The sequence below is a fragment of the Microtus pennsylvanicus genome, chromosome 3 (genome assembly GCF_037038515.1).
Source record: "Microtus pennsylvanicus isolate mMicPen1 chromosome 3, mMicPen1.hap1, whole genome shotgun sequence".
Taxonomy (NCBI): Eukaryota; Metazoa; Chordata; class Mammalia; order Rodentia; family Cricetidae; genus Microtus; species Microtus pennsylvanicus.
This window is the reverse complement of record NC_134581.1, coordinates 59,933,049-60,148,739: the sequence shown is the minus strand read 5'-3', so window position 1 is coordinate 60,148,739 and position 215,691 is coordinate 59,933,049. Positions and strand designations below refer to the sequence as shown.

Genomic DNA, 215,691 nt, shown 5'->3' with positions numbered 1-215,691 from the left:
TGCTGGCACACACCTGTACCCAGACAAAAGAAATGAAATTGGACTTACTGGGGTCAATAGCTGGCTTAGGTTGGTTGTCTTCCCAAATGTCACGGTTCTGGAGGCAGTGGGACCCATGGGAATGGAGCTGACAAACAAGGCAGACAAAGTCTCACATGATAGCCAATTTCATTCATAGCCCAAGATAATTTACACCGAGGGTTAAGCAGTCACCCGAGTAAAGAGTAAAATCACAAGGACATGTTTTATCTATAGAGACATATAGACAAATAACAATGGCCAGTTATAACAAATCACCTGAAGTAAACAGTCCTATCCACCACATCTGGGAGGGGCATGACAGCTGATTTCAAGAACAACCCTGTGTCTTGAGGTTACACACTCCCAGGATTCTTGGCCCACAACTGCATTCTTGGACTGGGTCCTGACGCATGGCTGGAGCAGGAAGAAGCCAGTCCTAACTGGATAGCCAATCAAAGTCCATCCCTAGAGCTAGGATGTGAAGCCAAGCCACCAACCAAATTTCTGCTACCCTGGCAGTGGAGACTATTAGAACACCAACCACAAGAAGACAAAGACACACGTCAACATGTATATTTACCAATCATTTTCTTCAGGCCACTGGTGGGTGATCAGGATACACAATTGTAGGTTAGTGATTCTATGGAAAGTTTGGGCCTTGGGGGCTGGAGAGATGGCTCAACAGCTAAGAGCATGCGCTGCTCTTCTAGATGACCTAGATTTGGCTCTCAGCACCCACATGGCTCCTCACAATCATCCATAACTCCAGTTCCAGGGTATTGCCATCTTCTGACCCCCACAGGTACCAGGCATGCAGATGGTATACTGTCAAAAATACTCATACACATTAAAGGATAAATGCTTTTTAAAATTGGGTTTGATTTAACTAGTGACCTTTTACCTCTAGCTCTTATGTATTATGCAGTTACTCTAAGTGCTACATTATTATCAGTCAAAGCACAAATTGGTAAATAAATTTAATTTTTCCAGAACAAACAAAGCATACCACTTTACCATATGAGACGGATAAACTCTACTACCAAAGGCAGAGAGAAGCTAATACAGCTGAAGCACTGAGATTTCATTCCTCAGAATAAACCAGGTCCAAGCCTTATCGCCACCTACGAGGTATAAACTGGCCGTAAACAGAATGATGAATGTTTTGCTCGATGGAAAGCTGGAATTCCTCTATCAGTTGCTGTCATTGGGTGTTGCGTAACATTGCTGGCACTCAAGGGGGAGCCCAGATACTCTCACGTGTACCTACAGGCAAATGTTTGTGGTTGTGCGGAGTTCAGACTGGAACTTGGCAATCTGTGTGGCACGTAAGTGGGGAGGAGAGTCAGTGACCATCTTCTCCAGAGAAACCTTGGACTGCAGAACTTTCTTCTTCTGTTTAGTTGATGCCAATTGTGTGATGTAAGCTGAAAATGAGGCCTTTAGGTACTTGTGATTGGCTGAATATCAGCTATGTTTCCAGGCAAGAAAGCTGTTGACGTTAACAAAAGAGATCTAGTCCACTCATTTTACAGAGAGAACACTGGTTTGTACTTTCTTTATTTTAGTGTGTGTGTGTGTGTGTGTGCGTGTACACATGGATGCATGTGCATATGGAAAACAAAGGTCAACAGTGTCTTCCTCAATTGCTCTCCACCTTAAATTTAAAGATGCAGTCTTTCACTGAACCTGTAATTCACTGATTTGGCTGGACTGGATGGAAGTCCCAGGAAGCCTCCTGTCTCTGTCTCCCCAGTGCTGGGATTACAGACATTCATCACTACTACACACAACTTTTATATGGGTTCTGGGCTGGGGGATCTGGACTCAGGTCCTCATGCTTGTATAGCAAACACTTTATCAGCCGAGCCATCTCTCTAGCTCTCAGGCTTCCACTTTCTTTGCATTGAAAATAAGATAAAACAATTGACCAAAAGGAAGTTACCGTGTGTCTGACTTTTTACCACGTCAGATGAAGAAAGAGCCGTGACTCAGGAGATGTGGGGATGGTAAGGTTTGGGATCCCGAGGACAGGTCACATCCAACAGCTTTGACTGAGCACAAGGAATGCCGTGTCCTACATGGCATATCTGTATCACCACCCCCTTATTCACACCCCCCCGCCCTGAAATCCATACCAAGGCTCAGGGATCTGTATGGAAAAGGCAGCAGAAAGACTGTAAGAGCCAGAGGTGGTGGATGTCTCCAGAAATCAGTGTCTTCCAGCCACGACAGCACTAACACACATGTGAACTCACACTTGTGAACTCTCAGAAAGTGTGGCAGCAGGCACAGGAACTGCACGGGTTCAAGGTAGACAGAGTCCCAGTGCTGCAAAGGGATGGAGGACAGAGGGTCCAACCTCTAACAAAAGAGCTATTTGGTTTTTTAAATTTTTGTTATTGTTTTTATTGAGCTATATAGTTTTCTCTGCTCCTCCCCTTCCTTTCCCCTCTCCTCCTATCCTCTCCCATGGTCCCCACACTCCCAATTTACTCAGGAGATCTTGTCTTTTTCTACTTCCCATGTAGACTGGATCCATGTATGTCTCTCTTAGGGCCTCACTGATGTCTAGGTTCTTTGGGATTGTGAATTGTAGGCTGGTTTTCTTTGCTTTATGTCTAAAAGCCACTTATGATCGAGTACATATAATGTTTGTTTTTCTGGGTCTGAGTTATCTCACTCAATATGATGTTTTCTAGATCTATCCAATTGCCTGCAAATCTTAAAATGTATTATTTTTTCTGTTGTGTAGTATTTCATTGTGTAAATGACATTTTCCTTATCCACTCTTCAGTTGAGGGGCATTTAGGTTGTTTCCATGTTCTGGCTATGACAAACAATGTTGCTATGAACATAGTTGAGCACATGTCCCTGTGGTACAATTGAATATCCTTTGGGTATATACCCAAAGTCGTATTGCTGGGTCTTGAGGAAGGTTGTTTTCTAATTTTCTGAGAAATTGCCATACTGATATCCAGAGTGGCTGTAACAGCTTGCACTCCCACCAGCAATGGAGGAGTGTTCCCAAAGAAGTTATCTGAAATAGAGTTTCTTTGGTGGAGTATCACCGGGTACACTGAAGACAGGCCCCATGTCTGGGACTAGTTGGCAAACAAAATGAACTCCATGTTATTTGTTGGTGGGAGGCGGGCAGAGTTTCATGTTTTAGCTTTTTTTTCCCTCACTGTTGTTTGTTTGATTGATTTTGATCTTTTTTTGGAGGGTGGCTCAATTTTTGCTTTTTGAGTTTTGGGTTTTATTTTTATTTTTTTTTTCTGAGAGAACATGAAGTTGAGTGGGTTGGGAGGTGGGAAGGATCTGGGATAAGAGGGAAATGAGATCAAAATACATTATATAAAAAATTTAAAGTATAAAATTTAAAACAAAGAAGTGAAAGTCCTTCGGGCAACCCTCTTAGCTAGTCTGTTCTTTGTAGACCTAGAGGAAGCCTGGTTCCGAGTGATCCTCAGGCATGTGATCCAGAGGAGGATCCTGGTCCTGATTGGTCTCTGGAGCAGCAAGGCTTCATGTCAGAGTGACTCAAGTGTGAAGAGCAGATCACCCTGGCCCATTAAGGGCTGAAATGGAAGATCAGTTAGAGACAGTGGTGGCTCAGGAAGCACTAGGAAATTGGGCAGGGGGTGTGGGGAAGAGGGACGGGGACCACTGTCTGTCTGTCCTGTCAGAATGAAGACATGGTATTGAGGATGACCTCATACACGTCTTCTTCTGGAAGCATGTATACCAGGGGGCTCACATATTTTAATCATTTTGTTCATTTATCTCGGAGACAAATTTCCAAATATTAAATCTGAGAATTACAAAAATCAACTATATATAAAATCAAAAATGAACTGTATATAAGACAACTATGACACTGAACATGAGAATGTGATATATTTACAATAAATAAAAACGCTGTGTTACTCAGCTAAGCTAATCAACTTGTGTGTGTATACATTTATGTGTATATGCATATGGGTGCCAAGCAGATGTGGAAATATTTGTGTAGGGGTCTGAGGTCAGTGTGGGGTATCTTTCTAGATTGCTCTCCACATCATTCTTTTAGATAGAGTCCCTCAGTGAACTTAGAACTCATCAGTTCCTCTAGCCTGGGTAGCCAGCAAGCCCCAGGGGCCCTGCTGTCTCTGCCCTCCAGGCCTGGGATTGAAAGCATGTAGAACCATGCCCGGCTCTTACATGTGTGCTGAGGGTTAAACAGAGGTTTGAGACATCTTTCCAGCACAGATAATCCACTTGTAGAGGTATTTGTTTTGGTTCATAATTTTAGAGAGCTTTGCCCATGGTCTGCTGCTTTTGTGCTTTGAAGGGTATACTGAGGAAGCTGCTTACATCATGGCAACCATGAAGCAAACAAAAGAAGACCCGGGCCCACTAACTCCTTCCAGGATAAGTACTCCAAACCCTCCACTTTCCTAGGCCCCATAGGTAAGTGTTCCACTCTGCACAATCATACACAGGCTACCCAAGCCTTTAGCATGCCGGCCTTTGGGAGATAATGGAGGATTCAAACCACAGCAATGCTTAGGAATACATTTGCCTCAGAAGAAACTGTAGTCTTAAAAATTATAAAGGAGAAGTATTTAAATACACAAATCTATCATATAGCATGATAATAGTCATGGCTTGAGAGCCTCCCGAGCTCATTGCAGACTCAATAGTGCCCCAAGTCTTTGAAAAAATTTATTAGCAAGCAGACTCTAAAATTCACATGGAAACACAAGAGACAGATTAGCTAAAGCAACTTTTAAAAAGAAAAACAAAGCTTAAAGTGTTAGAATACTTGTTTTCTAGAATATGTACCTAGAGATGCAGTAATCAAGACAATACAGGATTTGTGTAAAAAAATTAAAAAGGGACACAATAGTAATGAAGAAAGAAATCTACACAAGTCCATACAAGTCAACAGTGGGCTTTGCTTTTCCTTTTTAAATGGCAAGGCAGTTCAATGTGTGGAGGAAATGCTCTGAGACAGTCTGTACTGGAATAAGTGAGCTTTCACAAGCGAGGGAAAATGAAGTTGGACATCTGCTTCACACTGTTCACAAAGAGAATTCCAATGTGAACATGGTAGGAGCACACTGTCCCCAGAGTACTTGGGAGGCTGAGGCAGTAGGATCACCAGCTTGAGCTACAGTATTAAATTTGAGTTCAGCCTAGATGACCTTATCTCGAAACAACAAAAAATCCGACCAATCTAAGAAGTTTAAGGTGACATCAGCACAACTGTAAAGCTTCTAGAAGAAGGGAGGTGTAATCTGAAAATATGAGGTAGGAAAAGCATTTTTAGAGAGAACATAGAAGTGTATCAGCATAGAGGCGTATGCTCTGCTACTGTATCTGGAACCCACAGAGGACTCACATAAATCAACACTGAAGACAGCTCAAGATTATATATTTGTTTTAAAAAAGAGGGTCACAGTCCTGAACATTTCACAAAGGATTTAAAAATGACCACAAAGCACCCAAAAATGCGCCCAACAGAACTTCACATCAGGGAAAACACAATTAAAGTAGCAATGAAATGTTTGGGAAAGCCACATGAGAATAGCTCCCATTGTTTTGCAGCTCACAACAAACGTGGGTAAAAAAAAATGATGTAGTTCTCAGAGCCTCTACCCATTGCTTTTGCTGGAGGCTACGCGGAATTGTCTAGCCACGATGAAAAATGCAAGTCCACTCCTTTCCAAGTTAAACTTGCAGCTACTTTGTGCTAAAAAGTTGTGCTGCAGGAAAGGACTCATACAAAAATGTCTTTACCTGCCAGAGCCCCAGGCTAGAAACAGCCCAAGAGAATAGATAATCAAATTGCGATATATTTAGACCAAGCAACATAAATCAATGGATTAGCAATGCATAACACAACACACTGATCCTAAAGTGCTGTGTTGGGTAGGAGAAGCCAGTGCAGGAAGAGTGTATTCCTGTGTGGTTCCATTCCCAGGGAGAATTACAATCATATTTGCTTACACAGTAGGGCAGGGGTTGTCTAGAAAAAACTGAAATAAGCAGGATGTTAATTATGTTTTCAAGTTGCACCAAGTTGTGTACTTAATGTATTCTACTGTATACTGAAGCGTGACTAATAAAAACTCAGAGACAAAAATTGGAGTTCAGCCTAAAGGTCAGAAAAGCAAAACAGTCAGTCACTGGCTGTTATCTCTACCTCAGTCTGAAATGGTGACCCTGCCTCCAGGAATCTCAGAATGAGACTGAGGTTGAGAGCTGTCTCCTCCCATTTTATAATCCTCTCTAGTTCTGGAATTAAGGGTGTGCACCACTACTGCATGGTTTCTATGGCCATATTCTGTACATCTCTGAAGTGTTTGAAGATGACCTGTCTATCTAAAAATCTCAGTCTCATTCTGAGATTCCTGGAGGCAGGATCACCATTTCAGACTGAGATAGAGGTAAGTGCCAGTGGCTGCCTGTTTTGCTTTTCTGACCTTCAGGTTGAATCCCAATTTCTGTTTATAATCATGTTTCATTATACTTGTTTGCTTTCTATCACTGTTCTAAACACCATGACCACACATTACTTGGGGTATGGAGGTGGTGTTTAGCTTATACATTCTGATCAGCCACTCATTGGGAAAACCTGGGCAGAAACTCTAGCAGGAGCAGAAGCAGGAGCCATTGCAGAATGCGACATACAGGCTTCCTCCTCATGGCTTGCCCAACCTGCCCTTTTATACCAGCCAGGACTACCTGACCAGCGGTAGCATCAACTGCAGTGGGCTAGGCCCTCACACATCAATCATCAATCAAGAAAATGTCTCACAGAAATGCCCACAAACTAATCTCAAGGAGGTAATTTCTTAGTTGACTTTCCTTCTTGCCCGTCAGACCCTAGCTCACTTCAAGTTGGCAAAAAGCTAGCCAGCACAACTGTATATAAACCATGTTTTAATATAAATTCCTTGTGCAATCTTTTCTCTGCATAAAAGTCACCAATTTAGTATATAATACATATACACATCCTGGAATACACACATAAACACACAATACAACCTGGCATACACACACAAATACACACACATACACACATCTAGCATACATACATGAATACACACACACACACAACTGGGCACACACACACACTGGCATGTACACGAACACATACATAGAACCAGACATATTCACACACACACACACACACACACACACACACACACACATTTACTTTCACATACCTGTAGCTGGAATTTTCTTTGAGTCGCCAATCGGCTACCAAATAAAGACAGGAAGACTTATTAATTATGAATGCTCAGCCTTAGCTTAGACTCTCCCACTAGCTCTTTTAACTTAATTCAACCTGCTTCTATTTATCTATGCTTTTTACCTTTCATTCCGTTTGTCCAATTTTCCTGCTTCATCCGGGTCTGTCTGACCCACGGCATCTCCCTGGCATCTTCCTGAGCCTAAATTCCTCCTCCTCTTTACTCTCCCTTCCCGGAAGCCCTGCCTATATCTCCTCCCTCACTATTGACCATTAGCTTTTTATTAGACCAATCAATTACCTTAGGCAGGCAAGGTAAAACAGCAACACATCTTTCCATAATTAAACAAACACGATACATCTTTATATAATTAAACAAATGCAACACATCTTTGCAAAGTTAAACAAATATTCTGCAACATACACCAGGTTGCAAAAAACTGAAAACTCTGGTTGTCAGTGATGGGAGCAGAATTTGGTAGACATCCCATTATAAAGCAATGGACGATAGCGAATACAGCAGTGTGTGCTTTGGGCCAGCCGGTCCTGTACATGTGTTGTGCCACAGCAACAGGTATGTTCCCCAGGAAGCTCTTGGTGTCCGCTAACGGGGAAAGAGACACATCGGAATCCAGCCCACAGAGGGATCACAAACAGTGATGAAAATGGCTACTACCATCAACAAGGATGGTCCTCAGAAAAACTGAAAAGAACATGGAGGGGAAAGATCTACATGCGGTTTATACAAATTTGGAAAATATAAGACTCAATTAAATAAACTCCCTATGCATTTATGCATAACAGGAATAGTAGGGAAACAGGAACGGATAATCAGCATGAAATTCAATACAGTGGTTACCTTTAGGGAGCGAAGGAAGGGGCTCAGAGGTCCTTCTCTATTTGTAATGTGTTATTCTAAGAACCTGAGGCAAATGTGGAAAATATTAAGATCTGTTATGCTTGGTGGTGGAACCGGGTATTTATTTGAGACACTGTTAGGCGTGCATTTCTGCATGCTGAAATATTTCAAGATCAACACAAAGGAATCAGTGCCCTGACTGCAGAGGTCTAGAGGTACCATAATAAGAAATTCAGTGTCATTGTCTTCTAAAGAAACGATTCTGCTCCCCTAGGACTGCACTTCTTCTCTGGGACACATTTATTCTCTGGAGCTTTGAAAGCACGTTGGCTCTTTCAGGGAAGGACTGGAGGTAGCCTGCTAGAAAGGGCACATACCAAGAACCAGGAAGACATAAATATAAGTAGAAGGTCGGGATCAAAGATAACAAATATTCCATCAATACTGGTTGACCACAGCGGTTGTGATCACGTTTCCAACTTGGCTCAGAATTTCTTGGCAACAGTCACTGCCACTCCATCTCAAGCTGACCCAGAGAAGCGGGCTAGGAAAACTAACCTTTGTTCTCCAAGGTTTAAAATTAATATTTTCCTGAGCAGTCTTCTCTCTATTTCACTTTGTATTTGCTTTGCTAACTAGCCAGCACCTCCCCCTCCTCCATCATCCCTTATTTCTCCTCTTCTTTCCCCACTCCGACCCCAGAGTATCTCACTGAACAGCCTCAGTGCTGGGAGAATTAAAGCCTGGGTTTACACAGAGGAGAGCTGACTGGGGCATGTTTAGATCTATCAGGTGAGCTTGGGATCACAGTAAAGAAAGAGGGGCTGGAGAGATGACTCAGTCTGTGAAGGGCTTGCCATGCAAGCATGAGGACCCAAGTTCAATCCTTAGTACCATGTCAAGCAAACAAGGATGAAGGTGTAGTTGCAATCTATAATTACATCTGGAACCTCAGCTCTAGGGAGGTGCGTGGGGAGGATCCCTGAGGCTCACTGGCCAGCCTGTCTAGCCAAACCAGAAAGCTCCAGATCCAATGCGAGGCCTTGTCTCAAAAAATAAGGTGGGAAGTGAAATCAGCCTCTGGCCTCCATACTCATGTACACTACCCTACACGCATGCACACACACACACACACACACACACACACACATGAACACGCACACATCACACAAAATATAGGAAGATGTGCATGATTACCAAGTCTAAATAAACTTAGTTATAATCAAAGAAAGCCTAAAACAGAGATGTGACTACATTAAGAAATATAAGAAAAACAAGCACACTAATTATCTTTTTTTTTTTTTTTTTTTTTTTTTTTGGTTTTTCGAGACAGGGTTTCTCTGTGGTTTTGGAGCCTGTCCTGGAACTAGCTCTTGTAGACCAGGCTGGTCTCGAACTCACAGAGATCCACCTGCCTCTGCCTCCCAAGTGCTGGGATTAAAGGTGTGCGCCACCACAGCCTGGCCACACTAATTATCTTAATATAAAAATAACGCCTGTTGCTAAATGCTGACGGCTCCACATTTTATAACTTAGTTCAATGCCTGCTTCTCCGCTTGCCTTGCACTTCCTGTCGCCACTCGCACCGTAGGTGTGCACTTGGACGTTTGGCCACCATCTGCTCCTCCTCTGGACGGATTCTCCAAGCACCACAGCCTCTCATTGCAGTGAATAGCTCGTGGGTCTCCTCGTTTGCCTGTCAAACCCCTAGCATTGTCATTCACCCGGCCTCTCCTGCCCCACATCCCACCAATCATGTCTCTAAAATGAATCCAAGCGCAACCACTTCCCCCACAGGCCTCTCACTCACTGCCATCTGCATTCACCTCTGTCTTTTCCTAGATGGGGTACAGTGCCCACCCAACATGGCATCCCTGAGTCCATTCTGACACTTGACACCTCAGGCTGATTAGTCACACATTAGGGTAAGAACATGGCTAGTATTCTTACACTTTTTATAAAGACTTACTACATAGCAATGTGCATGTGCTCATACATATTTCATGTTAGTTTTTATACTTCATGCCCTTCAGTGTTCTATAGAAATAGACAAATGGGAGAAATTCTGTTTTAAGTTCTCAACACAACAAAACATAAAAGCAGTCCAAAAAGACCACAAGCAACAAGCTTACTCTGATGATGATTTGGCTAGTAAAGGTACTTGGCATCAACCCTGATGACCTGAGTTTAATCCTTGGGACCTACATGATGGAAGGATAGAACAGACTAACACCAGTTCTCATCTGACCTCTACATGCATACCTTAGTGTGTGTAAACATACACACATATACAACAAACAAATAAATGCCACCCAAACAATAAATAATGTAGCATACGCATGACTTTTCTTGACAGAGAATAGAGGCCTTGCCTTCTAGTTTGGGGTTGAAATAAGCTTGGCTGAGCTGCTGGACCTCTCTTGGCCTCAGTTGTTCAGATAGGTGTGACCAGAATGTGTGTATTAAAGTGTTGGTGAAAATGAGAGGGTACCCGCCATGGCCCTTGAGCAATCTGCAACACTGCTCAAGGGATCCTGGCTGTCGTGGTCTTTATCATTCAGCAAGAAGAATATGCACCTTGGAGTAACCCCTGGCCTGATCTGTCCACACACCAGGCATTCAGCGGAATGAAGCACCATGAGTGAGAAGCTGACACCAGCTCCATCCTCGACCTAGGGCAGTTAAGTAACTTTAGGTCCAAAGGCACACTCTGTAAGTACCCTGGAGCTGACGGCTGAAGGTGAACATGGACGGTTGTGGTATTTCCCTAAGAGGGGAGCCTGGGTGTTTCTACTTTAGGGGTAACCACAAGCTCAATTTCTGCTTGAGATCACATTAATAGCAAGGTGACCCTTTGGCACATAGTAACTGGGGGCAGGGGTCTGTCATCTGTTCTCCTAATCTCAAAGTCCTGGAAATCCCAAGAGAATTTTGTTGCATGGGTCTCTACTCACCCCCAACAGAGGGCTCTGGCTCACCTGGTGGCCCTTTATTCTGAGGTGATTATTTTCACCCACGAACTCTAGTAAGCAAAATGAGCTTGGAGGGTAGATCCTGACAGACACATGGGAGAAAGCCCAGTGTCTAAGAAACTGGAGAGATGGAAGGAAAGGAAAGATTTCACCTTTCCAGGTAATTCTCATCAAAGGAATAATTATTCCTCCCATCTGTTTAGCATGACTTAAATCCACTTCCCTAAAGGGTGGTCACTTAGCCTGGTGATTGACAGTCCAGCGGGAGTCCTGGCTCTCCATCCAAGCCAGGGGTAGAGTCCATTCTCTTGACCAGAAGGAAATGGTTTACCCTTATTGGATCTGTAATACAATGAGGAAAATGAGGGTCAAGTGGGTCCCAAGCTAGTAAGAAAGTAACTCAGATGCCAAAATATTAATCCAGAGAGTGACCTAAAAATCCTATGTTCAGAAATATCATATGAGCCGCTAAGCTGGAACACTCCTTCCGGGTGGAAGGGGCTGACAGAGAGCCCAGGGTCTCTCTTAGAACTGCAATAGTCGCACTCAGCTTCCTCCTGGGCTTCTGCCTGCCTTTCTCTCCCACATCTGGTGTTTTTACTGACACAATTGCTCTGAGGTAAATTTGAGCACATTAGCGAGTTCCCTTATTGACCTGTAGGATCGGCTTCCTGAGGTTGTATCGCCCACTCTTCTTACCAGAATGGACTGGCCCAAACCCCTCTGGAGTAGGAGGGCCTTCTGTCTATATGTTACTTTCATTGGTCAAATAAAGAAACTGCCTTGGCCTTTTGATAGGACAGCAGCTTAGTTAGGCAGAGTAGACGGAACAGAATGCTGGGAGAAAGAAAGCAGAGTCAGGCAGACACCATAATTCTCCGACCCGAGACGGACGTAGGTTAGGATCTTTCGCGGTAAGCCAGCACCTTGTGGTGCAACACAGATTATTAGAAATGGGTTAATCAAGATGTGAGAATTAGTCAATAAGAGGCTAGAACTAATGGGCCAGGCAGTGTTTAAATGAATACAGTTTTCGTGTAATTATTTCGGGTGTAAAACTAGCCGGGAATGTAGCCCACCGCTCCTTTTACTACGGCACCCCCCCCCCCCATTGTCTTACTTGTTTGAGTTTTCAAACTGAATTTAAAAACTAGAATCTTAGCCGAGCAGTGGTGGCACATGCCTTTAATCCCAGCACTTGGGAGGCAGAGGCAGGTGGAGTTCTGAGTTCAAGGCCAGTCTGGTCTACAAGAGATAGTCCTAGGACAGGCTCCAAAGCTACAGATAAACCCTGTCTTGAAAACCTCCCCAAAAAACAAAATACAAAACAAAACAAAAAAAAAAAACAAACAAAACCAAAAACCCTAGACTGTTCTACCCATCCCTAATATTTCTGAAGGATGAGTACACACGCGTGCCTATTAAGAGACCCCTCAGTGTCAACACCAGGAGGAAATGCCTCTCAGAGAAGCGCTTTACATACGTACACAGCTGCACCTTCATTCTCCCCAGAGTCCTGAAAGCTAAGCATCCTCTTCCTGTGTTCAACTGTCTTCACATTTTCAGCCCACAGTGGGTCTCTGTAGTACCCTGAGGTACCTGAACAGGCCTCTTTCCATAGAGGTAGCTGAATAGCAGGCATCCCACAAACAGAAGAGGAACATAACCACATAAGACACTGGACTTGATTTTTTTTTAACTAATGTATTTATTCTTCACTCATAAAAAAGAACATATGCTTGGCTTTGAAATCATGACATAAAATAAAAAGGCAAAAAAAGGGGAAAAGTCTCGGCTGGAGGTTGGAAGAAGCAAGTCATGCTAGCCTGGCAGCACACACTGCGTGCTTGGGGCTGGAGCAGGCGCACCAGTCAGAGCGGGAGGTGAAGAAGCATTCTGACCCAGCAGACAGGCCTCCTCCCATGGCCACTTGGTTTCCCAAGTGTGTGGTCAGCATGCAGAGGAAAAGAGTCTTCCCTCTTTCCTCCCTTCCTCCTTTCTCGCCAGTGTGGGCAGCAAGGCTTTGATGCCACCCTTTCTAGTCTGTGGGACAGTGGTGTTGTCTCAACATGCCTAACCTGCATCTTGCCAAACTTTAAAAAATTGCTCGAATCAACCAGAAGTAGGAGCCATCCCTATTTCTGGTCAGTGATCTGCTGCAGGCAGAGTTTCATGTAGGAATCCTTGCTGCGGATTTCTATGACGGCGTCTCTGACCAGCTCAATGAACATCTGCGGCCACAGCTTCTGCAGAGCCTCGTTTTTCATGTTGATTGCTGTGGCTTCCTTCACGAGGTCTTCCACATACATCTTGCAGAACTTCTTTTTGTCTTTTATCTCCTGTTAAGAAAAAAATGACATTAAGTCATAACTAATTCAAAAGCCAAAACAATAATTAATTGAATCAGAGAAGCTTGGAATAACCTATTGTGCACACCCATGCCTCTCCTGTCCTGTGTGATGTGGGAGTGACTTCTTATTAATAAAGAAACTGCCTAGGCCCATTTGATAGGCCAACCCTTAGGTAGGCGGAGAAAACAGAACGGAATGCTGGGAGAAAGAAGCTGAATCAGTAAGTCGCCATGATTCTCCCACTCCAGGCAGACGCAGGTTAAGATCTTTCCTGGTAAGCCAGGTCGTAGGCTACACAGATTATTAAAAATGGGTTAGATCAATATGTAAGAGCTAGCCAATAAGAGGCTGGAACTAATGGGCCAAGCAGTGTTTAAAAGAATACAGTTTCTGTGTAATTATTTCGGGGGTAAAGCTAGACGGGTGGCAGGACGCAGCAGCCAGTCGTTCCTTCAACACCTGTGTCTTTGGGCTAGTAACTCTTCCCCAGCAGCTCCTGGTGGAGAGTTCTGCTTCAGCAGGCAGTAACTAAGGCCTCATTTCTTTGCAGGCCTATGCGTCGGTTGAGCATGGTGCTTTGCAGAGGAGTAAGGGTTGGGCGCCTATGCCAACCCTGCTAATGAGTCTGGGTTAGCTACCGTGTAGAATCCTTATACGCAGACTTTGCGTTTCTCTCTAGTACAGAGACAGACACAGAACGTCACACTGCAGCCCAGACTATTTGGACACAGTTTGAGAAAAGTGCTTAAAAAGGAAGAACTATCACAAGCTTTGGACACGCCCACGCCTTCGAAAGAGCAGCACTCTCGCCCAGCTTCTGGGCCTGGCAGCCTGAAGATGAGAAGCTGCTTCTGAACACATCAGGGTGTGCTGGAGCCAGAGGACATTTGGGTATCAGCTCCAACTTCATCAAGGATGCTAAGGAAGTTATCTACTGGGATTGGGGGATAGCTCAGTGTTAAAGTTTTTAGTCTAGTATGCTTGAAGGCCCTGGGTCTGATACTCAGCACACACACACACACACACACACACACACACACACACACACACACACACAGAGTATTTATTTTGAAGATTAAATGTTGACAAGAAATTTAAGACCCATTTAAACTTCAAACTCAAAACACAAACACTCTAAGATGAATTAATTAGTAAAAGTGTTAGCACTGCTGAATGAAAGGGTTAGTGAGCAACCAGCCAGTGTCGAGGGAGGGGAGTTCTTGAACTAGGCTGTCAGGCTGTCTTCAGGAAGCACAGGAAATAGGAGAACCTGGGCTAGGCACCCAGTAGGTTGTAGTTCCCACTGTGGCCTTCAGGAACTCACTAGATGACCCTAAACAATTCCTGAGCTTCCGGTTTTCCTCGCCTGTCTAAGAGGAGAACTGGATTCTTTAAAGTCCCTTAAATCTCCTTTAGATGAGGCAGGAGAATGGATGGATGGGCGAGCCTCAGACAACAGGACACGCAATGAAAGGGACTGTTTAGCCTGATTTGTGAGCAACTCACCTCCATTCATTTTCCCAGGCACTCACTGAGCACAGGAGAGAGACAGCCCTGCTGCTGCACGGTGTAAGTACTTTTCAAGATGTGGGGTGCTGGGGGACGAGAAGGAATGCTGGGCTGGGAGTCAAGAGACAGTGATTAAGGGACTTGGGCAAGGTCTCCCAGGTAATAAGTGGTAATCAGGGCTCAAGGCCAAGTCTCTTGCTAGCTTGGTGCACGTCCCAAAGTGTCACGTGGCTTCAGATTTCTCCCTTGCCTTCGAGCTTTCTCAGAACAGGAGCCCGCGTCTCCTCGGGTTACTCCCTCATTGCGTTTTTATCGATCACGTCACTTTAATCCAGATTTTGTTTGCTTGATTCTGCTGAAGCTATTTCCGTTACAAATGACCTTGACTGCCAAATTTATGAAAAATCTCCCTGTATAGTTGGTCACTTGGAGTGTTCAAAGTCACCCTAACCAAGGCCCTAAGATTTCTTCTTTTTTAAAATAAGAAGTTACAAGTTTTAATTTTTATACTTTGACTTTTATTTGGTCTGGAGTTATTTTTTTGTTGTATATACAGATGGGTTCAGTATGTTTCCCTCAGCATTATTTATGAAGTAGACTGTCCCCACCAGTTTGTAATGGCTGCTGTGTGACTAAGTCTCCCATACACACGCAATGTTGCTCTGGCTCTGGTTGTCCACAGTTTGTCTAGTCCTGCCTTGCCTTAACTGTGACATTGCTCTGGTTGGTTCTTGTCAACCTGATACAACCCAGAAATATCTGGGAACAAGAATCTCAATTGAGAAAATACCTGTTAGATTGGTCTATAGGCAAGTCTACAGATCGTTTTCTTTATTAATGATTGACATGGGATGGCCAAGATGATCATGGGCTGTGTCACCCATGGTTGCTCTGGTGACATAAAAATGCAGACCAAGGAAGCCGCCGGGGCAAGTCAAGAAGAAGTCTTCCTCCATGGTCTCTGTTCAGTTCCTGCCTCCATTTTCCTGCCTTGAGTTTCTGCCCTGACTCCTTGGATGAAGAACTAAAGGCTGTGAGAAGAAATAACCCCTTTCCTCCCAGGTTGCTGTTAGCCAGTGTTTTACTGCAGCAACAAAGCCTTAACTAGGACACAGACCCCTACCATAGCTACCCGGCATCTGGCACAGCACCTCTGTATACTGAAGGTTCTGGTTGGATCTGATAACTTTTAAAATTCAGTAACTCTGTACAAACTTGAATAGGAACTGACTTATATTCATTTTATAACACAGAGTGCTTTGTCTATGAATATAAACTTTTCAGCTCTTTAGTGACCTGCAACACAATTTCAGTTTCCCCCACTACAGGGCATGCGTGTATGTCTGTGCAAATATTGAACCCAAAGGTTGATGTCACGTGCTTTCCTCTAGTGCTCTCCACTTTACTTCCTGAGGCATGGTCTCTCACTGAATTGGAACTCAGTGATTCAGAGACTAGCTGGCCAAGAGGTTCCAGAAACCTCCTACCCCTGTCTCCTCAGTGCTAGGACTCCAGGTGCACACCACCATACCAGGCTTTGAACACTAGTCTGGATATCCAAGCTCAAGCCTTCATGCTTGTGAGGTGAACGCTTTGCTGACTAAGGTGATTTCTGGCCCCAGCTTATACATATTTTTATGCATTGCCATAGCATATCAGTTGATTGCTTATTTTTATAGTAAATAGTATCCTATTTTAAATTTATTTCTACACTGGTTGTAAGGTTATATAATTCATTTAATATTCTTCTGTACTCTGCTTTTTATTTTATTTCTTCATTTTTAATCCCCTTTCCCTGTGTGGTTTGGGTTTGTACATGGGAGTGCAATGCCCACAGACACCAGGGGAGCACATCTGATACCCCAGAGCTGGACCTAAAAGTGGTTTGTACCAGAAACAAAACTCAGGTCCTCTGCAAAAACAATATACAATCCTAACTTCTGACTCTCATTTTATTTAAAATACCAGCTCTAAGTTGGTATCTTAACAGGATCTTTGCATCACTATTTCTAAGTATCTGACTTAGCTTTTCTTTTCCTAGAAATTTTGGTGAATTTTGGAGTTAATGTTGTGCTGTCTACCTTGAAAAAACAAGAGTTTTTCTTGTCTTTAACATCCCTCAACAAACTAAAAATTAAAAAACAGAATGATCTGTTTTTTGAGGTCACCAACTTGCTAGGTTTCCTCATCAAATTATCCCTGTTTGTACAAAGCAATTATACATACATACATATATATATATATATATATATATATATATAAATTTTTTCATGAGAATTTGTATATTTAGACTTTCTAAGCATATATGTTAATTTTTGACTCACAGGACCTTAGGAAAAGGGCTCATAATTCTGCCAGCTGAGCTTTCGTTTTCCTTGTCTGGCAAAACCACGAAGTCTTTATTAGGTGACAGTCATGCTCTCGACCTATTCCTGCCTTCTTCACATTTGACACTGTTGGATTATAGAACACTGATTGTGTGTATGTGTGTGTGTGTGTGAGAGAGAGAGAGAGAGAGAGAGAGAGAGAGAGAGAGAGAGAGAGAGAGAGAGAGAGAGAGAGAGAGAGAGGAGAGAGAATGCAAGATGCCGGGAATGAACCTGTGCACTCAGGCAAGTGTAGCACTGAGCTTCCCTGGCCTCCTTTACCAGAACTTGAGGCAGAACCTAAACATCCTTCAGGATGCTGCTGAAAGTGTTAGATGTGTTGCCAAAGATCCTCAAGCTGTTATCCATAGGCGTCTATGGATTCCAAAGATGCTTCAGATTGAGAGCAGGGCTGTGGGCCCTATTTTAGTTTGGATTTTTGGCCCAGCTTTCTTCTGAACAGGCCTTTGTGTTGAGACAGACACCGGACTTAGAGGCTCTCACCTGCAGGCTTGCTGACCTCCCAGTCCCCTAGGCCCCGCTGGTACTGGCCCAGCATTGTGTGAAGGAGGACAACCTCCAGTCCCATGCAGCATGGACTGCAGGAGGCGCTAGACCACAGACATGTACCGTACCTCCAGCTTCTCGTGGTAGAATTCTCTGGTGGTATAATTCAGGGTAGCGCGATTCGTGTTTTCTCCCATGAGCCTTTTGCTGTCGCTGGTCTCCTCACTGATAATGCCAGGTTTTTTACCTTTGCTTTCTATTAGGTATCGGAATTGCTTCTTCCTGCAGAAGATGGTAAATGGGCTCAGAGTTACTTATGAGATTGTGTGAAATTTTTGCTGACTTCAGAGGGAGTACACATTTTGTTAAATGTCAGATCTGTGAGTCTGAGAAGTAAGTGTCCCAATATTTCAACTAATTAAGGTATTTGATGCACATTATTTGCTTTGTTCAAGACCCGGTTTCACTATTGTAGCTCAGGCTGGACTTAAACTCCCACTCCTACGGACTCAGCCTCCTGAGAACTAGGTTTATAGGCTTGTGAGTGCACTGAGCCCCACCACAGCCTTTCGTTCTGTGACTGCTGATCATCAACACTAACAATCTCAAACATTTCTACAACGAGAAAAGAACTCTACCTCAACAGGAAACGATACAAAAGGTGAATCAAAGCTTAAGCCAATTAAAGGTGCGAAGGACCAAGCTACACAGTCTTTATAGCTATAAGGTATATTAGTTTGCTCATATAACCACATTCATAGCTCACAGTTCCTTTATTTGCCTGAGCTGTGTTCCTAGCTAGAAAATCAAATCGGGTGTGGAGTTAATTTCAGCAAAATCAAAACGGAAAACAGCAAAAAACCCACAGGTGCTGGCAGGAGGCCACGTGATGGCAAGAGGCACTGTGGGATACAAAGGGACACACCAAAGAAGCAGGAGCATCACAGAGCTGTCGCCCAGAGTCCCACCCAGCCTCCTCCAACACATGAACTTAAGACATGAACCCTGGAAACAGGAACCATGGAAGAACAACACTAAATGGTTTGTTCTCTTGGAACAGAAAAAATTTAAACTTTTTTTTTCTCATTTAAAAGTATATTGATGTATTTTTAGAAATTTGGAGAAGTATAAATTTTGAAAAGTATAAGGAAATAGTCTACAGCTCATAATTCTATATAAACATCTAGTGTTTGCATTCGACATATTTCAAGACAATGATAATTCCTGTGACTGAATGGAAGTCAGTTTGCTCAGCGTGCATTTTAGGAAATGTTTGTGTAAAGAGCACAGTGAGTCGCTGGACAGCTGGATTTGTGCTCAGGCAGATGTTATGTTATGTTGCCTTTCTGCATCCTTCCACTTGCTTTTGCTTTACTTAGGGATCTTTCTTTCTTTCTTTCTTTTTCTTTTTTTCTTTCTTTCTTTTTTTTTTTTTGGTTTTTTGAGACAGGGTTTCACTGTAGCTTTGGGGCATGTCCTAGAACTAGATTTTGTAGACCAGGCTAGCCTTGAACTCACAAAGATCCTCCTGCCTCTGCCTCTAGAGTGCTGGGATTAAAGGTGGGTGCCACCACCACCTGGCTACTTAGGGATTTTTCTAGGTTCTCAAAGTGAAGTCTCTTTCATTACTTTCTAGTCGTCCTCATCTTTTAGTAAACACACTAAAGACATGTACGTCATTTCCTCTCAGTGCAGTTTTGGCCATAACCCACAGAGTTCTAGATGTTATATGCACTCATATACTTAGTATTTCAGCTTGAATTTCTTCCTCAGTTCAAAAGAGTTTAAATACACTTAAAGTACAGTATGACACACAGCACAAAAATGCTGGAACAGGACCCACTACTTTGTATACTAACCTAAAAATCAGTAAGAAAAGAGAGGCCTTCCAAAATACTTTTGAAAAATGAGAATATTTTAAAAAGAGCAATAAGAATAGAACAAAAACTAAAAAAGAATTCAAGCAGCACACACACATATGCAATTAAAAAATCTTTATACTTTGCATGCTCTTGGCCCATTTTCCCATTCAACACTTACAGATAATTGATCTTTTACAAAACAATAAACAAAACCCAAAAAACTAAAAACAAATATTTAAAAAGTATACAGATTATTTCTGAACTATATACCCTATTTCTCAAAAATTGGAACCTGCCATACAACTGTCCTATGCTTGATGCTTCCTGTTCTGGAACATCACAACCTGCTCTAGTTCCATTTCTTTGCTGTGACAGACACCATGGCCAAAAGCATCTTTGGGGAGGAAAGGGTTTATTTGGCTTACACACCCAGGTCTCAATTTGAGGCCAGTTTGGACATGAACGATGTGGGATTCCCCTCTATATGCTGTGGTTACCATTAATGAATAAAGGAACTACTTTGGACCTATAGCAGGGCAGAACTTAGGTGGTGGTGGGAGAACTAAACTGATTGCTGGGAGAAAGGAGGTGGAGTCAGGAGAAGTCATATAGTCTTATCAGACTATATGGCCTTTATGGTCTGCACAGTCTTTATGGCAATACATAGATTAATAAAAATGGATTAAATTAAGATGTAAGAGTTAGCTAATAAGAAGCTAGAGTTAATGGGCCAAGCAGCGATTTAATTAATACAGTTTCTGTGGGATTATTTCAGGGCTGGGCAGCTGGGAACCAACAAACAAGCAGCCTCCTCCAACACATGAACTTAAGACTTGATCCCTGGAAACAGGAACCATGGAAGAACAACACTAAATGGTTTGTTCTCTAGCTCGGCTAGTTTTCTTGTATGCATGGTGACCTTCTTATATCAATCATCAGTCTAGGCAATCTCTCATAGACATGGTCACAGGTCAATCTGATTCAGGCAACTCTTCAATTGAGGGTCGTTCTTCCCAAGTGATTCTAGCTTGTATGGAATCAGAGATAAACAATAGGACACACTACTGTTTCATATAGGAACTGCTAACCATTTTTGAAGTTACAAGTAGTTGGTTTTGTTCTACTAATTTATATTCACTATTTTGTTACGGACACAGTTTGTGATGGATATCCTTGGACATATATTCATGTTCATGTACTATAATGTTTAGAAAGAATTCTGCTCAGTGAAAAGCTTTAGTCAACAGACATGGCCACTGAAAATACGTTAGGTAGCAGTGAGTTGCTATGAAAAGAACACAGCACTGGCCATCACTGCTCAGCACATAGGACCCACCTGACTACAGAGCGTAAGTTACACCCACAAACGTAGTTCATTATTTTAAAACTTGCATGGCTATAGCATTGAATGGAGTCAAATGGGCTCTTTTTTAAAAATTTATTTATTTTTATTTTAAAGTCTCCTATATTTTATATTTTGGTAACTTTATTGTCTGGGTTTTTGTTATTTTCCCACTGCACCAAGGTAAGTTCTTGGCTATCTCAATTCCTTAGCAACGCAGCCTCCTCAGCTCCCCTGACTCCCTGGGCCAGCCATGCCATGCTGACTATGTACTCCTGTTGTTACCACAGAGCTGCACTTCTGTGCTCCTAACTCACTGCATCTCATTAACTTCAGCCTGTAGAATTCTGATCAGAGACAATGACCTGTATGAATACGGCCTTTAAATACACAGAGATTTTCTTTGAGTTGAAGATGTATTCAGCCTCTACAAATATCCCATATACATTTGGATTCTTTTTCACAATCTGACTTTTTATTCTGAATATTTTAATCTGAATATTTATTCAGAAGAGTATAATTTTCACTGATTTCTATCTAAACTATCACTTCTTAATTCAATACCTCCTCCTCAAGATTTTTGTACACCCCTCAAGTATTTTCGTATATTTGTGTGGGGGGGGGATGATGTATGTATGTGTGTGAGTGTGTGTGTGTGTGTGCACATGTATGCGTGCGTTGTGTGTGTGTGAGTGTGTGTGTTGTATGTATAGGCCAGAAGTTGACATCTGGATGTCTTCCTCAGTTGCTTCTTTATCTTATGTTGAGACAGGCTCTCTGGAGGTTGCCCTTGCAGATGGACAGCGAGCTCCTATTCTGTCTGCTTCTGTTCCTCGACTCTGGGGTTGGACACATGCTGCCGTACCCAGCTCTTACATGGGTCCTGGGGATCTGAGCCAGGCCCTCAAGGTTATTCAGCAAGCACTTTACCCTCCGGATGCTTTTACGTCACAACAGTTCAGTGGGTTGTAGACGGGATTTACATTGATCAATAAAATGTGCTTGAGTAAGATTTGAATTCATAACCAAACTGTTCTGTTTATAATTCCTTTTAAAAAATTGATCTCTTTCTCCATATTCTAAACCTAAAAATCCCCTACTCATTCCCAAAGAAGAATATTAAACAGGAAGCCCTTCCCAGTGTTCTCAAACATAGCTAGTCTCTACCCCAGCCCTCTTGCTACACCCAAAGAATCATATTTTAATTGTTTATGTGCACTTTAGCTATTATTAGACTACAACTACATATTTGATTATAACCACAGGAGAAAAAGGACTCAGTTTAAATAGGGCCAGGGACAAGCTAAGCCTGGGCTACACTGTCTGCTCGACACACAGTGCACAGCTAAGAGGCATTTCCAGTGCACAGCTGACAGCATTTCCAGTGCACAGCTGACAGCATTTCCAGTGCACAGCTGACAGCATTTCCAGTGCACAGCTGACAGCATTTCCAGTGCACAGCTGACAGCATTTCTAGTGCACAGCTGACAGCATTTCTAGTGCACAGCTGACAGCATTTCTAGTGCACAGCTGACAGCATTTCCAGTGCACAGCTGACAGCATTTCTAGTGCACAGCTGACAGCATTTCTAGTGCACAGCTGACAGCATTTCTAGTGCACAGCTGACAGCATTTCCAGTGCACAGCTGACAGCATTTCCAGTGCACAGCTGACAGCATTTCCAGTGCACAGCTGACAGCATTTCCAGTGCACAGCTGACAGCATTTCTAGTGCACAGCTGACAGCATTTCCAGTGCACAGCTGACAGCATTTCTAGTGCACAGCTGACAGCATTTCCAGTGCACAGCTGACAGCATTTCCAGTGCACAGCTGACAGCATTTCTAGTGCACAGCTGACAGCATTTCCAGTGCACAGCTGACAGCATTTCTAGTGCACAGCTGACAGCATTTCCAGTGCACAGCTGACAGCATTTCCAGTGCACAGCTGACAGCATTTCTAGTGCACAGCTGACAGTATTTCCAGTGCACAGCTGACAGCATTTCTAGTGCACAGCTGACAGTATTTCTAGTGCACAACTGACAGCATTTCTAGTGCACAGCTGACAGCATTTCTAGTGCACAGCTGACAGCATTTCCAGTGCACAGCTGACAGCATTTCCAGTGCACAGCTGACAGCATTTCCAGTGCAAGTAGAATCTAAAAATTCGGGCTTACCTGGCATCACCCAGAATTGAGATCATGCGGTACTGAGGCAACTCGGAAGATGCCACATGGGCCAGGATTCCAAAGAGCCGCTCAGCCATTATCATATCATTTTGTGTCACCTGAGAAGAAATGGCAGAGAAGGGTCAACAATGACATTGCTTCTTAGCTTTGTATAACAAACACAGATCCAAAGAAATGTCTGGATTCCACGTTTTCTTTTAGCAAAGGAAAAGACCCTTCCCTGGGCTCTACAGGAGTCTTCACTGAGATTCTGCTTTTTTCCTTAGACCAGTTACAAAGGAGAAGCTGAAATGTGACTCCCAGAAGCTGACTTGGGGCTGACCAGTCAGCTCTGAACTTAGAACTCATGATTCCTGAGGACTATGCTTGAGGTACCTTAAATCCTTACAGGATGTTTTTCTTTTTCTTTATTCATGTTTGTGTATGTGTGGTATGCATGCATTTATGTATGCATGTTTGCAGGTGTGTGGGCACCTGTGCATGTGGCTGCGTGTGCACCTCTGGAGGTCCAAGGCTGATGCCAGTAATACATTACATTTTGAGGCAGGGTGATGTGGGAGTGTCATATCAATCTGTTGATTTAATTGGTTAAGCAATAAAGAAACTGCTTGGTCCTCATAAGTTAAAACATAGGTGGGAGGAGTAAACAGAACAGAAGGCTGGGAGGAAGAAGCTGAGTCAGAGAGTCGCCATGGTTCTCCCACTCCAGACGCAGGTTAAGATCATTCCTGGTAAGCCAGCTTGTGGGCTACACAGATTAATAGAAATGGGTTAGATCAATATGTAAAAGCTAGCCAATAAGAAACCGAAACTAATGGGTCAGGCAGTGTTTAAAAGAATACAGTTTCCGTGTAATTATTTCGGGTAAAGCTAGCCAGGTGGCGGGACACAGCCCGCCGCTCCGTATTTCAACAGCAGGGTCTCTGTCAAACCCAGAGTTCACTGACAAACACACTCTCCCAGCTGTATTACTCAGGATCCCACCTCTGCCTCCAAGACTGGAATAACAGGTGGTATTTATGTGGATTCTGGGGATCCAAACTCGAATCTTCTTGTTTGCTTAGCAAGCACTCCAACAGATGAGCCATTTCCCTGTTCTCTTAAGGAATATTTTTAGTTCTATTATCATGACATTAAAGATATGGATTTTAAAAAGTTAATATAAAACAGGGTAGCCTGCATTTCCAATATGTTGGCTTTTCTACACAGTGTAATTTGATTTACCAACCAGGACCATGCCGTCTCCTCGGACTACTTGGCAACATTTGGTCTGGTTAGAGGAGATACTGACATCTAGTGCACAGAGCCAGGGATGCTGCTAAGTGTTTTAAATGTGCAAAAGAACTGCCACAATGGTTATCTGTGCCAGTGTGAGCAGAGCAGACGTTGAGAAAACCCTTGTCTTTGTGTAAGCAGTTTTAGATTTAAAAACAAAACAAAAAGCCACCAAGAGGTTTCCATCTACTTATTTGTTTAGAGAGAGTGTGTGTGTGGTGTAGGTGTGTGTGTTCACATGTGTAGATGTACGCTCACTCATGCATGCACACACAGGACAGCGGTTGGTGTCGAATGTCTTCCGTGCTGCTCTCAATCTGCTGTCTATGAGACAGGCTCTCATTCAGCCTGGAGCTTGCACTCTCAGGCAGACAGTTTGGTGAGGAAGCCTCCACAGCCTTCCCTTCTCTGTTTTACCCAGCTCTAGGGTTCCACATATGTGCTGCCAGGCCTAGCTCTTACATGGGTTTGGAGGATCTACACCCAGGTTCTCATACTTTTCAGACTGAACCATCTCTACAATGTCCCATGCCTTTTGGCACCATGAGACCATAAGACAGGGTTTCTCAGCAAACTGCCTGTTCCAGCCTCTCCAGTGTTGGAAGAGCAGGTGTGTGTGTGTGTGTGTACTTGTGATGATATATGACAGAAGCATCTTCTGACGATAACCCCACAGTTCACACACAATTCATACACACTGTATTCACATCAGTGTAGACTAGTTCTCCCCTATTCTGGATGTTCACGATTAGGGATGCGGCTCCTTGAAGCCTTCCTTTAGCTGACAACTAAATTCTCTGGTCCAACACAGTCACCTAGTGGCCAACTCAGGCCACTGCTCCATCTTCTCGCTGCTCATCATTCAGTTCTACCTCTAGCCCCACCACTCTGCTACAGAAGGGGGGGGGTATAAACCTAGCATATATGGTATAAGACAGCAAGACTGTGGGGGCAGGCAAATCCTTTAGGGTTTTAATAAAATATCAAACAACCATGACACTGAGAGTTTCTAAAAGCTATACTAGAATACAGCATTGGTTCTGTTTAATCCCCTGTACAATTACAATACTTCTTAGGGTGTTGTAATTGCATAGTAACGCACATCAGCAGCTGGGTAAATCACTACGTACAGCTAATTAACACACCCAGTAGCCATTAATGAGGAAGAAGCCTTCACCCATATTCCAAAGAACCTGCGTATTGTATTTCCAGATTCATTCTGAAAACCCTCTAGCTAATTACCAGACCCTACCAGAGCTACAAGTTCTGTCCCATGCAGTGCTGAAGGGCACACAAGTCTGCATTAGACTCCCGTAACCAGCAGGGGGACTGTCAGTCATCGGAAGGTTCCAGGCTTTCCTGGTACTTTAACAGAAGGCTGACACCAAGGCCCTGGGCCTACTATGGTTGAGGTATGGTATGGCTGCTTTTGACACTGACCTGCAGATCTCCACGCTACCAACAATATGCTGGGTTTTAGCAGGTTTGGCCAGAGGGAACTGTGGGGTCCTAGTTGGGAAGCAATACTAAGCCAGCAAAGCAGACTACAGTTCATCTTAATAGGGAAGTCTTCGGAACCTCAATGAACACTACAATGAGACTAACAACAGTTTGAAGATGGTTTCCCTTTGTGAGGTTATTTAGCTTCAATAGCGACAGAAGCATAGTTTCCTCTCCTCCGCCCCAAATTAATATCTAAAGAGAACACAGTCTTTGAGTAGCTGGGGGATTAGCCTTGGGACAAACTCAGAAAAACCAATCTAAAAATAGCTTTCCATTAATAATTTTCCAGTTATTCAGCTCAGACCTGTGTTATCCCACACCATGCTACAGCAGTCATGACAACTATTAATAGAGCAGTCCAGATGTGAGCTGAAATTTTCTCTTTCTACTTTATTCCTCACTTCTTTATTAGTGGACACTACTTTATTCCCGTCCTCCTTTGTATGCCATAGTCTGCAGAGCATTTTGAAAGATAAAAGTTTGCCTTACCTACAAAAGTAGCATTTTTTTCTTTTGAAAATGTCATTTTCTTTCAAAGTTTTATTTCTCTGAATGCTCACAAACATCAGGAAAAGTAGTTACTATTCACCAGGAAAAAAACATCTGTTCACTGTGTCAGATGCAGTGCTCGTGGGCATGAGTGTGAGCATGTGAGTGTGCAGTGTGTATGCATATGTGTGCATGTGTGCACACGGGTTGCCTGTGTATGGTTTTTTTCTTTTTAGTACTCTGAACGCTGTGATTTTATTTTTTCTGCACAGTTAATCACATATCACAATTAATTTCCATCTAGGGCCGTCAAGTGGAAGCTCATTCTGCAGTCTGTTTTGCTTCTGCTTACCTCTGTTCCATTTATTTTCTGCATGCCGAAGTGGCTGAGCCTAAACAGCACGTAGTATTTCCAGAGTGTAAAGCTGACCACTGGGTTTCCCTGAGGATCAATTGTCAACTGGTCAACCCGACGAAGCTGTGCTAGGGCATTGAACTGCTGCAGCATTACAAGATTGGTCTCCTTGAATTTAAGGTGCTGCAATAACAAACGAAACACAATGTCTTCGCTTGGAGTTTAAACACCTTAAATACCAACATCAACATGTTGCAGACCATTTCCCATGGAACTCTGTAAGTTTCAGGCTTAGAAAATACATTTTCAGTCACATTAAACCAATGGAATGCTCTAAGTTCATTTAACTTCAATGTGCCTAATCCATCAACATGGCATCTATAAAAACTGAGTTTTTGGGTGATCCCTTCTGCAAGGAACATCCTCAACAACCAGGATCTCTTAGAGTTATCTAAATACTAAATAAACCAGACTCTTTCAGGATTTACCTATTCTACACATTTTACATTAACATTAATGTATAAAGGAAGGACTGGAACATTTCAGAAATGTCTAAGGACTCACCCTGGTCCTGAGGACTAGCATCGGCAATACTCTGTCTTTCTGAAAACCATGTCGGTCACTTAAATTGGCAAAGCAGAAGCAAAATACTAAAACAGAAACACTAAAGCAAATGGTCTATTTGCAAGCTTGGACGGTCTTTCCAAACACCTGCTTCTATTGCTACCTATCTTCTTTGGGGATGGTGGAGAAGGAAAACACATAAACCATAAAAGGACGACTAGAGAAACTCACTGTGGGAAAAGCTCAAGAGGAAGCTCCCTATACATGACTATTTCCTAGTGCAGTCCCAGGGCCAGGGAAGCTGAGCCAGAAGCCTGAGGTTTTTTTCTGTGCTGTCAGAGGACTACCAACAGATCATATAATGAATATACATATTCCATTCATACCAGTTTCAGATCATGTAATAAACATACATGTCCCATCCATTCCAGTTTCAATGCCTGAATACATGCTATAGGACTGTGTGGCCTTCTTTGTAAAATTGAAATAGATAATGCTCATAAAATTCTATTAGTCTTTTCTACTGCATCAAGGATTGTTTTTAGAGATACAGTTTCTAATATTAACACAAACCTGCAAGGGCATTTATGGAAGTAATTTAAATACCAGTGCCAGAGATCAGCACATAAAAAAACTACAGAAACTGAAGCTGAATCAAGCTTTGGCCTGAGCACACAAGGCACAGTGAAGAACAATTCAAAGAACTTCCAAAGGAAAGCGTTTACCAGAGAATTTGGAAACTTCATCTTCAGTTTGGGAAGCACTTGGACAATTTCATCAAACTCGATGAATGTGAAAGAGACGGTGGTGACCATGCTGGCTGTTTGAACACTCCAGTTCCGGTCCAGGCATTCCAGTGCCCCTGAGCCGTACAGGGAAAGCGTTTCCCCTTCTAGCTCCACCAAGTATGTGTCTGTGACCGACAAGCCTTGTAACGCACTGCTGAGCCCTGGGTCTAGAGACCTGCAAAAGTCTTTTTTTAAGTAAAGTTTTGAGCATGCAAAGGAAATAAATAACAGGCTAGGACAGCATTGTAGAAGGCACTCTACAGTTTAATATTGATTACCTCCATTTCTGTAATCAAATCCAGAGCACCACAGATTAATTTTTTTTTTAGTTTTTTAAAATTGCAAAGTAACAGCTTGATTGCTTGATTAGCATTTTCCACTTCACTGTTGTTGAGCCTCCCCCCCCCCCATCTCCTGCTGGCCCCATTCCCCCCCCCACAGCCTCCCTCATGTTTTCATGTATCCTTAGATTAATTTACTAGGTTATCTGAAAGATTAGCATTAACATCCAATCATGTATTTTAGCTGAAAATAAGAAAAATATTAATAACCCACCCCCAAGTCCAGATTACTCATCATATTAATGAAAGATAATAATTTCATAAACCTTAAATATGTCACTGAGATCTTCTTATATTAATATAAATATACTTTTCAAATTTATAAATCTAGCTAAATAAATACATTTTACAATATTTCCATAAGACATTGTAAAATATTCTTTATAAAATACAATATAAAATGTTTGCAAAATGTATAGTATTAAACTATTTTCTGCCTTAGTTACTGAGTTAAGTGAGCAATACTGTTTTTGAATGGTCTGATGCCCTAAAAAACTATCAACATATAGTTCAGTTGTAATTAATAAAAATCAATCAAGTCTTCCTCCCTAAATTGAAACAAGAGTGATAAAAAGAAATTATGCTTTAGACACAATATCATATTGGATACTCTACAGATAGGGTCATTTGTGTTATTGCCAAAGTAGGAACCATGCTACTATAAAAGCCGACCTGAGTGGCAAGTGGAGAATCAATAAAGCTCCTTGATACAGTTCAAAATTTTTGCTCTGTAAATAGAAATGTAACGTTATGGTTCTGCTCCAGTTCAAAACTTGGACAGCACTTGACTTTTGCTCCATGCGTTTTCACTGAGTGTTTATTCTCTGCCCTTGTCTGTTTCCTGAACAGCAAGCTGGGACTTGGGTACCCATCCAGGGCTTCATGCTTCAGAGTAATCATAATTACATGCTGGCAATTTTGTTTCCTCCTCCACATAGTGAGTTCATGAAGCTAAAGAGCATATTCTTCTCATCTGGAGACTCTCAGGTCCACTAATGGGATTTTTACAACATATTAATCAATTATGAAAGATCTTCAATGGTTTTTAAATGTTAGGGTTAAACAGTAAGCCTGATAGATGATTATCCCATTGGTTTATTAGATTTATTTCACAGGTACCAGTGAACTGTTTGTTACACACCTGTCTATTCATTAACAGATTAGCTAACGACATTTGTGATTCAAAGTGAATATGCAACTAAGAAAATATTCACAATTACTTTTAATGCAATCCTTAATTTATATCAAAGGATTAAGAGGGGCAATGATTAAACACCCCATGAGTAGTGGTGTGGACTAGCTTAGTATTAGAAAGGTAAAAGCCAATAACGGGACAGAATTAGAAAATAATTACTTCCATCTATTGTGCTTTGCAAGCAGAGCAGAATGATTCCTGCTGACACAGGACAGAGGACAGCAGTCAGCATTTGATGCACTGAAAGGGAGACGTATGGATGGCACACACACACTCACAGCAACAGCACCGATAGCGGTACACTGCAACACTGCTCACTGCTCAGAGCTTGTGTGCATCAATCCTGCTGCATGTACCACAGTGGAACCAACATCTAGCAGTGCCCAGTAAATATCTCTTGAATTAATAAACCACGAAGACTTTCATGAGTATCTGTTAAATCTCTATAGGGCGCTGTAGAATGAGCAGACAGACAGAATGAAGGACATGGACACGCAGCAGGCGCTAACAAGGCTAGTCAGGGAAGACAGAGACATGCAGTCAGAGATGATAGGAAAAAATGTCATTTGATGTGGTGGTGCCTTATGGCCACAGCAGCCAGAAAAGTGTAGGCTTAATGTCAATTCAGTGGAGAATTAGCTAGATACCAACGTGATGAGCAAACCCACGGGGACGTAATCTTGTCCCACATCACATTTTTAGGGTGGTTTAACTTTTCTTCTGCCATGTGAGTAAAAGATTAGGAATATAGCAGAGTGGTGGTGGCGCACACCTTTAATCCCAGCACTCAGGAGGCAGAGGCAGGCGGATCTCTCAGAGTTTGAGGCCAGCCTGTTCTACAGAGTGAGTTCTATGACAGCCAGGGATATGCAGAGAAACCCTGTCTCAAAAAATTGGAATATAAACTCTAAAGTGAGTATAAGGCTATTATTTTGTGTACACTTTCAGCAAGCATGCTGTTGGGGAAAAAAGTGAAAAACTAAATAAGCCTACAGTTAGGATGCTCTAAGATAGTCAGGAAGCTGAGCCAAAGGGAGCTCCAGCTGCTGCAGACCTCATGAAACACGTGGCTGCTGGGCTGTAGCCAGCCTTGGCCTTCCCCGGAAGACACAGAGCAGCTGTTCCCTGGGACACGCAAGGCCAAGCCAGTTAATGATGAGGCTGCTGGGTTGGCCTCACCTCAGGCCACTGCTTACTAATTTGCTTCCCTAACTAAGGCATGCTCAATTTCCATAAAAATGATTTTGAAAGCACACTGAACAATGTTTATATATTGGAGAGTATCCTTGCATGAATGATAGAGGTATGTCCCATCCTTTTTAGTTGGAGACATGATATGCACATATCAGTTTATTTATTCACTCATCAAACACCTCCCAGAAGGCTGCTATGTACAGAGTTCTGTGCTAAGTCTTCCGGCACAGCTGACTAACTCATCTGTATTTGATAAGGACAGTTAGTAGTGAGCACATACACCTTTTCCTTTTGATATATCAAGACTATTGCATGTAAAGCCAAATTATGGAGCTCTACTTCCCCAAACACCATGGCTATAATCCTAACAACCAAGCCATATCATTTCTAAACTGAAATGACCACATTATGTCATCACCAGTAGGATTTTGCAGAGAGCTTATTATGTGTGTGCCATACTGTGCTAGGCATTGGAGATATACACAGAAATCAAGATATACCTGCCCTCAAATATTTTCCAGTCTGGATAGGAGATTTAAAAGAAGGTACGCATGGACATTAAGTATGATGTGCTAATTGTCACTGAGTGGGTATTTCAACCTTATGCTATGGAAACAGAAAAATGAATGACAAATCCCTGTAGGGGGAGAAGCTGGGTCTCAAAAAGAAGCAGTCTTTAAACTGACCCTTGAGTCATGGGTACAGTGTTTTACCAGAAGCAGAGAAGGGGCACAAGGAAAAAGGGGGGTAGAAGCCTATGCTGAGCAGTGGTGGGAGCTCAGTTTCAGTATGACTGGAACCCTGGGACACGGGACTGTAACACAGAGACAGGAGAACGGCGAGGGAAGGAAGCTGGAAAGTCAGATACTATCCCATAGCTATGAGGAACAGAAAAGGGTTTTAAACAAAAAGGGAAAGACCATATCTAGTAAGCTTGGAATTTAGCTCAGAAATAGAGCACGTTCATGTCTGAGGCCCTGGGTTCAATCTCCAGAAATATGCACATATACAAGAATGGAAGGAAGGGAGGGAGGGAGGGGGGGCAGGGAGGCAGGAAGGCCACAGTTGGAGCCTTTGTAAAATAACTCCAAAGAGTCAGACAAGGTCTAAGTCCCTGTGCTGGGATACACAGATGAAGCACATGCACGCTCGGCCTTCAGGAACCCCCTGCAGACATATTAGTACATCTATTTTATGAAGGATTTGAGAGGAAGAGTGGATGCAGAGAGATTAATAAAACTGGTGACATGTCAACCAGCCCACAAGAGGGCATAACAGCAAGACGTGGTAACTATAGGAGAGGTGCATTGCCAATAAAATTGGATGGCCTTTGGCTAAGCCTCCTGACCTGCCACTCTCTCAAGAAGGTTCTGGATTTTGGAGTTTGAGGTTCCTGGTCTATAAATGGTGATTTCATATCACCATGTTTTCAGAGGTGCTGTGAAAACCAGAAATAATAAAGGCATAAAACCATGCCTTGAAGTTAGTTCAATACATTTGTGACCATTATCAATGAAGGACAACATATCACTAGGTATTTAGGATAAGATAAAAGGGGAATTAATGGCTAATTGGCCATAGAAAATGAGGGGGAAGAAAGAAGTAGGTATGCCTTCAACTTCTAGGGAGTGACTGGGCCCAGCCAGCTTCCTACCCGTATTCAGTCTGAACCTGCACCACGAGGAAGTCAGGCTTCTTCTGTGGAGGCTCCATGATTTTCAGGCTTGATTTCACATAAAGCTTACTGCTGTGTTCTCCAACTCAAAGATGAATAAGTGGCGGCAGGCGGGAGGATCCCTAATGTGAACTACCTTCAAGTTCTTTATTGGTTAATGTCAACTCCAAGTACCATCTACTCAACCAGCTCTTTCTGAGACAACCAGGAAATATCCTGTGTCTCCTCTATTACTGGAGCAACCTAGGGAAAGGTGGTGGTGGAGGTGTTGTTGACTTGATGCAGTAAAGTGTCAAATTCTTAAGAGCCAGGCCAACTGCAGTCCACACACATGCCAACAAAAAAGACACTATCCCAGGGGCCTGAACACTTTTTTCTTTCCTGCCTTCAGGCTTCTTAGAAACAGGCCAGAACAGGAATGCTTCACCTCTTTCCGATGATTTTTTTTCCCACCAAGTAGGTGGTGCTGAGTCCTACAATAACTCATTTTATGAATTTTCTATTACAACATTCATGCGTGTGGAAATTCATTTTACGCATTATATTTTATTATAATAGTGTTGGCTAAAAGGCCAGTGTTCATAGACAGGAAATGACCAAAAACAAGCCAGCCTCACTGCATGCATCCAACGTAAGCAAAGGAAAGCTTACACCTAGTATTCTGCCATTTCTGCTGGGCAAAGGCCTCTGCGGCATGTCATTTACTGCTGAGCTGTCCCAAGTTCAGGGAACAGTAAAATCGTTAATGGGATATAGCAAGGTGTTAAAGAATTTCTTTCCTTTATATGCCTATAATGTTTTCATGGACACTTGCTCTTAGGCATTTGGTTATATGCCCATAGGTCAGAGGTCATGAACACGGTAACACAAGAATGACTTATCTTTTTAGCATTATGAAATATTAAGGACTATCGATGATGGCTTAAAGTAGAAAACCACCTGTAGCATTTAAACACAAGCTGAAACACTACAGAAAAGACTCTGTAGCTTTCTACACTAGCCTAACACCTTTAGGAAGAATGGCTTGCATCACTGTCCAAAGGCAAATGTTAGTTTATTTTAAAGATTAATAAAGAAATAGTAATACAATTGCTAGCATTTATAATGCTTTACCCTGTACTCTTTTTTTTTTTTTTATTTTTCGAGACAGGGTTTCTCCGTAGCTTTTGGTTCCTGTCCTGGAACTAGCTGTTGTAGACCAGGCTGGCCTCGAACTCACAGAGATCTGCCTGCCTCTGCCTCCTGAGTGCTGGGATTAAAGGCGTGCGCCACCACCGCCCGGTTTACCCTGTACTCTTGAGCAAAACAGCAGATAGGAATGAGCCCACATATCTAAATCCCTTGCTTTCAAGGTGCCATTTGGGAATGTAAAGAGACTGATATGTATAACGTCTCATGAGCTCGAGAAGGAAGGACTGTTGGCAGCAGGAAGCCCAGCAAGCTTCAGGAGGCCAGACAGCGAAGGCTGTCCAGTGCTGAGGAAGGAACAAACTGCGGCCTTGGCTGTACACTGCGAATAAGATGGCAGCCACTCAGCTGAGAGAGCCCCTCAAGGGACGAATAGGACAAAGTGAGAAAGGAGATGACCCAGGGCAGTCTGGAGGACTAGACTTGGGGACCAAGCTCGGTGGCAGAGCTCTCACTGAGAACAGTGATGCCTCGGGTTAATCCCTAGCATTGAGTGAGGCAGAAAGAAAACCCCACCTACTCCCATTGCTAAGAAAACATGCACATAGATCCCAGTGGGGGAAAGGAACGAGTATTCTGAATGGAACACTAGAGTAAGTGGTCGTTCCTATAGAAGGAAATGAAAACCCAGCCCTCACCTCAGGCAAATCGATGTGAGGTATAACCAAGGCTGATGAAGACCAAAATTTAAACTTTTATGAAACAAAATGGGGACAATATTTTTAGAATTTCTTTCTTATGCAACATCTAAATGGAAAATCCATAAAGGAAAAGAAATACATTTCAGTGTCCTCATCTATAAAATGGCCTTTAAAGCCACTGCCATGCACAAATTTCCCCAGCTAGACAGTGGAGGAGAAGAAATCACAGAGTAAGAGCTGGGAGATTCTACCTCTAAAGAGGCTGAAAGGACAGAAAAGAAATAAGAGAAATAGAAGAGGATATGAGAACAAAATATAACACCAGGAAGAAGTCACAGCCTACGAACGACACGGTAAAACCAGAGAGTACAAAGGCAGTGACAAGACTGGATTAGACATGGGGACAGTGGACTTCAGGAAGTGTAGCTCTATTCAAGAGAGAAATTTGACTAGTTACAGGTTCATTCCTTTCAACCTTAAAAACTGTGTAATATGAAATCACAGATTAAAGAGAATTTGCGTAAGAAGAGAACACTCAGATATGAAGCAAAGCACAATGTGGCAAGGTCTGGAGAGCTTGGAAGTGTGATGAAAAGAGGGTGTCTTCTCTCTGAGTGACATGGAGACCAGAAGAGTGTCAGCACATAGCTTAACTCCGGAGCCAAGAAATATATTTCCCATAGAAACTCAGATCTACTAAGCAGTTTTCAAGGCTTAAATGCTTAGGAGAGCTGTTAAGGCTTAAATGCTATCAGCTGACCAAGCTTTATGCTTGCAGAATGGATGTAAATGTTGTTGATCTTGCAATGTAACACCACAGTTACAGACTCTAACTGGAGTCCTGAGAGGGAGGGAAAATAGAATAGGAGCCAGGTTATAAGCTCCACTCTAATACAAACCAATATGCACCTTAGGAAAAGCAGTCAGATCGACAGACTGAGTTCTAGCATCTAAAACTGATGAGAACCAGAGGAATACTCAGTGAAGAACGCTGGACTGTGATGGACTTCAGAGAGAGGCTCTGGCATCGTCACTCCCCTGTTGATCCTCACTCCTCAAGGTGACAGCCACAGGCAACCAGGCACGCAGTACAGAGCACAGTTCCCAGAGCTGCGCCTGTGTTCTGTCGTCTGGACCTGACTCTACCAAGGTCTGCCCTTGTGGAGCTTGCCCTGAAGTATCACTGGGGCTAAGGCAACTGCTGGGTAGCATTTGTCCAAAGCCTTTTCAGTGCTGAGGACTGGACCTGGCCTTGTACATGGTTGACAAGTGTTTTCCCACTGAGCCACACCAACCTTTTGTCACTTACTTTTTCTTTAATTTTGAAACAAAGGCTCAGTAATTTGCCCTGGCTAGACTTGAACTTACTCTCTAGATCAGATTTGAACTTGTGATCCTTTGGCATCAGCTTCCCAAATAGTTGGGATTTGGGCGCTAGGCCTGGCTGTCAGAAGCATTTAAAGGGGCATGTAGAAAGCCCAGGGAAAACATGCAGCTAGCAACAGACTCACCAGATGCCTAGGCCAGAAAAGGCTGGGGAAGAAGGTGAGGATGGAGGTTCAGAAGCTCTCTCTCGAGCCAGGGTATCTCCAAGGCCATGTGCATGAACAGAGGGCCTCATAGGCTATATTTAGTCTCTAGACTTTTCCCCTTCAAAAAATAGCAAACCACTGGGGGATTTTTCCAGTAGGGAAATGTTACAGATTTATATTTTTAATATTTTCTCTTAACTTCTTAATCTCAGCTCTGGCTTTCTTAAGAAAATTATTCCTCAAAAATAACTATGTTAAATGGTTTACCATTCCTATTCAAAACTCAACTCTAGAAGCGCCAGTAGCATGAGAGCGCCGTCGCATACCCTGTTTCCTCTGGAAATGCAGAGATGGCAGCGCTTCCATCGATCTGACAGGGTTCCTGCAGAGGGGACTCAGAGTCCTTTCTGTCCTGGGTGGTGACAAGACTGGCTACTCGTTGCTGCAAGTCCCACTTTCGAGCGACATTGTTAATTGTTAGCCTTCTCTTCTCCTACAGGAAGGTAATAAAAAAGCAGTTAATATGACATGTATCTGTGAAGAGAGAAACACTGGCTTCCCGTCCTTTTCTTCTGGTACCTTCCGAACAAATTCCCTGGCGGTAAACAACTAGCACACCTTCAAAAGCAAGCCTATGAGTCTGTGTTCACCCCATGCTCAAATCTCTTAATAATGCTGTCAGCCTACATGGAAAATTAGAATACTTCTTGTTTTGAACAGTGAGATTATTTATTTCACTAACTGAAACTCTGGCTTGGCAAAGTTATATGCCTCTGTCCTTAAACAGAGCAAGAAGTAGTTACTAATACTTTCGTCTTTTACCCAATGATTAGGGAGGAGAAGAAGGGTGGGGACTGATTAGTATTCATATTTCATGGTGTAACTTGGTTTTAAAAATACTTATTTTATTTATGTGAATGTATGTGTGGGTTGCTGTGGAGAAGAGAGCATCAGACCCTTTAGAACTGGCGTTACAAGCACTGTGAACCACCAAACCACCAAACACGTGTGCTGCAGGAGCAGCGAGCACTCTCAGTGCTGAGCCCTCCCTCCAGCCCCCATGGTACAGATCATGACATTTAAGGATGAAAAAATATTATCTAAGCTACTAGAAGAAGTTCTACTGGATAAACATTTTCTGGATAGCTACTATCATTGTAGAAGAGCAGGAAGGCTGAGTAAAGAAAAGCAATGGATGATGCCTTGGGCAGGGGCTCTGGAGTTCAGGGTGCCTCAACTAACCCGCCTTTGGGGGGTCAGGAGTCTGCCCCTCCAACAGGCTCCAGTACTTCTCATGCAGTGAGAACCACTGACTTGGAGCCTTGGAACTCAGCTGTCTCATAGAAACCCTTCTGAAAAAAGAAACCATAAGCCCAAAGAAGCCATGCTCCATTAACATGCTCTATTCTATGCAGATGCTGCTGACAGGGACTGGGTAAGGGTTCCTATTCTGGTACTATCACCATTTTCAAAAGGCAATACTTCATTTATTTTTATTTTATTTAAAAATTATTTGTTTTATGGATGTTTTACCTGAATGTATGTCTGTGAACCACATAGTTTCAGTGTTCATAGATGCTAGAAGAGGGTGTCAGATCCCCTGAAAGTGGAGTTACAGACAGTTGAGAGCTGCCATTTGGGTGCTGGGAATTGAACCTGTGTCCTGTGCAGCCAGTGCTCTCAACTGAAAAGCCATCTCTGCAGCCTTTACTTTTTTTTTTTACATTTTATATTGTGTGCATGCATGTGTTAGAGTGTGTGTGAGAATATGTGTGTGTGCGCATGTGCGTACGTGCATGTGTGTGAGAGCCTGTATGTGCCATGATGCATGGGTATGGAGGTCAGAGGTCACATGATAACTTGCTAGAGTCAGTTCTCACCTTCCACCATGCGAGTTCTTGGGACTGAACTAAGGTCGACAGAATTGGTGGCAAAAACCTTTACTTGCTGAGTCATCTTGCTGGCCTCAAAAGTTAACATCTTAAAATCTAAGTTAGATTAGAATGCTAAATATAGATTCTTTCTTTTTCTCTTTCATTCAAAATTTGCCAGTGAAAAACATTTACCAAGTGAGCTACTAGCCCCTCTCCAGGAGGTCTACTCTGGAGCCAGGGAAGGGCTAGGGGCTTCTCTCCCATTCCCTTGGCGCCTGCACAAATGAAAACAAACACTTGTAGTTGCACCTCTGCCTATGCTTGCTTACCTAAGAGTTTAGCTAGTGTGTGTGGCACTGGACAGGAACCACAAGTGACGGCTTGCTTAATGGAACTAACCTTTTCAAAGTTCTCCTTCTACATTTAGAAATGTTTTTGGCCCAAGTTCTCTGTTCTGCAGTTTGTTATTTCAAATGTCTGCATAGTTTAGAACATTGTAAATACTGTGTATATATGTCTGAGATGATTGACATTTTGTGCATAATGTTCTTGCACATAGCAATTGAAGTCCTGCTATTCTATAAAACACTATTACTCTATTTAGAATATGAAAAAAAACTTAACCTTATAAAATTCTATTTCAGTTATTTGCTGTGCCAACCTAACTCTCTAATCTAAACAATGCTGTCATCTCCACCTAGTGGCAAGGCCACTGCCTCCATGTACTTGGCTTCCTAGCTGTCAGGAAAAAATCATAATGAGATAGACAGACACAGCAGTGTTTAGAGAAAGTCAGAGAATCCCTTTCCACCACGGGGTGTGTGAGCAAATGTGTAACAAGATGGCCTCAGAAAAGGCAAACCCTTTCTCACGCCCTCACCAGAGCAGCACTTCCTTTCTCCAGGCTGTTCAAAGCAGCTGGGTTCTAGGTTGACTAAGTCAGTAGGTGATTTTGTTGGGGTCTAGAGAAGAAAAAAAGCCATGAGTCTGTCCTGAGATCAAGTGGGCATTCCTGGTTGGGCAGAGAGCCACAGGAGGGCTCAAGGTGTCTATGGGGTAACAAGGAAAGGCAAAACCCAAAAGGTAATGGCAGCACTGACAGGCCAGCTGTATCCATGCCTGTCACTGCTCGGTGGCTGCAGGCTGTCAAGTGTTTGTGGAAGGGACCAGCATCTGAGGAGTGAAGTTCAGCTTCTAACATTTGAGTCTGTTCTTCACTGGCCAGACAGGACCTCACTAGTGCACATCACAGCTGTCGCTTCCCTCATCTCATAGATGGCATGTGAGCACAGCTGAGGCCACAGGCTCTGCACGCCTCAGTTCCTTCCCACCCCGCTTCCGTCATCTTCATGATCCGTATGTGCGGTTGCAGGGAAGCAGCCACGGGAGCGCTGGAGCTCTGTTCTGTTGTGGCCTCGGCTCTCAGCAAGGGCCAGGCCTGAGGCTGCTGGTGCCAACACTTCTCTTATTAAAAACAAAAAGCTAAACAGTCTTCATAAGCAATCAGACAGAGCACTAACACTTCAAACAAAATGCTAAATTTTCTAAAGTTGTTGCTAAGCTTTCCAAATAGTCCTTAACTGCTCACTAGAATGCATGGCACATTTCCCTAAATGTTGAAAAAGCTGAGTCGGGGGGTGGGGGGAGTAATACTGAGATAAAATTTCAGTTGGACATGAAAGTCAGGTTGATTCTGTCCCAGGCTCCCCTCACACTGGCAAGCTGGCAGGCTTATAGATTTCCATGTCCACTCTTCCTTGCCATGCTCTGGGCCTATTGCACGAGAGGTTTCCACAGGCTCGATTTTACTCAAGTGTGCAAGTGTCTCTCGGACCATCTCTAACTTACTCATCCACATAGGCACTGGACAGCAGCAACGGTGTGGCAGGTAAGGCCACTTGCCCAGCACGGCCACTTTGAAAAGGTGTGACTAAGTGTGACCTGTCAGTGGCAAATCTTGCTCCTGTATACATTTTTTAAAATACCACTACAGTTATATTTTTATAAACAAAACATTAAAAATGTAATTTTGATAAACTCTTAGGGGTAATCCAACATAAGAAAACTAAAACCGTGTTGTTAGAAAATGAGTCAAGAGGAATCTATGTCAGGAGAGGGGTAGGCACACTGATGAATGGATAAGGGGTAGCCAAAAAGAACTGGGAAGTCTGGAGGTCAGTGGCGGCAGCAGGGAAGAGGATCGCCTCCAGCCAGTACATGACTCATGTCTCTTTCAGATCTGTAGTCTCGACATGCAAGGTGCTGGAGACGGGTTTGATGCTAACTTAGGAATCTTCCCATACTGCAGAACAGTTCTGACAAATGCATGTCCTTGTGCAGCCTGGACCCCGACCAAGCCACAGAACACAGCCACCCCTTTGGCGATCTAAGGATACTTCAGTGACCTGTGGTCACTTTGAATTTTGCATGCCACTTTAAAGAGAAAAGCCTAAGAAAAGGAGTACTGCTTAGGACAACAGGCTTAATTTAGAGCCCAGCTGGCCATTCTAACCTGTCTTTACCAGGCTTTGCGATGACAGCATGAAGATTCGAAAAGAATCACCACTGGGGGAACTTTACATCAGTTATGTTGATTGCTTAGAACTACTTTAAAGCACATTTTCACTTCTGAATTCCTCAAGAGTTTCACCATTTCTGTATCAAAGGTGCTAATGGAGAAACATTTTAGGTTTTAAAAGCTGTCATTAAGAACTCAGAGCAAAGCTTATAAAAACATATCAGTAAAGATAGCTGTCAATCACAGATTTATCAAAGTGTTATACTAATGCCAGGCAATACACAAACGCCACACTGGCATGAGAAATGCCCTAATTCCCTTCATCCTGCTGCTGCGTCTCTTTCTTTTACAATGTCCATCTTGCACATCTTGTATACACAGACCTCTGTATTTCCTAAGTTCAGATCGATTTATAGAGTAACCCATGGAAGTTCTTAGCAGGGCTTATTTACAAAACACAAACTTAGTTTTGAAAGTCATGTTCCTACTGGCTGGTCAGCATCAGTGTGTGTGCTCCTGTGTGCAGTGGAGGCAGACACTGAGGGATATACCTTCAGCAAAGACTGCTTATGACTTTCCCTCTTCTTCTCCTCCTCTTTTTTGGCTACAACAGATGCCACACGTCTTTCTTCTTCCTAGAAAGAGAAATGTTTTTTAGAGAAAGTATCCTGAGGTGTTAAGCCATGTTGCAATGAGGTGTGTGCTAACAGAAAACAGTCCATGGAGGAAGGGTTGGCATTTTCTCTATCCTTTCTTCTCATCTCCTAATTCTAAAATGAATTGTAAATTTGTAAGCCCGCACCTAACCCTGTAGGTGAGCTAAATCTAGCAAATTAATACAAGAAAGAAAACAAGAGAAAGGAAAGGACAGCCAGATTGTCCCCCTTTTCATTATAAAATTTTCCCTGTAGTTTTGTCAATTCTACTTTAATAAAGATGGAAAAAATAAACTTGTGAAATGAATTCAGGGCACATCAGAAAGATTATTCATCATGATCAAGTTGGCTTAATTTCAGAGAGTCAGGGATGGCTCAATATATTAAAGTCAATAAATACTATATATTACATAAATGGAGTGAAGGACAGAAATCACACAGTCATTCAACTTGATAGGTGCAGAAAATGCTTTTGAAAAAATCCAACTCCATGATAAAAGTCTTGAAGAAACTCAGAATAGAAGGACCACATTTCAACATGATAAAGACTATAAACACAGGCTGGAAATATGGTCAGCAGTTAAGAGCATTGACTGTTCTTCTAGAGGACCAGGGTTCAATTACCAGCACCCACATGGTAGCTCACAACTGTCTATCTCCAATTCCAGGGGATCCAATGCCCTCAAACAGACATAAATGCAGGCAAGCCCCGATGCACATGAAATAAAAATTTAAAAGACTACAAACAACATGCCTGCAGCCAATATTATAGTTAGTGGAGAAGAGCCTAAAAGCATTCCTACTAAAAGCAAGAACAAGATGTAGGTGTCCACTTTCTCTACCCTTAGTCAATATAGTGCTGAAAGTCTAAGCTAGTAAGACAAGGGAAGCAAATAACAGGAATGTAGACAGGAAAAGGAGAAGGCAGAGCATCTCCATTTGCAGAGTATATGCATCCATACTTAGGAGATCCTAACAACTCCGCCAGGAAATTCCTAGAACTGATAATACCTTTAGCAAAATGTCAGGCTAAAAAAAAACAGTTAACATACACAACCAATAGCCTTTCTGTACACCAATAACAAACACAGTGAGAAAGAAACCCAGGGAATATTTATATTAGCCTCAAAACAAAAACATCAGAATAAGCCTAGCCAAGGATATGAATGACCTCTATACTGACAACTAGAAAACACTGAAGAAAGAAACTGAGAGATTTACAAAGAGATGAAAAGACCCCCACCCCACCCCCATGCTTGTAGATCAGAATTAGTATCATGAAAATAGCCATCCTACCAAAATTAAGCTATGGATTTAATGCCATCCCAATAAAAATTCCAGGGCCATTCTTCACAGAAAGGGAAACATAATCTTAAAATTCAATACATAAGCAAAAAGGACTGGTTAGCCAGAACATGTCTGAACAGAAAGAATACTGTAGGAGGTATCATGACTTCAGGCCCTACTACAGAGCCAGAGAATAAACCAGCAGCATGACACTGACCCAAATCCAAACTCCTAGGAAATAACAAAGGAAAGGGGAGAGGGAAAAAGAGGGAGGAAGGAGGGAAGAAGGAGAGAGAGGGAGGGAGGAGGGGATAAAAAGAGGGAGGGAGGGAGAAGAGGAAAAGGAGGGAGGAAGGGAAGGGAGGGAGAAAAAAGAAATGGGAAGAAATGAACAACAGATGCTCTGAAAGGTGTTGGCTTGGAATGAAACACAGTCAGTGACAAAAATCAGGCCAGAGACTGCCTGGCTTGAAACGTAACTTGTAATACTGCTGCTGTCTAAATAAAGATTTATGCAAGCTTACTTTTCTAATTTTAGAAGTTTATAACCTAGCAGTGTTTGGTCATATGATGTAGTTGTTTTAAAAGGAATGGAAATTCAATGTGGTTTTGGTAAATTTAAAGTATGGAAAATAATTACTAATTAAAACAAAACTAAGCACAAGTAAAAAGGAGAAATTAAGTAAAAATTTCAGAACTTTGCTCCCTAGCTTCACAAAATAGCTCATTTAGTAACTATGCCATACTGCTGATTTAATAAATCTGCTGGGTGCTAACAGTCTCCTCTGTTAGAGGTGATTTAAGAGAAAAAAAAATGGCCTACCTTTCTAAAACAACCAAAAGTATTACCCTATGATTTTAAGGTCTGTGCAGCATCTCAGAGTCACAGAGCACAAGGGCTGTTTACAGCCACCTGCCGAGGGGGCTGTTCCGCTGTCTTGCAAGTGAACCTCAGAATCCACCCAGTGTGTTCAGCCTGCACTGGGGCCACTGCTGAAACCACAGCCTCTCAACTACTTCATGTCCTTTCTGAAGGAGCAGAAAGACACTGGTGCCCCAAGTGGCCTCATCTACAACACACAAACTAGAAGCCTCAGTCATTCCAAGGGCCCAGATACAAACACAACAGTAAGCTGCGGGGATCACGTAGGACACATACTTTAAAGATGCTCTCATCTGATTTTCAGAGAAAGTGAGAGGCTATTCAAGGCAGTAGGACTTTAAAAAGAATTCTGAACCCTGGAAAACTGGATTTACACCAAAACCATTTAAACACTGAGGGTTTTAAGGATATGTATGTATATATGTGTGTAAGTATATCTGCATTTGATGACTATATTTTAGCACACATAATTATGAAATAGCTGGCTTTATAAATAAAAAACTGAGTCTCTGGCTGTGAAGATGGGCCATGAATCTGCTGGCCAGAAGGAAAAGAAAGCCAGGGGTAGTTCTGGCACCTCTAAGACTAGCTCAGACTCTGGAATGAAGCCACATCCATCCTTCGTGAGGCTAAAAAGGCAATCAATCTATCTGAAGCCAGAGATTTAGACATTTTTCCTGCCTTTAGTTTGCCCAGGAAGACCCAATATAAAAACAATGTCAAGTTAGTCAACAGTGCCGGATGACCTGGGTCACACTTGCTTCAGGTCACAAGCTCTGAAACAACCACAGACGACCTGAGAAGTCCCAGTGATGGCAGTTCATTCCCTGGGATTTACTTCACTCCAGTGTACTTTTAATAATACACTTAAAACACACAGCTAGAGCTATTGTTTCCCTCGAATACACAAACACTAAAGCTCTTAGGATCACAGGGACTGTGTTGTTTGTCCAATATCACTAGACAGAGAAGAGTAGTTTTTACAGTCTTTAAAGTTAAAATTAGGAGCCAAGTTACCCGTCTTCTACTGCTCTACTAATATTATTGTCAAGTACTGGGCTGAGGAGATGGCTCAGTCAGGAAAGTGTGTGCTTGTCCGTGCCTGCAGCCCCAACGCTGGGGAAGCAGAGGCGGAAGGGACTCTGGATCTTACTGGCCAGAGAGTCTGTTGGAATCAGTGAGCTGTGGTTGGGGAGAGACCCTGCCTCAGAAACTAAGGTGGAAAGTGATTGAGGGATACACCCGTCAGCTACAGGCCTTCACATGCGTGCACATTGACATGTTCACATGCACTCACACAAACATGCACACACAAAAACATGTTATAGACACAAGAAGTGTTAAGGAAGTTTATTTCATGCTAAAAGAACACTGCAGATGTTTTTGGTACAGAGTAAGGTATTCCTGGCAGCTGCCATTTAAGGGCATCTTATGCTCAGTGCATGCTTCCATAATGACCAGGGCATGGGTCATGAACATAAAGAATCATGAACAACACACTGGCTTCCAAATGTCTCTCTGGAAATGACACACATTAACGATGCATTTATTAAGATGCATTTATTAAGAAACTTACAGGACCACATGTAACTCCAGAGGCCACACATTACAGAAGGAGAACCCAGTTTTCAATAGCCTTCGTAATGTCAGACCCTGTAAATGTCGGCTTTTTTTTTTTGAGATCAAAGTTTACCTTGAACAAACTAACTGTGAACTTGGGGCAAGCAGTCTGATATAAATTCTCTTTAGAATGTTGACTGTACCTGCCTTCCAAAAGCATTGTCTTTTAAATAGAGAAGAAAATTCCATTTTTTAAAAAAGTGTTTTACTTTTATTATTTGTGCATGTGTATTGTTTGTATGAGCATCCACCATCTATGTGTGTGTGTCCTTGGAGTCCCTGAATCTGGGGTTACAGACAGTTCTGGACTCTGGATGTGGGTGCTGGGAACTAAACTACGCCACCCCACATTTCCTGTGTAATGGTCGTTGTTCTACCTCCTCAGGTTGTTACACCCACTGCCAAGTCTTCCTTCTGACTTCGCTGTTCAATCCAGGTGCCCCGGAAATGCTACAGATGGCTGATCCCTGCCTAAAACATAAAACCGCAGCTCAGAGGCTGGGGAAACGCTCAGTGGGCGGTGCTTGCCCTGCAAACATCAAGACCAGAGTTCAGACCCCCAGCACCCATGTGAATGCCGCGTGGGCGTGGCAGCCCCCATATAATTCCAGCATTCTGCAGTCCAGAGAAGGACAGGGTATCCTGGGGGAAGCTGGCTACTCAGACCTGTCAGTCAGTGAGCTCTGGGTTCAAGTGAGAAACACTGCCTAAGGAAATAAAGCAGAGAGTGATTGTGGGAGACTCCCATAGCAACCTCTGGTCTCTCCCTGGATACTTACGCATATGCAAACAGGCATATGCATACACACATACACCACATACACACACATATGAACATCCTAAAAATAATAGTTCAGAAGTAATCTGACCATTGCTGGGAAAAGGAGGGGGATTATCTCCATTTCTTGATTTCTCTGCTAATACAAATGAATATAGTTTGAAGCCATGCTAACTATCATTTCATAATTCACTCAAGTTTGCGCAGGTTTGTCCATGCACATGCTCATCGGGTCACCATTCCCCACACCTGTGCTGGTGACCCTTCAGTCTGTGGCTGCCGTGAGTAAATATTCCTGCACCTGTGCTAGGGCTGGTTCAGCCTGCTGCTGCTGCTGATATAAAGTCAAATATTGTTTCAACTGATCTAATGTTTTACCTTCTGAAATTCTTTTATTTTGCTAGACAAAAGGTAATCAGATTCTTTTCTGTAAAAGACACGGAACTGGGCCAGGTGTGGCACTTCATATCTAAGCCAGCACCTGGGAGGCAGGGCTCTATGAACTGGAGGCCAGCCTGATGTGCAGAGAGATTTCCAGGCTAAACAGGGATACATGAATAAGAACTCATCTCAAAACAAGAACAAAACAAAACAAAACCAAATAAGAAAATAAACAAGGGATGGGGGAATGGCTCAGTGGTTAAGAACACAGACTATTCTCCCAGAGGTCCTGGGTTTAGTTCCAGCTTATACCAGTCTATAATCCCCAGGGGATCCAGCATCTTCTTCTGGCCTCTGTGGGTACTGGGTATGCATGTGGTACAAACACATGCATGCAGGCACAACATTCATACACATAAAATAAACAAATAAATTTTAAAATAACAAACACTCATGCAAGCACTCACATGCACACACATGTAACTCTAAACAAACAAAACATTAACAATTAAAAATTTAAAAAACAAGATGCCAAATACTTTAGGCTTTGTGAGCTAGATAAGATTTTGATCTCAAATCTTCTTTGCCTTCTTTTTTAAGTGATATTTTAAAACTATTAAAAACTATTCTTCGCTTGAGAGCCATATGAAGACAGATGTGGATGGATTTGGTCGTAGGACATTGTTTACAAAGCCTGTCTTGGACCTTAGGTAGGTGAGCTACTTCTGGATCCTGACTGGATCAATTTAAGTTCCCCAGCTTCTGTCACCTGATATACTTTATCAGGGTACCATCAATATTCCCTCATCTAGACATTAACAAAAATGTTCAATAGAATGTTGGAGGAAAACCCTACAGTATACCCATGGAGAGTTCTCAGAGGCTGGCATCAGTCCATTCCTGTGTTCTGTGGGTATATGTGAGTCAGGAACCTGCAGGCACCCAGCTTGGTTCAAAGTGACAGCAACAAACTTTGCCAAATGCTTTGCTCAAATATTAAAGATATGATCTATTCCAGTCTCCTAGAGGGACTACTAATAATTATCCTAGTTTGATCACTGTTACACACACACACACACACACACACACACACACACACACACACACACTGTCCCACACATATCGACAGGTATCATGTCAACTAAAAATGTTTCAAAGAGAATTCATTTTGTCTGGAAGGAGATGCTCAGTGAACTAATGGTGCTTCCTAGTGAGCACTGCCTGCAAGGTTCAGGTTCTAGTCCTTCTAGTCAACCTCAAGCTGTCACAGCTGGGGACTTTACACTCTTTCCTGTGATAAGAAGACAGCTTAGCTAGCCCTGCCTTTCAGCTGCTCTGCTACTCTACACCACCAGGCCAGAGTATAACCTTTAAAAATTATGTATGTATGTATGTATGTATGATGCATGTATTGGGGGTGTGGATATCATGACAAGAACATGGAGATCAGAGGACAATTTCAGGAGTTGGTCCTCTTCTACCATGTTGGTCCTAAGGATCAAACAAAAATTGGCCAGCTTGGTGGCCAGCACCTGTACCCTCTGAGCCATTTTACTAGCCCCTGGTGTAACTTAGTCCAGCAAATCATTAAGTAGATCAGGGCTTGACAAACTCCAGGACACAGACAAAAGGCCAGATCTGTAAATAATAAACAAAGCTAAGTCCCTTTATCTGCATATTATCACATCTGCTTTCACACTGCTCCAGCTGAGCAGTTCCGCAGGCCACCTACTCCCCAAAGCTGCGAGTTCTTACCCTCAGGTCCTACAGGACGAACTTCACTAATGTCAGCACGAGACAGGCCTGGACCCAAACCTGTCCCACGTTCGTCTTGTGAATCTTTAGTTTACTCTTGATGAACCACAACCCATTCTTCCGAGGAGAGAATCTAATTAAGAACTGAGGACAGCGGTGGGTCAGCCATTCGTGTGTGTTCCCCGAGGTTTAATTAGAGTCATTAACAAGAGCACAGCTGAGGAGTTTAGTTTTGTTTTGGAGCGTGGACAAACAACACCCAGTGGCTACAATGCCCACTAAGGAAAATGACTTCTTCCTGTGTAAGCATTAATTGCCAATAGCTTCTCAGGAAGGAGTGAGGCCTAAAAAGTTCCCCCTATGTGATGGAATGTTAACAGGCCCTATCAGGCTGGACAGCATTTTTAATAGGCAAACTGTTTTCCTAACTCCAAGGCTTCAAGAGCTCCTCTTATTAAGCACAGAACAAAAACACTCTAAGCCTGCTTAGACATCTTTTCCTGTAGCATCTCTCTTCCACAAGCACCCAATGATTAGCTAAACTCAGCTGCTGTTATCAGCTGCCACATTCCCATAGTTCCCCCTGCACCGTGCATGCCACCCCTTGCACTATGCATGCCACCCCCCTGCACAGTGCATATCACCCCCCTGCACAGTGCATATCACCCCCCTGCACAGTGCATATCACCCCCCTGCACAGTGCATATCACCCCCCTGCACAGTGCATATCACCCCCCTGCACAGTGCATATCACCCCCCTGCACAGTGCATATCACCCGCCTGCACTGTGCATATCACCCCCCTGCACAGTGCATATCACCCCCCTGCACAGTGCATATCACCCCCCTGCACAGTGCATATCACCCCCCTGCACAGTGCATATCACCCCCCTGCACAGTGCATATCACCCCCCTGCACAGTGCATATCACCCGCCTGCACTGTGCATATCACCCCCCTGCACAGTGCATATCACCCCCCTGCACAGTGCATATCACCCCCCTGCACAGTGCATATCACCCCCCTGCACAGTGCATATCACCCCCCTGCACAGTGCATATCACCCCCCTGCACAGTGCATATCACCCGCCTGCACTGTGCATATCACCCCCCTGCACGTGCATATCACCCCCCTGCACAGTGCATATCACCCCCCCTGCACAGTCCATATCACCCCCCTGCACAGTGCATATCACCCGCCTGCACTGTGTATACACCCCTGCACTGTGTATACCACCCCCCTGCACTGTGTATACCACCCTGCACTGTGTATACCACCCCCCTGCACTGTGTATACCACCCTGCACTGTGTATACACCCCTGCACTGTGTATACCCCCCTGCACTGTGTATACCCCCCTGCACTGTGTATACCACCCCCCTGTACTGTGTATACCCCCCTGCACTGTGTATACCACCCCCCTGCACTGTGTATACCCCCCTGCACTGTGTATACCACCCTGCACTGTGTATACCACCCTGCACTGTGTATACTACCCCCCTGCACTGTGTATACCCCCCTGCACTGTGTATACCACCCTGCACTGTGTATACCCCCCTGCACTGTGTATACCCCCCTGCACTGTGTATACCACCCTGCACTGTGTATACCACCCTGCACTGTGTATACCACCCTGCACTGTGTATACACCCCTGCACTGTGTATACACCCCTGCACTGTGTATACCCCCCTGCACTGTGTATACCACCCCCTGCACTGTGTATATCCCCCTGTACTGTGTATACCCCCTGCACTGTGTATACCCCCCTGTACTGTGTATACCACCCTGCACTGTGTATACCACCCCTCTGCATCTTGCATGCCGCCCCTCACCCCTGCACTGTGTACACCATTGCTCTCCACCTTGACAGCCTCGTTTCACTGCTATTCTTCAAGTTCCGAGTCAAAAGTTTTCCCTTTGAAAGCCTTCTTACTTCTCTGATAAAGTTAGGAGTTACTTTGCCTTCTTGTGCCATTTTGCCTCAGGCTTCCACGAGTATGTAAGCATGTGAGTGTGCATGCGAATCAGGCAGGCAGGCAGGCAGGCAGACAGACAGACAGATATATAGGCAGGAAGGCAGACAGAGCTGCTGTGTTTTCTAACTAGATTGTCCCTCTCTGCTGAAATCTGGCTGCAGACCTGCCTCTTTCGTAAACTGTAAAGAACTGTGACTCTGCTCTTGTCTGATGCCTCATACACACCCTACCACAGAAATCCCCACTTAACGTGTGTACAGAGCACATGAGGAGTATTTTCACAGTGCTTCTTGGTCAAAAGGAAAGTGCAACAATTCCCTTTACTAAGGTCCAAGCAACTAAACTGGCATTCGCGTTCTAACAAAATAGACACTGTGTTCACATTCCAACTAAGTAGCCATTTGAAAAAGCCATATGTGCAAACTGAAAGATAAATATTTTAAACCATCAGTGAATACACCATCAGTTACAATGAATGGTAGGTGAGTTGTAGGGTGTATCCTCTCTCCCACCCAGCCTCAGACTGGACACTCTGACCCTCATTTCTGGATCTAAACGATCAGGCCAGCTGGTTTTTTTGTTTTGTTTTGTTTTGTCTACCACTTTATACTGATATAAACTAACCTACATATGCGTGAGGAACAAGATCACAAACAGAAAGAATAACTTCCTAAGGAAGACCCTGGAGGACAGGATCTTCATGTGAGTAAAGATTATCAGCAAAGGAGCAAACATGAATAACGTACCTATTGACAGATTGCAATAAAAACAGAGAAAATCAACATTCATTACTAAGATATGTGTTACATAAAACTTAATTTCAAAGAAACAGTGAGAAATTTTGAAGTGAGGTCATTCTATAAAAGAATTCATCTATGGAAAAAGGAAAGTATATTCAAGAAATGGTGCTGGCACAACTGGATATCAACATGTAGAAGAACGCAAATAGATCCATATCTATCACCATGCACAAAACTCAAGTCCAAATGCATCAAAGACCTCAACATAAAACCAAATACACTGAACCTCACATAAGAGAAGTGGGAAATACACTTGAACACATTGGCATAAGAAATTACTTCCTAAATAGTAGCACAGACACTGAGAGAAAAAATTAATAAATGGGACCTCCTGAAACTAAGAAGCTTCTGTAAAGCAAAGGACATGGTCAATAAGACAAAACAGCAGCCTACAGAATGGGAAAAGATCTTCACCAACCCCATGTCGGACAGAGGACTGATCTCCAAAATATACAAAGAATTCAAAAAAAATTAGTCATTAAAATAACAAATAATCCAATAAAAAATGGGGTATAGACCTAAACAGAGAACTCTCAACAGAGGAATCTAAAATGGTTGAAAGACACTTAATGAAATGCTCAACATCCTTAGCCTTCAGAGAAATGCAAATCAAAACTAACTCTGAGATTCCATCTTATACCTGTAAGAATGGCCAAGATCAAAATCACTGATGACAACTTATGCTGGAGAGGATTGGGGTAAAGGGAACACTCCTGCATTGCTGGTGGGAGTGCAAACTGGTACAACCCCTTTGGATATCAATATGGCAATTTCTCAGAAAATTAGGAAACAACCTACCTCAAGACCTACCAATACCACTTTTGAGTATATGCACAAAAGATTCTCAATCACACATGGACATGTGCTTAACTATGTTCATAGCAGCATTATTTGTCATAGCCAGAAGCTGGAAACAACCTAAATGCGTCTCAACTGAAGAATGGATAAGGAAAATGTGATACATTTACACAATGGAATACTACATAGCAGAAGAAAATAATGACATCTTGAAATTTGTAAGCAAGTGGATGGATCTAGAAAACATCATATTTAGTGAAGTAACCCAGACCCAGAAAAAACAAATATCATATACACTCACTCATAACTGGCTTTTAGACATAAAGCAAGCAAGCAAATAAACAAAAAACTAGCTTACAATTCACAATTCCAGAGAACCTGGACAACAATAAGGACCTTAAGAGAGACAAGCATGGATCTAATCTACATGGGAAGTAGAAAAAGACAAGATCTCCTGAGTAAATTGTGAGCATGGGGATCATGGCAGAGGGTTGAAGGGGAGGGGAGAGAAAGGCAGGGGCAGAGAAAAATATATAACTCATTAAAAACTATTTAAAAAGGAGAAGTTAAAAGAACTCATCTATAACCTTCCTAAACGTCATAGTCAGGAAAGGTGAAGAAAAAGTGGGTTATGAAAAGCGATGTCTCACTGGAGGAGGCTGAATGTGGCGCTGGTCTCTCGTCAGTGTTAGCGTCTCAGTTGCGCTGGCAGAATGTGGTCACATTGCTGCAGAACTGACAGCATCGTGCTCTCAAAAAATGTTCTGTGCTTATAACCTTAAGTTTGAGGTTGATTCTTAACTAAAAAGTGAACTGTGAAGGAGCAGATGTGCTGTCTTTATGTTTACAGCTGTGTGGTCTGTAGAACCGCTGGCTATTCAGCAGAGCAGGTGACCCTGTCATACTCCCGGGTCCCAGGCAAATACACTCTGTGGAATGTATGAGGGGAACAATCATACACGATCATTCTCCTTTATTATGTATATGAAATGAGGGAAATTTCCATGGATCAACAAGTCATTATTGAGGCGTAGTAAATCCAGCTCCATTCTGCAGTACTATGTGAGGCAGAGAAGGAGGGGACATCTGTAGAGCACCTGCTGTAGAGAGGGAAAGAAGGGGTTCTACCCTGAGCACTGTCTACTGTTGGACAGACGGGGCTGACATGCAACAGTGCAGCCGTGGACTCAACTACTCACGTACGCAACTAGGATAGACAGGGCTGACATACAACATGCTCAACTACTCAGGCGTTAGCTCTACATCTTTTCTGCCTCATCTTCAGCAAGAAGAACAAACAGAAGTATCCAGGATGCCCAACTAAGAAAGACATGGAAACAAGGGAAAAGAGTAGCCCCTAAAATACAAATCACTGTTGACAGCAAATGTCTGAGTAAACGGACAAAGAGCTGACGCTCCATCATGGAAGAAGAGCACAAGAAAACCCTAGGACCCACTCGTGGTACTCACGAATTCACCTACATGTTTAGCTATTCACTACTCACTCCAGATGCCCACAGTGTCACTAAACAATCAATGGAAACGGCACACAGCGAGGAGCTGACATTCCAAGAGTAAGTCATGAGGCATTCGCGTGAACCCAGCTACAGACTTCACATCAAATTGGCACAGCTTGGGGAAAAAGCAAGTAGAGGTTTGGTATATGTCAAGGACAGAGACGAACACACTGAGGTTAGCCTTGGGTATTTTCTGAGAAAGTAAGCATTTGAAGAAATGTGAAGGGTCATGAGAGGGAGGCAGGCAGGTCTTCTTGGAGCCAGTGCCATGCTGATAAACACTGTGCCCTGGAGAATCATATGCAGATTCCCTTAGAGCAGTGGTCACATTGAAAAGAAGTCTCACTATAGGAAACACAAACCAAAAAGAGAATGCCGAGGAATGGTTGTGTACACGAGGAGCTACGACATCTTTATCAACAGCAAGACGGACAACCGCAAGACTCCACACAGCTCCTGGGGCCTCATAGCCTTCAGGACTTTATACTTTTATTCCCCCACAACCCTGTGGGATGGGGTACTTAGGTGACTGCCTAACTTGAAGGAAAAGGAGACGAGAGGGAACGAGTAACTGCTAAGGAGTGGTCAGCATATGTCAAACTGCCCTACGGCTCCAGCATGACACTGTGTTACTTATACAGCTCTCATTAGCTATTTTGAAATCAATTATTAGCTAAATACTGAGCAAGAATGAAAAGCAAATTTGGAGTCTGGCTTGATTTTAGGAATTTTAGAAGCCCCATTCGACAAAACTGGAGATGGGCATGATGGTTTACAAAACAACCCTGTACTTACAATTATGAAGTATATAATCACACTAACCCATAGTTTCTTAGTTAAAATTAACAAGCACTCATGCAACTGGAACCCCAATTTCCTATGCCACACTCAGGGGAGCAGGGAGGTACACGGGAGGCCACACTCAGGGGAGCAGGGAGGTACACAGAGGCCACACTCAGGGGAGTAGGGAGGTACTGGAGGCCACACTCAGGGGAGCAGGGAGGTACTGGAGGCCACACTCAGGGGAGCCGGGAGGGTCATAGAACGGCACTCACCGTGATTCTCTTCATGTCTAGCTGGCGCAGCTGAATCATATTCTGAAGGACCGTGTGTTTGTACCATGACTCTTGAGCTATTGGATTGCCATCAAAGGTGATGTCTGAGAGGGACGTTGACTCAGCAAGGCAGGAAACACTGTCAAAGCTGCAGAAGAGAGGCCACTGAATTATTCTGAGGCTTTTCAAACAATATTTCCAGTTTTTAAAAATATGATTTTGTTTCTTTTTTTTTCTTTCTTGTTTATGTGCACACTTGTTTCTGTGAGTGTGTCAAGATTCCCTGGAATCGGAGTTACGGACAGTTGTAAGCTGCTATGGGGGTCCTGGAAATTAAAGCTGGGTCCTCTGGAAGAGCAGCCGGTGCTCTTAACCCCTGAACCATCTCTCCAGCTCTTGTTTTGTTTTGAGACAGTCTTGCCATGCAACCCTGACTGATCTGGAACTTTTGTACTAGGTAGACGAGGCTAGCCTGCTTAGAACTTACAGAGTAGGTAGACTAGGCCAGCCGCAGGCTTACAATAATCCTCAGCCTCTAATAACTGAGATGACAGGCAGGCACCGCCACTCACAGCATGTTATGGACTTTGAAAGAATAATTTAGATCTGCAGAAAAATTGAGATGATATACAGAGTTTTCATACACTCCATCTCCCATGTCACTATACACCGTGTGTATATTCGGGTAGACAGGCTAGCGCTCCTTGGTTCCTGGCACTACAGTGCTTACTCTCTGAACTCCACATTCCTTACCCATTCTTGAAAGCAACAATTTCTCAGCACAGCCCTTCCTTATATTAGGGACCGGAATCAGCAACAAAGCCTGGGATGGAAATGTACTTTCTAGCTATTGTGACGCCACTTGTCTTAGGCCCCTCAGATGGGAGAGGAAATATGTGTGTACACTGCCCTGTGTGTCTGCATAAGCACATGCCCTAACATGTCTCTGCATAGCCAGCTGTGCTCACATTAACAAGCACAAGTTCCTACTGATGTCTCCAAATCTCATCTATTACCCAAGCTTCCTCCCCTTCCCTGTCATAAATGCCCACTCCAAAAGGGAGGAGCCTGGCTTATATCATACACTACCCATTTACTGGAATTTTCTATTCCAGTTTAAATGTATAAAGGCACTGTAATTTTTTTAAACTGCACTCACAAATGACCAATTTATATAGGCCACCGTGCCCCTCCGTACTCCAGAGATTGGTTCATACATTTGCAATATAGTCAGAATTTCTTAGGGTCAGAGCCTGCATCCCTTACTGAGATATCAAAATGTCTTGATGGTTTTTCAAATGTTACACACCTTGAGGTTCACTCTTTAGGGTTCTAACATTCTGTGACTTGTATCAAATGGATAGAGTATGTGTTTACTACTGAAGTACTGTATGGAATAATTCCCATGGTTAAGAGAAACTCCCCTGTGCTTTACTCCATCCCCCAAATTTCTGGAAAGCGCCAATCTTTCTACTCTCAGAGTTCTGCAATTTCCAGAATGTTGGATGGCTGGAAGCATGTACTACGACATACTCTTAAGTCTGGAAGGACTTCTCTCACTTGGCAATATACACCTAGCAGGCTTCCACCCATGTCTTCTCCTCATAGTGCATTTTTTATAACTGAGTAATAGTCCATTGTATGATTATATCGCATGCCTTGATAATATGTGAAGACATTGTGAGTCCTTGTCCACAGCTCTCTTTGGACTAAGCTCTGGATACATAACAAGAGAACTGCTGCTGGCTCACACAAAGGTTGATTTTCTGGCTGTATAAGATACTCAGCTAGGGCTATCAGCTCCCTGTCCCTGCCAGTATTTGATGTTCATCCGTGTCTCTGGATGCTAGCGGCTCCATCAGGTTAACAGTGGCATGGCGTTGTTTCCTCAGTAGTTGCCTACTGACCTGAGCATCTCCCACAGGCACGTTTGCCCATGCTCTATCTTAGTGGTGTTTTCAGAGCCTTTGCTCATTTTAAGTGGATTCTTTGTTTTCTTATTGTTGAGCTTTACAAGGTTTATTAAATACATTATGGTTATGTGTCCTTTACTAGGTGCATGCTTTGCAAGTATTTATTACCTGTTTCTTTAAAACATGATTTAACAGCCAGGGCGTAATGACAAACACCTTTAATCCCAGTACTTGGGAGGCAGAAGAAGGCAGATCTCTGAGTTCAAGGCCAGCCTGGTCTACAGAGTGAGTTCCAAGACAGCCAGGGCTACACAGAGAAACCCTGTCAAGAAAAAAATCAAAACAACAACAAAAAACAAAACAAATAAAAATGTATATTTATGTCCCAATGAGGAGCAGAAGGAGGGAGAACATGAGCAAAGAAGTCTGGACCACGAGGGGTGCACCCACCCACTGAGACAGTGGAGCTGATCTATTAGGAGCTCACCAAGGCCAGCTGGACTGTGACTGAAAAAGCATGGGATAAAACCGGACTCTCTGAACATGGCGAACAATGAGGGCTGATGAGAAGCCAAGGACAATGGCACGGGGTCTTGATCTTACTTAATGTGCTGGCTTTGTGGGAGCCTAGCCAGTTTGGATGTTCACCTTCCTAGATATGGACGGAGGGGGGAGGACCTTGGACTTTCCACAGGGCAGGGAACCCTGACTGCTCTTTGGACTGGAGAGGGAGGGGGAGAGGAGTAGGGGGAGGGGGAGAAGGATGGGAGGAGGGGGAGGGAAATGGGAGGCTGGGAGGAGGCGGAAACTTGTTTTTTTTCCTTTTCTCAATTAAAAAAAATAAAAAATGCATATTTATTTATGTAGTGTGTATATGGATATGCACATGCCATGGCAGATGTGTGAAGGCCAGAGGAAACTTGTGGAAGCCGGTTCTCCCCTTCCACCATGTGGGCTCATTGGATCGGCTCGGCCCTCAGGTATGGCATTGGATACCTTTACCTGCGAGTCAACTCCCTGGCCCCTCTTCATTCCCTTAACAGTGTCTTTCCAAAACAGGGGGTTGAATTTTAATGATATATAATTTAGTAATTTCTTCTTTTTTTAAAATCCTGTTTTAGTTTCTGAATGATGTCTTTGTTTTCTTCTACAATTTAAGCTTACAACCCATCTTGAGTTAAGTCAATGAAAGATCCAAATTCACATTTTCTCACATTGATGAATTGTCTGCATTTTTGGTTGAAGATCCTCTGGTTGTATCTATTTGGGTATTTCCAGGCCTGTACTTGATTCACTGATAAACGTGTCTAGTCTTTTACCTCTGACCTGCTGCTTTAAGTGTTTAAGTAAGTCTCTGTAATGCAGCTTTGAAATGATTCTAACACGTCATAGTTCACTCTGCGAATGTCACTGACAAGAACATGAAGTATAGTCCCTCTTCCCATGAAAATGTGACATTGTACCTAATCAAGTCACAGGTGAATGACTGCCTTCAACTACTAGACTCCAAAATAAGCATCAGTCTGCCATCCCCACAGACGTACTGAAGACCCGGCCTATGTCAGGGCTGCTTGTGCCAGCTGTAAACTGTTCTCCCAAGTGTCACTGCCAGCACCAGCTCCACTTGTGAGTTCAGAGGGGCATGTGTGCCATCATGGATCTTGTCTGTGCTGGTCAAACCACCTCTATGAGTTCACACTATAGAAAAACACTCCTCAGCTTCATTAGACTTCATATCTACAAAGGCTCCCTTCCATTCTGCCCCAGCACCTAGACTGTAACAATTGGGCTTGAAGTGACATAGAAACTTCCTGTGTGGTCACTATGCCTCATCTGTCAAGCTCATTCTTTCCTCCCTTGTCAAGCACTGTGAATAAAAGCAGAAGAACATTGCTTCCCCACAGGCAATGAACTGTGTGTTAATGAAATCACAGTGTCACGGTCAACGCCACTTAACTGTACCAGACAGTCCTTACAGGCTGCTGTGAGCCTTCAAGCTTTGTCCTTCAGTGTCATGCCAAGACCCTGGGTACTGACCCTTACACATGAAATGTGGAAACCATCTCTCGACAACTAGAAAACCACATACTGAGATTTTGATTTTTTTAAAGATGGGAATAATCACTTTATAAATATTAATCCTTTAAAACCTGGGAAATTCATTTACACCAGAGCTCAGCAAGTTAACTATACAAACACTTATGCTGAAGAATAGATAGGATTTATGTTGAAAATTACACCCCTGTATGAAGAAGAGAAGACACAGGGGAAAATCATTTTCTTAAGATATCCAAGTCTGTTTACACTATAGGATTCTGACAACAGATTAGATTCAAGGACCCCAAAGATTAGGGACTGCGACCAATACCCACAGCAACAAAATAGCTCAATCTTGTAAAGAAATTAAGCTATCTGAAGACCTGTAAAAAACAGGTGGCATAGTCAGTTTGGATAAGACTTCAAAAATTGGACACTCAAAATCCATACAGTCTTAAAATTCTGGGTCTGGAGAGATAACTTGGGCATTTAGAATACTTGCTGCTCCTAAAGAGGAAAGCAGTCCAGTTTCCAGTACATATACTGGAAAGTTCACAACTCTCTGTAATTCCAGCTCTGGTGATTCTACTCCCTCTTATAGACCCTATGGTCAAACACACACACACACACACACACACGCACGCACACACACACACAAATAATAAATAAAATAAAAAATTCAAAGACACCTACAATATGTCTTATGAAATAAAAGCAGGCTTGGAAATGTGAACAAAATAAAAAAAATCAAAGAGTAGATAAAAATAAAGGGATCAAGTCTGTGCTTTGTTGTTTTTTTCTTTTTTAAATTAACTGGTCTATAGAAATGAAAGCTACAAGAAGAGAAAATCTATCTTTACAGAAGAATTATAGTTAAAAACAGATGGAAGAAGGAGGAAGAGCAGGTTGGGAGTTAATTTGAATCCAGAATACAATGATGGAAACAGACAAGGCAATGAATGATTGGCACCTCGCTTTGAAAGGGACACTTCACTAAAAGTGAAATAAGCTTGTAAGAGCCGAGCTCAACAGCCAGTTTTAACATAGTAAACAAGCTGCTGAAACCTAAGAAGAGCCAGCTCAGTTCTCAGAAATCCAGGTACCAATTTTCATTTGGGTATCAACTTAGAGCAGTGACTATTAAAGGATTACAACACATGTCGTGTTTCTAGAGGTGAATATATACACATGCATATGTATATACACAAGGGGAGCTTTAACTCCCTAGGTTAAAGCCTGGCTCTCTTGAGTCAACACACATTTGCACAGCTAGGTCACAGCTGGAAAAGGCAGAAATCTACATCAGTGCCTTAGTGCCAGGATGGAGCACAGTGGGTGAGGAAAACAGGCTCCCCCAATTCTCCCAAGACTGCAGGGAAGGGAAGTCGTACCTGAGCAGGGACACGTGGGTGCCCAGGCTTAGCACACTAATCATCACTGGAGAGTAGATGAGGAGGAAGCAGGAGTCTTTCCTATCTAGGTCAGGCAGACAGATGGCTTTGTGGGGTGAAAGAAACCGGAAGTAGAGCATGGGGAGGCGTGGCATGGGCACCCTCCCACTCCCACCCCCCACGCAGGTCAGATGAATCCAGAGTGCTAGCGAATAAAAGGCTCTGACACCAATGTGCACAAAAATGAAAGATGCCCTCCCAGGAATACCTACTGTTACCAGAACTCTTCTCTAACTGCCAGCAGAGTTCTTCCCTGCAGCAAACCCTTCCTCAAGCTGACTCCACCCCTTAGGTCCAGGACTGAGTGCTTTGTGCAGCCCATATGTCCTTGGCCAGGGTGACTACTTCCAACTGGTACCTGACCTAATTAAAGAAGCTCAAAATTCTCAGCAGCAACACCTCCCAAATGCGCATTGAGTCACCAGGATCTCCAGAAAATGGAGCTGTGATCCAGGAGGTCCAGGATGGGGCTTGGCGTTCACACTTCTACTAAGCTTCCTAGTGAATGCTGGTGGTCCAGAGACCTTGAACCTTCTGCTCCTTGGAAACTTCCGGCTAGAGTCTGCACAGAGGGGAGGGGATGCTCTTCCTGGTGGAGCAGGAAAGGGACAGACTGATACACACAGTGCTGGCTTCCCTACAACCCGCAGCATTCATGTCTGCTACTTGGGGTCTGGTGTGTTCTCTGTGACCTGATCATACAATCATAGGAAACAAAAGTCCATACATTCAATCTCTGCCACTCTCAACAACATCATCGCTGGTGTTTTGCAAAAGGAAATGTGTAAGAAATGTCTACAACAACCAGCTAGAGAAACTCGAGCTCCTTAAGGAAAGAGGTGGGGCAGAGACTGTCCTGAGTTGGGAAGGACCATTGACAGAGGGAACCTATCCCTGACTCACCGGATAGGAGCCCTGGTAGCACACTCAGGTCCTCTGTGCTGCTTTGGGAGAACAAACAGCCAACACACTGATGGATAAAGCAGCAAGACTCCCCAGACCCCGGCAGAGAACTCCTGCCCTTCTAGCAGATTCATTCAGTGATTCCCATGGAATCTCACCGAATAGTAAAACTGACAGTCTCTGGCTTGAAGGTCTCCAGCAGACACTGCCAATTTATTTTTAAGCCATTAAGTGAGATGTTTTATGAAAAAAAGGACCTGAATAGACATTTGTCAAAAGCATGTATGCAATCAGTCAACAGGCACATAAAATAATCATAATGAAATTCCAGCTGAAGCCACAGTGAGTCACTACCTCATCATATTTGTTAGAAGGGCTACTATCAAAACACAAGGAGTGGCTGTTGGCGAGGACAGTGGGTCCCATGACTCAACTCAAGGGTTTCTCACAGGTTTGCATTCTGAATACTGGCTCCCCACCCGGTGGTGCTATTTTAGGAGGCTTCTGAAAGTCAGGCCCAGCTGGCCCAGCAGGTCACTAGGGCATGGTTTCCAAGGCTATACTGCCCTGGTTCTTGCCTCGCTTTCTGCTTCCTGGTCATCTACAGTGTGAAGGGTCCCACCACACCAGTGCCTCAGCAGCATGCCTTCCTCACCACAGGGGCCAGAAACCCACAGAAGTCCTCAGTCAAAATTAATCTCTCCTTCCTCAGTTTGCTTCTCTCAGGCATTGCGGCCCTGGTGATGCAAAAGTAGTACATGAAGGAAGGGAGCCTTTGTACACTGCCACATACTGCTGGCAGGGGTTTAAGCCAGGCTAGTCAACATGAAAATTGGTGCAGAGCACCTTAAAAGTTAAAAACAGAGCTACGATGTGAGCCTGCAATCCCGCTTTCTATCCAAAGGAAACAATGTGACAGTGTGAAGAGACACGCTGCCTCCCACGCTCATGGCCACACCCCTCACAAGAGCTAGGATATGGAACCAACGGAAGCACCCAGTGACAGCCAAATGGACACAGAAGTGTGGTATAGCTGCCAATGCCTGACGAGCAGCATCTGAGGGTGTCCACACGTATGTGTACTCATGGACACACATGCACATACACAAGCACCTAGACACACATGAATTCCCACCTGCACACACACACACACACACACACACACACACACACACACACGAAGAAAGATTTGAGGTGTGTGTACGTAGCACAATCTTTGTTAACCTCAGAAGGCAATCTTGACTTTTGCAGCAACAGGGGTAAATGTGGAAGACACGGGACTGAGAAAAGTAAGTCAGGACAGAGGGACAAATGTATTTTATCTTACTTATATGTGGAGTCTCAAACAGCTGACCTTACAGAGCACTGAACAGAATGGAGGTTACAAGGACTTGGGACAGGAGCAGTGAGTGCCTGGAAGGGCAAATGCAGAGACCACGTTCAAAGGACACATCTCTCTTAAGAGGAATACATTCAGGAGAGCTGCTGTATTGTATGGTGAATATATTTAATAACAATGTTTCATATTTTTGAGAAATGCAAATTGGTCTGGTCATTCCACAAGACATACATACTTTGCTTTCTGTTGCTGGAAAGACATCACCACCAACAGCAATGTGGGGAGGAAAGGGTTAAGTTGTCTTATTAGACTCTAAGGGCCATCAGAGCAGGACTCCAGGCAGGAAGCTGGGGGAAGGAACTGAAGCAGAACAGCCTACTGGCTTGCTCCCCGTTGTCACTCAGCTTGCTTCTTTATACAGCTCAGGATCACCTACCCAGGATGGCACTGCCTACAGTGGGTTTGCACCGCATACATCGATTAGCAATTAAGAAAATGCCCCAAAGGCATGCACACAAGCCAACCTGATAGAGGTAATTCCTCAGCTGAGTCCTTCTTCCCAGGTGTGGGAGGCTGACAGCTGAAGCTGATTATAACAGCATAGATCTACATCTCAAGTCAGCTGATTCCTGTATCTCTTCAATTGAGTCCAAGCTGAGAGCAGAAGATAAAGGCTAGGATTACCAAACACCATGTCAGCAGTTCCTCGGAGAGACACTCCATTAAGTTTGTTCCTACATAATCGAACACAGCACAGTGTTTACGTTTCCGTCACAACGGAAGCACGCTCTCAGAACAGCAGGTCCTGCACTCTCAGAGCCAGTTCGCTTAGTTCCTACGATCTCGTCACTGAAGACTAGGTTGAGCTGAGGGACAGTTATGACAGCGGTTCTATAGGGAGAAAGAGTAATGAAGACACGAGTTGGGGCCATCTGGACTCTACATGACACCTGGGTAGAGCTTGAAAATCTAACAAGCAGAGTTTCGGGCCTTTTCTAAATTGTTCAGCTCAGTTATAAGGAAAGATTTACATAGAAAAGCCAATCTTTCCGTTGAAGATTAGAGTGTATCATTAGCTCCTAGGTAATGAGCATTTTATTGGTTTCTAAGGAATTCATGGCCTGTAAGTAAAGGCAGTGATGAGCTATGATCAATTTCAACAGTTTGAAAACCTGGTAGACAGAACTTGCAGCTTAAGCCATGATGATACCACACTTGTTATCACAATATAAACTACTGCAAAACAGGAAAAAAAAGTAAAATCCAAGTGATAAATAAGACTTTCCATAGGGCTGTGCCCCCTGGAGAGAGAGAGAAAAACACATGAAAACCACATTCACTGTGGCTTCTGCCTGGAGTCCTGCCTTATATAGAAGTCCCTCCCCCATATATGTAGGTTGCATACACCTTTCTCACATAACCCCAAGGGGCAAAACAGAACATGGGGGAAAATGCAGGGAAATAACATCTCCTATGGCTCCCGTGTTTAGTGTAAGGATAACATAAATATGTATCTTAAAATGTGTCATCTAGTTCTAGAATAGATATTACTCTAGATCTGCCTTATTCAATTAAAAAAACTGTAAACATTCAAAAAGAGTTTCAACTAAATCAAAGTGATTCTCCAGTAGATAATCAAACAGAAACGTAATACTTTTCAGTAAGACAACACAACCCACACTCTCATCAATGTCTTTGGGCACTGTGGAATGCCCAAGACGAGTTCTTAAAAACTGCCAGACTAGAAAGCAAGCAATAAAATATAAAACACATACTGTGGAGAAAAAAAGTACCAATGAAAACACAGACATTAGAAGTACAAAGTCAGGACTTAGACTGCACACAGTTCCATCTCTGTAAAATCACACCTCCGCACTAAAGGACACCCCCTTCCCTTTGCAACAGATGACTTGGGAGCTACCTCAAGGAAGATGTCAGTTTTCTTCAAGAAAGAAATGTTAATCTCACATGTTCAAAGAGTACGCAGTTGACAGCTTACAGCACTGAAGAGACTCTTGGTCTGGAAGATCTTGAGACAGTGTGAACACCACTGCAAACTGAACATAACGTAGCTTATTTGTCCTGCTTACTTTTGAACGGATTTACATCCTAGGCTATGGCCACAAGAATCAGCAATAGACTGAATCCTGAGATGGCTAACATTAGAGAATTTGCTGAATGAGGCCATTAAAAGATCTATGAGATGCAGGAGAGGTTCAGCAGATCCAACCATCTCTTCTGGTCCTTCTGGGCACCAGAAATCCAAGGGAAACACACACATGCAGACAAAATGCTCAAACATACTTTCAAAGAAGTTGCTCATGAATACTGGGGATCATCAGGTTCAGTGTGGTTTTATTTACTCATTCACTAAAGCGAATAATCATTACCTGCTGACTTGTGCCAGGTGAAACAAGCCACAACAACATGAACTGACTGGGCATCCTGGGTTCTGCAAAACTGAGTGCAGAGGAAGAAAAAGAGCAAATCATTTCTTCATTTGGGGCTGGATACCCAATGAATGAAAACAATTTTTTCCATTTGGGCTTGAGTTTTGATTGTAAGAAGAATCACATTTTCCTCCGGTGAATCAACTGGAAGGACACATTTGGGCTTTGACATAACTGAGTGTAGACAGGAGTGTCTGCTCAAATTAGCTAATGAATTCAGTCATTTTAATGCTTTGTCCTTGTCTGTTTGCCTCTGTATCAAGTGGTCACCTCACTGCAGGTAGGGTTTCATTTGAACACTAAGGTTTTTTCATCTTGCATTTGGCAGTAGATACATCTATTATGCATATCTATATCTGTATAGTCTACAGTGAATCTATAGAAACACTATGAGAAAAGGTGAGCTACTTAAGAATGCTCCTAGGAGGTCTTGTCTATTTCCCCTTCCCCAGGGGATCTATGTATGTATGTTTCTCTTAGGGTTCTCCTTGTTATTTAGCTTCTCTGGGGTCTATAGAAAATTGGGAACATGGGGGTAAGGGGAGAAGGAAAGGTGAAAGGGGAAGAGGAGGGGAGAAGGGGAGCGTGGAGGAGAACTAGAGGAAACGGAATGGTTGAGATGGGGGAAGGACAGAGATGGCGAACAAGAAAAGAGATATCTTGATTAAGGGAGCCATTATGGGGCTAGCAAGAAACCTGGCACTAGAGAAATTCCCAGGAATCTACAAGGATGACCCCAGTTAAGACCCTAAGCAATAGTGGGGAGGGTGTCTGAACTGGCCTTGTCCTGTAGTCAGATTGATGACTATCTTAAATGTCACCAAAGAACCTACATCCAGCAACTGATGGAAGCAGATGCAGAGAACAACAGTGGAGCATTGGGTGAGCTCCCAAAGTTCCGTAGAAGAGAGGGAGGAGTGAGGATACGAGCAAAGAGGGCAAGACCATGATGGGGACACCCACTGAAACAGCTTGCCTGAGTAATGAAAGCCTTCCAACTTTGGCCTGACAGCTAGGGAACCAGTATGGGACTTAACTAGGCCCTCTCTGAATGTGAGTGACAGTTGTGTGACTGGGGCAGACTGCGGAGCCACTGGCAGTGAGGCCAGGACTTACCCCTACTGCTTGCTCTGGCTTTTTAGAACCCATTCTCTCTGGAGGGATACCTTGCTCAGCCTAGATGTAGTGGGGAGGGTCTTAGTCCTGCCTCAAAGCAATGTGATAGACTTTGTTGACCCGCCATGGGAAACCTTACCTCTCTGAGGAGTGGGTGGGAATGGGGTGGTGGGCGGGAGGGAGGAAGGTGGAGGAAGCAGGAGAAGGGGAGGGAATGAAAAATGGATTTGGCATGTAAAATGAGAAAAGATAGTTTTTTAAAAAAAATAAATTAAAAATATTAATAAACAGACAAAAAATGCTGTTAAAAAATGCTCCTAGTAGATTTCTTGGGTTTGTTTTTTAAATTGTGAATTTAATCTATTTATACCTTAATTTTTCTGAATATATTTTTAATTTCTTCCTGTTTGATAAAAAACCAAAATGGGAAACATAAATACATACTGTTTTTGCTTCTGAACCAAGAAAAAAAACTACCCAATATTTAATTGCAAATAATTTTAAGGCTTAAGGGCCTTCCTTTATTTATTTATTTACTTATTATGTATACAATATTCTGTCTGCGTGTATGCAGGCCAGAAGAGGGTACCAGACGTCATTACAGATGGTTGTGAACCACCATGTGGTTGCCGGGAATTGAACTCAGGACCTTTGGAAGAGCAGGCAATGCTCTTAACCGCTGAGCCATCTCTCCAGCCCAAGAGCCTTCCTTTTAAGAATATGCAACAAAAGCTTCTATTCTAGAAACTTCACATTAACAAAACCTTAGAGGTCTTTGATACATCATTGCTTTTAAAAATGTTAGCTCAGGCAGGTGGTGGTGACAAATACCTTTAATCCCAGCACTTGAGAGGCAGAGGCAGGTGGATCTTTGTGAGTTCAAGGCCAGCCTGGTCTACAGAGCGACTTCCAGGACAGGCTCCAAAGCTACACAGAGAAACCCTGTCTTGAAAAACAAAAACCAAAAACAAACAAACAAACAAACAGCTGTCAGTTTAACTCATAGTTACTGGAAAGAACCTATACCCTGTGTAGTGTAAGACCAACTAATCTCTCTCTCTCTCTCTCTCTCTCTCTCTCTCTCTCTCTCTCTCACACACACACACACACACACACACACACACACACACACACACAGCTCAGGGACCATCATGAAAGAGGAAGTAGAAAGACTGTAAAAGCCAGAGGTCAGAGAAAACTGGAGAAGAGTAATGTCTTCTGAACATGACTGGGCCACTCTCTCCAATTCACAGCAGTTATGGCTGCCTGTACAAGACCTGCACAGGAGCAAGCCAGTCAGTATTCTAGATTGGAGGGAGGTGGGGCTTATAAGCCCCTATTCCTTGCTAAGGATCTCTGGACAATTGATGGTTTCTAAGAGGCAGGGCCAGTTTTCTTTAAGGGTATGGCCAATGGTTGGTCTCTAGAACCCTGTCTCGGTGACCTGCTCCAGTAGATGGTCCCATATCCATCAAGATATGGGCAGCACAGACTGGACGCAGTAGGTTATTAAAAAAGAGGGACAGGAAGTTGGAATAAGGCTGGGATGGATCTGGGAGGAGTCAGGGGTAAATGCGATTAATGATTTATCTACATCTATGAAATTCTTAAGGAATTAATAAAAATTATATTAAAAATGTTATTTCAAGCCAGCATGTGACACATACTAGTAATACCAACACTAAACAGTTGATTTACACAGCAAGTTCAGGACTAGCCTATGCTACATAGCAAGACCCTCTTTCTAAATAAACATACATACATTCATGCTAATTCATTGCTATAAATAGCTATCAACCTCTCAGCTTCTTAAGTGTGAATTCAGCCTGATGCAAAGTATGTGCATACCCAGCAAGCAAAATCTTTGTTTAATTTCAGTTTAAGGAGACTTCTATTGAGAAAAAAATACTTCAGTTTATTTGAACTCATGAAAAGAAGCCTTTATAACTAAAATAAATGGAGGTAGAAAGTTCATGGTAACTTCAAATCATATGTGTTTATTGATAAGCTGGTTGAGAAGGCTCAGAATATCTCCAACTGACCAATGATACCCACAGAAGAAAGTCCATCTTTGAACTGAGAACATAAATGTGGAATGATTAACCTCAACATTTTCTCCAGAGGATCTGGACAGTCAGTAAACTCAGGGCCACTCCCTGCTTCAGAATGCCTCACTACAACCTAGGGCAACATTTCTATGTACTTTTGTACCTGCAGAGTTAATATTTCAAATGACTACAGATAAAACATGACAGACATCGAGGATAATAAAGCAAGGCCTACAATAATGGTAAAACAAAAAAAAATGTAATGATGTACATTAGATTTATGTGCTTCTCCCCTTGGTGACCACATAAGAGAATAAACAGCATGGTAGAGGGCCCAAGATTTCCCACTGACTTCCTTCCTTTCCTTTCTTCTCATTTTTTCTTTCTTTTTAAAACTGTACTTGTTTCGTGAACTCTGACCCTTCAATAAACTTCAAGGCTTACAAACACTGTCCTCAGAAAACACCATTTCTGATAGTTGCTGAGACCAGAAAGAGGAGAATCACAGTGCAGAAGGAAAAGCCATAGGGTTACACAGTCAACTTCTCAACATCCTATTCAAATAAGACTGTTACCATTGGGGTCATCTGGTTTTCGGGGCTCCCTAATAACTCAAAGAATGAACCTCTATCCTCTATTCATGTCATTTAAATACTTTTCTTGGCAGTCAACTCCATACACAATTTAGTGAATTAGAAGACACAATGTAAGTATATTCTGTTAATAGTTCAAAGAAAACCTCACCCAAGTTAGATTGTACAAAATACAAAGACTCAGAAGACACACAAAGGAGTTGACTTCTGGTGCTCATTTATGTACAGAAACACTTAAAGTTACACCACAAAGTTCTAGGAGAATGACAGTGATGCTAGTTTCTATAACAGAGGGAAATCTTGTGCTTGCTTAATATGTATAGGTCCTGAGCTCCATCCCCACCAACACACACACATGGTGCGGGACAATTGTCTGTATTCTGTCAATCATGTTATAAATAAACGCTGATTAGTCAGGCAGGAAATATAGGCGGAAAAAAAACAGACAGGAAGTAGAAATGATGTAATGAGAACAGGAGAATTCTGGGAAGGAGGAAGCTGATTCCTCCCACTCCTGCCTAGACCACCGAAGCAGCAGGATGTGATCTGCACCACTGAAAAAAATGTACTGAGCCACATGGCTAACACAGATCAGGAAAATGGGTTAATCAAGATGTGAGAGCCAGTGAGAGGCTAAAGCTAATGGGCCAATCAGCTTATAATTTATGGAGACCTATGTGTGATTTTCTTTGGGGCTAAACAGCTGGGGGTACCAGGCAGGACAGAAACCCCAACAAACAGGACCCACTCATGTTACACACACACACACACACACACACAAACACACACACACACACACACACACACACGGAGGAATAGGAGAAAGAGGAGATCATTAATGGTTATAATTCCTAACAGAATCCACTAGAGTCTTCTCCTTTAAGAAAAAGTATTTTTTGTGTTTTTATGAGTATTTTGCCTGCACGTATGTATGTACACTGCATGCATGCCTGGTGCCTCCAGAAGTTAGAAGCAGGTGTTGAATTCGCTGAAACTGAAGTTACAGATATTTGTGAGCCACCATGTGGGTTCTAGCCCTCAGATAGACAAGAATTTTTCCTAAGCTATGGCCACATTTGTGGATCTTTTGCATACCCTGGTGCTGGTTGGAGGCTGCCCGCCCCCGATTAGCCATATGTCACCAAACCTGGTAACCTGAATTCATTCCCCAAGACCACATGGTGGAAGGAGAAAACCAATGCAACAATAGGTGCTGTAGAACATGCCCCTGCTCAATAATAAATAATAAATGAGAAAATAAATGCTATAATAAAAAAGACAGCACTGAGAACACTGTGACTGCTTTGTAAAAAGTTGAGCTAAAGACATGGCTCAGTGGTTAAAAGCTTTAAACGCTCTTGCAAAAAGACCCAAGTTTAGTTCCCAGAAACCAAAGCAGGTAGCTCACACTCCTTGCAACTCCATTTCCAGAAGATCTTCTGGCCCCCTTCATGTATGTGGCATACATATCACATATACTCACATACACATGCACATGCACGCATGCATGCATAGATGCAAATAAAACTATTTTTTCAAAGTTTCAAAGGCAGAGTGTAGTGGCTTACATATGTATTTCCAGAAATTTGGAAGATAAGGCAGGAAGATTGCTATAATTTCAGTAAGGCTCTGTCTTAAAAAGTTAACAATAACAAAACATAACCAAAACAAAAAGTTTCAGTAAAACTCGGAGAAAGTTGAGTCCAAAGCACTATCCTTATAAGGAAAAGAGGTCTGCCAGGTACATCATTGCAGGGAGTAATGCTCCATCATCCGTGTGCTTTAGGAATTCCAGTGCATGGGAACACTAAAAGGCAACCTTATATTTTCCGTATTATTCTATAAATGTCTTGCAGCCGTTGTTCTTGAATAGACACAGCTCAAAGGCAGCCCTATGCATAGGCTCCATTGCATATTCAAAAGCCCTTGTTCCCATAGGTTTTTCTGTACAACAGCCTTGCTGACAAACCAGTACATCAACCCTGGAAGCCTGAGACATCTGCCATGAGAACATGATTATTTACGGCTTTAAACCTCACAGGTCCAGGCAGCAAACAGAACCTGAATGACCTAGCAACAGCCTGACCAAGGGCACAGCAGAAGTAGACCCTGTACTGGAGGAGTTCGATCCTGACTGGGACTGTCTAGGTGCTGGGGATGAGGAAATGAAGGGCAGCACACATATCCCTTTGTGGTTTCCAGTTCACGGTCTAGCAGAGGATAATTTAAAACCAGAGCACAGGCTACACATTTCAGTAACAATACACCCAGCTCAGCAGGCTCTTAGTGCCCAAGGCAAGACCCCACAGAAACTCTCAAACTTTAAAAACCAAACTCACAGTGAGAAATTTCCCTATTTCCATTATAAACCAATTCATACATGCCTAGAATTAAGCCCCCCCTACACACACACACACACACACACACACACACACACACACACACACAGAGATCCACTCACAAACCAAAGTAGAAAAATTTCATAAAATAGTGTTTTCCTTATAGTGTAGGGTGGACTCTGATATTTTCTCTGCTTATTTTCAGGGTCCTTGAGGCACCAAGCTGGTTATAGCATCCCCGGGTATGTTCTGACTTGAGGTTGTAAGACACACAAATCAGTTTTCAAGTCAGATATAGTTTTTTTTGTTTTACCTATGAGTTCTTGAACTGGGTTTAAAACTACAGAATTGAGTTGGGGGCGGGATCTGTGGAATTGGAAACAGCAGAAAGTAATTCCAAATGCTTCATTTAGCATGTGAACTCTTGGTGTCATTTAATCTGAGAGATACAAGGTGATCTGGTTATTCTGATATGGAGAAGAAAAGAAAAGGTGATTGCCAAAGTTGGAAGCAGACACAAAGACTGAGCAGAGGTATAGGATGCTTTAAGGAGCTAGGTGGGACAGAATGTTGAGCACTGTGGGGGATATGAGAACTGGAAGATTAAGCATGGCCTGTTCTGCAAGCTCCCTCTTCTGGTGTCTTCTATACTGTCTTAAAAGTACCTGAGTGCTCACACTTAGGAAGGAAATTCCGACATGTACCAACATAGATGAACCTTGAGTATACTATGCTAAGTAAAATGGGCTGCACATAAAAATGCAAACACTGCAGGATTTCATTCAAGTGAGGATCCCCCTCCGGCAATCAAATTCACAGACAGAAAGTAGAGTACAGGACACTAGCAGCTGAGGACAGGGAGTAATGCATAATGCAGACTTACTTCGTGAGTTTAGAGCTCTAGGTTTGCAAGATGAAAGAGCTCTTGAGGCTGGCTGCAAAAGAGCATGGACACACCTCACACTACTGATACACACTTTCAAAACAGCATTATACTGCAAGAGTCCTCGCCAGAGCCTCAGTAGATTCTTAGAACAGGGACAGCAAGTATTGGGAGCAGACATGACTAGGTTGTTCAGGCAATTCCAGAAGGTCTTGGCAAGAATAGACTACGTTTTGCCAGGTGGTGGTGGCACACACCTTTACGCCTTTAATCCTAGCACTCAGGAGGTAGAGGCCCATGGATCTCTGTGAGTTCAAGGTCAGCCTGGTTTAAAAAAGCTAGCTAGTTCCAGGACAGGCTACAAAGCTACAGAGAAACCCTGTCTCTGGGAGGGGGAGGTAAGGGGATATACTACCTTTCTCAAGATAGCTGATTCCTGGACTAAGCTCGGGCTCAACATGGAAACAGAGGCTAATGGAAGAGTTCTAGGTATGACCTTATGGCAGAGGTCACCAGGGCAGGGTTCTAGGTATATATATCCTGATGGCTGAGGTCACCAGGGCAGAGTTCTAGGTATGTCCTGATGGCTGAGGTCACCAGGGCAGGGTTCTAGGTATGTCCTGATGGCTGAGGTCACCAGGACAAGGTTTTAGATACGTCCTGATGGCCAAGGTCAACAGGGATCCTCCATACCCAGGAGGCAAGTTTCCTTCCTGTATGTGCACATCCCAAAGAAAGTCCAACTACAGATCAGATGTGCTCCCTCAGGACAGCATCCTCTGCATACACAGATCCTCAATTTACCATCTGCATTCACAGAGCCTTTTAAAAAGCCTGTGTTGAAGAAATAAATTGTCTTAGTCATTGTTCTATTGCTTTGCAGAGACACCATGACCATAGTAACTCTTATAAAAGAAAACATTGAGTTGGGGCTTGCTTATATTCTGAGGTTTAGTCCATTAGCGCCATAATGAGAGGCATGGCTGCATGCAGGCAGACACAGTGCTAGAGTGGTACCTGAGAGCTCTACATCCAGAATGGCAGGCAAAGGAGGAGAGTGAGAGTGCCACTGGGCCTGGCTTGGGCTTCTGAAACCCCAAAGGTCAAATGAAGTGACATACTTCCTCCAACAAGGCCACACTCACCCCAAGGCCACACCTCTTAATGTCACTCCCTAAGCATTCAAATATGAGCTTATGGGGGCCATTCTTATTCAAATCACCACATAAATCTATCTATGAATTTTCTAGTGAAATCTCATTTTGGATTTACAAGGCATCTAAGAGTTGATGCAAATGGATCATTAAGCATCCCAACAATGTGGTGGAAACCTAGGAAGTCCTACAACAGAAAAGGTCAATAAACTTTCCCCTCTAAATGGCCACATACTGGATAATTTCAATTGTTAGATGCAGTCAGCATCTCTCAGAGAGGACCAGAAGATCCTATGATATATGTTATTATTTTGTTGCTTCTTCTCTTCATGACCTCTGCTACTCAAGAACACTGGGCTGTAAAGCCTGCCAACTCTATTAACCAGAATATGGAGTCCAGAAAATGCACTGAGTTATCATTAAAGGTAGCCTCTAGTGGTCTGTGGCATAGCTAACTGACATATATGTATCTTTTTTTGTTATTTATTTATTTATTTATTTATTTATTTATTTATTTATTTATTTATTAAAGATTTTTGCCTCCTCCCCACCACTGCCTCCCATTTCCCTCCCCCCTAATCAAGTCCCCCTCCCTCGTCAGCCCAAAGAACAATCAGGGTTCCCTGCCCTGTAGGAAATCCAAGGACCACCCACCTCCATCCAGGTCTAGTAAGGTGAGCATCCAAACTGACTAGGCTCCCACAAAGCCAGTACGTGCAATAGGATCAAAAATCCATTGCCATTGTTCTTGAGTTCTCAGTAGTCCTCATTGTCCACTATGTTCAGCGAGTCCGGTTTTATCCCATGCTTTTTCAGACCCAGGCCAGCTGGCCTTGGTGAGTTCCCAATAGAACATCCCCATTGTCTCAGTGTGTGGGTGCATATATGTATCTTAAGTAAAGTTTACACAAATGTTTTCATGGTTTGATCCCCAAGAGACTTTTCTTCCCCAGACCCAATGTACTCATGATACAAAACCTCTGGGCCACTGGGCGGTGGTGGCACATGCCTTTAATCTCAGCACTTAGGAGGCAGAGGCAGGCAGATCTCTGAGTTCGAGCCCAGCCTGGTCTACAGAGAGAGTTCCAAGACAGCTAGAGCTACACAGAGAACCCTGTCTCAAAAAACCAAAAATCAAACCTGTGGCCACAGATATCAATACAGAGCAACAGATCCACTTTGCCTCCAACACAGATCAAGGAAACACTATAGAAAAGCTCAAGCTTAGCCCACGGAGAAACACAGAGAAGGCAGTCTCGGGAGAACAAAAACCTTGAAATGCTGCCTCACTTATTTCTCAATTTCTCAGGAAACCATGCTTTTTCAAGGAAAAAAAAAACCCATTATTTTGATTTTTTTGGCTGGGTGAACCTCCCTTCCAGACTTTGAAAGAAAGTTGTCCAGTATATAAGCAACCAACGCTGACTCCTTATAAACCCAGAGTTTAGGAGTTCGGAGAGCTTGGTGCCCTGGGGCCTGGGCATAACCTACATATAAGCAAATACATACCTCTTCAGTTGCTCACACGAACAACAAGAAGAAACTAGTTCACCGCAGACTGGGGAAATCTAAGGCTTTACAGCAGCTTAAACTGATTGTGCATATCAGATACTTACAACATGATTCATAACAGTAGCAAATTACATTTATAAAGTAGCAACAAAATAATTTTGTTTGGGGGTCCCCATAACATGAGGAACTGCATTAAAGGGTCACAGCATTAGGAAGGTGGAGAACTACCGCTTTAGAGCTTTGGCAGTCTTTAGGTAGAAATCCCCTGAAGAAAGCCAATGCCAACAGAAGAAGTTATGCACACACACACACACACACACACACACACACGACAGCAGGACAGCTAGAAAAGCCCCACACAGACTGAGAGGAACACGGAAAGCCCTTCAGAAAACTTCCATGCTTCTCACCATCTTCAGATAACTGTTTTCTTTTAGAGATATAGGCTAGGAAGATGAGGTTGAACCCAGGAATGGGGGTGGGGGCAGTGAACAGAAAGATGAAAAACCCATGGTTTCTAGTGCTCAGAAGCACAGACCTGGAGTTCGGGAAGAGTGTGCTTTTAAGCTTAGTGATTCCCCTTTCACAAACGGTCTTGAAGAGAAACCGAAGAGGTCATAGAGTCAAGCCCAAAGATCTAGGGAAGGAGGCAGGACAGACTAGGGAAGAGGAGGTCTTTTTGCCCTGGGAAGCAGCCTTTGCCTCTGCTTCAGTTCTGTGACCTCCCACACTAACCCGGAACAAGACATCATGATATAAGACAAGGACGGTAAGCAAAATGTGTGTGTTCACCTATTCTAATGCCCTTCTCTGCAGAGACTCTCTCAGCAGGCAGGCAGGCAGGGCCAATTCCCATTCAGCTCAGTGACAAACATAGCCTGCTTTATTACAAATGCTCAGCGGCTGTGCGAACTGCAGATGATAATTCATGAAAGAAACTAATTCAGTTGAGTGAGGCAGTGGCTGTCAAACAAAGGACAGCAAATCCGCACTGCTGACCCCACGCAGCCCACCAGCACGGCTAAAGAAAGGCCATGCTTTGCTAATTGCATCATCTTTAGCAACAGAGGCAGAAGACACAAGAGCTTCCTTTTCCCAACAAAGAACTTTGTCATGGGCGGTCCTCCCATTTTCAAATGTAAAATCTGTCAGGACAGTAAAACTCTCCACTCCGCTGGCTATCTCAAAGCATTAGAGCCCACACAGACAAGTTATCTATTAATGACGAGTTGGGAATTCTCACATACCTAGATATATTGTTGAAGCTGAGAAAGAGGCGTTGGAGGCAGGGCAAATTATCCACATCTCTCTAGAAAAAAACAGAAAGCAAAAATTTATCAGTTGAAAGAAAAAAAGTACCGTATTTTAAAATGCTTTCTTGTTCAGCTGCTGGAAGGCATTCATGTCGCTCCCCCTCCCGCAGCCTCGCTCCACCGTTCATTTCTAGAGCACTCGGAGATCCATTCTTTGCTGCAGAGCGAGTGGGAGGGTTTCAGCACATCCGCAGGACGAGCTGCACCAGCGCCAGCAAGGTAAAAAGCAGTGGAGGAAGCGGGGAGCGCTGCGGCTAGCCTCCTTCAGCATGCTTTTGGGAAGGATGCCAGGATGCTACTTCAGCATTTACTGTAGCATAGCGGTGTGATCAGGGCTTGTTCAAAGTCACTTTTCAAAGGGAGACATCCAAAAGCTTTCCAAACAATGGTATAAATTTCAAAGCGATTTGCCTCATTATTCTCAAACTTGGAAACAGATCCAATACAGGAACAACCACCCCCCAAACGAAAAGCAGATCATAATGTCACTGGAGGGCACGATAAGGTCAGCTCCTAATCTAGGCACAACCCGAAGATTTAGACTGTGTGCTCAAACACGTGCTAAAAGCATTCCTGCAGTATTTTAAGAAGTTGCCCTTAGCCAATACTGAAGTATTTAGGGGATGATTAAAAAACAGTTACAAAATAAATACGCCCAACTTCATCAGGGAAAAGACAAACAAATAAGAAACCTTCTGAAAAGCATGGCATACTAGCGGCACGGACTCTGCAGAGGAAGTGGATCAATCTGACTTAGTCCAGAGAAGAGAGCAGCCGAGAAGCTGCAGGTGCAGAGTGGAGGGTGAGCTGAAGGGGCGGAGGGTAGACTGACACGCAGAGGGTAGTGGGCTGGAGGGTGGGCTGGCACGGTGGCCACACAGCCCCAGAGGCTGAGACAGGGCATTCTGGACTCCACGCACTCAGCCACTTCCCATGTAAAACTGTTTTGTTTCCAGATCAGCATCTTCCTTCTGTAGTGACTATCATCGCTGGCTCCCTGAAAAGCCTGATTCACAAGCGTGAGGAGTGGTGTCTAGATCTTTCCATGGTCAAGGTGTAAGTGTATAGACCACAGGACAGCAGATTAACCACACACCCTCACCCTCGTGATTGTGAACCGTGTAAGTCGGTAAACTTCTAGAATCATCTCTTGAAGCCACTTCCTTCTGATTTTCCCACACTTGAGGAGGAGTGCAGGTTTCACTCCAGGACCCCGTTTCCCACAGGAAATGGGAGCTGGTTTTTTATCTCTTCAGAAACAAGTCAAAACTGACCTGGAAGCCTTCTCTCTACTTCTTATCCCCACATTCCTCCTGAGCGCTACCTCAAGTATTTCTGGGCACAAGCATTGTTGGCACTCAGCTGGGGAATGGAAGCAGTGGCCTGCATCTCCTGGGAGGCAGAGCAACCTTTTAAGACTACAGTCTCACTGTTTCTCCCATGCCACAGGCAGAGCGTACACACTCCTTTCAAGACATGACTGCTTTGCAATTAAAGTACAAACAAATTATTTTTAGGAATATAGCAAGTTCTTTTAAAAAATTGTAATGCTTCTGTATTTATTTTCTTTTATAAAATCTACCAATTTTTCAAAATCATTAACTGTCATTTCTTGATAGCTTTAAAACTACTCACAAAAAAACAAAAACTAAAAATCCAAATTTAGTTTATATACATATCAATAACCACTACTGTAGCTAGCCTTTCCAGGACTTCAAAAAGCAGAATAATTATCTACAATATTTCTGTTGTCTCAAATTTAACATCAAGAGAAAAAATTATTTTTTAATTTTCCTAAAGATTTTAAGATATATTTTATAGCAAAATTCTAACATTACAACAGATAAAAAGAAAACGTATTTGTCATATTAATCAGTTACCTAGGAATAAATTTCTTATAATAAAAAGATCTGTTAAAAAATACTAAAATATGGCCTTCGAAAGGAAACTCTGTAAGACCCAACTAGTAGGATTTACCACCCAACGCAGGGGCTGAGGGCAAGTGCTCAGTGTCCCTCAGCCAAGCACCTCAGAGGGTCCTTGGGCAAGGCAGCATCAGGGAGAAATGGAAGAGGTCACCTGCAGTCTGGACGGCAGAGAGAAACGTTTTCTGCACTCGGGGCAGCTTTGTTATTAACATCGGAATCCTCAATTAATGGGTAAATGAGTTAGTTCTAATGCCAGAAAACAAACAAACAAACAAAACCACTGGAGTTTAACACAATGATCCAAGTCTAACTTTGAAAACCTTGCTTAGCTGTGTCCAACAACCTGAATCCACTCTATCACAAATGTACCAATTTTAATTGAGCATAAAAGGCCTTCATTAAGGCTTTGTTTTTATAAAGTACTTAATGTACTTATTTTATTGCATGTGTACGAGTGTTTTGCCTTCATATATGTCTGCACACCAGGTGCACACCTCAGGCCCCTGGAGGCCAGAAAAGAGTGTTGCACCCCTAAGGTTGCAGTTACAGCCACTTGTGAGCAGCTGTGTGGGTGCTGAGAAGCCAACCCTAGTCGTCTAGCAGAACAGCCAGAGCTCTTAACCAAAGAGTCATCTCTCCACCCCTTAAAGCCCAATTTTCTCTTTTAAAATATTTCCTTAAAGGTCTGTAGTATTCTTTTTAGGATCTGTAGGTTTTGCTACTGTTGTTGTTTAAAGTTTATCTATTTATTTATTTTAGTTTATGAAATTTAGATGTCATTACATTTCCCCCTTCCCCTTCCTCCCTCCATCACTTCCCATGGACCCTCCTCAAATTCATGGCCTTTTTTTTATTGTTGTTACATATGAATATTCCTAAATGCATAATAAGCACAACCAGCTCAATTGTTATAATATTACTTGTATGTATATGATTTCAGGACTGACTATTTGGTACTGGATTCCCTGGGGTGAACTTCAAAAAATATCCTGCCTTTTCCTTCATAAACCAGACCAAGACTATAATGAGATAGCAGCAGACTTTAAGCTGAGCTTTGCCAGGAAGTTATTCTGGGATGGTAGGACTCAAATCCATCCACCTGCTTGACACCAAAATATGATGTAAGTATTTTGGAATGATAGAGGAAGGAGAATTGGGGGTTGGAAAGCTGTAAGGATGATCAAGCTTTATATCTCTTTAAGGAAAAGCCAACAAATTAATTTTACTGTTACAGATTTAACAGTGCTAGCACATCTCCTCTGGAGGTAGCTATTTCACAGGCAAAGAGACTATCATGGGACAGTTAGAATATTAATATATATAAGCATGAAAAAAATGGTAATACTGACCAAAATAATTATAGGTCACATTATTAATCTGCTCATCACCTTAAATTTATTGCACTTGAAACAATACTAAAAATCATATTTAACAGATTTCTGAAGCATGACTTAAAGATTTAGCATCATCTCAAAATATAATTTTGTTAAAAATGAAGCTGAATGAAATTATGAACTCTAAGGCTGACGAGGATCAGAATTCCTTAGTTTCTCAAAGAATGTCTTTGCATCTGAAGAATTTGTCTCTTCTGCTCAGTACTGTTCTCCATATTCCCTAACTCTGTATAGAACTGAATGACTCAGCAATCTGCCTGTCTAGAACAGCTATTACTCATGACTCAGCAATCTGCCTGTCTAGAATGACTATTACTCATGACTCAGCAATATGCCTGAATAGAACATCTATTACTCAGGCTATTCTTAGTGACTCTTCTACAGAGAAATAAAGAAGAAGCAAGGTGAAGACATGGGGTGCACTGAGGCAGTAAATAGAACAAAGGACAAAGAAAACTTCTTTACTATTGTTTTCATTTTAAATAAAAAAGTCAGGATACAATACACATAGAGGAAATCATTTCAGTTTGGAAAGTTACACATGGATTCACTGACATGTTTAGAACAGAAACAAGAAAACAGTACTTCTTTTCATTAAAAGACTAAAGGCCTGAGGCAGGAAATTCCATAGGCGCAAGACTGAGCCAGCAACCTAAGCCAGAACAGGTCTGAGGCAGCAAACTCCAAAAAAGCAGGACTGAGCCAGTGAACTAAGCTGGAGTGGGCCTGGGACAGTGAATTCCACAGGAGCAGGATTCAGATCAGGGTCATTTGCGGAAGCAGGACTAGGCCAGCAACCTAGGCCAGAGCAGCCTAAGACGGTGAGCTCCAAGTGAGTAGGAGCGGATCCAGACCAAGGATATTTGCAGAGGCAGGATTGAGCCAGTGACCTGGGTCAGAGCAGAGCTGAGACAGTGAACTCCACAGGAGCAGGTACAGGGGAGCAAATGCTGAGCAAGCGGGCCAGAGGCCGCTGTGGGTCTGGGTGTGAATCTGAGACCTTTGAGGGAGTAGACCTGAGCCAGAACCTCTGTGGGTCTGGGAATCTGTCTGGGACATCAAAGGGAGTAGGCAGGAACCAGAAACTTATGTGGGTCCAGGTGTGAGTCTGGGACCTCTGAGGGAGTAGATCAGAGTCAGAGACCTTTGCAGGACCAACCCCAAACCAGGGACCTCTGCAGGAGTGGATCCAGATCAGGGACATTTAAAGAAACAGGGCTGAGCCAACAAGTCTAGGCCAGAGCAGACCTGAGACAGCAACAAAATCAACAAAATAGAAACAAAGAAAATAATACAAAGAATCAATGAGACAAAAAGTTGATTCTTCAAGAAAATAAACAAAATAGACAAAACTTTATCCAAACTAACCAAAAGGCAGAGAGAGGATATCTAAATTAAAAAAATCAGAAATGAAAAGGGGGACATAACAACAGACATGGAGAAAATACAGAGAATCATCAGGTCATATTTCAAAAACCTGTACTTCAAAAAATTGTAAAACTTAAAGGAAATGGACAACTTTCTGGATAAATATCACTTGCCAAAATTAAATCAAGACCATATAAGCAAATTAAACAGACCTATAACTTTAAAAAAAAATAGAAACAGTCATCAAAAGGCTCCCAACCAAAAAAAGCCCAGGACCAGATGGTTTCAGCTCAGAATTCTACAAGATTTTCAAAGAAGAACTAATACCAACACTCCTCAAATTATATCACACAATAGAAACAGAAGAAACATTGCCAAACTCTTTTTATGAGGCTACAATTACCCTGATACCCAAACCACAGAAAGACACTAAGAAAGAGAATTACAGATCAACCTCACTCATGAACATTGATGCAAAAAATACTAAATAATATACTGGCGAATCAAATCTAAGAACACATCAGAACCATCATCCACCATGATCAAGTCAGCTTCATCCCAGAGATGCAGGGATGGTTCAACATACAAAAATCTTTCAACGTAATCCATCATATAAACAAACTGAAAAATAAAAACCACATGATCATCTCATTTGATGCCAAAAAAGCTTTCAACAAAATACAACATCTTTTCATGATAAAGGTCTTGGAGAGAGCAGAGATATAAGGAACATACTTAAACATAATAAAGGTGATATACAGCAAGCCAACAGCCAACATCAAACTAAATGGAGAGAAACTCCCAGTGATCCCACTGAAATCAGAAACAAGACAAGGTTGTCCACTCTCTCCATCTCTATTCAATATAGTTCTTAAGGTCCTAGCTAGAGCAATAAGACAACAAAAGGAGATCAAGAGGATACAAATTGGAAAAGAAGAAGTCAAACTCTCACTATTTGCTGATGATATGATAGTTTACATAAGCAACCCAAAAATTCTACCAAGGAACTTCTACAACTCATAAACACTTTCAGTAATGTAGCAGGATACAAGATTAACTCATAAAAAAAATCAGTAACCTTCCTTCACACAGATGATAAAAGGGCTGAGAAAGAAATTGGAGAAACATCACCCTTCACAATAGTCACAAATAGCATAAAATATCTCAAACCAAACAAGTGGAAGACTTGTATGACAAGAACTTTAAATCTTTGAAAAAAGAAATTAAAGAAGACACCAGAAAGTGGAAAAATCTCCCATGCTCTTGGGTAGGCAGAATCAAAGTAAAAATGGCAATCATACCAAAAGCAATCTACAAATTCAATGCAATGCCGAGCAAAATCGGAGCAAAATTCTTCACAGACCTCAAAAGAATGGTACTCAACTTCATATGAAAAAAACCAGGAGAGCCAAAACAATCCTATACAACAAAATAACTTCTGGTGCATCACAATCCCTGAGTTTAAACTCTACTACAGAGCTACAGTACTGAAAACAGCCTGGTATTGGCATAAGAACAGACAGGAGGACCAATGGTACCGAATCGAAGACCCGGCTATTAATTCACACACCTTCAAACACCTGATTTTTGACAAAGAAGCAAAAAATATCAAATGGAAAAAAGAAAGCATATTTAACAAATGGTGCTGGCATAACTGGATATTAACATGTAGAAGAATGAAAATAGATCCATATTTATCACCATGCACAAAACTCAAGTTCAAATGCATCAAAGACCTCAAGATAAAACCAGCTACACTGAACCTCAGAGAAGAGAAAGTGGGAAGTACTCTTGAATGCATTGGCACAGGAGACCACTTCCTAAATAGAACCCCAGAAGCACAGACACTGAGAGAAACAATTAAAAATGGGACCTCCTGAAACTGAAAAGCTCCTGTAAAGCAAAGACATGGTCAACAAGACAAAATGACAGCCTACAGAATGGGAAAAGATCTTCATCAACCCCACGTCAGACAGAGGTCTGATCTCCAAAATATACAAAGAACTCAAGAAATTGGTCACCAAAAGAACAAATAATCCAATTTTTAAAAATGGAGTAGAAACAGAGAACTCTCAACAGAGGAATCTAAAATGACTGAAAGACACTTAAGGAAATGTTAAACATCCTTAGTCATCAGAGGAATGCAAAACACCAGTCAGAATGGCCAAGATCAAAAACACTGATGACAACTTATGTTGGAGTGGAAAAGGGAACACTCCTGCATTGCTGGTAGGAATGCAAGCTGTTACAGCCCCTTTGGATATCAGTTGGCAATTTCTTAGAAATTAGAAAACAACCTTCCTCAAGACCTAGTAATACCACTTTGGGGTATATATCCAAAGGATACTCAATTGTGCCACATGGACATGTGCTCAACTAGGTTCATAGCAGCATTGTTTGCTATAGCCAGAACCTGGAAACAACCTAAATGCCTCTCGATCAAAGAATGGATAAGGAAAATGTGGAACATTTACACAATGGAGTACTACACAGCAGAAAAAAATAATGACATCTTGAAATTTGCAGGCAAACGGATGGAGCTCGACATCATTTTGAGTGAGGTAACCCAGACCCAGAAAGTCAATTATCACATGTACTCAGTCATGACTGGCTTTTAAACATAAAGCAAAGAAAACCAGCCTGTTAATCACAATCCCAAAAACCTAGACAACAATGAGGACCCTAAGAGACATACATAGACATAGACATACATAGATCTAATCTACATGGGGAGTAGAAAAAGACAAGATTTCCTGAGTAAATTAGGAGCATGGGGACTTTGGGAGAGGGTTGAAGGGGAGGGGAGAGGCAGGGAGGGGAGCAGAAAAAAATATAGAGCTCAATAAAAATCAATAATTTTTTTAAAAAAGACTAAATTAATTCCGAATTGCCTGTTGCAGCCATCACTTGCAGCCCAGACACACATGCTATCCAAGGACAGTACCCACTAAGCCATCATATTCTAACCACACATTTCCTTAAATGTCTATGAAAACTGTCAGTATCTGCTCAGGCTTCTAAAAGGCACTAATATTCTTGTTTGCACTTCCAGTTTCCTATCCTTTCTAGGGCAACTGATAGCAGTCAACCAGCTGCGTGCTGCTTTTCTGATCTGATTTTCACCTACATGCTGTTGTCATTTCACCAAAGAAAAGCTAAGGAGGCATTACAAACTGGACTGGAAAGCAGGTACTCGTGCTAAGGAGGGAGATCCCCACCCCTACACTCTAAAGCACTACTCTCATAGTCATGATGAAAAGGACTAGACACCTATATGTCATAGTCAATGGCCTTCCTGTATTTGAATGTGCACCTGAAATTTACATCACAAGCTACATATGTATGTATGTATGTATATATACATATATAGATAATGTGTGTATGTGTGTGTGTGTGTGTGTGTGTGTAACAAAAAAGCTAACAAAAGTGCAGTCTGATATATGTGCCCCTAAGCCTCCTACAAAAACTGTCTGGAAGATACAAACTCAACAAGTTTCACAGCATTCTGAGGATCCCAAACTACTAACTTCTACAGAAAAAAACAACCACGAGGAAGACTGATCTGAGATGCAAATTGTCAAGTCAAGAACTGCTAAGACAGCCGGGGAGAGAATAACCTCAGTGCACACTACAGACATCTACACTTAAAAGTTACTAGAGATGCAGGGCACTAGTGGTGCACACCTTTAATCCAAGCACCTGGAGGCAGAGGCAGCTGGATCTCTGAGTTCAAGACCAGCCTGGTAAACAGAGTGAGGTATAGGACAGCCAGGACTGTGACTTGGAGAAATCTTGATTTGAAAAACAAAACAACAACAAAAAATCACTAGAGATGTAAGGAAAACATGGCACCAGGAGTGAAGAAGGTCTGGAGCTTTTGGAAAACATGATACACAACTTCTAGTAGAAAAAAAAAGGCAGCTGGGCAGTGGTGGCACACACTTTTAATCCCAGCGCTCGGGAGGCAGAGGCAGGCAAATCTCTGAGTTTAAGGCCAGCCTGGCCTAGAAAAGCTAGTTCTAGGACAGGCACCAAAGCTACAGTGAAACCCTGTCTCAAAAACCTGAAAAAGAAAAAAAAAAGAAGAAAAAAAGCAATTACTGAAAACTCAATAGTTAAGACTGAAAATCAGATTAAACAAGAGATTTTTTTTTGTATTTTTGTTTTTTCTTTTAAAGAATCAATTTCAAGGTAGGAGTAGAGAAGTAATAAGAAAACAATGATGTACCTGGGGGAAATTATAATGACAGAAATTATTAAAGCAGGATTAATAAATAATCAACATAATGAGAAGGCCTGAGGTTTAGAGGAAAGAGAAAATTGAAGGTGCTTTTTATGAGAATGCAGATATAGAATGTTCCATAGCTAATGAAAGACATCATCATGCAGATTCTGGAAGCAAAAATATTAGGTTTGTTTATAAAATTTACCATTATTTTCCAATATATGCAGCAGTTAGAGGAAGTGAAGATGACAAAGCTGTGCTGGGGCAGTCTATCCCAGAGAGGGATTAGCGGCAACTGAAGGAAGGCGGTGCGTTGCTTACCCGTTCTCTTTACACAACATTCTTACGCACTAAAAGGAGAATTACACAACACCCCTGTACTGAAATTTCACAATTATCATAAAATAGGGGTCTAGGAGAAGGGCTCTGAGGACAGAGGTAGATACGGAGGGAAGTATGGAGCTAGAAAAACTATTTGTAATTATCATTTACTTTGACAAACATGACAATTCAGGTTAGTGGGGAAACAGGTCTTTTCAATAAAACATGGCCAAGAAAATAGATATCCATATGTGGATAAAATGAACAATCACCAACTATGTTCAAGTACATAGAGAGTTAACTAAAGGGAGCTCACAGCTCTGAATGAAGAGAGAAAGCTGTAAACTTTCTAGAAGGAACACAGGATAACACAGTCTGGACTCAGGACACAAAAGACACCAAGGACAGAGGAGGTCAAAGTATAGATGATGTCACCATAACTGGAAGCTTCCACAAACCAAATACTGTTCTGAAAAAGTAAAAATGGCAAGTCATGGAAAATATACTCTCTGTAGACATACAGATAGATTCTGGGATAAAGAGATAGACAGACAGAGAGACAGAGTGAGGCAGAGAGACAAATAGCCATAGGAGACCCAGAGAGAGCGATCAAAAGGTTGAATCTAGAATATCACATGACTTTTAGTAGCAACAGTCTAGACCAGTGCTTCATCACAGATGACAGATGAAATGCTTGAAAAAAACTTGGTGCCTTCACCCATCAAGAACATGCAAATCTAAAATGATGGGAATTGTTTGTGAACGACACAGATGCTCAGTGCCAACTGTTTCTGATGAATTCAGCATTTCCAATAAAGTCAGACAGTTTCTGATAAATTCATACATTCACATGGCATTCCTTTGTTTCTACCTTGGAAAAATAGGGCTTTGGCCCACTAAAATAAATAGATAAATAAAAATAACAAGACCGGTCATCCATAGTGATTTTGTGTGGCCAAAAAAGTAGAAAAAAGATTGGAAAACGAGCAAGCAAATGCTACGACAGCTTTTCTCCAGTGGAATCCAACCCAGCAATGGAGAAAATGATGACAAACACAACAAACTGATGACTAACAAAACTTGCACTTCCCTGTAAGTGCAGGGAAGAATCCATGTGTATACATCCATGTGCTATACAGTGGCCTCACAGCTAACGATTACACACAGTAGAATCCAGATGTGTGCAGGGAAGAATCCATGTTTACACATCCATGTGCTACACAGTGGCCTCACAGCTAATGACTACACACAGTAAAATCCAGATGTGTGCAGTCCACACCACCTAGGATTACATTAAGTCTATGAAGTTATTTCAACAACAAATCACCTAAGACTAAATTTCTAAGCATGCATCCCTGCTATGACATGTATGTAGCTGTACACACTTTTTGTAAAGTACAAATGTAGTCAAAATCATCCAGAGACAGACATCAGAGCACCTCTGGAATAGGAGCAGGACTGACTAGAAAAAGGGATGCACAAGGAACTAACTGGGGGCCTCAGCTTGGGCACCTGGGATCCCCTCTAGGGTCAAGTCTCCTGCCCATCCTAAAGTGGGTCCTTTAACTAAGAAATGGGGTTCCGTGCTCCCCTATCCAACCTTCCTTTATCCCGATCCTCCTGTTTCCCCAAGTCCCCCCTCCTTTCCTTCTACCTTTTCTCTCCCCATCTCCCCTTACCCCCATCCCACCCCACCCCCAACATCCCACTTTTCTCCCCGGCAATTTTGTCTACTTCCCTTAGCCAAGAGGATAACTATATGTTTTTCCTTGGGTTCACCTTCTTACTTAGCTTCTTTAGATTCGCCTATTGTAGACTCCGTGGCCCCTATTTATGGCTAGAAACCAATTATGAGTGAGTACATCCCATGTTCATCTTTTTGGGTCTGGGATACCTCACTCAGGATAGTGTTTTCTATTTCCCTCCATTTGCATGCAAAATTCGAGAAGTCATTGTTTTTTACCGCAGCGTAGTACTCTAATGTGTATATATTTCATACTTTCTTCATCCATTCTTCCATTGAAGGGCATCTAGGTTGTTTCCAGGTTCTGGCTATTACAAATAATACTGCTATGAACATAGTTGAACAAATGCTTTTGACATATGATAGAGCATCTCTTGGGTAAATTTCCAAGAGTGGTATTGCTGGGTCGAGGGGTAGGTTGATCCCGAATTTCCTGAGAAACCGAAACACTGACTTCCACAGTGGTTGCACAAGATTGCATTCCCACCAGCAATGGATGAGGGTACCCCTTCCTCCACAGCCTCTCCAGCAAAGGCTATCCTTGGTGTTTTTGACTTTAGCCATTCTGACAGGTGTAAGATGATATCTCAAAGTTGTTTTGATTTGCATTTCCCTGATCGCTAAGGAGGTTGAGCATGTCCTTAAGTGTCTTTTGGCCATTTGAACTTCTTCTGTTGAGAATTCTCTGTTCAGTTCAGTGCCCCATTTTTTAATTGGGTTAATTAGCCTTTTAAAGTCTAGTTTCTTGAGTTCTCTATATATTTTGGAGATCAGACCTTTGTCTGTTGTGGGGTTGGTGAAGATCTTCTCCCAGTCAGTAGGTTGCCTTTGTGTCTTAGTGACAGTGTCCTTTGCTTTACAGAAGCTTCTCAGTTTTAGTAGGTCCCATTTATTCAATGTTGCCCTTAATGTCTGTGCTTCTGGGGTTATACCTAAGAAGCGATCACCTGTGCCCATCTGTTGTAGGGTATTTCCCACTTTCTCTTCTATCAGATTCAGTGTTTTCGGGCTGATATTGAGGTCTTAAATCCATTTGGACTTGAGTTTTGTGCACGGTGATAGATATGGGTCTATTTTCATTCTTCTACAGGTTGACATCCAGTTGTGCCAGCACCATTTGTTGAAGATGCTTTCTTTCTTCCATTGTATACTTTTAGCTCCTTTATCGAAAATGAGGTGTTCATAGGTTTGTGGGATTAAATCCGGGTCTTCTATACGATTCCATTGGTCGACTTCTCTGTTTTTATGCCAGTACCACCCTGTTTTCATTACTGTAGCTCTGTAATAGAGTTTGAAGTCAGGGATGGTAATGCCTCCAGACAATCCTTTATTGTATAGGATTGTTTTGGCTATCCTGGATTTTTTGTTTTTCCATATAAAGTTGATTATTGTCCTCTCCAGATCTGTGAAGAATTTTGATGGGATCTTGATGGGGATTGCATTGAATCTATAAATTGCCTTTGGTAGAATTGCCATTTTTACTATGTTGATCCTCCCAATCCAAGAGCAAGGGATGTCCATCCATTTTTTGGTATCCTCCTCAATTTCTTTCTTCAATGCCTTAAAGTTCTTATCAAATAGATCTTTCACTTCCTTGGTTAGATTTACCCCAAGATATTTTATGCTGTTTGTGGCTATCGTGAATGGAGAAGCTTCTCTGATTTCCCTCTCTGCTTCCATATCCTTTGTGTATAAGAGGGCGACTGATTTTTTGGAGTTGATCTAACCTGAAATGACCCTATCCTAGAGCAATACTGACGAATATCATGCATATCATCCTAGAACTTTCATCTGGCGATGGATGGAGATAGAGACAGAGACCCACACTGGAACACTGGATAGAGCTCCCAAGGTCCCAAGGAGGAGCAGAAGGAGGGAGAACATGAGCAAAGAAGTCGGGACCATGAGGGGTGCACCTACCCACTGAGACAGTGGAGCTGATCTACTGGGAGCTCACCAAGGCCAGCTGGACTGTTACCAAAAAAAGCATGGGATAAAACTGGACTCTCTGAACATGACGAACAATGAGGGCTGATGAGACGCCAAGGACAATGGCACGCGGTTTTGATCCAACGCAATGTGCTGGCTTGGTGGGAGCCTAGCCAGTTTGGATGTTCACCTTCCTAGATATGGACAGAGGGGGGAGGACCTAGGACTTACCACAGGGCAGGGAACCCTGACTGCTCTTTGGACTGGAGAGGGAGGGGGAGAAAAGTGGGGGGAAGGGGAGAGGGGTGGGAGGAGGGGGAGAAGAATGGGAGGAGGGGGAGGGAAATGGGAGGCTGGGAGGAGGTGGAAATTTGTTTTTTTTTTCTTTCTTTTCTTTATTCTCCTTTTATCAATAAAAAAATACATAAAAAAAAAGGGGATGCAGAAGAACTTTCTAGAATAATAGAAACATTTCAGACACCATGATACGGTTGGCAGTTACATTAAAATAAAAACACACTGACTTATACAGCTAAGATTTTATTGCACCTAGATTATAACTCAATCAAGTCTGGAGGGAGGCCCTTGGCAGTGTGGGAACATGGAGGATGCAGTACGCTCTAGAGGCTCCTCTCCTGTCTACACGAACGGCCTTCAAGCAGTGACAACTCCTGTGGATCTCTGTAATATGCAACAAATAAAGCAGAGCTGGGGAGAGTTCGGTGGGGAGGGGTGCTTGCCACCGAGTCTGATGGCCTGAGTTTGTCCCTGGGACCAGTTTGATGTTAGGAGAGAGCTGCCTCTTGTCAAATTGTTCTTTGCCTCCACACCCATGCTGAGATACAACTCTGCCTCTCCTACTAGCCCACAAAATAACAGAAAAAATAAAAATAAGAACTGTCGACATGGCTCTTACTTTGAAAGTTCTTTTATCCATTTCAGAGGGCTGCTCGGTTGCTCCCTCCTCCTTCCTGCTGCATGGTTTGGCAGGGCACAGGTCAGCTCTGGGCCTAGCTCAGTGACAGCACAGAACCAGTCTCCATGAACACACGGCTGTGCTCCTTTACTACATGAACACACGGCTGTGCTCCTTTACTACATGAACACACGGCTGTGCTCCTTTACTACATGAACACACGGCTGTGCTCCTTTACTACATGAACACACGGCTGTGCTCCTTTACTACATGAACACACGGCTGTGCTCCTTTACTACATGAACACACGGCTGTGCTCCTTTACTACATGAACACACGGCTGTGCTCCTTTACTACATGAACACACGGCTGTGCTCCTTTACTACATGAACACACGGCTGTGCTCCTTTACTACATGAACACACGGCTGTGCTCCTTTACTACATGAACACACGGCTGTGCTCCTTTACTACATGAACACACGGCTGTGCTCCTTTACTACATGAACACACGGCTGTGCTCCTTTACTACATGAACACACGGCTGTGCTCCTTTACTACATGAACACACGGCTGTGCTCCTTTACTACATGAACACACGGCTGTGCTCCTTTACTACATGAACACACGGCTGTGCTCCTTTACTACATGAACACACGGCTGTGCTCCTTTACTACATGAACACACGGCTGTGCTCCTTTACTACATGAACACACGGCTGTGCTCCTTTACTACATGAACACACGGCTGTGCTCCTTTACTACATGAACACACGGCTGTGCTCCTTTACTACATGAACACACGGCTGTGCTCCTTTACTACATGAACACACGGCTGTGCTCCTTTACTACATGAACACACGGCTGTGCTCCTTTACTACATGAACACACGGCTGTGCTCCTTTACTACATGAACACACGGCTGTGCTCCTTTACTACATGAACACACGGCTGTGCTCCTTTACTACATGAACACACGGCTGTGCTCCTTTACTACATGAACACACGGCTGTGCTCCTTTACTACATGAACACACGGCTGTGCTCCTTTACTACATGAACACACGGCTGTGCTCCTTTACTACATGAACACACGGCTGTGCTCCTTTACTACATGAACACACGGCTGTGCTCCTTTACTACATGAACACACGGCTGTGCTCCTTTACTACATGAACACACGGCTGTGCTCCTTTACTACATGAACACACGGCTGTGCTCCTTTACTACATGAACACACGGCTGTGCTCCTTTACTACATGAACACACGGCTGTGCTCCTTTACTACATGAACACACGGCTGTGCTCCTTTACTACATGAACACATGGCTGTGCTCCTTTACTACATGAACACACGGCTGTGCTCCTTTACTACATGAACACACGGCTGTGCTCCTTTACTACACTGGGTTCTCAATTACAGGGGTAGAGGAAGTGCAGCCATCTTCAGCAAATCTCGTCTACTCCACTAACAGTGGCTGAGGCTCCCAGTGCTCCAGTCCTGTCCCTTGGGGAGACTGAGTGATGCTCCATTTGTACAGAGCACTAGCCCGTCGCGTTGGAGACTGTCTCTGTGTGGGCTTGCTAAAGATTCCTGGCCATTAGAGTACGCTCAGATGCTTTTGGGAGAGCCAACACAGAAGAAATGCTGAGCTCTCAGCACAACTGTCACGGGCCCATAAAGAAGGCACAGCTCCTTAAAAACAAGTACAGTCTGAGAATTTGTATTTGAGCTGGAGAACCTAGCTCAAAATGTCGCTTATGATTACTGAGCACAGTTGGGGTGAAGACCTGAGGATACAAACAGCGCATGTTCCTACAATATTGCTCAGGAAAGTTGTAAGTAATAAAGGGCACTAGCGCATAATGATGAAAGGAACAACTGCCAGGAAGAAATAGTGATTTCAGTTCTATTTCTAGATTATAACTTCAAAATATTGACCATATTCTAGACAAATATTGATGACATGCTAGGCAATATAACAAATTTCAAAGAACCAATCCATTTTCATTGGACACAAAGCAATTAAATTAGAAAAGACAGCTATAATAAAATGAATAAGAAAATCATATATTTCAAATATTAAAAATATACTCCAGGGGCTGGGGAGGGGCAGAAATACAGAGTGACAACAATGAAAACAAGTAGGACAAGAATTGTCATTAGATCAAAGGAAACCAAAACTGCAAAGACTGCAGTCAAAATCACCCAGACAGTTTCCCCAAGAACTTTCACTAAATGCCTAAGGAAGGCATTATCTTTAGCTCATATCTAGAGATTCTAAGTGGGAAGGCAAAGTGGGAAATCAAAGGATGTGCCAGTAAGAGGCCCTCTGTCCTGTCTGGGGCAGGTACAGCATCACAGAATGAGAACCAGAAGAGTAAGAGGAAAGGAATTGCAGCTCATCTCAAGTACTGCAGATATAAATATTACAAACAGCCTTAGCAAATGCCCTCAGGACTATGTACAAATGATGGCCTAGAATATGTGAGCAAGATGCTAAAATGACCTAAGGATTTGGAAAATTAATTTGCAAGCTCCATGGATTTAAGAATCAAATCTAATATGACCTATGTAAGAGTTACAGAAAGCATTTTTAATAAAATTCAATTATCATTAATAATATAAACTTAAAGCAAATAAAAAAATAGAAGACAATTTCTTAGGCTGGAAAGAAGGTGAATTTTTGCTCTGTGAGCATGAGGATCAGAGTCTAGACCCCTAGCCCTCAAGTAAGGAGCTGGCAAGGCTGTGCACATCTGTATCTCCTGTCTCAAGGCAACGCAGTGACTGTGCACATCTGTATCTCCTGTCTCAAGGCAACGCAGTGGCTGTGCACATCTGTATCTCCTGTCTCAAGGCAACGCAGTGGCTGTGCACATCTGTATCTCCTGTCTCAAGGCAACGCAGTGGCTGTGCACATTCATATACAATGGCAGTGCTAAATGAAAGATGCTCCGAGTCCTTTCTGTTCTGTGTGTACACATATGGGCACTGTTCCCACACACTCACATGCATATAACACTCAAATTTCTTCAGATTGATAAATGGTAGCTAATGAACATAGCTAGTGATACATTTTCTTTAAAACTGGGAATAATTCAAGAACCCACTTGCACTTCTGCTTTAGCTTTATGCTAAAGGTTCTTCTAGCTCAGCTGAACAAAGAGCCATCGAATTCAGTGCCTAGTAAGGACCCTTCACTTGATGTCACCTTCTACATGTTCTCACATGACAGAGGGCAACAGGCTCCTCCAAGCCTCTCCTAAAAAAAGGAAGTCATTCCATTTGCCTACTCACTCCCTACCTCTCAAGCCCTTCACACTGGTGACAAGGTCTCAATAAAATGTTAGAGGGGAACAAACATTCAAACATACAGTGCATATATAACGGCTAGTAGGAAACTGCTATTGCTTTAGAAAAAAAAGTGTAAATGGAACACCGTTTTAGATAATTTACGACATTGCTAGAATAAGTACTCAGAGCAAGGTTGTTATAGATAAAATGAATGAACCATAATCAACAATGATTACACATGCTACCAACAGTAAAAAATCAATTTCTTACCAAAAATTTCACAATATTAACGAAAGATAAGATATGGGAAGAAATCCGGCCAAAGCATGTCAGCTATCTGTGAACTTTCAAGACAACCGACATAACAGTCTTGCATCTACCGGCTATCTAACAATTTCTGTGCTGCCTTCCACAGAATGGTATGCTCTTCTCTCTTCTCCCACCTCAGCATTGCTTAGTTGCCTATAGTTATTTGTGTAGGGTTAAGGACTCATACTATCTCTCCTGTCTACTCTGGTATGTCTACTGCTGTCCTTGTTCAGCTCATGTTAGGACAGTCATGTTGGTGAGACGTTATGTGTGTAGCTTCTGACATTACTGGAGACACAGTCTCACAGCAAATTCCCTGTCCTCCAGCTCTTACAGTCTTTCAGTCCCTCTTCCATAAACAATAATCTATTATTTTTGAAAAAGAAGGCAAGAAAAAAAACAGGAAGAAGGCGTTGATTTCTAATTGGTCGAGAAGTCAGTTTCGTGGCTGAGACCAGGGTATCTTCAGAGCAATATTTTTAGTGAGATAGAAAAAAACAGATAAGAATGTGGTGGTTCTCAGAAGAGGCAGGTGTGGTCCTTGGGATGTTTTCATTTTCTGTAATGAGACCATATGGACATGTATGGAGCAGTCATGCTTCAGTATTAATTTGTTGTTATAGACTAACAAAAGCATCTAAAAGTTCTGTCTGTAGGAATGCTTTTACACATGTGCACAAAGAAGTGGAATGTTACTTGTACCACTTGTAATAATGAAAAATTGCAAATACAACTGTCCAGTATGAATTATAACCATAAGACAGAATGCTATATTACTACCAAAATTAGGGAACTAGAGCTAGATGTACTAAAACAAATGACTCTCATGGTGTCAAATAGAGCAAAACATAGAAGATATGCGCCATGAGATGCCTTCATGCACAAAACACTTAAAAGCATGCAAACCCATTACTACCTATTGTTTAGGAGGTGGCTTGGTGGTTGAGTGCTAACTCCAAGTGCAAAGCCCAGTGTGGATCCCTAGCACTGTAAACAAAAATAGATGGAATCAGATGTGTGTGAAAACAAGCAACACCAACCTCAAGACAGAGGCTACTTCTGTGAGGCTGGTCTCGAACTCACAGAGATCTGCCTGCCTCTGCCTCCCGAGTGCTGGGATTAAAGGTGTGCACCACCATCGCCCGGCTAGCAAGATTTTCTTTTTCTTGAAGCAGAGTCTCACTCTAGTTCATGCTGATCTGGAAGTTACCATGAAGCCTAGGCTGGACTTGAACTCATGCTAAACCTCCTGCTTCTTCAGCCTCCTGATAGTTGGGAGAACAGGCCTGAGCATCACACCTAAGTTTTAATTTTTAAAAGCAGACAATGACATGGGATTCCCCTCTGTAAGCTATGAATATGTTTTATTACCATTGGTTAATAAAGAAGCTGTTTCAGCCATTGGCTTAGCAGAGTAAAGTCAAACAAGAAATCTAAAAAGAGATATAGAGAGAGAGTAGGCAGAGTCAAGGAGATGCCATGTAGCTGCAGAAGGAGAAAGACACTGCCGCTGGAACCTTTCCTGGAAGCCACAGCATTGTGCTAATACACAGATTAATAGAAATGGGTTAATTTAAGATTTAAAGATTATCTAGAAATAAGCCTGATCTGTTGGCCAGTGTTGTAATTAATATAGTTTCTATGTGATCGTTCAGGTCTGGGCATCCAGGAAATGAATGAACAGTCTTCTCCTACAGGACAACACCATGGAGACTAAAAAGATATTGAGTTTGACAATGACCCAGTTTTCAAGACGGGACTGGCAAATGAACATGTGTCTTGACACTGAAACACTAGAGGTTTCTGTTCATGAGGATGAAGGACAAACCATGCTTCCTTCCCAGGGCTCAGGGGAAACACACTAACCTAAGTAAATTCTCAGAAATCAAAAAAGTAAGAGAGTTGTCAGTGACAGATCAACATTTTGGATGGATTTCAGGAAGCTGGAGGAACTTCCCAAGAGACCCCGTTGAGGAAGAGGGCCTGCAGCTGGGAACCGCAGGAGAGATGCAGAGCCGCACACGTTCCCTTGGATGGGAGGCCATGCCGTCGTCACACTCGGTCTGGACATGCAAAGATCAGGCCTGGGTGACATGAAAGAAGCACATCGGGTAGGTGTATAATTTAACACCTGCCTGCTCAACAGTTCCTGAACCAACACTGACCCTGTCCCACCTGCCGCGTTCACACAGCCAGCACGGCCAGAGCAGCAGGCTGAAGGAGTCCCCAGCAGGAGCTCCAGGCCTGTGCTCTCAGAGGCAGGTAGAGTAGGTGGGACAGGGGAGTGGTGCTTCCTTTAGGAAAAGAGTTAGTAATAGCAACAAACAGGGGCGGGGCATGACAGGAAGGGCAGCTCAACCCACACAAAGGAAACAAAGTCCTTCTACCCAACAAAGTAAAATCTTTCTTATTTCAGTAACTACCACGTGAACCCGCAGTTTCCCTCCATTCATCCTGAGGGGATGAGGATGCTCCGTGTGTCCAACTTAAGAAGTTACACAATTGGGGCTGGAGAGATGGCTCAGAGGTTAAGAGCATTGCCTGCTCTTCCAAAAGTCCTGAGTTCAATTCCCAGTAACCACATGGTGCTCACAACCATCTGTAATGAGATCTGGCGCCCTCTTCTGGCCTGCAGGCAGACACACAGACAGAATATTGTATATATAATAAATAAAAATATATTTAAAAAAAAGAAGTTACACAATCCAGTGATCAACTGGGAAGGAGACAGACAGAGAGACACTCCTCCTCCCACCCTTATGGCTAAAGAAGGGCTCAAACACCCGAGCTACCACCCAATGGAAGCTTTTATTTTAAAGTTACTAGCTGCAGGGCTGGGTCCTTCTGTGTCAGATCAAGGTTTAGTTCTGAGCACCCACACCAGGCAGCTCGCAACCACCTGTAACTCCTACTTCAGAGATGCCAAATCTCTGCACTCACACTTAAAAATAATAAAAAAAAACAATAAATCTTTTGGGGGTGTTCAAGACAGGGTTTCTCTGTAGCTTTGGAGCCTGTCCTGGAACTCTCTCTGTAGTCCAGGCTGGCCTTGAACTCACATAGATCTGCCTGCCTCTGCCTCCTGAGTGCTGGGATTAAGGGCATATGCCACCACCACCCAGCTAAAATAATAAATCTTAATAATCACTAGTCATTAAATAGAAAAAAAAAGCCAAATGTGGTGGAGGACACCTGTAATCTGCTACCTGGGAAGTGGAGGCAGGGATCAGTCCTTGGCTACAGAAGGAATTAAAGCCAGCATGGGCCCCCATGAGACCCTGTCTCACCCCAAATCTCCCACCTCCTCCCCAAAGAAAGAGTAGGGTGGTAACTAAACCTAAAGGCAGGAAAAAGTGAAGGAAAATTTAAAAGTTTTTTGGATTTTTTAAGCAAAGGTTTATGCCAGACATGGGAGCTCACACCTTTAATCCCAGCATTTAGCAGGCATAGGCAGAGCTATGTAAGAAGGCCTTGTCTGGAGAGGGAGAGACAGAGACAGACAGAGATGTGGGGGGGGGGAGAGAGAGAGAGAGAGAGAGAGAGAGAGAGAGAGAGAGAGAAAGAAGAAGGAGGGAGAGAAAGAACAAAAGAGAGAGAGAACTTTAGAAATGATTGGAACGTAAGATTTGAACCACACCCCTATCTGTTATCTACCTTACGTGTCCATTCAACTTCCTGCATTACCTGCACTATACTTATCACTAATAAAGATATATGAACAATAAATACTGTTGTCTTTTAAAGTTTCATGGATGGATACAATTTCCTTTCCCATAGATGCTGCTGCTGTCTCAGCTGCCATAGTGATGAGCAGAGACACACTCACTGGCAATCGGTGAGTTAGAGCAGAGACACACTCACTGGCAGTCCGTGAGTTAGAGCAGAGACACACTCACTGGCGATCGGTGAGTTAGAGCAGAGACACACTCACTGGCAGTCCGTGAGTTCCCGGCTGAGCAGCATGTGCTTTCCCAGGGAAAGCCAGACTCCAAGCGGGAACATGCCAGGGGAGCAGATGGCTGCCCCAACTAGCAGAACTCTTTGGATGCTTACCGGCCCCAGTGTCCCAAGGACAGACTAAGTCCTGACTGAGCAGCTTGTGAGGATTCAGCAACACAGCAAAGTAATCCAGCCCGGAAGCTCTGAAAACAAACAGCCCATCTCTACCATTCTGTCCAACCTGGGGAGGACCTGCCGTGATTCAGAAATTGTGCAATAAATCCATGTCTTAGAAAAGGTTCGGGAAGTCTCCTCCCCTCCCTGAAGACATGGATGTTAGCTGCCTTATATTTTCTGGGAAAATGAAAGTGAAACCAATTCATACAACGGAGCGCCATCTGTCCCCAACATCTGCACGCCACAGAGAGCACACTGCACTCTTTCCTAAGGAAGGTATTCTCTTAGGGTGTGCCTTGTGTGCCTTTAAAAGCTCATGAAAGACACCAGAGAGCCCAAAGGCAGCTTTTCGACAGTGTGGAAACAAAGGGGACTTTAAAATGATAATGATGCCAACTTCACTAGGTTGGTATCTTCTCATAAAACTGAACATTTGTTTCTAGTACCTTCCACCTTTGTATCAATACTCAAGGCCTCCACATAAGGCTACTATTTAGGTGCCCGCTTCCAGCAAAACCATCAAGTCCTCCTACAGGGGTAGAAGTAAGGGTAGCCACCCTATGGATGCCGGGAACTGAACCCAGATCCTGACGCCACAGAGGAGACTAAGTTCTCACCGTTAAGTGAGGAGGAGAGATCACACTGTTTTAAGCTCCATTATTATTCTGCCAACACAGCACCACAGTCAAGCCCAGTGGTTCTCACCCACCCTAAGGCTTCAACCTTCTGTACAGCCCCTCATGTTGTGGTGACCCCAACCATAAAATTATTTCGTTGCTACTTCAAAACTATAATCTTGCTACTGTTATGAGTTGTGATATAAACATCTGTGTTTTCTGATGGTCTTAGGCATCCGCTGTGAAAGAGCCATTCTATCCAAGAATGACTTCTCTAGTCGTCTGAGAGTTCAAGTCTTGTCCCCACAATATGTCTCTCCCCTCTGCTCGCACACCAGTCTAAGCTGTCGCCGTGCCCCCTTTTAGAGTCAGCAAGCCAAGAGACGCAAAAAACAACTGAGCCCAATTACTTCATTTTTAGACAAATCTGCAATGAGCCCCAGACAGTTCCAGTGTTTCACCCAGGGTCTCACAGCTGATTCGAGGTGAAGCTGAGACCCGAGCTAGGCCTCTACGGTCCTGGGCACTATTTCCTTTTCATCAAGAGGCCTCCTTAAAACTGCCAGAAGACAAACAACTGGACCTCTACTTCCTCTCTCTGTGCCTCTCCTTCTGGGCACAGCAGTCGCTCACCAATAGCCTCCCTTTCTCTCTCAGTACCATGACAGAAGGAATGAGAAGCAGTGATCACGTACACCAGATGGTTCATTTAAAGGTAACACTTAGACCATTTTTGAATTTATATTTATCTTTTAAAACAGAAACCACTTTCTTTCCAGATCAACATATTACAAAGCTTCATAGTTATGGTCACAATTCAAATCCAGAAAAACAAAAACCTAGGTCACTTCTGATTCTGGCGTTCCACACTCGATACTAAACTACCATCAGTTACAGAAGCAGGCGCACCTGAGCCTGCGGTACTCACCACAGAAGTGATCTGATTGTGTCGAAGGTTAAGTTCAGTTAGAGAATCCAGACCGTTGAGATTGTCAACGTGACTCAAGAGGTTCCTGGCAAGGTTTAAAACTCTCAAATCACACAAATGATTGACATTTTCAATCTTGGTTATCTGGGAAACAAAGGTGGGAGAAGAGCACGATTAGCATACGCATGTAATAAAACTCCAAAAATAAGACATTCAAGTCCCCAGATTTAGTGACAATTTATACCGAGACAGTTACAGTCCACTTAAAGGTCTCAAGGCAAGTCCTATGAAGTCATTTAACTTGTAAAAATGAGCCAAGGATCCTAGTTGACCATTTGACATAATGAACATATCGAGTAAATTTTCTCAAATAACCAATGAGTCCCTTTGAGCAGCTCTACGGTGCCAGGTCCCACATCTATACACTTACCTGTCACACAGAAACTGACTCTGGCCCCGAGTCACATACTCACAGTGCTTTGACAAGGCAAACCAAGCCTTTCAGAGCAAAAGCAAAGGACAGGACTGACCTGCACCTGCCAGGATGTTGAGGGCAGTGAAGAGTGCGAATGGACAGATGGAAGGGACTAGAAGCCCCTGTGGGAGGAAAAGATGGACTCTGGAACATTAGTGCTTAGGCCAGGAGACAATGCTCAGTTAGGGTGCAATGTGGTAGGCACTAGCCCGTAGATCAAAAGACCTTACGTTGTGGAAGCCACGCAGGCACATAAGCACAGGGCCAGAGCAGAACAGCCTCAACTCTCAGGAGGTAAGGTGAGAACAGCACTGTGTTAAAGCCCCTGTATTACTCAGCAACACAGTCTAAGGTTGAGTGTCTCCTACACAGCAGCGGGGAAGGGTGCTCATCAACCTCTTCACAGGACTTCCTTAAGAAACCGTGAGTTGCTCAATGTGTCACTTTTCACTAAGGGGATACATCTCAGGAGCTGGGAATATCCTCAGGGTTGAGAGAGCCTGCTGCTCTTGCAGAGGACCAGAATTCAGTTCCTAGTATCCACATGGAAACTCACAACTGCCTGCCTGCAACTCCAGCACCAAGGGATCCAATTTTCTCTTCATGGCACCTGTGTACATACACATGTATGTGTGCACATACATGCACACAAACCTTTTTTTAAGAATATATTTCACCATCTGTAAATATGAATCTGCTCATTTACATTGCTATAACAATTTTATTTTTTTAAAAATCTAACATTTCAAAGCAAAGTTTGCTAAAAGACTCTTTTTAGATTCACAATACAGTTTCTACGCTGCTATCTGCAACCAGCAAACACCACATGGATTCTTTCTAGGCTCAGGAAGAGATACACACAGCGGTATATTATAAATTGGAAAACATATGAAGGTAACCTGTGGTTATGTTTAAATTTTGTTCCAAGGTTTATCATCTAATTGATTTAAAGTGAAATAAAATTATAATAACCCACTAAGGCCAGCTGGCCTGGGTCTGAAAAAGCATGGGATAAAACCGGACTTGCTGAACATAGCGGACAAAGAGGACTACTGAGAACTCAAGAACAATGACAATGGGTTTTTTATCCTACTGCACATACTGGCTTTGGGGGAGCCTAGGCAGTTTGGATGCTCACCTTACTAGACCTGGATGGAGGTGGGTGGTCCTTGGACTTCCCACAGGTCAGGGAACCCTGATTGCTCTTCGAGCTGATGAGGGAGGGGGACTTGATCAGGGGAGGGGGAGGGAAATGGGAGGCGGTGGCGGGGAAGAGGCAGAAATCTTTAATAAATAAATAAATTAAAAAATAAAAAAAATTAAAATGAAACAACAAGGTTATGGAAACATAGATGGCAGAAATGTACAGATATAAAGTAAGGCATCTGACAATAAATATATGATGTAATTTGAAATATATAGACTTCATAAAATTGCAACGGAGATACTGTATAAAAGGAAATCAGTAATGTAAACATGTGCTTGAAAAACTCTCCCAAAATACAGAGAATAAGCAGAAATAGAAGAGTGAAAGAAAATGGTAACTATAACAGAGAAAAGAAGTGATGCTTGAAAACATAAACTGGAACTCGGCTGGGCTCAAGAATGACAAATGGCTTACTATAGTTGGGGTCAGTGTGCCCCACAAGCCCGCATAGAAAGGTTTGTTTCCCAGGGTGTAGGTATTGGAAAGTGCCATGAATATTAAGTGATGCCTAGAGAAAGGTCATTAGGTCACTGGGATGTACCCCTGAGGGGATTATGGGACGTCAACCTCCCCTCTTCTTCTGTTTCTTGGTTTAAGATGTGATGCTCTTTTCAGCAGTTCCTCCAGTGCAGCCACCTGATTTTGGATTTGAACCTTTGTGAGCAAAGCTGCTCCCTTCTTCCTGCTCAGTGCTTCCTGCAGGCAGTTTGCTGTAATGAACTAAGGAGACGAAGGCACATGCACAGCAGCTCTTCTTCCTGCACACATTCCTGAACATTCCTTTCAGAAAACCCTGCTTCTCCAATTCTTCATAGACCTGTGGGGTCTGAAACTAGATCATCTGCATTTTTCTGTTGCTTTGACTTTGGAAACATAAGTATTTGTACATAAGTATTTGTCTATAACTTTAAAAATATTTATGTTATATATATATATACATATAAATATGAGTATTTTGCCTATATGCTTGTATATGTACCACATTGTGCCTGGTGCTGCTGGAAGTCACAAGAGGATATTGAATCCCCTAGAACTGGAGCTATAGATAGTCATGAGTCATCAAGTGGGTGCTGAGAATTGAGACTAGGTCCTTTGCAAGAGCAATATATGGTCTTAACCATTGAGCAATCTCTCCAGCTCCATTAATCTATAAATCTGGAAATATATCACTAGGGATGTTGTTTAGTTTCTTAAAACTCCATAAGTCACAGCAACTGGTGGAATAAAGTCAGTTATTCTCTGATGTGGGATTCTCCTCTGTATGCTGTGAATACCATTGGATAATGAATAAATCTGCTTTGGCCTACAGCAGGGCAGAATTGAGTAAGGTAAAAATTCCAAGCAGATAAAGAAAACAAATGCTAAGTCAGGGAGATGCCAGAGGAAAAAGATGCCAGTGTGCCCGTACCAGTAAACCACAAGCCTCGTGGTAAAATATAAAATAATAAAAATGGCTTAATTTAAGATATAAAAGCTAACTAAATAGATGCCTAAGCTATTGGTCAAACAGTATTGTAACTAATGCAGTTTCTGTGTGATTATTTTGGGTCTGGGCAGCCTGAAAATGAACAAGCAGTTTCCACCTACAAATTGGTGCCAATGCAGACAACTACATACACATTACTCATATAAAAAGGGTTTATACACTACACGGTGCTGTCCAGAGTTGAGGTGGTGAGGGTGGCTCCCACCCAGCAGTCTCAGAGGCAGTGAACAAACCTTCTTCATGTTGGACTGGGCAGAATCAAAAGGCAAAACAGCCTTAGTCCTAGCCATGCTGCTTAGCATTTTAAGAAGCGGTCCTTGTCAGAAAAGGATTACAGATATGCAATAAAGACAGATTCAGACAAAAATAAACCTCTAAATTGGTCATTGTGTGTTGAAAAATGTACATAGGCTTGAGAGAGAGAAAAAAGAGTATAGACAATTATGATATAAAAGACTATAGACAGTCATAAATTTTAAAAAGTAAAAATAATAAAATAAATATTAAACTTATAAAAAGTAATAGAGTTAAAGAATAAGCCATGTAAATATAAAAATACACAGAGAGACTGGATTATGTATATCATTGTGTTTTCTTTAATTTTTTACTGTAAATGAGCTAAATACAGAGAGACATTTTATTGTAATAGTTGCTAAGCTAAACCACATATATATTTTAAAGGTATCTTGACTTCAAAATTTGTGCCTAAAGATATGTTGCTTTGGAAAAAAAGAGGTTCTTCTTTTGCTTTCACAGAGGATGAGAATTTGTGGATTCCTTTTAGACTAATATGGTTTAATGGATCAAGATCCCCCAAAAGGTCTCCATAAACCACCAAATACTCTGCCCAATGAAAAACAGGTTTTTTTTAAAAACAACAACAACAACAAAACTATGCCCAAATTTTGTTTATAAAGGTTGGTTTACATTTAAAGGGGATATGATATAGAGATGAATATATTTCATTGATATGGATCTTAGTCTATTGATATAAATTTGAGGTCAATTTTGTTATATACCTCTCTGCTCTTGTTTAAGGTATTGTGTTTGTGCAGCTCATTTAAAAATGTAATATATAATTAAAAATATAGGTTAATAGTTAATTATCTAAAATAGTCAATCTTATAGTCATTTTAGTTAGGTTTTCTAGATTATATATAGGTATATTTCAATTAGATAGGTATTCTTCAAACCTTTCAAAGATTAACAGAATATGGCATTTAAAATTTTAAAAATTTAGGACTTTTCATGACAATGAGACACATATGCTCCTGGCAGCACCAATTATTTCAAGAGGAAGATGAGCATCAAAGAGGCTCTTTATGAAGTTTGCTAGTCATTTGGGCAAGAGACTGCCTTTGCCTGAACTGCTTGATGTTATGCTATATGAATTGGACTCGCAGAAAAATGACTGCTAAATTTGCCTAACGGTGAGATGGTCCTTCAGGGTTCCTGCTTCATGAAAGAGTCTGCCAGACATGCTGCAGAACACAAAAGAAAGTGACTGACAACTTGCCATATAGGCGGAACTGTCTTTAAAATTTCCTGCTTTGTAGAAATGTCTGCTAAATACTATGGGCCTGTGGGCTAAAGATGAACTAAAGTTCAACATTACAGAAGAACTTTGGGTGACTGTCCAGGCAACAAGATGTCTCTGTCAATTCTAGAGTTTTGAAAGTTGCTTACAATGTACTTCCTGTTTATTTAGGTAATATTATATCCTTCTGGAGTCTTTAATGGAGTTAAAAATAGCTATAATTATAAAACATAAATATAAAAATGTAGACTCACAAAGATAAAGTATTTCCTTAATTTGCCAAATGTAAATAGACTAAATGTTGTAACTATAATTTCTGCTTGATAACTGCTTTGTTATATGTTATCTTGTATTTTAAGTTAAAACCTTCCTTTTTATTTAGACAGAAATGGGAAGTAATGTGTGATTCCCCTCTGTATGCTGTGAATACCACTGGTTAATGAATAAAGCTATAAGGGCCTATAGAAGGGCAGAATTGAGTAAGGTAAAAGTTCCAAGCAGATAAAGGAAAAAAAAGGGCAAAGTCAGGGAGACGCTATGTAGCTGCCTGAGGAGAAAGACACCCATGTGCTGGTACCAGTAAACCACGAGCCTTGTGGTAAAATACAAAATAATGAAAATGTGTTAATTTAAGATATAAGAACTAAAAAGATGCCCAGGTTATTGGTCAAGCAGTGTTGTAATTAATACAGTTTCTGTGTGATTATTTGGGGTCTGGGTGGCTGGGAAATGAACAAGCAGTCTCAGCCTACAATTCTCTCAGCTATGGACAAAGTTACAAGCACAGAGAAAGTGACAGAAGCTCTGGGCAAAGGCTGAGCAAAGAGCACACACAGAGGCTTTGATTAATCTACCATACATAGGCAAAATGGCAGGAATGTTGAAAAGGCCTAACTGTGAGTCACACTGACTAGAATCCAGGGTTTCTGAATACATCAGGAGAGCTGTAAGTTCTAGTGCCTGAATAAACACAAGTTTCCCACTTCTGTGTAAGGAAAGGGCAGTATCTGCCAAGCACAGGAAGGGTATGCTCTCCCTGTACTGAAAGTATTAAAAGAGTAGAATCTTCTAGGAGCCCATTTGTATCTTTTTAAAGCATTCCTAGGAAAACAAAATCTGGTAAACCAGCTCAAAATCGGGACTGGAAACCAGAGCCAATCTCCCAGACTCCTCTGTATTCACCCCTGCTCTCATAGAGAAGGCTAAGTCTTGATGTTTCCACTTTTAAAATATTTATTCTATCTGTTACCTTACCACATACCGACCACTAAAGTGTCCCCATTGTGAGATTATTTTGACTTGTGTCCCATCTGTCCTCTCACCAGAGAACAGTTTCTCCCTGTGCCAGTCAGTCCTTTATCATTTAGTATAAGCTAGAGTTATCCAGAAAAGGGAAACATCAACTGAGGAAGTGCCACCTCCCAGTGGCCTGTAGGGAAGTCTTTGGGATGTTTTCTTAATTGACTTATGTTGGAGGGTGCACTGTGTGTAGTGCCACTCTTGGGCAGCTGGTCCTGGTTGCTATAGGAAAGTAGGCTGAACAAGTAAAGAGAAAGTTAGTAAACAGCACCCCTCCATTGCCTCTGCTTCAGTTACCACCTCCAAGGTCCTGTCTGATTTCCATTCAGACTATAGACTCTAGGCTGAAATAACCCTTTCCTCCCCGGAATGATTTTGGTCACAGTGTTTATCACAGCAGTAGGAAGCAGGCTAAGACAGCTCCTCTCCATCTCTTTCCACCCTCCGATCCATTTCCTGACCAGAACCATCACTCCTCAAAACACTTTCACATTCATAAGACAACTGTACTGAACATGATGTCCACTAGTCAGTCTTAATTTCTAAAGAAGTGGAATGAGGTAGAAAAGACCAATTATTAGATATTGATTGATTGATTTAGTGATTCACTTACAGCACTGACTGTTTGCTAGACATGGCTTCACTTGCAACATGGGACAGAATGACCTGGAGACATAACTGAAATAATGATTTGTTGCCCTTAACGACCTGATGACTGCCACATAGGCTTCTTGCTGACTGCCATGTAAACTTCTATGAAATCTTGATTGCTTGCTTACCCACCTTGTGGTTTGAGAGTATAAAATGGGAATACAAATTAGATCCAGCATTGAAGGCTTGCAGGAGCTGTCCTGGCATTGGTCCACCAGTGACCTCTCCTCCCTTCCATCTCACAGGTGTTGGAGTGCACGGGTGACATCGCGTCCCTTCTGTCTCACAGGTGTTGGAGTGCACGGGTGACATCACCTCCATTCTGCCTCACAGGTGTTGGAGTGCACAGGTGACATCACCTCCATTCTGTCTCACAGGTGTTGGAGTGCACGGGTGACATCACCTCCATTCTGCCTCACAGGTGTTGGAGTGCACGGGTGACATCATCTCCCTTCCATCTCACAGGTGTTGGAGTGCACGGGTGACATCACCTCCATTCTGCCTCACAGGTGTTGGAGTGCACGGGTGACATCATCTCCCTTCCATCTCACAGGTGTTGGAGTGCACGGGTGACATCACCTCCATTCTGCCTCACAGGTGTTGGAGTGCACGGGTGACATCATCTCCCTTCCATCTCACAGGTGTTGGAGTGCACGGGTGACATCATCTCCCTTCCATCTCACAGGTGTTGGAGTGCACGGGTGACATCACCTCCATTCTGCCTCACAGGTGTTGGAGTGCACGGGTGACATCATCTCCCTTCCATCTCACAGGTGTTGGAGTGCACGGGTGACATCACCTCCATTCTGCCTCACAGGTGTTGGAGTGCACGGGTGACATCACCTCCATTCTGTCTCACAGGTGTTGGAGTGCACGGGTGACATCACCTCCATTCTGTCTCACAGGTGTTGGAGTGCACGGGTGACATCACCTCCATTCTGTCTCACAGGTGTTGGAGTGCACGGGTGACATCACCTCCATTCTGTCTCACAGGTGTTGGAGTGCACGGGTGACATCATCTCCCTTCCATCTCACAGGTGTTGGAGTGCACGGGTGACATCACCTCCATTCTGTCTCACAGGTGTTGGAGTGCACGGGTGACATCACCTCCATTCTGTCTCACAGGTGTTGGAGTGCACGGGTGACATCATCTCCCTTCCATCTCACAGGTGTTGGAGTGCACGGGTGACATCACCTCCATTCTGTCTCACAGGTGTTGGAGTGCACGGGTGACATCACCTCCATTCTGTCTCACAGGTGTTGGAGTGCACGGGTGACATCACCTCCATTCTGTCTCACAGGTGTTGGAGTGCACGGGTGACATCACCTCCATTCTGTCTCACAGGTGTTGGAGTGCACGGGTGACATCACCTCCATTCTGTCTCACAGGTGTTGGAGTGCACGGGTGACATCATCTCCCTTCCATCTCACCGTTGTTGGAGTGCTTACTCCAGAGAGGTTTCCCCCATTGCTAATGAGAGTGGATTCTAAAGATCAAACACTCTCCCTTAACTGGTGCCTAAGCTTTATCTATTTTTATTGCATTTACTCATTTATTTGGGGGGAGGCATGAGTGTGGAGGTCAAGAACAACTGTGGGAGTTTGCTCTCTCCTCCTGCCATATAGGCTCCGGGAGGAGAGCTCGGGTTGGCAGGTCTGGGAGTGCATGCCTTTCTCTGTTAGCTGTCTCACAGGCCCTGATGATACTCTGATGTTTGTATCGAATGGTTTACCTCTGGATATATTTTTTTGTGACCTAACATCACAAAGGCTGTACCCCTTTGCTCTGAAATACACAAAAGTTTTGCTTGTTGAAGTTTAACATTTTAAAGGGAGACTTAGATTCTCATTTCAAACTCCCTCCTTGTGGCTACAGAACTTAAGGAAATAACTATTTGGTACAAATGTGCAATCTTAATATCAGACTGTCATAGCACAGTGAAACTTAGGAATGCAGTAAGGTCCTGAACAGTGGCCAGCAGATGACGCTTGCACACGATCAAGTGACATGGTTTTTGTCACAGGTGCCTGTGAACTCTCAAAGGCATATTGTAACTTGAAAAACTTCAAGTATTTATTATTTCAATATCAAGATAATCTCATTAAAAGTATTAGCATCACAAAATGCTTCTTTTGTAGTGATGGTGGCCAGGCTGGCTGAGTGTGGAATGAACTGAAACGCAGGTTGACAAGCACTCCATAGGGGTTTCTTCATCAGATTACCTGAACTAGGAAGATCCACCTTTAAATGTGGGTGGCACCTTCTGATGACAGCCCAGATACATGGGTACAGAAGAGGGAACTTGCTTTTTGCTTGCTTGGCCTCCCTCTTGCTGGCAAGGTCCGCTGCTGTGGTCCCTTCACAGGTGTTAGAGCCAACTTCTCTGGGCTTCCCCGGGACACTGAAGACCAGCAGCTTTCCCAGAATCCTCCAGGCCTGTACACCAGATTGGGACTGCTGAAACATACAGGCTTGCGGACTGAGCAACTAGTGGATTTTTGTCCTCTCCAGTGGGAAAGAGCAATTGTTGGACTATGTGAACCAAACTGTATGAGACATTTTGATAAAACACACACATGCACAATCTCGCACACACATGCTCATGCGCGCCTGCGCACGCGCACACCCCCACAGAGTCATAGTCACCATTTCTAATCCTGTAATGAAACACCATGAGCAAAGTAACCTTGGGGAGGAAAGGGGTTTATTCAGCTTACACTTCTACACTGTAGTCCATCATTGAAGGAAGCTAGGGCAGAAACACAAACAGGGCAGGAATCTGGAGGCAGCGGCTGATATAGAGGCCACTGGGGGTACTGCTTACTGGCTTGCTCAGCCTGTTTTCTTATAGAACCCAGGATCACCACCCCACAGATAGCACCTCCCAAAATGGGCCAGGCCCTCCCACATCAATCACTAACTAAGAAAAATGCCCTACAGCTGGATCTCACGGAGGCAATTTCTCAATTGAGGTTCTCTCCTTTCAGATAACTCTATCTTGTGTCGAGCTGACATAAAACTAGCCAGCACATATACAGTCTATCAGTTCTCTTCCTATAGAGAACCTTGACTAAGATAAAATATCAATTCCTTAAAACCAACTTTAAAACCATAAGGGCATGATGGTCACAAAATCCAGTACACTGCTAACCTCTGACGAGCAAGCAAGGGGCAGGATGAGGGAGAAACACTGATGCAGAAAGAAGTCAGGAAGATTATGGTTCTTGAGAATTTGCCTGAATAAAGCCTATCATAATTAGACAGATCCCAAGGTCTCATCTGTGATTTACTTCTAAGAAGCTAGGAAATCCTGCACCAGAAGGCTGAAGACCTCAGAATCCGTAAAGCGACTCTTATAATTCAATGTTAGTGTGATTCTTAAAACATTTATAACAAAATGTGCTGGAGACTTTCAAAGAGAGAGGGACACAGACAGGGAAGTAAGGAGGGAGGGAGGGAAGAAGAGAGGAAGGGAGAGATGGAGGGGTGAGAAAGAGCTGTACAATACCTGATTTCCATGAAGGTCCAAAACATCTAAATTTTTTAAATTCTCCAGATTTGAGATTTTCTTGATTCTGAAAATTAGAATAAGTAGAATTGAATAGAAATATAGTCACATCTTATCTATGAGTAACTCAAAGCCTGCTGAAGCAGAATGGTATACTCATTTTAATATTTAAATTCTTGATCTCCCAGTGAATACACACAGAGCAGTACTGTTACTGCTACCGGGGGAAAGATGCATAAATGTCTTATTTTAGAGAAAAGCAATTCTACTTCTAACCTTAGGTCAAGGCACGTGTTATGGGAGATGGGGAGGCAGTGCCAGGCACAGTAGCACATGCCGATAGTCCCAAAGCAAAAGGATCACTTGAGTCCAGAAGTTCAGGCATTCAGAGCCAGCCCAGGCAACACAGTAAAATGATACTTTAAAATTTTTTTTTTTTAAAAAAAAGCACTTCGTTTATGTTTTTTGTTTGTTTGTGGGTTTTTTTTGGTTGTTTTTTTCTTTTGCAATTGCATTGCTAAATTTAACTAACTCCCTGGTGGTTAGGCCTACTCGTGTTCTTCTCGGCCTTGCTACTCACAGGCACTCTCTTAGCATGAAAGGCTTCTTTTCATTGTTCCTATGGACCCCACAGATTCGCACCATAACTACTCAGTAGAGGCCAGGAAATAAAGGAAAGATGTCATCCTTACCAAAGCATCTATCATTACTTATTCCTGCTCTCATTATTTATTGGGTTGAAGAACAGTGTCCACCTTCCCCGATGCTTCCAGAAGCCAATCATCATGCTAGCACAGTACACACTTAAACCTCATCAACAGTTATTGCTTTCAGGCCTCAGCCACCTGACATCATTGCCAAAGCAAAACAACTCCATCACAACCCAATTCAATCCAACTTACTGATAAAAATGGTGTCACCTCCCACCAGACAGCACTGCTGCATGGCTGTAGCTCTTTTCTCCATTCAGATAGACTACACTTCCCACAATCTCCTTACTTACCTCTCCTAAAACTTCAGAATCTGTTCTTTTCCTGGAAAACACACTACTGAAAAAAGCACTCCTACTTCATTTCACCCAAACCAGAGCATCCTTGTGGACTCAAAGGCCTTTATCTAAGGCCAGGTACTTCATACCATGCTAGCTAACATCTAAATATTTGGTTAATAGAAATATAAATGAATAGTGAAGTACAATGGAACAGACAAAGCTTTGATGATTTTTTGTTCCTTTTTTCCCCCTTGTTTTTGTTTTTGGGTTTTCTGTTTTGCTCCTGATAAACCTAGAACACTTGGAGGGAGTTACAGAAGCAGAACCATACAGCTTAGGAAAGAGCTGTGCCTTTTTAACAACAATTTGATCTCATGGCTATTAGAGAAGTCACTGATCTGATCCCATTCTTTCATATTCCCAAACTGACAGTCTCTAAAACGTGATTCCAACTCTTATGTGGATCAGATTCAGCTGAAGAGCTTGCTAAAACATGAATGATCGGCTCCTCCTAGTCAGTCTCCTTTGAATTAGCTTGGTCCTCCAGTTGGTTCCCACATGGACTTAGTCAAACAATGGCCTACAGTTAAGCTACTTATTAAGAAATAGGAGGGGTGTGTGTGTGTGTGTGTGTGTGTGTGTGTGTGTGGTATGTGTGCATATGCACTGTGTGTATACATTCACTCGTGTATGCAAGTGTGTGCGAAGGTCAGAGGCTGATGTGGAGATATCTTGCTCTAATCACATCTCTGCCTTATTTATATATTTTGTTTTTGCTTTTCTTTTTGAGACAGGATGTTTCTCCAAACGTGAAGCACACCATTCTGAGTACACTGCCTGGCCAGCAAGCCTATCTCCATTCCCCATCACTGGGGTTACAAATGTACATGACCATACCTGGCATTTTAAATTGGAAATCTGAACTCAGGTCCTCATGCTTGTGCAGCAAGCATCCTGCCCACAGAGCCATTTATCCAGGCACAGAATTATGGGTTTAACACTCTGAAACTTACTCTCCATGGATAACAGAAATTGTCCTCATCCAGAGCACTCAGATCAGAGGCCCAATGGAGGCCATGTGAAGTTATTACAGCAAAGTGGGGCTGGAGGTTTTTGGGTAATCATGTAAATGACAGTGAACCTGAGACCTGAGGGCTTAAACAACATAAAGGCAATGGCACTGCAGAAGCTCCACCCACCGGCCTTCTGAGCCTAGAATCTTGCATGCTCTAATTTTCAAAAGAAGCTGGAGAAACCTGTTCTGACTAACGGGAGGCAGAAAGTCATCCACAACACACAGCTGGAGATGCTCAGCCAGATCCTTCATGCTCAGCAGAGCTCTGCATCTAAGAGTCTGTAGGACTTTTGTCAGATGTCCGGCTAGGAGCACGGGCAGATGTATTAGGAATCAGAGGCATATGTTACAGATACTTGAGAGGCACCTGATCTTAGAGAGTGTAGCACATTTTCTTTTAACACGTTTCCCTTTGATTCATGGGTACCAGCAGTTCAAAAACTGTTTAACAGTGTCTCCGATGAAAACAAATATAGCTTGCAGAGCAAGCAAACAAAAAGACTGAGGAGAAGGAGAAGAAAGAGGAGGAGTCTTATTAGATTGTTTCTATTGTAGCAAAATAAGCACAAAGCAGAGGGTGTTAGATCCCTCAAAGTAAGAAACCTCAGGTACTTCAAGAAGGCCAAATCAATGCTGTCTTCTGGGTCAAGATGAGCAAATTGCTCCTGAGAAACCAAAAAGTAGAAACAGGCAGAAAGAACAGAGAGATGATTTTAACTGGATGCAACAAGAACCAGCCTTTTAATCTTGTTTACATTAGAGATGGGGATCACAGATATCTCTAAAAAATATCTGCATCTAAGGATGAAAAGGGAGATAGATTTAGGCCACTGCACTAAAGAATAAATGTGAGCTAGGCACTTATAACTCAGAACCAGAAAGGAGCCAGGCCTGTGGAAGCTGGCACAGAACATGTGGAAAAGAAAGCCTTAAAGTCAAAAGTCAGCTCCCTCCTCACTTAGCTCAGTGAGCTGCTGGAAACCTACTCCTGGTGTGTGGTAGTTTTTCACAACTGACTATGCCAGATCCATTTGACCACTCCATTTTCACGTCTCTAAAATGAAAGGACTGACTTTTGAGATCACTTCATACTTTAATATTCTATGGGCTTATAATTTCCCAAATTCTCTCAAACTATGTGAAACTTTTTCTTTTATTCTTATGTTTAACTATGTGTTTATGTGTGGAGGGCCAGTAAGCGCACTGCCCCCAGAGGTCAGAAGAGGGTGTCGGTTCACCTAGAGCTGGATTAGAAGCTTTTGAGAACAGGCCTGATGTGGACGCTGGGAAATGAACTGCAGTCCAGTATGCACTCTTGACCACCGAGCCATCTCTCCAGCGCCTCAAACTCTGGAATTTATTTTTTTAGTGGAATTCTTAATGCAACATTTGAACTAATAAACTACACTAATAGAAACTTTCAGAGAAACATTAGGGGGAAATATGATGCTAAAATCTGGGACATGACCTTGAGAATATAGTTAAGAACACATCTCCAAACACAGCACTTTGAATATTACATAATTTAGGCTGAAATAAAGTAAGAACTCTGGAGAGGCAGGAAGGTCACACTAACCTCCTCCCACCATTTCCCCCTACGGTCATAAAAAGACTCTCTGACCTACATCACCCAAGAGTACATCCTAAGCCCTTTATAAACAGAAGCAACGGGAATAAAACAGCCACAGGAAAGCCTGCACTAAGGGCCTTGCAGAGTCGTCCAGAGTACAGCCATGGACGACATGGACGTTCCTTCTGCCCAACACAATCCGCTAAGACTGCCCACTAGCCATCAAACCTACAAACACAATGTGACTTTTAATCTGTGTCTTTGGGTCTTCTTATCTGAAGACCACTCTGTCATATTAGGTTATAAATATTTTCTCTTACAAACTGTTCTTTGCTATCAGGATGTCAACCATGAGCTTTGAAAAGGCCAAAAACCAAAAGGTATTACTAATTTTTAGACTCTGTTAATCCTTCTTCTAAGGTATTCAAAGTTATTTGGCAAAACTGAATGAAAGTCATAAGTGATTTCAAGGCCACGAGTCAGGAATTGTGTAGCTACTGCCTGACAGAGCTATAGCAAAGGAACTGGGACAGTACACAAACAAGATGTGACACTCAAACATATCGGGGGCTGGAAGGATGACGCCCCCGGTAAGAGCACTTGCTGCTTTTGCAGAGGACCTGGGTTTGGCTCTCAGCACCCATATCAGGCAACTCACAATGGCCTGCAATTCCAGCTCCAGGGATTTAACGCCATCTTCTGGCCTTCATAGGCACCAGGCACACAGGCAGTACAGAGACATGCACTCAGGAAAACACACACACATATACATAAAATTCAAACCATAAACAAATATTTAAATAAAACATATGAGAACTACTCTCTGAAAAGAGAATTTACCACGGATTTAGCAATTGCAAAATAGCAAATGTCCCTCACAGGTAAACACCAATAAGAATGGCAAGACACGTACAAGCTTCAAGTGAGCACATATGCTTAAAACATATCCTAAGAAATCATAAAGTCAAAGCTGGACTCTTCCAATTACTTTTATCTAAGGCATGGTGCTGGAGCAATGCCATGATTGTCAGACTGGGTATCACAGAGCAAATCAGGGTAGATTCTTCCAGGGCTAGAACTCAACCCCAGGCTCTCATGCATGCTCGGCCAGTGTGCTACTGCTGACTTCCGCTCGGCTTTCCTCTAGTAATACCTACAATATTAGTCTGTGACTTACACCTGAACATTCTATGGATTCTATTAGGCTATAAGCAAGAACTGCTTCCACGGGACCTTAGCAGCTAAGAGTGCTGCCTATGCAAGCAAGGAACTGAATTTGCATCCCAAACATCCACATAAAAGCTGGGTGCAACAATAGGAATATCCTGGGGCTCGCTGGCTGGCCAGTCTGGTGCCCCGCCCCACATACCCAAAAGGCAAGTTCTAGGTTCAGTGAGAGACCTGCCTCAAGAGAAAAAGGCACAGTGACAGAACAGGATACCAAAGGTCCTCCTCTCATCTTCACATGCACTGTGAGAACCTGCACAGACATGTAAACATATACGCATCTGTTCCTACACACACATGCTCTAATGCACATGCACTCATGTGTACAGTGCACACTCACACACACCCTGTACACACATACCCTCCCAACTCATGCAACACATGCACATACCCACACATGGAGAGAAACTGCTTCACAAATACCTGTTTTTCCCTAACAGAAGGACACGGAGAGACCTCAGAGTGGAAAGCCCACTGATTTCTTCAATCTGGTTATCATACAAGTCCAAGAATATTAACCTCTGTAGATTAGAAATATTCTGGATCCGAGTTATAAAATTGTGCTGAAAATTCAATAAACGAAGGTGTTCTTCTCCATCGATGATAGGACACACAGTCAACTTCTGTCTAGAAAAAAAATGTAGGTAAGATTCTGAGTCAGTATCCTCTTCCTGCTTCCTCTATCAAATACGATTAAGTAGTATGTTCATACACCCAGGCTGTGAGAAGGAAAACGTAAGTTGGAGCTGGAGAGATGGTTCAGCAGTTAGGAGTACTTACCGCTCTTACAGGGGACCGGGTTCAGTTCCCAGTACCTCACAACTCAGCTCAAAACTGCAGTTCAAGGAATTCCAGCATTCTCCTTTGACATTCACGGGCTCAGGAAAGCATGTAGCACACAGACATACACTCAAGCACACATGCATACAATTAAATTAACTATTTTTAAAAATAAAGAGGTTATTTGGACTACTTCCTGACCCCAGAAAGAGACCTAAATTTAACCATGAATTGGGGGGGGGGGGTACGACAATGGACACTGACAAGGGTAATCACTAAAGTTAAGTCTAAACTCTCACTGTATTTTAAAACGAGTCTCTAATATTAATTTCACATGACATTAATATCAAAAGCTTTCAAATATAATTGTCTTTCTGGGAGAGGTTTAAATGGCCAAACCAAGTCACAAAACCAGAAAAAAAAATGTCACTAATGTCAAAATTTCTCTGAGTGACTAAGTCATGGGAGCAAGAACCATACTAACAGGCTTATATTAAATCACTGACTCACAAAAGTTCATGAGAATGAGAAGAAATTCTGCCATCTACAACAGGGAACACTGATGGAAAATTCCATGCAAAGTCCCTTAATCGTAAGGCAAACCTTACTGAGCAACTCCTCACGAGGCTGGATGCTGGATTCGATTGTCCAACACCAGCTTTAACTCTGCAGAATATTCATGGTTTTCAAGACCAGATGGGACGCAATTCTGTGTCTTTTTGGTTGTATTTAAAACAGTGAACTTCTTCTGTCTCCTCTCTGGAGTAAATAAAGTCATGACCCTTGAAGAATTCTCCCCATGTCATAACATGGTGAAGGAAGAGGGCCTAGGAGATTCTGCATGGAGAGTCAAAGGCTCTTCAAGGGAAACACAGCTCTGGCTGTGCATTAGCAATGCTAGTGTGGCTTGTTAGAAACATCCCTCAGTGACACCTCATGAATGGGAGTTTTGAAGAAAGTCAGCCAGAATGCTACAAGCAGAATATGGACGGATCAGAGTTCTTGTTGCAATGAAAAAAAATGGTTAGTAGGGGGGAAAAGGGAATACTAAAGGTCATAAAGATATCCTGCTTTAAGAACAGACCCTTAAAGCTAGGCACAGTGGTACACACCTTCAATCCTAGCACTAAGGAAGCAGAGGCACAGGTGGGTGGGTATCTGATTTTGAGGCAACCCTGATCTCCATTGTGAGTACTAGGCCAGCAGTGGATAAAGAGTGAGGCCCTGTCTCAGAAAGAGAGACAGACAGCAGGGTGGGGAGGTATGGGAAAAAGAGAAGAGACTCTGGGGAAATTGATTTAAGAGAGAAGAAAAGTAGAAACCACTGTGCATCAGTTTTGTGTGGATCACATTTAGAATTCATCTCGTGTTTCATACTGTCACAGCTGACATTCCTGTTACATAAACTATAACTTAAATGATTACAGATACGCTAGCTGAAGTTTGTAGCTTTGTTCTTAGCAAAACTTGAATTGTGTCCTCTCTGCTCAGTCTTCTCTCATAGTGAAAGCCTCAACTCATGTCTTTGCATCAGTTGCTACCCACACAGGAAAATCACCTCCTGTCCTCCTTTCTCAAACTGCTAAGCCTTAAAATAAAGTCACTTTCCCTTACCCCAGTAATCCCTGCCACTCCAGCAGAGTAGGAGAGGAAGCAATGGTCTACCTACCCCAGGGGGGCTCTGCTGTGTCTGTAAAAGTCTTGGGTTATGGCGCCTCCTGCTCTACCACAGATGTCTGTGTAGGACTATGATTTGACATCTGTTTCCTTCTTGGAACATGCTGTCCTCCTGATATTTTAAGCCTACTTTTAAATCAGTGAGGCTAAGTACTTCTTATGGTTAGAGTCTTCCCTTGAACATTCAGTTCCCTGACCAAGAAGCCACACACACAATAACGCAGAAAACACTACTATTACCCACTGGGTGTCAAACAAGGCTTCCATGGTGGTACCCTGCTGCTGGTCCAACTCTGTTGTCTGCACATATGACAGCAATGGCATCATTGTGGTGCTGCCGTCTCACGGCCAGCCTTCAGCCTTCAAAGGAGAGCCAGTTTCCTTGGTCCTGACTTTCTTGATAAGCAAGTGTCTATTAATCAGTGCTGGTTTCTCCATTCTAGACACTCAGCCTGCCAAAAACTCATCTTTAAAGCTGCCCAAGCTACCCCTGAGCTACCATAGAAGCACCAAACTTCTTAAGTCACAGCCTTACAAACAAGGCCCCTGCTAATGTCAAGCAACATAAGACTAGGTTACTGTTCTTGAGTGTGTTTTTAAAGACTGAAGAGGAAGTTCCTACACAATTCTTCAAACATGAAATGCTGCTGGAAACAGTATAAACATAAGGCAGTATTTAGGGTGGGAACTTCACAATCGTGACGCTTTGAGAGATGTTGGTCTCAACTAGAACTCTGCCTTCAGAGCAGGGCCTTCCCCTGGTACACGCAGGAGAGCTGACTCATTCAGCAGCTGAGTCATGCTAAAGCCAGTTGTGCACAGCACAGATGTTCTGTCTGCTGGGATTCTACACCCACCATCCCATTACAAATCCCTTCCTGGTTATAAAGAAGGGCACCAAACCTTATACATATTCACTTCTTTCTACAGCATTTATTCAAGAGCCCACATTGTACCAGGCTCTCTGTTCTAGGTGCCCAAGAAGACAACTGAACAAAAATCACCATTTATGGAGATTATATTCTAGTAGGTCACAGACAACAAACACAAGTCAATATTTAACATGCTAGAGAACGGTAAACACTAAGGGGGAAAATACAGCAGAGAAAGGAATGAGCATGCGTAGTTGGTAGGGACTGCATCTGGAGAGACGGTGGGAAGATGACATTAGAGTGAAGACCAGAAGCAAGCAGATGTTGTGAAAGGGAGAAAGGAAGATGTGCTCACCTTTCCAGGGTCAGCCTGTCTGAGTAAAGAATTTTCTCTTCAGAGGAACGCTGGAGAATAGGAAATGATGGCATTGATGAGCTCACCAGATTAATATGATCACCTGTTGGAAACGATACACGAATCACTTGATGAAAGCAAATTGTGGCAGCTGTGAAGCTAGAGCCACTGTTTATATAGGGAGCTTTGGAGCCTACAGGGACAGTTTTTCTAGCCATTTCCACAGCTTCCATACTAGGAGCTGATATTACACTGGGTTGTCTTCTTCTCAATCCTAGCTCTGTGCTCTGTGGGTGCAGGTAGCTTTCCCTTGCTTTAAAAGTCAGCTGAATAATATAATGTGCTCTGGCGCTCTCTTGGTCCCTTTACCGTTCTAACTCCTGACACTACATGCCAACTACACGATACGCTACAGGATCACCCCTCATTACCAGATACATTGGGGCCAGCACTATGACAGCCCTGCCGGATTCTGGGCTTTGAAGGTGTCTGAATGGAAGAGTCTCCGAATGCTGACAGGGAGCTTGTGGCAGTTCTCATGTCCAGCCCACAGGGTTCTGTCACGTTTGTTGGGGATGAGATGCATGATGACTTATTACGAGGCGACGGACTTATTACTCTTCCATCTCCTTCAAAATATCAAAAAGTTTATCACAAAGCTACACAACACATGACTTTGCTATAGGATAGACACAGAAAGTAATGTGGGATAGCGAACGTAAACCTCGCATCCTTGTTTGTTCCCTGTGCGTAGGCCACTACCATTACTAGAGAATGCTGCAAAGACAGCAAGTGGATGTCGACAACTGAGGATACTATAGCTGGGACCCAGAGAGGATATGATACCTGGCGAAGTCTAAAGGCTGTTGGCTGGGTGTTTCTGATAGAAGCTTTTCTTGGAGAAAAACACATAGGAAATGAATAAGCTAGAACAATGTGCAAAAGGACAGACTATAAAAGAACGTGCAGAGCTGCAGAGGGAGCCCGATGGTTAAGAGCACTGGCTGCTACTATTGATTCTCAGTAACCACACATGGCAGCTCACAACCATCTCAATTCTGGGGCATCCAACTTCCTCTTCTGGCCTTGCTTGCAATACAGATACACATGCAGATAAACATCCATACCTAAATTTTAAAAATGCTTATAACTACTCTAAAAAGGAGACCAGTCCCTTTGCATGTAGTGTGTCTAGTTAGTGGATGATAAAACACATCACAGGTGAGATTAGGAAGAGGTGAACACTAAGATATATTCTAAAGAAATAGAAGATTACAGAGTGGTCTGGAAGCAAAGAGGAAAAACTCTAAAAATTTTGAATACCAGAGGCTATCTTCTATATTTGTCTCTGGAGATTGACCATCACTGAAAGCAACAAGGGACAAGGAAGCACCTGGTGGAGCAATCGGTAGGATGATAGAACCCAAGGCTACCTCAGAATTCTGCTGCTTAGACTATCCGAAGAGAAAATCCTAACCTAGAAGTTAATAGACTTTCTGGTCACTACTGATGAGAGCCTAAAATCAAGCCACACGCACACCCCCCCCTCTTAACTGAAAGGCAGTGTATTGAAATCAGCCGGCCTTTCCAAGCCTACAAGCCAGGCCATCTCATGCTTTCCATCAAATAATCAGAGCTCACATCTCACTGTACTGAAGAGCATGAAACATCAAGACAGCCAATCATGCTGTCCCAGGAGGTAAGCACCTAGAACTGACACCGGGCTCAGCAACAAACATCAAACTACAGGAACACTTGCTGGCAGGATCCCCAAGCCACAGGAACCAACACACTGATGTGGAGTCCAAAGCCAAAAACAGCTCGAGGATTAGCTACACTTAAAGATTAGATGCCAAGGTCAGTGGAACATGATGAAAGAAAACGCAAGGGAATAAAGAATCTCATTTTGTCTGATTAACATTTCATTAGGCTTTTTGAATTATTGTAAGAACTTCAAGGCAATCTGAGATTTAACAGATCAAAAATCTTCTATGACTTAGAATGTAGAGGCAAATAATCAAAGAATAAGTTTCACTTACTCTTCATGAATGAAAGAATTCTATCCTTACATACTTCCGTTCCTCTTACATGCAAATGTCAGTATTTTCAGTTTACCAATGATGTGATAGACACCCTTCTGTAGATGCAAAAGACTAAAACGGTTAGGTGAAAAAAGTCTTAAAATCTACACACAGATTCCTGTGTGTGGGACACACACAGGAACCTTTGGACAGCCATGTATTTAGGTGGGTGTAGCGCTGACATGCGGGCTGCCCTCAGGTGACTTGAACCTTTGGACAGCCATGTATTTAGGTGGGTGTACACTGACATGCGGACTGCCCCCAAGTGGCTGGACATCACTCTTCTATTACATGTGCTCTGACTTCCCAACCCAATCTGTAAGGTCCCGACAGCTGGTCTCATTTTACATGTCAGCAGAATTTAGATGTAGGAGCCAATCAGGAGATAAACTGTCTTTCCACTTTAGAGGAGCTTAACTGAAAATCTACTTTGTATTTTATTTCTATTTAAAAAAAAAGAAAGAAAATCAGAAATTTCTGCACTTTAGTGTAAACAGTGTCTCAAAGTGGTCAGAGGCAAAATGGTCTACAACTTGTTAAAGCGCTCGATGTGGTGTAGGCTCCACAGCAGGTGACGGACACATGGGAGGGTGGTAGAGGCAGTGGTAGAGACAGCAGGTGGACAGACATGTGACAAGGTGGTAGAGGCAGTGGTAGAGACAGCAGGTGGACAGACATGTGACAAGGTGGTAGAGGCGGTGGTAGAGACAGCAGGTGGACAGACACGTGACAAGGTGGTAGAAGCGGTGGTAGAGACAGACAGCCCAGGGAACAGGGCACACAGCAGCGGCTGTCGGCTGAGCTTCATCTTGTAGAACCATCTGATGACCAAGATTCTGACATAATTTCCCACTCCTTTGTCATGAGGCAGGAGTTGAGCATCTCCTCCTCCCTCCATTACTTAAGGGGTCTGATGAGATCGCAGGGCTCACTGGAGAAGCTAGATTTTACCAACCTGAGGACACAGGCTAACGTGCAGCTACTCCCCACCAGGCCTCCAGGAAATCACCTTAGAATTTAAACCTTACAAATCTGAAGTCTAAACTTTAGACAACTTGTTTTGAGACATCGAGCTCCTTCATTTTGACTGAGAGAACCATGGTTAAGTTGTGGCCGTGGCTGCATGTGGTTCATTTCTAAAGTAGTAACTGTCTGAATGGGGTGTGGGGGCTAGATGTGACAGCGCCCATTTATCACATATGGGTCTTCTTGCCCAACAAAGCTTAAATTCAATTTTTTTTAATTTGTTGACTAAAATTTTTTTCCAGAGTTGTATGTTCTAGGTTGTATAAAACTGAGTGCAGAAGTCAAGAGAACAGCTACAACTTGTGTGGCTTTCTTTACATAATACTGCCCAGACGAAGGAAGAGGTGCACTGGGAATGAACAATTCCGCATTTAAGACACATCAAATGAGTGTCTTATCACAGAGAATGGCTTTGAATGGGACCTTTTAAGAAAAAGCAAATTCAATTTCTTTCTGCCTAAATTTATTTTTATTTTGTATTTTATGGGTCAAGGCTCTCATATATGAAACTTTGCCTCTGGGCTTCACAAAATCAATACATCCGCACTATGTTCTCATCAGCAAATATTTGGTAATGTTTTATCCCTTATCATAAAAATAGTAATTAACAATGATTCCTGTGACTCTAGAAAAATGTGAGCAGGTAAGTTTTGTTCACAGTTGAGGGAAAATAAAGATGCTACTATGCACAAATTTGAAAGAAATTCCCAGTGAAGGCTTGGAACAGTCTCAGCTCCTTGCTGAAAACAGTGCAGAGATCACAGCACATACCCCAGGAATGCACTCGGAACCAAATGAAAGGGGAGGACAGATGCTTCCTGCCAGACAGAGCTAGATCTAGGTGGTGTCAATTCCGGGAATAGACAAAGTCTTGAGCGAAGGAAGTAGGAAAGAGAAAAGGTGGGTCCAAGAGGAAGGCCCAGAGACACCCCACCACATGCACACAAAAAGACATATTAATCAATATTCAAACTGCTCAATATTGCCTTCTGTTCATACAGTAATGAAATGGGCCATCGGAGGGCCTGTACTGATCGCCCTCTTATACAGACATCTAGACATGGAAGGCAAATCCACAGGATCAGAAAGCATACAGGAGGCGGGGTGGGGGCAGCAAGTGCTCCTAAGAGGCAGAGGTGGAACCAGCTATTAACTAGTGTTACTAGACTAGCACATCTCAAATAACTATCTCAACTAAGAGTCAGATTTCCAAAGGAGACTTTACTTTGGTTTTAAAAACATGTTTCAGAAGTACAGCAAATCCTATCACCTACCATCTGTTCAAGGGCCGTCTACAAACCACATCGCCACCACCCAACAGAACCACCCTGGCACTGTGAGTACATACCCCAAATACCACCCCAAACTGACCAAGTCAGAATGAGCAAGCGGGGGAGATGCACCAAGAAGCTGCACTTCTAACAAATCACAAGTGATTCACCTCAAGCTGAAGGCTTCTAGCAATGAAGTGCCGGTGTCTGTGTGACAGCGTGACCGTGTGACAGTGTGACCGTGCTCCCACAGACGACGCCTTCTTCCTATTCCCGACTTCCCACTGTTTTCTTGTTTCCAAAACACTTGTCTTCCCATGTCCTCAGATTAGCCATTATTTTTATTTCTAATATATTATCAGAACCTTCTTTTCCTATTCTCTATTGTAACCTACATTCAAACTAAAATAAGTTTCTTGGGTTTTGTTTGTTTATTTTGTTTTAATGCATAGGAAGCAATCCACTATGGGGTATGTTTGTGTGTATGTGTGTGTGTGTGTGTGCGTGTGTGTGTGTGTGTGTGTGTGGTGTTGATCTATATCACCAATTCTGATTTAAACAAATACCCAAAAAATTTTGTAACCACTGGACTATTTCCTTTTGTAATTCAGGTTTAGTCACAGAAACAACAGTTTAAAGAGAGCAGACCTGTTCTCTGTTCTCTGACAGTACCTTGCCTACTGGAGTAGTTCCTCTCTAGGTCATGCTGCAACAGTCTGCCAGGAAATGATGGTGTTTCTCTATTAAGCTTGAATTCAACCTGCAATACAGCATTTAAGAAAAGATATTGTAAGAAAAAATCACAGTAATAAATGAAGTTTATTATAATGTAAAAGATAAAATATGCTTTAAAAGAAGGTTCACCCTTGAAAACATCAGGAAGGGCCACATATTAGTCCAATTATATGAACTACACAAAGTTGAAAAATTCATAAAAACAAAAAGCATATTTGTGGTTTCCAGAGGGTTAAAATAAGTGGGGAATAGGGAGCAACTGCTTAATAAATATGGGGTTATGTTTGGAATGACGAAAATGTTCTAGAATTAACAGAGGTGACGGTTACACACGCTGTGAATATACTTAATGACAATGAGTTGTAAATTTTAACACGAGCGAAGGTGGAATTCGCATGGGAGGTGTACTTTTCCAAACGTAAACTATAAAACAGTTATAGAAGATCAAATTAAAATAGTTCCAATCCCTCCCCAAATACCATGACTGAAAGAGTCATTTGCTCAATAAAGAGAAATGCAAACAACAAAAGCTAATGGAGCTGTTCGATTTTTAAAACCCTTTAAATGTCAAATTTTAACATAATAAAATTGCATATTTAAGAAGAATTTTAACTGTCTTTTTCAATAATTTTTATTTTTAAAAATGTTAAGAATTTTTAAAAGTTAATTTTAAAATTAATTAATAATCTTTAAAATACTTTTTAAAAATATTTTTCATAGTAGGACTGAAAAGCTAAAACCAGAATGGCCTCTTATGTTTAGCAACAGAAACCTTAGAAATATATCTTCCGAGGCTTATGATGCTTCCCATTCACCCATCCTCTACCCTCCACATCAGCATCTGCATCTTATCACCATGAACACTACACGGCTACACTCAAAACCGTGAACGGTACAAAAAGGACGTTGAAATAAACACAGTGCTCCTAAGAGGACTACAACAGGAGAAAAGGACTCACCTGCAAAGACAATTAGGAAAGCTTAACAAGCAATCCATCATGCCTGATATTAATAAGAAATACATTTTTCATTAATTCAGCTGTTATTGAAGATTATCAAATGATGAGACCAGGGGAGTCAGTCAAGGGAGTATTTGCTATTTTCACATTTTAGAGGCTGCAGGCTCCCTTCCATTCACCTTCCTCTGACCCTTGTTGATTCTCTTCCTGCTGCTGTCTGTGACTCCAGGGATGCCTACTTCACAACTCCTTAGGGAACAACTGAATTGTGATGGTTGAACACAACCACTCTGGCTAAAGGAAGAAGTGTATGGCGTACGAATAGCATGGGAGGGTGGGGGAGCATGTGTGAGTGCTCAGGTGAGGCGAGCAAAGAAGAAAAGGGTTCATCTCAGAACCAAATGAAGCCAGCAGTTCCGGAGAGTTCAAAGCTATTACAAGTAAATGGTATGAGTGTAGAAAGATGGTTCTGAGGTTAAGACCACTGCTGCTCTTCCATGGGGCCTGTTTGGTTCCTAACACCCAATACAGGTGTCTCACGACTGCCTGTAACTCCACAGAGACACAGAAATAGACACAGAAGCACACACACACACACACGAATCCCCCACTCAATACATTATGAAAACATTCTAACAATATTTCCACTGCTAAGCCAGTTTTTCTTCTCTGATTAGAAATGAAGTATAGAGTGAAGCTCTCCTAAATGTTAACATTTTATTCTTCTCAAGATGCCACCAGTACAACAACAACATCATTTTACCTATGTCTAAGAAATAAAATCATTACAACCAATTTTAAGAAATACCTTCGGCAGAAATGTTAAATGTAAGAAGGGGGAACTCTTGTAACCAATGGAATGATCTAAGTTGATATAAGGGGTGATTTGGCTTTTTGTAGGCAGAAAATAAATATGCTTTACATTGAAGATCAAAATAGATATACTCAATCTCCAGGTGAGACTCTATTGTTAAAACATGCAACGATTTGTGGAGAATATCTGACAATTTATTTTCAACTTAAATACAAATCTGCTTAAATCTTACTTTGTTTTTGTCAGAAAGTGACGATGTTTGAATAACCAGATGAAGTCCGCAGTTCACCTGAAATGTAAAAATTAAATCACAAAACATATTCTTTATATATATATATATATATATATATATACATATATATATATATGCACACATAACCCCCCACGGTATAAAGACATCACAAAAAATTGGAACACCATCAAATGCTCCATCATTGTTTGCCTTTCTAGTTAATAACCATTTTTCCGAAGATTTGTAAAATGACGTCTAAGAATTAAAAAGCTTTCATTGATTTACTTTTCAAAATGTCGGAGGTACCAATTCGACCCACCTTGCACCTCAGGCTTTTGATCCCTGCCATTTCTCCTGCCAACCAATATATCAGTGTAGGAACGAAGGAGGTGGGAGTGTCTAAGAACAGGTTCCTTTCTCAGGCGAAGAAAGAAAGAAGAGGTGGGAGCTAACTAAAGGAATCCCAGTGTTTACTTAGCAGACCAGCTCCACCTTCCGGGAGCTCAGATCCTCGGCAAGATTTTAAAGACCCATCATACCATATTCAAATACTTTCCGAGTGCTTTGGACTAGCCCACGAACCCCTAGCTTCAGTCAGACAATAGCTTGAGCAGCCCTGGTCCCAGTTATGCAGCCCATCACCTAGGACAAAGACGCCAGTCAGAGAGGACAAGACTACTGGAAAGGGAAAAAAGCAGGAAGGCCCAGCTCACATTGTTTGCAGCTCGGCCAGAAACGGAGCGGTATTTCCCGGGAATCATGGCAGGAGACAGTCCAGGATGTTCGATCCTCCTTTGAGGTAATGCTACAGCTAAGATTCAGAGACCAAAAGGGGTCATCTCCCAGGCAACCCGCTCAGGCGTTGCCATGGAAACCACCATTTCCGGTCTGGTCCTCGTCCCAGAGCTGTTGGCCGTCCGAGTGGTTAGCCTCGGGGTGTGTCTGTGCGGCCCGGTGCTTCAGCACTTCCTCGTTTTGGCTTTTTTTCCCGGGTCTCATGAAAACAGAGGGAGGATCCGGAGGAGGATAAAATGGGGAAGAGGCTGGCCACATCCGCGGCTATGACAACCGCGACTTCCGGTCCTTTCCTCTTTACGACCCGCCTCAACGCTGCTTGCGGGAAGTTTGATTCCCCTTGCCTACATCTCCTTGTTTTCCTGGGAGAATCGCTGGGAAGAGCTGGATGAAGATACCCAAGAACCTTACCATTTGGAACTCCAGTTCGGCACTTCCTCAGAGCCGAGGCCAGGAAGGATACATCAGGACCTGGAGGCAAACAGTGAAAGAGAAGCTGCTTCCCTGAGGCCACTGCTAGCAGAGGGACCTAGTGCTCTGGACCTGGCAGCCCCTGATCCTTAGCTCCAAAACTGTCGACCTGTCAAAAAAATGATTGAGGAAGGAAACTGAAGACCAGACCTGCTAATAATCCCTTCCTGTACCTAAACTTCTTTTGACTGTTACCAGATGCCTTCGGGTTCATGTTCCTGGCGAGCTGAACTTCACATCTTGTCCTCACTGCTTAATTTTCTACTCCCATAAACATGAATTACACTTACCCTGCATCTGGTTACCACTGCTTGCCCTCTTAAAAACTTCCAAATCCTCTTTGAGACAATCAAGCTTCCACCCTATTGCCATTATGTGGATTAAACAATGGCTCCATAATTGTGCAGAAGAAATGTTTAGCTCTAAATCTGAGAAAAGTTTGCCAAGAAGTCAAGTGGTCTGCAACTGACATTTTATATAGAATAATAGGGCTGAAGGAAACTTTATTTCCCAACTTGTCCAAACCCATCATTTTTTTACATGAGGAGACTAGCCCAGAAGAATTAACTTCCTCGAGGACCTGAAATTCTTACTGTAGTTCCAATTGCCAGCCCAATATTCTTTCTTCAATACCGAGCTGCTTTCCACAGCTTGGTGGATGCCTAAAACCCGTTCTTTAGTGGTATTCTGTCAATGTTTGAAATGCAAACATACAATTTTTGGAGCAAAATTATGAACACAACTACACATCCTTGTCCTTGCCCTACTGCACCAGCTCTGTTAAGACCACTGTCCTTAATCATTTATTCATAGATGTAATATTGACCATAGATTTTGACTCCTCTATATTCCTTTCTACCGAGACTTTGCTCAGCTGTTCCAAGAAGTAACCAGAGTTATTCCCCTCCCATTTTCTGGCACCATCAATAAAGTCCTGCATGGTGATTACAAGAATGGACTTGGTAGTCAAGTCCTGGACTTCAGTTATATCTCTGCCGATTACTAAGCATTCTCCCTTATCTCCCTGTGCCCAGATTCCTCATCTGTAATGTAAGGGTGTGTTAACTTCCTCTGTCGTAGTCTTTTGAGAGCTATAGAGTGTTAACTACTTAGAGCAATGTCTGATGCACAAACCCATCATGCTAAACATTGGTTGTAATCACAGTTAATCCTGGGCCTGTGGGTCTTGCTTCTGAAGCCTGTGTTCGGCCTGCCCTTTCTTTGTTGACTAATTTTTCAAGCAATGTTTTGAATGCTAAATACTCTGAAGCTTGTGGAGAAATGAGCTATGTATGATGCTGAGATGAAGCACAGAGGAAAGACTGGAGCAGCCAAATCAGCGCTATGGAGCTGCATAAAACTATGGGAGTTAGTCCATGCTTGTTGCAGCTGAAACTCAGGGGAAATATCTGATGTAATCTCTGACTGCTGTGCTCTCAGCAATTCAACTGTGCTGGCTGATCTCTGTTGTCGGTTTGACTAGATCTGTAATCAATTAAAATGTAAGCCAGGGGGCACGCCTACAAGAAATTTCCTTGATAAGATCATTTGAAGCAGTAAGAACCTACCCTCAATGTGAGTGGCACTGATGGCAGCCCAGCTGAAAAGCTATGGACTGTGGGAACTTTGCTGTCTGCCTGCTTGTCTTTTCTCCTGGCAGGCTCATCTGTCTTGTTGCTGCATTCCTTTTCTAAGACTAGAACAAGCTTCTTTGGATTTCCAACCAGCAGCTCTCCAGGAATACTCCTGGTCATAAGTACCAGATTGGGACTGCAGAGACATACAGCCTCGTGGACTGAGCAACTAGCAAATTCTCAGCCTCTCTGCTGTGACATGACCATCATTGGGCTACCAGGACCACATCCTATAAGCCAATCTAATAAATCACCCTTCAGTGCATGCTGAGAAGATCAATGTGTGCCTTTGGGATCCCTGGCTAATGCACCAGCCTTCTTGTTTCTGGCAAACCCAACCAACCCCACTCTTCTCTAAAAAATGGTTCAGTAATAAAACTGGATACTCATGCAAGTCCTGCTTAGTGGATTTCTCTAGAGTAATTGGATCAAACCCAAATAACCCAGTCATCTTCCTATGGGGAGGATCCGCTAGTCACTGACTGCTGAGTTTTCTTGTGTTTTGGCAGATTCTCAGAGAGTACCTGTTAAATGAATCATAGAGGCATTCCAATGTATTTAATGCTCTAGACATTTCGGATCTTCCTGATGCGCTCTGAAGGAGACCCTATCAATCATACTCATTCCTTTTGTGTGTATATCTATCCTTTGCTTTTTCCAGCTCCCCTGAAAAGGTTAGAGATGGAAGGAACTTGGAAGACCATCCAGTCAGAATGCTTCCTTTTATCAATGAGAAAATGCAGTGACGTGATGCCAACACTGACAGGGCTGTTAGTGAAAGATGACATAAGTCTTCCTGGCTCACCAACTTCAAATTGTTGTTTTGTCATGTCTGTGTCACAGGACCCTCAAAGAAGACCACCACAGAGCCAGTATCTGATGCAAACACACTGGGGTTTGCTGATTACAAGTTATCTAATTTGGACCTTAATCTGACACTCTGACTCAGTGGGTGGGGGAGAACCGCCTGAGGCTTCAGGGTAATGGGTTTTCAAAGGGAAAAACTGCAAGCAGGGTGGCCCAAGCCTTGGCATTTCAGGGTTGGGTAAAGTAGACAACTTTTGAATTCAATGGTTGGAATATAGGGGAATTTTAAAACAGTGACTGTCAGCAAGAAAGAATTTCAAAACAGCAGTTAATCAGATGCCTACAAAGATGTTTGAAGCAAGCAGATGTTGTCTGGACACCCCGGTGGGTCACTTTGATCAGGGCAGGCACAGTTTCTCGGAAGTCATAAGACTTTGCTGGGCAGCATTCACCCCTCCCCCTCCCCCAAGTTAGATTCTGTCTAAAAGGGAGTTCTTTCTCAAAATGGAGTTTGTTCTGCCCCTTCATTTTATGTCCAGTTAAAGGCACTTGCCACCAAGACTCATGACCTGAGTTCAATCCCCAGGACCCACAAAGAGGATGGAAAGAACTGCCTCCCTCAGGTTGGCCTTTGACCTCCATATGTGCACGAGTGTGTGTGTTTACACAAAGACAGGTAGGTAATAACCTTTTTAAAGTTAAAAAAACACCATCTAACTGCTTCAGGTGACTATCACATATTGTCTACCTGTCCTTTGAATGTTTCCTAATCTTTCCTCCAGATCATATTCTCAAGCTTATTATTAATTTAAAGGATTTCCTCTGGGGAAAAACTTGACATTCATATGCAACTATGTCCTGATATTGATGTAAATAACTCGGCTACTCAGGCATTGTCACCCTTTCATCCATTTCCAACTACCCAGGTCTTTTTTGTTAGGGGTGTTGGTGTTTTGAGACAGGGTTTCTGTTCTGGAACTAGCTCTTGTAGACCAGGCTGGCCTTGAACTCATAGAAATCTGCCTGTCTTCTCTGCCTCCCAAGTGCTGGGATTAAAGGTGTGTGCCACCACCGCCCAGCCCACCCAGGTCTTAATTTCTGCCCTGGGGGAAAAAGGTGGACCTTCTTTCCTGAAGGAACCAAGAGGACTGGATTGACAGGTGTTCCAAGGGAAGTGTCCTGGCCTGCTTAGTTTTAAGTCCCAAGGATCCCAAATACGTGGGTCATGTTTGGTATTATCCCATGATGGTATTTGTAGCTACATATTCTTCTCAATTTATTTCAAGACATGGTTTCCTTGTGTAGTCCTGGCTATCCTAGAACACGTTTTGTAGATCAAGCTGGCCTTGAACTCAAGAGACCCACCTCCCTCTGCCTCCTGAGTGCTGGGATTAAAGGCAAGCACCACCACTGTCCAGTTTATTTTTATTTTATTTTATTTTTATTTTTTAGTTTTTTGAGACAGGGTTTCTCTGTGGTTTTGGAGCCTGTCCTGGAACTAGCTCTTGTAGACCAGGCTGGTCTCGAACTCACAGAGATCCGCCTGCCTCTGCCTCCCGAGTGCTGGGATTAAAGGCGTGCGCCACCACCGCCCGGCCCACTGTCCAGTTTAAATTCCCAACATTATACTGCATTCTGAGATAACTAAAACTAGATCATCCTTAAAGAAGTTTTCCTAGCTGAACTGTTCTGATCAGGTATGATTTTAGTTACCACCACCAGAGAATAATGAATTTCTACAGCAAAGGATTGTGTTTTGCCAGGGTCCAGCCTCAACTCTGGTTGAGGTCCTGAGATGGGGAAGGGGTGTCTGTGCAAGGAAGAAATCTGACCACCAGGTAGATTGCACTCAAGTGGCCCTGAATAGCTCAAGCTGTCTTTATTTATACTTTAATTATTTTTTCTACCAGGCTTACATGAACATCTTTATTATTTGTTATTTTTGACTTTTAAGTAATACATCATACTTTACAAAATACATCATAATTGTTATTTTAAAAGCCCCCATTGTGCCCCCTTATGCTTCCCCAAGTACACTTTCCCACCCCCCTACATAACCATATTCCAGACAGAGAGTTCAGCATTTTTGCAAGCTTAACTAAATATGGAGACAGACACATCCTGCACTCACAGCGCTTAAGTCAGCTGGCAGCTGCTTGTGGTTACCAAGTTAAAAAGTAATAGACACAGGTACAGTGCTTTAAGAACAACAATATTCAAACGCAAACAATTCTTTCATGTCTGCAAGATATGCTTTGATACACTCCCCTTTCTACAAGAGGGTCCCATGTCTCAATCTCTGTAAGAGGCAGACATTAATAAAGCTCCCTTTTCCCATCTCACTATACCATACTTCTTCCACCAATATGAGCTCCTGTGTATGGTAAAAATGGATCTATCATCCCATATTTTACATTGTATTTTCCCCATTGGATCATTCTAGATCCTATCATTGATTCTATATGCTTGGTGTCCAGAAAACTTACTCTCAACTGCTGTGTATTTCTATCTTTTCTTTACTGTTCCATGACCAAATTGCTTTATTTCTTTACTAACAGTGCTACCTAGTCAATAGATTGCATCAAAGGCCAAAAATTACAGCATTCCTGTCAAGAGTTAAAATCTGTTTCTCCATTTCTTAACTTTGGTTGGCTATGTGACTTACTCTGACCAATTAGCAAAGGTAACTCAAACTGAGATTTGAAAAGTACCTGAGCAATGGGGTGGCCCCTTGCCCTGTTACTGACCCCAGGATTACCAGGAAAACTACCTCATCCCGGGAATGAGAAAGCCATGTGGAGAAGCAGTCAGCCCCTTCAAAGAGTCATCCAACTGTCCCTGTGCGAATGAGGACACTCTAGGTCGCTGAGCCTCTTCTTGTGTACAGGGTGACTGAACAGACATGAATAAGGCCAGGAGACCCCCCTAGCCTGCCATCACAGACCTTCCTAGTCAGCCCAGGAAACTGTGAAATGAAGCAACAGTGTGCTTTAAGTCATAAAGTTGTATCATTTGTTATGCAGCAAACACTACCTGATATACCGGTGGTTTATCAGACTTCCTCTAAAAAAATCAATTACTACTTTCCTCTCCCTTCATCATAGCTCCCGTCTTCCTATCCTTCTACCCTGATACATTTGGCTAGCAACTCTGAGTGTGTGTGGTGTTTTCCTTCAATGATGCAACAGTAGACTATGATGGGTAAATAAAATTGGGTCAATGAGGGGGCTGAAGAGATGGATGACTCAGAAGATAAAAGCACTTGCTGCTCTTGCAGAGGTCCCAAGTTCAGTTCCCTGGACCCACGTCCAGCAACTCACAAATGCCTGGCCTCCATCAGCATCTGAACATACAGACAAGCAGGAACATATACATACACCCAAATATAAATAAATAAATAAATAAATAAATAAATAAATAAATAAATAAATAAGCTTTAAGATTGGGTCGCTTGCAAATGTAAATTTAGATCCAGCTTGATAAGCCTGCCTGTTTTCTCTCAGGGGTTTTGGAATCTCTTGAAGAAAAAATGTCTCCAATTCTCTCTGTGCTCTACAATTTTAGCTCCAAATTGCTTTCCCCGGTGGACACAGCAGCTGTCTTAGATCTGTTTAATGAGCCCCTCTGGTTTAAATTTCCTCTTTATTAAAAAATACCAGTAATTTTCTCCTTCTTAACAAACTTCCTCTTCGGACATGTAAACTTTTGGAAAGCCTAAATTACATCGCTACTTTTTCCCCAACACCATTCCAGGCCTCCAGATCATGATTTCAGATTCCCCAAATTGGATGCCTTGGGAAGTCACTTCCAAACACTCATTCTTTAAGCTCGTGTCTTTATACCCATTATAAACATTTTTCAATCCTTCAATTACTTGAGGATAAAACAAGAAACTTGGTTAAAAAAAATCAGTCCTTGCCCTCAAAGATCATCCAGCATATTGAAAAAGTATAAAAATAAATTCCTGCTATTTTCTAGTGAATGTTTTTTCCCTGGTAGAAAAAGGAAAGTTGCTCTGAGTGGTTTGATGACCCTGAGAGGGATCGGAATAACCTACCAGGCCTGCTCCTCGCAGTCCTACATCACCTCTTGAGCCACACAGCTCCACGGGGACTTGGAAGGTCACAAAACAGTGGCAAGCAGCTGGACAGCGTTCCTGCAGATTTCTACAAATGACGAACCACAGTCGGGCAGGCGCAGGGTCACGGCAGAGTTTGATGACAAATTGTGGGCCGCTCTGCCGCAGCCCCTCCTAATCCCATTTGTCCATGACTCACCCGTTCCAGTCTTCAGGTCTGTAAATCAACGGGGAGAGCAGTGCTCCATATCTTTCATTCTGGATCGGTCTCTGCTGTTGGAATCATCTTCGCCCAGGACAGGAAAATAATGTTGTTTTGACCTTTTCCAAATTTCAGATAAACTGTCTCCCAGCTTTTGTACCAACTTGACGTAACCAAACAAAACCTCAGTACTGAAGCTGGGTGTGAGGAATAGGCGTGTCTGAGGAGGGGCAGGGGACTCAGGAGAGGGTCTCCTGTAAGTGGGTTTGTTTTGATGGGGAGTTTGTTTGTTTTGTTTGCTACAATTCACCGCTGCAATTTTAGTCGCGCTTTCTTCTTAACAAAAGAAGTACAAACACTCAGGAGAGTAAGGACAAAGTTATATAAATAAACTCACCTGCTACTCTGGGATGTAATTACAGGGAAGAGAAACCCACTTTAATTAGCTCAAGGGCAGAAGAGAACTCACCGGAAGCATTAAAGATCAGAACTGCAATGGTTTCGTGCATGCAGCCCTTCCCCATCCTGCTTTAGAGGGAAGATTAGGTAGTGCTTTGTGAGTTCATCGTGTGTTTTGGTGCTTAGTTAGTGAGGCTGTATTGTACTGACCTACTCTTCTGATTGACTCCTCTACTGATGATGGCTAAAGATGCTCACACACCCTACATCGACGTGTATGCACACCAGAATAGTTGCCTAACCACCGTTTGGGTGCTTACCACTGCAAATTTACAAGAGCCACTGATGGGTGCACCTTGGTCAGGTGTCTGTAAAGTACCCAATCATGTACCAACTGGAAAGCTGAGCTCCCTTGACATGCGGCCTCTTTGGGGAGGATATTATGGGTGGGAGACATTATTTCAGGAGATTGGGTATGAAAGAAATGGTTAGCATTTAAAGCACAAATACGCTACCATCCAGAAACCATCAAGCTAACATTTCAGTGTGTTTAGCTGATGCGCTGTAAGGGAGGAACAGAAGGAGGCATATAAAGTATAGTTGATCTATCTTACAAGTAACTTTATCTTAGGCTTTTCTTTTGTGTGTGTGCATATGCGTGTGTGTGCACAGTTGCACATGTGTGCACATGCCCATAAAGGCTAGAAATCGACTTTCCCATGTTGTTTCTCAGGTGCCGTGCACTTTTTCTGTTTGGGGTGGGTCTCTCATTGGCTGGAACTTGCCAAGCAGACTAACCAGGCAGGTGTGAGCCCTGTGGATTCACTTGTTCCTGGCTCCACAACACTGGGGTTACAAGCACATATCACCACACCTGGCTTTTTCTTTTAAGACTTATTTTAGTTTTTAATTATGTCTATGTGTGGTAGGGGCGAATTGCACACATGCCTGCAGTGCCTGAGGAGACCAGAAGAGGGCGTCAGATTCCTGAGAGATGGAGTAACAGGACTTTCTGAGAGCCACTCCATGTCCTTGTCTGTGCTGGAAAACAAACTCAGGGCCCTGGGAGAGCAATAGGAGCCTCTAGCCACAGAGTCATCTCTCCAGCCCCATGCCTGGCTTTTTTTTTTCATGGGTTCTGGGGATTGACCTCAAATCCTCCTGTTTGAAAGGCAAGTGCTTTGGAGACTGGGCTATCACCCCAAACTCTTCACTGAGTAAAATACCACCAGATTTTCATCTTGTCATTAAAATCTTTCCCCAAGTACTTTGGTAGTGGCATAATATTTCACCATGAGGGATTACGGTCACTATGAGCTGTTGCACAAGCATATAAGTTCCATATGGGTAGCATTTTATACACTTTGTGATGTAAGGAGTGGTGTGATGCAACAGAAAGGCTTTCCTTTAGAAGATCTGAGCCTAAGTGACTCCCTTCTAGATATGCAAATTGACATATAATGACTTGTTGCCTTATTATTACTTAGTACTTACTATTGCTGTATCTTTCATTTCTGATTGTTTTCTTAGAGATACCTATGCTGAGATTTATTAGATGGTGTTGATACTTACTTACTGACTTATTTTTTTACTACCAAGTTTGTACCAAAGTATCTGCCCATCTGCAATTATTAAGAGGGGTCATTGTAACTCCAACTGTTACCTGTTTAGAAAAGCAAAGCATAGGACAACACATTATAACACAGGGGAGGTTTAGCCAGTCTGACTTATTGATTTAACTGTCCAAAGTTCAGAGCGATTCTTAGCGCATGGTCCCTGGACCAGTAACATGAGTATTACCTGAGATCTTGCTGGCAAAGCAGATTCATCAAGCTCTTCTTGTTTGTGTGCACATGTGTAGGTGTGTGTGTGTGTGTGTGTGTGTGTGTGTGTGTATGCTGATTCAGTTAGGGTGATTGAGCCAGAATCTTGCCTGACTCAGCCTTCCCAATTCTGCTTTTACTAGTATTTGTCAACACACCCAGATTTCATTCGGTGCTGGGGATCAAACTCAGGTCCTTATTCTTGCAAGGCAAGCACTTTGATGTCTGAGTCTTCTGTCTGGGCACAGGATTTGAGTTTTAAGAAGCCTTCTGGATCATGTTCAAGTTTGAGAAGAACCTGTTGTAAACCCTGAAGAGTCCTTGCCAAACCCTCAGAAGTATTTGCCACTTGCCTTTAAATACCTGAATTCCACTTTCTGGGCTCTGTCCACTTCTAAGGGACGCTGTGATGTGACAGAGACATTGAGTTGTCATTGGGGAACACTGTGTTGCTGCCTTGGGAGATTCCCTAGTGGGTGTGGCCAAACACTTGCGATAATGACTCAAATGCTGCTGTCTCTTCGGGTCAGGGTGGAAACGTCTCTGTATCATTTAGCCCAAATGTGGCACTGGAAGGAAATTTGAAGCTAAGTTACCCCAGATGTGTCATGCTTATGCAAGAATGCAGAGCATAACATGTTTTCCTCACTGGAGAAAAACATGCCGTAAGTTTTGATTAGCACTGTGGCTAGAGCTTACAAAACGGGGTGGCTGACCACTTTCCAAACTGTTATCACCCCGCCCCCCCTGCATCCAGGGCAAAGGACAATGCAGCCAAAGAGAAGGAAGAACACAGAGTTGTCAGATCCACAGCTAACGTAATGCGGAGAAAGGAGAGAGCCGCAGCATCTGGGATGTGTAAAACAGAGATGACATTGTGCAGTGTGAGCACACACGCCGCCACTTCTGCTTCTGACTGTTTCATTCAGAATGGCTCCAGGAGGCATGACCCCGGCGCACGGCTCGAAATGAGGCGAATGGCAGCTGCAATTGAGACAGTCAGGGAGAAAAACAGGAGAAAAGTATTTCTAGTTCTCTTCAAAGAGCATAGCAGATATGATCGTGTCCTTTACCTCGATTTAATAATGTCCCCAGTACACAGATCGTTCGCACCTTTGTCTCATGGCTTCTTCAGTAGAATGCTCTGTGGTGTCATTGAAAAGGTGATGATTGGCTGCTGGCTGACGTGATGATAAACCTATGCTGGGCCAATTCCAGCTGCACAATCTTTAGCAAGTATAGTGGCCTATCCTGACTAGATTAAGAAGTGCCTAGAACAGTGGTTCTCAACATGTGCAAGTTGAATGACCTCTTCACAGGGGTTGCCAAAGACCGTCCTGCATACCATCTTAGAGTTTATAATGGTAGCAAAATTACAGTTATGAAGTAGTAATGAAAACAATGTTTTGGTGAGGAGGGTCACCATAACATGAGGAACTGTATGAAAATATCACAGCATTAGGAAAGCTGAGAACCACTGCCCTAGATTAATAAAGTAGACATCAGAGTGTGTCTGTGAGGACATCTCCAGAAAGAGTTAAAACAAGGGAAGGTGTGTCCTGAATGAGGGTGGCACTGTTCAATAGTCTAGAGTCCCAAAGAGAATGGAGGAGGAGGAGAAGGAGGAGAGGAAGAAGGGGAGGAGAGGGAGAAAGAAAGGCAGAAAGAGGAGGGGGAGAAGGGGGAAAAGAAGGGGAGAAGGAGAAGGAGGAGACCCACTAGTTTAGACAATCTCGTTCTCCCAGCCTCACTCGGATCCCTGGCCGCTGAGGTGGGCTGTTCATCTCTGCCTCACCCTCTCACCACAATGGACTGGAGTCTTGAAGTCCACAGCTCAAGCAACCTTTCCTTTCTTACACTATGTCATTTAGATGCTTTGTTGTAGCCAAAAGCTAACGCCACATGGCGCTCAAATCTGCTGAGCTCCAGTTTGCTCTCAGTGTCTCACTGGAATGGCTTCAGGGACTGGAGGAGGCCACATTTAATCTCTGGCCCATTCCTTGACTCCTTCAGTGTCCTTTCGGTTTCTCAGGCCCCTACCTAGTTGGGGTGGAAAGAGGGGGAGCGAAACCACGGCACTGATTTTCAGAAAGATCACACAAGTTCCATCGTGCTTCGGGACATTCCTCAACAGTGAGGAGGCACTCTTGTCTAAATGTTCGCACCTTTGAGACCTCACCGTACTCCTCACAGCTTCGCTAATGGAAAGCTGGAGGAAAAATTCCCTTCACAAAGTCTGGCTTGTGTGACTCAGGAGAAAGAAGGCAGAGAGAGAGCAGACTCTGAGGTGGAATAGAGACTTCACTTGGTTCCTCAAAATTGCAGCCTAGATTCCCTCACAACACAGCATTCACTGCTTTCTTAGACCAAACTCCAACCCAGGTTTCCTTCAAGCCGACCTGACTCTGAGTTGACCTGGAGTTCAGACCAACTCCACCACCCTTAAACTTAAACGTCTCCTCATCCTCTCAGAGACTGATTATCCAATGAGTCTGAGGGCAAATGCGGAGGGACTTATTCTTTTGAGTCAGTCACGGTTTTTCAGGCCTTTCCACCTACCCTTCTCATCTGGTAATGTCATAAATAATCTGTCCTGATAGGATTTAACCACCAACCTGCCACAACAGAAATAATTGGCCAAGAGAACTTCAACTGAGGAATTGCCTACATCAGATCAGCCTGTGGGCAATTCTGTGGGAGAGTTTCTTGATTATTAATTTATATAGGACAATCTGGCCCACAGCGGGAGGCATCATTCCTTGGGCAGTTAGTCCTGGACTGTTTTAAAAAGTTATTTGAGCAGGGCGGTGGTGGTGCACACCTTTAATCCCAGCACTCAGGAGGCAGAAGCAGGTGGATATCTGTGAGTTCAAGACCAACCTGGTCTGCAAGAGCTAGTTCCAGAACAGGGTCTAAAGCTACAGAGAAATCCTGTCTTGAAATAAAAAAAAATGAAGTTATTTGAACATAAGTCTGCCTACCAGCCAGCAAGAGATATCTTCCATGGGTCCTGCTGGACTTCTTTGCCTATGAAGCTAGTTCCTCGGTCAGAGGCAATGCTGTGTGAATAGCAAGCATTCCTGCTTTCAATTTCTTGCCTTGGGTTTGTTTCTTCCTTGCCTTCCTTCAGCGATAGACTTAATCTGGTGTTGTGAACTGAAATATACTCTTTCATTCCTGGATCGCCTTTGGTCAGGAGATCTGTTAGAGCATTGGAAAGGAAACTAGAATAGCCTCCCAGCTCAAAAGCGCTGCCCAGGGCTCTGGGGGCCAGTCTCTTTCCAGGTGCTCTAGTTGAACTAATCACCACTTGGTGACTTCCTGTGCTGGCCCCACCCTCCCTGCTGGACAGCAGCCTGCCAACTGAGCACCTCTGACACTTCACTGGGCGCAGGTGTGTCCACAGGCACCGCAACCAATAAGGAGCCGAGGAGGTGCCAAAGCCATGTGACAGTGAGCTGTGACTAGCTGAGAGAGCTCCCTGTGGACGCTCGATTGCCGGAGTGCCAAAGTCGTGTTCTTTCTGTTCGGTAGGTTTGGAAGGGTTCTAGGGAAACAGCACTTTCCGTTTGGGTGTTGTCTCCTCGATTTCCACTGGCACTCAGATCTATAACCAGGGACTGTAAACAAGGGCTAGGTCTGGGCCCCTCTGGCAAACAAGCACGTGTTGGACGCTAATCCGAGCCCCGAATCATCCATCCTTCCTGACAGTGGAGGCTTTGTGAGTGGGTCAGGCTTGTGGTGCCTGGCTGCCCCAGCCCTGGGATGAGTATTTGGTGTCTCCTTGGTGTCTTCAGAATCTGCTTAACAGTTCCCGGAAGATGCCAGATCCATACAGATCTTAGCAGAGGCCATGGTTCAGACTCCTCCTGGGACTTCCATTTTTGGGTTGTTTCTTCCATGTCAGAATACTTAAAGAAGGGATGGGATTTTTCTTCCAATTTAATTACACTTTAATTACAGTTACATGCGTGTGTGTGTGTGTGCGGGTGTGTGTGTGTGTGTGTGTGTGTGTGTGTGTGTGTGTGTGTGTGTGTACAAGCATGGCCCAGCAGCTGTGTAGAAGTCGGAGGACAACTAACGAGAGTCAGCTCTCTCTGCCTACCACATGGTGCCCAGGGATCTAGCTCAAGTCTTCAGGCTTAGAGGCAAGTCCCTTTATCTGCTGAGCCCTCTCACCAGCCCAGGGATACGATTTTATTTGCTCTTGTAATTTTTCAAAGGTGACATAATACACCTGAGAGATTCATTCTGGAATTTCCCGATGTCTCAGTAAACTCCAGGAAGACCCTTGGCTTGAATTAGTTCTCGTTAGTTGCATCTTGAAGTCTGGAGAACCAATAGCCAAACCCCAGATATGTAGAAAACTTGAGCACGAAAGTTCTGGCACTGATGTTCTTAACTACATACGTGTTCTGTACATAGACTCATCTGGGGGACTTTGAAAGCCGGGCCAGATGCTTGATGCCTGAAGTTCAATCCCAAGAATGTAATTGAGCAGAGTAGGCATAATAATAATAATAATAATAATAATAATAATAATAATAAATTTCTCAGGTGATTCTAAGTATCCACCTGGACTGTGGTGTGGACATTTTCCACAGATGGTCTCATTTTAATCTGTGTGCCAGGCTCCATCAGATAAGGATCATTCAGGCCATCTGACAGGCAAGAAAACTGAGTCTCCGAGAGAGGGTGGAGCTAAGAATCAATTAGAGTCTGAGTCCAGGCCTGTCTGATTCTCTGCTGGGTGCTTCTCCTTAATACACTGCAGCTCACAGGTAGCCCTCAAGGCAAGCTTCCTGGCCAGGCAGGTGGCTCTGTTGATAAAGGGCTTCCTGCACAGGCATGAGGACCTGTGTTCAGTCCCCCAGTATGCCTGTGAGAAAGCCCGGCCTCGGCATTCTGCACTTGTCATCCCAGTTCTGTGGAGGCAGAGACTTGCAGGATCCTTGGGGCTTCTAGCCAGGCAGCCTAGTTCTATTGGCGAGCCCTAGGCCAAAAAGAGATCCTGCTGGAAAACAAACTAACAAGCAGCAAATAAATATTAAACAAAATGGATAGCTTCAGAAGAACAACACCCAAGGTGACCTCGAGCCTCTACACACACGTGTTCCTGTGTCCATATGCACGTGCATACATGCACACAAATGGTAATAAAGCCATGTTTGAAGGCATCCTTGGAAGCACCCTTACTGGCCATATGTTATGGTACCTGCTGTAGCTGCTGCATTCTTATTATTGCAATCCGCCTCTCCAGACTGTCTCCATCTCCTGGCATTCATTCATTATGCCTCAGCCATTTTGCAAAACTGAGTGTGGTCTATAGTCTGGTAACTGACACATGCCTAAACAAATGATAATTCAAGTCCTTAAGAACACCCTCAGTGAACACCTAGCCATTTCAGTTTTGTTCCATTCACATCTTATTCCTTGGTTCACAACTCTCCTGCCAGACACCACAAAAACATTTCTAACAGATTGAAACTTCATGGACTTGGACGGTCTTAGTAGGGCTAAGTTTTGGCTTCAGCCTAGCCTCAATCTATCCTGGTGCCTTGCTTGCCTATTCTGTGTCATTCTTGGGAGCTAATGAAAGAAACTGTTTCCCACTCTGTTATTAAAACAAGGCCCTAAGGTGAATAGTCTTTCATGGCTGGTGGGAGTGCAAACTTGTACAGCCACTATGGAAATCAATATGGTGGTTGTTCAGAAAATTGGGAATTGATCTACTTCAAGACTCAGCTATAAACACAAAGGATACACTATCACACCACAAGGACACTTAATCAACTATGTTCATAGCAGCATTATTCATAATAGACAGAATCTGGAAACAACCTAGATGCCCCTCAACTGAAGAATGGATAAATAAAGTGTGGTCCATTTACACAATGGATTATGCTCTGCTGTTAAAAACAATGACATCATGAAATTTTCAGGCAAATAGATGGAATTAGAAAAATCATTCTGAATGAATAAACCAAACCCAGAAAGACAAACAGGGTATATACTCACTTATGAGTGAATATTAACTGTTAAGGAAAGGATAATCACGCTATAATCCGCAGACCCAAAGAGGATAAGTAATACAGAGGGCTCAAGGGAGGAGGGGTGCATGCAAAGATTTTTGGGGGAAGAGAAAATAGAATAGAATGCGTGGAGTGGGGTGGGTGGGGATGGAACAGGAGGCATCTGATGGAGGGTGAAGGGACAAAGGGAGAGACCACTGGGAGAGATGACTGAAACTGGGACATCTGGGGAGTGATGTGGAAACCTAGTGCAGTGGAAAGTCCCTGGAATCTACGAGAGTGACACTTGCGAAATATCCTTGTAACGGGGATCTGGAGCCTAACCTGGCCATCTCCTATAACCAGGGAGGCTCCCAGCAGGAGCACTGGGACATCAACCAAGCCACAAAACCTTCAACCTACAAGATGTTCTGGGGGCAATGGTGGTCAGCCAATGACTGGTCCAACTTGAGACCGACACCACAAGAGGAAGTCCATGTTGGCACTGCCTGTGTGGCCAGGAACCAAAGACTGGACAACCCAGAGACCCAAGACAGAACCAAACACTGGGGGAGCCAATGAAATGATTCCTAATGATGAAGCTCTGCTATACTCATAGATCAGTACCTAGTCCAATTATCATCAGAGAGATGTCATCCAGCAATTGATGGAAGCAGATGCAGAAACCCGCAGCCAAACACTAGGCAGAACAAGGGGAACCCTGAAGAAGAGGGGGAGGAAGGGTTGTAGGACAAGGGGTCAAAGATACCACAAAAACAAAGCCCACAGAATCAACTAAGCAGGGCTCATAGGGGATCACAGAGACTGAAGGGACCAACATGGGTTCTGTATGTCTGAGCTGGGTCCTCTGCATATACATTATGTTTGTTAGCTTAGCATTCTTGGGGGATTCCCAACCATGGGAGGTGTGTCTGACTCTTTTGCCTGTGCTTGGGACCCTTTCCTCCTGCTGGGTTGCCTCATTCAGCCTTGATAGGAGGGTTTGTGTTAAGTCTTATTGTAACTTGCTAAGCCATGCTTGGTTGATATACCTAGGAAGCCTGCTCTTTTTCTAAAAAAAAAAAAAAAAAGAGAGAGAGAAATGTAGGAGTGGAACTGGGGAGGGGAGGTGGGAGAGAGAGGGAGGGAGGGGAAACTGCAGTCAGGGTGTATGAGAAAACTTCAAAAAAAAATAAATAAAAAATAAAAATGAACAAAAAACAAGCCCCTAAGATTCCAGGGAAAGATGGTAGTTGTGGGCTGAAGTCATGGTTTTGTTTAAAGCGTTTTTGCTCATGTCTCAGTGGTGTGTCAAACTTTGCAGGGTGCTTGGGACAAGCCTGCGAAGGGGAGACTGGCCACGTCCCCTGTTCAGGGAAGGAGGAAGCTGGAAACCTGAAGGGGTTTGAAAGCCCCTGGTTCCTCCACCTCTGGTGGAATGCTTGAGTATAAACAGCTAAACTGAAAGCGATTGTTCCAGAAGCAAGGCTCCACTGGTGCAAACGCAGGCTACAGAAGGGGCAGAGGGGGCAGCACAGCGGACGGGGCTACCCTCTGAGGGCCTCGCTGGAACTCACGTAACCGAGCTGCCTCCTCTCATCAAGTCCTCCAAATGCACGTGAGGGTTTTTGTTTTCCCCTCCCCCAGATTTCATGCCGAGTCAGATACTAAATATGGGAGCTCTGCCTGAAGTTGCTTTAAGGTTTTCATTCAGTTCCAAAGACATTCCAAGTTATTTTAATGCTTATGTATGACGCTTCTTATAAATATTTGGGGACATCAATAACTCGGAAAAATGTCCTATATTTATCCTACCTTGGTAGGGACCTGGTTGCATTGTGTGTGTGTGTGTGTGTGTGTGTGTGTGTGTGTGTGTGTGTGTGTGTATGTATGTATATGGAGAGAGAGAGAGAGAGAGAGAGAGAGAGAGAGAGAGAGAGAGAGAGAGAGAGAGAGAGAGAGCGCTGGTGTGTGCACAAGTGTCCTGCTCTATCACTTTCGACCTTATTTCCTTGAGACAGAGTCTCTCCCTCACCTGGAGCTGGAGTGGCAGCCAGCAAGCCCTGACTATGCCTCCTTTCCCTGCTACGCTCTAAGGCAGTGCTTCTCAGCCTTCCTAATGCTGCCAACCTTTAGTACAGTTTCTCAGATTGTGGTGAGCCCCAACCATAGAATTATTTCACTGCTATTGCATAACTACAATTTTGCTCTTGTTATGAATTGTAAATGTATCTGATATGCAGGGACTCCTGTGAAAGGGTCGTTGGAGCCCAAAGAGGTCATGACCTGCAGGTTGAGAACCACTGCTCTAAGAATACAGGTGAGCAGTCACACCTGATTTTTTTTAATATTTATTTATTATGTATACAATATTCTGTCTGTGTGTCTGCCTGCAGGCCAGAAGAGGGCACCAGATCTCATTACAGATGGTTGTGAGCCACCATGTGGTTGCTGGGAATTGAACTCAGGACATTTGGAAGAGCAGGCAATGCTCTTAACCTCTGAGCCATCTCTCCAGCCCCCCACACCTGGATTTGTACTTAGGTAATGGGAATCAAACTCAGATCATGCGTGCCCATCTGGCCTCCCACCCACTGAGTCACGTCCTCCTCCCCAAGTACTCCTCTTTAGTGTACCTGTTCCCTGCCCAGAGGAGCTACGATGGGACTGAGGGTCGCTCTGGGTCTGTCCATAAGAGTGCTTCTAGAGATTTAACTGTGGATGGAGTACCCTCTCCAAATATAGACAGCACCGTCTCATCTGCGAGGGCGCCTGATTGAGTAAAGGAGAAAGCCGGCTAAGCACCCACATTCTCCTCTCCCTGATTCCTGGCTGTGGATGCAAAGGAACCAGCTGCCTCAAGCTCCTGCGGCATGTCTTTCCCATCACAGTGGGTCTACTACACCCTGAAACCGTGCGCCAAACAAACTCTTTCTGCCTTACATTGCATTTGTGTATTTGTATATTGTCATAGCAACAAGAACAGTAACCAGTACAGCATCTCTAGATCCAAAACTCTTCGTGGGGAATCAAAAACAAATAATATCAGAAAGCATAGGCAGACCTATTTACAGGATGTATAAATTCATTAAAAAAATTTATTTTATTTTGATTTGTGTGTATGTGTGTGTATCTACTCGTGGGTATCCGCTTGCAGAGGCAAGAAAATAATGTCAGGTCCTCTGGAGCTGGAGTTAGTTACAAGTGGTTGTGAGCCACCCAGTGTGGGTCCTAAGAACCGACCTCAGGTCCTTTGAAAAAGCAGCAAATGCTCTTAACCACTGAGCCATCTTTCCAGCCCCTCAATTCAATTTTGCTTCAAAATTTCTAATCAAATAAAATAGTTTGGTGGAGCATATTCACCTGCTACGTGGGATGTCTGCTCCATGTGCAGTAGCTGTACTTTTATAAAGATCTCCAGGAGATGTTTGGTTTTGGTTCTGGTCCTGGGAATTTAACCTAGGGAGTCTCTCTACCACTGAGCTTCATCCCCAGCTACAGGGCATCCTTACAGCAAAGCACTTGCAAGTCTGAACATAAGATAATGATAAATCTCTCATGAATGTAAGGACCCAGCAGGAGTGTGCACCGTTGGGATGTGAACAGATGACAATCCTTGATTTCTTGCCACACAGGGTGATTTTGGAGATCAAGGGTCTTGCCTTGTGAAACTCAAGAAAGGGTTTTGTCAGAGAGGCCACTATAAATCCCTCTCCTCCTGGTGTGGGTTCTTTAATCTCCGCTGTCCCAGAAGAAGGTACATCTGGCTTTGGAAAATTTTTGTATGGTGTTTTGCCTACATATACGCCTGCACATCATGAACATATCAGGTATCCACAGAGGCCAGAAGGAGGCGCCAAATTCCCTGGGACCTTAGTTATAGATGGTCGTTTGCCACCATGTGGGTGCTGAGAATTAAACCCAGGTCGTCTGGAAGAAAAACCCGTACTCTTAAATACTGTGCCTTCTCTCCAGCTTTGGAAAATTCCTTTTGACTGCTTGCCTCCTTGTCCCAGTAGCTCACCTCCCCAGAAGCTGTGAACAAAACGTCTGGTGTAGAGACACATCAGTCACACCCAGGGCCCTTCTCTTCCTCCTCTTCCTCCATGGGAAGAGCTCTGACATGGAGATAATGGTGTTGGGGTGTGTGGGGAGCATGCACAGACCGCTAGTCCCTGCTCTTGAGAGGCAGAGGCAGGCAGGTCTCTGTGAGTTCAATCTGAGGCCAGCCTGGATTACATAGCAAATTCCAGGCCAGGCCACCCAGGCCTACACATCTCAACAAGATAAAATAGAATTGACAACGGAACACAGATTTACTCAAACCTCAAAAGAGGGGCCATGACATTGAGAGCATTGCTCAAAGACAGCAATTGACCAGTGTGCAGGAGACTCTGGGCTCTATTCCTAGCCTTGAAGGGGGGATAGACTTCCTTTCTGGGCCCTAAGGTGTCTTCTGGCCTCAGCCCGGAAACCAGGGCACTAGGCATGGTGTCCTGAGTATCTCCTGCCTCGAGGTCCTACAGCAAAGCAAACACGTGGGACAACAGGTCTGTCTGTCCTTTGGTGCCCTGATGTAGCTAATGTGATCAATTATGCCGAAGGCCTTGGATGAAGAGCTTCATGGATACCGACTCAAGTCTTATCACTTCCCTTGTTCCTGGACATAAAGTAGATGAAACAGAACTCATCTTAAGGCTGAGTAAATGGTCCCTTTGTTCACCCAATAAATCTGAGCGCTGTCTCAACAGTACCTCAATACAGCAGTGGTTTTGAAAGTTAGGATGCTCTAGCATCTTTGAAGGATCCTTAAAATGCAGATCCAGATTCATGCGGTTTGCTCCAGGCCTGACAATTTGCTGTCAGATCAGCTGCCAGGTGTGTCTGGTGCTGTTAAGGGGACAGGACGCACCCTAACCTTAAGGCTGTTACGTTAGAGGAACTAACGGTAGAGATTATGTTTTCTCTCACCTTGGCGGATCTGTCAAGGGAGACAAGCCTAGGAGCTGTTGACTTGCGCCTGTCTCCACTAGTCCAGTCCAAAGGCAGAAACCAGCTGAGCTGTGTCTGTGAGCGCGGCAGGGAGGAGGGAGCTGTGGGGCTGGAGCGCCACCAGACAGGGACGCAGGGAGGGACTCGGTCTGGGATTTACCCCGGGACAGGCCTGTGGAGCTCGGAGAGTCGTCCCTGCGCGGGCGCTCAGGGCGGTGCCCGCGGTGCAGCGTGGGCAGGATCGCGACCCCAGTCCCTCCCCGGGGCCGAGTCGCAGCGGCGCGCGCGCCGCCCACGCGCGATCGTCGCTATCGCGGCGGCCCGGCTGGCCCGGCCTCGCAGCGCGGGGACCCTGCCAGCCATGGCCCAGATCAGCGACCAGACTCTGCCCGGGCCCGAGACCACAGTGCAGATCCGTGTCGCCATCCAGGAGGCCGAGGACGTGGAGGATCTGGAGGAGGACGACGAAGGGACCTCGGCGCAGGCAGCGGGGGACCCAGCCCGGTACCTCAGTCCTGGCTGGGGCAGCGCCAGCGAGGAGGAGCCAAGCCGCGGGCACAGGTAGGCGAGGTGGCGCGGCCTGGCGGGGGTACATGGGGCTCCGGTGTGCGACAACTCACCAGGGCAGAGGGGTTGACTCAGCCCCGCCACGGAGGCTGCAGACTGAGTCAGAGCCCGCTTTTGGGGGGCAGCCTGTGCCCCAAACCTCTGCAGGTTTTGATTCGTGATTGACAAGGCTTCTTGGAATGGGGGCGGGGATCTGACGGACCCGGACTTACGGGGGCGGGAGGTGCTCTGGGATCCAAAAAGGATATCCGTATGGGCCACCATCACCAGCTCTACTTCTGAAGGAGACGCCCCCTTCGGTGGATGCACCCCACCAGACACTTGACCCAGCCTGGAATTCCCCCTGAGGCTGGGCCTCCTTCTGATGTAAGTGGTCCTAAAGAGCCTTCATCACCATCATCACCTGTTCTGCTGGTCAGTCAGTGGCTTCTCTCTAGGTGGGCACAGGTCAGGCACAGCTGATACATGCTAATGGGGGCGTCCAGCAGGGGTGATTTCCTGATGGAGAGAGCTCTCTTGCCCTCAGTTGACATGGCTGAGGGCCTTGCTGCTTCACCTCCCTCGGAGCCTGGGGGTTTCTGTTTCTGTCTGCCTGCTTGACTGCCTTGTGGGCCTGGGGCTGGCTCTCTCCCTGCTCACTGAGAAGTGGCTTGAAGTTGGTGTGGCACCCATCTGACCTTGCCCCTGGGCCCTGAGCTTTCTCCTCAGCCAGACACCCATCGCTAATGGTTAGGCCCTTCACAACCATGTTTTCTTATTGCGGTTAAAGAGATATCCCTCATGGAGCTGAGGAGAAAAGAGACAGCAATGACACTAGCAAATGCTGGAGAATGCCAAGAGGCCTCTGGTAAGAATCCTCCTTTGAGATGCTGAGCAGCTGTGAAGACTTTGGGAAGTACCCTCTCTATCACGGAGAGAAGGCTCAATTGCAGCACGGGAGCATGGGCCTCCTCCAGGGGGCTGCCCCATCCCCAACTAGAAGAAACAGGACCCTGGTTAAAAGGGTCTGGAACCCAGAATTTCAGGCCCGATCAGCAGAGGCAGCTGTCATAGGAGAAAAGGCCAGTCTCACAGCTTAGGGCAAGAATGATGACATAATTAGTGTCCTGGCATCATTGTCCAAAGAGCTCTCTCTATGCCCAGAATAAAAAATGATGAGCATATAAAGACAGCTGCTAAGTCAGATAACCTCAGAGGTCAGGCAAAACTACCTTATGGCTTTGCGTGCCAGTGACTATGGCAAAAAGCGGCTCCCTCCTAACTAGCAAAGGTTAAGGTCCCACTTATTCCTTGGTCCTAGAAAGATTCTCTATGGAGTCCTAGGAAAAAACTGATCCTTGGGGCCTCATCCCTCATGGGTCACTCCAGGGCCTCCCTTCATTACTTTGAGCTCCAGCAGCTCAAAGATCATGGAGCCTTCCGCCTGCAGCACTTTTATTGCCTGCTGACATAGAGCTGGCCTCTGAAATCCCTGTGACTCTTCAGACTAGTGAGCTGACAGAGCCTGAAGATCAGACAGACACCTAGAGAATGGGGAGATTCAGCCGGGGCCAGGATAATGCTCTTCTCTGGGCCCAGCATGGCGAGGCAGCAGCTACTCTACTGGCAGAGGCTCCCAGTGAAGAGGGAGCCCCAGTTCCTAAATCTGCTGAGGATTTAACACCCTCCTACCTCATCCCCTCAGCCCATGGCTGCTTTCTGTCTTATCCCATGCTCCTGGGCACTGTCCCCTTGAGCATGGTGGTGTGAGGGGTAGGCGGAGCGTTTTATGCCTGCATGCTTCTGCCCACCCACTTCTCCGTTTCCTATTGGCTCTCTTGTCAGTCATGCAAATATCTCCCTCTTCCCCACAGTCCCCGTGCCCCTCCCTGAGTGAGCTAGGCTGCTGTGTTGCTTTGGTACTCCTTGCATTTCAGGTCTAACACCTTTTACAGCCCTAAACCCACAGTTACACCTCCCTCGAAGGTCTCTGAGCTCTGTGCCTGTAGTTTCGGGGCGCAGCACCAGAATTGACCAGCACCTAGGAAATATGTGTGGGATGTGTACACTCACTTCATAGTGTGAGAAGCCACAGGTCCCCCTCTGTGAGACACTGAGACCTTTGGTTGGAGGCAGGGGCTTTGTCTCAGCCCTTTCCACATCCGTAGTACCTAGTCCTGTTTCTAGACAAGGAATAAATGAACTGTTACAAGGAATAAGTGAAGCGTTACTATTGTTATTTTGTTGTGTTTGTTAGATGCACAGGACATGCATGGTTTCTCCGGAACTGTGTGAAAGTCTGTTGAACCTTGAGTCACACCTGAAATACTTCATCTTGCAACTCTTAACAGGGTTGTTCCCTAGGAAGCTGTTAATACTACCATTACAAACTTGGAATATGAGCAGGAATTCCCTAACGTAACCTCCCAGATCGGCTTAACAGTCAAGTTCCATGTTCAGCGTCCCACATTTTCTACAGCTGTCTCAAAGCAGCAGCCAGTCAGTTCAGGCGGAGTTTGCCTAGTGTGTTGTTTCTAAAGAATCTTTTAGTGGCGAGTAGAGCTTCTCAAAAATGATGAACCTGTAAAGACAGAGGCAGAGCCAGACCGTGGGAGGTGGGGATGCAGCTGCCCATGCAGACAAGAAGAGGGCGTCACTCCCCAAATGTGGCAATGTTCTCAACAATTTAGCAACAATAAAAGATGTTTAGCCAATATGAGGTGTTTCTAGTTGTGCTCGCCCATGTTGTGACTTCATTGCAGCCTTGGTTCCCAGCACAGTGCACACATCCTTCCGTGCACACGCTGCCACACTGCCAAATGCCAGCAAATGCTGCCCCAAACACCTCAACCAACTATGGAATGGTAGTGATTGTGGTGTTTTTGCTGTGCGTACAGAGTGTTCTGCTCTCATAGAAACATGATGGTTTAACTTCTATATTTTCCTAGTTAGTCATTCTTTGGTTACATCAAATTAATTTCTAATTGTTTAATTTTAAGACTTCATTTTTAAAATCTTATTTTTAATTGTATGTGTGGGAGTGAAGATGAGCACAAGTTTCCACAGAGACCAGAGAAAGGTGTCTGGTCCCCTGGTACTGGAATTGTCGGTGATTGTGAGCTGCCCAAAATGGATGCTGAGACTCAAACTTAGGTTCTCTGGAAGAGCAGCCAACACTCTTAACCTGTAAGCCATCTCTCCAACTCCTGATTTTAAAAATTGCTATCTGGGTTGCTGACTTGAGCTTCACGGAAATACTTTTAAATGAGTTTTGGCTTGGCATTGACACAGAGCTTCCAGTTAATTCTGAAGTGCTCTAGACATTTTTCTACCACTTTGCATTACATATTTATGCAAAGCAGTGTCGTCAGCATTGGCAGTGAAAACTATTAATCGAAATGATAATTGTCTCTGAAAAGTGTGGACAGTGCCCTTCATCCTGAAGTTCCAAATACAAGCCCAGGCTCCATCCTTGTGTAACAGCAAGCATGTACATCCCACCATTGTGCCAATTTATTTTGACTTTAATAAAATGATAAAATTAGGGAATAGGAGAAATGGCACAGTGGTTAAGAGTGCCGGTTGCTCTTTCAGAGAACTTCGGTTTGATTCCCAGTACCTATATGGCATCTTACAACCGTCTGTGACTCCAGGTCTGAGGATCCTCTGGATGCATTGGGCACTTCATGAAAGTTGTGCATAGACACACATGCAGGCAAAATAACCATGCACATAAATACCATTTATAAAGTATTACCAATGAATTGTTACAAAATAAATGTCTTTATTATTTATCACCAATAGATGTTTAATTCACATATCTGAAGTCATATAAAAAATTTCTAGGGGAAAACTTGAAGAAGCCCTGTTCTGGAACATTCTTAACCTCTTTCTTTCTAATGTTTTACTACTTTAATATAAGACCAGACACTTTTTCAAATGTCTCATTTTTAGATCAGTTTTCATAGTTCCATTAACTTATTCCTTTGTGCCATAGACTTTCTACAGAGGCAGAAGTTAGGGGCTAATGGGTTAGTTGAATTTGGACTAACATTTTGGCAAGAGTATTCCTTGCCACTGTTACATCGCCTCAGAAGACATCGTCTCACCACTAGTGACGCTAAATTTGACTATTTGGTTAAAGACATCTCTATCACACAGATCTGTCTTTGTGATCCTCCTGCCCTTCATTTATTAATGTGATATGCCAGTTTTTTTATCTGAATATATTGAACCATTCTTACACTCCAGGATTAAGTCCTGTTTGATTATGATGGGTGATACTTTTATTTATTTTCATTTAAAAATTTAAAATGTACATTAATTGTGTAAAAATGGACATGCGAGTTCCCCAGATGCCAAAGGAGAGCATCAGATACCCCTAGAGCTGGAGCTACAGGTGGTTGTGAGCTGCCTGACATGGGTGCTAAGAACTGAACACTGGTCCTCTGTGAGAGAAGTGGTGTGTGAGCTGCTGGGCTGTCTCTGCAAACCCAGTCATTTTGTTTATGTTTATTGCTTTAGTTTTAAGAGGCAGAGTCTCAACATGTTGCTCAGGCTGATGAACTCTTAGGGCATCTAAAGAGGTCTATCCTCTTGCCTGAGCCTCCCAAGCAACTGGGACTGCAGGTCCACTCTCTGAATACTGGATAGCAATCCTTTTAATCTGTTGTTGAAGTCTGTCTGCATCTGTGCTCTTCAGGAGTATTAGACTATAACTTCTTTTCTTGTAGCGCCTCTGTCTGGCTTTAATGATGGAGTAATATTTGTGAAACAAATTCAGGAGTATTTTGTCCAATCAACATTTTGGGATGAGTTTGACAAGAATTGGTATTCATTCTTTCCTAAATGTTGATGAAATTCATCGGAAAAGCAACCAAATTACAGAATTTTTTTGGATGGGAGATACTTGTTTTTAATTTGTTTTGGTTTCATTGTTTTGTATGTGCATCACATACGTGCAGTGCCTATAGAGGCCAGAAGAGGGCCTTAGATACCTGGGTCTGGAGTAGACAGGTGTTTTGTGAGATGCCAAGTTGGTGATGGGAACTGAACTTGAGTCCTTTGGAAGAGCAGTCAGTGTTCTTAACCACGAAGCCACCTCTCTAACCCCTCTCCTTTGGAAAAGAGCTTCCCCTTATCTTCTGGATTGACTAGGGTTCCTCCCAATGGGGCCAGAGGAAATAGTTAATCAGCTCATCTTAATCTCTGTGTCAGTGTTAATGGTCTTATTGAATGCTTTAAGTGAAGGCTTTGTCTCAAACGTGAGCTTTCCCTCATGTTTATTCATGGTTTTTGCCTGTTTTCTTCCGTCATAACTAGTGACTGTCATTATTTTGGATGCTTAGACTGTCTATCACGTAACTGGAGGTGGCCCTTCAACCCACACACCCTCTGGGGACGCGTCTTCTTGGTTTCGGGCAGAACCTCCCTTTCGGGAACTCCATATTCCAGGCTTAATTTGTACTTTTTCTACGCCAGTCATGGAAATTAGCCATTCCCACAGGAATCCAGGACTTTCTGAAGCACGAGTGAGAAAGCATTTAGAAAGCAAGGCCTAAAATAAGAAGTGCTTGTTTCTACCAGGACATCGTCTCCTTAGGGTCCCTCCAGGCCCAGCACTGCATTTAAAAATACATCTGTATAATAATTCAGTTTTAACATTACAAGATTTTGCTGTTTCTTTTTTTCACACTGAGAAGCTTGACTCCCTATGTTGTCTGTAAGAGTATCTGAGAAGTGCCATGCAGCACATACCTACACCAGGGATCTAAAGCTTGAGGGTTCCTTTGACACCTTTTCCAAAGCTGAGAGCATATCCAGATGTTTTTCACATAACTCAGTGAAGAGCCATTATCTTAAAAAAGAAAAGGAAAAAGAAAGGGAGAAAAAAGATTTATTTTAGTGTGTGTGTGTGTGTGTGTGTGTGACTCATGTGTGTATAGGTACCATCTGTGGCCAGAAGAGGGCATTGGGTTCCCTGGAGCCGGAGTTAATAGTCAAACTGTGAGCTACCCAATGTGGGTGCTGGGAACCAAACCAGTCCCCTGCAAGAGCCCCAAGTGCTCTTAATCATTGAGCCATCTCCTCCATCCCAACTATTACAGTTTGTTCTTGTCTTTTTGCAGTGCTGGAGACTGAACCCAGGGCCTTTGAGCAAGCTCCTTCCTCAGCCCAGAACCCTCTGGTGTCTGTATATTTTTAATCACATTGACTTTCCTCTTTTGAACTAACTCTGATTCCTTCTCTTATTGTAGAGGTGAATATAAACCAACGCTGCACAGACAGTTCTGAACGGAAGGATTTATACGTGGGGTTTCTTTCTCCTTTGTGTTCATTGCCTCTTTGTCATTGTTATTGATTTCCTTATCTTTGCGGCCCAAACACTCTAATAGATCATTTACTATAAATGCACAAACTCTCCCTGGGCTGGGCGTCCTAGTGAGGATCTCGTGGCTCCGCGGGCATCTGGATGGTTTTCCCTTCTCAGAATGTCTTTTAGTCAGCCACTGAGTCAACACATCCACATTAGGTTGAGAGTTTATGAGAAAAACAGCTTTGGAGATTTTACTCATTTTTTCTCCAAATTCCTTATAAAAAGAGATAAATATTACAAGATTGCCTTCTGGAAGCCAATCATCAATTTTGGTCCAATTTCTACCCTCTGTGTTGATTTCAAACCAAATTATAGCCATAGTGAAAGACTTTTCTCAATTTACAATGTTTTATGTGAACAGCAGAATTGAAGTATAAAACTTTGTCTTTTTTTTTTTTTTTGAGATGGGCATAGCCCAGACTGGTCAGAAATTTCTAGGTAGCTGAGGAGAATTAAGCTCCTAATCCTCTGCCTTCACTTTTCACGAGCTCCAGCTGCAGGCATGCATCTCCGTACCTACTTTATGAAGTGCTGGGATCAAACTCAGGACTCCCTCTATGCTTGGTAAACACCTACCAGCTGAGCTTCATCCGTACCCTCAAACCTTCTTCACGAGCAATTAATATATATTTACGAGTAAGTAAACTTCCTTTCTAGAACAGTCTTTGAGAGCCAGGTATAGTGGTGCACGCCTTTCATCTCAACACCTAGGAAGTAGAGACAGGTAGATCTCAATGAGTTCAAAGCCAGACTGGTCTATAAATGGAGTTTTAGGCCAGTCGAGGCTACATAGTGATCCTGTCTCTAAACAAAACAAAAACAGACAACAACAAAGGTCTCCGTAGATATGAATTACCATAGCAAAACCTATTTATTTTATATTACAAATACTTTTAAAACTTCCTACTATGAGCAAGTCTCTTAAATGGTACTAAAATAAGAGAAGCCGACATGATGTCTACCTTTCAACTTAGGGTTCAGGGTGCTAATAAGATCTGCACATGAGGAGTATATAGACAAGCATTAGAGACGGTGATTTCCTTCCTAGAAAGTCACTTTGGAGATGCATGGCTAAGAGGGGGACAAGCCATCCAAGGAGTCAGGAGTAGCGTGTGCAAAGGTAGGAAGTGAGGAAGCTTTGGGTCACTGTTTGCTCAGACCAAAAGCCATTGAAGGAGGCAAGTGGGGATGAGCTTGCATGACGGAGACAACTCCATTCAAAGTGCATCTCAATACGGAGCTAGGCACTGTAGGTTTTGTTCGGTGGGCGATGGGAACCGTGTTGCAATGGGTAGTACAGCTGCACCTTCTAACAGCTTCTTTACAATACGAAATGTGGCATTGTGTGGAGGAGGCTGGAACCCGAAATACAGCGCGGGAGGTGGGAGGAGGTGGGAGGTAGAACAGGGAAAGGCTCTGCTTGGGAAATGTATGCAAATACAAGAATAAAAAGAAAAGCAATGTCTGAAGGGTAATTTAATTTACATTTTTCCCTCTAGACCTGTTTTCCAACCTGTCTAGCAGCAAAGAGAGTCAGGCAACAGGGCAGGTACTGCCAAGCAGGAGAAAGAAGTAAGGCCATTTCTTAAGGAACTGGCTGTATTGCTGAGTTTCAGAGAGGCTAAGGGGGAGTGGGGAGCTGCAGGGGGAAGCCTCTCTGCTCAGATGGGTGATTCTCGGCATGTTTGCTCTCAGTAGAAGCCTGTCCCCATCAAGTGTTTAGAGCCAACTAGGAAGAGAGCCAACAAGGGTGCAGAGCTGCAGGGCAGCCATGTAACCCACTAAGCAAGGTACCAGGTCCTCCTCCTTCCAACTGAATAGTAAGGAGCTAGCTTCCCCCTGAAGAGGAAGCAAGGGATCCTGATTGCTTCCAAGGACACGAATGGTTTTCGGTGGAGAAACCTGACCAGCACCGTGCAAAGCCCTGTGGCTAACTGTATCCTGATGTGATGTGTGGAGGATGGAAGTTTACCTCTGCGGTCCTCATCCCTAGGTCCCATGCCTTAAAATTCCCGTAGCGGAGACATCGGAGAAACCGCAACGGCAAGACATTCCACAACATACCTAAGTAGTACATTTCAACACTGTCAAGGTCATCAAAGATAAGGACAGCTGGAGAAATTAAGAGCCAAGAGGAGCCTCGGAAGACATGTAGTACAGCACGTTCTGAGGATTCCTGGGTGGCAGCCGTCAGGGGGAAATGGCCTAGACTATATACTTCAGCTAATGATACTGCATAATTGTCCTTGTTAAGAAGTAGACTGCAGTATTAGGAGACATTAATAATTAATAAGCCTTGTGTGAGGCCTATGGAACCCACTGTGCTATTTTAATAACTTTTCTGCAACTCTAAAACTATCCTAAAATAAGCTTATTGAAATTTTAAACGAAAAGTGAATTGTTTATTAGTCACTTGGAGCAAAGCAAGAGCGTGGAAAATAATTAGAAGAACAGGTCTCACAGAACATGGAGGTGGTGGCGTTTTAAAAGTCAGTACCCTGAGAGGGAATTTAAGCTACTGTATCCACCAAATAAGAACAGTGTGCTCTTAAAAGGGAACAGTGTAGGGCTGGGGAGATAGCTCAGTCGGCAATGCACTTGCTGTACAAGCATGAGGAGCAGAATTTGGATCCCCAGTACCCACATCAGTGTGGAACAGGCATGGTAGCCCACCTATAAAGCCAGCACATACACACGAGTACATATGCATATGAACACACACACACACATACACACACACACATACACACACACACACATACACACAGGCTCTTTCAAGGAAAAAAATAGCAGGAGGACGCAGTCTGAGGAACAACAACTGCCCTTCACTACTAAGGCAAAGACAGCTGGCTTACAGGGAAGGATAAGTGCAGCTCAGTTCACATAGTCACTTAACTATCAGGACGCATTCAGAAAATAAATATAACTGAGCTGGGCATGGCAGTGCATATCTGTAATCCCGCCACATGGAGGGTGGGGGCACCAGGATCTGGAGAATCCAAGGCTAGCCTGAACAACACAGTACCATCAAGGCTATCCTGACCATCACTGTATGACCCGCCTCGAAAACAAAAACAAGAACCAAACCTGTCTCCAAAGAGACAGGTGTGTGGCCCTGTGGTGGAGAAATTGCCTAGCATGCTCAAGACCCTGGGTTTGATCCCCGTCCAGCCCTTAAACAAATGTTATTCTAGCAAATCACTGCCTTGCAGGGAACATGTTTACATAACCACAATAATAAACTAGATTAACTTTCAACATTCCTAGCCATCTCTAGACAGCACTTGGAATATTATTTTGCAGCACAGAGTGAGGTAATAAACTATGGAAAATAGAGTAGAAGTTCTTCCAATTAAATTTGGAAGGCTGGAAGTGGAAGGAGAGACCGTGAAAGGTGGGATGGTACAGCACACATCTGTGTAAGGAGCAGCGATTGAGATACCAATGAAGTAAGAAACCATCTTAAACGTACTCTCAAAGTGAACAGATCCAGGATATGGCTCCACCGTGGGAGTGCTTACCAAGCATTCTGGAAGCCCTGGGCTTGATCCCCAGCACTGTGTAAATTGGGCATCATGGTGCATACTTGTACTCCCAGCACACGGGAGGTGGAGGCAGGAGGATCAGAAACTCAAGGTCATCCTTGGCTACATAGTGAGTTCGAGGCTGGCCTGAACTATGTGAAGCTATCTGCAAATCCCAAAATAGACAGACAGATAGACAGACAGAAAGCTAGTAAACAACCAACAGTAAAATGAAAATTTCAATGTTGGAAGAAGAGGCCATGGGATTTAAGTGACCCCAAATTCTCATTTTATAATGGAATGGCTTCAGACACTACACCAGTGAAAATGACTTCAGACACCAAGGGATTCTGAGCCCAACCAATAGTGTCTATTAGCAAGGGCTAGGATGGCATATATGACGACGGCCAGTGGACAGTTTTGGCTGGACTCTGGTGCATTGGCAAATGACAGAACTTACTACAAATGGACCACAGAGGGAGGGGACAGACCAATAAGTTCTACTCCCAAACTGGAGCAACTGATGCCCATTCAAATGTAAACTCATAAACACAGCAAGACAGAAAGAGGGCAGCGAGCGGAGCCTCTGCCTCTCAGGACCCAGGTGGGAGCCCTGGACTTCCCGAGGCCAGCTGTGTCTGCTTCCTCCCTGCACAGCACTCATCTTCCACCTGACACAAACCTGGAAAGATGGGGCGCAGCCAGTCCTCCCCTGTGCAATACCCCTCCAGAGACACCCATTCAGAGCAGTTTGCCTGGGCTCCCAGGCTCCATCTCATCCTCTGGCACTCACCACAGGACTTAACACCATCGTCCACCTACTCCGTACCCTCTCCCCGCTGGGCATAGGTGACTTGGTCTTCCCTGATTTGTCCTCCCACTTATCTGCCTCTCGTTTCTAAATATTCACTTCCTCCAAACATCTACCCTTGAGTGGACACTGGCTCTCGTTTGAGCTGTACTCCCCCATGGCTGTGACCACATGGCCATGAAGGAAGAGACTTCTCCCTCCCCCCAACCAGATAACAGATCAGGTTTTGTTCTTTATATGGAGTATCTCTGGCACAGCAGAGTCTTGGAAAGCCCAGGGCTCCAGGACAGGGCCTACGATCCAAAAACTCTGTTCTACTCTCTTCTAAAAAATCACATCTGAGCTGGACGGTGGTGGCGCACGCCTTTAATCCCAGCACTCGGGAGGCAGAGGCAGGCGGATCTCTGTGAGTTCGAGGCCAGCCTGGTCTACAAGAGCTAGTTTCGGGACCGGCACCAAAGCTACAGAGAAACCCTGTCTCGAAAAACCAAAAAAAAAATCACATCTGGTGGGAAGACAGGGAAGGAAGACAAAAACTGTGTGTGTCATTTGGGGACACGTACATTTTGCTGGCATCTGAGCGACACGGACATCTCAGTAGATGGTGTAACTATCTCCCATTCCCCCCTTTTTAGTTTACTTTTGTGCAAGTGTGTTTGTACGTATACATATGTGAAGGTCAGAGGTCAACATTAGCATCTTCCTCAGCTGCGCTCTACCCTATTTTTTTTGAGTCAGAGACGCTCTTCGACCTGGAGTCCACCGATTTGGCTAGCCTTGCAGGTCAACAACCCAGGGATCTTTCTGTCCCTGCTTCCCTAATATTGGGATTGCAATCAGGCACTACCATGTGCTGGGGATCTGAACTCAGGTCCTCACACTCATGTGACCAACACTTTACCAACTAAGCCATCTTCTCAGTCCCATTGTACTTGTTAAAACAAACACTTGACTTCTTGGGTTCTTGAGGACAGAACCTTCTGAACAGTTTATGGTCACGTGGCTATCCACCTTTAAGGAAAACAATTCAGATATGACCAATCTAACTTCCAAGAGTTGCTATGAAAACCAGGTGCATGCTAGATGGTATATAACCAACAGAGAAGTCCTAAATGAGGGGTCCAGTTCAGACAGGATCAAACGTCCACTCAAGGATAGATGCTTGGAGAACATGTACATTTAGAAGTGGAAGCAGAAGGAAGAGATGAAGCAGGAACGTGTTCGTTATCGTGGTACTGGAGAAGATCTGCCAGGCTTCTCCCCGGCCCACTTGGTTTTCATCGTCACCCTAATCTCCACCTTCATCCTGCATAGCCATTTCCTTGTGTGTGCCCATGCTCAAGTCCCTGGATTTCATGAGGAAATCTGCATGGTATTGAGGGCTATCCTACCCTACAATGGGGGCTATCCTACCCTACAATGAGGGCTATCCTACCCTACAATGGGGGCTATCCTACCCTACAATGGGGGCTATCCTACCCTACAGTGGTCTCACCCTTATGATAACATCCACAGTGCCTGGCTCCAGATAAGGCCATGCTCTGGGCTCCTGGGGCCTCATGTGGATTTGGAGGGTGACAATTTGGAGGGTACCTAACTCGCTGTCTCCCTCTAACCTCAGCAGTGCCACGACAAGTGGAGGTGAGAATGAGCGCGAGGAGCTGGAGCCGGAGTGGAAGCCCCCAGATGAAGAGCTCATTAGGAAGCTGGTGGATCAGATCGAGTTCTACTTTTCCGATGAGAACCTGGAGAAGGACGCCTTCCTGCTCAAGCACGTGCGGAGGAACAAGCTGGGCTATGTGAGCGTCAAGCTGCTCACCTCCTTCAAAAAGGTGAGGCTGGCCTCTCAAAGGCTGCTCAGGGCATTTCTGGGGTGTGGACACCTTGTGACGTTAAACATTGTTCTGTTGTTTGGTTTTGTGCTCCACCCCAACCCCAGCCATGGACCCTCCTGCCCAGCAAATTTTTTTTAATTAATTATGATACCCTAAAAAGAGAAAAATTATCAAGAGAAGGGATTTAATGGTGCTAAGGAGATAACTCAGGCAATAAAGTGTTTTTCGTGTAAGCATGAAGGCCTGAATTTGATCCCCAGAACCCACATATAAAAGCCAAGCTTGGTTCCATGTCTGTAATTTCAGAGCTGGGGAGGTAGAAAAAGATCTGTGGGACTAAGGAGGAAACCAACTTAGCCTACTAGGTGAGCTGTATGCCAATGAGAGGTCCTGTCTTGAAAATAAATAAATAAATAGCAAAGCGGATGGATCCTGAGAGGAATGACACCCAGGAGTGACATCTGATTCCCACATATGTGCACACACACATGCACACACACACACACAGACACAGACACATACACACACATCAGGGTTATGAGAGCATTCTTAAGAATATACTTGCATGCTGTGTAAAGGGTTCTGAGTGCCAGGACAAATCTCAGCTGGTGATTATTAAGAAGTGCTAATACTTGTTCTCAGTAAAACTGCGGTCCTCTTGCAAGACAATGGATGCCCAGAGGGTGCTACGCCAGAACAGGGGTCCTGGAGCCCTTCAGAGTTGCCTATCAGTCTAGAATTGCCTTGATACTCGTTCAGGCTTTCCACTTGATGATCTGAGTTGGTATGGAATGAGAGAGAACACACAGAACTCGATGAGAAAGTCCTCCTCCATGACTCCAGCATGCTCCACTCTGTGTGATACCGAAGGGAACTCTGTGTACCAGACTGACAGATCCCGAGGGTGCAGCCACGCAGGAGACTGTCTCTGCTGTGGAAAGAAGCAGAACTAGGACCCTAAACTTCCTGCTCTCTGAGGATTGACTAACCAGTTGGAATGATAACTCTTTATCTCCCTTGAGGGGAGTGTGTTTACTAGAATGGAGAAGCTCCATGCAGCCTGTTGCATAACAGCTTATGTAAGGATTGGGTCCACGTAAGGAGTGGTTCCTGGCCAAGATGTCTGTGCACTTTATGAGAGAGCACTGAGGAAGAGCTCTGCACCTTGGCGCTCATCTCTGCCTGGTTCTCTGGTACACTCTGCCCTTTCCTTGGGCTCTTTTTCTTTTATTCATTCACCAAACATATTCTTCTTTGTATTTGATGAGTGTTGTGCTAGGTGCAAGGGGTACAAAACAAATATGGTGTTCAGTCTTTCTTTGAAACACAGTCAAACAAAAGGTAAGAGATCCATGAAATGCAACAGGATGATCCCGGACAAACTCATGGAAAACGTAAAGATATCCGGGGACTAGCTGATATCTAGTTGATGTCATTGCTGATCAGAGCGACGAACCCTGTCTACAGAATGGAGATGTCTTTCTGGAGTGGTGGCGCTGGGATAGGGTCTTGGAGGATGAACAGGAGCCGCAAGGTCCAGATGGGAAGGAATGCTCTGTGTCCAGAGGACAAGCTCTGACATGGAAAACACATTCAGGGTTGGGGAAAAAGTCAGTGGAATCTTCTGCACAGCCCCCCTATTGTGCTCCCCAAGGGCTTTGAGAGCCACCTTGGTTTTCTCTTCTTTCCTAGCTAACATTTGCAGATCCACTCAGGAGCCTTCTCTCTTTAAAACCAGCTGCACGGTGGACAACCCAAATTCAGAGCAGAGACTCTTTCCCCTCTAGACAGCTTCCTGCTAATCTCAATGAGAAACATCAGAGGAGGGCAACGAACATGGGGACATCACAAAGCCTTAGTTCCTTTTCTCATCACTGTGACAGAATCCCTGACAAATGCGGCACAAGGTTTGGGTCACCGTTGAAGGTGCACCCCATCATGTCAAGGAAGGCCTGGCAGCAGGAGTGTGAGGAGCTGCTTACACAGCACCCACAGTCAGGAGGCAGGGAGGGGTCAGTGCTGCAGCTTGGCTTGCTTTCTCTTTTTTTTGTTCAGTTGGGGATTCTGGCCCTGAGATGGTACTTCCCACGTTTAGGCTCATATCCCCCTGCAGTTAAATCTTTACCCAAACATCCTCACAGACACATCCAGAGATTTGTTTCTGTAGAAAGTCTCAGCCCAGTCAGGATGATGGTCAATCATCACACAGAGTTTCTGACAGTCTTATAATGTGCTAGAGATTGCACAGGCTGAACTTCTTCCTTAAAAGAAAACCAGTTTATGTGAATATTTGTTAGTGTGTGTATGTGTATGTATTGTGTGTATGCAGAACCCTCAGAGTCCAGAGGAGGGCGTCAGGTCCTCTGCAACTGGAGTTATAGACTGTTGGCAGCCATCATGTGGGTGCTGGGAGTTGAATTCAAGTCCTCTAAAAGAGCAGCCAGAGCCCTTCACTGCTAAGTCATCTCTCCAGCCCCCTGGTTTGTGATATCGGAAACTATCATAAAGCATCAGAGACACAAACCTGAGATGCCCGTAGAGTAACCAGGGTTTCCCAGGGGACCTGGCTCTTGCCTCTGTGTGTTTCCCAGCCATCTACAGCTCTCTTCTCTGGTATTATATGGTCCTCCCTAGTTCTCACCCTTCTGGGTAAGGTAGCACATGCTTCCATACTCCGATTTCAAGCTTGGGAGGAGTTTCTTTGTCTTTCCTGTGTGCTCCCTTCCCAGCTGTCTTCACAGATGGCTCCATCATGCCAGACCTTGGCTTTCCTACAACCTCAGAGTGGCCTTCATCCATCTCAACCCCTTCTGGATTCCCAACTGATTGACTGTTCACTAGAAAGCCAACTGAAGGCCCGGGCCTGCTTCTCTGTACCATAGTGACCAGCCCAAGGACTCTGTAGGTGACCTAGGTTTCTTCAGGCTGATAACAAGAGGCCACAGGCCAGAGTGGACAGTGCACAGACTCCAGCAGTGTGTCAGTCAGGACTTGGGACTCTGTGGATGTTTCCCTGACCTGCCCAAGTAATAAGCCTTCTTTTCTTACTTTCTGTGCCTTTTCTATTTGAGGCCCAGGGGCACAGGGATTTCCTGGTTTCTCTGCAGATCAGCCTCCTGGGCCTGGCCTCAGAGGACTCTGGGTGATTTCCCCATCCAGGCTCAGGTTACCCACCCCACCCACATCCACCAGTTCTCTGGAATGACTCATCTCCCTGGCACACCCTTCACTGGAAGTGGGCCTCAGAAAAATTGCTGTTTTATGAAATAAATATAGCTTTTCATATACTGCAGCATCGATATACAGTTTCCATCATGGGAGAGAAAGGGAAGAGTTGTTTCATCATTTTTCAAGAGGGCCAGGTCAATGTAATTCTGTGAGTCTGTGCCTGTTACTCTTGGGGAAGATTGCAGCGGAACGGGGAAGATCTTCAAGAGGCTTCTCTTCATCAGCAGTCCATCACAGCTTCAAAAAATGTCAGACCCTCCAAATGCTTTCAAAGTAGCAAGCAGCACTTCGGTGGTGACTACTTCCAGTCCCAGCATTTTGGAGACCTAGACTGGAGGAGTCATGAGTTTGAGTGCAGCCTGAGCTATAGAGTGAAGCCCTATCTCAAAGAAGCAGAAAAAAATCTGGGCTGGGGCTACAGCTCACAGAAGACTGCTCGCCTGACATTCTGTATTCAGTCCCCAATACTGCCCAAAACTCACTAGTGACATACATATTTGAAACAATGATAACACATTGTTAATGAGTATTCTTGGAGAGTGAACTGCTAATTTAAATTTTGCGTACAAATATGTCTCTCTCAATCTTTGCTGTTCATTTAACCCATGTGTATATGTGTGTGTGTGTGCGCGTGCACACGTGCAAATGCGATATGTAGTAGCTGGAGATTAATCCTAAGTATCATTCTTCAGAAGCCAACACTTTATTTTTTGAGCCAGGGTCCCTCCCTGCCTGGAACTGGCTGAGTAGTGGCTGGATGGCAAGCCTGTCTCTGATTCCCTTTTGCTGGCATTATGAGCATATATCATCCTGCCTGGCTTTATCACATGGGTTCTGGAAGTCAAACTCGGGTCCTCATGCTTACGTGACAAACACTTTATTAGCGGAGCTATCTCCCAAGTCCTCTATTATCTTTGTGACAGCGCTGTGAAGTAGACATTTGTAGTATCTCTAGCGCTCAGATGAAGAGGTTGGATCCTGAGAGGATGAGTCATTTTCCAAGTCTTCTTAGTGGATGGAGGTGAGGCTTGGGTCTGCATACACAGCAGCTTTGTTCTAGAGAGCACAGAATCTGACCTGTGAACTTGGGAGAATGTCTATTGTCATGTACTCCACGGCCCAGCACTACTCCAAACCCACCTATCCTGATCTAAAGCTGAAGAAAGAAGGGCTAGGGTTGTAGCTCCATGCATGATGCCCTAGGCTCAATCCCCAGCACTGTAGATGATGATGATGATGATGGTGGTGGTGGTGGTGGTGATGATAATAATAATAATAATAATTTGAATAGAGACCAGAGCTTCTGGGTTTAGTCACTATAGCAAAGACTTGAAAACAATCAAGGCTGCCCAACAACAAATGAATGGATAATGAAAGATCTGGTATATATGTGTGTAGATACACACACACACAGACACACACACACACACATCCACATATATATATGAATACTACTCAGCTCTAAAGAAAACAATGTAATCAACATTTGCAGGAAAAGGGATGGTCTTAGAATGTATAGTATTCAGTGACGTCACACAATCTCAGAAAGGAAAGATGTCCTCTCTCATATGCAGAATCTAGCCAATAACAAATATATATATATATATATATATATATATATATATATATATATATGTGTGTGAGCAAAGACGCCCATGAGAAGGGAGCAGGAAAGGCTGCCTGTTAGGATGGTGATGGACCGGATGCAGGCGGTGGACATGGGTTATGAAATTGGAGCTAAAGCTGCTGACTATTCAAGTTCTAACTCTTCTGTGGATTCCTCGGTTTGGGTGGCGGATAGCTGTGTGAAACACATTTGATAGTAAAATTATAAAACCCAGTGCGCAGCGTCACCTCTTCAGAATAGCTATTCTAAGCGCTCATTGAGGTACGTATACTTTGGGTTTGGTTCATTTCAGTGTATGATATTTTTTGCAATTTTTATAATGAAGTTTATTAAACATTTTTTAAGAAAAGAAACCACTAAAGATGTGGTTGGAGAACATTTTCGTTTACTCGTTCTCTGACTGGTATTTGAGTGTCTCCCACACCAGGTATGACTCTAGTCATCGGTGTTATGGAGGCGAGGAAGGAAGGGGGAGGGTATAGCGCATAAGAGTGTGGAAAGGAGAGGAGGTACTCACTCAGACCTGCTTTGTGTTCTTTAGGTGAAACACCTCACGCGGGACTGGAGAACCACAGCACATGCCTTGAAGTATTCGGTCACCCTGGAACTGAATGAAGACCACCGAAAAGTTAGGAGGACCACCCCTGTGCCACTGTTCCCCAATGAGAACCTCCCCAGCAAGATGCTGCTGGTGTATGATCTACACCTGTCCCCCAAGCTATGGGCCCTGGCCACGCCCCAGAAGAACGGAAGGGTGCAGGAGAAGGTGATGGAGCACCTGCTCAAGCTCTTTGGGACTTTCGGAGTCATCACATCGGTGCGGATCCTCAAACCTGGCAGAGAGCTGCCTCCTGACATCCGGAGGATCAGCAGCCGATACAGCCAGGTGGGGACCCAAGAGTGTGCCATTGTGGAGTTCGAAGAGGTGGAGGCCGCCATTAAAGCCCATGAATTCATGGTCAGTGAATCGCAGGGCAAGGACAACATGAAGGCTGTCTTGATCGGGATGAAGCCGCCCAAAAAGAAACCCCTCAAAGATAAGAACCACGATGATGAGCCCACTGCTGGTACCCACCTAAGCCGGTCCCTGAACAAGAGAGTGGAGGAGCTGCAGTACATGGGGGATGAGTCTTCCGCCAACAGTTCCTCCGACCCTGAGAGCAATCCCACCTCTCCTATGGCTGGCCGGCGGCATATGGCCTCCAACAAGCTCAGCCCTTCTGGCCACCAGAATATCTTCCTGAGTCCAAATGCCTCCCCATGCTCAAGCCCTTGGAGCAGCCCCCTGGCCCAGCGCAAGGGTGTCTCCAGAAAATCTCCCCTGGCTGAGGAAGGCAGACTAAACTTCAGCACCAGCCCCGAGATCTTCCGGAAATGCATGGATTACTCTTCGGACAGCAGTGTCACTCCCTCAGGCAGTCCCTGGGTTCGCAGACGGCGCCAAGCCGAGATGGGGACACAAGAGAAAAGTCCGGGGGCAAGTCCCCTGCTGTCTCGAAGGATGCAGACTGCAGATGGGTTACCTGTAGGGGTGCTGAGGTGGCCCCGAGGCCCCGACAACACTAGGGGCTTCCATGGCGGACATGAGAGAAACCGAGCCTGTATATAATACCTTCTATTTTTAATACCGGCTCCGCTAAAAACAAACTTTGTTTTCAAGGTCTTCACAAGTAGCTAGCATGACAGAGAATGGAACTCAGTCCCCTTAGAAAGTTTTTGTACCCGTGTAGACCTTGTAATTTATATATTTGTAAGGTATACAAATTGTGATGTGTGCCATGGTTTTAAGATCATCTTCTGGCTGGGGCTTCTTGCTCCCAGCATGGCCGCTGTCTCGACAATGCCTGACATGTGTCGAGTATGATGGCTCTGAAGGGCTGTGGGGACACGGGCTCTCTGGGAAAATGGAGTAGTGGGTTTGTCTGCCGGGACTGGCTTTTTCCTGCAATGACTGAGCTGTCTGTCCTTGTCGGACCATGCAAGGGCTCCTGAGACCTCGAAGGAGTTTTTGCTCAATGGCAAATCCTTCAGCCAATAGCATGGTGTCTTATAGGACTGTCTATTCCCTGTGAAGTGAATAAATAATTAAACACCCACTGCAAGTCCCATATCTGAGGTCACAGGACAAGGAACCTAACAAGGGCATATTTTCTCCGTCTACCCTACAGTGTACCCCCGTGCAGGCCTGGACTCAGCTGGAAAATCCTGGCAGCCTAGGAGGTCTGTTTCTCACAATGAGTCTCACGGAACAGGCAGCTTTAGTTTCCGCTGATGTCCACACAGCATCCCAGACCATCAGCATTGGCATCACCTGAGAACTTGCTAGAAACACGCATTTCCAGGCCCCATCCCAGGCCAAATGATTGAGAAACTGCCAAAGGAGGAATCCTCAGTGTCCTTTTAAAGATTTGTTCTTATTTAATGTATATGTGTGTGTGTGTGTGTGTGTGTGTGTGTGTGTAGGTGTAGGTGTATGCCATGTGTGTGCCCGAAGAAGCCAGAATGGGGCATCAGATCCACTGAAGCTGGGGTTCTGGGTATGAGCTGCACAGTATGGATGCTAGAAACTGAACTTGGATACCCTAGAAGAGCAACAAGTGCTCTTAACCCCGAGCCATCTCTCCGGGTCCAGAGTTCGAAAGCCCTGAAGATGATTCTGATATGTGCTAGTGTGAAAATCCTTGGGGTGACCAGAGCTGCGGGACCCCATGTCAGCCAGTCTGACCCCATGGCCCTCACTCCTATTCTGTGAGCCTCTGCTGTCCTGGAGGGATGTAGTCGGTTCTCCATAAACATTGACTCTATTCCTTCTCACCTGGCTTAGTGTCTGTTACCGTCCAAAAGCATTGCGGTGTACCACACCCTGGCTAGAGTCCAGTGTTGCCTTATCCACGGGCCGTGTTGGGGATTTAAAACTTGTTAAGAATCGAGTGGTGTTTGTTTGCCAGGAACTTTGGTAAAAGCTTTCCTGTGCTTTATGTCAGGTAAATCATCCCAATACCACGTAAAAACAAAAGTTTCACACACAACACACACACACATATATTTATATATATTTAAACCAGATTTAAAGAAGGAAAAAGACCTCATGTGGGAAGCTAACCTGTGTCTGGGTGCCTGGGTTGACGGTTCTGGGGTTTATTTTGTTGCTGCTGCTGATAGTGGTAGTGGTAATAATGAGGCTGGTAGTGGTGGTGGTGCTGGTGGTGGTATTTTCTGAGACAGTCTTGCCGTGTAGCATTGGCTGATCTCAAGCTCCCAATCTGTTGATTGAGGTTTCTGTCCTACCCGGTTCCGCAGCCATTTAGTCCCAAAGAAATACACCAAGGTCTACATTAATTAATAACTTATTGGCCCAGTAGCTCAGGCTTCTTATTAATTAGTTCTTATAACTTATATCAGCCCATAATTCTTGTCTGTATGCCATGTGGCTTGGTAACTTTTTTGGTGAGGCAGTCAACATCTTGTTTCCTTTGTGTCTGGGTGATGACTACAGACTGAAATGTTCCTCTTCCCAGAATTCTCATTGACCCGCCTAAACTTCCTGCCTGGCTACTGGCCAATCAGTGTTTATTTAAAATACAAGTGACAGGGTACAGACCATTGTCCCACAGTACTTCTCCCCCCTCCTTTTTTTAAACAAGAAGTCTGAATCGAATCTCCTTTGTTTAGCTTTTTTCCTGACCATTATCCATAACAACTTGTAACCAACATTCTAAACAAAGCCAAACATCCATAACAATTCTTTAGCCTCAGTCTAGGGAGGCTATATATGTACCATTGCCCCAAGCTAGCATTAATTTTTTTTGGTTTATCATCATCATTATCATTATTATTATGTGTGGGTGTATATAAGATGTGTATTTTCACATTTAGGTAAAGCGGGGGGGGGGGGGGGAGAGAGACACAGAGAGACAGAGAGAATGTAGAGGTCATAAGAGTTACAGGTGTGGGCTTCAGGAGTCAGTTGTCCCCTTCCACTGGGGACTCCCGGGGTCAATCTCAGGTCATCAGGCTTGCATCCCTAGCTTTTTTACTCTCTGAGACATTTTGCTGGCCACACTCAATGGTTTTGACCTTGCTGAGCCTTTCCATCCACATCCATATAACACAGTCACGAGTTTGTGAGTTTGGCAGCATCTTCATAAGCCCCTATTCTGGCAAATTTACACATGAGGAAGTGGCAGAGGTAGGAAAACAACGCTTACCTCAAGCAGTTGTGGAAATGGATCAAAGACAACTTTGGGATGTTTTTGTTTTGAGACAGGCTGTCCTCAAAACCATCATGTAGCTGAGAATTCATGACTTGAACTTCTGGCCCTTTTGCCTCCATTTCCAGAGTGCTGGGATGCTGGGATTACAGGCACACACTACCACCGCATGTAGCTTTTTGCACAAACCCAGGACGTGGTGCATTCTGGGAAAGCACTCTGGCCAACTGAGCTCCATTCCCCACTCCAGCAGTGCATTTTAAATTGCACAGGTGTATCCAAATCTGCAGATGACTACCTGGTTGGGGAGGGGATATGTTGTTGTTCTTTTCCATTGGGACCACCAGCCCGTAATTAATGACTTGCTATTAATTAAAAAAGTTTAGCCGTTAGGTTAGGCTTGTCCCAACTAGTTCTTATAACTCAGATTAACCTGTTTCTATTCATCTACATTCTGCCATGTGGCTCAGTTATCCCTGCTCTGTACCGTATGTCCAGCTTCTTCAGAGACTCCTGGTGAATCCCTGCTTCTCTTCTTCCCAGAGTTTTCTCTCTCCCCAGAAATCTGCCCATTCTCTCCTGCCTAACTGCTGACCATTCAGCTCTTTATTCAACCAATCACAGTGACACATCTTTACAGAGTCTAAACAAATATTCCACAGCGGTATTCCCCTTAAGGTCCAGAGTCAGTATGGACAATACCTGCAGGAACTAGATTCTCCACTTTCCAGGCTACCTGCTGCAGCTTGTGTCTAGACCCCAGACTGTGAGACCTTCTGACCCTGTGAGGGATCATAGCCCCTCCAGTCACTCCCTGTGCCCCATTCCCCAGCCCTACCCCCATCACTTGACCATTGCTGCTGCTTGATCCATCCTTGTAACCACCCTCTGTGCTTCCAGGCTGTCAGTCTGTCTGGCCATCTCCAGCCCCTCCTGTATGCTGTTCCACCCCCATTATGCTCCCACAGGGTCACTGGACTTGATTTTAGGTGAACATACATGCACTACAGCTACTTTTAAGACCTTTATCTTTATACGTGAGTACAGGTGGACTTTACTTCCCCTCTATGGAACCACCCGTGGATGTTCCACTATGGCTCTGAATGTGGGGGTCGGCAGATCTGGGTTCTAGGCTTGGGCTTTTCCAGTAACTAATTGACCCCCCAAAATGTCATTTCTGCCTTTAGTTCATGTTTCCCCCATGCAGCCAGTAGAGGACAATCAGGTAGATGCCCCTGAAATAACTTGAGTGTCTGTCTATCTATCTATCTATCTATCTATCTATCTATCTATCTATCTATCTATCTATTTAAGATTTCTGTCTCTTTCGATGAAAGGAGACAGAGACAGAGTCCCACATTGGAGCACCGGACTGAAACCCCAAGGTCCAAATTAGGAGCAGAAGGAGAGAGAGCACGAGCAAGGAACTTGAGTGTCTTATAGATCTAATTACATGTCCTCTCTCCAGTCACCTCCAAAGACAGCCTGCACCTTTTCCCAGGAGTTCTAACCTTGGTTCCAGCTGACAGCACTTAGGAAGGTCTGGTTTACCTGGCTCTGGCGTGAAGTTCCCTGGGTGACTGTAGAGGGCAGGCAGTATTGACATCCGTTCCTCCCCTTCCTTCCAGGCCTGGTCTTGGTCTCTTCTGTAGATGTCACCACAGTCACAATGTGCCAGCGGCCTGAGCGCTTCGATGGACCTGCTCTGTCTATCTCTCTGGCCAGACCTTCAGCTGGGTCATGGCCTTCCTGTTTGTTAGCACAGCTGGCTTTTCTTGAACAGCTTGGCCAGGAAACTCAGCCAATTGTATTTTTACAGATGTTTCATTCTTTTTAATGAAAACCAGCTCCCTCCTGCTCTGTGCTGGCATGCGGATTCCCCTGGGCATGTCCCGTTCAGGGGCTGGCAGAGCATCGACATGATACACTTGTCCAAATAACCACCTTGGGACCCACCCTGCCTTTGCTCCCGTGCCTACCTGCTCCTTCTCTTGACCTCCTGTCTCAGCAAGTGACATCACCCTTTCCAGTCACCGAGACTGGAAATAAGGCCCTGCAGCCAATGTGCAGAAAGTTGGTTCTGGGTTCAAATCCAGAGGAATTTGCTTTCTCATGGCCTGGTTCCCTTGGGTGGAGGGCAGCAATGACTGCCTCCTGTGGCTTGTTGGAATCTGATGCGTCAGAACAGAAAACTGGCTTAAAGTCAGTGCCCCAAGGATTCCAGGCAGCCCTCCGTGTGCCTTCTCTCCCAGCTCCCGAATTCAGCCAAGATGCCAGACGTGGAGCTCCCAGGGGCCTTTGCACCATCTCAATTCAATATTAATCACTCTCCTTGGATTTCTCATGTCTGCATGTCCCAGATTTCTCTATAGTTCTATGAACATGTGTGTGTGCACGTGTTCGTGTGGGGAGTGCACATGTGTGTATAGGTGGGGTATGTTGTGTGTGTGTGTGTGGTCTAGAGAACACTTCATGTTGTTTCTCAGGCCTGGCACTAACCAACTAAGTGAGGCTGGATGGAGAGTGAACCCCAAGTCCACCTGCCTCTACCTCCACAGTGTTGGTATTACAATCATGTACCACCAAGCCTGGATTTTTATTTTATTTTTATATAAATTCTGGGGGTTGAACTCAGGTCCTCAGCCTGCCCGGCGAGCACTCTGCTGACTGGGATGTCGTCCCAGCTCTGTGTCTCCAGGACTCTTTACTTCTCTTGCCTCTTCTCATCAAATACATCTTACTAATACAGTTCTGATTGCTTAACTTCTCTAATTTTTTGAAGCGGCCCATTTTTTTCTTTTTATGTACTTGCTTTATGGGAGGTGTTTTGTTTTCTTTTTCTACAAAAAGGCCAAGCTGCCTGGCCACCCCCACCAACGCCCTGCCATGCCGCTGTCTTGTGGTAAGACTCTGGACGTTACTTGGTGGATCCACATCCTGTCAGAACCCAGGGTGACGTCCTGAGCTGGCACCAGGCTCTGTGTCCCCAAGCATGCCCCCATCTGTGTCTCCTTTGCTGTCACACTGCCCCAGGGTGTGGCTAGCTTGAAAACAGCCCCGCTTGGTGTCTGTCACATGAGACTGAAACATGCCAGCAAGTCCTCTTAGCAGATAAATTGTTCATCCATGATATTTTTACTTCTTTCCCATAAGTCATAAAATAACTTTGTTTTGGTAGTTTTAATCCCTGTTTCTTGTAAAATGCTGCCCAGAAACAAACAGCAAAGCTCTGGGGCAGGAAGAATGGTGGCCACAGGGAATGCCAGCTTATGCTCAACAAGGATGCAGATCCTAGTGCAAATCCTGGTGCATGCCACCCTCAGGAAAAACAAAAAAAAATCTGGAGGCTTCAGCCTTCCTCATTCTTCCTCATCGTGTGTGCTGCCAGCAGCCCACTGTGACTTGGTGAGGTAGGAGTTGACAGGAGTCCTGAAGGACACCAGGAGAGCTGGGATGAGTGTTCTGGTTGGGGCATCCAGTGTGTGTATAAAACCCCAGTGTAAGCTAGCGATCGTCACTTGGGCCAGTCTCTAGTTAATTGACTGTTTGCACACCACCCAGGAATGGAGCCAGCTGTAAGACAAGCAGAAGCAGGGTACAATGGGATCTGTCCTAGCTTATTTCCTGTGGCCTCACAAAGCACCATGACCAAAAGCAACTTGAGGAAAATGTTTGTTTGGGTTTTATTGACTATGTCCCAATCATAGTCCACCAAGAAGGGAAATCAAGGCAGGAACTTGGAGGCAGGAACCTGGAGGCAAGAGCTGAAGCAGAAACACAGAGGCAAGCTGCTTCTGGACTCACTACTCCTGACTTCTTCAGGCTGTTTCCTACACAACCCAGGACCACCAGCCACAGTGGGCTGGGCCCTCCCACACCAGTCATCCAAGAAGAAAATGCCCTGGAGACGTGCCTACAGGCCAGTCTGATGGAGGTGTTTCCTCAGTACCTCTTCCCAAAGACATCCCCTTCACTATAATATAAAACATAAACTGGTGAGAGAGGCCCCACACATTGGCATTTAATAAATCCCATGGGGTTGCAAGAGCTCTTGGCCAGGGCTTTCATCTCATTACCACTTTTCACCTAAGAAATTTATAATTTGTTATAGATATCTAAAATAGGTATACAATCAGACACTTGCTGATAATAAATCATAATGAAGTTTATTTTAAAGCAATTATTTGGTAGATATATAATTTACCATTTATTGAAGATTAACTTAATTTAGCATACTAATGAGATGGACTCGCTTGTCTATTTTTTGCATAAAGAATTAAATCTTTTTAAAAAATTGTTTGAGACAGGGTTTCTCTGTGTAGCCTTGGCTTTCTTGCGTTTTGTAGTTTCCTGCACCTGTAGACCAGGCTGGTCTCCAACTCTGAGATCTTCCTGCCTTTGCCTCTCAAGTGCTGGGATTAAATGCATGCACCACCAGGCCCAGCTAAGAATTAAATCTTGGTTGAATACTTGACACTATATCACAAGAAAGCATTTTCAGTATATTTCAGAGTTCATCAATATTTTTGTTTTATTATCATCAATACCAAGAATACTTCTTGCCCTAAAAACATAGTACAACATGCCAGAAGTGTGTTTAGGGCCATTCAGCAAATACTGGAAAACCTATCCTAATCCTAAGCCAATTCATTTCATAATTTTTAGATGACAACCAAATAAAATCAAGACAACAAATTTTTAAAGGTCAAACACTCTAACACAATACAACCCGAAGACACAAGAGCATGGTAGGTGACGAGGAATGCTGGTGGAAATATACTGGATGTCTTTGCTTTCTGTAATTAACCCTGCTTTGCTCCCATTCGAGCAGAAAACTTGGCAAACTCAAAAGCATTACAACTCACAGCACATGCAAGCCTCAGATGGGACCTGGGGTGTCGGCCGGCGATGGTGGCAGGTGGTGTGCGTGTACATTCAGAACAAAGGCCGCGGTGAAGTAAGGGATGCCAGGCTGAGGGCACTGCCAGAAACACTTCTGCTTTCTTCCACATTTGATTTGGAATTATTTTTTGGCTGTTGTGCATTCAGAAATCTTTTAATCCTGGAAAACTGTTGAGCAATGCATCCAGTTGTGCAACGCTGTGTCCACATCTGTCTGCAGACATTAAGTTAGATTTTTGTTGCAGCGAGCGTTCCAGACCAGGGCTTCTTAAGCAGCCAGGCTCTGAATATAGGATAACATTGAAGCACTGTGTGTCAGGGGCTTTGTTGGGAGATGAGTCCCGTGATCCTTGTCCTCCTCGGTCACTGCAAAATACCCTAGACACTACAGTCATACCAACTCACCTTTAAAGATGTGTTCGGGACACTCTGCTGTGGCTGCCCAGCGGCGGCTGCAGGGGGAAAGCCTCTCTGGTTTGCTCTTATCGCCCTCTAGTGTCTACACTCCAGAACAGCCATGTCTAAGAGAACCACAGCTCAGCCTGAAGCCATCGAGCATTCACTCCCTTTGCTGGGGAATCAAAAAGATCCTACATTAAATCCCAGACATTGCCACTTGCCGAACTGTGAAACCAGTCCCTCTTTTTTAAACTTCAGTTCTCTCAGTTGCAAAGGAGCATCTTACACCATCCGTGCTCTTGTAAGAATTAAAGGGAAAGAACTACATCGTACTGACATTAAAAAAAAAATGCTCTCCCAAAATAGATCGCCACTAAGACTCTCAGTCATAAGCTCATCCTAAATCATAAGGATGGGAGGCTTATCTAGCACACCTGTCACCTCATGCTACCGTCAACTGTTTATGCTCCATTTCCTTGCTGGAACGCGAGACACAAAGCAAGGATGCCAGATCTCATATACCATCTGGCCTGTGACAGGAGCTTGGGAAATATTTGTTGAGAAGACATTGAATAAAACCCCTTTTTCCCCTCTAACATTAACAATTCCCTGTGGGTTGGGAAGATAGCTCTGCTGGTGAAATGCTGGCCTGTCTGTAATCCAGTGGGAATCGGAGACAGACAGGTGATGCGGGGAGCAAGCTGGTTAGCTGGCTATCCAAACTGGTAAGTTCTGGGTTCAGAGAGAATGCCGCCTCAATGGAAATCCATCGAGGAAGACACTGGGAATCACATGTACACCCACGCCACACACACACACACACACCCCACATAGATGCACACTCCCAACACCATATAAACTTCATGTTCCCAAGTGTACAAGCTGACTCTCTTGCTATGGGGCCCTATAGTTTAGCATTATTTAGTAACTTGCCCCTGCCCGGAACTGCTCTGGCTCTCAAGTACACCTTTACATATCCATGGGTCTCAGAATAAAGTCTGGCATGGACTCCAGAGTTCTAGGCCCCTCGGCAACCTGAAAATGAGAAGAAGCTCCTGGAATAGATGAGTGAGGACTTGGTCAATAGTGGTAGAAGCCATGGACCAAGCAGTTTCTTCAGAAATCAGAACCCAAGTGTTCCCCCACCCCCCGCTTATGCCTCCTTTCTTCTGGATGAAACGGGGTGGCACTCCTAGTCTGGAGCACCTGAGTGCACATTGCTCAGGTGGCTCAGTCAACAAGAGCACACACAAATTCAATGTCCTTACATCTAATAAGCTGAGCCGGGCAGTGGTGGCGCATGCCTTTAATCCCAGCACTTGGGAGGCAGAGGCAGACGGATCTCTGTGAGTTCGAGACCAGCCTGGTCTACAAGAGCTAGTTCCAGGACAGGCTCCAAAACCACAGAGAAACCCTGTCTCAGAAAGGAAAAAAAAACATCTAATATGCCATCCAAGTCTGTCATGGGGTTGACTATAGAAAAGAACAAATGGAAAAGGCTATGAATATCAATATTTTCTTTGCCCAATAATGATTATTCTTCTATAGTTTTTATTAGATTAATATTATAATGTGTGTGTGCTCGTGTGCACATGTGTGTGCATGAGAATAGATGTGGTGGTTAGAGGGCAACTTGGAGGCTTTGGTTCTCTCTGTGCATGGTATTGGTCCTGGGGATTAACTTAGGCTTGACAACAGGTGCCTTTATCCACTGAGTCACCTTGCTGGTTCCTCTAAATGATTCTCCTAATATCACATGCCCACAAATTCACAATCATGGGAAAAAATATAAATAGGACAGGGAACTCAAATGCCATGTTTAAACACACACAGGCACAAATATCTATATATCAACTATATCTAATAGTATAATGTCATAAAACAACTCCCGAACATTGTAAAGTGACATTGAAAATAAAATTCCACAAATAGTTTATCATCTAATCACCTGGACTAGGTAACTGATTATATTCTAAGTGCTTTTTCTTTCATCTTTGCTGGAACTTTTATGACTTTATTTCACTGTTGAAAAGCATCATAAAGGGAACACAACAGTGTACCTACTACTCGGGTGTCCCAGGTGTGTTTGCTCTTGCTCCTTATCATGTGGTTTATTTATTGAGGAAGTTGATGGCCCTCTAGTTCCTCTCACACTGGCTTCATTCTTCTGCCCATGGCTATCAGAGCTGGACCTTAAACTGGTCATTAGATTCAGCCAGGATCTGCAGTTGGGCTGCACTAGCTGCATTGGAGCCAGAAGCAAGAGGGCTGTGGATAATGCTGAGCCTGTCTTTCAGTGTTGCAGCAGAATGCATTTCAGGCCACTCAGAGCTTAAAAGTGTTTGCTGCTTTTCCAGAGGGCCCGAGCTTGGTTCTCAGCACCCATGTTGGGTTTCTCACAGCTGCCTGGGTACTCCAGGAGAGTCAACTCTCTCTTGTGGTCTCTGCAGGCACTGCAGCCACTTGTACATAACACACACACACACACACACACACACACACACAAACACACACACCAAAATTTAAAATAAAAATAAAATGTTTTAAGATAAAGGTTATTTACCTTGATGGCTGACTTTTTATAATTTTTGTCCTCACTAGAAGCTGATATTCTCAGGTTCAATTTTCTTAAGAATACTTCATAGTGTACTGTATACCTCTTGCCTCTCACTGAGATGGACCAGCTTCCCTTGCCTCATGTTAAGATGGACCAGCCATTATCCATAGCTCAGAAGGAGAAGTAGGAGAAGACAGAAGCTCCTAACTTGTAGCTGAATGCATAAAAGGGGGGATGCGAGTCAAATAATCCCAAGCTAACTCCAAAAGATTCCAATACTATTCTTTATCGCAAGGGGAAAACTGGCGGAGCAGGAACAGGAAATCCAACCTCAAGGTATGGAGCACGGGAACAAGAGCTGGGCTGGCTGGTGGTTTTCTCTGGGTACCCAAAAAGTCAAGCCCCAACCTGGTCCAGCCTCTTAAAGGCCATTGGCTGAAGGAGGTTCGCCATCACTAAACTGTGTGAATTATTGGTTTTGTTTATACAGTCAAACATATTCTTTCCATGTGACCTATCTGTCAAATTTGAAAATATTTATTAGAGAGAAACAACAGTTCACACTCACACGAAAGCCTGGACATATATTCATAACTGACCCTAAGCTGAAAGTCCTTCAAATGTTTTGTAGCTGGTAAAGGGTTAACACCCTGTGGACCGCCCATAGAAGGGAAGCCAGTAAAGGGTTAATACACCATGGACCGCCCATAGAAGGGAAGCTGGGAAAGGGTTAACACACAGTGTACCATGCATAGAAGGGAAGCTGGGAAAGGGTTAACACACCGTGGACCACCCATAGAAGGGAATATCACACATCAGGAAAAAGGAGCGAGCTGTTGCTAGACACACCAGCATAGCTGAATCTAAGTTGAGTGACGCTTAAAGAAAGCAGCAAAGAGCTCCTGGGGCTGCAGGGGCTCGGTGGGCAAAGCCCTTGCTGTAAAAGCCTGAAGACCCAATTTTCACTCCCCAGCACTGTAAATGCTGGACACAGAATCATGTCTCTAACCTTGCTGTCACCAAAGGGAGATTGGGGTTGGAGACAGGAGACTCCCCTGAAGCTCAGGGACTAGAAAACTGTGTGTAGAAGAGTAGCCTTTAAACCAGAGCATGATGTGAAACCCAACATCCGAGGCTCTCCTCTGACCTCCACATGCACGTCCTCTATGTGTGAGCCCACCCCCCACTTTTTCATGTATACATATTGTACACAGAGAGATTCTTTTCATCAGCTGCGTGATCCATCCATCTAGCAATCTGGAAATAACGAAACTATAGAACCAGCGAGTAGATCAGCAGTGCCAGATGAGAGGCAAGAACAGATCATAACTGGAGCACAGGGTAGTAGAACGGATCTGTGGGCTGGTGGTGGTGAGCATGGGGTTTGGGGGGCTGGTGGTGGTGAGCATCTGGGAGTGTAAGGATGTTATAGACAGCTGTGGGTGCCCCTGGCCCATCTGTGCATAAACCAAGTTCAGGTGGCCTGTGAAGAGCTGGGGAAAGGTGGTCACCCAGGAAGGGCTGAGATGCAAGTAGGTCCAGCCCACAGAGGACCCTAAAAACAACTGTAAAGAACCTTCTTTGTAAAGATCCTTCTGGTTACTATGTGGGGAAAAGAAAAATAATTCTTCATTTAAAAAATATGGTTAAGTGGAAAAGCAACCACAACCATACTCCAAACAGAAGTCTAGTTAATGGGAAAATTGAAGCAGGACCAATCTGGGAGAGAGAAGAAAGCAACCTTGCTTTGCCAGTATGGTTCTGCCCTGTGGTTAGAATTTCCTTGTTTGGCTAATTTCAGAGTTGTGGGGACAGCAGTTCCCAGAAACATGTGTGCCTGACCTTCAGTCTTGGGATAAACAAACGTGGTGTCTCCAGGCTTTTCAGAGGGTCTTGGGTACAGGGTGACACGATCCAGACCACAGGAACTCTAGTGCCAGCCTGCTGCCAGTTCCCAGCGGGGCCCTGTTGCTATAAACACAGGCACAGGAGGCCAGGGCAAGTTTGAGCACTTCCAGGGGCAGTTTTTATGCCTTCCCAAAGCCCAGGAACAAATGGGGCTTAAAGGGAAGAATGGGGCCTCACTAGCAAGGTAGCACCTCTGATGCCAGAAAACATAGCAGAATGAGTGTACTCAAGACTGTTGGAAGCCCTGTGAGGATCAGCTACAAGTGGGGGGTGGAGGTAAGGGTGGGGTGGCTGTTTATGGCTGCTACTGCAGGAAAGACTTGACAGACTACAAGATGTTTCCCTGGACCTACAGGTTAGCAGGGAAAAAGAAAAAAACAAACAAACAAGGGCTAGAGTGTGGCTTGAGGCTGGAGAGAGGGTTGAGCAGTTTCGGAGTACTGGGTTGCTGTTGGTTTCCCTTTTGCTTTAGCCCTATGTTGGAACGCCGAAATGTTGTTGTTGGTTTTTTACTAGTTACTCTTTTGTTCTTTTATTCTTTGGGGGGGGGGCATCACCCAGCTTCCAAAAACAAACACAGAGGCTTATTTTTAGTTATGAATGCCCAGCCTTAGCTTGGCTTGTTTCTTGCCAGCTTTTCTTAAATTATTCGGACTACTGTTTTGCCTCTGGGCTTTTTCCTTTTCCTGCTTCTGTATGTCTTGCTTTCGCTCTTACTCCGTGCCTGGCTGGGTGGCTGGCCCCTGACATCCTCCTCTTCTTGTTCTATCTTGAGCCTCCTTCTCTCCCCATATTTCTCTTCCTATTTATTCTCTCTCCTGTCAGCTCTGCTGATCCTTTCTCCTGTCTTGCTATTGGCCGTTCAGCGCTTTATTAGACCATCAAGTGTTTTAGACAGGCAAAGAACCACAGCTTCACAGAGTTAAACAAATCAGCATAAACAAATGCAGCACATCTTTACATCGTTAAACAAATGCAACACACTTTAAAATCATATTCTACCACACTGGATGCTCTTGCATAGAACCTGGGCTGGATTCCCAGCCCTCATGGGGAAGCTCACAGCCATTTCGTGAGTCCAGTTCCAGGAAATCCAGCTTTGCTTTTCTGGTTGCCACAGGCACAGCACACCTGTGGTACCCAGACAAAACACTCATACACAGAAACATAAAAATTAGAAAAGAAAGAAAACATTTTTACAAGCCAAGCATCGTGATATTTGGCAGCACCAGGAAGGTAGAGATAGGCGTCTCCCCGGGACAGCTGGTCATGCTGCATAGCCTACCGGGAGAGCTTCAAGCTACTGAGAGACAGTTTCACAATATATGGACATCCCCTGAGGAAGGCCTTCACATATACATGTGTGCTGCACATAGGAACACATGCATGTGTTCACACACTCAGTGCCACACAAAATCCCCAGTTGGAGGTGGATAAAATGGATGCACTGACATTCCTCTTGACGGTCAAGAGAACTTTCAGTATGAGGGCATGGAAGTCAATTGCTCCCTTTGAAGGTCCAAGGGGGCCTTGCATTTGATTTCTGGGGTGTTTCCATACCTCTTTCCTGCTTTGCTTCCCCTCTTCAAAGGTGCCCTGGCCACCTGGGCCACGGGCAACATCTTGTCCGTGAAAGGTGTTGGGCTTGGCCCGCTGGAATCATTAGCATGAGGACCAGCGCCAAGCCAGGGGCTCAGTTTCAAGTTTTCCTTCCAAGGGAAATCATCTGATACGCCCTGCCCACACAGTCTTGCAGTCTGGGGAGGCCCAAACAAAGCGGGGAATTCTAATTTGGAGACCCAACCCCCTTACCACACTAACACTGGTAATTGCTCTCTACAAAAATAGAAGGGGAGGGAGACAGAGAGATAATAAAACTTATCTCTAACTGGTTCCAGAAAACCCCATAAAAGGCTGCTGGGTTTCTCGGCGTTTCCCACGAGTTGCCTGCCATGCGTTCACCACGGCCAGTGTTCAAATTCCCAGGGTCAGGGAGACACCTGAGAAAACTGAAAATGCAAACAAGACCTGAGTGGGGAGTCAGGAGAAGCAGGTTCCAGGCACTGTGACCCCAGTGGCTCAGTCAGTGGTCCTTGCCCCCTCTCTGGGTCTTCATTTCCTCAGGTGTGAGTTACAACCCAGGATATTGTCTCATACTGTATTACTCTCCAGTGTGCAGGTAGGTATCGTGTTCTTAGCTTTCTGCCTTCTGGGCTGGGGTGTAGCTCAGTGGTAGAACACACTTATCTGTCATGCACAAGGCTTTGGGGTCCATCCCTAACCTTAAGATTTTATTTATCTTCCTCACCTCTTATTCATTTTAAGATTTTGTTTTTAAGTATGTGTCTGTGTGGGTATGTGCACATGAGTGTCGTGCCTTCAGAGGCCAGAAGAGGGCATCAGATCCTTTGGTGCTGGAGTTACAGGTGCTTGTGAGCTGCCCATACAGGTATTGGGAACTGAATTTGAGTCTTCCACGAGAGCAGCAAGCACTCATAATTGCTGAGCCATCTCTCCAGGCTTTCCACCTTTATTAAATATGACCTCATGTGTCTAGAAGGCTCCACTTGAATGAGGAACTGCTACCCAAACCCAACCAAGCAGAAATTTTGTTTCCAGACTGCCTTTCTAAGTCAGTCCCTTACCCTTACCCTTCTTACTGTGGTAGGGCAGTTCACGGGAAGACTTGAGTACCAGCTTTTCCTTCCTCTTGCAGGGCTGTGTCCTTCTACACTTGGGAGGAAGGTAATGTCCTGCCCCCTGCCTGAGTTTCCTCTAGGTTCTGTTCTCTTCTGGAAGCTTTGGGTTCTGTTTGAACCACAATTCAGATCATCACTAGGTGGGCCACCCCTAGCAGCCTCAGCCTTCCTGCACAAGGCCAACATGCAGGGAAGGCAGGCACAGGGTCCTTCTCTTTTTACCTTGAGAGTGAATGTGTGACTTCATGAGCATCTAGAGGATGTTCCAACACATACGGGAGGGTTTTCATGAGCAGCCAGCACCGCACTTCTGGTGCTCACAAGGAAAACTGCAGGCAATGGGATGTGTGACAGGGCATGCCTGATCTGCTCCTGACCTTCGGCCTGCCTTCCTCCCAGAGACACAGTCTTCTTAACAAATGTTCTCTTTGGAATGCCGTCACTGGACCGCCTCACCCGCGAACCACGTGTTGGGAGACGGCTCAGTCCTAAAGTACCTGCCTTCACAAGCAGGAGGACCTGGGTTCGATCCTCAGAGCCCATGTCAAGAGTGGTGATGGCAAGGTGGTGGAGTGGACTGAGGAGAAGGCTCAGTGGGCAAGATCGTTTACTAGACCTGAGTTCAAATCCCCAGTACTCATGTAAAAATCCTGGGCATGAACACATGTGCCTATCCCTCTGGTGTTATGAGGCAGAGGCAAATCTAAGCCAGTCTAGCCCAAAATAGTGATTTTCCTATCTTAAGGTAGTAAGGCAGAGACTGCAGGACAGCTGAGTCCTCCTCTGGTACATACATACCTCTCTCTCTCTCTCTCTCTCTCTCTCTCTCTCTCTCTCTCTCTCTCTCTCTTTCTCTCTCTCTGTCTGTCTGTCTCACACGCAGACACAGAGAGAGGCATGGTATCACTGACTTAGAATCCTAGCCCTGGGGAGGTAGACACAGACATCTGGAGCTTGCTGGCCAGGTGGTCTGGCCTAATTAGCAATCCCCAGGCCAGTGAGAGACACTGTCTCCAAAAAAGAAATAACTAAGTTATATGACGACTGAGAAGAGACGGCTGAGATTGTCCTCAGGCCTCTATGTGCATTCACACGCATGCTAAATGTGCACACCACACCTACCCGCATACATGAACACACACAAGCTCTCACAGCAAGAGATCAATGTCAGGTGTTTCCTTCAATTGCTTCTCTGCTTCGTTTTCTGATACAGGGTGTCTCGGGGAAACTGGAGCTCCCTGGTTTGCTTAAACCGGCTGATCACAGTCTGCTGTCACTAAAACCTGCCTCCCAGTGCTGGGTTACAGGCATGTGTCACCATGGACGACCTTTTATGTGGGTTCTGGAGCTTGGATGTGGTATAGAAAGCACCTTACCAGCCAGCAGTGGTGGCGCACGCCTTTAATCCCAGCACTCGGGAGGCAGAGGCAGGCAGATCTCTGTGGGTCTGAGACCAGCCTGGTCTACAAGAGCTAGTTCCAGGACAGGCTCCAAAGCTACAAGGAAACCCTGTCTCAAAAAACCAAAAAGAGAAAGAAAGGAAGAGAGAGAGAGAGAGAGAGAGAGAGAGAGAGAGAGAGAGAGAGAAAGAGAGAGAGAGAGAGAGAGAGAGAGAGAGAGAACCTTTCCCATTCAGCCATTTCTCCCAGCCCTGTTGAAGTCCTCAGCTGACGGGGCCAGCTGTTTTACAGTCTCTGTCTCCATAGGTAACTGTTCAGAGATCTGGCTTTGTTTGCATGCATTCAGGGAAAGAGGATAGATAATCCAGGGGGGAAAGAGGATAGGCAATCCTTCCAGCTATAATGGTAGCAAAAAAAAAAATGATGTCTGACTCAGGCTTGCAGTGATGTATGACTCAGGCTTGCTTGTGACAGCTCAACTTGACACACCTCGAGAGAGGGCCGCTCAGTTTGAGGAATTGTCCCCATCAGATTGGCCTGGGGAACTACTGATTGGTAATTGATTTAGGAGCACCCAGCCACTGTGGGTGGTACCATTCTTTGTGCAAGTGGTCCAGGTTGTACAAGGAAGTAAGCTGTGCCCAAACCAGAGGGAGCAGGTCAGTAAGAGCATTCCCCCATGGTCTCTGCCTCAGTTCCACACTCCATGCCCTGACTTTGCTTAGGGATGGGCCACGATGGAAAATGTAAGGCAAATAAACCCTTTCCTCCCTCATGATGGTTATGGGTTCCTGTAATACAGCAACCATGAGGCATCAGGAGTGCGGTCACCTCTACTCCAGGGTGAACGGAGGGTGAATGTCTAGCTACACAGGCAGACCCTTATTTTCAGTGTGAAGGAGTGACTACAATTATTACCATACAGTGCCTGACACATTGAACATTCCATAAATGCAGGACGTTGAAGCATACACATGCAGTGACTCACTTACACCACCAGATGGCAACACATCAAAGGTCACGACAGAGCAATGCTCAGGCCTGGACTTTTTTGTTTTATCAAAGAAGAGGTAGTGATTGAACCTGGAGAGGGAAGAGAAAGCCCAGGTGAATTTTATCTTGGTTTTATTTTGGCCCTTTATTTTATCAGGTAGATGGATCACAAAAATTATTTCAATTGAAAACAATTGAGACCATCAAAGCCTTGTGACTGACATCTGTGCTCATCAACTCTTGGAAAGAGAGGCCTGGCCTGAGAACTAGAGTATTTTGTCCTTAAAGACAGGAAGTAGTTCCATTTGGTTGCTATGCAAACAAGCCCCTGCCGGGAGTATTTCCATTTCCATCTTCTACTTCTCGCACACCTCCCTGCCAAGTGGGCAACTCTGGGCAACTGACTTGGAGAAACGTAGATGTCAGGGCTTTCGGTCTCATCAGTGAGTAAGCCCTTAGTTTTCTCACGTTTATGGTCTCATCACTGGGGAAGGATGAACAGATCCAGGAGCTCACTGGTTATCCTACATGGTGAGCGTTGGGCCAGAGACCCTGTCTCAAAAGTACAAGGTGGATGGGTCTCAAAAGTACAAGGTGAACGATACCAAGGTTGTCCTTTGGCACACTCTCACACAGGGAGTCCTAGCTCCTTATTCACATCAGATCTCTTAGTTTACCCCCCCCCCCAGTCCCCTGTGCCTCTAGGCCCCCTCGCTTCACAGCCAGCACTGAAGCTCCATGTATGAGGGAACAAAAGGGCCTCTCCAAGCGGTCACATCCTTCAAGGCTCCGAGCTGGGGAAAGGAAAGTGGCGGGCAGGAAAATGGTTTGCTAGAAATAAAAAAACAAAACATTCTTCCTGCTCTCTGGTCCTACTGATGACATAGCTAGGCATCAAAGTACGTCCCTACGCCACCCATGAGGGGAGGCCTTGCTAACCACACACAATCCTAGGCAGATAAATGGGCTCAGCCCCTCAGGGTTAGACCCAGACCTGGGACTCAACTTTGGCCTTCAGTTCCCTGTTTCCTACTCCACTCCTCCCACCCCAGGTTGGGCAGCCTGGAGACCACCCCACACCCATCCCACATACAAATAGCTTTCAAATTTTCCGGCTGCCTCTGGCATTGATGGTGTTCTGCCCTGTTCTCATGCCCAAGGCTACCAGAAAAGGCTCACACTCTTGCTTTCCTTTCCACACCCATGGCCTGCAGAGAATCCACCTCCGGGGCCTTTGCCGATGACCTCATAGGGAATTGCTGCCTGCAGACTTCCTGTTTTTATATTCTTTTCTGCTCTGCTTATTTTTCCTACTTTGCTGTTTTTTGTACCTTTCTAGTTCTCCTCCCTTAACCCAGCCTGCAAAAACTCAACTTTATTTGCTGGGATTATTTTAAATACATATTTCGATAATGAAAGGAATTCGTCTCCCCTTCTTTTTTTTCCATTTGAGGAGTGGCTTGGAGTGGTGTCCTCTTTCTTTCCTCTCCCCATCTTCAGTCCCCATGATTTATCCCCCACACTATAGTCTTTGGCTTCCATAGCTTAGAAGAGACAGACTCCAAGGCCTGTGTTTGCCAGTCCCAAGTACACTCCAGGGTCCCTCTGCTGGGTGCTGTAGGAGACAGAGAGCTCTGAAAGACAGAGTCTCTACGTCAGAATCATGTGGACTTTCCATCTCTTGAAGAGCAAGTCCGAAGTCCTTAGCATGTGCGGAAAATGCTCCAAAGACTACTGGCCCAGGGTAGCTGCTATTCGTCTCATGGTTAGTCCCTCTGCTTTTCCTCCCACTTTCCCCAACTCTTGTTTTCCCCACAGTTCTCGTCCTTTCCCTCTATGTCTCCTATACACTAAGGATAGATATATTTATTTAGGTACTTTTCTGTTCTCCCTCTCTTTTGTTGGAGTAGTTGTTGCCTGTGTTTATCTCTCTCATCCAAGCACTAACCAGGGCCAATCCTGCTTAGCTTCAGAGATCGAGGAGAATGGGTACACTCAGGGAGAGGGTGTGCGTTTATTTTGGAAGCAAGTAGCTTTCTGTTTGACTCTGTGTGTGTGTGTGTGTGTGTGTGTGTGTGTGTGTGTGTGTGTGTGTGGCACAGAGACAGAGATTTTGCTCTTTGTAGGCTTTGAGCGTGACTGTCCACCAGAGCCTGTGAGGCAAGGCCCTGGGGAAAGGCATGAACTGAAAAGGTTGGCCGCTCACACGTTGAGCAGAGGCCATGGATCATTTAACAAGAAGCCAGAATCTGGGGCAGGTGGGGAAAGAAATACCATCTTCAGGCCCTTACCTTGTTAAACATTCTGATTCCCGGACCTGAACCTCATACCTTATGAATGCAAGTCTTAGGAGTAGGCTCCAGGAATTGCACATTCATAAAGCACCAAGATTATGTTGCACCATGAGACACTGACCCAAGTGCTTTGGGAGCTGGAAGCCTTCAGGCATTCCGCCCCAAGCGTAGACTTTCAGTGGCTGCTCTACAGCCCTCCTCAGTATATCCACCCCTTGGTGTTACTGACACTCCCAACAGCATTCTCTAGGAGAGACGCTTCTCCCTCCCTCCTGTACCACCACACACTGTTTCTGGTCTCTGTCTCACGCCTTTCCACCAGCTGAATCTGATGCTTCCTCCACAGCCGAGTTTGCTCTTGGGCTTCCTCCCAGATCCTGTCATTGACTTTGCCCTTGACATTTTGTCCCCTGCCCATGGTGTCCACTCCCACATCGTCAAGCTGATGGTGTCAAAACTGATCTTTCCAGTGTGGTTGCTCTCCTTGGCCTCCTGCCTAGGCACACACCGCCTTCCCCTAGCTCTCACCAGCAGGAGCCCGGGCATCTCTGTTTGTGCACCTTCCTCCTTCACTTCCTATGTCCGAGGAAGACACTTGGCACTGAACTGAACACCCAAGAGTCATCCCACCCTTGCCTCTTACTAGCTGCATCACCTAGAACAAGCTACTCATCTCTCAGTGTCTCCATTTTCTTATCTGAAATATGGACACAGTGACAGCACCCACCTCATTGGGTTGTGAGGAGTACAGAACCCATAAAGCACCTAGAACCTGGCACGCTGGAAGTGGGTGACAAATGCCAGTCATTAATGTTCATGAACCTGACACTAATAAATACTTGGTTGTTGATAAGTGTGTGTATTATCGTGGTCTTTTCCTCCTCCATTGTCCTCAGACAAGTTAGCTACTAAATCTATGTTCTGCCTTCAACATCCCTTCTTCTCTGTAGCTCACCCCTCCCTCCCTGTCACCCCTCCCTCCCTGTCACCTCCGCTCTACCACTGCTCATTTCTTTCCTCAGCCAATCCAGGACTGGTGTCTCACCTGGATTCCTGAATCCTTTATCACCTTTGAGAGTCCTAAAGCATCAACTGACCGCGAATCAAGTTTACTGACTGAGTAGATGACACATAGGATGAGTAATTTTTGGATGGGTGGATGGATGGACGGATGGATGGGAGGATGGATGAATGGATGGGAAGATGTATTACCAGTGGACACTGGACTGGGTGTTTGCAGATCCTTAGCATCTTATTCAGAGAACTGAAAAGACCTCTGGGATGGTCATTGCTAATTTTCAACTTAATAGACTCTAGAACCACCCCGAAATAGAATCTCATTGAGGGACTGTCTATATCAGTGGTTCTCAACCTTCCTAAGGCTTCTACCCTTTAATACAGTTCCTCATGTTGTGGTGACCCACAACTGTAATTATATTTGTTGCTACTTCATAACTGTAATTTTGCTACTGTTGTGAATGATAATGTAAATATCTGATAAGCATAATATCTGATACACAACCCCTGTGAGGGGTAACAACCCATAGGTTGAGAACCCCTGATCTAGTTAGCCTGTGGGCACATCTGTGGAGGGCTGAATTGAGGTGGGAAGATCTGCCCATTGTGGGTGGCACCATTCCCTAGGCAGAGGATTCTGAACTGGATAGAGTGGGATGTAGCTGAACACTACTGCTGATGCATTGATTCCTTCCTCGCTGCTCTTGACTGTGGATACAACATGATTGGCTGTTTTAAGTTTCTGTCTCCTTGTCTTTTCTACCAATGATGAACTACAACCCAGAACTGTGAGCCAAATTATCCCTTCTCCTTTAGGTTGCTTTTGTCAGGGTGTTTTACCACAGCAATGCGTGATAACTAAGACTCACACCAAAAGCATAGTAGCATGGGATTTCAATCAAAGGCAAGGTAAAAGCACAGACTAGATACAACCAAAGGGAACAGTGTGCTACACACACACACAGACACTCATGCCTGTGTACATGTAGGCGCATGTGCACACACAAACACACATGGATCTCAATAAAAATAAACACTCCTAATCAAAATTGATAGATGGACTATGATATTTCCAATTTTTTTTGATTTTTCGAGACAGGGTTTCTCCGTAGCTTTTGGTTCCTGTCCTGGAACTAGCTCTTGTAGACCAGGCTGGCCTCGAACTCACAGAGATCCGCCTGCCTCTGCCTCCCGAGTGCTGGGATTAAAGGTGTGCGCCACCACCGCCCGGCTATATTTCCTATTTTTTGACTTAAAAACTACCATTTTTTTTTACAGAAATGGCATTTCAATGATTTATTATTGTATAATATACCAGATTTCAGTGGCTTAAAATTATACTTCAGGTCATTTATGTTTGTTTGTGTGTGTCTGTGTTTTGTTTTGTCAAAATTTATTTTTGTAGCCCCAGCAGCCTTCTACTCGTGGTCTTCCAGCCTAAACATGATTCTAAGAGCAGCTTACTGCTGAGCTAAGCAATTCATCTGCTGGCATTTCCTGGCCCCAGACATTAAGCATCTTTGTGAAGACTGGAGGATGCCAAATGGTCTCTCACATGTTTGGTTTTCAGAGCTGCCTGTTGACTGGGCCAAGTGTCTCTAGCAGCTCCTCGGGCTCTTCACATGAGACATTCCAACAGATAAGGACTTTACTAGCTGCTGCTGCTGCTTCTTCTTCTTCTTCTTCTTCTTCTTCTTCTTCTTCTTCTTCTTCTTCTTCTTCTTTCATGTTTACAAAGGACTCAATAGCCAAAGCAAATCCTATGGCAAAGCCCAGCATCAACATATAAAGGATAACACAAGAGGAGGGATCCAGAAAGGCAAAACTCGTTTGGAAGCCATTACATAACAATATACCCCACTCAGGGTGCAGGCATATCAAAAACTCCCCGAGCATTTAATATGAGCAGACCCAACTTGTTGGTGAGCACAAGGAAATCAAGTCATCGGGAAGAACTCTGGAGACTGAACAGGCTCTGATGGGCTGAGAAGGCAGAAAAGCAACACCGAAAGCCCGGCCCAGGCGACTAAGGATGAAGCGATCTGGTGTGTCTGTGTGCCTTTGTCGATGTATCTGCTAAACAAAGGCTAGGGAGTTCTTTGGACAGTTTCTCCTGGTCCTCAGTCATGCTGCTGCATGCAGTTGAAGCTCAGTAAACAACCGATTACTTCCCCAGCGATAAGATTCCTTCCAGGCTTTTCTTCAGACTCTAAAACACTGAAAGAAGTGTATGCTCTGTGACCACAAAGAGCTACTTGAGGTTTTTTTTTTTCTTTCTGGAAGCCCGGCCAACCCTTAGATGGAGGCCCATGCTTGCTGACTCTGATATTTCCTCCCTCCCCACATTCCTGCCACCCACAGCTGCTCCGGTCCAGAGCGAAAGTTCAGAGGTTAAATGCTTATGACCCAAACAGCTTCTCCAGTATGACGGCAAAGAGACAGCTCATTCAAAATAAACAGCCGTGGCTCCGGCAATGCTGGTCCTGGGCCTCCTTGTGACATAGGCTCAGGTCCCTATCAGATCACCCGGAACAAATATGTCAGGTGCTGGATGCTCAATCCATTCCCTTCAGGCGAGTGAACATTCTCTTTGCAGGGTCAACTTCCATCCTGTCAATGATCCAGCCACGCTCTTCCTGCTGGAAAACAGAGGCTCAACATTACCCAAAAGTAACGTGTGATACAGAGGCGTTCAAAGCTCTATCAAGGGCCGCTTTGGAGGGGGCAAACCATCAAACCAGGAAAGAATACAATCTGTGGTAGTCTAGGGTACAGCCTTTCTGTGTGTGTGCATGTGTGTGTCTGTGCAAGCGTGTGTGTGTGTGTGTGTGTGTGTGTGTGTGTGTGCATGCAAAGGCCAGAGGTCAGCATCAGATGTTTTTCTCAGCCTCTTTCTGCATTGTTTCTGAAACGGGGTGATTCGCCAGCAAGTCCCAGCAATTCTTCTGTCTTGCCCCTGGTACTGTTAGCGTGTGCCTTTGCGTTTCTCATTTTGACAGCTGTGAAGATCAAATCTTGACTGGTTGTCTCTCCAGAATGTTAACATGGAATCGGTTGCTGTCTGTCTGATCCCACTATTGCAAAACACTGTGAAAAGTTACAGAAGAATTTTTATAATCGCCCTGTAGGAATCTTATGGAATGAAGAGAAAGCAACAGAGAAGCTGGAGAAAGTCAATGGAGGCTCTTCTTTAAGTGTTAAAAGCTAGGACCAGAGAGGGAAAGCAATTTCCTCAAAGCCCCGCAGGCCATACTGGCAGAAGGGCAAACCTGTGCCCTCACCCTGAGGCCAGTGTTTTCCAGTCTCATTGTATTCCTTCTTGCTTCTTCTATTGCTCAGTGCACACATTACAAACCTGCTTCCTGCCCCAGCGATGCTTGGCCACCTGGGAACTCTCTCCTTGGGAAGGGCTGTTGGTTTAGGCATTCAGTGACCAAGCAAGGGTTCTAATTCAACTTTTAAAAAGATTTACTTTTGTTTCTCATTACATTTATATGTCTCTGTGTTGCACTTGTGTGTATCTAGTGCCCAGAGAGGCCAGAAGATGGCATCAGACCCTCTGATGCTGGAGTGACAAGTTTTTGCAACAAGCCATCAAACATAGGAATCCAACTCTGGCCCTCTGTAAGAGCAAAGAGTGCTCTTAACTGCTGAGCCCTATCTTTGGCTCTCAGGGATCTCCATTTAAATTGAGCTGCTGAGGTAGAATTGGGGGAATCCTCGCTTGCTTTCTAATAAATATGATAATTGGTGCTGCCTTCTAAGGCCATGGGACTGTTCCCCCAGGTACCCTCAGAGAGGCTAGGTGAGAAGTAGTCTTGTGTGACAAGTCTGGAAAGTCCTATAAAACCTGTATATTTCAATCCACCTGAAGCCCCGGATGACAGGAAGGCCTGGAGACGCAGATTTCATGCAATGATGGTGAGTGCTGGCGGGTGGAAGATGCAACACACATTCCAAGAGTGTCTCAAACCCAAGGCTCCAGCAGATGAGTGATTCCCACCAAGGGAATCAACTAGAAGCCTCACTTCCAAGAAGCTGAATTATCCCTGCGGTCCCCAGTCCCAGTGATGCTGTTTCTGATGGCCACAGGTGAATTCAGAGGCCATGTCCTTGCCCTGAATGGCGCAAACAGCACCGTGCGTGTGTGGAGCTCCTTGGTCTGGGTCATCTATCACCTTCCGCACCCCCATCTTTTAATCTTTATGTCTTTCTTTAAGTTGATCTCTGAGCTGAATTTTCCTAATGTGAGGTGAAGGAGCCTCAGCCATTCTGAGGCTGGATGATCAGTTGAGGTTAGCTGGCCCGTGAACCCCAAGCATCTGCCTGCCTCTGCATCGCCAGTGCTGGGATTACAAACACATCCCACCATGTTCTGCTTTTTATGTGGGTGCTGAGGATGGACCTCTGGTCCTCATGCTGTGAGCCGCTCTGCTGACTGGCCTCTATTACAACATCTAGAGAAGAAGTTGCCTATTAGAGACAGGATTCATTATACTAAGATACAGTATTTCAAGTGATGGGCAACTGGAAAGCTGTCAGAATGGCACTAAGAAGCGTATCCATAGCAACAGGAGCTGGTCAAACAAAGAAGGAACAGTTGCAAAAACATCATTACAGGATGATCCTGCTTTTGCTTGAAAAAAGGTACATTTGTGTGTATTTTGTATTGTACATACACAAACTTGTATGATTGTGTGTGCGCACACACACGCACACACATGCAGGCATCTAATTTACAAATTGAATAGAGCATTCCGATCATCTAACATGGTACTGACTGAGTGTTTAAGTGATGGGGGGGGGGGTGAATGCTTCTCCTTTCACTCCGTGTATATTTTCTGTGATGAGCAGTTGCACTTTTTAAATAAAAAGACGAAACTGTTTTTAAGTTTAACTGTTAAATTTTCTTCATTCTAAACCATTCAGTCAGCACCGTTATAGAGAAGAAGCAATTCTACCAAACATACGCGTCGAAAAAGGAGGGGGTTGACGGTGCTCACCGGAACTCAGTCAAGCTCATCGGCAAGGAAGGTCCTCTGCAGGGCACCGGGGAGCTGGAGGAGAACAGAAGACAGCTCCACAGACACACCTGGAGAAGCAGCCTTCAGCATGGCCGCTGTGCTCTCCAAACATGCGCTGGCCACTCTATCCGCTCTCCCTCACTACCTGCGCGCTCACCGCCTGTGCATCCTGCCTTATTTTGACTCACTGCTCAGACATCATTTCAAAGGAATGTCTCTTTATACACAGCACCCACATAAGAATCCTACAAACAACAACAAACAAAACCACTCCATTTTAATTTAGTCCCAGCAGGCAGGTGACTTGGCCTGGGAATCACACTTGTTCCCCCAGCAAATGGAGCGCTGGTGGCTGATGGGCTTGATCAGCTAGGAGGTGAACTCCATCACCCGCCACCACCTAACCCATGAAGCTAGGCAGCAAGTGATTACATAGCCTGACCCTTTCTTAAATTCCCACTGTGAACTGGTCACTGGGCTTAGATCCCAGCGTGTTTTGTCTCTACTGAGGTAAAAGCACCAAATACTGATGTATCTTCAGGGGTCACAGATGCAGTGTGTCCGAAGGCCATGGATTAACGTTGTATGTTGGTAACTACCTACCCTGAGCAGTGTGGGGGGGGTAGATTCCACTCCCATGCCCCCTCTCCTTTGAAAGCTGATTTTCCTTTCTGTTTATCACACACACACACACACATACACACACACACACACACACACACACACACACACACACACACACACACACGGGAAGTTCTCCCAACCTTCTCCATACTCAGCAGTTTGTGTGGGCTTCCACGTTCCGTTCCGTTGGCTGGCCCCTGGGAAATGCCTTGATGTGTTGTTATTTTTCCTTTTATGTTGAGGTCTCCTGGGGTTCCCTTGACTCTTGCAGTTGGTTAGAGTCCAGGCATGGACTCATTCATCTGCCTGGGACCAGAGGTTGTGCAGTAGGATAAAGCTGATGGGAATTGGGGAGAGGGGGCTTTTCCACATTTTAAAAGATAATATAATAACATGGTTGAGGTTGACATAGAAATTCTTCAGAGGAAGCATGGCTGTGAGACAGAGAGAAAAAAGCAGATCCCACCATCCCACCAACTGGTGGCTGGTGGGAGACTCTGCTTTCCCTGACCCCAATACCAGACACCCTTCCAGACTAAGGCTAAATTGTGGACTGGATCATGGATTGGAACCTGCCTACCAGAAGAAAGTCTGAAAAGTGCCTATATGGGCAAAATTGGGTTTCCTTTAACATCAGAGGGATATGTTTTTTTTGATTGGAACAGGCAGGGAGTGCCAACCTGTCTCTTTCTCGGAGGTATCTCTGTAGGACTTTCACAGGGCCCTGTTTGATGAGGCCCACCTTGCCCAGCTACTTGTCAACTGTTTGTTTATCACGAATCAGAGATGCGCTGGGTCTCAAGTATTAAGTGGGGAAACACAGACACAGACTAAGCAGTTTGTCTAAATTCCCTACAAGGAACTGGAAGAAGCTGGAAATCCCATGTGACTCACACTTCGGGGCTTTTGCTCTTCGACTGGTTGCCAGATGTGTGAGAAGACAGACAGTTGTCCAGGTGTTTCCTGGGTTCTGTTCCTGCTGCCTGCAGTTGTTGTCCCTAAGGCTCTGACCTCATAGTGGCTGGGGTCCCCAGCCTTGGGAGCAAACAGAGGACACCCCAATGTCTCAAGTGGATTCACCTGCATACTTGACTCCTAGTCTCAACTGAGTCCCTGCTGAGGGTTCACAGGCAGGACAGTCATGGAGACCACTGCCCTCACCTCCCCATCCCCAGGACCAGCAGGGCTGCACCAGCTGCCCAAGATGTTTGTAAGCAATGTTTCCACTCAACAGCCGGATTTAAGTTCTTGAGACTTCCTGAGAGGCCACCCCCTTGGAGCTTTAATCCTTCCCCCCAGTGTGCTTCCTGCCACCTGTAGTCTAAACTTAGTGACAAGCACGTCTTCCCCAACCACTTTGGCAGACCACCATGCTGGACAGGGGACGCTTGGGCAGGAGCCGTGACAATAATCTTCCGGTGGGTTTTAAACTTTTTCCCCCACTCTGTATTCATATATATGAAAACGAATAACATCCTTACACCTCTTACTGCGAAACCTCACTGCCAATACTTTCATCCAGGCTTCTGTATGTTTGTATTTGAATATGATTTTTAATTCTGACAGCAATAAAAGCTTACAGATAAAAACATTAGATGAAAATGAACAAGAGATGTCCTAAAGCCCAGAAATAACAGTTAACATTTTACTAGGTTTATTTTCAGTGGTTGTAGTTTTTCTCTGCCTGCCTTCTGCTTTATATCCTTCCTTTCTTCCTTCCTTCCTTCCTTCCTTCCTTCCTTCCTTCCTTCCTTTTCTTCTTTTTGTCTGTCTGTCTGTCTACCGAGTTGAAATCATGCCTCTCTCCTTCTCTTTCCCAACCTCCACTTATTTTGGGAAATAATCAGTCACCACATTTTAATTCCAAACTGTTTCTGTCATTTCTCAACACAATATTCCATCATTTCAATGAACTGTAACTTGGCCATTCTTCTGCTGTGGACAGCAAAATAAAAAAGATTGTATTTCTCACCCACTCCCCAAAACTATGTAACTCGGAGGTTTACATTCTTATTTTTGACTCCATTTAGAATTACTTCCTGAAGATCAATCCGTGCACCTGAGACTGTAGCTCAACTGATAGAGTGCTTGTCTAGAACCCCTGAACCCCGGGGCTCAACCCTCAGCACCTCATAAACATGTGTGGTGGCACACACCTGTAATTCCAGTACTCAGGGGGCAGGGAGATCAAAAGTTCAAAATAAGTCCTGCAAGATGACTTAGCATGTAAGGGTGACTTGTCACCAAGCCTGACCAACTGCACTCCATCCCTGGGTCCTGCAAGACTGAAAAAGAGGACCAATTCCTTGAAAGTTATCCTCTGACCTCTACATGCAAATTATGTACGCACGCACGCATGCACGCGCACACACACACACTCAATGTAAAGAAATATTTTTAAAAGCTTAAGTTCCTCCTTGGTTACATAAAATTTTTGAGGCCAACCTGGGCTAAATAAAAATTAAAGATCGATTGCTAGATATAGGATTGATTATGTGGGAAAAGACAATGAATCTTTTTAAGCTCTGTGGTCTTTTATATGAAAACATTTTCCAGAAGAGCTTGAGACATTTCCCACACCCCCTTCCCTGGGATTTAAGGAGTGGACGGAGGGCAATCTTGATGTTAGTGAACCCAAATTCAAAGACAGAAAAGAAGTTGGGGTGAGTGGAAAACCATGGTCTAAGGGGGGCAGTCGGTACGGAGGGAGGGAGTGTGAGGCTCTGCCTCCTGCAAAGGAAGAGCCTTGCAGACAGGGTGGTGGAAATGCCAGCCTGGTGGGGCTTTCCTCCACATATAGTGGGGAAGCCGCTCCCTCCTCTGCCCTCCTTCCAGGACAGCTAAAGTTCGATGACCACAGCTCTGAGGACACAGGACTGGGGCAGTAGTGCTCCCCAGCCCTTGAAGGATGGCTGTCCTTAACCATGGTGACCACCTAAAACATGGGAGCAAAGCACCCAGGAGCAGGGGACCTTCAGGCTCCTGCAGTGACGTTCACAACAAAGCCTCCAGGAGTGAAGCAACTTGTCTAAGCCGTGACTCACAGGGAGTCTGTGTTCTCCTCTCCATTCCTGTGTGATGATAAATGAAAATGACCGGATTTAATTTGAAGGTGCACACCTTCCAGACACCATTCTTTGTGTGCCTGCCTTCCGTGTCCTGTGCCCTCCCTAAACGTCAAGGGTGTGGCTGGCGCTGTGCAGCTGCCTACAGCACTTCAGGCAATTGCAAAAATTCTGGTACGGAAGGCTTTGGTTCCTGCCTCTCAGGTATGCATTACCTGGGCGAACTGTTTCTCATGTCTTTACCCATTTTCTGGATGCATTCAAAAGAAGTTAATTAACCGGAGGTCTCCGCCCACCTGGGCTCCAGCTTGTTTGGACGCACCCTCATCATGAAGTATTGTGATCCATCGGAGAGAGAACTGTAGCAGCTAGATATGAAGTTGGAGGTGCCCCCTCCGTGTGTGTGTGTGTGTGTGTGAGAGAGAGAGAGAGAGAGAGAGAGAGAGAGAGAGAGAGAGAGTGTGTGTGTGTGTGTGTGTGTGTTGTGTGTAATGACATATGACATACATTGAGAAGAGAACCAAGGTCCACAGACTGGGAAGCAAAGACTTTCGCATTTATTTACAGTGAAGCACAGACTCTTAATATTGCTTCTAGTGGGACCTTTTCCATCAGTCATACCGAATCTCTCCCGAGAGCAGGGATGTCCACTTAGATGCTTTTATATTCTTTGTTTTGTTTTTGATTTTTGAGACAGAGTTTCTCTGGGTATCCTGGTTGTTCTGGAACACGCTCTGTAGACCAGCCTGGCCTTGAACTCAGAGATCCTCCTGCCTCTGCCTCCCAAGTGCTGGGATTGAAGGCACGAGCCATAACTGCCCATCACTGCTTTTATATTTTTAGGGGGTGGTATTTTTGAGACAAGTTTCACACTCTAGCCAAGCCTTGGCCTCCTGAGTACTGGGATTGTAGAGGTGAGTCACCACTCCCAGCTTACTTCTGTGTGTTTGTACATTCACTGCCAATGGACTGAACAGTTAAGGACCACAATGAACACCAAGCACTAGCCATGTGCAGCACTAGACCCTGGGGATGGATATACAAGGAGATAGTGGAATGGCTACAATCCACGTCTCATGATCTAGTTATAGACATCTTCCAGTCCTTTAAAACACAAACACATTTATAGGGTTTACCAAAATCCAGTGGATTCCCTCTATGGTGGAAAGAGGAAAGGAGAATCATTTCAAATGAGTTAAATGGGTGCCAACTGCTGTGGGTCGTGTTGTAAAATTCCTCCGGCGGGGGCAGGGGGGGACATAATGTCATCTACAACTTCTCATAAAGTCTCAACAGTAAACCAAGGCCCCATGTTGCCATGTTCCCTCTGGGGAACCAGTGACCCATTAGCTAGGATGGCCTTACACCTCAATACTTTAAACATGCTTTAATCATCTCTATGTGTCCATGTTTTAGATCTTACTAATCGGTTAGAAATTCATTGCATAATAACATCTACACCAAAGGCGGAGATTACTCTGTTTTCAAAGGTATGAACAAGTCATCAGGGCTTTCAATACACTCCCTGCGACAGCAGCTACCTTGAAGAACCTTCTGTTTCTGTTTTGTGTTGTTATGACAGAGCTGGATACTGGGCAATGAACAAAGACCTTGTAACCACAGGGTCTCAGCACTGCAGCACCAACACCGTGAGTGCTTTCTTGGCCGTCAGGACACACGGTAAAGAAAGAGAAAGGAAACAGCTATTCACAAAAAGGGCATGTATACAAGGAAGGAAGCAAGAGAGATGTGGGGGCGGTGTCAGGTTCTCTTATTACAGCCCACACTCAGGAGCCAGGAAAAGATCCAGGATTAACCTTAAAGACTCAGTCATGTCTGACTAGTCCTGACCTTTTAAAGATTCTCTTGCCTCAATACTCAATATTGCACCGGGGCCAAGCTTCCCTCTGCACCACCACACTGAGGCTAAACTTCCTTGGTACTAACTAACATACTGGGAGCCAAGCTTGCAACTTTGGGGAAACAAACCACAGTAGCGGAGAAATGAGGTCCACTGACATTAATTATCAGCCTACGTACTACCACGTCTTACTGTTCTGCTGCTGTGAGAGACACCATGACCAAGGCGACTCATAAAAGAAGGTGTTTAGGGCTGGAGAGATGGCTCAGAGGTTAAGAGCATTGTCTGCTCTTCCAAAGTTCCTGAGTTCAATTCCCAGCAACCACATGGTGGCTCACAACCATCTGTAATGGGGTCTGGTGCCCTCTTCTGGCCTGCAGACATACACATAGACAGAATATTGTATACATAATAAATAAATAAATAAATATTTTTTTTAAAAAAAGGTGTTTAATTGGGGTCTTGCTTACAGTTTCAGAGGGTTGGTCCATGATCATCACGGTGGGAAGCAGATAGGCATGGTGCTGGAGCAGTAGCTGAGAGATTTACACCCTGCTCCACAGGGTAAAAAGAGAGAGACACTGAGCCTGGCATGGACTTCTGAAACCTCAAAGCCCGTCCCTGGTGACATCCATCCTCCAGCAAAGCCACATCTCCCAACCCTTCCCAAGCAGCTCCACTGACTGGAGATGTAGCATCCAAACACATGAGAATGTGGAGGCCTTTTCATTAAACCATCATGTGCCAAGAACCAGGTGAGTGGCCGACAGCATGTGCCAAAAGCTTCTGTGAGGAAAGAGCCACGAATCACAATGACCCAGGAAAGCTTCATGATGGCAGCAAGGAATGGCAATGATCAGACGTACAAGAGTGAGCAGGGAACAGGTGGAGGTGCACCATGGGAAACAGACGAACTGATCCTGGTCCTTTGACCCCAGAGGGGTGCAGAAAGAATATCTGTCAGGAAGATCAGCACACAAGACCTTTAAGAGTCACGGGGCCCCTTTAGGTTTCTTTGATGGAACTGTCATTTTCCAAATTCCTATATCCTTTAAGTAACCCTTTGGTTTTCCCATCAATGAATTGAGTACTTGGTCAAATACAGGATTTGTTACTATAATATTCAACTTCTTATCCACACGTTGTCTAACACCTAAGTACCAAGACAGAAGAAGAAAAGTGACTGGTGAAGAGGCTCCAAGGGTCAAAGGTGGCCACTGCCGAGTCTGATGACCTGAGTTCAAGTTCTAGGAACCCTCCTAGTAGTAGAAGGGATGAACAAAGTCCCACAGCTGGCCTGTGACTTACACACACGTTTATTGGGCTTCCTTACAGAACTTAGGTGAGGGGTTACTGACAGGAGTGTGGGTGCCTCTCCCCTGCAAGTTGTCATAATGTCTACACAAGTTTCTCTCTCTCCCTCTCTTTCTCCTTTCTGTCTGTCTTTCCAGTGCAAATACACACACAATAGATAGATAGATAGATAGATAGATAGATAGATAGATAGATAGATAGATAGATGTAACTTAGAACAAACGGATATTCCACATAGTTGTAATCAAGCCTGCAATGGCCACACCGTGAGAGGTGCCCCCCCGCCCCCCCTCTGCTGAAGAGCCAGCCAGCAGAGGACCGGCTGAGAAGCGCTCTGGGCCTGTGGAGGAGCAGAGCTGTGTGAGGCTGACAGAAGGAAAGTGACTGCTGCCTTCTGTCCAGATCACTCGCCCTCAGTATTAATTGTCATTTGGTCTCCACGACCTTGGAGCTGTTGATCTCCCCTCTTCCTCTCTTGGCTGCTCTCAAGCCTCTGCCCTAGGCTGTGTCCCTCTGCACACTTCCTGGGCTTGCCTGTGCATTCCCATGGCTTGCCATCCCTTCTGCTGATATCCAATCCTTTATCTTCAGCTCCAGACCCACACGTCTTCCTGGATGCCGGATGTAGCTCAGGTTTCTCTAGTCTAACAGCCCAGACAAAACCTTTCCTATCTGACAAACACGTTACTCTGTGAGTGTCCACTTTTAGTCAAAGAACATTTATCGCTAAAGGTGTAGTTCAGGAGAGGGAACTTGCCCAACCTGTGTGAGAGCCTAGGTTCCATCCTCAGTGCTGTAATAATAAAAACAAACACCCCGTGAAATTACTCATTCATGTAGTCAAGTTTAAAACTGGGAAGTCAGCCTTGACTTTGCATCTTTCACTACTGTCTATGAACGGGTTGTTCTGATTTAATTTCTGTCACTGTGATAAAATATTCTAACAACAAGCAACTTACGGGAGAAAGGGCTTGTTTGGCTTACAGTTTTAAGTTATAGGGAAATCAAGGCAGGAGTGTCAAGTGTCATATCCACAGTCAAGGGTAAGGAGAGTAAATACAGCTCGCAGAAAGCTCTTTCCTCACTTAAAGGTTTCCTGAACCCCTGCCTAGGGCATGGCGCCACCCACAGTGGGCTGGTCTTCTTATATCAATCAACAATCAAGACAGTCTCCACAGATATGCCATGAGGCCAATCTGATCTAGATATTTCCTCAATTGAGGCTCTCTTCTCTGGTAATTCTAGGCTGTATCAAGTTAACACAGCATGTAGGCTATCTGAGTCTATCAGTTATACCTCAGAATCTCTTAAGCCTGCATCCACTCGAGTTCCTGTGCGTTAACTTTTAACCAGCATGACTACAGCCTCTTAACTGATCATAGGCCATGCACATATCTCACAGTAGAATATCTCTTGCTGTTTGTCAACATTAAAAAAAAAGACTAATGAAATTGGAAACTTAGTGATTTTGTCAATCAAAGTACAACCCCACATTCTGGTTCTGGTATTTTTAGGGGAGTCTGATGTCCCCACAGACCCATTAATTTATGGGTTGTGTCATGGGGTTCTAAAAAGCAGCCGTGAAGCAGCCATTGTGTATCAGCTCACACATTAAATAGTAATACAACTGAATTTATTTCTCTTGTGTAGGAGAAAATTAAGTAGAAATATAATTTTTAGTATTTTCTCCCCTTTCCTCAAAAGATTGTCTGAGTGACTCTAGGGGCCTTACTTCACTTTGTGGACTTTGCACTAGTCCCTTCTAGAAACTGTTCCCTAAAAATATGTTCAGGGCAGAGAGAGTTCAGGTGATAAAATGTTCCCTTCTCTTGCAAACATGAGGACCTATTCTAAAAACAAAAACCAGGCATGGTGTTGTATCTATAATCCCAGAACAGGGGAGTCAGGGGCAGAATAATTCTGAGGGCTCCTCGTCTGCCAGCTTAGGTCTCAGGAAACAAAGTGGATAGTTCCTGAGGAACCACACCCAAGGTTGTCATCCGGCCTCCATAACCAGGCACACACATGCGTGAGAGTGCGTGTGTCTGCACACATGGGCGCATGTGGGCACGTGCACACACATGCACGCATACACGTAGGTACACATACACGCATGAACACACAAAATATGTCTGGCTCTAACCCTTGGGACCTGTGAGTATTCATGTCCTTGTGTGGAAATAGGGTCATTGTGGATATAACTAGCAGGCTGAGGTCATCCTTGGGGGGGAGGTCCATAGATCACTCTGACTGGTGCAGGAGAGGTGCAGGGGTGCTTAGAAAAAGAGGGTTTGGAGACCTACAGGAAGAAGGCGGGCAAAGGATGACCCTGCGGACGCTGGAGCCAAGTGATGTATCTACACAGAAGAGCGAGGGAACAGCAGCAGCTGTGAGCGGCCGTGGAGGAGTCTCCTGTAGCTTTGCCACCACCTGAATTTCAGGCCTTTGGTCTCAGAGATGGCCTTGACTTCGCACATTGATGGTGGACTATCGCTATGGTGGCTGTAGCTAGCCCATGTAAAAGAGACCCTGAAAATGAGTGAAGAAGGTCCAGAGAGGCAGCAGGAGGCCCAGGAGGTTGAGGTGACTCCTGGGCCTGAGGAGGAGAGAGCTCAGAAAGGCGAAGGAATCAGATGACACCCGAGGGAGCTGGAGGATGTGAGCAAAAGCCTTGGAACGCGCACGCTGCATGGGCTCTGAGCTGACGGAGGAAACGCCTGCCAAGTGGAGGTGTCCTGAGGACAGTCAAAATGCCCCTGGGTAGGATGCGCAGGGCAGCTGAGAGTTCTCTAGATGCCCGTCCCTTCTGCTCTTCTGAGCTTGGCTTCCCTCCTCTGGCACCTGTGTTTGTCACAAGCCCCCCAGGGGGTCCCCTCTAGTCATTTTGGTGGCACATTTCTGGACTGCCAAGTACCCATCCCCATTTGTCCAGCTGCTCCCGGCCCCAGCCCTATGCTCTCTGCCTAAAATTCTACCTTATTGGAGTCTCCATCATAAGGCCCTTTTAATGAAGGTTAAATTCATCACCATAGACCCCTTAATGGCACACAAAGCAGCTGTTGCTGAGTAAAAAGTAAAGGTTTTAAAAGGACAATTCTATTTTTACATGTAAAATGCATCCATGTGCAACACATTCTCCCTCAAAACAGAAGCAAAGAATTAAACTATCGAGGCCAACTTGCTTTTCAATGTATGTATTACGTATTTGAATTAAACACATGTATTACCTACTTAAGTTATTTTATTTTTAAGTCTTCTCATTTTTACTTTGAAAGTCTTTGCATTTATTTATTCATTGGTGGAAAGGGTACAGCTTGGCATGAGTGTGGAAGTTGGGGCGACTTGTGACTGACAGTGTTACCCTTCCACCATCAGTGTTATCCTTCCATTGCGTGGGCCCCAGGGGTTGAGCCTTTCCCATAAGGTCATCTCACTAACTCTCTAATTACTTTAAAAAATTAAGTACCCATTCTTCTGGCGGGGATGTTATAAACATTTGCATATGGCTAGGACTAGATCTGAGATCGTGGCGTGGAGATGATCTTAGTTAACCCAGGTGAGCCCATTCTAATCATGCTTTCTTGTAACAGAGAACCTTTATGATTGAGTTCAGAACCAGAGGGAGGCATGACAATGGAGAATCGTCATGAGTTGGTTTTCGAGGATAGGAGGGGCCGTAAGCTAAGGAATGTGAGCCTGTCTCCAGAAACGGGGAAAAACTGAACGCTTTACCACACTTTGAATTCATCTGGGTGAATCTGTGTGAGATTTCTGATTTACAGAGTTGAGTTATTTTGAGCCACTAAATTTTTTGGTAATTTATTCAGCTGTAGTAAAAAGAATGCCTCAAATTCGTCCATCAGATTGAATAAAACAGAATCTGTGTCTTAAAGAATTTATGTCTTACCAGGGCTTTTTTCAGGTAGATATGTTTGCTTGTTTGTTTAATGTGTATCTGTGTATGTGTGTGCCCAAGTTTATGTCTGTGTACCACACACATGCAGGTGCCTGAGGGGACCAATAGAGGGCGTTGGATTCCTTGGAACTAAAGTTACAGGCAGTTTTGATTTGCCAGGTAGGAGCTCTGGTGACCAAACCTGAAGCCCCTGCAAGAGCAGTAAGTGCTCTTAGCCTCCTCTGAGTCCTCTTTTCAGCCCCTAGATGGAGGTATGTAAAGAATACAGTAGAATTGCCGGGGGGGGGGGGTGTTTACAAAGAGCTACGTACACAAAATTTACCTGGGACATTCTGCTAATGTCCCCCATGTTGGAAAAGGCACACCAGCGTCACTGCTCACACTTCTGCAGTCCCCTTGCCAGTATGATTCTTTAAAGAGCTCACCTATTTTTATAGCCCCCAACTCTTCTAGAATTTCCTCTTAGAGCCAAGTTTAGCTAGCCTTTTGCAGTCACTACCCTCCCAATATTACCTCCCTGTTGTCCGGGTGGCAAATGACCTCCACTGGAAACTATAGCGGTTGTCAGTCTTCGCCCAGCACACAGAGAGCAACACGGACACGACTGGCCATATTTCTTTCCTTGATGGAGGAGCCCAGCTCCTTCACTTGGCTCCCAGCATCCCATAGTCTTTGTTCTCCTCCTTCATTTCTCCATCTGTGTTGTAGGTTTCTTATCTTTTCTTTGGTGTCTTTTATTTACATTTCCTCCGCTGGTAACCTCAGGAAGGCTGGCACCAACCATATGCTGATGACCTCCAAACTTATCTGTCCATCTCAGACCTCATCGATGGCTTCTAGATGAAAGATCTAACCTGCTACGTGGACACACCACCTGCTGCTAAACATAGCCAATATGGGATTCCATCTTCCCGGCACCTCTCTACCACCTGCTCCGCCTACCGTCTTCCCCACCCACCTTCAGACAATTCCTTCCTTTTAGATGATTAAATTAATAATTGACTCTTATATTTCCCATCAGCCATCAGGAACTTCGGCTGACTGTGTGTCCAGAATCCAATCACTTCTCCTGCAGTAACTCTAGTTGTCCTAGGTTTCTTCTGCTGTGATAATGACCACAACCAAGAACAACTTGGGGCGGGGAGGATTGATTTCGGCGGATATTTCCAAGTCGCAGCCCTTCATCAAAGGAAGTCAGGAGTTAGGACAGGAACCTGGGATCAGGAACTAAAGCAGAGACCATGGAAGAACACTGTTTCCTAATTTGCTCCTCATGGATTGCTCAGCCTGCTTTCTTGTACAGCTCAGACCACGTGCCTAGGATGGCACTGTGCAAATCAATTGCTAATCAAGAAAATGCTGTGGAGGACTGCGCGCGAGCCACTCTGGCGGGGAATGTTCTCAAGTGAGGGCTCTTATTCCCAAACAATTATAGCTTTTGGCAAGTTGACAAAAAAACTAACCAGCACACTAATCTAGTCACCAGTATCCCTTACAAAGCCCTGATGCCCCCCCAAGGAAAGTCCCACGCGCACTATGTCCTACCAGGCAGGCTTTGCATGATTTAGACATCAGCCCCAACATGCACCTCTCCAGGCCAGCTCCCCCTCCATGCTCATTCTGCTCCAGTTGCACTAGCACGAACTGTTTTGTCACGCTCCACTGAACACAATTAGGGATTGTGTCAGAAGAAGGCACGTCAGTACTGTGAGCACCACTTGGGTGCCTCTGATGTGGGAGGGATGGGGAACACAGATGAGGCCAAGGTGGGACTCAATAAAAAGGGGCTATTGAAGGGCATGTGAAGGGGCAGGGAAAGCCCCTACTCCTTTGGACATGGTGGTAAATTTTAAATATTCTTTTTGTGTGTGTGTGACAGGGTTTCTCTGTAGCTTTGATGAATGTCCTGGAACTCGCTCTTGTAGACCAGGCTGGTCTTGAACTCATAGAGATCCGCCTGCCTCTGCCTCCCGAGTGCTGGGATTAAAGGCGTGCACCACCACCACTCAATGAATTTTAAGTATTCTAAACAGCAGAACTCAATAACTGCTTAGTGAATTCATGAATAAATTTTTGGCCATAAATTCCCAAATGACCTAATTCTATTTTGAAGAATGCTATTTGTAACGTCATTTGTTTGTTTGTTTATTAATTTTTATCTAGACTGTTGATTTGGAGGCATCATTAGCTAGGTTTTTAATTTAACAAAAGACTGTAGGTTTCTGCCAGTGAGATCGCTCAGCAAGTAAGGGTGCTTGAGGAGCCCGAGGAGCCTGAGGAGCCCAGGTCAATCCCTGTGGCCCACACAGAGGAACGAGAGAACCAACGTCTCTGATTGAGCTGTGACCTCCCTGTGCATGCCGTGGTGTGGTTCACCCCTCTCCCCAGCACACACACAAATAAATAAATAGGAAAAAAAATTGTATTGTTCATGTGACTCCAGGGACATTGTCATTAATAAGCAGTTCTAGAGGACAGATCTCAAAGGAAACACAGCTCTACTTACAAGGCTTGTGTTAAGCCCGGAATCTGAGCTGTACCTGTTGTGACAAGAGTCATAAATGAAACTGGGAGGGCACGATTCTGGAAGCTCACCTCCCAGTCACCCGTGTCTCTGTGAATGCTCCTCTCTGGTGAGCATTCCTGCCCTAAGCTGGGAGCTAGACCATCAATGACCCTTTGTTTAGATGGAATGAAGCTAAGTCTCTTTGAGCGAATTGTTTTTATACAGAAAACCCAACCACTGACATGGTCGGCTAAATTGACAGGAGTGTCTCGGGCTCCTACTCAGGAAAGCTGTGTCAGCTGTTGCTCAAGAACATGGGCCTGGAGTCACACACACACACACTCACGCACACACGGAAATGTGCGCGTGCACACACGGACATGTGCACACACACATGTGCACACACACACACATGTGCACACACACACACACACACACACACATCCGTTACACACGGAAGCGATCAGTCTGAAAAATCTCTATATTGAACCTTCATTCAGTTGTTGTCTTCTTTACACGAGCCTCTCAGGACTTTGTGGGTAACGGAAATGAGAGACCAGAACTGAATTTCTGTTACCTATTACCTATTCCTCACTCTGATATCAGCAAGTCATTCAAATCACTGCAATTCATACTTGATACTCCCTTTTTTTGTTCCATTAACTTGGTTTGTAGGAGGTTTGGTGTGTGTGTGATGGGGAAAGTGGTTCTATAATCTCAAATTTATCCTCATTCCCACTAGATACCCCAGATACCTTCCCTGGTGGCCTCATGTCTCATCCTAGGTTCTTTTAGTGCTGTGCTAGAGTTGACTCACAGAAGCTTCCAAGAATTCTGGTGAGATGGTTGAGGTCACATGCCAGCTTGAACTCCACATGGAAATATTTACACCTTGGAAGTTGGCAGCTACTGAGATGAATCGGGTCTCTTCCCACTCAGTTGCAAAAAGCCAGTTGTTGAACAACTTACAAGCACACCTCTGGATGGGTCCAGCATCAGGCTTGATGACGTCAGAGTTCCTGTTTCAGCAGGAGCTGACTTTCTGTCTGAATGTTAACTTTCTATGGCATATCCTGTGTCTGTACAAGTTGTGTGCAGTTTCACATGTGTCCAAATGAGTGACAGGCATGAATGTCGCTTCCAGTTGTGGTTTGACACCCATTTATACCTCTTGGTTCGTAACAACATGGCCTGATTCGTAATTGCAACTCTCCATTCTTCTCCTGGACAACTCTAGTGTTGATATAATTTAGCAGTGTAAGCTCCTAGTCCATTACTCAGTACAACTGGGATATTATTATAGAATATACTACCCATTTAGTTGCTGGGAGTATTAGGATAATGCTTGTAAAGGATTTAGCACAATGTTTGACACTTGGTAATATTTTAATAAATGGTAGTTACTTGTAGTGTGGGGGGCGGCTGAAGGGTGGAATATAGTGTGTTATCCACAGATATTTTGATCAGTCCCTTCTAGCTTTTGAACACAAACTGTGTTCCTGTGGCTCAGCTGTGGGGAGTCCAGTGTGTAGGGCACTTGGAAAGACAGCAGCTGAGAAATTACCTCCCCTCTAGGAAGAACACTAGCTATTTCTGAGATCAGCCATACCTCACTGATATTAGGGGCTCTAAGCCTGAAATGTCCCGGCCTCTATATCAGACCTTGCTACCCCTTTTCAAACTTGCCCAAGCACTGCTCCCAATGATGACAGTGGTTCATGAGAGGCCTCTTCCTTCTATACCAGCCTAGTCACACTGGTATCTGTATCTTTCACCTTTATCCTCTTATTACGTCCCTAAGCTTCTAAGGGCTAACAACCCTTCTTGCCTTCTCTCTCTGTCTCTTTTAAAATGTTTGATTTAATTTTATGTGCATAGGTATTTGTCTGCATTAATGTCGGCATGGGGGTGCCAGATCCTCTGGATCTGTTGGGGGCTGCAGACTCCTGGCCCCTTGACTTTCTTTGCCTGCCTCAGAACCTTTGCCTGCTGGAGTGAACTGAGCAAAACAACTTGTTTACCTGTGCCTGCAGCTGCTCTGAGCATGAGACTCTCATGAGTTCCTAATGACAGGGGACTGAATTCTGGTGGGTTTTACAGCTGGAAATCCCAAGAGCTGGGGCGTGGCCATTAGTTAAGGAAAATCCTGTATAAGTTGCCCTGGAACACAATAAAATTGGCATTCTTGTTTCAAGGATGACCCCCACCCCCTGTGTGTGTTTCAATCTCAAGTCCCTTGCCTGATTCATGACCCCAGCGAGTTAGGGAACTAGGGATCTCTGAGAAATTGCCCTCGGGAATGGTGAGGGTGGATTGAAGGTGGGTATGTGTCTATGTGTTTTTCACTTGCCCAATAGTAGTTCCGGGTGGTGCAGGCACCATATCCCCTAAATCAGATTTCTCCCCCAACTGAAGACTGGTAACACATTTCATTACCATAGTTATGTTTTTTTTTAAAGGAGACAATAAACATGGGGAAGGAGAGCATGTTCCACATTAGGGAACAGGTGACTGCAGTCCTTGAGTCTGAAAGATGACTTTCAGATTCCTAATGAACAAAACCACACCACAAAAACAGCTGTCATATCAGAAGTGAAAGACAACAGGTTCTCAGCAATTATCAGCGCAGCATTCTGAAATAAATGTCATGCAAGGAGTGGCTTTACAGGGAGCATTATAAGAGGCGGTCTCAGCTATAAGAAATGTCTTTGTTGGGCATCCATCCATTCCTACAGTAATTAGAGGTTTGTCACAGCTGATGTGTAAGACACTGACAGAGACTCAATAGGAACCAGTAAGCAAAGAGGTAGATAGTGGCCCTGAGTGGGTAGGAATGATGATGTTTTGAATGAACGATGTAACCATCCTCCATCATATTGGCCTGGGCTGACCACGGAGTCACTGAGTGAGGCTATAAAGAGGGAGTTCAGGTATAAGACTGAAACTCATTGGAAAGGTGAGGTTGGAGACACAGATTTAGGGTTCATGGACAGAACAGATGAGTGAACCTTAAAACCATGGGAAGTGGGAGAGATATCTCACAGAGGAATACCCAGAGTTGTGATGCAGACACTGTGATGTTGAGACATCATGCAGAGAGAAGGGACCACAAAAGAGGCTGGCAGGGAATGACTAGACAGTGGCAGCAGTCCAGAGAATGGAATGAGACAGCAGCCAACAGAGGGTGGGTTCTCAAAGACCAAGGCTGCCAGGTACCTCTGAAAGACGGAGAGTACAGGAAAGATGAGTACTCAACAGGTTTCACCTTCCAGGTATTCTCAACGGCTTTGGTAAAACAGTTCCCAAGAGTTTAGAGGAGAGAAGGTCTATAATTGAAAATTTGAAATGGGATTTAAATAAAACCATTGAAAATAGGGAGTGGTCAATTGCTTGTTAGATGCTGACTTGGGCCAGTATAGAGGTGATGGGAGTTTTCTGGTTGGAAGGATTTATGTGACAGCGTGGGCAACCTTCCCTGTTGTCAGTGGTGTTCTGTGATCCTCCACATCTGGGGACTTCCCAAGTCTCACGACTCGAGTTACAATTCGATTTGCTGCTAGTTCTTGACTGTGAGGAGCCTGGATTCATTTGCATTTGTGACCTGACTTGTCACCGAAAAGTCATGAGCCGGAAAGCTGACAGGTCGCAGGCCTCTACTGTTCCTTCAGTCCCCCGTCTCAGGGGTGGGAGGAGGTGCACCTTGGAGTTAGCTTTAGAATGCTCTGCCTTGATCCTGGATAAATGCATGGCTCCACCCTTCTGAAGTTCAAAGGAACGATTCTTAATTGCTGTTTAGTCCAAGGGTGGTTTTGAAGTTTATGGAGCATAATAGATACATACTTCTTCCCAGCACGATGAAATTAAAACGTAACTCGTTTGAAGTCCAGAGTGTGTTGGTGTTTTAGTGTGTTTGTTATTCTCGCACATATTCACTCGTGGCAACAGTTTTTATTAAAAGCGATAGGAGAAATGTAAATTGTAGCTGAATATTTGTTGGTATTTATACTAAATGAACATAGGTGCTATAAGGAATTTATCATGATGAAACCATGAAAGCAGATCGGTAGACAAAATTCTCAGAATAAAGTGTGCATTGAAAAGCAGTGCTGTGGCCTTGCCTTGTAGACAGACTGATGAATATCTTAAATATCACCACAGAACCTTCATCCAGCAACAGATGGAAACAGAGGCAGAGATCTGCTTTGGAGCACTGGACTGAGCTCCCAAAGTCCAGTTGAAGAGTGGGAGGAGTGAGAATATGAGCAAAGAGGTGAAGACCATGATGGGTACAGCCACTGAAACAGTTTACCTGAGCTAATAGGAGCTCACCAACTCCAGCCGGACAGGGAAGGAACCAGCATAGGACCAAACTAGAACCTCTGAATGTGGGTGACAGTTGTATGGCTGGGGCAGACTGCGTGTCAACTGGCGGTGGCACCAGGATTTATCCCTGCTGCATATTCTAGCTTTTGGGAACCCATTCTTTTTGGATGGATACCTTGCTCAGCCTAGATGTAGTAGAGAGGGCCTTGGACCTTCCCTAAAGCAATGTGCCTTACCCTCTCTGAGGAGTGGAAGGGGAATAGGTGGAGGAAATGGGAGGAGGGGAGGAAGTGGGAACTGGGATTGGTATGTAAAATGAAAAAAGATAGTTTGTTTTCATAAAAAAAAACAAACATAACACAGTTCTGCTGTCCACAGTGTGACACAGAGCAACAGAACAAAGGGAGCTGGAACAATATCCCAGATTCGAGGCTTATACCTTGATTTAAAATCACCTCCCCTGAAACATGGCAAGCAACTCTTACTTAGCAATTGCATTTTATTTTACATTTTAATTTTCAATAAAAAAATATTTATTACTGTAGACAGGATTATAGAAGAGATACACAGGGGGAACAAACCACTAAAAAAAAACCATTCTCTTTCAGGGATCAAAAGTTTAGGTTTTCATAATCAAAGTAAAAAAAATCATCAGTGAATCACATATCATGCAAAAAATAATTTTTTAGACTTATCTTTGCGTGTGTGTGTGCACGTGCGCGCACACACACAGGTGCATGCACATAGGGAGGAACGAGGTCAGTGTTAATGTCTTCCTCAATTACTCTCACTTTATGATTTGAACTCAGCCACACTGGCTGGCCAGCAAGTCCCAGGGACCCCTCCGTCTCTGCCTCCCCATTGCTGGAATTGCAAGGACGATCCATCGCACCTGCTTCTCCCATGGGTGCTGGGAGAGAACTTACGTCCCCGTGCCGGTCCAGCAAGCCTTTCATCAACTCAGCCAGCTGATCTGCCGCAGCATTAATCTTTCACAATATCATTTTATCTAGACTTTGTATTTTACATAAAAAGCAAGATTTACATGCAGATATATTCATTTGCTAGCATATTTGATGGAAGAAGTCAAAATAGCACTTGAAAAGATGAAGTTTTTATCTGTGGTCTCATTTAAAGTATTCTTTTATGTATAATAAATAATACAATATATGACAAATATTTACATATAATTTTTTCAGAACACGAATTCATCTGGTACCTTTCAACAGAGCTTATTATAATCAACAGTAATTTCAATTTAAGTGTCTTGAGACTCTAAGTTCACTGTTGGTCAGGAAGCTTAATTGGTAGTTTTTTTTCTTTTCTTTTCCTTTGTTTTTTTTTTTTTTCCTTTTTGGTTTTTCAAGGCAGGGTTTCTCTATGTTACAGTCCTAGCTATCCTGGAACTAGCTCTTGTAGACCAGGCTGGCCTCGAGCTCACAGAGATCCGCCTGCCTCTGCCCCTGAGTGCTGGGATTAGAGGGCTGGACCACTACCGATTGGCTTAATTAGGTTGTTTCTTAAGTGCATTAGAAAATGAGAATTAGAAATTGATTTGTTCGTTTTTAAGTGTCTTGCTATGTAGGCCAGGCTAGCCTTGAACTTGTGATCTTCTTGCCCCCTTCTCCCGTAAGCTGTGGTTGCAAACTTATACCACCGCACCCATTTTTAGTGTGGCACATCCCTTCTCTTTACAGTTATCTATTCGTGTGTGTGTTGCATGGACATGCGTGTGTATGGGTATGTTCCTGTCATAGTTTTCCCGTGGAGGTCAGAGGACCACTTGCAGTAGTAGACTCTCATTTCACTACCACGTGGGTTTTAGGGATCAAGCTCCGTTTGCCAGGCTCGGCAGCAAGCACGTTCACTGGCTGAGCCATCCACCAGATGTAGCTTGACTTACTCTTCCTTAGTGTTCTCCACTGGGACATGGTGCAGCAAGTGGCCTAGAATTGACTGCACTATGTGCTGGTAATTTAATCATCCAGACATGAATATTTACTGAAAATTGCCAGAACTTTAAGAGGTCCCTTGGAGATCTGAAAGAGGAAAAATAAAATAGTCAGAATAAGTAAATGTACCACTTCAAGATCTGTGGAGACAGACTTTGCCATCTTTTTCCATTCAAAATCAGTATCTTTTCTAGTATTTCACAGAGCTCCCCACTGGGTTTATCCTGATATTCCCCGCTAAGAAAACTTCAAGGTTCAGAAATACTTCCTCAGGTTCACATCAGTACTGATCCCTGAACCGAATTCCTGGCGGTTATCTGCACTCCGGATGACATCAGCTTGTTTTGAAAGGGGTAATGGAGAGCTTCAGCCTTGAGCCTGGGCTCCGGGGGGCCATCCGTCATCTGATTAAAGGGAAGGGCACGGCATAAAGTTCATGAGATTGATAACAAAGGTCCGTTTTCACAACTGGAACCAGTTGGCTTTTCTTACTGAAGCCAGTGAAGCAACCCCAAGTGTCTCAGCTGCTTTCAGATAACAAGGCTAGCTCTAGGGGCGGAGGGGTCTGGCTTTGATCTGGACTGTGACCCCACCCCAAACCCCTATTGCTGCACAGATACCTCTTTCCAGAATGAAACTAATGGCATGCTATGGGTGTCACGGATCAATGACAGTCTGTAAACGTCAAGGAGCCTAGGAAGGCTGATGGAAAGCAGGCCTTTCTGTGAGATAACTGGTCAACAGGAGTCCTTGTTATGCTAAGCACAAGAAGCCTCAGCATGGGAGAGTGGAGAAGCTGGTTCTGTGGTTAGAGAAAAGGCTCAGCGGGTAAAGGGCTGTCTTGCACTGACAAGGACCTGATTATGATCCCCAGAACCTATATTAAAAGAAAAAAAAGGTGGGCCTTGCACTTCTATAAGCCCAGCATTAGGGGGGCAAGCAGACAGGCACCTGCTGGGCAGCCTACTTGGTGAGTTTCAGGCTCAGGACAGTGGCTGACAGCTTCCTCTAGTCTCCACATGTACACACATGCATATATACCCCCGCTCACTCATGAGCCCGTTCACGTGTGTATATTTTTTTAGGTTACCCGGGGCAGAAACCATCTCCTCGGCACACGGTCCAAGTTTTCCAGGATGGAGTCACCGGACGGCCTGCACAGATGGTTTTACAATTAGGGGCAAAGCTGGACTGTTTATTTTTTTAAGGCTCACTTATGCAATGGATTTTGGTTTTGAGTGTGGTAAGGGAGGAGGGAGTGAGAACTGCTTTAGGGCTCTCATTTTGGGGCTGAGATCTGGATGGCGGTTTCCTTCTTCATGACCCCATGGCTGGGAGGCTTTGCCAGCTATCTGACAAAGCATCAGAACTCAGTGAAGCTGAGCAATGTGCTGGCTGTGGGGGCTGGACATGGAGCTGTTGACTGGTGCCATTGGACAGGAATGCTGAGGTCACCAGATGTGTAATTCCCGAGGCTCACTTGGAGGGCAATGGTCCTGGTTAGAGAGGCAGTGTTTGGGGAGAAACTGTTAGGTTCACCTTGCTTGTTGTTTACCCCCCTCCTCCTGAGAGGCCATCTTGTTGTCATTAGCATCTGAGTGTCTTTCACTCCTGCTCTCTCCCCGGTTTAGAAGGTCCCCTGGGCATCCTGGCCTACCTGGTTCTGCGGCTCATTCATGCTCCTTCAAGGAATGGCTAGCCAGCCTTGGGCTCCTCTCTCCTTTCAGGCATCTCTTCTAATGGTTTCAGTCTGAACATGGGTCATATCTGCAACCCTGCTGTGCCTCTGAGGAAGTAGACACTCGACTGGCTCTGTTCCCTTCTCTAATGCTCATGTTTCTTGACAGGAGGTCAAAGAAGGAGGTTACTAGAGGCAGTGTGAATTCTTTGTAATATGGAGACATCTTTGTTAGCTTCTTATTTATGTACACAGACTGCCACCACCACCGTGTACACTGTGGCATACTAAAAAAATTTTTTTTCTGAGACATCGTTTTTCTGTGTAGTCCTGGCTGTCCTGGAATTTGCTCTGTAAACTTGGCTGGCCTTGGACTCTGCCTGCCTCTGCCTCCTGAGTGCAGGAATTAAAGGCTTTTTCCACCACCACCTGGCTACTAAAACACTTTTTAAAGTGCGTCCCTAGGGGGCTGGAGAGATGGTTTAGTGGATAAGAGGACTTGCTCCTCTTCCAGAGGACCCAAATTGAGATCCCAGCACCCATGTTGTCTAGCTCACAACCGCCTGTAACCGCAGCTCTAGGAGGTCTGATGCCCTCTTCTGGCTTTCTTGTGCACCTGCATACACGGACATACACACCTACACATGACTAAAAATGTTTTTTTCCTAAAGTGTGTTGTCCTTTCTATTTACATGTATTTCTCAAAAGAAAAATAAAAGCAAAACCTAAAACAGATTTCTGCAGATACAGTATGGTAAGAAAGAAAATTTATTTAAGTGTTCTCTGAAGAGATTAAAATAATTTTCATAAAGTGAGAATAATGAACCAAATCAAAGCCAGCCTGGCTAAATGCAGCTTGGTGGCTGGACTTCACACACGGTGCCTCTGGATCAACACAGAAAGCCGTCCCGCACATTTAGCGCAGCGCTCTTTACTTAGTTTCTCTCAGATGAGAGTGAGCAGACGTCAGTTATCAAGTTTCTAGACTGGAAATATCCAAAAAGGCCACTGGACATAGACACCACGTGGACATCATGCAGACAGTTCATAAAAATAACTTGCCCAACATTTTTGGAGCGTGATGAAAACTATTCTTGTGGCTGTGTCTGCTTCCTTTGCTTTACCCAGTAGCAAACAAAAAGAAGCTAGCCACCCAGACTACACCAGCAGAGAGTAAGGCCACAATTAACATGACGGTCAATTATGCAGGGGAGACAGGCTACTGAAGGCAACAGGGGACCAGAATGCAGGGGGCAGGGTGCTCATCTCAAGCCCCTAGCATAGGTGTTGAGTATTTGAGTGGCAACACAGCCCCCAGACTACTCCACCTCTGTCCACAGCTGACAGGGTCCCAATTAAATGGCACCTGGAAACTCAGAAGACCAACCAGGATTCACTCCAATAAGCACAAACAACAGATCAGTCCATTCAGAAGTATGTATTGAATATCCATCACACTAGCATTCCAGGACCCAAATATCTGGCTGCTGGGGCTGGGAGAAGACTCAGTGAGTAAAGCACCCATGTAGGAAGCCAGACAGGCTGTGAACTGTGATCCCAGCTCTGGGAGATGGGGATGGGCAAACTCCCAGAGTCTGCTAGTTTGGCTGAATCACTGAGCCTCAGGTTCAGGGAGAGACCCTTCCTCAAGAAAAATAAGGTGAAGAATAAGCAAAGGAGACTTGTGATGCTGACCTCTGGCCTCCAAACAGTGCACACCACTGCCACCCACGCATGTGCGCACAACACCCAACAATCCATATTAAAAATGATGTTATTCTCTTATGTTAAGGAATGAAGTTTGACATCAGTGACATCTGAGAGTCACAGTGACTGTGCAGAAGGGTGGGGTCAGCGGAGGGGTGGACTGCTTCTGCTTGAGCAATCGGGGAAGCTATGGTCAGAGGAACACACTTGGGAAGGAGTCCTGCTTTATTTTTTAAAGCCACCTTTTAATTGAAGCCTAGCCCAACCAGCTGGGTGTGGTGGAGCATCACGTCTGTAATCCCAGCACTCAGGAGACAGAGGCAGGAAGATGGTGAGCTCCTGGTCGGTCTGGCCTACAGATCAAGCTGGTTTCAAAACAAGCAAGCAGGCAAGCAAACACAAACAAGCTAAGAAACTAACACGCAAGAGTGCATAGGTCCCTGAACTGTGACAAATGGAATATACTGGTTGTGTGACCAGCACCTACATAACGGGGTGCAGCCCTTCAGGGTGCTCCTGTCCCTTGTAGTCCTTTCCAACCACTCTTGAGGACAGAATGTTGTCAGGTAAATGCAGGCAGGCTCTTCAGAAGACTACTTAGTCTCTGTAAAGATGTGGACACTGGTAGCCCTGGCCCCTTCCTGAAGAACGGGCCCAGGCTAGTTGACTTCCGGTGCCAGGTGAAGGAAAGGCTTTGTCCGTGCTGTAGAGCACTGGATGCCAAGAAGGCAGATTCTATTCACAAGCTACCAAAGGGTTCCTGTCTGGGTTTCCATTTAGTCTTTCTTTTGTTTCTTCTCCTTCTCTTGTTTTTTTTTTCTAATCCCCTCCTCTCCTGCCCCCACTACCTTTTCTTTAGCAGTGTCTTGCCACATGCCTGGCTTTGAGCTCACAATTTTCCAGCCTTAGTTGTCCTGTGGCAGTTTGAATGAGATGTCACCCATAAGTCGCAGACATTTGAAAGCGTGGTCTGGATTTGGTGACATTTTGGGGAGGATTAAGAGGTGTGGCCTTCTTGGAGGAAGCATGTCACTGGGGGTATGATTTGAGGTTTCAAAAGACTCTGAATTAGCTCTTTGCTTCCTGCTGTGGTTCAAGATGTGAACTCTCAGTTGCTGCTCTGGACTTTCATGTCTGCCTGCTGCCTGCTACCTCTGCTACCCCATCACGGACTCCAGCCCTCTGGAACCATAAGCCCCCCATACTTTTCATAGCTGCCTTGGCTATGATGTTTTATCAGCAATAAAGAAGTAAGCATCCTGAATGCTGGGATACAAGCACACATTAGCCCTGCCATAGCCCAAATGAGGAGTTTCGGGCCAAGGTTCCTGTGGAAGACTTTTTTGTTGATGGTTACTTTTACAGTTTGCTTTCTGCTGTAAAACACGTTGGGGAAGAAAGGGTTTATTTGGCTTCCAGGTTATGATCCATCAGTGAGGGAGGTCAAGGCAGGAACTAAAGGCGAAAATCTGGAGGCAGAAATTTGAAGCAGGGGCCATGGAGGAATTCTTCCAGGCTCATATAGTCTACCTTTCTTAGACAGCTCAGGCCCACCTGCCTAGCTGTGGCACCGCCCACCGGAGGCCAGGCCCTCCTAAGTCAACCAGGAATCAAGACAATGCCCCACAGACACGCTCACGTGCTAATATGACGGGGGCAATCCCTTAGCTGAGGTTGCCTCTTTCCAGGTGTGTCAGGCTGACATCCAGGATGAGACATCAATTAGTCACTCGCTGTGATGGACAAGGTGAGAACTGGGAACTGGGACAAAGGCTGGGACAGCTTCTCCAGAGTCCAGCGTGAGATAATGTTGGCTTTCTTCGCAGCAGTGAAGACAGGAACCTGCCACCCACAGGCGGTTGGGTCATGGCCGGCTAAGTCAGAACAGATGTGGATCTTTACAGGGGGAAGAGTCAAGATTCCCTAAGCCTAACCAAGAGAAAACTGACCGTTTTCCTGAATGCTTGTTACTGACTTTACTGAGGACTACAGGCTGGGTACTGTGCTGAAGGAGAGTGCTGAAGATTTTCTCACACATTTGAAACAAAACCTAGAGTCATTCTGAGGGAAAGCTGAAGAAACTCTCCTTGGAGACAAAAAGAGCCTTTGTGAGAATGGCAGGTTGTTTGTCTTTTCATGTGGTTGTATGGGAGAATTAACATTTTGCTGGGGGAAATCTCACTCCAAGGAAGACTCTTGAAGCCATCCTATTAACAGGACATTATTGGGTGTTGGTCACCAGACAGTGTCTTCATTCCACCCTTAGATGGTTTTCATTAACTCAGACTTCGGAGTCGGATGAGCTAATGCTTTGTATATTTACATCTGTGCGTCTACAAAAAGGAGATGGCACTCTTAAA

The 215,691-nt window shown here is 44.3% G+C and overlaps 2 protein-coding genes across 15 annotated transcripts; one reads left to right on the top strand and one right to left on the bottom strand.

The window, feature by feature from the left end:
* Positions 1-12,781: 12,781 nt before the first annotated feature.
* On the bottom strand, positions 12,782-124,913 carry Lrrc49 (leucine rich repeat containing 49). Of its 13 annotated transcripts, none has more exons than XM_075965628.1 (17): positions 124,536-124,913; positions 123,823-123,879; positions 121,731-121,842; positions 117,136-117,333; positions 116,705-116,807; positions 113,444-113,647; positions 108,158-108,224; positions 97,994-98,137; positions 74,838-74,899; positions 53,853-54,000; positions 40,899-40,982; positions 36,282-36,448; positions 28,127-28,364; positions 26,835-27,020; positions 23,204-23,313; positions 17,954-18,107; positions 12,782-13,431 (listed from the first exon to the last, which is right to left on the bottom strand). In XM_075965628.1, exons 1-17 carry the CDS (start codon positions 124,581-124,583, stop codon positions 13,228-13,230), a joined length of 2,286 nt encoding a protein of 761 aa, XP_075821743.1. In that variant the 5' UTR covers positions 124,584-124,913; the 3' UTR covers positions 12,782-13,227. The 13 variants fall into 13 exon arrangements, with proteins under 13 accessions (XP_075821743.1, XP_075821745.1, XP_075821744.1 ...); XM_075965630.1 differs by having other exon boundaries at positions 121,755-121,842; XM_075965629.1 differs by lacking the exon at positions 124,536-124,913 and adding an exon at positions 124,142-124,221.
* A 20,123-nt stretch (positions 124,914-145,036) lies between these two features.
* Positions 145,037-165,792, top strand: Larp6 (La ribonucleoprotein 6, translational regulator). 2 transcript variants are annotated; one of them, XM_075965625.1, is made up of 3 exons: positions 145,037-145,595; positions 157,916-158,123; positions 163,523-165,792. In XM_075965625.1, exons 1-3 carry the CDS (start codon positions 145,396-145,398, stop codon positions 164,588-164,590), a joined length of 1,476 nt encoding a protein of 491 aa, XP_075821740.1. In that variant the 5' UTR covers positions 145,037-145,395; the 3' UTR covers positions 164,591-165,792. The 2 variants fall into 2 exon arrangements, with proteins under 2 accessions (XP_075821740.1, XP_075821741.1); XM_075965626.1 differs by having other exon boundaries at positions 157,913-158,123.
* The last annotated feature ends 49,899 nt before the right edge of the window (positions 165,793-215,691 follow it).

Bases quoted from the DNA above. Each gene is read 5' to 3' on its own strand.
- Lrrc49 (XM_075965628.1), bottom strand. From the start codon at position 124,583: ATGATTCCCGGGAAATACCGCTCCGTTTCTGGCCGAGCTGCAAACAAT. The intron at 113,648-116,704 runs GTGAGCACATCT...TTTTTTTTCTAG, and splicing joins GACAGGCTGACCCTGGAAAG to ACAGAAGTTGACTGTGTGTC. The intron at 36,449-40,898 runs GTATATCCCTCA...ACCTTCCTGTAG, and splicing joins ATAAGCAGTCTTTGCTGAAG to GAGAAGAGAAGGCTAACAAT.
- Larp6 (XM_075965626.1), top strand. From the start codon at position 145,396: ATGGCCCAGATCAGCGACCAGACTCTGCCCGGGCCCGAGACCACAGTG. The intron at 145,596-157,912 runs GTAGGCGAGGTG...CTCTAACCTCAG, and splicing joins GAGCCAAGCCGCGGGCACAG to CAGTGCCACGACAAGTGGAG. The intron at 158,124-163,522 runs GTGAGGCTGGCC...TGTGTTCTTTAG, and splicing joins TGCTCACCTCCTTCAAAAAG to GTGAAACACCTCACGCGGGA.